At 39.1% G+C, this 288,358-nt stretch overlaps 3 protein-coding genes and 1 long non-coding RNA gene across 8 annotated transcripts; 2 read left to right on the plus strand and 2 right to left on the minus strand.

The window, feature by feature from the left end:
• Positions 1–11,715: 11,715 nt before the first annotated feature.
• LOC137155507 (uncharacterized) lies at positions 11,716–148,436 on the minus strand. 2 transcript variants are annotated; one of them, XR_010920502.1, is made up of 5 exons: positions 148,366–148,436; positions 19,681–19,885; positions 19,019–19,152; positions 16,952–17,135; positions 11,716–11,981 (listed from the first exon to the last, which is right to left on the minus strand). It is a non-coding gene; the product is annotated as an uncharacterized lncRNA (long non-coding RNA). The 2 variants fall into 2 exon arrangements; XR_010920503.1 differs by lacking the exon at positions 148,366–148,436 and adding an exon at positions 87,723–87,817.
• A 32,650-nt stretch (positions 148,437–181,086) lies between these two features.
• On the plus strand, positions 181,087–197,294 carry CTSO (cathepsin O). Of its 2 annotated transcripts, none has more exons than XM_067551841.1 (8): positions 181,087–181,986; positions 183,912–184,020; positions 186,210–186,343; positions 189,257–189,424; positions 190,372–190,493; positions 192,038–192,201; positions 192,708–192,800; positions 196,006–197,294. In XM_067551841.1, exons 1-8 carry the CDS (start codon positions 181,807–181,809, stop codon positions 196,092–196,094), a joined length of 1,059 nt encoding a protein of 352 aa, XP_067407942.1. In that variant the 5' UTR covers positions 181,087–181,806; the 3' UTR covers positions 196,095–197,294. The 2 variants fall into 2 exon arrangements, with proteins under 2 accessions (XP_067407942.1, XP_067407943.1); XM_067551842.1 differs by having other exon boundaries at positions 181,091–181,986; positions 195,176–196,075.
• Positions 197,295–199,544: 2,250 nt separating this feature from the next.
• Positions 199,545–214,943, minus strand: TDO2 (tryptophan 2,3-dioxygenase). Of its 3 annotated transcripts, none has more exons than XM_067551844.1 (12): positions 214,888–214,943; positions 212,726–212,834; positions 210,848–210,956; positions 209,939–210,009; positions 208,053–208,180; positions 206,145–206,331; positions 204,148–204,255; positions 202,928–203,039; positions 202,535–202,592; positions 202,048–202,127; positions 201,273–201,363; positions 199,545–199,743 (listed from the first exon to the last, which is right to left on the minus strand). In XM_067551844.1, exons 1-12 carry the CDS (start codon positions 214,920–214,922, stop codon positions 199,590–199,592), a joined length of 1,242 nt encoding a protein of 413 aa, XP_067407945.1. In that variant the 5' UTR covers positions 214,923–214,943; the 3' UTR covers positions 199,545–199,589. The 3 variants fall into 3 exon arrangements, with proteins under 3 accessions (XP_067407945.1, XP_067407946.1, XP_067407944.1); XM_067551845.1 differs by lacking the exon at positions 214,888–214,943 and adding an exon at positions 213,203–213,343 and having other exon boundaries at positions 210,848–210,938; XM_067551843.1 differs by lacking the exon at positions 214,888–214,943 and adding an exon at positions 213,203–213,343.
• Positions 214,944–243,978: 29,035 nt separating this feature from the next.
• Positions 243,979–259,592, plus strand: ASIC5 (acid sensing ion channel subunit family member 5). The gene is made up of 9 exons (XM_067551990.1): positions 243,979–244,214; positions 246,247–246,478; positions 247,663–247,785; positions 249,241–249,390; positions 250,576–250,723; positions 251,964–252,020; positions 254,188–254,356; positions 258,788–258,879; positions 259,402–259,592. Exons 1-9 carry the CDS (start codon positions 243,994–243,996, stop codon positions 259,590–259,592), a joined length of 1,383 nt encoding a protein of 460 aa, XP_067408091.1. The 5' UTR covers positions 243,979–243,993.
• The last annotated feature ends 28,766 nt before the right edge of the window (positions 259,593–288,358 follow it).

The raw sequence follows: 288,358 nt of genomic DNA on the forward strand, positions 1-288,358 counted from the left end.
CTAAACGTCCTAAATTATCAAGACCCAGTTAAGAAAAAAAGTTAATAGAGTGACCTCAAGTGTTGAGAGAAACAATACATACTTTGAGTACTTTTATGAGTGAATGTATCTTCATTTATTCCTCCTTCTGTACCTCTGACTGCATCTCTTCCTCTGAGGTTTGCAAGGATTGCACTTGTCTTCTACATTCAGTGTATGACAGAAACTAGAGATATGAAAGTGCTATTAGGTAATTTGGTCCCCTCCTGCTGCCAGTGCAGAATTGTTTCTTACTATAAATAATACAGCAAGTGCTCTCAGAACCACATGTAGTTGCACAGGCAACATTGCTTATGTCAGGACATATTTAAAAGATCACTGTAAACATGTATTTTCAGGAGATTGGAAGAGAGGAATGCACACAAGTTCACCCCACATTTTGTTCTTCTGTATACACTTATCTACAGAGGACAAGATACCACTAATTTTATTGTATAAATTATCAATAAACAAAGGCATATCAAGCTTGAAATAGCCTGTCACCTTTCTGACATTTCCTAATCTCTGTCTGCATAGAATCTGAACCCACATTCCCCACATGCCAACATGATGTAGTGCCACTGGCAGACACTGAAGTCTTTTTTTCATCTCACTGCTGAGAGGTAAGGTTTCCTGCTGTTGCTGGCTTTGGCAGAAAACTGTGCATTTCCTCCTCAAGGTTTCTGTTCAATAATCTGCTTCCAGCAGTTAACTTTGTATATCATTGGAATTTAAAGAAATAGAAGGAAAGACATATATATTTTTATTAAAGGCCGACCCAATGCTTTTCTAGCTCTTCTCTGCAACTTTTTTTTTTTTTTTTTAATAAAATATTCCTTCACATCATTTTACAAATTAACACAAAGTGTTAACAACAACAAAGAAATATTTTTGAACAAAATGCCCACTTTTATATGGGACTGTAGTTCAGAGCCTACTATATGTAGCTGTGGCTTTTAAAAATAAAATAATAAAGCTAAAATGTGATCCCCAGAGCTTAGTTCGGAGATTTGGTTTATTTGATTGTTCTAACCAGAATTTTTAAAAACGGGTTTTTGTAAGTGTGAGCTAACAGTACTGATTACCAGCTATTAATTCATAGATCCCCATCCTCCAGAATGTACCAGGCAAGCAGACACTCCTTCCCACACGTAGCCCCACATAATCAGTTTTCCTGCTCAAGCCCACAGAAGTCCATTCATGGAAAGGTGCACCTTGCAGGATCAGGGGCCTTACATGATTCCCTTCTCAGTCTAGAATCCACAAGAAGACTGATCAAGCTATCTGCTGTTAGAGACACCAATGAGAGAGGAGTTTTGAGGCCTGTCTGATGTTCACTTGAACTTTTAGAATTTAAAAAGGGAAGACTGAGGGGAAAAAGGGAAAACTGTACATAAACGTAAAGGCTGTACATTTTGCTTGTAATGTCTCACCAAGCAACAATTTATGAAATTCATATTAAACAAAGACTTCTCTTATAAATCTATTTTAACTAAAAATACCAGTGTTGGTTAAAAATAAATGCTTATTTATGTTCATAAGCATAAGCTTGCAAAGAATCTAGTAAAACCGCCAAACTAGTTTGGGAGAAGGATCTGTACACATTTGGTTAGATAGTCAATTTGCTGCCATTGATTCCCCATCCCTAGGAAAGTCCAGGTCCACATGCTGGGGATGGAGGGTGGGGAAAGAAGGCTGAACAGGGAGGATTTTACACCAGGTAGTCTATACAGATGTTCGAGGGGGATCCTACTCCCTACGTAGCCCATGTGAAGAATTTTCTATTATTGACTTTTAGAATTCAGGCCAGGTAGTCCTTTAGGACCAAATTCTGATACTTCACTCCATAAATTGTAAGCGCCAAAGAGAAGGACTGTCCTTTATAAGTGGTTGGCAAGTACTCAGTATACAATGGGCCATGCTGTATATAACAAATGATAACATTAGACCATCTGTAGTGACGATTTCTGTTCAAACAGCCGACCATCTTACAAAGTTATATTTAACAGCAACAAGACAGATATTTTCATCATTTGTTCCTCTGGGAATTTTCTAAAGGTTAAATTTCTTGAATGAGAATAATACAGGCGATTCTATGTCTTTGATAGGACTGTGATTTTGAGATGAAGCCAGCATGTGTCATTTGAGGTTGTCTTATAATGATAAAGGACATGTACACAAAAGTTATTTGTTTCCAGTGGTGCGAAGAATGTGTTAGATTCCATAATCAGAGTTACCGCCACAAAAAACACCACCACTGATAGACAAATGAATTCTAGGCCATAATTAATAATAAATTAATAACAATAAAAATAAATAATAATTAAAATAATTAAAGATAGCTACTTTGGCAGTTGTCCTTCTCACTGATACTATAACCTTCAGAGTACTGTAGGGCTGCATTTTTTTTTGTTTAATTATCTTGAAAAATTTTAACCTGGAGCACTTCTATAGTTCACATATAATATAGTGTACACATGAACAGATGAGTCTCTCATCCATTAGAAAGCATACTACTCTAATTTGGAGTCTGTCCCACGAGGTTTTGAGTATCTCCTGCAAGGTACTCAGTGCACTCAACTTCAGGAGAATCTGAAGAAAGTCAAAGTTCTTCCCCTTCTCCCAGAATTGGACTGAAAATATTGCCATTTTGGTGGGATTTCTTCTCCAGTGAGCTAATGCCTATGGAACATGAAGTCTGATTGGCTGCCACAATTAGTACATTTGCTATCATTTCATGACAGAGGATCATTAGTAGTGTAGCCTTTATTTTGACAAGACAATTTGGGACTCATACCAAGATCAACTCTGACCATCCCAGATGTTCTAAGAACAAATAAACCTTGCAAATATGGACTGAGGGTGTAAGTTTATTTGATAACTCAAGCATAGCTGTCTTTTCTTATGAAACATAGTCCTAAAATAGCTCTGAGAAGGGATATCATACCAATCATAAAACCACAGAACCATAAAAAATTAGGTTGGAAGGGACCTCAGGAGGTCATCTAGTCCAACCCCCTGCTCAAAGCAGGACCAACCCCAACTAAATCATCCCAGCCAGGGCTTTGTCAAGCCGCACCTAAACACCTCTAAGAATGAAGATTCCATCACCTCCCAGGTAACCCATTCCAGTGCTTCACCACCCTCCTAGTGAAAAATATTTTCCTAATATCCAACCTAGATCTCCCCCACTGCAACTTGAGACCATTGCTCTTTGCTTTGTGTTCTGCCACCCTGAGAACAGCCTAGCTCCATCCTCAATATCTCACTTATGGTTGTACTCATCATGTTTAATTAGCTACTGCTCTGAGCAAAGTTGGAAAACAATTCTCAGCTTAATTTACCACGTTAAACCAACTGACAGAATTCTACATATTGAGTAAACCCATGAGCAAACCTGCTGTCCTACCAGTGACATATTGTATTTATGATTAAATTTAGCATGAATTAGACATACTATAATAGTAAGCAGGATTTAATGTTTTAAATTCTTTTCCTTTCTTAGACTACTGAAAATATTAATGGTCATAAAGTTGTGAAACAACCATTCAACAATAAAAATCACAATTTGTCATTGAATTGAGCATAGTAAAAAACAAATGGCTCTATCAGCAAGTATACAGTTTGTAATTGCATTTTGCAGTGTTTTCTTAATTAGCGTAACTTAATCATTTTTGGTTCAGCATATTTGTTTCTCCATGTATTTGGTTCATATTACTTCAAGAGACCTCATTATCACCTCCCTCCATTTTATTTTAATTTATTTCTTTAATTACTTTACATCGCTCTGGCAAGTATGCAACTTGAATGCAACTATTCTCACATTCTAGTTTACATGAAAATAAAGCACACACTTAAAATGTGTTGATAACTTGCATAAGTTTTCCTCTACAGCTAAATCATGTTATGTGCTGATACACCCAGCACACTGGTTACCATGTAATAAACAACAACTAAAATATATTCTGTTATATACTGCTTTTACTTAATAGGCATAATAATGATTAAACATTTGCTTAGCTTTGGTTTATTATGCCTTCTAAAGGTAAGTGAGATTGTCAGGTTGCTCACTTGAAAAAAAAAAAAATTATTACACGGACTGGTGCATAGGTGAATAGTGCCCTGAATAATCAGTATTGCCGGTGAAGAGTAAATTTATTCAGGTAGATGTTGTTTCAAGTGAGCAACCTAACAATCTCACTTACCTTTAGAAGGCACAATAAAATGTTTCTTATGTGAGGCTTTGGTGGTCATAGATTTTTTTTACTGTACTGCATTCACAGGAAAAAAAATATCACTAACAATAAATCAATTACAGATGTGTAAACTTAGGGCTTGATCTTGAGTCTATTTTAGTCAATGGGAATCTTTACATTGACTTCATTTGGCTTTGGGTCAGGCCCCTAAGGGGCAGAAGGAACAGAAGTAGCATATTTTACATCTCCATTCAGTTTTGGGTATGATGGAAATTTGGAGGAGCTGGAAAAGTGTCCTTAATCAATGCCATTCCTTAGATCTTACTTAATGCACAAACCCAGTGAAAGGATGTGTCCTTCTGACTGAAAAAAGGGGAAGTTAGGAAAAAACAGAAGCTAAAATACTTAGTTGCCGGAAGAACGGAAGAACTGTAGAACAACCTGAAGCCGTCAGTGACAAAATGGTAACTTTAGGACTACAGTTTGCTTCCTCTTCTGGATTTAAAAGGCAAACTGCCAGAGGAAAACATGCTGAGATAAGTCCCTGAAGGCATCATTTTTTATGTAGACATACATTTTTAGTGAGAACATTTTTTTAATTTGCTGTAATCTTTTGGAGCAGTGATCTTGGCCCATCTCATGGCTGATGAGAAATTGTGTAAATCCTTGGTCAAATCTAGCAGGCATACTAGTGCTATGTGATTCATTGATTAATTAATTAATTCCTTATCCAAAATACATAATTTCTTATCTACTGGAGGATCTTTACTACAATATACATATAAAGGAAAATAAGCAACATCTTCTGTGGTAACACTACTTAGTACCACTTCTTTGAACTACACAAAATAAACTTCTCCATTTGATAGGATTTTGCTTATGTAGATCTTCATTTATAACATCTTTTATATTAAAGTACTTTCAATATTTTGCTCATTTACAAATGGATATGTAGATTGGTACTTAGAAGAGAGTAAGGAACCAGCAAAGCAATGTGGTAGTAAATAGTTTAATAGAAAAAAAAAATGGGATAACATTTACTATTGTAATGAAAAATGCCCATCTCCTGCTTAGTGCCCAATCAAAACCCATTTATTTAAATCAACAGGAGTTAGACGGAAAATTGTTTGTTACTAGAGCGGGTTGAAAAACAGACAAAAATGTTTTGTACATTTTAGCAGAATTTTATTCCCTTTCCTTCTACATTTCGTTGAAAAAATTCAAAATTTTGAAGTGTAAAAATGTGAACAGCTCTATTTGTTACATAGAGGCAAACTTCATGCCTTTTGAGGTCATTCATTGTCACTGTAATAACCTTAATCCTCTGGAGCTATCTAGAAACAAATAATTTGAACATTACTGAAAGTGTAAAAAAGTCAAAACAGCACATCCTGCAGTACATATTATTTACACTATATAGTATGTTATTTTATTGTAGGTTTTTTTTTTGTTTTGTTTTGTTTTGTTTTTTTAAAGGTACTTCAGATAAGACATAGAAGGGAAAAACAACAGTCCCAGATATGTTGTTTTATATTGTGGTAGGGTGGCCTTCATGCTCCTGTGGGCCGAGCGCTTTTTCAGTGCGATGGGCACAAAATGGCCACCTGGGGATCCCACCAGTCTTAAGATGGCAGACGTCTCGATTCTGCCCTGTCTTCCTTCAGGCCTTCGCAGGCCGAGCAGTGCCCTCGGGACCTTAGGTTCTAAGGTGGGGGAGAGGGGAAAAAAACCCTCTTCTCCAGATTAGGGAGAGGCTTGGTTGGTCCAGGGGCAGTCGGGGTAGGGGGTGTCCGAGCCCACCCTCTTCTTCGGACACCAGCCCAGAGACCATGACTGACAGCAGTGGCTAGCTGCTGCCATAAGGCACTATGTAAGTGGGCTGCTTCCCTAGCCTGGTTTTCGTCATGGCTAAGTAGCCACTCCAATGGGCAAACCCCTGCTTTCCTCTGGCTCCTGCCACTCGCAGTTCTCCCTCTCCAGACTCCAAGAGCATCCTGCCTGCCTGGCAGGAAGCTTTTATCTGCTCCCAGGCAGCCCTTAATCCTGGCCTCAGCTAACCCTAATTGGTCTCAGCTGACCCTATCCTCAGCTGGCCCTAATCAGCCTGAAGGAAACCTTGGGCAGCTGCTAGGGGAACAGGCCTTGGTCGTTCTTAGGCTAACATAGCGCCCCTTCTACTACCTTTTGGTAGCCTCTGTCACAATATTCAAGTAATCCATTAGTTTTAATAGCTCATGCCTAGTAACTTAACAAGAGTGTTTATTAAGTACATAGTTAACATAGATCAGTCTAACCTAAAACCAAGTGTCTCCACCTACTGTCAGCTTCCACACCCTGGATTTCTATTCATTGTCTTTAAGTCACAGTAACACCACATCTCCTTTCTTGATTATGTTCCCTTTTAACATACTTTTTAAAATCTTTTGGATCTAAACAAACATAAGCAGCCATGTTTCTTTTCTACTATTTCTAATGTATTCACCCACTCAGTTGGCTCTTCCACTCTCCTAATCAAGGGCGTGTGGAGGAATTTAAATTTGACCCCTTTTGGAGGAGCATGTTCTTTGCCTCCACTGTGGCCCCAGGGCTGGAGGAGTTCTGTGCCCCCAATGCTTATTGGAGAACCTGTGCCCCTGGCTTGCCCCCCTTGTACACTCCCTGCTTTTAATTATGTCTAAATTAGCTAACTTCCCAATTCCTTTTGTACACTGTTTCTTAAAGCTAACAGTATCTTGTAGTTGCACATATAACCATTTTATCTGTTTCATTTAACTATTTTATAGATTGTATCCAATTTACTATTGCCAGTGGTAAATCATAAATTGATGTTCTATTTCCAGTGTTTCAGAATCCTGAATAGTTTGTATTCTATGCATTAGAGATAGTACTAAAAACATGTTTGTAAACCTGGAATAGAAATATTTTGTCCCTTAACTGCTACAAATGTAGAGTTTTTAAGTTACCTTTATGACCTGTAATTCACCCATATCCATAACAAGATTTTTTCACTACTATAAGATTGTAAATTAATATGTATTTGTTCTCACTACAGGATTTGTTTTTATAATTGTTATTATTTCTTCTGAAATTACATTAGCTTCTACACTACACAAATTACACTGTGTCGTTCACAAACTGACTTTCAAAATACCCCCAAACGAATTTTCTTAATGTGTAATGTCAGCTCTGAATTCCTTATTTGGTATCTTCTCTGAGACTTTTGAACTAAATGTATATTTCTATATTTTTTTAGACTCTGTTTACAAAAACTTTCATGAAATGCTTCTGTTTCTTGCAATTATGGCAACTTTGACCATATGCTGGACATTGTATAGGTTGGTCCCTTCTTCCACATCTAAGCATTCTTTCATATGCTCAGATGTTTTACTTAATATTTTCACTCTATTTCCCTCCATATACTTGTTTTTAACTTGTTCTTATTAAGTCTATATTCACATCTGTTTGTTTTCTTTCAAAAATGTGCAATCACTGTTGATTAAGTTCAGGACTTTGACAAATTCTTACTTTTTTCAGATTCAAATCTGGCTCTTCTCAAAGTCTCTCTTACACAATATCCTTTATACCTATGACCATTTGATCTCTTATCAACTTGAAATTACATGTCTGACTTCTTATGTTTGGATTGTTAAAAATGATCTCAAAGTCTCTCCATTTGATTTCTTGAGTAAAATTGAAATCTTTCAGATGTTTAATTTCTGTTCGGTAAACAGTATTCCTCATTTTTTTAAAAAAAATACAAACTCAGTCAGCTCATTCTCTATTACACTCAAATGAATTATATAATTAAATTGCTTTAGTACATGTAATATTAAAAAAGATGCCAATCTTTTGTCCATCTTCCTTCTGAGTAGATCCTGATGCCCTCAGAAATAAATCAAATTCTTGTTTCAACCTTTTCCAATTTTGTGCAGTATTTAACATTTTTAGAAATGTGGGAAATCTTAACTGACCCATCTTATTTCATTCAAACTTTTTTTTTTTTTTTTTTTTTTTTTTTATTTTGTGAGCAATCTTTATGGCAGGTTGCATTTTTGTTTGTGGTTTTGTTTTTTTTTTTTTTAATTTTTTTTTTATGTTTTTGTTTTGTTTTAGCTTCTTCCAGTTCTTTTTATCATTTATCCCGCTCCTGGTACCATGTGCTGTTGTATATTCAAGTAATTCACCTAGTCTTAATAATTCATTGCTAGTAACTTAACAACGTTTATTCAACACACAGTTAACATATATACAAAGCATTTTATCTCAGGTCAATCTGTCTAACTTCAAACTAGCTGCTTCCTCCCGCTGTCAGCTCGCACACCCTACTCATACTATTCATTCTCTTAAAGCCAGGGTAACATCACACCAAGAACTTACAAACTAAGGCCCCAAATCTGCAAGGAAAACTATGCAAATGGATCGCCACACTCACATTTAGCCCTACTTACTTCAGTAGAGCTCCACCTATTCATTTCTTCTTGCAGGAATATATTATGTGGTGTGTGGAGCTAATACTGTGTCTTTCTATAGCTTCAGTGGAGGCACTGTATAAGCATAGAAGTCTGCCTATGGGTGTTCCTTGTGCATTTAAGGCTTAAATAGCAGCTGTTAGGAACAGCATGGAGGAGACACGATGAATAAGGATGATGCTCACATCAATACAATCACACGCTGGGTCCTCACCTCTTGGGGGACTATTTTGTCTCTTCATTGCACAGGTTCCTCATCTCTGGCACCTGCTACTAAGCTCCCCCTTGAATCTGTAATGGCCTTTCTCAGCCTGCATCTTCTCCCAACTTCCACTCAGGTTGTTGCGTGGCATGGCCCTCCACCAAAGTCACATAAAAGTCTAACCCCTTTCTGGGGTTGCACAACCAAGTCCAAATGAAAGTCCAATCAAACCTGCAAACAGCTCTTCTGATTTTCTCAGGCTTCACTGCAACTGCCTTGTTGGCTCTACCTCAGCACTTCACCTTCTAGAGCAGGTTTGCTTCCTGCAGAGGTTCTTCCTCTACTATATTCTGCCTATTAAATCCTCTCCCAGAGCTCTCTCCTCCACAAAGACCTGTCTCCTCTACAGTCTCTCCCCAGCTGAGCTTCCTCAGTCTACTCAGAAGGCCTACCTCCACCTCCTCTAGCCAGGAGGCAATTAATCAGTCACTCCCAGACCCTGTCTACACTTACCTCTGGGATTTGGCAGCAGTCAACAGGAGTTGCGCAAGCGACGCAAAAAACTTGCGTCACTCCCGTCGACTTCTGGGCTCCTCTTCTGCGTGCCGTCTTCACTGTACTGCGCCAACGGGAACCACGTTCGTTGACGCAGTGCTACGCCACTTGCGAAGATGGTCTTAGTATGTCGATTTCTGGATCAACTGAGCGGGTCTTCACCGACCGCTCAATCGATCCAGAGCAATTGATCTGACGGCAGCAACTTTGCCACCATCAGTGTAGCTGTAGCCCCAAGGTATGGAGCATAACTAATTTTTTTCCCTATTGTCTTGCAGGTGATGGGGGGAAAAGCCCCACCACACAAAGTTACTCATTTTAAGCATGTTTACATCTTGATGCAACATTAAGGGTTTTCTTTATTTTAATACAAATCAATGAAGATAAATGTACAAGTTAGTGAATATAATTGATTCACTTACGGGCATTGTAGAGAAAGTGAGTTTTCAGAATTTAAACTGAGAATAATTTGGTGAATTGGCATATAGAGGGCATTTCGTGTATGTTGGCTGCATGGAAAGATGCTTGTGGAAGAAATGGTTGAATGCAATCAAGGCTAATATAACACAGTAGACAAAAAGTGTTACCATTTTATGGTACCATAGCACCTAGGAGCCCTTGTCATGGACCAGGACCCCATTGTGGTAGGCACTGTACAAACAGAAGAAAAACTGAAAGCTTTTACTGGTTCTAGTCATATTCCCATTCTGGGACGGATTCTGCTTTCCTTATTCACATTGAATAGCACCTTACTCAGCAAGTTTCCCCTATTGATTTCAATTGGGGCTATTCACAGAGTAAAATGCTATGTAACATGAATAAAGAGTGGTAGAATTTGAACTGTATACGTAAGGAATGTCTCTCCAGCTGGTAATATTTTCCAAATAAATAAAAATATCTTAAGTACTCCAACTCTAGTAAATCCTCTAAAGGAATATGCAAGAGCATGCAATATCTAAGTCTACTTCTATGTAAACTTAATACAAATAAATCACAAGTACAGTCAGTGGAAAGTTTTGTCAGCAGTGACTGCAGTTGGAATTGACAGTGACTAGGATTCTCTCAGAAAATAAGCTCTCTTGGAAATATGCCATACCTGGGTCACTGCACACAAGATACACTTTTTCTTCTTCAGAACTGCACAGTGCATTATGCTACATCACATTATGACATAAGATGATGCAATGAATTAGTCATTCAAGGAAAAGAGTTTCCAAAGTGTTCTTTCCCTCCTGTGAGCACAGCAGACAGTTAATTATTTGCATAGCTTGCAAATGGACTAACAGCTCCAGTTCTTCACTACCATAAAAACACTACCGGAAGAAGTGCCAGATACTTTATCATCTTTCTTCTTGCTGCCCTACAGAGCAAGCGACACTGATTAACAGCCTGGTTGGTGATGAAAGAGCTATTGTCGGAACTTCTATCCAACCTTTGTGTTTTAATGACAGATGGGCCTGAGTCAGAATCCTAAACCTGAATTTTGGGGATGTTCTGGTTTAGATGCGAACTTCATGATTCTGGTCTATTTCTCAAAAGGGCCAGCTCCAGATCCCCAAATCTGGGCATTTCAAAAGTATTGAAAAGTTTGGATTAAGAGCTGAATGCAAATCAAAACTTTGAGGCTCAACAGTATTGTTCAAAGCAGAGTTGAGTCCATTTCTCTTTCTAAATCAGTCTGGACTTCTGTATGTGAGAAAAAAAGGGCTGTCTTCATAGATCTGTGCTCCTATTTGTATTCACCAATAAAACAATGAACCCAAACAGGTACCGAAGAGACTAGGCAAATTGTGTCCAGGCAGTGGTAAACCCCCCAAGAGCAAAAATCCACACGTTCATTAGGTTACTGGCAAGTGGAACAGATTGGTTTTTTGTTTGGTTTTGACAAGTTATCCTGCCCATTTGCTGGTATTGGTCCTGCACACCTGTGCTTTGGTATGTTTGTGATGCTCCCCTGGAGTGTCCAGGGTTGTGAGACACCTTGGTATTACCTGACCTTAGCATGAGGAAGCCTTGTCTGTGCCCTGCCATGGATCACTTCCCCACCACCACCAGCCTCTGGCAACACAAGCACTGCCTTCCAGGCTTCCACAAGCCCTGCTCTTTCTTTACAGGTTAATGATAGGCACATTCCAACACTCATGTCCTCCAAGCATTTCCCTGGAGTACCCAGCCCTGATCCACTGGACACAGAATTCCTAGATCCTCTGCTTACAAAAGAACAGTACACCCCAGCTTACCAGTTACACTGTAGAACACATCTCAACTCAACACACAGCACTTAGATTTGTTTATAGAAAAAGCAGGTATAAGTTCATTGAACACTTAACAGAAATTCAAATGATAGCAAGCAGAAATAATGGAAACAAAGGATTACATATAAAACAAAATCAGAACATGCATACTAAAAACAAAAACTTAAACTACCACCACATTGTCAGGTTAGATAAAGCAAAACCTCTCCCAAAATCCTTCCAACATATTAGTCAGGCTTGGCTGTGATCTTCTGTTCGTGAGAAAAACATACCATCCTTGACTCCTCTGTAGAAAGAAGCAATTTACAGTTATAGTCCAAAACCCATTGTCTTCACATGCAAACAGAATAACCCGCTCTGCTTGTGTTTTCCAGCCTAGAATCTCCCCTGGAGACTTTGCAATCACTATATTAGCATTTTGCTCAGATTGTAAATAGGTGTTCATTGTGAGGTATACAATACTGAATGAACATGTAGACAGACCAACAGATAAACATCTGTCTAAAAAATCTTATTTATCAATTTCTGGTGACTGGCCCCAATGCACAGACCTTAAGAACATAATTTTCAGTATATACACACACACACAATTCCTTACCTTTTTCTTTTACATAAATTCCAGGGTATCCCTACAAACACTATGCATCTCTGTGCCTTCTGCCACTTGGCACCAAGAGGTCCCAGGGTTACACCTCCCCTCTGACATTGACTAAGTAGGGTCAGCCACTGGCATTGGTTCAGGAGCCTCTTGTCTGGACCAAGTATATCAGCTACCACATTTTCTCTACCTGTAATGTGTACAATTTCTATATCATATTCTTGGAGGACTAGACTCCAGTGACTCAGGTTGGAGTTCCTACCTTTTGCTCTGTGTAGCCATACCAGTAGAAAGTGGTCTGTTAGAGCCCTGAACCTCCTGTTAAACAGGTAGGGTTTTAACTGCTTAATCACCCACACATTTGCATAACAATTTCTGTCTATGACAATACTTTTGTTTAGTGGGGTTTCGTTTTTTACTCAGAAAAATCAATGGGATGCTTTTTGTTACCTTCCCTTGTTTGCATCTCCATCTGTGTCAGATGTATCAGTGCATCTTGTCAAAATCTGGATTGGCCAGAACAGGCTTTCCTGACAGAATTTTCTTTACCTCCCCAAAGCCTTTCTGACAGACTGTTGTCCACACCACCATGTTAGGTTCTGACTTTTTGTACATGCCTATGAGAATGGACACGAGATCACTAAAACCCTCTGTGGTAATAATTAGCCAGGCCTATAAAAGATTGGACTTGATCTTTTGTTTCTGGGTACAGGCCAGTTAACAATGAATTCCACTTTCAAGGTACCCAGGCAAATTTGGCCCCCTACTACAAATGACCTGGGTAAGGGACTATAGTTGCCCCTATCTTACAGTTGGCACTTTCACTATTAGAGCTCCACGTTTGAGTCTCTCCGGCACAATTCCCAAGCATTTTTTCATGATCCTGCCAGGAGTTGCCAGAGACTGCAATAGCATCAGTGTAGGCCCATTCAAAGTCCTGCAACCCATTTAACTCAACAGGCAACACTTTGAACTTAAAAAGTTCCAAATCAGTAATGATTGTGGATTTTGTTTTCTGCACTTCACCATCAAGGGAATTTGTCACTATCCATTTATTAAATCCAGGGTGTTCAGGAATTTTGCCCTTCCTGAAGTGTTTAGCATTCTGGGCATAATGTATAAATTAGGAATTGTGACAGCATTAAGCTTTCTCTAATCAACATAAAACCACATGAGCCCATCCTTCTGGGGGGATCATAACTGAAGCAGCCCAGTGACTATCTCACTTTGTATTTATTCCCATGTCAAGCATGCTTTCCATCTCCTTAGGAATTTAGTCCTGCATTTTACCACTTATCTGGTATGCTATGCTGGGTGCAGGTTGTGATCCCACAGTGTTAATCTTACGGACCGTTTTATGAGTCAGACCTGGCCTGCTGGAAAATACCTGCCAGTAAATTTGCAGCATATCCAAAAGCTCTATCTTTTCAGTTAGGGTTAATTCTTCACATACCTCAGGGCTCTCTCATGATGTGCCACTATGACATTCAGCCATCAAATCAATAAGAGGTGATGTCTTATGCTGTGCAGAGGATCATTCTATCATGTTTACAATAGTTTCTCAGTTGTGATACCTTTTTAACCTGTTTATATGCACAGTCTGAGACACAGCCCAGCTACAGGGTTTTTGTACATTGTAAGTAACCTTGTTAACCCTATCTACCACCTCAAAAATCCTCTCCCAGGCATGCTGTACTTTTTGTTTTTTAAATAGGGGCTAATACCAGTTCCACATCAAATGGTTGTTCACAAGTATTGCAGTAATACCATTCGTTTTTTGAACTGCTTGGCTTTTTATGAGGTTTTCCTGTACCACTCTCATTATAGTCTTTAAATCCTCTCTAAAACTTTGCATATTCAGCCACTAGTTTGCCTTCTGCCTCAGTGCCATCCTCCCAGGAGTTCCTGATGAGATCCAGGGGGCCTCTGACCTTTCTCCCATATAGGAAGGCAAATGGAGCAAACCCAGCGGACTCTTTACATACCCTATCTACTATTTGCTTACTTGGAGGTAACATTACATCCCAATCACTTGTCCTCTTGTTTGCAGATGTTCCCAGCATAGATTTTAAGGTTCCACTGAACCTCTCAACTAAACTGCTGGGCTCTGGATGATATGGGACAGATTGTAATCGCTATACCCCCATATATATTCCATAAGTCACTAACGAGCTGGAACATGACATTTGACCACAATCTGATATTTTTTCTTTTGGAAAATGCACTCTGCTGAATATAGAAAACAGTACCTTAATAATTGTTTCGGTTTCCACCTTAGACAGAGCAACTGCTTCTGGGTACCCGGCAGCAAAATCCACAATGACTAATCTACATTTCTTTCCCCCCTGGGTTGGCTGGGATAATGGCCTTATGCTATCCATAGCCATCCTGAAAAACGCTACTTTGATTACTGGTAGTGTGTGGAAGGGTGCCTTGCAATATTATAAATGGATCTTCTGCTTCTGACATGGGTCACAAGTCCTGCAGTAATTCATTTTGAATATTAGGCCAATAGAAGTTTTTCTTTAACCTTTCATATGTCCTTTCTGTTGCCAAGTGACCTGAAAATGACAATCATGGTCTAGTAACTAACTCTGAATGATGCTTTGAAGGCACAATCACTGTTTGTAGGGCTCCCCACGACTTCTATTTTTGCCCACCAGGGCCTTCCTGTACATCCTTTCCTCTTCTATAAAGAGCCAACTATCCTCTCTCTACCTGGGACATTACTGTGCAGGGCCTCCCTTATGCTTTCCACTGACGGGTCTGCAGTTTGCTCTGCAGCAAACTCCATTTGGCCTTTACTTTCACTGAGGGCTACTGCAGTTAAAGGAAGTGAGAGAACTTCACCTGCCCCTGAGACTCATTGCTACTTTCCACTGAGAAGGACTCATAGGATTCTTCCCTGCCCCCCCCTTCCCACTGCCCCTATCTCCTCAGAGTTTATTTCTGGGAACTAGACCTATTCCCTTTTGCTAAGGGTCACAAAATTAACAGCTTTGGGGAGTGAGACTGCGTCATTCCAATCAGCGCCTCAGCTCATAAATTCTTAAATACTCCCACATTCAAAATACCCTTTAAACCTTCCCATTCTAATTTATTAGGAGTTAAAGTCCCGAGGATTATATTAAACTCCTTACTCACATCTCTCTTTGCTAAAGAAATCTCTGCTCTAGTGTCTCTCCATCCATGGCACACTTTACCATTTACTTGGCCTATTTAATGAACTTTTCGTCTACTTCCAGACAGTCAGAACCTGACAAAATTAACTATAACACCTCTGCCATCACTGAAGTCTCTGACTGGAGGAAAGCTGCATTAACCTGAACAGATCACGGAGTGGGTCCCCCATATTTAGGATATTGCTTTCATGTGTTCAGGGGACTCACGTAAGTAAAGCTTTCCTAGGCCTTCCTCTTAGGCTGGGTCTGATAGTTACTAGGAGGCAACCAGTACCAGGGTGTTGGGGGTTTCCTCCTTTCCTCCCTCCTTTCCCACCTCCCCTCGACTTTACTATAGGCTTTTGCCCTTCCTTTCAGACCTGTGCTTGTACAAACAAGCCAGCTGCTTCCACAGATGTTGGGGATTTCTCCCACACTGCAGCCCTCATCTCCTCAAAGCACACATCAAGGAACTACTTTTGAAGAAATAAATCTATGAAGTCATTTACGTTCCTGCCCCATTACTTTTTATCCTTTTTTTTTTCCCCAAATAATCCACCATTTTTATGAACACATTCCATATGATTTAACTTGTCAATCTTTTTAAGGATTCTACATTTTAAGTGATATGTCCAGTTTTTGTTTTTGTTTTTGGTTTTTTTTTGGTTTTTTTTGCTTAGCTGCCTAAATCTCCAGCTTCTCCCCTCTCAACAACTTCTAAAACGCACGTATGTGTTGTCAATACAAAAACTTGCCTCATTACAAATTTGGGTGAATGTCAAATTAAATTTCATCATCATCATTATAAATAATAGGAAGAATATACTGATTGAATATACGTAATACAATTTTTAAGATGTGCCTTAACCTGCTACAGAACTTTCAGTTTGCTGCACCAGAGTCCTATAAAAACCATGGTGTCTTTCTCCAGAATTTGGGCCAGATTTTCAGGGAAACAAATGTTGATTTACACCATCTGAAGCTTCTCTAATTAACACCAGTGGAGAATACAACCCCTTTAATCCAGACTGATGCATAATAGAAAGGGTCTTATTTATAAGAGGAAAAAGGACTATTACAGGGGGCATTAAGGCTCTTTTGGGCTGCCTTCAAGAAATTATACCAAAGGAAAAGGCATAATGCAGAATCAGAGACACACACTAAGAACTGAGATTAAACAAAGATGTTGGCAGAATAATAAATTCATAACAGAACCTTCAAACACATTTCTTTACAGATCCAGTACGTGTCAGAGATGCCTGAGAATAATCTTGATAAATGAGAGCAATAAAATGTGGTTCAATAAAGACAAATACAAGGTCGCTCACACAGGAAGGAATAATCAGTTGTTTAAATATACAGTTGACTAACACAACTTAGACAATAGTACTGCGGAGAAGGATGTGGGGGTTTAAAAGCATGATAAATTGCATGCAACAGTTCTGTGCATTCTCAAAAAAAGGATAAATACTGTAGGGCTCATGTTGGAGAACTTACGTCCATGGAAGGAAGGAGATCAGCCTCTGCAACATGCTTCTTTCTATTCCCTGACCCTGGAGAAACCCCTCCGGCTGGTTAGATAGAATTTCTGCCTACTTTGAGGGACCTGAGAGGCTTCTGCTGAAGGTAGGGTGACAGGTGGAGGTTCATCTGCTTTGTATTTTCCACCCCCAGAAAATGCCTGGGAAAAAGCAGCACAAGTTAATACAGGCTGGAGATGTGCTAACTGAAGTTGCTTCACTCTGTGAAGCAGAACCCCTACTTTAGGGACAGTTCCAAGGGCAACAGTAACGCAGGAAGTCACTGCAAATATGGTTCCTCCAGGACTGAATTGGAGCCGATGAAGCTGGTCAGCCAAGTTGAAAGACAAGGGGCAATTGTTTGGGGAACCACAAGACACAAGGGACATCCAAAGTTCACAAGCTTTGAGAAGAAAACACCAGGTTTCTTCTACCATCTTCTTCCCCTTACCTCCACATCCTCTAGTAGAAGAATGAATAAGAAACGCCTGAGGTAAAAATCATGTTTCCACTGAATTTAACAGCAAAACTCCTGTTTACATCAATGGATCCAGGATTTCATGTCTAGAGAGGAAATCTGCAGCATTTCCTTTCCTCTGCGTGAGTTCTTTCTGCAGAAGCAATCTGTGTCCTAGAAGCCTGATTCTGATCTCAGTTATACGTGTTTAATATAAGAGAAACTTAACTGAACTCAGTAATTACTTGTAATTTACACTAGAGTAGGTAATGTCAGAATCAGTCCCTATATTGGCTTATTAATGTTGCAGAAGAGTGTACAGATTCTCTCTGTTCAGTACCGATAAGGCCTCAAAGAACTGGATGCATTACATTTTAATGAGACACATTAGAAAAGGTGTAAAGGAAAGCAGTATGATAAAAAATCTGGGTTTGATGTATGATTAAAGCAGTATGATAAAAACCTTTAAGGGACAGTTCAAGAGAACCAGCCATGTTTGGTCTAGAGAAAAGAAGAGGAATGAAACCTACCTACAGATATATTCATGGTGTTATAAAAAAAAGACAGCTCAATTGCTGTCATTAGTGAATGATAAAAGAACTTCAAGTAATGGACTTAATGCCAATAGTGAAAATTTGGGTAAAATATTAGCAAAAACTCTAGAACTACAGGAAGATTTATTTTAAAAGACTGAAGAAGCTACCAAGGGAGGCTGTGGAATTACCTTCACTGGAGGTATTCAAGGCTAAACATGTCATTCATCTATCATAGATGGCTTTGAGATAATGAAATTAGCCCTGACACAGTGCAGGGATGAAAACAATAAGCTAAATATTCCTTCCAACCCTATGATTCTATGCTAGATCTAACTATTGATTCAAATTCTACATTTGAAATTTATATCTTAATAATGAATATTATTTACTTCTGATAGTGCTTTCCATCAGAGCACTTTTAAGAGGTGTCCAAATATCATTCACCCAGAGGGGTGAAGTGACTTGTTCAAGATGACACGGCAGAGCTACATATAATACCCATTTCTCTAGACTCCCTTGACACCTCTCCCCCAAAGGACAGCCCAATAGAGAAATTACACTTTATCATAAGTAAAGAAGTAAATCCAAAACAAAGACATGCAAACATGTTGCAAATAAACAATTTTAGTACTCAATATGCACATCTGTTTATTTGTCCCAGAAAGTCAAATTGTTTAAAGACAGGTTAAGTTTAGTTTTGGAATATTTGCTAACACCTTAGCCAGATTTTTGCGAGACAGCCATTTTTTTCCAGTTGTGCAAAAATATAGTGCATTCTCCTGAGATCAGGAGATGAAATAGACATGAATCACTCTTTCCTGGAGTAAAACTTTTTAAATAATCACCATAGTTCTGCCATGCCACAGAGGTGTTTTTTTGTTTTTTTGTTTTTTTTTTTTTAAATCCTTTAAGAAAAAGCACAACTTTCTAACCACCAACATCTGATCAGCTTTTTGTATAAGATCTATGCGGTGTATCAAAGCGTGGTTCTACAAGATAAGTCATGCAGGGTTAATGGAGGCTAGGGGTCAAGACAATGACCGTAACACACCTTAAGCGAAGATGGGGGGACATAGTGTGGCTTGCCAAGGGAAGAGGTATACCTCTAAGGTGTAGAGAGGCATGGATGTTGCTGCAGATGCAGAGCAGTTCAGAGTGGGGATGCTGACTCATCCCCCAGATAACCTGAAGAGAGGGAAGATTATTTAGGTGCAAGTCGGCTGGAACAGCAAAGACTCCAGGTCTCCAGTGTGCCACATGGGAATAAGACTGTGGAAACAGAGAAGGGGGGGGGGAATTCCCCTCCCCCTCCAGGGTAGAGGGAGAAGCAGGTGGGTGGTATCAAAAGGGGAAGAGGAAGAGGACCCAGTTAGGGGACAGCTGAGTATGAGGTGGGGAGGCAGCCAAGCCAATTGCTGGTACCGTCTTGTGCCGCATGTCCAGTACAGGTACTCAGTAGGAAAAGGATACAGTGATCAGATAAATTATTTGTTAAAGGAATGGAAACGGGAGATTTGGGGCTCTTATGTCTGGCTCAGCAGGAAGCCCCCTTCTCCCCTCTGCAGCCCATCTTTAACCTGCACTCGAGTAGTGGGAGGGATGGTAAAGTCCCAACAGCAAGTTGGCTGGGAACCAGGATGGTGGGGGGGGGGGGGGGAGGGGAGCGCGCGCTGGTAGAAACCCTCGGGTAGATACTGAAATGATCATAGTTACCTGCACAGTAGACTTATCTGCCAGGAACTCCCAGACATTTAGTGATAAAGTCGTGGCCTAATCCACATCCAGTGTCTCCTGTCCTTCTTCCAGTATAGCCGGACAATTACAGTGTAGTCCCATTTATCTGAATAGCATGGGTGAGGAGGACAGATTGTATCTGGCTAAATCAAGAGTTCAGATAATCAAGAAGACATTGAATAAGCTGCAGGGGAAACGAAAGAAAGATGTCAGACTACCAGTGTATTTTATTAAGAGAATGAACATTTGCTGAAAATTAGACGACAAAAAATGAGTTTGCTAGGGAATGCTAGCTCACACAAAGCACTCTGAATATACAATGATAAGCAATCACAGTAGTCAGCTACAATACAGCAAAGAACTCTTTTATAGCAGCCTGCTTTTTTGTGCAATTTCATTTTTCCACTGACAGAGACTTTCTTTCTATGAGATACTTTCAGAGAAGCAAGATGTACAGGTAATCAGTGTTCTCCTGACTGTCCATCAGAGTAAACGTTTGTTAAATGCACCAAATGCTTCGGAGTTAGTGTGTACCTGATCCAAAGGTGCTGCTGCCTTTGACTCCTCATCATCCTCTTCATCTGTGTCCATGAGCTCCATGTTGTTCTTGGCAATGTTAACAATATCTTTATCCAACAGTTCACCACAACCCTCATCCTAAGCATCACAGTTCTCCCATTCCTGGACAGCCTCAGGTTCCAAATCTGTCTTTTCAGCTGCTGGAAGCAGGTCACTGCTGCCTCAGTTTCCTGGGATACTGCAATTGGCTCAGATTTGGGTTGATGTAGGACCTCTTATTTTTCCTAAACCCTGGCTATGGTTTCCTGCCAAACCTCAATCCATGATTCAGCCAATAAGTAAGAAGCATCTTTTATTGTTAGCTTCTTAATTAAATCTGTCAGCTGCTCATTTTCTTCGTCAAGGCCATCAGCCAACAGTTTAGCACTGTACAAGTATTTAAGGATTGATAAAACTCCCTGATCCTTAGGATGGAAGTGAGCTTATCATAACTGGGGTGGGCCCCTGCATTGTCAATATGGAGAATAGCATGCTGCATGCTCACCTCAATCCCTGGGAAAATCATGGAGCAGGTCCTCAAGGAATCCATTTTAAAGCACTTAGAAGAGAGGAAGGTGATCAGGAACAGTTAACATGGATTCACCAAGGGAAAGTCATGCCTGACCAACCTGATTGCCTTCTATGAAGAGGTGACTGGCTCTGTGGATGTGGGGAAAGCAGTGGATGTGATATACCTTGACTTTAGCAAAGCTTTTGATACAGTCTCCCAAAGTATTCTTATCAGCAAGTTAAAAAAGTATAGGTTGGATGAATGGACCATAAAATGGATAGAGAGCTGGCTAGATCATCAGGCTCAGTGGGTATTGATCAATGGCTCCATGTCTAGCTGGGAGCCAGTCACAAGCAGCCCAGGGGTAGGTCCTGGGGCCGGTTTTATTCAACATCTTCATTAATGATCTGGAGGATGGGGTAGATTGCACCCTCAGCAAGTTTGCAGATGACACTAAGCTCAGGAATATGGTAGGTACCCTGGAAGGTAGGTATAGGATACAGAGTGATCTAGACAAATTGGAGGATTGGTCCAAAAGAAATCTGATGAGGTTCAACAAGGACAAGAGCAGAGTCCCGCACTTAGAACGGAAGAATCCCATGCACAGCTACAGATGGGGGACTGATGAGCTAGGCAGCAGTTCTGCAGAAAAGGACCTGGGGGTAACAGTGGATAAGAAGCTGGATATGAGTCAGCAGTGTGCCCTGGTTGCCAAGAAGGCTAATAGCATATTGGGCTGCATTAATAGAAGCATTGCCAGCAGATCACGGGAAGTGATTATTCCCCTCTATTCAGCATTGGTGCGGCCGCATTTGGAGTATTGTGTCCATTTTTGGGCCCCCCTACAAAAAGGTTGTGGAGAAGTTGGAGAGAGTCCAGCGGAGGGCAACAAAAATGATTAGGGGAGCTGGAGCACAAGACTTATGAGGAGAGGCTGAGGGAACTAAGCTTGTTTAGTCTGCAGAAGAGAAGAATGGGGTGGGGGGAGGTTGATAGCAGCCTTTAACTACCTGAAAGAGGGTTCCAGGGAGGATGGAGCTAGGTTGTTCTCAATGATAGTAGACAACAGAACAAGGAGCAATTGTCTCAAATTGCAGTGGGGGAGGTCTAGGTTGGATATTAGGGAAAAAAATTCAGTAGGAGGGTGGTGAAGCACTGGAATGGGTTACCTAGGGAGGTGGTGGAATCTCCATCTTTAGAGGTTTTTAAGCTGCGGCTTGACAAAGCCCTGGCTGGGATAATTTATCTGAGGTTAGTCCTGCTTTGAGCAGGGGGGGTTGGACTAGATGACCTCCTGAGGTCCTTTCCAACTCTTATATTCTATGATTCTATGAGGTTTTATGACTGCAAATGCTTTCGGGCAGCTGCCATAAGTTTTCAAATATAGCTTAAGTTACAGTGAATGGAAAGGGAAGCTTGATGTCAGTTTAACAAACAGTGGCCTGTCTCCAACTGTTATACAGGGTTGCTAGGCACTATTGAATAGTTAGTTTCATTTCACACAGAGGTGAAATGGTGGGTGAAGCTATTCATATAATATGTAATGCAGTAGCACCTAGGAGCGACCGTCACAGATTGGGATCCCATTGTGCTGGTGCTGTACAAACACAAAGATAGACTCTAAGCTCCTGGGTGCATGGTCTAAGTGTAGAACAAGAGGAAAGTGGATAGACAGACAGGGAGCTCAAAGAAACAATGAGCCAATACTAGCGCTTCTCAACACAGATCATAACACACTATGTGCTGACTCCCACAAGCATTACTCAGTCAAAATTCCCATTAATGAAAGTTGTGATAGGCGCTTTGCCTGAATGAGGATTTTGCCCACAAGAAATACGTTATTACCATATCTTCAGTGTCCGATTCAGCAGGAGCCAGAAATAAAGACAACTAAAAAGACTATTCTAAAAACTATTCAAAGAATTATTAGCAGTTTTACAACATTAACAAATACTTGCTTTGTGAACGTTATTTAAATGTCTTATCTATTGCAATTGATCAATTTCTGATACCAAAAAATAAGGCTTTGGGTTCCATACATAGAGTGATTTATTCAATGGCATTCCCTTGCCTTTCCTGTCTTTTGAGGATTTGAGAAAAATGGGACTTGAATCTGAATCAAAACCAAAATTAGTCCTGTTTTTCTTCTCTCTGACATACAATGAATGCAACAGTTCACTCTATGTGATCAGTAAATTCTGTATTTATGTCTATGGGTAACCTGAGTAATATAAAAAAGATGAGTCTTCATCTTAAGAGTGGTTATAGAGGCATTTAGGAATGTTTTTCTCACCAATTACTGCAGTCTCCCTGATCAGACAGTCTCTACTCCAAACCTACCCTGGGTAGGAACAGATAGCTCACTCATGTTCATGTAGTGAAGTAAGCTATATATCCTTATTTGTTATTTCTATTGTAACTGCGGAATGGTGGTGTGCGCTCTAATTATATTGTTACTTATGTAATCAGAGTAATTGATTCAATAGTTATTGTCAAAAAGGCCCTTGTTCATCTGTTTTAAACAAATTAATATCTTCCTTATTTTATCATATTTTAATTATAATTGTTTAGTTTTAAATAGTTCTAAAAGAAAAAAACATTAATTACTACTATTTACCAAAGTAAAACCTAGAGGCTAACATTGCACCAGTTTGGTACAAACATAGTAAATGTGCTGTTACTGAGATAATTATCTGAATAATCCAGTAGAGATAGCATCTAGAAAACCTTTATTGCTTAGGGCTGTGATATATCTGTTACTTGATAACTTAAGCTCTATAGCAATGAATGCATTATTCTCAAAACATAAAAATAGTGTTAAAAATTCCCAAAATAAATATGAATGATAGAACTCAGCACTACTATAGCTGTAAAAGCAAATAAATGGTCAGAAAGGTAAGCACATTATTGCCATTTTGTTATGGATTTCAATATATGAGAAAACGTAAAGGTCATTTAGCCAGTGCTTCTGTAATACAACCATTTCTCAGAATATTTATCTGCCTATGGATCCACATTTCTCCCATATCAGAACACTTTTTTTGACTCACAAATAGCTACATTTGCTGACTTACCTTATGACAAAAAAAATTTGTAATTTTTTATTTATCCAACACTTGTCCTGGGCTGTAGACATGCCATATAATTCAAAATATATAACTGGTTAAAAAGAGGCATTTTTATTAAAAATATCCCCCCCCACCACACACACACACACACACGCTCAAAAAATGTTGAAATTCAAACATTTTCAATCAATGGTAAAGCTGGTCAAAAAGAGCACTACTTTTTGCAAAAATGTTTGCAAAAAACATTAACCCTTTCTTGCCAAATTATTCAAAATTCAAGTTATTTTTCAGCCAGATAGCAATAAGTTATAAAGATATTCAGTCCACTACTTCTATTATACACAGTAAGCCGCCAGATGCCAAAACTCCACCCATGCAAAACCAGGGCCTAAAGCTCCAGTGAAAGGTTTGAAATCCCACTATCCCAAAAGCTCACGAACAAAGATGAGCTTTGAAGCATGTCCAGAAAAAGTTAACTATGCAGACTTTGGCTTATGAAGAAAGGGGAAGTGAATTCCTGAGTTGATATTCCCCTACAGAAAACATCTTGCCAATAGTTCTCTCTACTGGGGCTTCACATCAAGCGCCTCCTCTCATCACAATTTGCAACAGAATCACAAATAGTGAAGACAATGAACAGAATGATGAGTTCATTTTTAAGGGTACTGGAAAAGTGCCAGTAGGAGTTCTGTGCAAAATATTCACTGGGAACTCAGACACATAAAACTTGCTTGGTCTAGAGTTCCATTACAAACTGGGTATTCAACCGACATTAACTGAACAGTTCACGCAATAATTTGTGTGAAACTGGGCCATGCAGAATTTGTTTGCATGGCTTCAGTGTGAAACTGGGCAAAGTTTGCATTTGCTTAGAGTTCTGTATCTCAATTGAATCCAAACTCAAAAGCACAATTTAGTGTACAGAAAGCTAAGTAGATCAAAGCTAAACAAAATGTAAAAAACTTAAGACTTTTGCATGGCTCCAAAACACCTATTTTACACATCAATTCATAGCTAAACAGATTTGAGGATAAGGTGTTTGAGGCCTTGTCTATCTGAGGAAGTTGTACATATTTAATTAAATTGGCTTACAAACGGATTTGGTTAAATTGGTACAATCCCATTGTGTGGACAATCTTATTTTCAGTTTCAGAGAGTCTTATATTCATGTAGCTAAAGTTGGTAAGGAATCAACTTAAGCTAAATTGATATGAGAAACTTTCAAATTGAAACAGAAGTGTCTACATAAGAGGATTGCACAGATATAACAAAATCAGTTTCTAAACTGATTTATTTAAATTGATACAATTTTCTCATTTAGACAAGGCCTGAGTAGCAAGCAACAGTGAAACTGGAGTGTATTTTTCCATATAAAATAAAGCAATATATGGAAACTTATTCTTCAATGCCTGGCATTTTGCAAAGTCACCTCTGCAAAGTGAATACAATATGGCAGTCAAATCCTATTAAATCAAATTGGCAAGATTTTACATACACTTAGAACTTACTTCGCACAAGTGGAAATGAGGAGACAAGGGTTAAGATAGAGAATCAGAATCATGCTATAGAGCAATAAATATCAAATTCCTAATTAGGGTAAAAAGACTTTCTAAAATAATTACTTAGACACAGGAAGAGGATGATTTATTTGCCAAATGGAGCGCTTCAAAGGATTAGAAAAATCCACAATACCAGAAGTGCAAAGAAAGCAAAGGAACAAATAGTGAATTAACAGAGCTGGAAAACTGACCTTCTAGGAGGGCACCAGCCCAAGCCATAACAGGGCTTGTCTACACTCACCTCTGAGATTCGGCAGCAGTCGACCGGAGTTACGCGAGATATGCAAAAAACTTGAGTAACTCCCGTCAGCTTCTCTGCTTCTCTTCTGCACGCTGTCTTCTCTGCTCTCCGCCGACGGGAACCGCGTTCCCGTCCACACAGCGCTACGCCACTTTAGAAGGTGGTCTTAATAAGTCAATTTCTGGATCGAATGAGCGGGTCTTCACTGACCGCTCAGTCGATCCAGAGAAATCGATCTGATGGCGGCAACTTTGCCACTGTCAGTGTAACCGTAGCTCTAGAGAATCCCTAAGTGAAACAGCCAGAGACTAAAGGAATTTGTATACAGTATTTAAAATTGATATTCAGTTTCAGATTCAGTTTCTTGACTTTGACCAGGATACTTGGCACAGTATTGTGATCTTGTCAAGTTGAGGAAGGGTCTATTTAGCTCTACCAACCAGTAGTTGGCTACAGTAATCATTATATGTGATAACAAAAGCATTAATGAAATTTGCAAATCAATCAAGTTGTTGCAGTGTCTTAATCCAAGATGATTTTCATGTAAGTTACCAAAATAGAAGGAAGCATCACTGTTCTCATTTGCCTGGAATGAAGGTGAAAAGGTAGAGCAGAATCAAATATATCCCTAAGGTTTATAGAACCTGTCTGTATTGGTTATAACCCTCTAAGAAAAGGGGACTCAAAGCAATTTCTCAAGGTTGATAGAATGCCAACAAACTAATTTGGATTAAGGTCAAGCTATTATCCGTTCTTGAACACTTTGGCAGGCGCTCTTAAAAATGTCAATATGGGATTAGGCAAAGAAACATTTAAAAAACAATAAGAGCATATTGTCTGCATGCTAATGGTATTGAAGACCTTAAGGAGACATAATGCAATTGTGCAGACACAGAACACTACTACAAGGTCAAGAATTTACCTGCAGTCTTTGGAAGATACAGCAACAGTTAACTAGAATAGAAATTGTTAAAGAACAGCTGATCTGCTGTAGAAACATTATAATGTGAACAAATGCAGTATGTGAAGCCTAATGAATAAGCAAATTACTCTAGTGAAATCAGTAGCTTTAAATGCAGAAGGAAATTCAGAAAATAAATGTTATTTCAGAACATCTTAAAGTGCCATCTACAATATATAATGATACAATTTCAAAGTGATTTAAATTTGGATGCATATTTAGGAAGACAAGTATCATTCAAAGTTGAGATCAAAACAGTGCAGCTTGTTCACATAACTTGGATATAAATATTTCTGGAGAGGAGTTTGGAGTGGTTTAGATAACAGCAAAAGGTTCTTTGAAAATAGACAAAACAGTAGATTTAAAAGTCAAGGACAACCTACAACAGAGAAGTAATATTTATGTTAATGAAAACGGAAAGCTCAAGGAGACACACTCAGATAGCAAGATAAGCACGATATAGATACCTAGACATGTATAAACATTGCAGCTTTATTTTTAAAGAGTGTTGCATCAGAGGTGACTTTTTATTGTAAAACTGAATGTAAGAAAGATTGCAGCCCAGCATATTTTATATTTCTTTCACTAATAAACCAGACTTTTTAACTCCTTTGTGTTTCAGATTGATGGTCATGCACTCCGCCATTAACATGCAGGCTACATCTTCACTTGGAACTAGGAGTGGGATTCCCAGTTTGAGTAAATTTACTGGTGTTAGGTTTCATCAAACTAGCATGCTAAAAATAGTAGTGTAGCCACCGTAGCATGGGCAACTGGGGGTGGCAGCACAAGCTAGCCATCTTGAGTATGTAAGTTCATTTTTTATGCTGAATTATAAAATGCATTTGAAAAAAGGAGTGATCTTTTTATAACTATAACTCATCAGAGCTTGCTTGCTTGCTTGCCTACTCATGCAAAATCCATTGTGCCCCTCTCTGGTGGCTGAACTGATGGAATGTAAAGATGTAACTTTATAAAAGACTAAAGAACAAACTCTGGCCAGCAGTGCCTCTCAATAAAACAGGTGCTAAGGTTCAAAGGCCCATATATAATGTATGTTAAGTGCATGATCCAGCTCCCACTGAAGTATAAAGAAAGACTCTTATTGACTTTAACAGTATGGATCTGACTAATAGTCACTGCAAAGTACTGAGCTCCATTGTAGTTACTGCAGTCCACTGTACTTTTGTATTGGAATTCTGTCTACAGTACTACTCATGGTACAGCAACAGGATCCCATAAACAAGAAAGCTCTTAAGTAAAATTAAGGTTTTCCCCCAGAGAGGGAGCCCAATTTCCCTACCTCACTACTCCACTCTATTGCCTTTGTATCTTGACACATCTCATTCGAACTCAGGATGCACATGACTTCTGGCAAAGGACATCAGTGTCACACCTGACCAGATAGGTTGCTAGAAATCAAATGAGGCAGACTTTCCTCACTCAGTAATTGAACGTTAGGCCACATTCAGCCCTGGTATTACACTAGGCATATATTTTTCAAGTCCACTGATTCTAGTGGGCCTACACCAGTCAATGGGTTTCTACCAGGCATGAATTTACCTTTATCTCAGCAGTAGTTCCAGCACCTGCATACCTGAGAGAGTGTGACCTGGGGATATAACTACAAAGATGTGATATCACATGTTCCAGGCTACTAGTAACAGCTGTTCTATCTTTCCAAGGGAAGAGGTTATTTTTCCCATTTTACAGCTAGGGAAGGGAGGCACAGAGCCATTAATGCCCAAAATCTACACGGTTTGTGGGTGCCCAATTTGTGACTGCCAGGTTCTGATTGTATCCTAATTCATATGCACAAAACCTGACTGAGCTCTCGTAAGCCTCTCTTAGGCCCAGGTGTCCCTTACCTAATTAACAGCTACCCAACTATTTAGGGAATGAACTATCCACAGGCGGACCTGAGTTGGCTCATTCCACTAAGCAGACAAACTTTGTTCAGTATGTTATATTTTAGTCTAGAAGAAGTTTGGCAAGTAGGAGAAAACTGAAAGTTGCTATCAATACCACAGTATAATGACTAAATTGTAAGTCACAAATGAATTAATATACCTTTAACTAAACAATATTTAGACCAACTGTTAGTACCAAACAATGCATGTAATATAAATTCACCAATGTTAGCATTTATTTATCAGCATCTCTTCAACATTAGTGCCACCAGTAAAGAGTTCTTAATGAAAATTCAACATAGTCATCTATTTAGCTAGGGTGAGCATTGATCAGGTAAAAACTAAACTGAATGCATTATAATGTATTATCAGGTCATTGACTAAAATTAAATGTGTATAAGTCTTTGTGCCGGGGCCAGCATTAGAAACTGTAGCCTGTCCACTAAGGAGGTAGGTAATTCCCTGAAAAAAACCCAAACATACAGGAGATGTGTATATATATACTGAATGAAAAAATGTGAATTAAGAAGTCCTCCACTATTGAATAATAAATCTGGATTGATGACTACACAGGACTCACTGTGGAAAATACATACTGCCTGATTCTGCCATCCATATATGTTATGAGCAGTAACTTACTCCATGAGAAGTGTCATTGATTTTAATGGGATGACTCACAGAGCAAGATACTACTCCATGTGAGCAGGGTATCAGAATCAGGTTCAATGTGAGCGAGATCATAAGACAGACTTTAAAAATACGTCTTATACCAGTTCTCTTTATCCTGGATACCAAGTCACATTTCTGCATACCCGTTTTCATACTATTAGAAAGCATTTCTACAGACTTATGCCTATTGAAAATTTGGCCCACTGATTTTTGCTCAGAGGAACATTGATTGACTATGATTTTCACATTTTCCTTGGGAAAGGGATGGGAGAATTGGCTGACAAATTGTGCTTGCTGAACACCACTTGCTGCAGACTGTGGCTTTGCTAAGGCAACACACTCAGTGAGTTGCACAAAGTACAGAAACAATCTTGCTGGTAAGACAGCATCGTGACCTGTTTCATGTCAGTTGATCACCACTGGAAAAATATTTGACAGCTACAGAACATAAGATTTTTACTAGTGTATATCAAAATTCAGTCCAGCAGGAAAAATGTTTTCTGATGAACAAACCAGGATTTTATTATATAAATGGTGCTGTACCATATTATGGTACAGTTCAGCTTTCACAGTTTCACTTGAATGTTGAGAAATAAGGCTAGGTTCCACTCTTGGGGGGATGCCACCCAGCCCCCCAGCATCCAAACCAGTAGCTGCAGAACTCAAGGGAGGACAATTCCTTCATACAAAAGGGGAAGAATAGCAATAGAACTTCTTCCACAAGGCTTGAGTAGCCCATTAAATATATTTCTAATGTGAGTGTTTTAAAATGGCTTCCTATTCAGTGAACTTTCTCCCCGTGTATATCTGTGTAATAGGGTGTAAATACAGGAAACTTCCTCTCCATCTTATCCACCCTGAGAAAATAATTTCGAAACATTTAATTTAAATTTCAACTTTTAAAAAACCTGTTTAGTCTAAATTTACTAAAATTTTGAAATGGAATGTCATTGTTGGGAGAGAAGCCATATTTAGACCTGATAAAAGTCTGCTGAGAATTTTAAGAGTCTGTTGTGATCACGTTTAATAGCGTAAGCATAAGCAGAACTGTGCATGTGTAAGAAACTGTCAAATCATGTTTATTGTTGTGCACGTGTAAGAAATTGCAGAGTAATTATATTTGTGAGGAAAATAAAAGATAAGGTAGCCACAGAGCCTGAAGAAACTGGTCTGAGCTAACACAAAATATGTAGTGACGGGGGTGGAGAATTGATCTGGAAATGAGACTAGTACAGATGTATAAGAAAAGATATGTTATACGTAAGTCCTATATAACAAAGGGAAGCTGAAGCTCTGAATTGTCCGGCCTTGGAGGCAACTGCATGGTGAGTCTGTCCTGATAAGCATCCCACTGTGAGCGATTGATTTGTTAGATACATCTGCTGATGCAGTGAATCCCTCTATCCAACAATTATAACTCAATAAATCTGAAAATTTTAATTTTGAAAATGCCAAACCATCCCAATTTTGTTTTGTCCAATATTTTTTTTTTTGGGGGGGGGGAAATCAGAATATTTAAAGCCAACTCTGTTTTACAAACAAAAAATGGTTGGTTAAAAAAATGTTTGGTATCTGATACATACAATTTACAACTCCCTTGTCTCTATTGATGGACATTCAAACTACATCTGCCTCATTATCAGAGCGGATAAAGCTGAGCAAGGAAGAAGAAAATTATATCTTCAGTACGTGTGTTGCAGTGGGGGATTTTTGTTTTGCGACTCTCAATGGTCAAAGGATGAGAAGAGCAAAAGCCTCTCTCAGAGGACTGAAACAGTGTTCTTTATATGCTTGTAATCATGTTATAATGATTAACCATACGTCAGAGATAAAGTGGTGTTATTTAACTGGGACCCTCTGAAAACTTTGTATGATGGCTGCTAACCGAGTTATGGTGAAAAAGTAGATTGTGCTGCGTGTTTGCCACATTAGTGCTTCAGTATCATGAATTCCCTCAAATGTGGATTTGTAAAATGGAAGCATCTGCAAGCGAACTAAGTATTTGGCCCGTATTTTACATAATATATAGACTACAGGCTGGTTTCTTCTCTATTTTTTATACTATATCACTTATTGTGGCTAATCACATGAAGAGCTTGTACCATCTGTTGGGCAGTTTGCCTAACTGTGCTATCCTGTCTGTGGTACTTGCATATCATGTCTTGTGTGATAAGAGTGTCCATCCCTGGATTTTAACTCTGGATGCCAAGAGGATTGTTTCATGCTTATATAATTGTATTGGATTCATCACGACTATTGGAATGAAGTAAAGTGGCTTATTTTCCAGGTTCATCTGGAAAGAAATTCTCTTTAAAACAGGGGAAAGTGTGCGTGTGCTACATCACTGCTTTGGAAATCTTAGTGCCACTACAGAACTTACATGTGGACATTGATGGTTTCCATTTCCCTGCTTTTTCTTCTTTGTTGAACTATTCTTGGGAGAGGCAGGAGAAGATTCTCTCTCTTATTACAATACCACTGTCATCTCTAGAATCTCCTTATTCATTGTTTGAGAAAGCTCCTTCAATTTCACCACACATATACTACATTTGGCACTAAGTACTACTACTATTAATTCACTTCCATGAGCTCTAAATTTACCAAAACATTTTAAGACTGAGCTATTTACATCTAGGACCCTAGAATGAATCCATCCCAGGTAAGTAATGATTGCAAGTTGTTACCAGTACCATCGGATGTCTGTTCAGTAATCCACAGTCTGTGAAATGAGATGATCTGAGTTTTGTACCATTTGGACAAGAGCCTAACCTACAAAACCACTATCCAAAAATCAAATAATTGACACCCATATTGGCAGAGTCCAAAATTTAAATATGCACAAAGACTTTCTAACCTAGGTGGTTCCTCCAGGTCAGGGTTGTGCTCTGAGTACATACACATGCTTTGATTGTCAATGGGGATCAAATCTAGCAAACATACAGGCCTCTACCACCTGAGTTAAGGGAGACCTCCTTTAGCCCTGGGAAAGTAGAGGTCTGAATGACCACTGGGAGAGGAGTCATCATGATCACATGCACTAAGTTAGTGTACTATCTCATATTGCTGAGGTATGCCCGCAACATAGCTGCTGCCTATATGGTACATGTTTAGATAATCAGACGGTTTTGATTTCCTGTTTCATTAGTAACTTACATTTTTAAGACAGAAAATTAAAGGGACACATAAGACTGATAAATGTACACTTAGGCCTAGCTTTAATTTGCAAGAATATTAATTAATTAATTATTAGTATTATTATAAGAACTGACTGGAGAAATTCTGAAGAAACAGTTTTGCCAGAATTTGCTGATTCATCAAAGTCAGAATATTTTGTGGTGACTGATTTTGGTGAAGTTCTTTCAGACACCAGGTAGTACTCCAATGGAACCCTGCCTGTCGGAATGTTTCTGATCGAGATCTCCTGGTTTCCTGCCAGCTTGTTGCCTGCCCAGCTTCTCAGCAGCCACGGCATCCAGGTCCCCAGTTTGGGGCACTCTGCCTGGTAGGATCCATTCCCTTTCTTATGGAATTTCAAAAAAAAAATTTTTTTGGGGGGAGGGGGGGGGGGGGGTTCATTCCAAATATTGAAATCTGGATTTTGAAATATCAAAATGCTCTGTGAAACAGAATTACCTTTCTTTGCTCACTTCTATTTTATATGATGGCAGTAACCACAGGCTCCTATCAGGATGAGGTCTCATCGCGTTCGCAGCTGTACAAACATAGTAAGAGACAATACCTGTCCCAAAGAACTTGCAGTCTAAAGCTTGGTGTATACCCCTACAGCAGTGTAACGGGGCAGAACATGAGCTATCCATGTTGCAGGGTTGCAGTCCAAAGGGGAGCAGCAGCCTCAGGTTGGGGTGGAGAGAGCAGAGCCTTGACTCTCTTCCCTACCCCTCAGTGCACAGGCCAACATGGCTGTGCCATTGCAAAGCAGGAAGTAATCTCTGTCAGGAACAGGGGGATTCAAGTTACTTCCCTCTAGGAGTCAAGGAAAACCGGAGACTAGCTTGTGACTCTGGGTAAGTTCACACTGCAGTCAGAAGCATGGTTGCAGCTCACGTCAGCATACCCCTGTTACTTTATCTTTACTGCTATTTTAATTATGCAGTAAAAATAAGGTCCCAAGGACCCCGGCATAGTATGTATGCACATACATTCCCAGGTGTTTCCTGGCAGGCTTGTATAGTCCATGCTGAAGCCCACACATCACCACGTCTTCACTACTATTTTTTACAGCCACACCAGCTAGATTAAAGCCAGTAATAGTCTGCCTATACATGCAGAATCACACCTCTTCTTGTAGTGTAGTAGTCTCCAGCCTGCTCTTGGTACACCAGAACTATATCCTGCCCCTTATTTAAGTCTTGTAATAAGGCCACAGTATATCCCTAAGCGAGCATTTATGAGTGCATGTTCCTGCATTTTGCCTGACTGCTTTAGTCCAGACAGAAGGATTATTAAACTTTGTTTCCTGCCTATTCACAGGATCAGAATGGGCAAAGAGTAAAAGAATAGTACAATCAGCATGTATGCACCTGAAATAGCAAAGGCTCCTCATGCCTTAAGCTTCTTGGGATTTGGTCACCTTTCAGAAAAGATGAGATTTAATGTCTATTACAGCCAAGGTTTTGGAAATCTGACATTTGTCTAGATGAAAATAAAAATAGGATAGCTTTAGGGTGGGTGAAATGTAGGAGTCAAAGTTAAATACTCAAAGTTATTTGGACATTTTAAAAGAATAAGAAAAACAGAAGGATGGCTTTTCAAAGTCAGCTCCTTTAAACTCAGAGAGTCCTCAATTGAAATTGACAGCCAGCCTTATTAGCTGTTGCTGAAAGCATTATGGAAAAACTAAAATATATAACAAAAATGGTAACCTAAAAAAAGCCCGTATGCTTGCCCATTGCTCACTGCCCATCTCCTCCCTCCCTACTTCAAATTCTTTTGCTTACTTTTCATATCAAATTAAAACTTCTTGTCCTGACTTTCAAGGTCCAATACATTATCCCTTTTTGTACCTCTGACCTTGTTTCTTTTTGCATGCTCTTATTTCTCCCTCCATTTCATTGATTGCTTCTTTGACGCCCTTGTCATTTATTTCTCTGACTTCCCTCCCTTTATGCCATTTTCCATGAAGCTTCGTGTGCATGGAACACTCCCCAAAATCCCATTCTCTATGCTATAGCCTTCTCTTCATTCAAATCCCTTCTATAAGCACACTCCCACCATCTTGCCTGCAGATGCAAGGATTTAAAAGAAACACCAAGATGGCATACGCCTAAAACGAGTAACAATTGATTTTATTGTTACTCTTGTCCTATCTTCCCCACTCAATGTTTTTGTGCTTCCCCTCCTCCCCCTCGCTTGTATATACTTAAAAAGCAGATTGCAATCTCTTCAGGGGGCTTACTCTTTCTGTAAAGCGCCTACTATGCTTTTGAGTGGTGAAAAAAAATATGAAGAGAAGTGAATTATATGTTACCTCTTACTATAGTGCTTGGATTTATTTAAGGCTACTTGTCATTTTCTTAAAATTCATCCAGCTTTAATGTACCAAGCTGAATCAAACTTAATTTTTAACTTCCATATTTCCAACTTTTCTCTTCTGTTCATGTAGGAGAAGAATGCTCATATTAAGTGTGCTACATTTCCAAGTATTGATACTCTAACCTTCACGTATATCTGAAAGAGACAAAAAAGTAATGTGTTTTATAGACTATTTCCAAGAAACTGGCACACTTGGCATTTCTGCTCTTTTCTATAATTTAACATTCCTGCAAAGGGATTAATAAAAAACTTAAAATACAGGGATTAACAAATTTTAACAACTTCATAAATTCACAGTGTCCAATGTTTTCATCCGTTTAGTCTGATTAGTATGGAGGTTACCTAGCTGGCATTTAGACCCTTAGGCTTTTTTGGTGCTGCAGGCAATTTCTTTGAACATTCCCCATTGCACCTGAGTATTATGACTTAATGACGAAGTACTTTCTATTCTACCCATTTTAGGCAGCATAAAAAACAAAACAGATGGTTGGGCCTGTAGCTCACTGTGATAGAATCAGCCAACCCTGCCACACTACTATAAAACTTTGTAACAAATCATGGCTATCTGATAACTTCACAGTTGTCTCTCTGGTGCACAGCATGGTGGGAACAGAACTCCATTTTCCAGCTTCAAAAACACAGGCACCTATCACTTATGCTAAGAGAATCTATGTTAGCCTTTATATGGGGCCTATGGACACATAATTAATGCTTGTCTCTACTATACACATGATATACACCCATACTAACAAGTTTGCTACAATTTTACCAAACTCTTGGAACACAAACCCCAAACTTCATGGATGGGAAATAACCTAATATAAACATGTTTAAATGTATCCTCTCCTAAAATCTGCCCACTAGAAGAAGAAAACAGCAGAGCAGTGTCATTTCTGAAGGGCTGTCATCTTAATTTTGAAGGCTTATAAGGTCACCCATTGGCTTTTCCTTCCTCCTTCAGCAACTGCACAGCTATGGAAGCCCATATTTGGACAGCTGATCCACTATTAGGCATTTATTTGATCAACTGCCAGTCTCCCCACCCAGGAATGAAGGCCTCATTCTTTTTGCTCTAAAATTTTTCCATGACAACACTGTTCCAAGAAATGTTAGATGCAAAAGATATATCCAATGTACTGTAACATATATATTTATATATTAACAGTAATAAACTTAAGCCTCACAGCAGCCTGAAACTGGATAATCCTTCAATATAGACAGAGAGAGAGAGAGAACATAGTAGGATACTGTAGAATGTTGGGCAGGGGGAGATAAATTGGCTCAATTCACTTCTGCAGGCTGCAGACGATTAAAAGCCACGTGTCTACTCTGCTATTAATTCCACAGTACGAGGAGCTAATGTACTGTAAGTACCTATTAATTACAGGAGCACTTTGAGGACCCAACCAAAATCAGTACTTCCCTGTATTAGGTGCTGTAACAAACCCACAATAATAGACCGTCCCTGGCCAAAAGAGCTTACACTCTAAATAGACAAAGACAAGCTAGAGAAAGGAATGTAACATACATGGTGACGAAGGAGGAGGAGGATTGGTAAAATGTCATATTAGTATGGATTTTTTTTCTCATAGGGGGATATAGTTTTGTTTTTATTCTAAAAATGGGTTCTGGGGCTTTTCAGCCAAGTGTGTTTTTTCACGTAACCTTTCCACTTCTGAAGGCTGATCTTGGCAGGGGATGATTAGTTCCATAAATATTAATATATTTTCCACTCTCTCTCATTGAGGGATGTTATACTGCATTTGGAAATCTACGTTGTTTGTTTAGTTAATTTTACAAGTTATTTTTAAAAGCTTTGATTGTCGTTCTAGCCAGACTATAATCAGATAAAAAAATTGTCCTCACCTGCTACAAGAGGGTTTACAACAATCCTCTTGCCATACACTGCATATCAGAATATACTAAGGCAAGCAAAAAACAATTCTATTAATAATCCCTTGGAGGAAATCAGAAGAGAAATTGCAAAGTTGCATACATTTTTTAGTCTTTATGCTGCTTTCCTCACAGACCTCCTCCAGTCTCTGTTTTATTTTATTCTTTTCTGACTGACTCTCACGAGGACCCACGGTCACTGAGTCTGTCCCTGATCTTTGCTGTGCCACCATCCTAACTGGCCAAACTGGGAGCACCTGTTCTAGAACAGGAGCTCTGGACCTGCTTCATTAACAGGGACCAGGCACCCGTGACAGCCAGACTCCCCAGCTTGACTTCATATCCCATTCTGAACCATGGCCATATGACTAGAACGCTGCAAATCTACAGATATCTGCTTTATAGCCACGGATGTGGATATCCGCAGACCATTTCTTGCTGATCGCTGATCAGATGGTCCAGGAGATTGGGACCACTGTGACTTCTGGGGCAGCTGCCAGCCAGGGGCACACCAGAACAGCTGATCAGCTGTTAGGCGGGCCTCATCAACTGTTTGGGCTGGCAGGGGCTCAACAGCTGATGGGGGGCTGCTGGCTCCAAAATATCTGATGTGCCAATGTGGTTAAATTTAAAAGAGGGAGGGCAGGTTGCGGGTCGGGTAAAAATTTATTCCAGCAGATGCAGATCAACATATTTGTATCCGCACAGGGCTCTACAAATGACTGCCATGATGCACCACCTCCTCTCACCAAGAGGGGGAACTGTGGTGCACTATGGCCAACCAAGGAGTGCAGCCTATATAAAGGGAATGGGAGTACGATACTTTCACCTATATCTCCCATGAGGCACAGTGGTAGCATTTCAGAATAAAAATATTACATTTTTCAGCCAAAATATTTTGGCTTTTGGCTGAAATAGTCCACCCTGAATCCAGTGTCTACTGAATGGGCTTCTTTATAAATTCTAGACCGCTTATTGAGATCACTCTTTGTCTTTAGTGACCATGTTCCCTGCCCAGCAGGGGTTCTTCTAGGCAAACCTATAACTGGAGATAGTGGCCTAGTAGGGTTTCCCTGATTAGTCTCAGAGACACTCTTTAGCTTGTTACGATAAGGAATAGTTCATGAAAATCAATGGAGTTATAGTCATAAAACTGGTGGTCAGAGGAGAATTGGGCAGTTATTGGCAACGCATTATGTGGAAGTCTAAATACAGTATTTATTCTGATATAACTAAAAGCATTAGAATAAACATTTTATTTCTTCCTAAAGAGTAAAATATTCTATAGTAGTCCTATTATACCTATGGCAACAAAATGGGAATTATGAGCTCACTACTCTCTGTACACATATAGTAGTAGTGGCTGGAGGTTAGATGTTGAGAGTAGTCTGTCATTTGGGTATGGCATATAAAGTAGACAGTATCATTGCAAGACTCCCCTTGAAACTGTGACCCTGTAAGTGGTGTTTTCATAAACATCTATGGTATTCAGTAGGCTTATTAGTGCTAGGCACTGCATGAATTTGTGGTCATGAGTAATATTCTAAGGGAAAGTACCTTTCATCATAAAGAAATATGAATAACTTTCTTGCTTCTTCAGCACTTACAAAAAATGACTCTCAATTCGGCAGAGAAGAGAAAAGAAAATCTAGGGTATAAGTGACCTTCCAAGTAATTATAGCACATGTACATTCTATATTTTGGGACGTGACAGCAGAGAGATATTCAAGGATAGGGTCATTCTTCATTCACCATTATGGGAAAGTTAAAAATCCCAAAGCAGGACAAAGCACTTGCAAACTGCAGAAGTGTGAATATGATAAGACAAAATCCAGAAAAAAAAGACAAGTGCAAGTCCTCCACCAAATAAAGATTTAGAGGGCTTTTCTGTGCCAAATATGTGAATATTGTGGAAAACTGCAATGCTTTATCCTCTTTTTAAACCTTGATAATCTTCCAAATGTCTGTTTAAGAAAAAACATGTTACATTAGAAACTTTTTATCACTATTTGCCTTTATTTGTCCTCTATACATACTGTATTGCCAGCCAAGAGTTAAATAAATGACTCATTCATTTTCTGGAGTGATTTTTCCTACATAATGTGAATTCTGAGGGTTGTGTGTTTTTTTGTTTTTGTTTTTTTAAAGTTCTCTGCATTCACAATAGATTCCAGCAGCTTTCTCAAACTACTAAAGCTTTTATTAAAACAAATATGAATTTAGACTAAAAAATATATGGGTGTGTGTGTGTGTGTGTGTCTGTGTATATAACATCTTTTTCTTCCAAAGGGTTAGTTTACATTTTGTTAGCTACTAATCCATTAAAATGTCTTAAACCAGTTAAAACATCCAAACAGATTGTATAGAGTACAGGGTTGATAAAGAAAGCAACACAAATCGAAGGGGAAAAAATCAGCAGACATTTGCAAGCTCTTTCAGTTTAGGACACACCCAGCTGCAATGGAAAGTAGTTAATTTTTTATTTAAGAAAGAGGAGACATGCACTCAGAAGTTACAAGTCAGTTTGTTGAATACCAAAGTCCTGTTTAGATTATCATGTGCCACATTTTAAATGTTTCCTAGCCCAAAATACATGGAACATTTGATCCTGTGCAGACTACAGACTAGAACCAAATACCACAAGTCTCGTTGAAGGAAGAGTAGATAAATCCTCTTAAATCACTGGGACCACACTGTGACTCCCTTACATTGGTAAGCATTTACTTGTCCAAGTAGTCCCATGGAAGTCAGTGTGAGTAAAGGAGTTACAACCTGACACACGGCTGGTACTTTGGAAAATGCCACCTTTTTAAAGGCTAAATAATGTTTCGACCCATTGCACAAAGAACATTCTTTAAAATAGATTTTTCCCCAATGTAGGTGGAGTATTTGTGTGTATTCTATCTATCTATTGTTGTCTTTTCCATCTAAGGATTACAGTTTTACAGTGACCAACACACAGAGGATCAAGGAAAAGTTAAGAGAAACATCACATTTCTTTAAAAAACTCATTACTTATATATATTATTATAAGCACATATGTTTGTTAACTAGGTGACGTTTCAGGGCATAAAAACCAAGAAGCTGTCATTGCAAAATTAAAAATTCTGTGCTTTTAAATAAAGACAGGTGGGAATTGTATGTGTATTGTTGTTTGTACAGAATGGTTGACATATTCCACCCCAGAAGTGGCTTTCTTTTAAGCTTTTAGTATATAACATGTAAAATCTTTTGGGATCTTTCAGAAAAGAAGATACTTGCATACATCTAAGTTATATTATTTGCTATTCTGACTTGGGGCTACAGGTACATGCATCCAAGGAGACCGATATATATGTGTAATAAGTATTTTTCTTCAAATATAGCATTTTTTCCTTTTTATTTTGTTGACAACTAAAAAATTCAGTATCCTACAAATCTATATAATACAGAGGTGATTATAATTATATGTATAATTTTCCAAGGCTGCTATACGTCAGTTCTGATTGCTTTTACCATATTCTGTTTGCACTGATCAGTTTAAAAAGTTACCACCATTCTGAGTCACTATGCAACCAGCTGGAGTCCATGTAAAGAAATATACTCTAATTTATTGTTTAGCTTCTCTGAAAATCATAAGAAATTAGATTTCAGACAATTACCTTCAGACAAAGCAGTGACATTTTGTGTTATCCGTAAGTACTTAGTGTGGATGAAAAATAGGAAAGTCAATAATCATTAGTAGCCATGTCATCTGATATCTAATCACTAGTGCAGTATTTAGATGTTCAGTTCCCTCTCAGTTTGCTAAATTGTCTACCTAACCATAAAATATAGAAGGCTATGAAATGTCTAAGATTTGGCTACTAAAAAAGTTCCTATCAGGAATGTAAATGAGGCTTTGAATACTTTCAGAGTGCCTAGAAATTGACTTTTACCACTGCTTATAGGCCTCAGTTCAAAGCACTGCCTGTTATGCTTAATTTTAAGCATGTGAGTAATTCCATCCCGATTAAAGCTTTGAATCAGCAAAGTCCTTAACAATATGCTTAACTTTAATCATATGATTAAGTGTTTTGCTGAACTGAGACCGTAAACAGGAGAAAATCTACAGTATAGCTGGAGGATTGCCAAGGTTTTTATTTGTACAACCTGGTTCTCTGGAGATGAGGAGCATCCTAAATAGTCAGCATTACTAAATACAAATCGTTTCCATTATTTCTGTAGAAGAGATGATTCCAAACTAACAACTGGGAGTGTGGAGGGGGTCTTTGTTTGAACTTGCCCTTCACTGACATCCAGTCCACATCTGAAATCCTGCTGTGTAAAACCTGTTTTATGTACACAGAATGTGTGCGCTAATGCTTCGGCTGGTGTAAAGCAGTGTAGCTCCATTGAGTTCAATGGGCTATGGTGATTTATTGCATCTGAGGATCTAACCCATAACATTTTTTGATATATAGTATATTACATAAAAGAACTGTAATATATGAAAGTGACTGCTTTCAAATATAAATATATGTTCCTATACATTGTCTTCTCTATAAAACATGTTTATACATATTTTATGTATTTGTTTTAGTATTCAGATTAATACAAAATTCTTAGCTAAAACTCAGATCTTCCAGCTGAAAAGCCTCAAAACCATCTGCCTCAAATCATCTCAAAACCAATTCTATTCGATGTAAGTTTTTATATCACACTCATCACTGTAGTATTGAAGCCTCTTCCAGTAGTGCATTAAGCAAAGTGAATACATATGGTCACATATGTTCTCTCATCTTTTCCGCAGAGGGAAAAGCATGTGCAGTGGAGTGTTTTGTTGTTGTTTTAAATAAGTGTACCTGTTGCTATATGTTAATGTTTGAGAAGGCCAGGTCAAAGAAATAAGCCTTGCAGTTGGAATGGAAAGTGGTGAGGGTGCTTAGTTTTTGCCACAGTCTGGGACGAGCTTTTGGAGAAAGTTCTGTCTCCCTGTCACAGAGTGCTCTATGCATCGCAGGATGGCATCTCCTCCTAGCTGCCCCGTGGATTAACTCTTCCAGGCCAATGCCCCTTCCAGCAGTTACACTCCATCACTCTCTCAGCCTACAGCCCCTCTCTCGCTACAGAAACCACGTTATCCTCTTTGTGATTCAGCCCTTTGGGCAGGTCACTGTGTGGTTTCCCCTTCTGGACGGGGTGAAACGTGTATCAAAGTTCCTGCTCACCAGCAGACTCAGGAAGTTCTCCCCTTCACTACCCCAGATGCCATTCCCTCAGTGGCTAGTAGGGGAACCCAGACCTGCCCTCTTCAGGTTCTATCCTGCACCTTGCTGCCTTTCCCTGAGCCTCTTCCTTACTTCTTGGCCTTCCAGTCTCCCAGGGAGTAACCATGGGCTCCTTGTCTCCATACCTACCCCCCCCCCCCCAACACTTCTTCCAAGGAGTCATTCCAGACTACCTCCTGGCTGCCTCCTCTGCTTCCAATTTCCTGTCTTTATATAAGCCCCACCTGTGCCCACACAGGCGAACTTCCCCTAATTAGGGTTTTCCCTCTAAGGCTTAACGCTCCCAGATTCCAGCCTATCTGGCTGATTGGGCCCACTTGACCCAATTCAGCTCTTGTAGGTCCACTGCAGGAAGTACACCCCATCACACTCCCCCACAGATAAGCTTCATTCTGGTTAGAATGGAACTCTCAACCATCAATCAGCTCAAAATTTTGACTGTTCCTTTTCTTCCATCCAGCAGCTGTTACCACCCTATAACCATTACCCTAGCCCAAACATGTGACGACATGGTTATTTCTGTACTGTCTTTTAGCGGATAGAGTGAATGAGAAGGGGTAAAATAAAGATGGTTATGTGACTATCGGCCTGTCCATGCTTGTGTTGTAAATATGTTACATATCAGAGGTAAAGCTAAGGATTTTGCCATGGAATGGGTACACTGCACCCTCATAGGCATCTCGGCTTTGAGATGAATAGATCAAGAAACTAGAGAAAGATTATATAACCTCTCAAAAATTTGGAATTATTCCAAATCAGAATATTGTTTCATTACACAGGAGGCATACAAGATATTCATATTTGGAAATGGTATTGTGAACAAAAAAAATATAGTCATCAAAATATTTGAAGATTACTCCCCTTCTGCCAAATCCATATTAACACAGAAGTTGAGATAATGTGGGAACGAGCATCCATTAAAGTAAATGGGAACCATTACTTTTATTTAAATGGATTTTGGATCAGTCTCGCATAGAGGGGCAGAAACAAAAAAAGGGAGGGAGATACTGCAAAAATACATTTTTGGTAAGGGCTTAATGAAAATGGATGCTATTATTGTGTGAAATAGCACAGTCACCAGGTAAATGCTGTCAAGATCTGAATGAGGCTGCACAGCTTAGCTCTGGTGTCTAGATACCTATTTGGTGGTTGTATCAGAATCACTTCTTAGATTTGCCAAAGTACTTTCGGAAACAAGAGTACAGTGCACTGAATGTTCTTCCTGCCTTTAAGCAAGATTGGATGCGACCTCTTGAATCATCTAATCCACTTCCCTTCCATAGAGCTTTCCAATTTTCCCTTCTCTAATGGCTATGCTATAATTAGGGCTGGTGGTTTGTCATCATGGGAAAATGTCATGGAAACTATGAATTTCCTCTCTCTCTGACTTTTCTTTGTGTCCATGATTTTAATAAACTCACTCTGCAGCAGTGGTTCCTGTCCCATGAGGCTTGGCCCAGCTCCCTGCTTCAGTGGATGAGGTCTCATCACCACTCAGGTTTGGCCTGGCTACCCCTCCATCATAATGGGGTGGTGGGGGTGGATGAGCCAGATCTGAGTGCATGGCAGTGCAACCTGATGAACAGAGTTGCTGTGCAACTCAGGTTTGGCCTGGCATGATGGAGGTGCAGTCAGGCCAAACCAGAGAGGTGCTGCAATCCTTTGTGCCAGATCACAATGCCTGGGGTAGGGAGTTGGACCCAGCTGTGAGAGACAGGGGCTATGTGAGCTGCCACTGCAGGATGAATGTGCGACAGGCTCAGTCTCCAGACCTCATTCCCTTGACCCCTGGCTCCTCTGTCACATGATGAAAAAACATCATGAAATATGTGACTTTTACTAAATTTACTGAGATGCACCCTGATTTTTGATTTTGAAAAATGCTGTGACAAATCTGCAGCCTTAACTATAATTCAATCACTCCAAAAATTGTTTCACCATCTTAGTCTTTAGAGTCAAATCAAAGCATTCAAAAATCAAACTTCAGAAAAGAGATCTAACACTATAGACACAGGGACAAATCCCCAAGAAACAACAATGTTGGAAGGGCACAGACTTGAAGGCTTCATCCATAAAAGACAGTAAATGATAAAGAAAACAAAGAATAACTACTCTTCTCCTCCCTCCAAACTAACTGGGGGGAACTGCACTCCAGTGATCATATGTTGGAGATGTGAGAAGAAATAGAACTATAGGATTGTTTTGTACCAGTAACTTCCAATATCTTAATGGCTCTCTTAATGGCTTTTCATGCATCTCTGGACCCTGTTCAGTTGTTGAGCCCGGACGGTCGGAGGGGTTGAGTCCCCTCCTGAAGAACCTGAGGGTGAGGTGGGGTGAATAATCGGTGCCGGAGAGATGGCGAGAGCCATGCTGAAAGTATCTCTCCGTAGAGTCCGAATTCTCTTCCACCCTCCCGTTAGGGCTCGGCATTAAGCTGGCAGGGACCCCTCATTCGAGGAAAGCCTCTGATTGGCAAGTCCAACCGCAACCTCCTCGTGGTGAGAGTCGGTAACTGGCAGAATCCAGGCTGATCGCGGAGGACAAACCCCTCCCCCCCCTGCTGTGTGGGGGGGGGGGTGGGGAGGGCAGCCCCAACACCTAACTGCCCCCCTGGTAAGGGTTAGCCTCCCCCAGGCACAGGTTAGTCCCCCCTGGTAATGGGTTAGTTTCCCCCTGGAAAGGGTAGCCTCCCCCTGGTAAGAGTAGTATCTTTTAAATCTATGGAGAAAACAGAAATTTTATTTCATACCGGATTGGCACTGGACCGGGTTAAAAACGCCCCGCTACTAGTTTCGACGCCCCGGCTAGTAGTGTTAAATTGATTAGGGGTATTATTCATAGAGCCGGACCGATGCTATCTCCTTATGCTATAGATAGAGTAAAAGATGGAATAGCTGGTTTTATGGATGATTTTAATCTCCAAGTTGGAGAGAAGAGTGTTGTTTGGGAGGAACAAGAGGATTTTAGTGAGAGCCAAGTTTTAGATTTTAATCTTTTACCGATGGCTTTTACGAATGTTTTATATAGTGACCTTAAGATAATCGATTCTAAATCTAGCTTTTATGACAAATATTTAGATTCGTTTGATGATCCATATTTAATAGAATTTAATAATCTTAATAATAATAATACCAATTTTAATAATTTACAACATGATTCTATGGAAAATAGAAGAAATATTTTAGGAGATAATTTTAATACAAATTTTATGAATACAGCTAGTTTTAAAGAGAGTAGTTCATTTAAAGAGGGAATATTTTATTTAGAATATCCCGTAGATTGTTTTAATTGTCCTATATGTTCACAAATTTTAGCTAGTTTCGGTAAATGGGCGAAGCATATAAATAATGTACATAAAAGCACTTCAATAAGAGTTATTTGCAAAAAATGTGGTAAACATTCGCAGTTCCATAACATAGCTTGCCACTACCCCAAATGCAGGCCCAAGGAGGTGGATAACTCAGAGAAGAAGTATGCCTGCATGGTCTGTGGGTCTGCCTTCTACACTCGCTCGGGGCGGAGTCAACACATCAGACATAGGCATCCTGCGGTGAGGAATGAGGAAAGAAAGGAAGCTAGAGTGGTTGGGAAAACAATTCGCTCTCGGGTATGGACAGAAGAGGAAACTGAATTATTGATTCAGCTTGAAATAAAGTATGCGGGGACTAGAAATATTAGTAAGTGTATAGAAAGTGAACTAAAAACAAAAACAAATAAGCAAATATCAGATAAGAGGAGGGACCTGGCCAAGAATAAGGTTAAAAAGGATGAAGATTCTATGGTTTTATGGGAAGAGGGTGGGATGGGAGATATTTTAAAAGATATTCCTCCACGTGAGAAAATTAAACCCTTAAAAGATAAAATTTTGATTGATAGGTTTTTAACAGGAGTTAGGTGTAATGGGGCTCGTATTTTAGAGAAATTGGATTTTATTGAACAGCAATTAAATGCTTCTGCCACTGTAGCAGAAGGTTGGGGATTATTTGAGGAATTATGTAAATTGTTGATGAACTCTCCTCATGAAGATGTAGAGAATTTGGAAAATAATAAAAAAAAATAATATACAGAATGATAATGGGAAACAAGGAAGAAAAGTGGGTAAGCCTCCTGATAAATATAATAGAAATAGAAAATATGCTGAGAGAAAAGCTAAATTTAGATTCTATCAAACCCTCTTTGAAAAAGATAAGAAAAGGTTGGCTAGGATCATTATGGGAGAACCTGATAAAGCGACGTGTAAGATAGCAGTTAAGGAGATTGAAACCTATTATAAAGAAATTTTGGGTAGAGAAGGACATGGGAATACCAGAGGATGGCCAAAAGTAAAAGAAGTGGTAGATAATGAAATTTTAAATTGGCCTTTATCAATTGATGAAATTAGAGAAGCCTTAAGAGAGATTGATAATAGTAGTGCTCCTGGACCAGATGGAATTAAGGTTAAGGATTTATGGGATATTTATAATTTAGACAGTAGGATTTTAGTAAGGATTTTTAATATTTGGTTTTTAAATAGACAGATTCCAGAGTGTTTTAAAGGCAATTGTACGATCCTAATTCCTAAAGTTAAGGATCCACAAGAGTTGAAGAAAATATCATCTTGGAGGCCATTGACTATTGGTTCGATTTGGATTAGGTTGTATACAAAAATTTTAGCTAAAAGATTATCAAGTGCTGTTAAATTATGCCCCAGACAAAAAGGTTTTATCGCAGCCTCTGGCTGTGAGGAAAATATATCGATTTTAGAAAAGTTAATTAAAGGGGCCAAGAAAAATAAAGATGAAATAGCTGTTGTTTTTATTGATCTTGCTAAGGCATTTGATTCGGTTGGCCATGGTCACATTTTAAAGGGGTTAAAGAGATTTGGGATATCAGAGAGTTTTATTGATATTGTAAAGGATTTGTATACAGATTGCTACACTGAAATTAGTGTTGGTGATGATAAGACAGAACCTATTTTAATTAAGAGTGGAGTTAAGCAAAGTGATCCGCTCTCCCCTATTTTATTTAATATAGCCATGGATCCTCTTTTATATAAATTGGAAGATGAAGGAGATGGTTTTATAGTGCAGGGTAGAAAGATGACTTCATTGGCCTTTGCCGACGATATCGCTATATTAAGTAGGTCCTATAAGGGGATGGTTAAGAATTTAAAAATTCTTAATCAGTTTTGTAAAAATTCAAGTTTAAAAGTAAATGTTAAAAAGACAAAGGGCTTTCATATTTTTCCAAGCATGGGAACATATGTTATCAACCCAAAAGATAAATGGGGATTAGGTGATGAATTAATTGATTATATTCAACCTGGTGAGTCTGAAAGATATCTAGGTGCAAGAATAGATCCATGGGTGGGAGTGGCTAATAATTCCCCTAAGGAAAAATTAGTTGATTGGTGTGAAAGTTTATGTAAGGCTCCGCTAAAACCTGCGCAGAAATTGATAATTTTAAAAGTTTACATTTTAACAAGAGTTTTTTATGAATTACTTTTAATCGAGCCGCCACTTTATATGTTAAATGAATTAGATGTTTTAGTTAGGAACACTCTTAAAAAGATTTTACATCTCCCCCAGTGTACAACTGACGGGCTATTCTATGCTAGAACTAGAGATGGGGGTTTAGCAGTTACAAAATTTAGTACCCAAATTCCAAACATGTTAATTCATAAATGGAGGAGACATATAGTCTCCAAAGATGATTGGATAGATTTCTCGTTTTTATATGCTGGGGAAAATTTAGTGGAGAAAATTTTAATATATAGTGCTAAAACGGCTAATCCTAAAACGTGGAGAGATGAAGAGTTTTTAAAATGGAGTAATTTAAGATGTCAGGAAATTGGTATTAAATATTTTAAAAATGATTGTATTAGTAATTCGTTTTTAAAATATCCTTGCTTGGCCAGGTCCTCCTCTCTGATTGTGGCATTGCAAACGAGAGCAAATGTTTTTCCCACCAGGGAAGCTCTAGCAAGAGGACGGAAGATGGAGGAAGGGTTATGTAGATGGTGTGGTAAGGTCAAAGAGACAATTCCTCATATCTCTGGTCAGTGCATAAAAACGAAAGAGGCAAGAATTAAAAGACATAATAGAATAGTTAAAGCACTAACTGATAAAGTAGGAAATAAAGGATGTAAAATTTGGATTGAACCTTACCTTCATAATAAAGAAGGGAAGTTGAGAAAACCCGACCTCATTATTGAAAAGGAAGGAGTGGTAGCCGTTGTGGATGTTACAGTTAGATGGGAAGACAACGCTGACAGTGTGGAGGCAGCCCACAGTGAGAAGGAGGCATACTACTCTGAGTTGGAGGAGGAGGTGCTGCAGCTCACTGGTGGGTAGATCATCCACTTCATTGGATTTGTGGTTGGGGCGAGAGGTAAATGGAGTGAAAGAAATGATGAAATTTTTAAAATTTTAGGTATTGATAAATTTAAAAGTTTTAAAGAAAGTGTGTGCAGACTTGCTATGTATGCTACGACGGATATATTGGCTCTTTTTAGCGATAAACAGTGAACCCGAACATTCATTTCGTGTATCCTGTGGATTTTAGATATATTTTAGATATAGATATATTTATTCTCCATATTCTAAATTTTATCAATGGGCTTTAGTTTTTATACTATTGACCTGTTGGCTATGTTTAACTGTTCTTTCATGTAATTTAATTTAATTAATTGAATAATAAATATTACTTATAGGTTAGATCTTGATTTTAGATTATTTTAGCTACTGAATACTAGATTGGACGGCGGACTGGCCGCATAGTAACCAGGAAAGGGCAGGTATTTACGCCTGTACAATATAGAAATCAAACTGGGGGTGAATTCAGATCTCATTTTATCCAACACCCTATGCTTATTCATTTACTTGGTTTGAGAGGTGTTGAATAAATAGTTCCAATTTTAATTCACTGAAGCAAGGGTGCTCTCTTCCCTAGACTTGAGATCTTATTGTCAGGAAGATTTTCCTTATATTTAGTCTTAGTTTCAACTCATTCCTCATCTTATATTCACACTTTGATCACACTTCCTTCCCTGGTGTTCACGCCCTTCAAATATAGTAGATTAGCTTTTCAGCATCTATCTTTCTTCAACCAAGTGCCAACACTGGGCATTCTTTGTCTCACCTAGTAGGACGTTTATTTAAAATAATTTCTGAAATCATTTATAATTCTTCATTTAGGCCCAAATACAGCAGGGTATTTAAGTACATGCTTATCTGTACTCACATGCCTAAAGACATATAGTTGAGCACTTTGCTAAATTGAAACCTTAGTTGTTACAAGGGATATGCCAATTTTAAAAATGATAGGCACCTGTGGTTAAATCAAGGGGTTTCTACTCTTTTTGGCTTTTTGTTTTTGTTTATTTTTGCCAATTTTGGAAGCACTTTGACGTAATGGCGCAATGCTACCATATTTATGTTTGGAAACATTACCTTCTGGAGGCAATTTTGGTATAACCTGGTGGCTTACCATACACTGTTTCAGAAAGTCACGAATCTTAGATATCTACAGTCACTATGATACTGGGTATTTTCATGGTATCAATGTAGTTATTACAGTACACTGCTAAGTGTTAATGCAGCGGGATTAATAGTTGATGCATTGGAAATGTTTAGTCTCAGATAGCACTTTTCATTTCTTTTAATTTTTATAGCACTTTATAAATATTAACTAATTAATCCTCAGAACATTCCTGTGAAGTAGGTAAGATTCTCACTAACAATTCACATAACAAGTGGAAGGGTTTTCACTTCCCACAGTGTAAACAGAACAGACTGTGGTTTAAGGTGAGTTTGGGCATTTATCTCTTGAGCATGACAGTCAGAGTTCACAATTTATGTCTCTAATTAATCAGCTGGATATCCTTCCTCTCTCTAATTACACATTTTTTCCCTCAGTCTAAAGGCACTCTCTGTATTTGAAGTATATATAAAATAATGAAGTTGAAACAGAATTACGAGAGTCCAAAAAAAAAATCAGATAGCATGCTACTAGCATTTGCACAGCATTAGCCATAACACTTCTTACAATCGATCATTCCTTTGGAATGTTGCAGGGCCTTTGTCTTTCTACCAGCCCATTAATCATGTTTTAAGCAGGTTTTAAAAATCAAAGCCTGGATCATATCCTGTTGATTTGCCTGCAGCAGGCATCCTCTATGCATGGACCTCCCTCTGCCACTGCAGAGAGATCTCATCAATGTTCTCTCCCAATCCCTCCCTCCAACCCTCAGTCTAGATGGGAATCCACAGGAAGTTTTTTTTTTTTTTTTTTTTAAATCTCGCTGTCTTTGGTGGGTATGAGGACTGAAGTCACTTACAAACTCTTCTCCCAACCTCACAAAAGCATAATGGAGGAAATTCCACAAGGCAGCTCTGGAGGGGACCCTCCTGTGAGTTTTCACATGGAAGGGGATAATCCTGAATCAACATTTTGATGTGAAAGCGTAACAGTACTTATTCTGCAATCTCCTGGCAAAGCTACCTCATGTAACCCAATACTATTTACACTAGCACGACAAAGAACAGATGCCACGAATTGAATAATGAAACACAAGGGTAATAATTCAATTTGAATGATCTTGGCTGGGAAGTTTACATTGTTTGTGCTTTGAATATTATTTCCATTTGTACTTCATAATGACTGCACCACAAGCTATAGTCAGATGCCTGGCAAACTGAGCTGGCAAAAGTTAAGATTGCCACTATATCTGTCTATTCGCATCCCTCTGAACGATCATATATTAGAACAATGAAGGAAAGATTAATTTAGATGTAAGTAATCCATATGCAGTGAACATCAATAGCAGAATCCAACTGCTGTGATTAAATTATCTGCTAAGGATTATTGTACTGTATATCCTGTGTAATTAAACATCACAAATAAATCCTCATGCTGATTAAAGAAATATGTCATCAGACTCAGAATTCTCTCCTTTTCTACCCACTGATTTTTTCAGACTATCTTAAATGAAGATGTGTAGCAGCTCTTTGATCTGCACCTGAGCATGACAAGGGAAGAGTGCCATCCTTTGACAGCTACATCTTACAGCTTTTAGTTCACATTGCAAACTGTTTGACCTACTTACACAGAGAAGAATTACAACAAAAGCTTGAAAAAGCACAAATAGCAGCGTTCTACACATGGAAACTTGATTTTTTTTTTCTAAACTGATAGTTCATAATAAAGCTACCAGAGTATCTATTCAAAAAAAGCACTGGAGACAATTTGATTTTGATATCTATATAAGTGTCACCAACGGAACTGTAGGCATAAAAAAAGACTTGTTACTGCATGCAATTAAGTGCTTGCCAGCTATAGGCTATTTTACCATTGGCATTCTCAGGCATCCAGGGTGTGGATAAACCATGCGGCAGCCAGAATCCCCAAAAGGAAATCTGGCTGGCTCATGTGGAATTGCTCCTCTGTGCTACCTGACAATACACGCCAGCAAAGCAGCTACACAGTCATTGCTGAAGGCACAGTGTGTTTCTCCATCCAGGCCTGACTAATGCCAAGGGGAAGTAGAGCCATGCTCCTGCTCACTCTCCACTTTATGGGAAGCTTGCATCTGCAGAAGAAGAAAGAGGAAATATGCTTGCAATCCACAGCTAGATTGTGGCTGTGGACTGCACAAGGATGCAAAGAGAGGGATGAGAATCTCTTTAGACTTCGTGCAGATGCACGAAAAGTCTATGGTATGACAACCCGCTGGGGGGATTGACCAGGAGACTTCTAGAGCTAAAAGCATGAGCTGCTATAGCTTGAGCTAGAGAGACAATGCTCTAGCACTAGGGGTTGTAAAAAAAACTTGTATGCTCTGTGGATTGACAGAGAGGGGAATCTAACATACACTTAACAGTGGGTTTCACAGGTACAGTCTGGTCCCGTGCCTTTAAAAGGCATATTATTTAAGTGTAGGAAGCTGTACTGCAGAGAACTGGGTGACATTTTTTAACCAAACCTTTTTTCTGCAAAAAATGCAGATTCGGTTGCACCAGAATATTTTATGATATTTTGTGACATTCGCTGAATTGTTTTAGGCCAAATGCCCCTAAAAAATTGCAAACAAATATTCCAAACTCAAAATATTCGACATTTTTAAAATCAATAGTTTCAATTTTTTAATTTGAAACTGCGTTTTTCCATTCCAAAATTTCATTATTTTATTTAAAAATTAAAAAAAATAAAATAAAAAGCATTTGAAAAATAATCAAAATCTTTCATTTTGAGAAAAACAAAGCATTTTGTTCACCACAATTTTTCTTTTTTGCTTTCTGATTGGCTGAAAAGTTTTTTAAAATTTGTCAGTCAGTCAACTCAAAATGATTTTATTTATTTTTCCGAATTGTCAGCGAACCAAAATATCTGTTATTCCCACAGCTCTAATACTTGTTTATTTTTTTCCCCCCAAGCCTAAATGAGCATATATTTTAGGACATATGCTGAAGGCATTCCTCATTACAAGTCTTGACAGTCTGACCCAAGGACTCTGTCATTTTTTAAATTCATTGTTACCTGATGGGCTCCCCTCATCTTTTCTCTCCTATTCCCTGTCTCTATATCAGAACAGTGAAGGGAAAAAGCAGAAAGGACAGTTGCATTTTGTCTTATTGTGGCTTTCCATTAGCATGATCAAATATTGCAATTATTTGATAAACAAAAAACTTTCAAGAATAATTCCTCCCTCCCCCCCCCAATTTTTTTTTTTTTAATATATATAAGTTTTTAAGCAATTAAGAGTTATTTGTTAAGTACTGGTGGATATTAAATGGTTTCATAAGATTGTTCAGAAAGTACAGAAAAATATCACCTCTCTCCTGATGCTAACCATAACATTAAAGAAATCAGAAAGCTAGTACATAAGCTTACCAGTAGCCACTGTGGGGTGTAATGGTGTACATGCTCCCCACCCAGATTTTTATATTTGGAAGACCTCATAGATGCAGTCGTAGGTCCCATGTATTTTCAGACCCATTCCCCCCAGCTTTTTTTTCCACCTTTGCACCTACACATGCACAACTTCAAAAGATGAAAGGTGTTCGGATACTACAGTGATGAGCAGCAATATAAAACCCTACAATAGAAGGATAGATCAATCTATAGATCAATGAGCAGGAAAACCTTATGTCTCACTGCAATGACTATCCCTGACAATGCAATGTCATTCATGGAAGTACTGTTTTCTTGATGGTGTGTCATCAGGGCAGTGTGTCATTAAAATGAAGTACATATGGGTAGAGAAAAATAATAGGCATTTGATATCTCCAGTTAAAGGACCATTTTACATCCTACTCTCATCATGCTGGCACTAAGTTTACAACAGAGAACTTCTGTTTTACATTTCTGAAATACTCAAAAAATATTTATTAGTCTGTCACAAGATCATATACGGAACTTTGTTGCTGTCTATACAGTTTTCAATCAGCATCTTAAGCACAACATTATTAAAATAAATTGTGAGTCCTTGTAAATACTCTCTCAAAGAGAAAAATCATTTATTTGGCCTCTCCTAGTTCTTTTGCTAAAGCTCGATTTTCTTACCCACTTGTAAGGAAAAGTGAAACTGAAGTTGTTAATCAAGTGGCTAAGATGAGTATGCAGGAGGAACAGCTGCAATCAGAAGCTATACAGTCTTTGGTGATTCACAGCTCCTCTGAATTTTCAAAATGACACCTATGGGTCTGATTACACCCTCTTATATTGAACAGATGGTTGCTTTTCCTGCCCACCAAACCCTATCCAAGAACAGTATTGAAACTGAAAACACTGTGAAAGATATAACAAGATACTTTTCCTATAGTGCTAGTGCTTTCCATTCAAAAGGCTGACTAAAACTAAGAAAAACAAATAATAGGGCTAAATTCTCTCCTATGACCGAGCTCTGCTTAGTGCGATAACAAGGAAGGCATGAGCACAAAGAAGCAGAGATACTGATATTTGAAGTGAAGCACAAGTACCTGTTATATTACAAAGTTTGTTCTACATGTGTTGTTCTCAAATGTTACTAAGACATTTAATCTTGGGATACTCCTGTTCTAAGCAAAAAACTTGAAATGGTACTGAACCAAACCCTTTGTATTCTCATGTTGCTCGTCTATGAACTACCTTAATTAAAGGGAAGCATATTCACAACACTGCAAATATGAATCATGTGACAACATTGCGATCATTAAAAAAAATATAGGGCCTAATTCTTCCCTCAGTTACAACAGTGCAAATCTGGAGTAACTCCACTGAAGTTAAAACTTATTCATTTACTTTTTAGAGTGATGAATCCTACTACTGATAATTAGCAAGTGTCCATATTTATAGAAAAATACTCTCTTAAATACCATATTTATAGTAGTTGTATAGGCCACTTTTCTGTTATACAAATGCATCTTCATCTGCGCCATTCTTGAATTACAGGGTTGTTATAAGATTAAAAAATAACTATAAAATATCAAATGTAGATACATGAGCTCTCACTTTCTATGCCACAAACTCTGTTGTTTGAAGCTAATTTGGCTATCTAGTGCACAATATTTTATACTTTTGATTCCTAGACATTCCTACTCGCTTAATATCTGATATCCCTTAAGAACCGTATCCCCCTTGGACAGTGATATTATTCATTCTAGTGTAATGGTATCACTGAAATTAAAAGGCTCTGCCATTTGACCAGGGAAAAATGGCGGTAAGAAAACATTTTCTGCACTATGAAAAGAATTCTTTAGAACGGAGAATAATTTAATTCTCTTTTTACCATTAATTTTGGAAGCAACAAAACAAAATAGTAAAAAGAAACCCATGATGATAGCATTCAATCAAGCCATTAGACCAGAAAAGCCCTTCTAATGGGAGCCATCTATAGAAAGCAGGTAGAAGAGTAACAACTGCAGTGCTGACCCATATGATGGGTGCACCTATGGGTTTCATCCAGATGTTCGGTTCTTTCCTGCCATCAGTGCTCTAACCCTGGAAGATAGGCTGCACTAAGTGTGATGCTAAGGCCTGATCTACACTAGGAAATTAGGTCAGTATAATATGTTGCTCAGGGGTGTGAAAAATCCACACCTCCTGAGCAATGCAGTTAAACCTGACCTAATCTGTGTGTAGACAGAGCAGATTCAATGGGAGGATTCTCCCATTGACCTAGCTACCACCTCTCAGGGAGGTGGAGTAGCTAAACTGACTGAAGACGACCTCCCATTCGCATAGGTTGTGTCTTCACTGAAGCACTGCAGTGTTTTAAGTATAACCAAGCCCTGAGATACCATGGTTATGGGCAACACAAGAATCTGGACAGCTGATGTGAAAAAATGAGTGAGTTACGTGTATTAATTTTTATAAATATCACATGCACCTCAGTTTACCTGACTGCATAGAGTTAAATCAAAGGAAGCTTTTAGGGAGGGAAGCAAACAGGAAATGAATCAATGGCAGAGATAAGGATCCTCCAGGGAATAAAGGGGACCACTATTAACAGGGGATGACACTGCCTGGCTCCATCCAAGCTAGGAAGATTTATGCTTCACGGGCCAGAGCCCATTCAATATTAATCCACGTAAAGGATCCTGAGCCTAGAAAAAGAAGCGAGTGGGTTGTCAGAAGCAGCTGGATAGGAGGCTGACAAAGAAAGAGCCATAGAAACTGCAGCAGGACAGGCTGTCTCTCCCAAAGCAGAAATGCAGGTAACTGGCTGCACTGAATTCACCAAAGCCGACGAAGAAAGATTAATGTTTAGGTAAGGGGAAATATGCATATAAGCCCTTATCATTTTTAGCCTTTTCTCTGTGTATCTTTGGAGGAATGAATACATAGTGTTTTGTTCTGAAGAAGCTGCTTTTGGGTCACTTTAATCAGCTCGCCGGTTGCAGGTCTCTGGAGGAAAAGGGATTACAGGTCCCAAAGAGAGGAGCTTCCACCCAGTGGTTGGACCATAGGGTTCCCCACCCCCTTTGAGAGAAGTGCAGGGAGCCAGGCCTGTCACTTCAGGGTACAATCAAGAGGTACTAAAAGGGGTCTAAAAGCATAACTTCCTTGTGACCATGAGAGAGATGTAGTTGAAATCATAGATGATGGATGCCATAAAACAGTAACATTGTTGCAGTGTGATAAATTCAGTTTGCGGTTCAAAGTATTTATAAACAAAGCTCAAAAGTAGAGCCAAAAGTTCACCAACGTCTATTCAGAGCCATTTTTAATGAGAAAAGAAATATTGTCCCACATACTGAGGTTATGCCTATTCATCTCAAAATTGCCATGAGATCTTTAATTTCTACCTAGACAGTCACCAGACAAGGGCACTAGCAGACTCAGTTTAACTTTTCTCTTTACGAATAGAAACTGTAAAAGAACAGCAGCTACACTGCAGAGTTAGCCCTGGATATGGGCCCTGTTTGCACTAGGACTTAAACTAGAGTTACTTTAGAACTCCCCCACAAGCTTCTGCTTTTCATCATCTGACAGTTGCTCCTGGGACAGTTGCTACTGGACTGTTAGACAAATCTACTCCATCTTCTTGATTTAAAATTATGATTCAGAGTATGATTTAAACATAAATCTTCTAATACATAAACTGACCTTATTTAAAGGACTCTGATTTCCACATAAATGAGTACGGTTTTCCCCTGCTTGTTTCCTTGGCACAGCTTTATGCAAAATAAAAATTATACCCAATTCAGCAAAAATGGTCCATAAATAAATGAGCATAGACTGTTAGTACTGGGTCATTATGGCATCATGATAGATTAAGTCTAATGTGGATCATTATTCCCATAAGAAAATGTTTGCTTAATATGCAAAAGTATGTAAGAAACTTGTACATTAGAAGATTTTGTGCTGTTTGTTTTAGTTAGAAATATGCTGATTACCTAAAAATGATTTAGCCAGCAATTCAGCATGCCTGTAAGTTTGCAGATAGTTTAAAGATTCCAATTGTGTCATGTGGTAGGATGTTTACAGTAGAGTTTGCTTTTATCAAACTAAATACAGCTATTGACCTTTGTTGTATACAGTACCAATGTGAATACACAGAGGATGGGAATGATGAATTTGGAAGGAACATTAAAGTTTCTTACTCCTTCCATGAACACCAAACCCTTACCTATTTAACAAATATTTAATATAAAAAGAACCTTTTCTTCTTCAATCTTTTTGTTTTTGAAAAACTATTACCATTATAACTATAAGTCTCTGTGCATCATTTCTCTTTCCCTTCAAATGGCATTCTAATACACTCACTCAATTGATTCTTAGATTCTGCATCTTCCTTTCTATAGCATGGCACTTCAAATCAAAACAGGAAACAGTTAAATAGAATTTGAATAGGTTGAAGAGTGTGAGATGCGTGCATGCTGTGGAGACTCCTGGATTTCTCCCTTTGTTTATCTGTGTTCTTCTGAAAGATCAAAGTTCATAAAAATCCTTAATTCCTTCCCCTCAGACATGTTTTCCCCCCATTTACACTTATTGTTCAGAACATTTAAATTCTTTTTCTCCTTGAAAACTTAGAAGTGGGTGATAGTGCTGGAAGCTTTTGTCAATGAGATGACTCACATTTTGTTTTCCTTACTCTAAACTGAATTTAGTGCCATATAAAAGATGCTGTATTGGCAGCACTGAAGTCTAAAGTCCTCTGTCCACAAAACAAACAGCAGAGTGCACCCCTCCCACCATTCTGCCAATGTGCTATAAGCCAGAGCTAGAAAATATTTTTCTCAGAGAGGGTAGTTTGGTTTCCATGTTTATTCAGTCTGTGGGCAACAAGGGTGGTACCAGTTGTGAAGAGAGATGGGAGAACTGGTTCAGGCAAAATCAAGACTTTTTCAAGGTGAACTGACCATGACTTTAAAAAAAAAAATGCACATCAGTAGAATAGTATAAATGATATTCTAATCACCACATCTAGTTACAAAGCTGCGTGAATCACCTCAAAATTTTAACAGTATTTGAAATATAATAAAAAAGGAAAGGATAATTACTGACTGAAAATTAAACCACAGGCTGACTGACTTTGCATATTAGGACAAAGACATTATGAAGTAGTTTCCTCCTTTAAACTATTTTGGGTAATTTAACAGTGGTAATTTAAAAAAAAAATACAAAATAACCAAATCAAAATGTACCTAAGTAGAATTAGGAAGTCTCCTAAAGAGTTTAGGCCCTGACTCAGCAAGGTACATAAGACATGTGCACTACTTAAAGCAGGTGAATAGTTCTGTTACCTTACTAACTCAAGGATTTGAGTGAAGCACTCTCTGTGTCTTGCTCTAAATCAACAGCCTAGTGCTCTTGCTGGGAAATATCAGTAAAGATGCGGCCTTAAACTGAGAAAGACACCAGCACAGGTTTGGAAGTAGGGTTTTGGTTTTTTTTAAAGGGGTGTTTATATATTCTTATTTAGTAAATTTTACTTGTGCTGAGTTATGATAACTGATCATTGCAGTTTTACTTTCCAGAGACCTCACCATCTCTCTTTGCCAGGCTGTTAAGACAAGTCTCCCCAACACCAAACGTAGGGGAACAGGAGACACAGTCGTATCATGCTTACATCAATGAGAAACTGTCCAAACAACAGGCCAGATTTACCCCAACCCACCTAAGGGAGGATGAATGGGCTAGACTGCACTCCCCTGCTGCCCGTTTGGTGGAGTCTGTCTGGGACATGTGGTGAATATCCTTCTGGTACTGCACACTTGGAGGGGAGAAGTGGGGCGGCAACACTGGCAATTTCCAGGCCCTCAGCAGGGCCTGCTGCCTCCTTCTGCTGCTGCAACCCCCTTCTGGGTAGGTTTCATACAGCTGATGCCCTCATCCCTTGTTCATATCCAGGAAAGTTGATGTGGGCCCTACAATGAAGTCAGTTTTTACTTAAATAGTATTTTCAGTGATCCCTATGCACATCCCTATGATGTACGTAAGTACTAATTGTGGCAATATGTTTCAGTTGCCCAAATGCCCACTTGCAACTGGTGCAGGTGTTCAGTTCAGATCAAACAGGCCACCACGTAGATGATGGTTTGGCAGTCTTGTTATTGTCGCCAATGTGCTGGATTTTATTTGTTCTTGCCAAAGTTGTTATTGCTCTTGCACAGGGGAGCAGAGGGCTCAAATATATTCTTCCCCATATTGCACCCACAGTGCTACTGCTTCCACTTTCTGAGTGAAGTGAGTGGAAGACAGTAGGATGCCCAGGAATACTGCACACCCCATAGAGGTCATCGCTAGGTAGTCTGAGAGGTATGATCTCCTTTCCCCAGTACAAACACACTGAGTAGTGTCTGAAAAAGAGCACATTCTATACCTTTTGTATGGATTTAGCAAGTGGTACTACACATCATCACAATACATTCCTAGAGGCATTGTGTCTGCCTCACAAATGTCTGTGTCGCATTATCTAAATACATGGGAGCCTGATTTTCAGAGGTGCTGAGAAAGAAAGCCAGGCCACTTTAGGCACAGAGTTTGAAATTCTGGCCAGCATCTCTAATTACCGCTTCATGTGCTGCTCATTATAACCATCTCCACCTCACAACCTTATTGTTTCTCTTCACTTAAAGAGCCATAATTTAGCCTTTGATTTAGACTTGAAAGCTTCCATATTCCATTTTCAATCCCTTGAGCTCTCTGTTCTCCCTCACATTTTGAACTTCACTATTGTGATTTTATAAAGCTGTATTATTTGATATTCTCAATTTATGTGATTATATCGCAGTTGCACTTTCCAAAACAAGACCACACCTGCAGTGCATGTGGCCCCAATGGACACTGCTGGCCAAAAGAATCTGGTCACACATGCATAGTGCACCAAGACAACATCCATGAAGACAATCTCTCAAGAAGAACTTAGTCTTCATATATTTGTAATACATGTTTATAGTCATTGAGTCAAGTCCAGTGAGAGAAAATGTACTCAATAAAGCTACTCTTCCAGGTGCTGAAAACTTGTATAGAGAATTTACCTAGACTTTGACCACTAGAACTAAAGCTACAGTGAGTAGACATCCAAATCCTGGGAGAGCCTGATAGACTGCTGAAAGACTTAATGTTCAACTGTACAGTCTACAAAGGCTATGTCTTCATTGACTGCAGCAAATTCGCCGCCGTCAGATCGACTTATCTGGATTGACTGAGTGGTCAGTGAAGACCTGCTCAGTCGATCCAGAAATTGATGTATTAAGACCACCTTCTCAAGTGGCGCAGTGCAGTGAAGATGGCGTGCAGAACAGAAGCAGAGAAGTCGACGGGAGTTACGCAAGTTTTTTGTGTAGTTTGTGCAACTCCGGTCGACTGCCGCCAAATCTCCGAAATGAGCTTAGACAAGCCCAAAGTAATACTGAAAAGCAACAGATGCAAACCAGACACTCTTAATTTTATGTACCATAGTGCCATCAATATAAATACACCTAAAAGATGCTCTATATTTTGTGTAAATCTGAGTATGAATTTAATTTGGTTTTAATGCACTGGAAGGAAAAATAATGGTATTTTCATTATAGTACAAGGAATTAAACAAGCAGGTTTCCCACAGTTAGGATGGGTTTCAGTGGACCTTCCTGCCATGGTTTTATGAACCCTGACTTCTGCTTTGTAAATTTCTTTAGGCATGATCAATCCCAAAGTTAAGAGGACCACACTACAGAAGGAGTTTTAATACTCCCACTATAACTGGAAAGGGAGAAGGAGGGCAGCATGTCCTTCCACTTTTTCAGAAGTTACTAAGGATATGGAAGATTCTCTAAAGATAGTGGGAAATGAGATTTTGTCCCAGCCTATTCTAAATGAAAAGGTAAAATTTGGCTGGGTTACAGGCTAACGTCTAAGACAGTTCTACAAAGAGATATCTAACCTAAGGAAATTCTGGGTTCATATTGAAATCTGAAATCAATGACTTCCACCTGGGTTTAGATTGTGAAAAGTTCTCACATCCCCAAATAGCATAAGGAACTGACTATTTTCTTTAGCATTTACTTTATCTCAGTTTTTAGCAACCCATTTTCTGTGAGTCAAAATCATGAAGTCATTATTTGGGCAAAGTTATTGGTGAAATCAGATGGGTATTCTAGACTAAGAAAGGAGTGAAAGCTGAGCAAGGACTTCAGGATTTCACCCTTTTTTTTTTAATTTACAGAACACAGTAATGTATTATCCAACAACCCAGTAGCCCCACTGTGTGTGCTGTATATTTAAGTATATACATTTAGTGCAACTAATGAAAGGGAAAAAAGGCAGAGAAATATTTAATGAATCAAAGCATTTCCAATAAATACTCTAATGCTTATAATTCATATATGTGCTTTTAAAAATACTGTTTAATTTTCTTTTAGTCACACCACATAAAATTTAACGTGTTTGTTTAGAAAGGAAAAAAGTTGATCCTGCATTAAATAGATTACAGAAGAGATGTAATTACAGTTATTCTGATATGATTGAAATAGTAAAATGAAATACTGTTTATCAATAAGCCTATAATTAAGCATACATGTTCAGTTTAAATTAGCACGCATTTTACAATGACACAGGACCTTTATAAATATGTAATCTTATAGTTATTGAACTCCATAAAGCCTATATAAGTTATTCACAATACAATAACCAATGGTAGAAAGTGTGAATAAATACATCCACTTTTCTCTTTTTGAAGTACAGCAATGCCCTGGAAAAATATGCTGGAGTTTTAGGTTACCTGGACTGTAAAAATTCTCCTTTAAGATTTTTCTATAGTACAGTGGCAATTTCAAAGTAGAAAATAATCATGTTGGCAACATTACTCACACAGTTTTTGGAAACGGGAATGAACATTTCTTAAGGGGAAGTTGGAAGAGTACTTTTTAGTTTTAGCCTGTCCAATTACATATCAAATTTTAAAAGAAACTTGAAATTATCCATGAATGTGTTATAAAGTAAAAATGTACATTTGCTCTGAAAATGCATTTCAAGTGTCTTTTCATGATACTTTTTTACTTTACAGTCATGTAAATAGCATATCCTCCAATGTCCTAGGTAGAAGAAGAATCTACAGTCTAAATTCCTGCCCCAAACAAGTAAACCATGTTGCAAATATTTTCCCCTTCCTCGGGAATGAAGCCAGGAGTAAGCACCTATCAGAAACAGACAAGCTGTCATTCCACAAAATAATCTGACTACCAAACTATTGTTAAAACACTTTAAATGTAGAATTTATTGTGATCAGTAAACCAGTGGAGAAATACACTGAAAAAAACCTAATTCTTCAACCATAGGACCAAATTCTATCAGAATATAATGTCCTTGTTAGTTCCCAGTGTCTGAGCTATGATGAAACCTAATATCAGTTTAACAACAAGAGTTCTGTAGTACTTTAAAGACTAACAAATTTATTTGGGCATAAGCTTTCGTGGGCAGAAACCTACTTCGTGATGAAGTGGGTTTCTGCCCGTGAAAGTTTATGCCCAAATAAATTTGTTAGTGGGTTTCTGCCCACGAAAGCTTATGCCCAAATAAATGTTAGTCTTTAAGGTGCCACAGAACTCTCATTGTTTTACTGAAAACAGACTAACACGGCTACCCCTCTGAAATATCAGTTTAGTATTTGATATGACACATCAAAGGATTGTATCCTGTTCTGGGAGTAGGATGCAGTCAGATCTAATGTTATTTTTCCATTTCAGACTAATATGATCCCATAAAATATTTGTATAAGAAAAAGCTAGGGATTGTACAGGTATGTAAGGCAGTTGGTGAAGAGGTTGCATGAAGTATCCCCACACAAGGGTCATACACAATCATAGTGATTGCAGTCAAATTTAATGGGTATTGCACTATCCCACAGTGTCATTAGTTTTTCCAAAGGGAGAAAATGCACAATGCAATCCTAGATCACAAGGAGCTAAACAGTTTGATGCTGGTATTTATGATTTATATTGCCTTACAGTTATTGAAACAAAATTTCTCATAAACAAATATCTCCTATTCACCTGCCTCAGGGAAGCTGGAAACAATGCTTCAAAATGTATATTGACGTATCACTGCATAAATATGCATTTTTCCTGGTTTATGCCAATGCTGGTTTTTGATTCTGGTATGATGGCAATGAATCGTTGTTCAGATGCATAATAGACTCTCCTTTCCTGATCTAGGAAATTAATTTTCACATTTCTCCCTTTGATCTGTTGACTCAGATATGCTAGCACCATCATAATTTAAGTTTAATTCATATGCAGAAGACTTGACAGGAAACAAACCAACATTTCTGTTACTTAGTAAGGCTGTTCACAAATCATAAGTAGTAACATGAATGTTTCAATAATTAATATATTGAGCTCAATGTATAGACAAGAATGACCAATGACATTGCAGATACAAACTTATGAATTAATCTAAGTGCTTGTTTTAGGTTCTCTTTTCAGGCCAGCCACAATACCCACTGGAATTAATAAAAGAACACCAATTCCTTTCAATGAGCTTGGATATGGCCCTACATATAGCTAAAGTAAGGATATACTACACTACCTAAAATAAATTCAAAAGGGAAACAAAACCCACACTGATGATTCAAAAAAAACTGTGCAAAATTTACAACAGATATTTCATCTGTAATATATTATATGGTGATATACAAACATCATGTGGTCAGTCAGGTGAATTATAAATATTGTACCCAAAATATTCTAAAGTTAATTTTGTTTGCTTGTTAAAAAAATTATCTATGAGATGGCATATGTACACTTCATGGAGTATCTCTGTCTCACTCACACACACACACACACACACACACACACACACACACACACGGTACTTGAGTGTACTGTATAGGGCTGTGCAAACTCTTCAGGGTTTGTTTCAGGATTTAAGATAATCTAACACCCACTCATCTGGTTGAAGGTTTGAGTTCATAGCCCTTTAAATTGTATTAAGTTTACTGAATTCAAATCTCTGAGGGCATGTATATACTGCAGTTGGGAACAAGCCTTCCTACCCAGGCAGACAGGTTTGAGCTAGCATTCTAAAAATAGCAGTGTGGATATTGCAGCTCCAGTAGAGACTCAAGCTAGCAACCCAAGCTTAGACCCAGGGAGTTGAGTGGGCTTAAGACTCTGAGCTTCTGTCCAAGTCACAACATCCACACTGCTAATTTTTAGTGTGTTAGCTCGAGCGGAGCCAGTGTGTTTGTGTACCAGAGCTAGAAGGCACACTCCCTGCTACCGTGCAGACATACCTTAAGAGGTTGACATACTCTTATTATAAACAAACTCTGGGACCATTTTCTTGTCTTAGATAGCTTTATGGGGTTCTGAGAAATTGTTGGGGGAAGGAATGAAAGTTGTGAGGCTGGCTGGTGGCAACCATTGTTTGCCAGCTTCACATCTATTCAAACACCTTAGCTCAGGATTACTGATCTTTTGTGAATTTGGGCTGAGGTCCATGAACACATCAAACTTGAGGACAAGGCTTGTTTTGAGTACATTGGATGTTTGGTATGACTATATCATGCATCTGTGTATTCTAGAACACGTCTTATCTGTTTTCCTTTAAAGAAGTGCTCTCCTATGGTTGAGCCCATCGATCTTGTGTCTTAAGGGGCTACCCACTAAGACAAGTGAATCTTTTAATCTATCACTTCCTATTTTCGTAGGTGTTCACATTAACTGCACAATAGCATTTTTATCTCTTTAAGAGAACTTTGTTTATTTGCAATTATTTAACTCTCTTTACTAGAAAACATCAGATAAATTGAACTCGTTTGTTTCACTGTAGCAATGATTTTTTTTTTCTTTTTTTTTTTTGGATACCTAGTTTGAGTCCATTGAGTATTTTTCATATTGGAAAGAAATGGGAGTTGTAGATTCTTTTATTGTGTTACCCAAAACATTATTCTTCCCTGTTGACTTTTGTGGAGTGAATTGATGCTCTCCTCCCCCCCCCCCCCCAAGTTACTGTGTCGTACAATAAAAAAACATTTAAGGTCTGATTCTGATTTATGTTCTGGCAATGTAAAGGGGTTTTAAAATAGGCATAAATGTAATTTACCTCTAGTGTACCACTTCAGTACAAAGTCTCAGTGGAGCTTTTTCCACATGGTGTCAAGCTAAATATGGATATATGGTATATACAGCAATAATAAATAGAAATTCTTTAGGGATTAGAAGCTGTTTGAGAAAATTGTATTATTAATTATTTATTACTCAATATCAATATTGTTAAAAATGAGCTGGCTCAAGTTGATTTCCTCAAACTTTCACAGCACTGGTCTAAAGTTTAGTTTTGACATAACTTAATATTTGCTTACTTCAGTTGTTCAGCAATTGGAAATGATTGTGTGATATCCTTGTCAGTTACCGCCACCACACAAGCTCAAGAAATTTTTGTAAGGAAATGAAAATGTTCATGTTTACCGACATTTAGGGGATGTGAGCTTTCCAACCTGTGGGCCTCTTTACATTGTTATAACCTTTCACTTTAAATCAGAGTCACTTTCAGTGCTTAAAACTGTAGCTATCAGAATAATGCCAAAATGTTTTCTGTAAATAGTCATTCAAATTTTCATGAATTTGTATGCATCCTGGAAGTGCATGAGCAATCATCCAATCCACTCAGTGTACAGAAACAAGCCAAACGACATATTTAACCTGTGACAACTAAGCAATAAGCTCTGAATTTCACATATTTACAGTCATTCTATACAGTAAATATTCAAAGAAATACATTCAAATACTGAATAAAAGAAGAACCCAGGGTCTGCCTGCAGTTATTCCATGGGCAGAAAGAGAGTATGTTGACACTGCAGTTAGACACTCATGGGTGACCCATGCCTGCTGACTTGAGCTCATGGGCTCAGGCTGCAGGGCTATTTATTTATGGTGCAGACATTCAAGCTTGGGATGGAGTTTCAGCTCTGGGACCCTCCTCCCTCACAGGGTCTGTAGAGCCTTGGGGCTCTGGCCCAAGCCTGAAAGTCACATCTCAGTTAAAGAGCACCTTTGACCATCCTAGCTAATTGGTGCAGGCCAGCCACAAGTTTTTAATTGCAGTACAGACATAGCCAGAGATGCTCAGGTCATCAAATAAACTCTTTATTGCCATTGATTTTGTCAGCTGTACTAAAAATGAAAGAATATCTGTCATTAGCATCCATTGAAGTTACACGTGGATCAAGTAGAAAATGACCGTAGTTCACAACGTTGGCATTAGCAGAAAGTCAATTACGTTGCTCCCACTTACTTTACTAATGGATGTGTTTTTCTGTCATGGATTTTCAGCAAATTCTGCCATCAGATTTTGAGAAAACTCAATAAAAGCTGATAATACAGATTATAATAGATTTTCATTATGCACATGCATAAAGAGCGGTGTATAGGCAGTGGGAACGGATAGAGTTGTGCAATCAGGGTCAAAGACGACAAGTTCCAGTGAAGGCTCTTGAAAAAGGTCTAGTAATATATATAACATTTTCCTTTCATATTGTTCAGTATCAGGATTACTTTAGGAAAACTATGTCATGTACACACAACCTGTGGTTGTTCTGTTGTGTTAGCCATTTATCGGAAAGATACTGTTAGCAAAGGGAAACAGGGAAATCAGTCGGAAAGAATTTGTTCCTTGAGGCAAATAAACTGCAAATCTATGAAAACATAGGACAACATTTCTTACTCTGTGGATGTAACCAGGATACCCACTTTATTGGCTGTGAAGAGAGCAGCCACGGGACTGCCTGCTCTCTGCTTTGCATCAGTGCACAAGGAAATCTGGGGAATCCAGAGGGGCAAGGGAGCAGCTATTAGATACATACCCTAAATGGATCCACTGGCCAAATATCCTCTCACCAGGAGAGAGAGAGAGAGAGAGAGAACGGGACAGGCCCTAAGGCTGCAGTAGCAGTCATGAAATAGCTCTGTTGGTGCTTTACCTCCTAAGGAAGGGGAACATTCTATCCCCACAACTCCCACCAAGAACACTTGCATAAATCTGTTTTTTTCAGGAGTTGCACAGGCATCAAGGATTTGGAACACACTGAGCTATCAAGTTTACCAGAGAGAATTCCTTCGGTCTTTGAAAACAGTAGATATTGTGTTAGGAGCAGTTAACTTATTTCACTATGTCTTTTACCTCACAGTTTTCTTTCAACATTATAAAATTGGAAACAAATTTCCAGCTTCATCTCCCAGAAATTGATAGGATTCTTTTCTACTTTCCTCCTTGTTTCAGTCTCTCCACAGCTATGTGTTCTCTCTAGTGTTCACTTGAAAAACCATTCTAACGTGCTGTTTGTATAGTAATTTAGGAGAATACACATTGTTTCAGTGTAATCATCAAAAGCATTCAGGTATTGAGGATAGTTATAGATGTGCTTAACAAATAGAAAATATTTTTTGTTTCATTAGACACGGAGAAATATCAGTTCATATTTTTTGTATCAGCAAAATACTTATATGCTTGACCTGACCAATATTCCTGGTCAAATAGTCTCTGCATTTGTTTTATGGCAATTCTTATTTCTAGCATTGTTCCTCAATTCAGAAATGTGAGGGTTAAACTTCTGCTTATGGATACCTTTAGGTACTTGCACTTTTAGGTACTTGCAAGTACTTGGGCATCAGTAAATAGTTCTCTTCTTGAATGAATAACTGTTCCATTAACATGCATTCTCTTCCCCTTTTGACTCATAATTGTAATGCATTTTCCCACACAGTCACTTTAATGGTTGTGCAGCATGTGCATGCCTAATCTAAGATATTACATAAATTGATGACTCAGCAGGTAAGTGTTCCACCAGCACGTTTGTGAAATATGTCCCATTCTAGCCCGGCACTTTATTTACAGAAGGCTGCTTTCTATGTAATCAGTCTTAAGGCGAGTGGACGTGTCCTACTGAGATCAAAGAATACAGTTAGGAAAATTAAGTGGTTTAGTGTCAAATCTGTAAGTAAAAGTATGATTTCAAAATATCTTTTTTTTATTAGGAATAATACTTAAATCAGGGATAGGAATCCATAAGACCATAGTCTCTCTTCTATTCATATATGTTTAATTTCTTGTCTTTTAAAGTAACCTGTTTCAGCAGACATTGTGCTATTAAAATCTGTATATGAAACTAGGTACTTTTATTTTTCTTATTTTCTAGCAGTAGCAAAAAAATTCAGAGCTGTAGCTAGCACCTTTGTCATAATTTAGCCCATTACATGTTTTTTTTTTTATTTGAAGAACCACATGAGTTAAGGCTGGGCTGCTAGCCTGAATTCTGATTTTAATTCTGAAATTGATTTGTTTTGTGGATAGTCATCTGCTGTTTAATGATATGTGGCATACATTCTAATTGGGGTTGTTGTTTTTAAATACCAATATGAAAAGATTTCTGCTGAGTTGACTACAATATTTCAGATGCCTGTATCAAAACCATTCAGAATAAATACCGTACGTTACTCAATGTACATTTTCAGCTGCTAAAACTTATGGTTTTGCAATTCCCTAGAGTGAAGTTGCTGAGACAAATTCTACCCTCGGTGATTCCCTGGCCCCTGAAGTACAATGGTGCATTTGTCAAAGGGGTTGCAACTGAGGGCAAAATCCATCACACTGGATTTTTGTTCAAACCCAAGAAAATGAATAATGCTTTTGATAAAAATGAATAAAAAGGCATAAAAAGATATTCTTCAAATGTCTTCTATAACATGCAGAAAAATAATACTAAAAGCTGAAGCCTGGTGTACAGGTTACCAAAATATCAATCAACTATTTGAGTTGGCAAACACTTCTTTTCCTCATCTGCTCTGATCCTCTGATCATCAGAAAAGTAAGCAATAAATAATTCATGATGTTTTTGCAGTGGAAATATTTTGGGGAAGTTAAAAAGGTGAGAGGTTTTAAATCCAAGTCATAAAAACTTTGCTTTTGTTTATTTTTTTACTTAACACTTCTCAGTTTATTTCCCCCTTCCTTTTCTGCTCCCCTTTTTAGTCATTCAAGATTTTGGTTTTAAAAGTCTAAACTATATAAATCTGTTTTATATTGCAATAGTTTTTTTACTTTACAGGTGAGTAGTAATTTTTAAGGGTTCTATCCATCAATAATTATCCTGAGGTCGCTGATTTTGACCCCATAGTAGGAAAACTAAAGCAATAGGTCAACTGCTCCAAAAAAGCCTCCCCCCCCCCCCCCCACATTCATAGGAATCTGAAGCAGAGGGGATAAGGAAGAAAAGCTAACTATGTTACCCATTAATCAACCTAACTGAGTAATATGGTGATCCACCATCTTGAATGGACCTCTTAAAAAGATTAAATTAACTAAGCAGTGCAGATACAAAATTTAGATTGAGCTCATTCTGGTTTCTTTCCTCTCTCTCATTATTCCACACAATCTCTCATCCCATTAAAAACAAAAAATACTCAAATATCACCTGCTCTCCTATAACTTGGAAGACTGTCTGAAGCTTCTATTCCTTCTGTGAGGCAGCTGTCCTCATTCCAAGCAAGAATAACTATTTTTAATACACGGTCACTATCTACCTACCCACATCCTCCTCCCCACCCCACACACTTTCTCCTGTCCCAACATGCCTTGCCCCAGAACCCACAAAATCTCAGTCCCAGGAACTACAAATCCCTCCATATCTTGGTTCTGTCCTGACATCAGGAACGGAGCAGTGCTGGACAAGGAAGCTGTCCAAAAGGCTGTCCTTACTGATGCACAGAGTTACAAAGTGATATACATAGCTCAGAAATGTGCGTGTGAAAAGAATAGGTAGCTTTGTTGTGGTAATACTTATTTTTGGCAACTAAAGATTCAGCATTAATTGAAGCCAGTAACGCAATTATATTGGCTTAAATGAGAAAAGATTTGCCTCCATGTGTACCACACTATTGAAGCCAGCAAGTCCAATGGTATGAGAGTCAAGGGCCTTAAAATTAAGGTATGGCCATCAGTGCTTCTCAAGCTTTTCTATATCAGGACCCGCCCATCTAGCAATATGATAACAGCAGAGCGTTCCTTTGAAGGCTGTTCCTGAGTCTTCGGAGATGAAAATCCCTGACTGATCAACCTGGTATTAAGTAAATAGCCCATCTTTGGATGGAGGGAGAGGCACAAAAAGGGCACGCTTGCAAGGATTTATTGTATTGTTTGGAGTTAGTTTTACTTTGGTTAGTTTTTGGCTTGGGAGTGAGAAGCAGCTGCTGGCCGTGTTTTTGGCAGAAGTGCCTTTTCTGTAAATGTTCATTATGTAGCTAAGTAAATAGAGAAATATGCAAAGAGAACTGTAGAAATGCCTAATCCAAAAACAAACTGGAGGGCATTCAATCTCTCTCCAGTATTTATGTATTAGAGAGTTGGTTTAAAAAAAAAAAAAAAAAAAAATCTGTGGAAAATTTTGAATTTTCAATTAAAACAAAACAAAATTGAAAAAAGTTTAGCTGAAAACAAATTTTCAGTAAGGAAATGCTGCTGTAGACCCTCATGAAGTTGTTGTTCAGGTGCCTTGTGTCCCCATTTTCTTCTATGAGTCAGGCTCTCTCATCAGACTTCACCTTCCATGATGCACCACAGTCTCCTCTTACTGAACCCTTGCAGTGCATCTTAGGACTCCCTGGACTCAGTGCAACATAGGATATGTAGCTGAACCAGGGAACCCAGCCCATAAAAGAGAAAGGAGCCATACAGCACCTGAACTACCACTGCCATGAGGCAATACAGTGGCATTTCCTAATCAAAGTGTTTGGGAGTCAGATAAAATGTTTCAGTTTTCAGCTGTTAGTTTTTTCAATTAAAATTTACTATGGAAAACAGTCATTTTAGGTGAAAACCTAATTGTCCATTGAAAAAACAGTTTTGCTGAATCTTTAAGCAGCCCCAATTAATGTATTTAAAACACTTTATCTACTTCTGTACTTATGATTTATTTCATGATAATCATTGTAATGATTAGAACTAAATCTGTTAATCTTTATAGATCTGATCCGGCAGATCCTAAATTGTAGGTGGAAAAATATATATTAGTAATACTATGCTGTAAGGTTACTTACTTACTATATTTGCTTTAAACCATCACAAATTTTCCATGTGTCTCAAAGGACATCTGGGGCACCCAGGGGTAGTTTCGATGGCCTGATGTACCAACAATCATATAATCCAGTGACCAAGTGAAAAGCATCTTCAAGTGTCCTGAATACATTACATAGGGAGGGAATGATTTCTGTAGCTTTTACTAATTCTGAATAGTACTTACTAGCATGAGTAGGCCAATTCAGTTCAAAATGGCACCTAGAATTTGATAGTTCACAGCATGGACAACAAGCCTAGCCTTGTGCCCAAGAAAGAAGGGCTTCTGGCATAAGAAACACTAAGTCTCTGCACCCTTCAGAATGGTTGGCCTAGATGAAAACCTATATGGAGAAAGGAGCTGAACTTTACTTGCCCCTGTGAGGATACAAGAATTATTGCTGCCAGACCCAGCTCTTCCAAACTGGGGAGATACACACTAAGAGGTGGTGGTGCCCACACTGATGAACATTACTTCACCATCACCAAGGGTGAGGTGGAAAAATTGTGCCTTCAAGATCTAGTCCTCCTCCATGTGTGAAAGATGTATGAGAAAAAATGGTCTAGAAGCCATGTCGGTGGCACCTCTGCAGTGCATCCCATTACATACAATATAGTGGAACGGGCACAGTGATCACATGGTTAAACCAATTTTACACCTCACTATATTCAGGGGAATACCCCTCATACTATATTTAAAAGAATGAATTAGTATGAACATCCCAGGGTGAAATATATTATGAAACTGATTCTTCTGGGTTTCAGGTATATGCAATAATGATTCATAAATAGATCTTTTGGTGGAAAAGTTTTGGTTAACAAGTCAATGATTTCTTATGACTTATAAAAAGATTTCTCCCCCCCCCCCCAACTGACTTGACCACTGTGTTACCTGAAAGCACTGGCTGTAGCCCTGAAAAAATATCCTAAGCCAAACAAATCAGAATTAATGTCTGAAATAGAAAAGTGTGTGTACTCTGCTGAGGGCAGGTCCTGATAGATGAGTTTAAGAGTGTACACTACAGACAGATTAAACTAAATTGACAAATGCAAGAGAGTCTCTCTCTAAAAAAAATGAAAAAAAGAAAACCACACAATCAGATTATTGTGCCAGGAAAATCAACTCTGAGGCTGATGTTTCATCCTCAGGTTGTACTGTTTGCTTAGGTATAACCAAACATGTGTAGCTAACATCACAGATTGATAGGGGAGACTTTCAGTTTTTATAAAAACTCAATGTAAAACTGAGCAATAGTGCCAGATTGACAGTACTTAGTAACTGAATCCTTATGTTTATTATCCACAGAACAGGAACAGTAGTGGCAGTTCAGCCTTCTGCAACTGCTCTGCCAACGTGCCTCAGCTCTGTTTCAGAGCAGCAGCTGCTGGGAATAGACATTTATATTTAGCATCCAGTCACTTCTTGGCCTCTCCACTGCAAATGGCAGCAAGAACACCGCATTATTGAGATGGATCACCAGTCTTAGGCTATGTCTGCACTATGAACTAGGGGTGTGATTCCCCTACCTATGTACATATATTTGGGCTAGCTCTCATCAAGATAGCATGACTATAAATAGAAGTGTAGCCAGGATAGCCTGGGTAATGGCAGCGCAGGCATGGCTGAGCTGTGCCAAATACATACTTTACCAGGGAACGAGCTAGCACGAGAAGGAGTACATGAGCAGGGGAATCATAGCCCTAGCTCGTAGTGTAGACATAGCTTAAAAGAAAATAGACTGTGACCATGAACAGAACTGATATAGGCCAGTCAAACAGTTGTCATGCTTTGGGTCACGCCCACAATGAACAATGGGTCAACTTCCAGCTGGTAAATGAATGGAAACAAAGCATTGGGAGGGAAAAGCGTATGTGTAGAGGGAAAGGGGGAAATTATTTTTCTTAATTATTCTTATGGTAATAAAATGAACAGTTTCCAAATGACATTTTATGGGCCTGATGTTCAGCCTACTCTTACTTGGGCCTCCTTTTTTGCAGATGTAACTTTATGCCTACAGGTATTTCCACTTGGATATTTACATTCTTGTGGATGTAATAAAGTAATTAGGTAAGTAGGTGTAAAGAGGTAAATGGCTAAATGATTTAATGTCCACAAACTGTAGGCATAAAAAGAAAGCCCAAGTTTTGAACATATGACCCTATATGTAGAGTAGTATTAAGGTAGCAATACTATCACTAAAACCAACTATTTATATAAAAAATAAATTTGCCTTTGGATAATTTGGAGATTCTTGCCATCCAAGAATCTCAAGGAATTTTACAAATGACATTTAAGCATCGTATAACAACAAAATACTAGCATACTCATGTGCCCCTTTGGACTAATCACATATGTAAAGTAAATGTATTTCTCAACTGGGATTCCAGAAGTCTAAATCAGATTCATGAACCAACATTTCACTAAATCACTTTATCTTTTAAAACCATTTTAGTTTTGCTGCCCTGTGCTGTTCTGTATGACTAAAACCACATTTACAAAAATATTTTTGATCAAAAGAGAGAAATTAGGTATCTAACAAGAGATCCTTATGGCCCTGGAAAGTCTTCATTGTGCCATTCCAAAAGTCTGTTGTACCAAGTAAGGTTTACAGTGCAGTATCTGTTTAAAAGAACCACACCAAGTGGTCAGGAGGTTTCAGATTTTTAGCTGTTTAAATAAAACTTTTAATCCAAAAGCCACTGGCCATTCTTGAAGTCATGTCAACTAGAGGAAGAAGTTAGAAGGATTTCCATTTTGAAGACTAAATTACACAAGAAAAGCTACCAGGCATAATTCAAAGAACACTGCCATACCCCTAGCTGGTTGTCACCGCTAGTTTTTAATCCCTTGCCACTTTGTAAAAGGGTGTTTTGGCCCTTTAATCTTGAGAATGTAAAATTCCAGGTCAACAGTATTACAAATCATTGGAATTCCATCACCAGTTTTTCACAATAGTTGGTGTTTTTCTTAAAGCACCAATTGCTGGAATCAAGTTATTGCCAAATAATCTCAGATATGTAAATTTCTAGTCTGTCCTGGCTGCAAAGCTTGGAAATGCTCAACCAGCAGAAGGCATATAAAAAGATACCAACATCTATTATGTTTTAAATCTCACAATTTTTAAACCAATCCATGACTTTGGGGGCCTGATTCTTGAGCACTCAGAGTTGGCAACTCTTGATTCAACACTATCCCATTCCAAGGTTTTACTCCAAAGACAGACAGGTTCCATCATGGATGCAATCAAAGAAGAGGAAGTGGCCTGTGAGTTACCATTTCTATTTTGAAGGGGAAATCCCAGCCTACTAACTTTGTTTACAGCACAAGACTAGAATTTTAAAAGGAGGACATACCCAAATCTCTTCTCCCTACAGAGCTCAACAATTGTTGGGAAACGTGGTTCCCAAGCACTCAGGTTGTTGTTTTGGACTGGGGCAAGGCAAGCCTGGAGTAGCCCTCTGCTCCAAGTTGGCTTAAAGAAGGGACAAGCAATCTATTGCTTATTTTGGTATTGATTTCAGAAAAAGACTTTGCATCTTTTTTTAAAATTTTTCAGTTCATCAAAAAAATTGAAGAAGTTCATTTGGGACAATTAAAAGAAAAACATTTTTTCATTCAGCTAGGTTGACAAAAAAATTCAGTTATTCACACAGCTCTGTTCGAGCGCCTTAAATACCTAAGTGGCAGATCAGTAGCCCTCAAAAGGGATTTCCAGGGCTACTATAGACTTAAGATTATCTAAGATTATCTGATTGAAGGAACTAGGCTAGCTGGTAGTTTCTCATGAAGATGTTGATGATCTACCAGACAGAACAGGATACTAGGTCTTTCCTCGAACAGCAGGTATCAGCAACAAAGTCACAGTAGGAGAGGGAAATGTGTAAGAAGGTGTATCATGTCTCACAGGTTCTAAGAATTCAAACAAGCATCCAAGATGTTTATCTGATCTGTACACAGTCTACATCTTTTAAGTCTTGTGCATTTGAATAATTCTCAGCTGTATATAGAATCACACAGATATTAAGAATCAGTGGATTTATTTTTTCAATGGTGAATAAATAAATAAATAATAAATGAAAAACTCCGCTGGTTTTATTACAATGTGTGAAATATTTATTATGATGAAAGGCTATAGCTTTAGCTCTACATTTCTATATTTACTGGAAAATTATATGCACTATATACACAGTGCTTTGCCAAACCATGCAATCCTTATTCGAGTAAAGTTATCATTGTAATCCAGACTCAGTTTTTCCCCAGTTAAGGACAGCAGAATAGGGCTCATTATTGCTGAACCAAGTTTAGGTCAGATGTGCTGAAGGTACCTATCCCCATTGGAAAGGGTATTACATGGTAAGTTTTTAAAATAAGGGGTTATCTGATCATAAAAATAGCTTTTGAAGAATTTCTTAAAAACTAGCAAAACAATGTTAGTTTGGGCCTGGCTTATTACCAATACAATAGAAATGGACAGCACTCACCAACCAAGTTTACTTTTCAGTGGACAATAAAAAAATTCCAATCAAAGGGATAGTTTTCCACCCAAAAAAGTCATAAGCATCAGAAGGCCAAGATTAACAAGGAAAGTTTATTCTTGTCCATAATGTCCCACTAGCGAAATTAGGCTTCCTTATCAGATTTTCTTCTATTGATTATTATTGGAATACCATAAAACAAAAGATTTAAACTGCATCCAGAAATGCATGAAATTATTGCGGTCAGATTTTGTGCCATATTGGTTTCAGACATGACACAATACAAAGAAACAAATCAGATACGATTGGGATGGTATCACTTCTGCATTCGGATTGCATTTAAATTATTTCCAGCAAGTATATAAATCTTCCCAACGCTGGTAGATAAGATGTTTCACCAGCACTGATTTATTAAGGGCAAACTAGTCTACAAACTTGGCTATCTCACTACCGAAGGTAAATTACTTTGCTCACCCATTCTCACCTCCTACTCAGTGGTTGTCATTAGGTCTTAAGTACTGGACTCCACCTCCCCCATTGTTCTCAATGCACCTGGATATCTATAAGATACCTCTGTGTTACCTATTTTCTGTATTACTGCATCTGAAGAAGAGAGCTAAGTCTCTCGAAAGCTTATGCCTGCAAATATTAAATTTGTTAGTCTTTAAAGTGCCACACAACTCTCGTTGTCTAGTCTACAAAGTTTCTTTTTTTCCTGCTGCATAATGACTGCTGTATGGTGTTTTCTTAAAGTGTTTAATATAGGATCCCATAGGCCTGTTTCTCCCCATGTCATACCTGTTTTATGCTAATGTGGTAAAACCAGCATAATGCAGAGGAGTATCAAACCGTGTACATGTTACAGGTAAGACAGACAGTTAAAAAGTATGCAGAAGCTCAAATCAAGTATTTAAAGCAACAAAGTCATAAGATCATTACCAATGAATGCAAACTGTTCCCAGAAAAAGGGAGGTCAGCTTCTGAAATATGGACTATAATACATCATACTTTCAGTTATGAAAGCTCACACTTCCTACTGATAAATGTTTACAGCCTTACAAATCCTTCAAGGAAATGCTGATTCAGTTCATTTGTGTCTTAGGGGAAATATTTATAGCTGAATTTAAAAAGAAGATGATTTCAAAATGTTAAGGGCCAAATTCTGAGAAGGACCTAAAGGAGTCCAAATGTGTGTGTTAATTGTACCTTCTAGACACACAGAGACTTACACACTCCCTTTGTCTCCCATTCACTTAGTGACATACCTCTGAGCATATCACTTCTCCATTTGGTCCTCTGAATACTAAAGGAGTCCATTGTGATAGAGCATTAAGGCACATATGCTTTATCTCACACACTCATATTGGTTGTGTTTACTGCTACATGGCTCTCTAATTTCTGTTAATTTACAACCAGTTTTAAATTTAGAGATGAGGGGTAATGATTTTTGATTATTATGTTGGTAAGTGGATAGTATCTGAGTCTGATACTAATTGGTTTAATTTACATCGTTAGGGAACGTGAAGATGTAAATGACACCAATTTAGGGCAGGTCTACACTACTACTTAAGTCAATCTAATTTACATTGCTCCGAGGTGTGAAAAAGACACTCCCTTGAGCAATGCAAGTTACAGCAACCTGCGCTGTCCACACTGGTGCTATGTTGGTGGGATATTCTCTGCCATCGGCATAGAGCATCTTGCTGAAGCTGCACTGATGTAGCACTTCTAGTGCAGATCTGCCCTTAGAATCTTCTCTGAATTTGGACCAAAAAGTTTGCAGTGTACTACATTTTTTTGGAGCTAGCAAAGTTACTTTCACTTCTTAGAGAGACGTACAAATTGTTTTTAATGAAGCTATATCTTAACTGTTACTGAACTAAATCACAATCTAAAAAACACACAGTAAGCTAAATTCTGCTCTCAGCTTAAATCCAGAGCAACTCCACTAAATTTATGGAGATAATCTACACTTATACTGGTTTAAATAGAATTGTTTGAGAGTAGAATTTTACCCCATAGACCATACTGTCCTTTCTCTGATGCAAAAATACAGCTCTAACACACACAAAAAATTATTCACTGAACTTCCAAAATGTGCCACCCACCTCAGTGGGTTGGGAAATTTGAGGAGAGCCAACCCTAAATTACTGGTTGGAGCCTTGGAATCCAAACATTGGAACCAAATGCCTGGTATAGGAGAGTATGGGTGTTAAGTGGGTAGCTCTCCTCCCATGTTCAAGTTTAACAAGTTGCAACCGTAAAATCCATCCACGTGTCAGTTCTCATTTCAATGCTATGTCCATATCAGATAGTAACACCTTAAACATCCTTATCTCAAGAAATACGGCTGTTGCATTTACATGAGAAAGGAAAGGATAGAGGAAGGTACATACCTGAAATAAAACCAAAATTAAAAGGCTAGTCAGGAATAGAAAGAGAAAGACAAAGTTGTGGGACTTGAAACTGCATCTTTATTTCTATATGCAGGACTATAAATACCCGCTATTTGGCAAATATGTTCTATTGAAAAGAACAAGAAGAAACTGAGAATTATTTTAGAAAATAATGCCACATCACAGCAAAAGGAGAGAGCATAGGCTCGTACATAGGAATTCAGTGTTCCACTCCTGGCTCTGCCTTGGGCAAGTCACTTCATTTCTCTATGCCTGTGTTTTCCATCCCATGCTTTGCCTGTCTTGTAAATTTTATAATGTAAGCTCTTTAGGGCCCGGATCATGTCTTACATCATGTATATGTGACGCTTAACCCAGTCAAATCCTGTTTCCAGCTACTTAGGTTTCCAACTACTTGAACAATATATAATAAAGGTAGCAGGTACAGAGAATAATATAGAATAATAATATTTTGTGTAACAGAGAAGATGCCAATATTGCTAGTGTACATAAGGAATTGATTAAAATGCACCTGAAAAAAAGAATAACCAATAGTTGTCACAATCCCTGAAAAAATAAAATTACTCTTGCAATTATTTAGTTCAAGATTTAGGATAATTAGAGATTGAGGAAAAAGGTCAACCTCACATTGGAACACAGGGATGACCTACAGTAATTAGTGTATTTAATAGTTACACTGATGCCACTTTTGGTCAAGCATATAGTAAAAGGGCACAGATTCTTCTGTGGCAAATCTAGAGGTTCAGAATGTGAAGGAATGATGCTCATTGTTTTTTCTGTTATTTTAAATAAAGTGTGTTGCATCATCTTGCTGGTATTGCTCTGAAGTTGGTTCAAATAATAGCATTTGAACGTTGTCCCACAATGATACAAAGGGAAATGAAGTTTGTTTCTCATGATGAGGGTGTCCCATGGAGCAAATTAAAAATAATAAAATTAAACAATTGATCCAGTAAAAATATCTTCATAATTTCAAAGCATGACACTAAAGTAATGTTATCTCTAGATTGGAAATTAAGAATTAAATATAGCAAATGCTCAGGCAATGAAGTCAAACTGAGAAGAACAGCTGTACAATCTCATGGGGGTAGTTTCTGATGCAAAGTGAAACAGCAGTATGGTAAATTGATAAAAATCAGGAAAAACATTTAGTTGTGTCAGAGAAACATTGGCTTTAATAATGGAATTTTCAAAAGAAAAAGAAATGGTGTGCACAGGACCAGTTGTACCACATGGATATTCTATAATGCATAACTTACATTGAGAAATGGCCATCTCAGAAATCCTATGAAGGTAATAACTCATCAAAAACTAGAAACAGATGATAGGTCTCTAACCCAAGTGAAATGGAATCCATGTCTTCACAAAGTTGACCAATGAACTTTCATTCAGCAAAATTCAGAGTTTGTGAAGAAAGCTTTCACTCTACTGTTATGAGTGCACAAGACTGATTAAAGATAAAGATGACTGGTAAGAAACAGAACAATTTTTTTTCCATCATTGTACAATAATGTAGCAAACAGAATATTAACAAAACGAGAAGAAAGCTGGCAGATCTGTATGCAGCAACATACGTATTCTTTCACCATGTTCTACGAGTAACTTCCATTGTTGGAACTGCTGGGGAGAGGTGGCACAATATTTTTGGTGGAGAGCCCTGATGGCTCAGATCATTTCCCTTCGCATTCTTGCCCAAGTTGGCAACTTTTAGGATATGGTGCAAAACAGTCTGGCTGTGTAGCGAGCAGGCAATTTATCATCAGTGGATATCAGGTGGTGAGGATGAGGAGAAAAGAGCAATTTGATGTGATGATGATATTGTCTGGGCATCGGTTCTATTTATTTCTCTTTTGTATGTGTGCCCAGATAATATTTATGTGCCCATGATGTAGTATCATATCATATACCAGATAAATCATTATGATCATTACTTTCTTCTTAAATTATTTGGGACTGATTTTGCTGTCACATACATGGGTGAAAATCAAAACTAACTATTAAAGTCAGTGGAGTAAAGGAGAGGAGAATTAGAGCACAAGTTCCTAATGGGGGGGGGGGGAGAAAGGGGGTTTGATTTTCAGAGATAATGAGCATCCACAATTCCAGTTCGATTCAGTGGGAGTTATGGGTGCTCAACATCTCTGAAAATAAGGCCTATAGGGTTTAATTTTGCAAGTGAAATTACCCAGCATATGTTTTAAGCCTGTTAAATTCCTACATAATTAAAGAGCAGTTAGTTTGGGTATTACAGAATTTTTTTAAACACACATTTAATTAAAAATATTTTAGGGAAGAACGTTAGCAAGGTAGTCTATTTCAGGTTTATTCACACATGAATCTAATTGCCACCTACCGCATATGCAGAGCCTTCTATCACATTTATATTTTAACTTACGTGGTAACAAAATTAAGAATAATTGACAACATGCAAATAATCTATTCTACTATAAATGTTTGGCAAATCTAGAGGCAATAATACATAAGCAAATCCTCATTTTTCTTGTAAATGCTTTTGATGCAATTACTCAAGACTTGACACATACCACCACTAGGTCACTCATTCCCTGTCAAGAAAATATCCTGTGCCATTATCCTGTGCCATTATTCCTGTGCCATTATTCCTGTGCCATTATTCCATTAAATGAATGTGCAGAAGTACTATCTGTAGGCTGCAAAGGGTTAAAGGAACACAAGCTTTTTTCTCATGGCAGGTGGTCATAAAGGAGCCCTTTTCTCACTAGCTAGAGAAAATGTCTCTGTAGGTATTATGCTAACACCATTATATTTGCCATAGCAACAAAAGCACTTCGGCAGTCTCATGTTACATAGAAATACTGCGAACAAAGGAATGAATAGAAAGAGCATTTAATAAAAAGTCTTTTTTTTTTTTTTTTGGTTCTCAGCTGATTTACTGTAAAAGTAACATTGTTTTATGTAGAATTGTCAGGGCTCAGGTAAAAGAAACTGGTGACCAGCATACTTAGTTTTATTAGAAACAATCCACCATTTTTTAAGCCAAAACATTAACAATATTTCAGCCTAATTCAGGGACTGGAATCCTTCCCCTCCAAAATAAAGTGAACTGATACTTATTGTACCAATTTTGTACTAGGTTCATACAAAGTCTTTCAAACAGAACAAAACTATTATGGGATCTCCACAAAGAAAGGCATTATTGTCCATCAACTACTTTATTCTTAGGGATACAAATATCTTAAGCTTCCCATCCTCTAACTGGTGTCAAATGTATTGCAATAAAACAATATTCTCCAAGAAACTTTTGGGTTTTTTTTCCAAGTGTTCAGGCACCCTTCACTCAAACAAACTTTATCTAGCCTATATAGGAGTCATCCAGCAGCTATGGCAATTGATTCTGTGAAATGGCAGAATCAGAAGATTGGGACCAGCATGCTCATGAGTCAGAAGGGACTTGGAAAGACCCCTGTTCCTCACTATAGCACTAGAGATTAACAAATGAACAAGGCTGGGCCTCACTGGGATTCTGAGATTAGAGTTTTCTGATGAGGTATTTTAGGAGTTGAATAAATTAACTAACACTAGGGGGGGAAATAAAAGAGGTCTCTTCTGTCCTCTGCATTTTTGTCCATTGTTGGACTCAAAGTTCTACCTTTCGTAAGGTTCTGAAATATTCAGATTCAGATACAGGACCCTCATTCCCTTCCCCACCCATAAACATTCTATCTTTTTCCATGAGTATCAAATCAGGGATTAGTGAAATCCTGTAGTACAGCTCAGCTAAGTGTGACTCATCTCATGTGACACTCACATTTGTCAGCCCCATCACTTATTTGCCTATCACAGCTGTCTCCTCCTGCATCCAGGCAAAAGCTGTAGTTCTTCCTCCCAGCCTCCAAAGGTTGCTGTGGCAGTGGGCTTCTGGCCTGTCTACACCCTCTGCCAGCACTAGCCAATTTAGAACTTCTGGGGTGAGGTAGGAGGCAGCCCCAGTAAGGATGGGGAGGTCACAGGATTAAACAGGGGACCAAGAATAGGAAGATACTGGGACAGGATATAAACTGGGATAGAATGTGGACAGGGATGGGGGAGGTTGTAACAACCCCCTACTCCCCACAATGCAAACAACCCACAGGCTTCCATTGCCTCCCAACGCCCTCTCTAGGAGTTTACCTACACTGGAAAAGAGGGTTGAGTTTAATTGCGGGTGCGTTAACTAACCTTGAGCTAACCATATATGGACATATTGCAGCATCTCTTATTTTGATTGAGCAGGTCAAGGGGAGAGCTTTGGGTATGTTAGGAAAAATGAGTGATTAGGTCAAGATTAGTTAACGTACTGCAACATAACCTCAATCCATTTTTGCTAGTGTAATCATGTCCCTAGGATTCTGATTGGCCAAGCACAGTCTTCTCAGAGTGTGCCTTACTCTACCACAGACCAAACAAAAAAAATAATCTCATGCCTCTCTTCTCAGCAACCCCTCTTTCAGAAGCTCCTCTGATTTGTAGAATTTGCACAGGGTTTTATTTAACAGAGTTACTCAGGCATAAATGGAAGCAGAAATTGGTCCTTAAATTGCTTCATCAGCTGATCTTCATTTTCTAGATCTTTATAAAGATATGTTGAAAAAATATTCTCTAATAAAAGGCTTGGAAAGATGGAGTGTTCTCTTGGTTAACGGTTTTCTCCTGATCCCAGTCTTTAGTGTTTTTTCTACACTGGTATGCAGAAGCACACCAGCACAACCTTTTCCATCAGAGCACAGTACACTCTCAGAACTCACGTCATCTCTTTGCCTCTGTCCACCTCACCATACAGCCAGGCCTAAAGCCATGTCAGTAACAATCACCCTAAAATACTCCGGCAACCATGTAATTTCAGTGTCCACACGGTTTTCTTCCTGTATAATTGGATTTTATTTCTCAAGGATGTCAAATGTTTCCACAGTCCCACTGCTACATTAGTCAGCTATTTCCCTAGGCTATTGGTCTATAAAAGACCAGTCTCTAATAATCTCTGACAAAATGAAACAGGAGAAGTCACAAAAGAGAAAGTCAATGGATACAGTCACTACCTCTGGGCCTGCTTTTGACAGTACATTACCTGCTTTTGCTGCTGGTGCTCTTGCCACTGTCTCCAAGGCACTGACTGCCAAACAAACACATTCTTGACCAATGCCTGGTGGCAGGCATTTTTTTTTGAAATGTTATCATCCAACAATAGAATTCTAACACAATATTGCGTGCAGTACTGTTTCCGCTAACAGTGTGCGCTCTGGTAAGCAAGCACTTCTCTAAAAAGCATCCAAAACTTTTGAATAAAATAATGCATTTGAATTATCTGCATTTTCCCCAAGTCATTACTGTAATCACTGAAATCCTGCCTGCCAGGCAGCTTTATTTGATTTTCTTTTCTTCTCTTGTAAATATATGCAGCTCCACTTCTTCATAAATTCTCCATAAGTAACTGTTGTTATGCATCAATACAGTTCATGAGCCCTGTCATTCCCCATGTGGTTTGTATCACAGATTTTTGTCAGATGAGTCTACATAAAAATACTCTTAAGGAAATTAGAGAAAAGCTATCATAAATCCAACTTCTGTCAACCTTTATTTTTGTACCAACTAAAAATATTGGTTTTCATCCGATGAATTGAGTGACATCATGCAATCTTGCCAAAGACAAAAAGATAATTCCACATGTCCTAACATAGAATTAAAACTCAACAGTTTCCACAGGATGAGGATAGTCAAGCAAATAATTTGGTAATGGGCACAGCAAAAACCAAAGTAGAATAGGATATCCCATTGCTTAATCAAGATTATACTAGTTACAAATACACCATTTCCATACACCGAAGACCTTGTGAGGAAATCCTGCAGCTTATGCTGGTTGATGGGAAACATTATAAGGAAAAATTGATGTGTTGGTTTTATATTTTATTTTAAGAATTAGTTTACTAAGTTGCAACTGGAACATGAGTTCTTAGCTCTTTATATTTATTGTGTGAGATCTTAAAATGACTATTGACTTTTTCATTGGAATTTTAAAAAATGGTTTAAATGTACTTTCTATAGACCTAGCCCTCTTTACAGATATATTTATTCTGTTGGTGAGAAAGATAAGCTTTCAAGCTCACTCAGAGCTCTTCTTCAGGTCTGGGAAATGTACTCAGAGTGTCACAGCTAAATACAAGGTGGAACAGATTGTTTAGCATAAGTAGAGAACATATTTTAAAGGAAAATTAAAGGTAAAGTGGCCTATTAATATCTGAGTACTCACACAGGGGAAAGTAAAAAAGGTGTGGGGGGGGGGGAAGTTGCTGTAATAAGCCATAAAACAAGTGTCTATTCAGCCCATGATTTTTAGTATCTAGCAAAATTACAAATTTAAGATAAACCTGCATCTTTCAAAAGATGAGCCTCCTTTGAGGATGGGAACTAAGAGGTCAGATATAGAGTGATTGCTTTGTGGAAAGTGTTCACCCACTCGGTTAGTCTTATCATTTTTCTGTGTGAGTTCATTTGTGAGCATAGTGATTGCCTTGTTTCATCCATATAGTTATTGGGACATTTAGTACACTTGATGAGGTGAGGTACACCATGTGCTGTGATAGACAGGGTAGGACCCATAGGTCTTGAAAGCTTGTACCTCATTCTGAAGAAAAGCTCTTATATACCTGAAAGCTTGTCTCTTCTCATCAATAGAAGATGGTCCAATAAAAAAATATTACCTCATCTACCTTGTCTCCCTAATATCCTGAGACCAACATGGTTACAACAACACTGCATCCAGATATTTATTCTGGAATATTAATTCAGACTTCAGTAGAGAATTGATGTCAGCTTGTTATCAAATTATTTTCTAGCCGGACTTTAATGGACTATCACAAAAGTTTCCATGACAACAGCATATAACAAGGTGCTCAGTTAATACCAGAGTTGTTGTAATAAGAAACCGTTGGAGTTTACACGAGAGCAATTTAATCAAATTTATCAACATTGTCCCCTTCATTCATTATTTCTTTACACTTGTAAAATGGCTGAGAAATGCAAATAATTCCACATAACCAATGTGATTTAAACTCCATGGTTCATAAATCAGAATGATTCTTTCCTTATGACTGGAGGCAGTGGAGTGATGCCTTTGTGAAGATGTGTTACCCAGATACATAGTTCTGGCAGGAAGGCAGGGCAGATCAGCCAACTCCTCTCAGAAAATGTGAGCATTAGCATGCTCTATCAGTTATTAAACCCCTGCTTGGTTTGCGAGCCCACTGCTGTTAACCTGTTAGAAGCTTATTCTGCTCCCCTTGCTCCTTTGTGCTAGGGTTTTCTGATTGCTTTAGATGAATGCATCAGAAAGTATGCTGCTGACATCAACACCAGGCACTCTGGTCTGATCCACACTCAAGCTCTCAGATGAAATTGGTGCAGAGAAACAGTAGTTGGCTTATCCAATAAGGAAGGATTGAAGCTGGCTGTTTATTTTACATCTGAAAGATTTATGAAAATCTTGGAGAAAACCAGAGTAGGGTTCTTCACCAAGGAGAGGGGAGGAGGGGGAGGGAAGCCTAGATGGGATTTACTTTTATTTACTTTGTAAACAGTTCAATTCTGATGAACAGTGACACCTTTGGAGACCTGGAAGATCAAGTCTTCTGTTTACCCCTAGAAAAGAGGGTACATCATGTGGTGCAAGCTTCCCAAAGCTTTCCCACCAATGTGCCTCATCTCTGACCCAGAGTGTGGGAGGTACTTTGAAGGTTAAGTCTTCATGTGTATTCACTTGTTGGCCTCTGCTGAGATATCCAAACATTGTGTTCATGATCATTTTAATTCAGTTTGAGATGGGCTGACAAGATGGCTCATGAAACACCATTCTGAACCCAAACTGCCTCCACTCAGACCCAAACATCACTTCTTGCTACAAGGAAATATCTTATTTCTCAGAAAAGATCACCCATATCCAGAATGACTTCAGAAGCCACTAAGTGACAACAGGACCAAAACACTACACTCACCTCTCAAAGCACAATACACAATGTAGAAATCACAGAAACATCAATGCCAATCAAGGCCACCACCGCCTGCAACTCTGATCGCAGCTCTTCCTATATAATAGAAGAGTAGAGAACAGCTGGGACTCTTACTAACAGAAGCAATTCAACATCTCTTTTTTTTTTTTTTTAAGAGGAATTAGGCACCGACCCTAGGTAGTCTGACTAGTATTAAAGTAGTGCAACAAGTTCTAAAGGAAACATCATTCAACAGGAGAGACCCTGCAAACTACTGCACTGTGTCTAACGCATCTTTTCTGAGCAAGCTAATTGAGTAGCCAGTGACAAGAAGACTTGAGTATCATCTGTAATCCCGGGTCCCTTTCAGTCAGAATACAGAGACGGTACTGGTTATTCTGGTGGACAACTTCTCTTTGTCAACCAACAGGGGGAAGTTTGAGTGTGGGAAGTCTGAGTGACAGAAGCAGGACCTAGATGACTGAACTTAACTCCTGCAAAATGTAAGAGTGATCACAGACCTCAAAGACCAAGGATTTCCCTCAGTAAGTTCTTCTCACACACACAGACATGCAAAAACAAAGTAATAAAGCTACTTCTTCTACCGGCTAAGAAGGAAGAAAGATAGAGATTTTTTTTTCTAAACACAATATTTGTGACACTCATACTATGATGGGGACCAGATACTTATGTGATAAGTGTGGTATTAGAATCTATATAGTTCAGAATATTTGAGTATTCAGACAGAACATAAATTAAAATTAGAACATCAAGTTTTCCTCTTTCATTTAACCTTGATTTATTTTAAAGTTATTAACCACTATGAATTTGGATTACATTCTTGCTGCTACAGTATTTTTCAGGACTGATATAACAGCAGCTAATACTGACTAGGTAAAATCTGTGTTTTCACTCTGGTGAAATATTTCTAGCAGAGATTGAGATTTTCTGAGCAACATAAAAGAATGCATTTAGTGAACTGTACAGACTAGTAAGGAAGGTGATTTACAGGCATGTTTGAGTATCTGAAAGTTTGGCTAAATGAATCCTGGCCCATCTCTAAAATAAATTAGCATAGTAATTTGGATCTGGGTGAATGTTTCCATATGTGAGGGAAGAGAGAAGAAAAATCCATCATGTTGGTTTTAATTACTCCATTGATTAAACAACATAGGCTGGCATTTACTCCTCTTGCTCAAAATGGGAACTCAAAGGGACAGAACTTATACACACTTTCCAACACACAACACTAGGGTCTCTGAAGTACAACCTTTCTGTAGCTGCAACTATAGGGCATAAACTAGACTAACAATCACTGCTTCTCTGCAACTAAGTATCAGAGCTTTGAATTATATATCTTGGTCCATCCCCAATCTTTCATTCTTCAAATCTCTCCTATGCAGAACTACTGCAGAACTTAAGGACAGTAGAGGATCTTACATAGGCTGTCTACACCTGTGATGTTCCCCTCTGCAATCTAGACTGGTGTATTGCTGAGTCACCCCAATCCCTCATTCTCGGAGCCTGTCCTACTCTGCTCGACTGCGTGAACCCCCACTCCTACAGCAGGCAAGCTGATTCCAACTAAGTGAGTGAGTGCTTCTGACCAGCCACTGTTGGGATTATGCACTAGTATGACCCCAGCCAACATCCCCAGTTCCCAGATGCAACCTAGCAACTGCAGTCTTACAATGTTCAGTGCCACCCACTGCACATAGCAAGCTCTTATGTTCGTCAGTTTATCAAAGAAATGGATATGCACCAGCTTTGTCACTTCAACTGGAGTCTCTAACACACCTTAAACCAAATGCACTGTTTTAGGTAAAATTAACAAATTTGTTAAGCAAAGAAAGATTAAGTGCACCCTTATTATAAGTCTGAGGAAAATAAGTCACATACGATCAAGATAAACAAAAGCCAAACACACTGTAAACTAAGCTTAACACTTTCAGCAGCCTTACATATTCAGATGATTATCACCACAGACTAGCTGGTCTGCCTCCAGCCAGCCCCTCCCTCTGTGATCAGCGTTTCAGTTGCTTGGTGGTGTTTGTATATGGAGGTGGAAGAGAGAGAGAAAAGCAAAATGTCTCCTTTGTAACATGTTCCTTCACCCTCCTCTAGGGCCTCGCCCCCCCCTTTCAGGGTCAGGTGACAGACAATGTCCTTGTATGGGTTCATCCATGTCCTGAGTTAGTGAGCATTATCTTATGGCTATAAACTGGCCAAAGAAAAAGAGGGGGCTCATTTGAGAGTCCCTTTAATCCTTTGTTGATACCTTTGTCCCTGGAAGAGCTGGTTTGTTTTATGCATGCCTTAGTGAGGTGTGAACTGTCCTTCAGTTCTGCAGAGTTTTGCTTAGATCTGTCTCAAGCCATGAGACACATAGTTGAGAAGATTACATAGTGAAGCCTCAGCCATACACATGACATTGCAACAAACATTACTATAATGTTCAGCATGCCATGAGCATTCAAAAAACTTCTTACATGACATACTTTGCATTAAACAATATACAATTACACCATAAGTGTATGCATGGGGGTGCAGTGTGTCACAACACCTCTGGTGAATTTCTTTCTACATTTATTCATCTGGGATCACAGTGGAATTTTTGGTATGGAGGTGTGCACCTGTTTAAGATATGCCTTGCCAGCTCCCAGTTGGGTATAGCCCGAGAGTAAGAGTCTTCTGAAGCATATAGTATAGAAGCAGGTATGTTTTTAAAAACAAAAAGAATGAATATTTATACTCAGAAGCAACACACATTTAAAAAAACAAAAACAAACAAAGAGTGAAAATTTCCAGACTCTCACAACCTCACTTATGAGATATCCACAGGTACATAGGAATGTTACAATTAAGCAAAAGATATCAGATGCCTAGTATGTAATTAATAAGAATTGCAAGGTTTCTTTATTTTCCTTAAATTACATAGATATTTAAAAGTATTCCTGTTTAGTTGAACTTCACCTTACCCTGGCTTTGTTCATCCATGAGCTGTATGTATTTCTTCATGCTGAAATCACCTCATGTCACTGTTGTATATTTACTGATAAAAAGGGCCAAGCCATGTGGAATGTATTACCCAAAGGTCTATTAAGCACATAACATTCAGCATTTATTTACAGCACTGAAAGAAAGGAGTCCTTAAAAGGTTATTTAGGCTATAGCAGACAGACTAAAATATATCCAGCGCCCTATTGATTTGACAACCAGCCATAACTGTCTAGAATAGTTCTAACTAGCACACAATATATACTCGAAATACCTCCTATAAAAATGTTACCAATTAAAAAACCACAACAAAAATTGTTCTGCTTTTGAAAGCTGTTATGCATATGTTTGTATAATCCTGTTGGATACCTATTGTAACTAAAAGGTATGCTTCTTCCTCACCCTATGAAAGGTAATTTTGGTATGAATAAAAATCAGTCAGTGTCTAAGCCCCTCCACCCATGTGACACCTTGCCTGCTGTAGCTTTCATTGAACTTTTCATCTGGAAAAGAAGGGGGGGGGTGAGAGGGAGTAGCTTGCCATTTCTCACTACCAACACAACCCATACATTTATTCAAGATCAGAAACAGAACTCTGGGGAGTGAAGAAATGTTTTCATTCCTTCCCTTCCACTGAAAATATAATAGCTCCATCTTGAGGCATAAGTTGGTGAACACCAGTCAAATGATACCAGCTGAAGTAGAACAGAAAATGGATTTCAAGATGCTGTCAAGCACAATAGCAACCTCAATTAATAAAAAAAAGAGCTTCTTCCACCTTCCCTTTCTTCCTCTTTTCTGAGGAAAAGACTGTGGGTGTGGATATATTCAGCCAGGATTTATCACCAATCTATACTGACTGTATAGCAAGAAGAAAAAAAATAATCTTAAAGGGATATTGCCAAAGATTTTACCATTCAAATTTTGAATAAGTTGACAGCAATCCTACTTGTGAGGCTTACATTTGCATCTCTCTCATTATATATTGTGGCCGATGGCCGGCTCCCCTCTAGTGGATCTCGTGCTTTGTTCCTGTTGGGGGCCAGGAAAGTGCCCATCACCCAGTCTTCCCTGGGGGAGGGACCCAGGCCCACCCACTCCTCCGGGTCCCAGCCCAGGGGCCCTATGAACCACAGCGGTATACTGCTGGCTCTGTATTATTTTGAGCTGCAGCCTCTTCCCCTGGGCTACTTTCCCCCCTCAGTCCTTCTGGCCTCTCAGGCCCTATGTTCTTGCTGCTCCTTGCTGGGCTCAGTACCTCCTTTCGGGGTTCCTCCGCTCTCCCACACTCCTCTACTTCAGTCTGCTGCCTCGCCTCGCCTCGCCTCGCCTCACTCCACACAACACCTCTGCGCACAGCACAGCACCTCTGCTCCCTCCAACTTGTGCACTGTGTTTGGGGCGGAGCCCTTTTATGGAGCACCTGGCTGATCCCTAATTGGCCTCAGCTGGCTCCTAATTGCCCCCTCATGACTCCAATTAGGCTGCAGGGAATAAAGCCCTGATCATCCTGGGGCTGATATACCTCCCTTTGCACACTTTCCTGCCGCCCTCTGCCCTTGATATATCACAATATGCATGCACTTAAAGCAGTTATTCCCATGAGCATTCCTTCCAGTACACTGTCATTGCCATAGTTTTTAAAGTGAATGCTAAAAGGGTGTGAGCAGAGCAGAATCAACATCCATATTTCATTTGACTCAATATTTACAAAAACATTGAGAGATATACTTAACATTAATTTATAAACCACAAATTTTGTATTCTTTCATCATGATCCCATATGCAATGTTTACATTCCAGTCTTCTCTTTAACAACATTCCAGGATTGTCACCCTTGTGTCACTCTGAAGCCTAGAATGTCTGTTGAGTTAGTGTGCAACAACAGAAACTGCTACAAGCACAGTTGAGAGCACCTTTCATTTAAAATATCACCATGTTTAGTCATCACTGGAATATGTGGTCTGTTCCCATACATACTGGTAAACAGAGGCATACAACTTTGTGAATTTACACCCATCTGACAGAAGAGGATTTTAGTTAGTAATTTATTATAGGTCAGAACATTAGCTGGTGTAAACTGGCTTAGCTCTATTAACCTGTGGCAAAATATTATGTCACCATGAAATTAATGACTTTATTAATATAGTATATACATAAGGGGGCAAAATGAAGATTGTACAATCAACCTTTACTATGGGCTTGTCTCCACCTGAAATGCACCTAGTGTAGATACTACTTACGCCAACAGAAGGGGTTCTCCCATCAGAGTAGGTAATCTGCTTTCCCAAGAAGCGGTAGCTAGGTCAGCCAAAGAATTCTTCCACTGACCTTCCGCTGTCTATTCTGGGTGTTAGGTCAGATTACCCACACCACTCAAGGGTATGAATTTTTCACACCCCTGAGCAACAAAGTTAACCCTCCTTAATTTTCTAGTGAACACCGGTGTCATTTCCTAACTTTTGAGTGTCTGACTTTATAATCTTAACAACATTTTTTAAAATCAGGTTTTATTGCATGTAAGAGAAGCACAGAGGTACAAATGCAACAATTTTAATGGCAGGAATGCTCTTGAAAATAATTTGTTTTAACTGATTTATGGGAAATTTAAACAGAAAATTTTAAACATAAACCAGCATTTACCCTGGAAACCAGTTTCTAAGAACCATGCTCACATATTATTAGATATTAGATAACAGGCATGTGTCCATTCAGCATTTAACAGGATTATTATTAATTGTATACAGAAGAGTCGAGAAGCCCTAATCAGGATTGTGCTGGTCATTTTACAAAACCCATATTAAAATACAGTTCCTGTCCTGAAGTCATAATATAAAATCTTGATTCTGCAATGAACGCCTTGCAGGAAGATGGAACCCTGCATTCAGTCAACTTCACTGAGGTGCTATATGGCTACAGAGGTCCACAACATGGAGTTCACTGTAGGACCGGGGCCTAAATTAAGAAAAAAAAGACTACAATTCTATGCGATAAGCAGCTGGAGGTGAAAGAAATGCAGGATAAGGATAAAAGTGGTAGGAATGCATGGTTACCTTATATAATCATGTGACAACTAGCAGGTTTCGAATATAAAGATTTGTAAAAGTAAATAAACAAATCAGAGATGATCGTGTTATGCTGACTGCATCTATCTCTTACCTTTTTGTGACTGGGTGTGAATGCATCCTTGAATTTAAATAACTGTCAGGATAAAGTAAATTACAAACACCTTCCCCTCACCCCCCACCACCACCACCAAAGTAAAAAAGGGGTTGAGAGCCTGTCTGAGATTTTTTTTTTAAACTGATGGTATGGAGAGATTTTGCTAAATATCATTGTGGGGTGGGAGGGAGCAGAAGCAGAATACAAAGGACCAGAGAGACATACAGACAGCCTGAAAGAGCAATTGAAAGCATGGTGTCCCATCCTGGGAAGAGGTTTCTAGGTCAGAGGTGCAGGCTGAAAAGAGAGCTTCTTTTATTCATGATACCAAGAACAATGTCCTGTTATTTGATTCCTTCTGCATTCAGAGATGGAGGACTTTGTACATTCATTGTAAATAAATAAGATTGCACCAAAATACCACCTTACTCTCACTTATTTCTCTTCCTAACTGGAACTTCCACAGGTCCCCAAATTTTGACTAGCTGCTAGGGCCAAAAAAGGGGCAACAGGAACAATCTCAGCACTTCCTATGGACTACCTGTCTCATAATTGTCAGTAGTGAATAGTTGCAATGAATTGCTATAGCATGACACCAAGAATTTTTATGGAAATTTTTCAGCAAATAATGAAACATTTAAAGATAATTATAAATAGTTCACAGACCATTTGCAAATAGAATAGAGGTTTAATACAGCTTTATTTTAAACTATTTTATATATGTACCTTGAACACCTCTAGTCTGAACAAATGATGTCTATTAGATAGATTAGATTGATTAGACAGACAAAGCAACAACATTTTGGACAGACTAGAGAGCTGCAAGTTGAGTCAATACACCACAGAGGAAATATCTACATAGCCCACGGAAGCAAACCTCATAGCTTTGTTTATCAGTCATGGGCTAGTGGGGCTCGCATTAGTGCTCTGAAAATACCTATGTACATAGTGCTTTGAAGTTCCAGCTCAGGCTGGAACTTGGTTTCTGAAACCCACCCCATTCCCTAGGCTTCAGAGAAGATATTTGCAGTAGGCTATGTGGCAGACTACCAAGGAATGGATAAGGGGTTAGGCAGTAGGGAAAAAGCAAAAGACCAAATTTTGGAGATGTTACGTATAAGAATCAACAGGTTATATCAACAGAGTATATATTGGGTACAGAAGAGAGGCGACAATGAGGTAGCAGGCCTGAGAAATGAGGTTGATGGAGTTATTAATGTGCTGGAAAACTGAGAGGAGGAAGGTGTGGCCTTTTCATTAACAGTGGAACATCCAGGAAGACACACTAAAAATAGAGTTGCAGATAGACTGGAGAGAGGGAAATCGCAGGGGTGAAATCCTGCCTCCATTTAAATCAGTGGGATTTTTGCCATTGACTGTAAAGTAGCCAAGATTTCTCCCTTGGGGTGTATATACACATGTCTAATCTATGTATATATACACACCTCTAGTTTCTCCCTCTACTTAGTCTCATATGTGTTACCCTTGCTTTCCATGAACATTTTAGTACTGTCAGTTTATGGACAGAAATAATCTAAATCCACTGCCCACTGAAGTCAATGGACAACTTTCTACTGACTTCAATGGCCATTGGGCGAAGGCCTTGATGCACGAACAGGAGTATGAATGAAACTCCCAAAAACGTGATATCAGAATAGCTTTCATATATAAATACCAATGGCTCTTAGTGTTTAGTGTTTTTTCACATTTTGTGTATAAATCAGTCTCCCAAACTGTGGCTTCTTTCAAAGCTTATAGGCAGGCCTATGAACTTTAACTAAATTTCTAATTTTATTAAGGGAAATAGTGTTACGATAGATGTAGCAATGCAGTGCTTCAACTTAAAAAATAAGCATTTAACTTGATTTTAAAACTCAGACAGCAACTATAATTTGCAATGCAATCCCTTTTATGGTTTATTAAAATAAGTGCTAGTGAAACATTTTAATTCTTTACAGCTGAACAGTCTCAAATTTATGGGTGCAACAGATGTTTCTACTGGCTCATTTAGGCTGCTTATCCTTACATTCTCCTCAGCTGATGAGGTGCCCTTCTATATTACAAGGAATTCCTTTTACATCACAATAGCACAGCTGGTTCAAAACGCCATCTGCACTCATAAATGCCTGGATTGTATTTAGCTACAGTGTAGAGAACTTAAGGTTGCTTTCTGAAACTGGTGATGGAGCTTCATGTTATATTGGGTGAAATTTACCCTGTGAAAAGGCCTATGTACCACTTACACCCTTATAGTAGGTTTTAAGTAAAATTTAAGTGGCACTCAAGCTTTGTGAAGGCCATTTGTGCTGGGGGAATTTTCACGCATTGTGATTTTTTTCTTCAGTTAATTTAGTTAGGGTTTGTGTTTTTTCAGTAAGGGCATATCAGTAGGGTACCTTCCTATAAGTGCAGGGAGAGAGAGGATCAATCTCTTGAAATTCAAAATGTATTTCAAAGCAGTGCAAACAAATCTGTCAATATCTCCTAGCCAGACCTGTTTAAAAAAAGCTTTAAAAGATGTACTTATACAATACTAAAACATTACGATGTGTATAATAATAGCACCCAGGAACCCTAATTATGGACCAGGACCCTATTGTGCTAACATACACAACTCATAAAATCTATATATCTAGAGTAAATTAAGGGCTAAACCTTAAATCAGTAAAGCTCCATTGATATCAATGACGCGCAACACACCTAGTGATGTGAGGCGATGACTCATCCCTGAATTAGAGGCCGATTCATCACTACATGTGGTGATAAATCATTCCTGTGCTAGGCTCCAGACAATCTACAAGCCAGAAGCTGCTCTAGTGACTCTCAGGGCAAGCATATAAAACTCACCAGAGAAAGGTCTGCTCTGTCTGCCCAGTGTCAGTTCAGGGCATGAAACTCTCGCCTGATAGTTATGACAGACTCCACAGCTATTCTTGCTTTGTTCTGAAATTGCTCTTGGCAGCCAGGCCAGGAATTGGAGCTGAAGTCAATACCCAAACCACTAGGCCTGACCCCCCATATCTTGGTTTCTGACAGCTATTTCAGTACAACTGCTCATGTTAGAAATAAGTTTGCCTCTCTCTGAAGTGTCCACAAACTACTTGAACTGTTTTGGTGGAAAACGTAGGTCACAGGATGCTTTCACTCCCTGACTGGATGAGCTTGACAATTTTTTCTTGTGTGAATATTCTAACTTACAAAGACAACTTTTGAAATCTGCTTCACAACAAATATTCTGCAATATTTACTTCTGGCAACCATTCCTACCAGTGAGCTTGTTTTCTGGAACACTCACAGACAGCAAATGGAAAAGTGAATGCATTAACATGGGAACAAATATTTACAAGAAATAATTTTACAGCAACTGTCCCATTCTAGTCTTTAGTGAAGTTTGAAATCACAACACAACTTCTCAAGTTTTCTAATACACAGTAGTCCTAGAATGGTCCTATCAAACTCACTTTGAATTCTGACAGGAGACAATTTGAGCACAGATTTTCTGAAGTTGGCGACTTGTGCACTAGGCCCACTGTTATGAAAAATTCTTGCCTCTGTTTTACTTACATATTACCATCTTCTATGACTAGATAACAAAGAGGGATTTGTGAATGTCTTCAGGAAATTTGCATTTCCAAGTACACGTTTCCTGCAGAGAGAGCTCACAGAACTCAAATTCTCATAAAAATAATGGCACATTCCTGCCATCATCTCTGGACTGTGTAATTTAACTCTTTCAAAAATCTAAACAATTATCCTGCTGAGCAAAGTGTGAGAAAATTGGGCCCCCTATCCTGTTTGTAAGGCATTTCCTGAGTGTTCACGAAGGCTGTTGTTATCGAGCGACTCATGCCCACTGTGATTTCTAATAAAGACTTTATATTATTCTCTTTCCTTGTTATTCTCTTTAAAATAAAAATCATCCAGACTGAAAGTCCATTATTGCTGTCTATAAGAAAACATAACAGTGCACATCTTCTAGCAGACAGCTTAATGCTTCTTGCATTCTCCCATCAGAACTACAATATAAACAATTACGGCAACTAACAGATAAGCAGGTCATATTTTTCATAACTGTTAAGACTCCAGATTTAAGGCTCAATTGCTAGTTTCTTCAGCTCTGCATCTTTTTGGTTATATGCCAAAACGTAAACTTTTAAAGTGGCTCATGGGAGCAGTGAGGAGTTAGTCATGTGACTCCCATTTACCTTAATGGAAGTTGCACAGTAAAATCAACGAAGGGCTCTGATAGATCCTACCATTAACCCCTTGACTCTCCCTACTCTCTTCTTGTTCTTTTTTGGTCTCCGGTAAGTATCTGGAGTCCCCAACTCTCTGCAAAGAAAACTACACACCCTGGTTCCAGTTCTGCAGTGTGCTGAATTACGTGCCTAACTTTAGCCTGTGAACAGTCTATGAACAATGAATTGAAAACAAATTCATGTCAGCGGGATAGCCTATTTCAGGCAACATTGGCAGACAGCTACATCCCATTTATTATTACAGCAACATCAAAGAATGTAAGCAGAATTGGGGGCCAATTTGTGCTAAGACTGTACAAACCATGATGAAATTCCCTGCCCCAAAGAGCTTATGATCAAAGAAGGTCCCCCTATGCCTGTTGTACATTATACCACTATAACCCCCCCACCCCCTTTATCCTCCCACATAAAAAACAACTACATTCAGAACAGGACCATGGGATTCCTTTCTTGAAAAATATTGTTTCCTCATGGCCCAATGCTCCAGTTTGGGGGCCAAATTTTCCAACATGGTACCTGACCTTTATTAGTGGAGTTAGAATGGTGTTTGCATAATCACACAGGGTGTGCAATTGCTTAGGTGCTCTCACCTGAACACTCAAATGATGGACTTTGTGCATGTGAATTCCATCACTTGACTTCAATGGAACTATACTGATTTACACCAGCTAAGGATCTGGCCTCATATTTTCAAAATTTGGCAATAAAGGTGATCCTTGGATTCATTTTTGTATCAAACGGTGCATGAATTCAGGCTCACCATAAAAGAAAATGTGCCCACCAGGCAAATACTGTAAATCTAGATGTAAGGGGTCTCTATCTCAACTTTCTTGGTGGTCATTTAAATGAAAATTGGATTGAAAGTCCTTAGAAAGAGTAATAAATTTTCTTGTCTTTCCCTTCATCCCATACATTTGAAATGAGAATTTTATGACTACTGGGGTGGCTGTTTTATTACTGATCTTTTGGCAATAGCTATCAGTTGAATCCTATAAAGACACTGGAACGCTGCTTCACTCACTACCTTCTCAACAGAAGAAGAGTCTCATAGTAAAATGACTCAGTTTGCCAGCTATAATTTCATCATTATGCTTGCAAACAGACTGTTTAAGCAATTGCCTGCATTAAACATTCAGAGCTAAAAAGTCAAAGAGGGTTATATTCTTTGCCAGTTACTAAAACTGCTATGGTAAGGACTGTTTATCAATTTACGCACCAGCCCTAAGAAAAACAGTAGCTGAAGTGAGATGCTGACTGGTTCATTGCAGAATTGACTTTTCCTTGCCAATTAAAAAAAAAAAAAAAAAAAAAAAAAGATTTTTAGTGTGACAAAACTGTTAGCACGTTTTGCAATATTATGATGTCATTTACCTTTTTTCTGAAACCTACTATCAAGAAAAGAAAAACGTGCATCATTTTAGAAGTATTTAAACTGAAGTATCTGTTTAACTATCATGAAGAGCGTCTCTATTTTTCTGTGAAATTAGCTGGGTCAGAAATACAGTTTTCCTGCTTGAGCCTGTTGCCAGGTATAGAAATGCTCCATCTATGGGAGATTGGATACTCTAACACTCTCCTCAGACAGGCTATTTTCAGTGCCATGGGATGGCAAACACTACATCGTATGTCTTATAAAGCCATATTAATGGTCCCCTGCTGAACATCATATTCCTAACGAGTAAAAAGAATGATTAATGATACACAAAAATAATTGATGTAGGGGCAGATTTTAATTCCCTTACTCATTCAGGCAGGTACCATCATACTCCACCTGTAACCCCACTATAGTCAAGGGTATCACAGGCTGTCCCTTAAAGCATATTCAGGTTGCAAACGGGAAAATGGTAAAATGACTTACTGTAAACAGCATCTGAATGGCGTACTAGTAAAAAGAGCTTGAAAGATCTGCTGGAACATCTACACTTTTCCCATCACTAGTACAAAAGTGTCCTTTACATTAAATCCCAATATCTTTTATCTAGTCTACTCCTGAATACTTTGAGTGCTGGTGCATCAATGATCTCCCTTAGCAAATTATTCTATCATCTAAGCAGCGCAACTCTTAGAAGTCTTTTCAAGGTTAATGGAAGACTAAATTTTTAACTGCAATGAGATGTTCACAGGAGCTTCAAAGCCTAAGTGAAAAGCCTTCTACAAAGCTCATGAGACAACGAGACCCCCAGCCACATTAGTGATATCCCCCCAGAGTGGTCTTATCTGGACCCACAAAACCAGATTTTCAAAAGATATTTAGGAGATAAAAGATGCAGCTAGACACCTCGTGGGAGTTTTCAAAAGCACTTTCTGCATCTGTAGGCATCTAAATAACTTAAAAATCTGGCCCGTAGACAAGTAACTACTTATACTGTGCTTAAGTTTGGAAAAAGTACTTGAAGACGTTAAATTTAATATTTTTTATAAGTAGCTGGTAGGTGGGTAAGCTAATGAATATTGCTCTGATTTAGTGATGCTAGGAGCACCATTAATGCTCAGTTGGAGAGCAACAGAATTGCAGGGAAACATGCCCTGGAGAACGTCAGTCCCGCTGCCCTGTCTCTAAATACTTAGGGTGAAACTGGGGTCCCACTGAAACTCCCATTGACTTCAATGGAGCTAAGATTTCTCCTGCAGACTCTAAACCCTTTGGGTCACAAGTGAAACCATCTATAGAGCAAGTGATCTGCCTTCTTAGTACTACTAAGACCAATATATTTCTGATTGCTTACTTTAGAAGATGGAATTCCTTTGAATAGGAATTTATTATCTTGGCAGGACTTGGAATGGAAATCCCCGAGAGAGAATAAATTTGGATCAGCATTAGGAATTTACATGGCCTGTTTTTAATCACTTTTGATCAACAGTCACAGGGATTTTGTTTTTTTAATCAAACATGACAGATAGACTTTATTTGGAAGTGAGCATATTTCACAATAATTGAAAGTAACTTTTAATTAAGCTCCCGGACTCTTGATTTTTTTTTTTTTTTTTTTTTTTTAAGCAAAACTTCCATATCAGGTCTGTTTTAAAATCTCTTGCAACTTTACAGTTCAACATTAAACTGTTAACTCAGACAACCTTCACTGTGAATTCTGAGTGGGTGTGCAATTCCACAGAGCATTGCACTGGAGTGGTCACCTTCATTCCAGGGTGTCTGGATGTGTGAAGCTGTGGGGGTGGAGGAAAAAGTAATTGTTTTCTTTTTAATGCCAAGATGTCTGTCTGAAGTTTGAGGTTTCAGCTTAATAAATGTGCCATTCTACAGTGAATTACAATTGGTACTTTAATGGGTTTGATACACCTCAATGTGCAGAACCAATGAATTTTGATAGCTTTGTCATGCCCATGAAACTTCCTTTAATGTCTATTATGGCATTGACTCTTACTTGCTTATACTGTGGACTTAACTGAAAGAAAATCATTAAGTCTATTTCTTTTCCTTTTTTGTAGACAGAATGGTCTCTATTTGTGAATTGAGAATACCATAGCTGGTTTCACAGTGCCATGCGTTACCTTGTATGTTGTATTTTATATGAGATTAGTTGAAAGAAAACTACTTATGTACTTTTGCTTTAAGAGAAAAAAGCTCTGTTCTTGCTCCACTGTCAACCCTGAGTCATCCCTCAACACAGATCCTCTGTTCAGACATCAGCTATTTGAAAAGCTAACAAAAAAAGATTTCCAGCAAAGCTTTTAGTGTTGCCAGTGTCAGGCCATAGTTGAATGCTACCATTCAAAATCTAAGCCACAGTGGCTTGGGCTTAATTTTCTAGGCCACACTATTGAGCCAGTCTTGATTTTCTTAATGAAAACAAGTGGCGGTGATGTTGTTTCAGTGCCTTCATATTCTTGATTTTTCATTGCAGTTTACAGCATTGTTTGATCAAGCATTTATGCTGAATAACTGGAGACTTTTCACATTACTCATAATAGTTATTTTTTAATGCACTGAGGAAAAGGTTCCCTTTTCTTTATAAAATTGCATTTTATAAAGAGTTCATAGGACTGAGAGGGAGACATAGGAAATAACTGTGTACTAAAAAAAATACAGATGAATACAAACAAAATTACAATGGGCAAAATTCAGAGACCATGTATTAGCTAGACTCGTTGCTCCTGAGGTATCCAAAACACAGATATCGGTCAGATGTGGCCTGCTTGATTTGCATATGTAATTTGCATCATGGATTCAGATTCTATAGACTAAGCTTTAATTCAAAAATTTAAAGAGAAAAGAAAGGAACCATACATTCTAGCCATTGTGGTTGTGATAAAAACCATTCAAATAGTACCTGATGCAATACTGTCTTCCTGAGTCTGTAGACAGATTGAACAATAACCCTATTCTCACTAACATTATGGTATCAGTTCTGAAGTCAAATTGACTTTGATTGCCAGATTTCAACAATGGAATGTAAACAGAATCCCTGATAGAAAAATCTTACACTCTGAAGGCATAATTGGATTCAACATTGTAGAGTAAAATAATCAGAACAAATCTGGACTAAGCTGTGCTCTCCTTATCTAGGAGGCTTCATCAGGTAGGTAGGCCTTTGTGATTTTGTCAGTTAACCAGCTAATAATTATTCTATGGAACATTTTTGGACACTTTCAAAGGAAATGACCTTACCCACTGAAAGCCGTAAGAATTTTGCCTTTGACTTTGATGGGTGCACAATGAGGCCCTAGAAGACTTAAACTGAATAAAGTTATTTGCAAGTGGACCTAATTCTACTTTCTTTGACATCAATAAAACATTTTTTAAGTAAGTTAAAATGAAAGAACGATCAGGCCTATATTCAAACATCTTCTGGGACTTTATTCAGACAGAATAGTTTCAAGGTAATATAAATAAACCTCACATAAGGGAAAAAGACATTTTTATGAGAGCTTCATTTTAGCTTGAGAAATGCAGTGCAAATGTCCCTTATATAAAAATAGTATCTCACATCTGGTCTATTTCTTCCTTTTTTCTTTCCTTTAGCATAGGAAACTGACCCCATTCTGTCCGGTTTCTAAAAAAATATTTTCAGTGAACTGCTCCTCTTTGGTTAGGTATCTTGGTGGTAATAAGGGTGAATGTGAGAACTCTATAAAAGCAATTAATAAAAAATGCAGAATTATATATAATCTGTACCAAGTTTCTACCACTGAGTACTAAAATAAAAAATAACCTTTTGGAAAGTAATGGCACTTTTAATGGTCACAATTAAGAATTCAGCCTTAACTTTGTGAAAAGAGTACGTTACACACAACAACATTTCCTGGTTATTGCTAACTGAGAAGAGTGATTTGAGGATGCCCCCACCCCCCTTAAAACTATGGCAGTGCCTAATTCATTGCTTGATACTTGCATGGAGTGCACGTGTTGGGTAGAGGAGACTTTTTTTTTATTCCTGATCCCCTGAATACAAAGGCCTGACATGTGAATTGAGTGATGCACAGCCTGAGACAATAAAACCAGTGGGGATAAAGCCTCAGCTAGTGTAAATTATCATGCCTCCATTTAAGTCATTAGAGCTGACAATCTATACCAGCTGGGGATCTGCCCCATGCTTTACAGGATATTTTTGTAATTATCATTTGTGCTTCTCAAAGAAAACTTCCATATGATCTTTAAACTTCCACTTAGAAGATTAGCAGAAAAAGGATGATTGATTCTTGCATTTAGATTCAATCAAAGATACAACCTATGGCAATACTTTTAATTCATCCCCCAAATTATGCTAGGCATTTTACATGAGCAAACACCAAGGCCTTTCAGTTTAAGTAGAGAATGATAGGACAAAAGGATGGTGTAATACAGTACAAGTGATTAAGAAGTTCCGAACAGCATTTGTCTTTAGTTCCACATTTTTAGTGCACATCTCAGACAGAACCAGGGTTTATCGCCCCCCCCCCTTTTTTTGGGGGGTGGGGGGGGAGAAGAATGGAGAAGAGTGTGTTTTAAGAAGGGACTTAAAGCACTGAACTGTGTTGAAGAGTCAGGAAGTGAAGTCTGTTATGGGAACTGAACCAATGTCACCTAAGAGTCTCAGCAGAACTACAAAAGACCTATCTTCCTAATGTTTTCTTTTTAAAATATACATTTTTAATTATGCTTTACACCCTGTATACAAGCAGTTTGGTCTTATGCTGAAGACCTGATGCAAAGTTACAAATTATTACTATCTACGATCTATAAAATGCATTATATTAAAAGTCTTAAAGAAAAAACATGAAAGTGCATTGAGCATGACTGATATTCTGGATCCCCCAGCAAATTACTGTAAATATCTAGGCAATCATTCACACTCAGTTATTAAACAAAAAAGAATAGTTTCCATAGCAACTGCTACACTCATAGGTTACGACTGTGTGCCGCCTCAGATACAAAGCAAATTCTTCAGTAAATCCACATGGTTATGTGAAGGGGGCTAAGGAGGTTGTGTGGGTTTTAGTTTTTTATTGGCAAGGTCTCTAAGAACAAATCCTGTAGATTCATCTCTCACAGCTGTCTTAATTAGAGCTATGCAAATAGTACAATTTTTTATTTTTTTTGGTTCTCTGGCAGTTACAACTCCCCTCCCAAATCATTTTAACACAAAATGAAACATTTTATTTTGACTGAGCTTTATGTAGCCTCAATAGTCTATCTTGATTACATAATATTAGACACAGAGGTGCAACACAGAATTTCACCCTGAGTTTTCAGGAACGTAAAATGCACCCACAGATATGGAATCTGACGCCTCAACTCAGCTGAAAATGTAGGCCAAAATATTTAAGTTTGCATTTCCTTGAATAGTGTAAAATATTTTCCTCTGGAATTTAATACTGATTAAATAAATGAGATTCTATAGAAATTTCACTAAAAATCCATAATGCAGAGAGAATTTAATAGAAAATTATATAAAAAGCAAAGGATAGCATCATAGATACATACATAGTTAAATTCATAGGATGTTTTAAAAAGACTCTAGAAAGTATCTTTCTGCCCTTTTGGAAAAAGCCTGCATAATTTAATAGGGATGCAACCAATAAGTTTCTCTAGAAATTCCTCTAAAACCCTAACTAAAAAAAATCAGAAGTTAATGGAGAATGACGATATCCATATAAATAGACAGATTTGGAAAATATATATATATTCTAAATCTATGTGGAGACTTCTATAGTATGGCTATAGAATTATGAAGGTTTTAAAATTCTATAGAAAAAAGTTACACTATTGGAAAAAAATAAGATTTTATTTTTGGCAAAGCAAAAACATCCTCTGTGTAGTACTACAGTCATTATTTTTCATAAGCTACACCAAACCTCCAGCTGAAGGCTCCCAATCCTCCATATAAAATAGTTATAATCAAACTAGTGTAATTTGATTATTAACGTCACAGATAAAAATGTGAACAATTTGTCAAGGAACTGGTTTGCAATATTATTGTCTTCACATATGAAAGTCTTTGAACGTACCCAGGCAGTATCACTATAAATACCATGTTTATTTTCAATTATAGCTCTATAAGAACAATCCTAAATTGGGGAAATGAAACCTGATGGCAAATTTCCCCAATATGAACAAGGATTTTACTTCCTTTGACAAAAAACAAAAAAAACTAGAACAAACTTAAAATCTTCGTAAAAATGGTCATAGGTTTAAGCCTAGCTCATTGTCCTTGTGCACAATCAAAGGAATGCAATATTTATTTTCCAGGACAAAAATAAATAAATATAATTTTAATAGCCTAGCAGGTACATGAACCTTAGGGGAAGGAAAACTTATTATAGCTGAGAATGTGATGAGTCATCAGAACCACTATGGGAAACAGTATCACCTAGTCACAGATTCCTTGGTAATCATTTTCTATGATTCTATGTCCAATGACTCACACTTTCAGCTTCACTGACAAATGGTAACTCCTTGTATCTGGACACTTTCAGTGCCAGGTCTTAAAAATTGATCTTCCTCTGATGGATATCATTAGCATTTTGGACCACCTTTTCTGTCTAGGGCTTGTGTCTATACTTTGCACAGAAGGAAGTTTTAATCTTTGGAGACAGCATTAATCATTGTGACAGTATTCTGTAAATTTGGCAGAAGCACTGGTACAGATGGTGTTACTGCATCTCCTCCTTGTCTTTATACCAACAGTTAAAATTAAAGTATTAACCTGAAAAATAAACCATGTAAACTTATCTTTGAGTGGGGTGGAGGGAAGATCTTTGGTACAGGGTAGTGGAAAGCAAACTAGGATTAATGCCATGAGTGTGTGTGAATTATTTTTTTTCCCTAGGGAGTCAGCTACCCCCACCCCATGTTGTATGCACAGGGAACCAACTTTTCTTTAGGTCACTTAGAGAAACTATCCCCTAACTCCCCAAGGAGTGTTGTGATAGACATCTGGCATAATGACCTATATATTTCTACCACACTATGTTGTATAGATGTAATACACTGAATTAAGACTTGAGATTAGGTCTTCTCCTGTGGTTGGTCCTAGCTCCTATATCTTCTATTATCTCTCAGCTCAAGTACACCTTCTTTAGTTCAAGTGGTAGAATGTATATAATCATAAAAATCAGAGCTAGAAGGGACCTTGAGAGGTGTCATCTAGACCAGCCCTGTATGCTGAAGTGACCAGACATATTCTAGACCATCCTTGACAGGTATTTGTCTAACTTGTTATTGGAGATTTTTAAGAACAGGGATTATATAACCTTTTGGTCTTCAATTCCAGTACTTAATTACCCTTACAGTTAGAAAAGATTTCTTAATATCTGACCTATCCCACTTGCAGTGCACATGGAGAACAATTCATTACTGTCCTCTTTATAAGAGTCCTTAACATATCTGAAGACGTGACTCCCCCTTCATTTTCTTCTCTCTCAAGACTAAACATGTCTTTTTTTTTTTTTTTTAAACCTTTCTTCATAGGATAGGTTTTCTAAACCGTTTAGCGTTTTTGTTGCTATCCTCTGGACTGTCTCCAGTTTGTCCACATCATTCCTAAAGTATGGCACCCAAAATAGTTCACCAGCTGACACCTCACCAGTGCTGAGAAGAGCCAGACAATTACCTCTTGTTTCTGACATACAACACTCCTATTAATACACTCCAAAATGATATCAGCCTTTTTCACAGCTGCATGATGTTGATTCATATTCAGTTTGTGGTTCACGATTACCCCCAGATCCTTTTCAGCAGTACTACTACCTAGCCAGTTATTCTCCATTTTTAGTTGTGCATTTGATTTTTTCCCTTCCTAAGTGTCTTGGCACTTGTCTTCACTGAAATTCATCTTGGTGATTTCAGACCAAATCTCCAATTTGTTGAGGTTGTTATGAATTCTAATCCCACCCTCCAAAGTGCTTGCAACTCCTTACAACTTTGTGTCACCTGCAAATTTTATAAGCACACACTCCACTCTGTTATCCAAATAATTAATGAATATTGACTAGTACTAGAGTCAGGACAGACCCACCCCGAGGGATCCCACTCAACAGCAAACCATTGATAACTATTCTTTGGTAACAGTCTTTCAACCAGTTTTGCACCCATCTTCTAGTAATTTACGCTAGACCACATTACCCTAATTTGCTTATGAGAATGTCATTTTAGACTGTCAAAGCTTTACTAATATCAGGATACATCACATCTACAGCTTCCCTCTATGCACTCGGCCAGTAATTGTGTCAAAGGAGGAAATTAGGTTTGGCCTGATTTATAATTTTGGAGCTGAAAATTCCAAATTCAGTCCTCACGGATGACCATGGTTTCTGTATGTATTGGACAGCTTGTTACATAGGCATTAAGTGTAAGCCAATAGTTGGTGTTTAACAAGCCATAAGTGAAACAGAGCAGCTATGAGGAAGAAAGCAGAAGAGTCAGACAGAAGCTAGCCCTTGAGCATCTTTATCAAATAAGCTACACACTGACAGATGGGCTAGCTGTAGAAACCTGAAGTTAGCACCAAATTTAGGGACAGGCAATCCAGGCGACCTCCTGGAGTGCCAGGCTTGGGAGGCACCAGACTTGGGGAGGACCTGTTTTTGTTCTAAGTGACAAAAGAGAAAATACAATGAAGTAAAATGTTTCAGATATTCTGTATGTGGATTCATTTTTCACTATCCTCCTAGAATGTTTTGGACCTTTGTAGAATCTGTGCTTCAGTTCACGTGGGCAAACACGACAAAAGTGACCTTTTGAACTAAAGGACTAGGATTAACATTCTAAGGCTGTCACCTACAGTAACACAATTTAATACTAGTCCACCCAATGTTGGAGCACAGTTCAGTTTCTTGATGTTAGTACATTTCAGTTATTCTTACTTAAAAAGGATCTATAAGCTTAGAGGGAACTTTTTTTTATTTGCTTATATATGTCATGAATAAATACAGATGTATAGATCCTAGCTTGTAAATTTATCATCTTATATGACAGAGATAAATCATACATGCAAATCATGCGAAGTCATGAAATGGGCTACAAATGCAATAAAAAATAGCGTGTTCAAAAGTTTAACAAATGGGGTGGGTCACCAAAGACGCCCCTCAGCTATGATGCCATTTGGTCTGGGGCTGGCCCTGCCTGAAGTAAAAGAGAAACAAGTTTCTTAGGGAGAAAGGGAGAGCTACAAAGGCTTCTGGGAGACTTTAGGTCTACGAAAATCCTAACTGACCACTAACTCAGAACAAATGAGGGAAAAAAAAAAAAAAAAAACAAAAACACAGAGCCACTTCCTGAATCAAAATCAAAGCACTGACAAAGTCCAGCAGAGAAAAACATGATGGAAAGAAAAGATCTGAGGACTGAGGGAGCACTGAGATGTTGGGTGAAAGCAGAGTCTTTGGGCCTTAGAATAAATATTCTTGTCTACAATAAGAATTGCTATACAGTCAGCACACTTCAAAATGTTATTACATTTGTTAAATCACAGAACTGTTCTCCTGGAAGTCAGTCACAATCTTTCTAAGCTCCCCTCATGGTCTTATCAACAGAACCTCCTTTTTACTGTGGTTTCTACTGTGTACATTAGGTAATGATCCTCCTGTCTTTACTAATCACAGGACTCCTGAGACAAGCTGTTCCCTTTAGCTAAACCACACCCCTGGTTAGTAAGGCAATTAGTTGTGTACAGCAGGAGGCAGCCATGTTTATTCACCTCTTTACATTCATGCAGGTAGAATAGCCTTTTAAATGGTTCAAAACAACTGATTTTTATTCACAAGAGGGCTATTGAATTCTTATCAGTTATGATTTTTCTAATTCAGACCTGTGAAGCAAGCAACACAGAAATGACAATGGGGTCACCTGTGCACAGGATGTCAGGAAGAAATGGACATGAATTAAAAATCTGAATACTCCATTTCAGCCTCTCACTCATTTTAGGACAGGGAATGATAAATTACCTCATTATAGCCACTATCCAGGAGTATCTCCAAAACATTCTAAGAAAAGGATTAGTTGGATAGTACACTAAATCCTAAATCTGGGTCATGCCAATATGGTCAGCATCATGTTCTTTTTAGACTTGTCCTGTCTACCAGACCCAGAATGGATATCAAACCAAACTAGAATAGATTTTTTTTTTTTTAAATAGATAGTTTGAGATTTGCTTTTCAAACATGCCTTGAATGTTCTGATTTACTCAATAAGATGCATTTCAGGAGCTACTGCTGTCTCATGTAATCATAGGACTGGAAGATCATCAAGTCCAGCCCCCTGCACTGAGGCAGGACCAAATAAGCCTAAAGTATCCCTGACAGATGTTTGTCTAAGCCTCCAATGATGGGGATTCCACAACCTCCCCTGGAAGCCTATTTCAGAACTTAATTAAACTTTAGTTTAGATATTAGGAAAATCTTTCTAACTACTCTCCTTTACTTCAGATTATGTCCATTACTTTTTGTCCTACTTTCAGTAGACATGGAGAACAAGTGATCCCTGTCCTCTGTACAAGGCCTTAACATATTGGAAAACTACCAGGTCGCCCTTCAGTCTTCTTTTCTCAAGACTGAACATGCCCAGTTTTTTTTTTTTTTAAACTTTTCCTCATAGGTCAGGTTTCCTAACTTTTATTTTTGTTGCTCTCCTCTGCACTCTCTCCAATGTATTCACATCTTTACTGAAGTGGGGCACTCAGAACTGGGCACAGTACTCCAGCTGTGACCTCAGCACTTCAAGTACAGCAGGACAATTACTTCCTGCTTCTTACATACAGCACTCCTTTTAATACACCCCAGAATGATATTAGCCTTTTTAATAACTGTATGACATTAACTCATTCAATTTGTGATCCACTATACTCCCCAGATCCTTTTCAGCACTACTATTGTGTAGCCAATTATTTCCCATTTTGTAGTTATGCATTATTTTTTCCTACTTAAGTGTAGTATTTAGTACTTGCCTTTATTAAATTTCATCTTATTGAGTGCAGACCAATTCTCCATTGTCAATATTTTGAATTCTAATCCTGTCTTCCAAAGTGCTTGCAATCCCTCACCCCCACAACTTGGTATCATCCACAATTTTTTTTATACGCATGTTCTCCATTCCATTATCCAAGTCATTAATGAAAATATTGATTAGTTCCAGACCCAGTACTGTCCCTTATAGGACCCCACTGGATACATCCTTCCAGTTTCAAAGCAAAGTATTGATAACTGCTTTGAGTATGGTCTTTCAACCACTTTTGTACTTATCTTACAGTAATTTAATCCAGAACTCATTTCCATATTTTGCTCATGAGAATGCTATGTAGGATTGTGCCAAAAGCCTTATTAAAATCAAGAGTGATACGAATTACTTGTTACTGATCAAATAATCTGACAGGTTGCACAAGTTATCCAGTTCTAGTATTATATACTTTTTAATATCACTCACACATTTAGCAGAGCAATTGAGTCATAGGGTGATCAAGTGGCTTATAATAGAACAGTTTTTCACTTAAGTCTTTACCTTGATTCAAGTACAAATTAACGTGGCCAAGTGATGGATGAACCAAAGGGATTTTGGTTCATATATACACGAAGAATTTCAGATGGCGTGCTGATCTTATCACAGAAATTAGAAATGAAAACAAATGGAAAAGTGATGTACATCCTAGAAGTTAAAGATGGAAAAGATTTTTTTTTCCATCTCTATCCAGACCAGCCAAATGCAGGAGCTTCATAGAAATAATTCCAGAAATAATTTTGAATAATGAACAAATTCAAGCAAGTCACTATTCACTTTCATACAGACAGTTAAGGTAAGATTTTCAAAGGAGTCAGCTTCTGCCTGACATTAGTGCCAATTAAGTTAGTGCAAATTTTATGAAGGACTTTAAATGGGAGCACAGTTAGACCAACAATGAACACTTTTCAAAATTACTGGTAGTAAATAAGTTACTTGTTTCAACCCTAGTCTGTGCCATTATTGGGCGGGAAACTATGACAGAGGCTGTCAGATGAATCTAACGTTGTTTATCCCATTCTAACATGTTTAGTGCAATGAACTTCAGCAAGATTATATTAATACAACTTAAAACAAACATGAAGTGTTGTTTGAAATGGAGGAGGCATCATTCTAAGTACCCATCATAAATCATTAAAATTCAGATATGCAGGTGCTGACAGACTCCTAACCTGTTCATTAGTGTGGATTGTATCCTGGTATGTCACATTGATTGAACAGGCAAACCATAAATTATATTACAATATAATTTAAATTCTAAGAAAAATTATTATGTAATTGTAATGTAATTATAAAGCTCATAAAGTTGGAGTTTGCCTCTCACATCTCATCTTTTTAATCAACTAAGTAGCCATCTGAACAAAGAACCCATAATTAGTGCCAAAGGCATTGCATGTTGCACCCCAATAAATAGATTTATAATTGCAATAGTCGATCACGCTACACAGGAGATCTGGGTCAAAACTGGAACCTCAACCCAAAGGCTTTCCCTGGGAATGCAGATTTAAATTCCCAAATGTAAGGTTCAATCTAAACTTGGGAAGGACCTAAATCTAGGTCAAATACAGCTGACACCTCCTACAGATTTCTGAATGATCAAATTAGAATCCAAGCAGTTGCCATAATTTGGCCTTCAACCTGGACTCTAGCCTAAATCTTCATATCAAGACTGCTTTCTCTGTTTAGCTCCAATTTTTGTACACATCAATAGTTATTCAGATGTACAACATATCATCTGGAGGAGAAGATACAGGGATATGGATCTCAACTATTGCCGAGAAATCCATGAAAAAGTCTGAATTGAAAACACAATGACTTTAAAAGTTGATACATTTTAAGATCAGAAAGGACTGTGATGATCTAATCTGGCCTCCTGCAGAACACAGGCCAAAGAATCATACCCCATCATTTCTGCATCAAGCTCATAACTTGTTTGAGCTATAGCAGGTCTTTCCAAGAGCCATCCAGTCTTGATTTAAAGACTTCAAGTGATGGAGAATCCATCACATTCTTAGGCAAATTATTCCAATGGCTAGTTACCTTCACCATTAAAAGTGTGAACTTTTTTCTAGTCTGAATTTATCTAGCTTCAGCTTTCAGCCTTTGGCGTTCATTGTGGCTTTCCTTCTAAATTAAAGAGCCATTTACTACCAGAAATCACTCACTCACTCTCTTTCCCGGGTAGGTGCTGATCAAATCACCTTTCATCCTTCTCTTGGTGAAACTAAGTAGATTGGAGCTGCTTAAATCTTACCATGTGGCACGTTTCTCCAGACCTTGAATCATTCCTATAGCTTTTATTAATCCTTTCCAATTTTTCAACATACCACACCTGGACATAGTATTCCAGTATGGTCTCACTAACATTATGAAGAGAAACAATACCATCTCCCTATTCCTATTTGATACCCTCTCTCCCCCCTGACTTATACAGCCAATGATCATGTTCACCCTTTTAGCTATAGCATCATACTGGGAACTCATGTTCAGCTGGTTATCTACCATTACCCCCAAGTCCTTTTCAGTGGTACTGCATTCCAGGATCAGTGCTGGCCCAAGCTATGGTCTGACCGGGCAACAGCCCGGGGCGCCTGATTGTATGGGGTGCCAAAATGACTGATGCTGGCGGGTAGAGCTGCCGCAAGATACAACAGCGTGAAATTGACACCTTCCTGAAAAAAGCCGCCACCAAAATGGAAGGAGCCACGTGTCTTTTCAGTGAAGGGTAAGTTGCGAGGAGAATTCCTTGGGTGGGAAATCCAAATGTGAAATCACCACCCCTGTAAAGAGCTGCCCCCGAAATTGAAGGAGCTGAGATTTTTCAGGGGAGGGCAATATGCAATTGACACAGAAATTCATATTGAAATTGACACCCCTGAAAAGTTAAAGTTCCATGGGTGCACACCCTAATGAAAGTTCCCTGGGTGCACACCCGACGCAATTATAATGTCTGCCCGGGGCGCAAGAATGGCTCGGGCCGGCCCCTGTCCAGGATGCATCCCCCCCCCCGCAGCTATATTATAAGGTGTGCCCGACATTCTTTGTTCCTAGTTGTATGGCCTGGTATTTGGCTATATTAAAATGTATATTCTTAAGTGACCAAGTGATCCAGGTCAGCCTGTATAATTGACCTGTCCCCCATCATTACCACCCTATCAATCTGTGTCAACTGCAAATTGTAATGATTTTATATTTTCCTTCCAGATTGATAAAAATATAGAACATAGGGCCAAGAGCAGATCGCTGTAGGACTCCATCCACTGAGATGTTCCAAGTGATTTACAATTTTTTTTTAAATCCATTTAATATGGGCTATATTGATTTATTTAAAAAAAATCATAATGCCATATGGTACTAAGTCAAATGCCTGCTGGAAGTCACTGTCATTCCAAATCTAAGTTTCTGTCATGTGGGTTTTGGATTTTAAAGGTGATCTTTCAATAGATTTGAGTGTCTATATAAAAAAAATATTTGACGAATGCGTCACATTGACTCAATTAACCTCCAGATCCTTTGTTGCAGTATTGCTGCCTAGTGAGTTATTTCCCAATTTGTAGTTGTTCATTTGACTTTATTTCTTAAATGTAGTACTTTGCACACTTGTCTTCATTCAATGTCATCTGGTTATTTCAGACCAATATTCTAATTTTTCAAAGTCATTTTGAATTCTGTTGTCCAAAATGATGCCAAGGTGGGAAGGGTTGGTAGCATCTGCCAATTTTAAGCACACTCTCCACTCCACAAGTCATTAATAAAAATATTGACTAGTACCAGACACAGAAAAGACCTCACTAGATACATCCCTTCAATTTGACAGCAAGCCATCAATAGCTGTGAGGCCTGGCTGTGCCTAAAGTAGACCACCTGAAAATGCCAAGGTCAGGAGAGGCTGAAAAAGGAGAGCAGATACTCAAAGCTGGGAGTAACACTAAAGTTAGACTTCCCAACCAGCCACACCGTGGCTTCTGATTCCCCATACTGTTTATCAAGAAGGTAACACAAAACCACACAATTCTTTTTACTGCATTTCAGTCTCTGGTGCCCAGTCAGCCACTAGATCTACTAAGGAGATAGTTATTCAAAACTCTATGCTCTTTACCAAAAAGGTTCTCCTGATCCCCAGAGGGTCAGCCACGTTACCAGATCAATATAAATTTGGATCTTACCCAAAATACCATGCTGTCAGCCAATTGTTTAGTAACTAAAATTAAAGGTTTATCATAAAAGGAAAGAAAAATCTATAAGAGAAATGTTAACTGGTCAAAGCAATCTGATACATACAAATGATTCAAAACTCCATCTATATCAGGTTCTCTGTAGAATTGTAGAGTTTGCAGACTTGTACAGTCCCTTAGGTGTACATCCAGTATCTGGATGGATCTCAGTCCTTTGTTTCACAGCTTTAATTGCAGAGGAGTTGATCCAGAGGTAGGTGAAAACTGAAGACAATATGGATGTGGTACAGCTGCCTTTTATAGTGGATTGCCATGTGGCTTGTTGAAAACAAGCCCTCAGCACATGGCATGGAAAAGCCTCAGTCAGAGAGTCCTCTGTCCACGGGGGAAGTTTTTACATGTCCTGGTGACTCATCAGGTGTAGCCCTGGCTTCTCTCTCGGGGACTATTGTATCTGTGAGTTTCCTTAATGGGCCATTAAGCAGGCTAGTGCTACAGCCATCCTTTCCAGGGTGTCACCCAGAAACACAGCAAAAGATGAAATACAGTTATGCTATATGTATTTATTACCTACACTACAAATATGATACACAATATCACTTCACAAATTATAACCCTTTTAGTATCTGACATGGCATCCCATATGAATTATTGTAATTAACATATTGATGTTAGATGATATCAAATATGGTCCCCTTAATCCAGCCAGCAACAACAAGCTGCTCTTTGAATATGATCTTCAACCAGTTTTGCACAAAGTGATTTCATCTGGACCACATTCCCCAGAATTACTTATGAGAATGTCATGCTGGACTGTGTCAAAGCCTTACTAAAATGACTTCACATCCACAGCTTCCTCCCCCTGTTCTCCCCAGCCATGCACTAGACTAATAACTCTGTCAAAGGAGGCAATAGATAGCCAGCATAGGTTTGTTAATCATCTTTTTATCCTTTCTGCACGTAAATTGATTAATATTCCCTCCCTCCCATCTTTCTAGGTATTGAAGTCAGGCTGACTGGTCTACAATTCCCCTGGTCTTCTTTGTTCCCTGTTTTAAAGATAGGGACTATGTTTGCCCTTTTCCAGTCTTTAGGGACAGCACCTGTCCTCGATGAGTTCTCAGAGGAAATTGTATGGTTCTGAAATTGTTTCAGCTAGTTTCTTTGTACCTTAGGTTACATTTCATCAGGCCCTGTCAACTTAATATATCTAACCTACCTCAATATTGTTGAATCTATTCAGGTTTGCACTCCCTCCCATTATTAATTGAGTTAAGTATTTGGTCACAATTTACCTTTTTGGGAAGACAAATTCTGACAAGCTGCTGGGGATACCTCAACCTAAACAAGTGGGAGCTTCACTGCAGCTAAGCTGTGTGACAACTGCCTGATACCACCTTGCCTAGTAGATAATCAGTGAAATCCTGGCCCTAAGCTTTTCAGAGATGTCATCTGCAATGCACAGCCTCTATCACTGTACATTCACAGAAGATCTTAGGATTGCTGCTCCTCTAAAGAAAACAAATGACAGCTTGGACTAATACTTCCAGTTCTTCAGTTTATTCCCCATACTCCTTTCATTTCTGTATCAACATCTGAGACGGTGAGCAGATTCACCCATTGTTCTTTCTTGTGTGCTCCTATTTACCCCCTCTTCCCCATCATCATTTAGCCCTTTGTTGTTAAGGTCACCTTTTTATATTTTACTTACCTATGGGATTTTGTCACCCGTTCCCTTCGCACCAAGTTTAAAGCCCTCCTAACTAGGTTGGTGAGTTTGAACAAAGATGCTATCTTCTTGGCTAGGTGGACCCCCATCTCTTCTCAGCAGGCCTCCTTAACTCTGCTTAGCTTAACCCGGGCTCTGGAGCTAGTGATAAGGTAATTTATAAAAATGGGGTATGTTTTATGCTGCTTCTATTCCACTGCTGCTAGGATCCCTAACCATGTTTCATCTCCTCTTGCCTTAGCTTTTGGAATTCCTTCTTTGCATCCGCACCCATTACAGCTCTGCAGAATGCAGCTGCTCATTTTCTATACACCAGGCACAAACTGTGACCACATCATTCAGTCATTCTTTATTTCCAACCTTGTATCTACTAGACTGAACACATTCTGACAGCTTTAGATAGTCTATTTTTTCTCCTGGTCACTTCTTGAGTCAAGTTCAAGTATGTCCACCTTAAATTTTTAACTTAATTGCAGGCAGCTCTCATAGTACTTGGTAGATTTGTGCCTTAATTTGACTTAAACCAGTAGCCCAAGAAAGCATGAAAATCTGGGCTACTAGTGGTATTATAGGCTATTCTCTGCACCCTTTTATTTTGATATTCAGTTGTTATTTTTGGAAGAATTAATCCAAAGAGTGGAGATTTAAATTTAAAATAGTTTACAGTGTTCTCCAATTCCACTGATTTTCATATGGGGCTTGCAGTGGTCACTTTTTGATGGTACAACTTAATTTAGAAAGCAAACACAAAACTTTGATCTAGAGCTGAAAAGAGGAAGAACATTTCATATGAGAAACAGGCAATTACAAGTTCTGGGCTTAAAGGCAGGTCTCCTATTTTCAAACTATTCTGCAACTTGTTTACTATGTTGTTCCTATGTAAAGATCAAACTACTTTTAGTTATACCAGGGCTCTTGGTTCTTACTCCATATAGAACACTGATTCTTCCCCCAAACATCTCTAATTCTCCAGCATCCATTTTGCATAATATAGTAACATGCCTGAAGGATGACTTGACCAAATAGACTGTTCAGCTTGTATGTAAGGCCACTGAGGACTTACTGAAGCAGTTTGGGCCGAAGTGCCATCTGCATGTGGATAGCACTCAGCTTTATGCCTCTCAAATTGTATCAGCATGGGGCCCTTTCTTTGCTTTCCTGAGGCTTGGGCTTAATGGGGACATGGATAAGAGCAAGTTGGCTGACACTCAGTCCAAACAAGATTGAAATGAAAAGATTTTCTCTCAATTTAGAATACAGAGGCCTTCGGATGGGCCAGAAGAGATCTGCCCGAGACTCAGCAAGGGTATCACATCCCTTCTGTAAACATGGCTCATGATCTGGTGGGTGCTGTTGAACCTTTGACTACCAGAGTTCTTAAATTCCAGTGGTGGCAAGAAGTGCCTTTCTCTATCTGCATTAAATCCTAGCCCAATAGCCTTAAATTTCTGTTATGGACCTAAGGACCCGGGCTTATATATAGCCCTGTAAAACGTAATAAAAAGAAAGACTCCCCAGCCTTACAGTCAAAGTTGAAGAGATGTAACAGACAAAACAGAGAGGGAAAGGACCAGGTCGGGTTTTTAGTACCGCACTCATCACTGAGGTAGCTTCCCCGTGCCCAGGAAGTTATGCTATCTTTGCCAAGCAAATGTAATATGTTAAATGCAAATAAAGCAGAGGGTAAACTAATCCAAGTAAACAATGCAGTGCCAGTGACTAGGATGTGGGCAGTTGTGCCTAGCAGTCAGATACAGAGGCCAGGTGCTTGAGCCCAGAGCCAGGTTATAAGTCCAGAGCCAGATTACCTAGAGTGACACAGGAGGACTAGGAACAAGCAGGCACTATTACAGCCATGGGCAAATACTTCGAGCAGCCACTGAACTGCTGGGCTTAAGAGCCAGTCTGCTGACCCTTCAACCAGTGAAGCAGCCTAATACAGGCCATCTGAACTCATTAGGTAGATAGAAAAGAGTCTGCTACAGGACTCGATTCCAGTCACCCAGAAAGACTAGCCTTCTTTCAGGATTTTGCAAGAATGTCTTTATAATTACTAATGTCGCTTACGGAAGATACTTAGGCATTAAAAGCATATTTTTAGCCTTTTGTCCAATATGGCACTGAGTATTTATTGCAAGTGATGTAGGCCGAATCCATCTGCTCTCATCATTTAACTCTAAGTAGATGGTATTTGTGCTGTTAGTACATTTTTACTGACATTTATATTGCCTTAAAAAGAATAACATTTCCTTTGGAAATTGTTTTAGATTGAGTTAATTGAACCTGTGGAAAGCGTGATAAGTATGCTCTGAATCAGCAGCACTGAATACGGACTTTCAAAAAGCAACACAATACAGAAATTGATTTTTTCAGGCTCACTGAAAAGGAATCCACTTGTATTAAAAAAGTAACCAGATAGTAAAATATTAAAAGAATGAATAAGCTAGCATTTACACTAAACCTAAGATGTGGCTTTCACTCAATATCTCAGGTTAGCAATAAGTATTGGTTCTAGTTTTTCAGTTTCTCTGATAATATACACAATATAGCATATTCAAAGTCAGTCATGATTAGCATATGAGAGACTGTAAAGCTTGGAGTTTAAAGTGTAAGAAATTATGGAAACAAAAAGTTACTGATAATACAATATAGAGCCTCTTACTTAGAAGTCACTGGCCTGAATCCAGCCCAGATAAACAGTGAACAAATGATAATATTTTGTACTTGAGATGAATTGGTGGTCTCCATTGAGTTACCTGTGGACAGTGTCCACTAACAAAAGACACCACCACACTTGGCAGTTTCACTGAAAAGCTCAAGGATTCTAAACAACTCTCACTAAAGTAGGACTGTTTAAGTAAGGTTAAAAGACAAAATATAGCATAGCAACAGCTCTAGTTAAGGTTAAATCAGCTCTCTGTTTAATGCTGAATTCTAAGTGCTCCAAAATCTACATGGCTACTGAGAGTGCATTGAAATTTGGTATGCCTCATGGGAATGCAAGGTTTATTAGTGATCCAGATTTGGAACCATTTGATCAAAGGGTCCCCGAGGTAACAGCACCTCTCAAAAAACAGCTTTTCTTGAAGTTGAGAGATTCTGGCAACCCTCTTTTGGTCACAGATTGAGATCAATCCTGATATCAGATCATTGCACAGGATCTCCTATGCATGAGAGTAGCCAACAGAGTGAATGGCACCAACCAGCCCTTTTGGAGAAATCAAACAATATTTGAAAATTTTTGCTTCTGCTAAGCTCATTGCAAGCCTCATATGCTTATTCTCAATTACACTGAGCATGCACAGACAGATTAATAGGATAGTTAGCCTCCCCAGTTTCATGTTAGCTGGACAGCTGAAGTGGATAAAGAGTAGTTCTTTGAATTTGACCCACCTAGCCATTATCAGTTTAATTTTTACCTGGGGCAGAAATCTGGAAGGCATATTGCTAAAATCTGTGTCTTCTTTGTCTGGGGTTGTGTGCGTGTGCGCATGCGAGACACAGACTTAAAGTGAATGATGAGGTGGAGGGTGAAGGAGAGAGTTATACCAGCCTGCTGCCACAGGCTTAAGAGTTATTGTAACAACCATGTAATAAAGAGTGCCAATGCTTTGGGACAGATTGTGGATGAGGTCTCATTGGCCCTGTTAGCAATTATACAATACAAACATTTTAAAGTACGACTCTTATCCCCATCCCCCACTATAACAGTGTACAGGAAGGAGGAGCAGACCAGAAGAAATCACATAGCAGCCCACGTGGCCTAGTGGAAAAACCATTGGACCGGGACCATTCCTAGCCTGCTGGGTGATCTTGGGCAAATCACTTCACCTCTGTACCTCAGGTTCCCCATCTGCCTATTACTGCCTACCACAATAGCATATCAACTGCAAATCTAGGTACGAACTACATTTTCATTGTTTTAAAAAAACCCAAAAATTAAATGGCAAAAAAATTCATTAACATACAACTAAAGTTGCCCAGTGATTGTGCTCTGACCTTTAGACATGGCTGCCCACATCCTGGTCATGTAATATTATCTGCATTTTCCCTGTGCTCAAAAACTGAGCTTACTCCCCTGAAAGAATACAACAATTATAAATTAAAACAACCTCTTCACACAAAAGATACCCCCTAATCCTATAGTTTCCCTTACTCATTATTAAATCCAGACTGCTCTCATCCCACCTCACTACTTGCCCTGGGTATTGTCAGAAGAACCCAGGTCCCTGCTACTGATGCAGCTTTTACAATTCCATATGGTAATTTCCTGCCATATCCTTGGGAGATCTTATTCAATTAAGTTTGAATTTTTTAGGGGTCCATTGTATTAAATGAATGGTTTATATATTATTGTGGGCCAGGATTGCACATAACCTCTTAAAGGGGGAGATTGACAGGTGTGAGACCAGAAGGGTGGGAGGGTTTAAAGGACTATATTGAACAATGTGTCACACAAGGCTAGACTTTTAGAACAAAAAAAAGTGTTAAGTGGATTTTCTGGGTAATACCTAGAGGGAGATGAATGCAAATTCTCCATTTCTGGTTATGCAAAAATCCAGCCTTTTGAAACTGCACCCTGGAGACAACCGCCATTGTCTGCTGATCACCTGTTACATGAGGTCAGAATCAAAGACAAAAGCTGTTTAAAGGAAAAACAACACTTCAACCGTTCATGGTTGTTCTGGTTCTAAAATTTGAGAGAATTATCAACTTTTAACCACAGGGAAAGCCCAGTTATAAGTTTTGAATGACGGACAACTACTGGAGCCCAAGGCTGAAGTCGAGGTGATCTCTGGTAAGCTTTTGAGTACCCCTGTAGATTCTATTATAGTTTCTAATGTTTTCTCTGTAATGGTTTCACCTTAAAAATAAATGTGCTTGCTTATAAAGAGCTGTGGAGTAACTTGTAACTGCAGCAATTACACTGTTCATAACCTCTGAAGAAGGAGTCAAGTGCAGATGCTGGCCTGTGTAGGTCAGGAACTGTACTTCCTCAAAGAACCCTGTTTAGGAGATGCAGGTCTTTGCCCAAGAAGTGATAGCTGAGGAGCAGAGACCCAGAGTGGGAGCTCTTGGGGGACCACAAAGCGGAATACAGGTGCAGTTATTCTGAACAGAGATTTGTATTTTCTGGTTTTCAGAAGTTTGAGTTTTGCTCAACATTCTGGAAGGGCACACGCTATCACCAGCCGACCTTAAGCCTGCATTAATGAAGTTTTTGCCATTTTATGTATAAAAATCTTCTCAAACAAAACAGTTAACCCAGAGTAAACTCTTAATAGATATTAATATTTTTCTTCTGTAAGTACTTAAAGAGAATATTATAGCTGACCAAAACATCAAACGTTGGAGAGCGGAACAGGCAGAGGAACTAAAACAAGTATGTTTGGGCTTTTCCACTGTCCTACATCTTATGTAGTCAATTAAACCCCTGTGCAGAGTGTAAAATGCCACCAGATAACAGTAATGTTGTACTCCCACTTTGCACAGATATAAGTGAATACATAAGTTACAGAACAGAATCAGGCCCATTGTGTGTGTTTCAGTAGATGGTTTTTAATCCCTTCTCCCCCTTTTCTTGACAAAAAGTCAGTTTTCTGCAGAAGAAAACATTTTATGACCAGCTCAAGTTAAATCTCTTCCAAAAGAATCCAAGGGAGTTTTAATTGAGTAAACGAAGAGCTGAAAAGAAGTAGTGAAGGAGGCTTAGTCAGAGCAAACAAAATGACAGGACACCAAATCTGAACAAAAATGAGAATGCCAAAGCAAACAAATCAGGGCAAGCTGAAAAACCGCAGGCCAAGTTTTGGCACAGGATCTCCTACCAGGAGATCTTCTCCTCAGCCTCCTCCCTTCCCCCCCGAGTCTTTCTTTCTGCAGCTTTACATTTCATTGCTTTCTCTTAATGGACATTTACAATCACAATCCGAGCCTATCAAATCCCATGCATAATCCCAGTTTACATGCTTCAATTGAAGAGATTGTTGGGGTTTTTCCTTCCCATTACATTTGAGGAAATCTTTGTAATGCAAACATTGCTAAGGATGAGCTGCATGTTGGTTCTGCTGTTCTGTGTTTACTGTTCTCTTATTTGCTATTGCTGTTCCCAGTATGATTCATGTCCATGTCTATTTTGTCTAATAGAAGAAAAAAAAGGAGAAACCTCTTACCGGCTCTATGAGAGTGCCTCCTGAACAGTTCATCCTTGTGAGGTGTACTCAAAATGCAAATAAGTATTTTTGTTTCCATTTGTTCATTTAGTGAATCCAAAAGGTGTTTAAGAAACAGAAAAAGTCAATACTATCAACGATTATCAACTCCATTACATGCATCTAGTTGATATCGGTCTTTAAATTTTAGTTTTTGCTGACTGTTTAGAGCAGTGCCTTACTTCATGCAAGGGAACTACTCCTGTTCTACTGAACATGGGAAGGGCTCAATTTGAAGGGACAGCATATGGGATGCTAAGCAACTCGAGGCAATTTCACAAGATGACAGCACAGTAGCTGGGTGGAGGCAGGGCAAGAGCAGTCTCAACAGGGACAGTGAGAAAATAATATCCCTGGTTTTTCCTCCCTCATACAGCAGAGCCTCATTAGGAGATACTAAGAGCTTATCTTCTGCACCTCCACAACCTTGTATAGAGGAAGCCTTCTTCTCTTCCTCCCACAACTTCCCAGCATCCAACCAGCCTTCTGTCTAGTCTTAAATCTTTATCCCATCAGTAGAACTGGTCAAAACTTTTCCATCAGAAAATTGGGGCTTCAGGTTAAATGAAGTTTTCCATTAAAAATGTCTGCTTTTCACAGAAAATATCAGCTATTTTGTAAGATGTCAGTTAGGCTAAGCCAGCGTGATGCCTCATGGGAGTTTAGTTTAATTGCCTCATGTCCTCATTCTCCTCTGTGGGCTAGGATCCCCAACAGGACTTCACTCCCATGATGCATCGTGGCCCTGGGATTCCCATGATGCACCAAGAGGGAAGACCATGGTGCATCAGAGGTGATTAGTCAGATCAGGGATCCTGGCCTACAGAGAAAAATGGGAGCATGAGATAGTTCAGTTGGAAGTGCAACTGTGGTGTGTTTTCAAGATTTGCCTTTCCATGCAAAAATTCATGAAAGTCACTTATTTTTCCTTGAAGTTTCCTTTGGAAACAAAACATTTTCCTGTTAGCTGGGCCCCATTAGCTAGATCCTTTCTAGTTTGATCAGAAAACAGAACACAAGTTCCATTGACTTGAATAAGGATTTGGATATACAGTATTCTCAAAGGAGAAGCTTAGCTGCATCAGACAAAAATAAGCTATTCTAACCCCTGTATGCTGTCCTTATACTAATGTGACAGTAAATTTGCTGAGAGGTGAATTTAGAGACTGCCATTTTGCTGTATAAATAAGAACTGCAGCAGCTACATTTTTCTATTCAGCATTTTGACATTAACTTCAAAAGATTCTCGGTCACATTCCATAGTCTTAGCTGCAGCATCTTTACTTTGCGAGATCTTTGATGAATAATGTGAGGAAAGACCGTGTTTCAATTAAGTCACTAAACTGGAGCTCCCCATCTTTGCTACAGACTTCTTGTGTGACCTTCAGCAAGTCATTTACTCTGTATGTTGGTTCCCCATCTGTAAAGTGGGGATAATGCTTCATCAGTCGTGTTTGGCTAAATCACACATATGTGAAATGCTCAGATGCTACAGTAAGCAGAGAAATTTCCATAAGCCATCTTTTGGACAATTAGCAATTTATAACATGGAGCACATTTTATGGCAAAGTGGAATGGATTTACAGTTTTTGCTTCGCTGTTGGACAGAATGTCATGTGTAGGCTTGGTTTCATGAATGGGTGTATCTTTGCCACTTTGTTAGGCACCGCTGCTTACATTCAAGCCTCTTCAATATTCAGTTAAATTCACTCAAATTTTAATTCTACTTGAACCAACATTGGAAGCTTCACATCCTTTATATAAAATGGTCACACAGCATAAGTATTATGGAAGCACGTGACATCTGCAAAATGAAATATTTTAATTGCCTTTGTGAAGTCTGATGGCTTTAGAGAGTATCGGATGGTCCTCTGTGGCTCTATACAGACTGTTAAGTACAGTTTTCATTCATTCGAGTCTATGCCTTTAAATACCACACATTCTTTAAAAAGTTTTATAATAAACAAAAAATTTAAGTCTTATTGGATAAACCCGATTAAACCTTCAGAATTGCAAGGATAAGAAGGTTCATACAATACCCTGAAAATACAAGAGATACCAGATATTCTGTAGCTCTTGTTGTCACTGAAGAAACTGGCCTTCTTTTCACAGGTAAACCAGATTGCTAATCAACAAAAACTGGCACTGATCTCTACATGTAAGCATCTGGAGACAATGTGATGTCCCCTTCTTACCATACAGATGGCTAACAAAAGTGAAGGCTACAACAAATAGGTTTTTGTTGCTTGGTCTCACAGTTAACTTTATATGTTTAACCACCAACCAGAAGAGACTTCACTTCCTTTTGTCTGCCAGCCTTCTGGATCTCAAACACAGTACACGACACATTATTCCCCTCTCCCTACATCCGTGCACTTTTTAAAACTAACATAAAAGTTTTAGCTATTTTGTTCAAAATATTTTTATACCAATAAACAGAACAATGGAGAGACCTACCTACTGCCAGATTTAAACAGGTACCTCTTTTTTGGTTTATGTGGAATTGCACTTGTTTCAATGAAATTATGTTACACCACCACCACCACTCATGGTTAACAAATTTATTATTAGATTTTGTCTTTGACACTGTTGTCTGTGTTGCAATAAGCTTTGAAGTTCACAGTGAAGACTCCTGTCATAATGTGATTCTTCCACCTGGGCAACAACACTGAACTAGTCTAGATTATGTTGGACCACTAAGATTGTTTTGATGCTTCACCTTGATCATCTTATTTCAGTAGTAGCTATCCGCTTCATTGGCAACTACATATGATTTGTGCACAAATAGCTCTGTAATACAAGCACCCCACATGTCTATATGCTTCTTGGGTCCTGAAGTTTTAGCAGCCTTTTTTTTTTTTGGGGGGGTGCTTGGGCATTTAAGGCTCAGTAAGGATATAGCCTTGCTGTTGCATGACTTAAAAATGCAATATCCAAAAACCTGTGATTGGTCCAAGTTGAGACTCTTCAACAAAAGATTTTTTTGGCAGCGCCGTGCTACACCTTTTCATAAGCCATCATCACTTTAGATCAAAGAGTAGTTTAGTAGTTTGATTTTACTATCCTAAGACTCCTTATAATCTTTAGTCCAGTGGTTAAGGAATTGAGCCAGGATGTTGGAGACCCTGGTTCAATTTTTCTCCCCTTCTGCCTGATGAGGGGGAAAAGATTCATGATCCTTCCCCAGTAGTACCCAGGGTTATGAGACACCTCCCCGCCACCCGCCCTTAGCATGGAGGAAGTCTTGCCTACTGGCTGTGGATCAGCTCCCTGAAACCACCATTCTCTGGCAACACAAGCACTGCCTTCCAGGCCTCCACAGGCCTTGCTCTTTGTGCACAGGTTGCCAACAGGCACACAACAACCCGTATCCTCCAAGCATTGCTCTGCTCTGGATTGTTCAACCCGTTCTGCTGAACTCAGAACTCTCAGATCTGCCATTTCCAAAGGAATACTACATACTTCTTGTAAGACAACTCAACCACCACTTTACATAACAACACCACTTTATAGAAAGATAAACTTATTGTTTTCACTATATCTGTTTATCAAAAGACAAGTGATAAGAATATTGGAAACAATTTGTTACATATAAAACAAAATCATAACATGTTTTCCAGCTCCTATATTGGACAAGATAACTTACCCCAAATCCTTACCCCAGCATTTTCAACCAGTTTGGCCAAGATCCTCTCTCATAAGATCAAGCCTATTAGCAGTTTGTCCTCGCATACATCCATTTTCTTTACTTGTAAGCAGGGCTTTCCCCTGCTGGTTCACTTCTTCCTGTAAATTCTCTTTAAAGATTTCACAACCTTTCATTAGCACTTGCCTCAGACTGTAGATGGATCACGTTTGAACTATACAATACTTAATTTCAGTGTGAACAGTAACATTTATTGCGTGAAAGAAAGCCTGTTTTTCACCTTTCTGGTGACCAGTCCCTAGTCACAGACCTTAACATTTTTTAGTATGTGTTTCCATTTACACACACACACACACACACACACACACACACACACACACACACACACCCCCTGATTGCAATCATCATAGTTACCACTGTGACACAGGCTTTTACATTCATTTAATTACACTTTACATTCTTTTGGTGAAGCCAGGGGATCCCTATACCCCATGCCAGCTGGCATCCAGAAGCTCTTGGGTCATAGGATTTGAACTGAGGTTTCCCCACCATAGGTGACTTTCCTAACTACTGGGCTATTCTCTTAATGAATGTAGTTCCATTGTATTGCAATAAAACTAGGGTGGTATGCAAGGATCCTGAGCAAACATGCAAGATTCCAATGAATGACCCAGCAATAATTTCTCACTTCCTGTACTGCTAAGAAACCAGCTTTACATAAGATGAAAGTTTGAATACTTAAGTAATCACCAGAATAGCAAGAGTGAAAGACATTCTGGAAGAACAAACATCGGATGAGAAGGTACATATGTCTGAAGACTAAATTCCAACTCTTAAAAATGGAAATTTGGTCTGTGTTAAATTACCACTGTGAAACATGGACAGTCAAACAATAAGCATAGAAACTACAATCCTTTGAATTATGGTGTCACAGAAGACTTAAAAATATCATGGATGGATCATGTAACCAAAGAAAAAGTATCGGAGATTATTGGAACTCCACAAATGCTAGTGAGAAATCTTATGAAAAAGATTAGATTTGCAAAGCATGTTTTAAAGTGGTCAGCAAGTGATGAATGTTTACAGGCATTGGAAGAGAATGGCAGAAGAACATGAGGCAGAAAAAAGTTTTTGGATGCATGAAGTAGTATCCTGGGTCAATCAAGAGGATGGTTCATCCACAGAGAGATTAACAGAGGATCATACAGAATGGGCTACCATGGTTGCATACCTCTAGTAATGGAGATGCTGCAAAAGTAGGAATGTTGCAGTTGTCTTCATTAGCTCCTGGCCAATTGACTCCCTTGTTACCACTAATATTGACATTCACATTCCAGGACAACGTGACTGATGGCAAAAATAAAAAACCAAAATATATACATCTGATATACACTTTAAGTTTTCAGTTTTGAAATAATTCTGAATCTCATTTTTATTCTGCCAATTATGCTATAAAATAAGACATTTTCAATAGAAAAAAATATAATTCCACAGTGCAGATCAGATTATAGTGGATCAAAATAAAATGTCTAAATTTTCATTGTCAATTGGTTGCTCTTTTGTTCATAGTAGTTAAATGTTAAACACTAGATTAAAAAACCCAGTTGATTGTTTCTAGATCCTACAGCTCACTCTCTCAATTATTGAGAAAACATAACCCAAATTTACTGACCTTCAAGGTATGATTCAAGAAGCTTTTGTTTCATCAGCCTTTTGTGGCATAAGCTGAGGGATCTCATGAGGTCTGGATTTCAGAAAGTGGGAGGATTTAGTCTCAGGTGTTTGAATTCTCTTGTGGTTGAGGGCCAGGCTGGTCAGGTATTCAACCTGTGCAGCTACACCAATGCAGGACATCGTAATCCTGACAAGCCCATGTATAACTCTGCTCTTCGTCAACTCTACCTCTTTTCAAATACTATCTGAAAAATATAGCTTTACCTATCTGCCCACTTCAGTTTCTCTCTTCCATTGTTATTTATCTATATGTAGAAAATATTTTAAATAATGAAGAGTGAATGCCATGTAAATTGAGGGTGGTTGTACATCAGCGGGAAAACATCTAACGGAAGTTTTGCCATTAATTTGTTTCTTCAAAGATATTTAAGATGTACTTTATCAAAAAGTGTCTGATTTTTATTTTTACTCTTCAGGATTGACTGTGGGAGCAGTCCTGTCATAAATATTCCCTACTCCAATCTAAATTCCACTTACGTAAGTAATTTATTTATTCTGCCAACACATTTTTCTAAGTTGATTGGTGTGACAAGTTGTCATATTATTTACTTTTGATGTTGAAATAGGTCTGTATTTTGTAAATGGGTCACCAGTTAATAAAAAGCTGAATGCTGAAACAGATAAAGGCCCAGGATATGAATTTGAATGAACTAGAACACTTCAAAGAAAGAAGAGAAGATACTTGAATAGCACTTTTCTTTTTGGCTCATTGTCCATTACCGATTAAATGGACATAAGGCCAATGTAATGTATAAATGAAGTACTACAGAAGTCAAGAATAAAAGTGCAGTATTTTGTTCGAGTTCAATTTTATATAAACCTAGATTATACTTTTTGCTGTGGATCAGAAGTTATGCTCATCACAATGTCAATTAAAATAGAGACCAGTTCTTTCCCTAGTAGGGTACTAATTGCTAATGATGGGAGGTTTGGGCCTGATTCTGCAAAGCGCTTTTTTTCTCCTGAAAGGTGCTTGGAACCTTAAATAAAAGCTGAAGAAACTCAGGGAGCACCTTGCACTTTCATTTCCTTGCTCTGAACAAGCATCCAAAACTTATTTATTCAAATCTCTTTAGCTATAGGTCTAAGTTTCACATGGCCCAGCTCTTGCTGGACGTAGGTCAACAGTACGCCCTTGTTGCCAAGAAGGCTAACAGAATATTGGGCTGTATTAGTAGAAGATCAAGGGAAGTGATTATTCCCCTCTATTCGACACTAGTGAGGCCACATTGGAGTATTGTGTCCAGTTTGGGCCCCCCACTACAGGAAGGATGTGGACAAATTGGAAAGAGTCCAGTGGAGGGCAATGAAAATTATTAGGGGGCTGGAGCACATGACTTATGAGGAGAGGCTGAGCTTGTTTAGTCTGCAGAAGAGAAGAGAGGTGGGATTTGATAGCAGCCTTCAACTATCTGAAGGGGGTTCCAGAGAGCACGGAGCTAGGCTGTTCTCAATGGCGGCTGATGACAGAACAAGGAGCAATGGTCTCAAGTTGTAGCAGGGAGGTCTAGGTTGGATATTAGGAAACACTTTTACACTAGGAGAGTGATGAAATACTGGAATGGGTTACCTAAGGTGGTGGTGGAATCTCCATCCTTAGAGGTTTTGAAGGGGCAGCTTGACAAAGCCCTTTCTGGTATGATTTAGTTGGGGTTGGTCCTGCTTTGAGCAGGGAGTTGGACTAGATTACCTCCTGATGTCCCTTCCAACCCTAATCTATGATTCTATGAAGTTTACCACAGTTGCTACTGCCTCTGGGAAAGGAAGAACTCCTTTCGACTCTTAGGTCATGTCGACACTGCAGCTGCTACAGTGCCACAGCTGTAGCACCATAGGATATACAAAGTGTCTATCAACAAGAGGGTTTTTTCCATTTATGTAAGTAATCTACCTCTCAGAAGCAGTAACTAGGTCATTGGAAGAGTTCTGTCAAGTTAGCCACCTCTACACTGGGGTTAGGTTGATGTAACTATTGTGCTCAGGGCACAACATTTTTCACAGCATTGAGAAACATAGGTCAGTCAATCTAATTTTTAGGTATAGACCAGGCCTTGGTATAGTTGTCTACAGACTGTTAGTTTCCCATTCAACCACCAAATGGGGCAATTCACTAGAATCCTTATCCTGCAGAACTTTATCTGTGCAAATAATTACTTACATGAGTAAGGGTTGGCAGAAGAATATTCTGATTGGAACTGCAGTGACTTGTCCATTTTCTTCTACTTTCAAAGCATCTTTGTGACTTCTTAAGCCCCTTATTCCTTCTGTCTGCAAGGAACTAGCTAGTTTTGTTTTTGCCGTACTGACTCCATTTTCATACTCTTCCTCTATGGAACGCATCCATTGTGTATTAGCAGCAGAAAGTGGTTGGGAGGCTCAATTAAAAACGGAGTTAGCAACACTCCTTATAGTTTCCTCTGTGAGCACTTCTTCCATACACCCAAGTGAGCCACTAAGCTTGGGTGACAGTATGACCAACTAGAACTCTAAGAAAGGGTTACTACACGTACAACATTTTCACAGGCTACCCCTATTCCATCCAATCATGCTTACCTCTCTGTTAACTGGTGAGTGCAATCCCGGCAAGTCTCTCTGTTCTGTACATTTAGCTTTCTACATACACCCATCACTATGGTATCCAAGTACCAGGAAGAAAAAAAAAAAAAAAAAAAACCCACCAAGGCCACTTCTGGTAATTTCTCTGACTATACGGTAGTTCCAGGTAAAGCAACTTAGTAGGGTTCAGTCATGTGAAGTGCTGAGGCTCCCGCTCCCCTCAGCCCCCCTCACCATTCCTCCACTATAATTCCTTCTACTTCCTTTGTATAGCTAACAGGATCCGTTGCCAAACTGGCATTATAAGGGAAAAGTGGTTGTATTAATTCCTTCCTCAGCCATATTAAATTACATCATACACCAGATCAGCTTAAGGACCATATATCTGACAGCTAGGCTTTAAAATAGGTCTCCAGTCACACTGCTGGTTTCTTTTTCATTTGAGATGTGAGGGCTTGGCTACTCTGACTAGAATGTATGAAGTTTCCTTTCCCTTGTAGCCTTGGATCTGGTCATATTATACTGGGCCATGTCATAAAACTAAAAGGAATATGGAAGAAAATGACATGTTGACAAAGAAGCCAAAGAGGAATTACAATAAGTCAGTCTACCCTTTACCTCAATGAGGCCTTATTGAACATGTATTAAACTGAGATACTCTCTATGGAGATCCTAAATATACATAGATGTTAAAGAGGAAAGACCACAACAAATCCCAGTCTGGTTGTTTTTCATGCATTCAGACATCAAGTATTGGTAGTAATCTGAGTAAATTAAATAACCTACAGATAATTAACATGGAATAATTCTCTAGAGAAATTTTTAATTGAGTTAATAGATAGTTTATTACTTCTGGATATGTTCAGGGGATTACTCATATCACCACCACCAGTTTTGCTTAGTGCCAAATGAACCTTAAGTACTAGTAATCCATAATGCAGCTAAAAGAACATTCAGATAGCGCGGCAGAAATGATGCACAACTGATAGCTGACATGAGCTGATTTTAGGTCCTGATAGACCAGCTATAGGTTAAAACCACAGTTTTTGGTCATGTGTAAATTTACATTAAAGGAAAGGTAAAGTTTTGAAGTTAAAACAGGATACTGTAGCTTTTTATAGGCAAATCATTCTTGCTCATTTTAAAAAAGCCTCATTCTTGTTAAACAGAGTTCTTGGGCTAGCTCCACAGAGGGACACAGGCATTGCAATGCTCAGTATTGCAATGCTTAATTTTAGACACTGCCATCCAGTGGAATCCACATGCCCAAGTTACTAACTCAGGCTTCCTCTGCAATGCATGGGGAGAGTTTAGGTGTCTAAGAATGGGAATCACAAAAAACAGCATGCTCAGTAGGGAGCCATCTAAGATAACCTGGCTCAGCCACTGTTGGCTTTGCAGCCATGTGAAACAATGGGTAATTGGTGATGGGCTGGAAATTGAGCCCACGCTGCACTCACCTGAAAGTGGCAGCTCCTGTCCTACAAGCTGGGCGCAGCTCCCTACTGTGGATGTTGCAACACAGGGTCCCAGTTCCATTCAGGTTTGGCCCACCTGCTCCTCCATTGTGTGCCATGTCCCAACACCTGGAACAGGTAGCTGGGCCCAGCCCCATGGGACAGGAGCTGCCCCTGCCAGGTGAGTACAGAGCATGCTCACTGTCTTCCAGCCCCATGTGAAATAGATTTCTACATACATCTAAAGCTACTGAGGGTGTGTGGGAGGGGACACCTCTCCAGTGCCTCCTATTAGCTCTGCTATGGCTAGCCAATAGTAAAGACCAAACCCCACTCCTTGACATAAGTCCCACCTCTCTCAGGGAGTTAGGCTCCTGAGCCTGGGCCAGATGGAGTTGTTTATCTCTGCTCAGAATTTTCAGCCATGAACCCTCTCTTGGACTTTAGTGCCTAAGCCTTTTTATGGTTTAAAGGAAAAAACCACAGCAGGCAGTGGTAGCCCACTGGAACATTGGAGACCAGGGTTTGATCAGGTCAACGGGAGAATTGAACCTAGGCCTTCCACATCCCGCATGAGTGCCTTAACCACTAAGCTAAATTTTACAAGGGTGCAGCATGAGGCTGCAGTGCCATGCAATACTTGATCTTAAAATGTTTAAAAACATATGTATAGATGAGAACATAAGCGTAGGCATTATATAAAATTATTTTAACTAATAAAAGGCTTCCAGCAGTTCCTGATCCTGCAGTATGTATTCAAGCTAAGCTTCCAATACAATCACAACAGATAAGATCAGGAGTTGGACTAAGTTAGTACCAGCCAGCACATTTCTGGTGACTCCACAGATTTTGCAGAATTCAAACTTTTGTTAAAATAAAGCTAGATGAAGCTATTTGACTCGTAAGCATTACCTTGTCACATCACGGGGACAGGAGCAGAAGAGGACCAAGAGAGGCTTGGTGGGGAACAGGGACAAGAGAATTTATAGCCACTAGAAAAAAATCTCCTCTAAAACTTGGAATTGAACCCAGGAGTCTTATGTCAACATTCCTCTGCTCACGTCCGTGAAACTCCCAGCAAATCCACAGATGGCGAGAGCTTCACACTGCCACCAGCTATTCTGTTAGTGCAAGTGGCAGGAGTTTGTGCTGTGGACTTAAGGTTCCAAACCTTCTGATGATCCATGTGAGGGGGCCAATATGGGTTCATACGACAGTTTTAAAAGTGTTTTTAAAGAAGTAGGAAATTATGCCCAAAAATCTATACCAAACAACATTAAGGTCACAAAGTCAAGTACTCAAAAGTTAGAAAATGCCATAATTAAGTTTGTTAGAGTACCCTTAATTTGGTCCCCTCATACGTATGCATTTCTATACATTCTTTAGTTATATGAGTGAATACATATATTCGACAGGACTCCTGCCTCATTCAGGGCACACGATGGAAGGTGATCAGGGACTGAATCAGAATTTTGTAGTGGATGAAGCTGTTGCCTGCAGGAACCCTTCCATATTTGCTGTGGAAGAGGGAAAGTGAGTAGAGAATGAGGGAAAAGTCTGCATATAGACAAAGGATGATCTTGTGGATAAGGCTGTTGAATGCTGTCCAGGAAAATTGGATTCTATCACTGCCTCTGCCACAGAATTCCTATGTGATGCTAGGCAAGTCACTTGAACCAAATTTTTCACATGTTTAATACACCTGCCTGCTGCTATTAAAATGTAGTAGGGAAAGGCCGAATTGGATGGGTAGCAAGACACCCGGATTCTTTTACGAGGACTCCAAGATCGATGGGAAAGAACCCCCCAGGTTGAATCCATGAATAATTTTATTAATGATTACAAGCAACAAGACAATTGACAAGACTTCTTACAATCAAACAGTTATACAATTAACATTTACACTTATTCATTACTATTTATGGTACCTTATCTATTACCTATCCTTATCCTCCTTATCCTAAAAGCACTGTTTTTTTAGCAATTGCCTAGGGGAGATATGATCCACAGATCTCAATTAAATCCCCCCGATTCCCTGAGTCCATAGACTCCTGAACTATCCGGATACTATACTCACAGCCAGACTCTGCCTCAGCCTCTGGTCTGGGTCCTTGCTTCAAAACCCTCATCCTCGACAGGTGGTCACTGGGATCTGGAGCTTGCAAGCTTCTTAGGGTTGGCGTCCTCTCGATTGACTCAAGAGTAGACACCCCCTCTTGAGCCGGGCTGCAGTCCACTGAACCCCTGTCTGCTCTGAGCATTTACTTACTTTTCCGACACGCTGTGGTTAAACATTTCATGTGGGTTTTGGCTGTCTTGCAGAAGTCTGCCTAAGCGCATCCGCGTTCTGTGGGTGCTCACCTCCGGCAGATGAACTGCCAATGAGCACATCTTGCTGTTGAGCATATTTCTGTGGTTCCAGTTTAGCTCTACTTCCGGCAGATGGCCTGCAGTTGAGCATATTCCTGGCATTACTTGTTGTAAATTCCTTATACAACCTTGGTCTGTTGTAATTTTCCTATGCCGTGTGGTTAATTGTTGTAAGTTCCTTGTGCACTTTGGTCAATTATATTTTGCTAGGCCTTGCATTTTATCAGGCCTGCTGTCCAATTTCAATTATATCATGACCTGATAGTCAGGAACACAAGTTAGGCAACTAGAAGCCACATTTGCAGAAGAACTGAGTAGTTACTGCTACAACTGAAGTCAACCGGGGCTCAGTTTTGAGCTTATAAAGCACTCTGAAATAGTTAGGTCCTAGATATCTCAAGCTGGACACACAAAATTACTGGACACTGACAATTGTGTCTAATCTCTCTGCTTCCATATGTACACAAGAGATAATACTGCCTCACCTTACAGAGGTATTAGGATAAATTCATATATTAAGTAAAGCACTTGTACTATGATGAAAGCACCATGAAGGAATTAATAATTCTATATTCAGAGCAGGTTCTGAATAGGGTTCTGTAAATAAGGCCATGCACCGGAGATGGAATGAGAATACAAAGAAATATTGAATAAACTAGTCATTCTGTGCGCGCATCCATCCTGTGCACTAAACGAGGCAGGGGAAAAAATAGTGTGATCATGTCATTGAAGGTTATCATAATGTGTACTCACATGGGAAGCCAAGTTCAGGTTATACAGGCAACCTTGATTCTGGCATTTCCTAACTTCTGAGTGCTTGACTTTGCAACCTTAACATTAAAAACACACAAAAAAAAATGGTAAATCTCATACATAGGATAAGACAACACTGTCTTAAGCTATTTGGATACTTAGTTGCCATTAAAATGGATTGGGGGCAGTGGGGGGGGGGGGAGGGGAGGAAATAGGTCAGTTGAACCCTTTCCAATTACTTCAAATGTTCTTTTAACTTTATATTCCATCTCTTTACTCATATCATAGCACTCACTATGAATTTAAGTAAAATAAGCTATTGTATATGTAGTATTCTATATTATACCCATTTGTAAAGGTCTGCATAAGGAAACACTTCCCTTCAAGTATGGAATGACAGTGCATAGCAAAAAATCCTATGCTGGGATCCCTGCTAGGTTATTATATCAAAGCCTTTGAGGTGATCATGCTTTATTTTTTAATAAAAAAACACTAAGTGATAGAAAAGTAGAAACCATTTTAATAAAAACTGAAAGTACTTTCAGCCTTGTCAAACTTTAGCAAAAACACACACCAGTTCAGATTGGATGCCATCAAGGATGTAGAATCAGGTTAATGATATTGCTACAATTACGCAAGTAAAATAAATTCTGACAATTAAAAAGTGAACACTTTTGTACATTTAAAACCATGCAAAACTAGGTATTTAAAAATTAATTTAAACAGATTATGAGCTATTATGCATTAATCCTAAATGGTTATTGCAAGGCATTACTAAAGGAATGAGTTAAGGTTGTCTGGGTGTTTAATCATGCATCTCCATACTTCATCATGCTTGGTTTTTTAATCTCACCTCAATTCTTAATTTCCTGGGTTTATTATGCTTGTTTTAGGGATATTTACAACATCACTAATTTCAGACCCCCCCCCCCCTCCAAAAAACAACACTCTACTGTTGCTCCATTTTAGTCTAGTTTGTGAGACAATTAAAAGTAAGTATTTTCAGTTATCATATGTCCTGAGCGAATAATTCTGTTAAAATCTTGGCTCCACCAGGTTTTTATTCTTATCTATATTTCACTTTGGAACAGTAAAATGCATCTATTCCATGATAAATAATCTCAGTGTTCAAGATGCCACAGAGCTATAGCAAAAAAAAGTTCTAGCTAAACTACTTGGAGCTTGTTAATAATCAAATGTAGAAAAATTAAAACGTTTGGGGTGAAAGGCATGATTTGTATCAAGATCTCAGCATCTCGAAAGGTGAAACCTGATTCCCATTTACACTAAGGGTCTTTATGTTACTCAGCATGTGGTACATGAAACAACATGAAAGGACTCCATGCTCGTAAACCTAAACTGATTCTTTATTAGGAAGATTTATAAAGGTGCTACAACTGCTGCTAGCATTCAAGCCATATGCATGCACAGGCTGAGTTCTTGGTGCCTCATCCAAACTCTCCCTTTCTATAACCTGTACTCTTCCCTCCAACTACTACATTTTTCACCACTCTAGCAACATGAAGAGGCCTAAAATAAGCAGAAATTACATCACCGGAAGCCCCCATTACACTGCTCTAGCACTGTAAAGGAGCATAAGTGAGAATCAGACCTATACAGTATTTGTATTTAGCAGGACATATCTGTCTTATTATACAAGTGAAAAAGCACAACTGACAAGTAATGGTGCTGCTGGAAAACGTGAACAAAAAACGTCACTGGGAATTTGGAGATATAAATATACAATGAAAATTAAACAAAATTCAAGACCCAAGAATGCAATTTTCACATTGGTGAGCAAACAATTGTAATCATTTTGAATGCAAGTGAAGCCCCACTTTACACATTAGGTCAAAGGGACTACTCATGAATACTCAATGTGAGTAAAGTTTGCACACTTTGACCCTTTGTGTTGCTAACATCAAGAGATAAGTTTACAGATTTTACATATATGGATACCTGAAAAATATCAGGACAACGTACATGAATTCCATAATAAATGTAGAACAAATTGTGTGGGCAGACATTCACTCTCTCAGTGAATTATAGGACCCAAAGCTGGAACTATTAAAGGTTCCCCCAAGAACAGACAGCTTCATTAAAAGTGATTCCACAGTTAAGTGCTATTTGGTTTCACCAGCTGTTAATGACTGGGGGATTGGGAATAGTGATCTTAAAAAAAAGGCATTTAAATGAAAGCAATGAAGTATCTTTAATTCAAACAGAGTATTCAAGGTGATCCAACAGGACAGCATCATCAAGAATGTTAAAATCCACCAGACTTGTCAAAAGAATCTAGGCAGATATACAGCAGAATGCAAGTGGGTTGAGGAACATTTCCTGAATATAAAATTTACTGAATGGGTATCAAATGGTTATGAAATGAAACTTTATTACTGGAAAATACTACATAGGAAGTATTGTTCCTGGTTGCTTAGTTTTGTTTTAAACAGGAACTGAAAGTAGGCTGATGAGATATTTTGTTGACATTCTGTATGTTAAGTAGTTAACCTTGCAAGGTACATTGCTCATGGTGTTACTGCTGCAGCATTTTGTTTTAATAAAGGCTCTCATTACTGGAAGTAAATGCATATGTTCTCATTTTAGGTCTGCTGGAGCTATCAGTCCATTACCATTCACAGCCCCTTTAAATCAAGTAACGTAAGGAAGTGTTTTTTTTTCCAAAGAAAAAACTTTTGCCTTTAATCTGTACTATAATTACAGCAAAGCGTGTGAACATGAACTATGGAACAATTTGAAGGAATGCTCTTTTTAGCTTAAAATACTTAGTTTTATTGGCTACAGAAAACAAAAACTTAAAAGCCTCATATTCCTTTGCTACCATGTAAATGGTATAATAGTTTCCCTCCCTACCATTTTATTGCAAGTAAATTGTACTCTAGTTACAATGCTTGTATATGCAAATTAAGAACTTTATGCTAACATAAACTGAATGTGTCATGTGTATCCCTCTTTAGAATACATCACCCACAAGCCTACTATTCTTAATATGCCAAGCAAGGAAGTACAGTCACCCTTGCTTACAGAGAAGTTCCAGAGGGGTAGCCGTGTTAGTCTGTATACAGCAAAAACGAGAGTCCTGTAGCATCTTAAAGACTAACAGATTTCTGTAGGCATAAGCTTTCCATTTCATGCATCTGACAAAGTGCGTTGCAGCCCACAAAAGCTTATGCCCGCAGGAATTTGTTAGTCTTTAAGGTGCTACAGGACTCTCGTTTTTGCTGTATACAGAGAATAAAATACCTCATAAAGCAACACACAATCTAGTAATCAGAGAGGATTTGTGTGTCAGAATGGGGGCCTGCTCATTTAGACCCATGCCTAACTTTAAGTATATGTTTAAAGACCTATGGAAATGGAGGAAACTACTCAGATGCTTAAAGTACAGTACATGCTTGAATGCTTCAGTGACTGAGAACTCAGCCCCTCCCCCACTTCATAAAAAACACAAGCACATGCTGGAAGTTAACGTACATGCTTTAGTATGTCACTGAATTGGGGCCTTGGATTGTGACCTCCTTGGGACCCGCATCATTCTCCTACAAAGTTCTGAACAGTACTCAGTACACTATTGACACTCATATAGTGGTCAGACCACATAGTGGCATTATTAAACAAATTTAAGACTGCACATACACAGGCCACAGATCATCCTTAAATACAGGGGCTGCTTCACTGTTTGACATGTTCTGTTTAATTAATACCTTAGGAATGCAGTAAATACTGAGCTACCTTTATTTAGTCATCTTAGGAAACTGAAAGATTTTCAGGGTGACTGATACAGTGTGTCTCACACAGTGTGTGTAAGTAACCCTACAACAAAACTAGTCTGGCCAAAGCAGTTTAAAGAATTTATTAGTGTCACATGGTTTATGACAACATTTTAAATTTAAAGGTGGTATTTTACAATGGCTTTTTACTGCCTTGATGGCTCATATGTTCTTTTGTTGCATCTGGATAGCGGCATAGATACTCTGCCAGATTTTCTCTCAATGCATAAGATTAATGGGTAAATAAGAGCACATATTGTAGAAGGGCACTAGGTCAGCATGCATTCTACAACCTATTTTATAGTTGAAGATCATGTAACCTCTATTTTCACTTTGAAAGTAAGATGCAAATATATATATGCACAATGTAAACAAGTCTTTATTCTGCTCGATCTTAATACTTGCCAGATGTAAGGGGAACAAGAGAACACTCTCTCAGGCTACTGTTATGGCCAAGTCTAACCTCCCAAGAGAGACTTCTTCAGAGATCAGTTCCTTATGCTCATAAAATAAATGAGCTTGTGTGAACCTGTTCTTAGTAGTTGCAAAGTTAAACTATGCGTGACTCTTGACTGCTCATAGAGTGAGGAAATTGCAGTGTTCCATGAGTAATTTTTACCTTTATGCTAATATTTGGGTTTTCTTGTGGCTATTGAAGTTGGTAGTATTACCATCTAGCATATTTATAATGCATAATTACACTAGCCCAGAAAAATGAATGGCTGGTTAGATATAAAGAATCAGTGCTGTTATAAAGCTTACTTCACCCAGTTTTAGAAGTGACAGGGTTTCTTCAAAGTTTTTGAAAGGCATTTCATAATTTCCCCTCCTTGTCTCACATGCAGATTTATAAGCTAGTATTAGTTCATAGCTATAGCAGAAGAGCAAAGCAATATCCCCCAATAATTTAACACCATCCCTTTTTATATAGCACTCTTCATACAGAGATCTCAAAGCACTTTACAAGAGGAGATCCTATCATTAGCCCCATTTTACAGATCAGGAAATGGAGGCAACTTGCCCAGGGTCACCCAGCAAATCTGTGGCAGAATCAGGACTTGAACTTTGGTCTCTCAAGTACCACTCTAGTGCCCTCTCCATTAGGCTGTATGATTCACAGTATAATCTTTTGGCTACAGTGCCAACTGCTGTTCTGCTTAAGCATAATTATGCTACACTGACACAACTCAGCACAGTACAACTCAATCAAGGAGAAGCAATATTATTCCTAGCTTGAAATATTCAGTATTTTCTCCTCCTATGTAGTCTGCAGTGCGTCTACATAAGAGTGTATAATAATGCTAAAGCCCAGCATCAGCAGCTAGACAAATTGGATATTATGCCTATGAGAGACCAGAAAAGAAAGTTGTAAGTAACAACACAGACTATCTCCAGACAAGATAGTTATGGGATCTTTTGGATCTGATTTAGATTAGCTATTGCGAGATTGTTGGAGAGATGAACCCAGGTGTTTGTGGTTGTATCTTGCTAACATACAAACAAAAGCAAAGAAACAAAAACCAAAGAGCAGTACTACTTTGTAAATCTTGATACAGCATAAACAATACATAATTTGGTGTCATTTTGGTCAGAAGATTGCTGTCCGTATAGTAAGGGACCCTTTGAAATACAGAGATACGGTCTTAGCCTGCTATTTTAGACTCCCATAAACTGTCAATTAGGTGGGGATTACATGTTAGTCATAAGACTGAAATTAACAGCCAAATTCTGGCATCTTCAGATCTTGAGTTTCGGGGACCAATCCCTTAAGAGTACAGGAAGTGGTGTGGGGCAACTTTTTCTTCACATGCCACAGAACAACATGTTGGAAACTAAGTAGAAATCTGAGGTTCCATCCTCCCCATTCATGCATAACAGACTGTGCCTCAGATAAGGATTACAGGATTTGGCTGTGTAGCATAGCAGCAGATCATACTACTATTCTACCCCTTCTTCCCTAGCAATGAACCAAACACTAGACTTCTCAGCATAAAGCTTCTTGTTAAAGAATAATTAAGACTATTCTTTGGGGTCAGGAAGGAAATTTCCCCCAGGGCAGATTGGCAGAGGCCCTCGGGGGGGCGGGGATTCATCTTCCTCTGCAGACTGGGGTATGGATCACTTGCTTGTGGAATCTCTGTACTTGAAGTCTTTAATTTGAGAACTTCTATAACTCAGTCTTAGGTTAGGGGTTGATTACAGGAGTAGGTGGGTGAAGTTCTGCGGCATGCATTGTTCAGGCGGTCAAACTAGATCATCATAATGGTCCCTTCTGAACTTATAGTCTATGAATGAGTCAGAGACTAAAAATGTGGTGAACTGCCACTCAATTGCCTGACATGATTTATTTTTAAAAAACAGTATTTTTCAAAATAAAATTAAGCTATCTAGCTCAGCAGTCTTCAAATATAAGGAACAGCTACTACAGAGCAAATTAGCCACTAGGACCATTCCTCAGGACCTTTGCAGATAAAAGTCACCACCTTTTTCTTGTTGTCATAGAATGGCAAACAAAACATTTTGTTAACTAGAGTATATCTAATTGGAGGCCACTATCTGCTAAATGGTTTTAAATCAGCTGTTACTTCTAATTGATTATTTTACATAAGCAGAAATGATGCAAATGCCTTTCCTGGAAGTTGGTATCTTCAAGACCTGAATTTGCTTCACCACCGTAAACTATGGAGTATTTCATACAGACCAGAGGCATGGTTACAGGTGGGCCAGGGCCTAACCACTTTGAAAGCAGGCCCATTCAAGCACGGCTTAAACTACCTACACAACTGGAGCTCTCGCAGCCGGTGGCTTCCCGAACTTCCTGTTTCCAGTCACATGACTGGAAGCAGGAAGTTTGGGTTTTTCAACCCATCCATCCAGGTCAGCCAGAGGTCCTGCCAGAAGATCAGGTCGGGCTAGGCCCCTGATACAGACTGTGCTAATTTTCCACAAATGTTATCTGAAAATGTTTTCACTCTCCAGTTATGGCAGCTTTCCAAGTTAAAATGGCACACTCAAGAAGGAAAATATATTTTCCCTCTAAGGGTTTGTACATGTAATAAAAGAAGTTTCATTTATCTTGACTCACTCTTAAGCCTTCCATTGCTTTGGTTCATTGCATTCAGAATAACCTGTTCAGTTACACAGACTTATTAGGAAGTATGATTTACTGTAAATTATGCAAAATTATATTTCCAATTAGATGGTGCTAAGCATCGTATACTAAATGTATTTTGAACTAAAAACCTCTCAATTAAGCACAAATTCTAAACAGACGCTTACTATGGGCCCCATCCTGCAAACACACATGCATTTGAGTAACTTTAGTCACATGAGCTCCTTGTCTCCAGGCAATTGTTTGCTGGTGTCTGTGTTTAATATACAGTAAAGGAACTGTTCCTAGATTACTATTTACAGGGTTGGAAGCCAAACAGATGCTGTCTACCTAAATGATATTTTGTACAGGTACTTATGAAAGACAAAATGGCTGTGGTAATATTGGTTATAGGACCAACTTATGTCAGTAAGAGACGCTTTCAAGCTTACACAGAACTCTTCTTCAGGTCTGGGGAAAATATTTAGCTGTGACACTGAGTACAAGGGTCATACAGATATTCTAAAACTGTGTGCTAACTACTTATGCTGAAAGACCATTCAAGGTGAAGTGGCCTGTTAACACTCCTATAGATATAGGGCAAAAGAGAGGAGGGGTTAGTGGGTTACAGATTGTTGTAGTAAGCTATAAACCCAGTGTCTTAATTAAGACCATGATTTTTAGTGTCTAGTAAAGTTATGAATTTAATCTCCCAGGCTCATCTTTTGAAAGTGTTGCACAGGTTTCCTTGGAGGATAAGAACTGAAGGGACAGCTAGAGTGACGGCTTTGTGAAAAGTGCTCACCCACAGGTAATGTGGTGTTTTGGTTTTTTTTTCCTGTGTGGCTTTGAGAGCATAGTGATTGTCTAGTTTCACCCACATAGTTGCACTGGATGAGGTACACCATGTGTTCTGTTAGGCATGTGTAAGCTGCATGGACCTGCCGTATGTTGTGACGGGTGTTGATTATAGCAGTGGAGATATATCTAAAAGTTGTGCATCTGTTGTTCTGGCAGGGCCTGGTGCCACTTTGTTGCTGTGTCCTTGTCTGTGGGAAGCTTGCGTCTGACGAGCTTGGCGATTGTTTGAAGGATAGAAAGGGGGAGGGGGGATTAAAGAAATATTTCTTCCAGGATAGGATCCCCATTGAGTACAGGTTGTAGTTGTTGGAGGACACCCTGTTTGGGTTCCAGTGTGGGGTGGTAGAGGGACAACTAGAGGTGGGTGTTCAGAGGAGATATTATTTGTGTACTGTAGTGTATTTTGTACCAGCACATAAAATTGTACTAGTTCTAGTAACCTGTACAAAGAATGACCTGTGTGCACTCCACATACAAAATACAGCTCAATTGCAGCTACTTCTGGGGTTGGAGGGTGGCAATTAAGTAGACAGCCGATACACAACACTGCACCACAACAGGAAGGAAGGACTGGCCACTGGGGAAAATCTCTGCTCTTTCAAAAAGCAGACAGAATGCTAGTTTTTCCTGCACAGTTGTGCTCTAGTAAGGAAAATACACACATCTGAATAAAATATTGTTCTTGGATATCATTTTCTTAACTTGCACCCAATTTATACTGGCTAAATATTTGATTTGAGAAAAAGGAAGTTTTCACTTGGAGTGAAGATAAAACCAACTATTAGTATTCGAACCAAATTTTTCATCCTCAGAATATATATTTCTTCTCCTTCTTGAGTTTCAAAAAGGCCATAGAGCCATATCACCACCTTCACTTTGGAGGGAGAGGGATGAAAACCTGCCAGATGCCCAGACAGCATGAGTGTGGAATAGGGGTAATGCCACACCCACTACATGGTTGCCCTCCCCAAAACCTCACAGAAGCCCATGAGAGCTTGGGCTCTCTACAATACAAGAGATGGTAAATCAGACAAAAGTCACTGGCTCTGGAAAGCCATACACAATTCTAAATGGCTAAGACGTCTAGTACAGCAGGATAGGACAGCTTTAAATGTATTTGTGAGAGAAAACCCTAAATAGGTCCTCTTATTCCTCAGCTTAGCAAGGAAATTTTGGGAGTAATAGATGCAGAAATGTGTGGGTTAAATAACTCGTTAAACCTGCCCAATTTACATATTATGCAAAGCAATTAGGATGTGAGAACTATGTTCCAAGCACCATTACAAATGCAAATATATCTCATTCACTTTCAAGCATACTAAAGGAGATCAAACATCACACATGCTTTTGGGATAATAAGTCTGGTAACATTTCTTTGTGGAAGCCACCAGCTGGCATCTCAGTGAAACACTGGGCAAAGAAACATTTTTCTTGTGCAACATTCATTCCACAGAAGGACACCCTGAGATTTCTCATGCCTATAGCATTTTAATAAGGTATAAGATGGCAGCAGCTGCAAGCTATTGCCCTGCTTGCCCCCTCTCTAAGAAACAGTAATATTGTTCAGTCCAGTGTTGTGTTATTGAAAGGAGACTTTTCTATTGATTCACAGGGTACCACAGGGAAGAACGTCACTACAGCTGCGAAGTCTCATCACGACCAGTAAGAACCCCCATTAGTTTCATAGGAAGTAAACTCTCAGAAGAGTTGCCCTCCTATTGAGGCAGCTGTGAACTAGTGGCTGAGTCAGGAGACCTGGGTTCGATGCCTGAGTACCACAATCTAGTAGGGGACCTTGGAGAAGCTCCCCAGTCTTCCTATACCTCATTTACGAGCTGGGGGATGACAAGTGCCTTGAGAAGTATCAAAGAAAAGACTGTACATTAGTAACAATACCATTTCTGATATGGGATTGCACATGCTCAGAGAGGATCCTGACTTTGTTACTGATGTGACAGCTCATGGGTTCTTTGGTATGGAGGAGAGGTCTGAAGAATGACCCAATTCCCTGGTAATGGTTATATGAAAAATGTATTCTTGCCTCAGTAATAAAAAAGGGGAAACAAAGTATTGCTAGCTCCTCTTACCAGATGAAAGGGGAAAGGCAACAAGCAGCAGGTGCAAAATGGGCACTTTTTTCTGTTTATTTAAAGGGCTAGTCCCCAAAAGGGGTGCTGGGAAAGAGTTTGTATTAGGTTGTAATGCTATATTGGGATGGCTTAGAGACCAGAAAGGCACAAAAAAAAAAAAAAAGGCGCTCTTATGAAAGGGACTGTTTCTATATCACACCACTAGATCAGAACTGGCTATTTTTAGACAAATTTTCAGATAGGGGAGTGGAAGGGCCTTGACCAATGACCTGAGGGAGTGGAACGTAGCAATTAAGAAATACAGATCCCCATATTTTTAAAGTGTTTTTGCTGCACTATTTACTATTAACTGCAGAACCTAAGCCTTCATTTTAAGTGATTTCAGATTTCTGGATGGTTCATGAACACAGATCTAGCCATCCATGTGAACTAACATGCCCTGTGAATCCAACCTTGCAAAAAGACACTGGAGGAGATTCTGTGCTGCACTTCAAAGAGGCTGGCATAGAACTTGCACCTAGGAGAAGAGGATGGAGGTTAAGGTGGCTTTAACTTTGAGGGGTAAGAGTAGCTCACTGTGTAACTAAGCAAGCCCTTAGTGCTGTGGCCTTGCCCAGGCATGCTACCATGGCCCCATATGCCAAGACTTGCAAGGCAGTCCACAGAAAGACAGCTTTGAGGACTGGCTCCCACAGTTACTGCCTCTGATTAATTCTTTTCTGGACCTGACCTGGGCTTTTAGGATCTCTTTATGACACGGACCTTTTTACCTGGCATAAAGGATCCAAAGCAGGGATGAGGAGTTCATCTACTGATTTAAATGAGAGCAGAAATAAGGCCAAGGCTAAGCACTTTTGAAAAATCCAATCCCAGCAATAAAAGAGTAAGTCTAATCCTAAACTTGAGTCTTTTACTTTACTGGCTGATAAGAAGTGCTCTGTAGCTCTAACTGTTGATTGCTTGAGTAGAGTTGCTTCTGCCATTTTGAAAAGGCAGTAATACTCGACTTGACCTAGGTAAATACTATGAACAGCATGTGAATGACCACCTCAATTTGTTGCAAGAGTAGGGACAAAAATCCTTGCAAAAAAAGTCAAAGAAATCCTAATTTTTTTGGCCCTGCCAATTACCTGAGGTAATACTGCTACCAAGCTTTCTAATACAGTCTTTATCATAAAAACATTAGCTGGTTTTCATTCATTTTTAACCCTAATCTTTCAAGGTAAGTGTGAAAAGCATATACTGATAGTTTGACTTAAACCACATTTTTATTGCTGCTTGAATCTCATCTTGAGAAAATGTAATTCAGACTGCAGCCCCAGGAGTGCTAAAATAGCTAGGTGAGGCATATGTGTCAGTGTCAAATCTAACACTTCAAAGTATTTTAAAAAAAATACTGAGGAAATATCCCAAGGATATGGAAAGAATTAAAAACAACCCATAATGACAAAATCCCTCCTAGGATATCTGCATTCACCATTAATTGGTCTCACTTTCATATAGAAAGGAGTTGGTGTAGGATAGAGTATTAACACCTGCAAGCTCTTGACTGAGAAGTATCACTATATATTATGCATATAGTTTTGCACTGAAGAAGTCTATTTTCCTCTTTCAACAAGATTTGTTTTCTATCCTCCCTTGGGTTCCTGAAGCATTAGCAATGGCATATATTCTGTTTATCAGGAGCTTTTAGAAATTATTTGCAACCTTGTCAAACTGAAAGCATTTAATTGGGCAGGGGCTATGTTTTAAATTTATGCTGATTAACTGAGACTCCTTACTGCTATTCACATGCTGTACTTTTCTAACCTGACCTTGAGGTAACATTTCAAAGAGGTGTATGGAAGAAAGTAACAAAAGAACCCTTTCACAATTTATTACCTATGTAGTATTAGTTTACATTTAAATTTTAAGATGTTGGGTTTGGACTTTTGCACAAGGGTCCCATTAGAGTTAGAATTTATATTTTTAAAATGCAGAAAAAAGTTATTCCTTAAAATAAAATATTTTATCTCATATCTGTTGGGGGAGAAAAGTGAGTATTCAACTGTCAGCACAGCACAGCTGTGGAAGTTTAAGCTGTAGTCTATTTTACAATTGTGTGAAAACCTTCAAATTTATAGCAGGATGTCACTGAGTTCTCACTGGAACTGTTGTGTGCTTTTGAGACCTTTGATTTTCAAGGAGAATGTCAGTTTTACTAGAAGAACCTACAAAAGCAAGGTTTAGCTCCAACATGGGGACGCCAGGTGAAAGGATAAGTAGAAATGAAGTTGAACAGGATCAGACTTTTAGTTTACATTTAGAATGAGAAGAGGGAGGGTGGCCATCTTTACAATTTCATTTTGTAAATTCAGACAGGAAGGAAAGATGGCTTGCTTGGGATGCGGAAGAAAAGATTTTAAAAAGTAAGGCAGGCATATCCTCACTGATATATGTGCACAAGCCATGATTCTCAGTCTTTTAAACACTAGGCAACACAATGTTGTTTTAATCCAACTTCAGTTAAATAAGGTTGTGAGTGGGCACAAGTAAAGTCACTCACCAAACATAATCAACATTCAATGCAAAAATAGTTAAATCAAGCCCTTGTGCACCTAGAGTGAGATTCTGAGTGGCATAAAGGGGAGGGGGTCTAAAAATAACACCGGGAGATGCATGGTAATGCTCTTCTCCCATCCTTCTTTTATAATTCAACAGAAACTAGTTGTATTTTGTGAATCCTGTTTTTATTTCCCCCACCACACTAATCATTAGAGCAAAGAAAAACATACTGCTCTTTCAAGCAGAATGGACTTCCTTAGAAGTCAAATGATTTTGACCACCTGACACAAAGCAGCATGAAGTTGACCAACATGTTTTTTTGGGTAATTGCATGCCAAAGTTTGAAAAGTGGTTCTCTGTTAGGTGAACTAGACCACAGAAATTGGATGGCCAAAGATGTGTAGACTACAGTCAATGTTAATTTCTTTGTAATAAACAGCCACAAACCTCTTTGATCATAACCCATCACCCCACTACAATCCGGTATTTAATGTATTTAACCAAACAAGGCAAATCAAAGAAAAAATGTTAATTAGTGGTTTAAATATATGATTAATGACATCTATTTAAAACAAATCTCTCCTGATTAAAAACATTCATTTTGAATAGCCAGCTTCTTCTACTTTAATGACTCCATTTAATAGACAGGTAAATTGAACAACATACTGTATGAAATCCATTAGGCTTAGCATTTTCACATAAGGGAAAAAAAAAGCCCTTAATGATGTGTTACAAGTCATTGATAACTAGTCTGGAAGTAATGAAGCATCACACAAGTTTAGTTCAAAATGAATAGTAGCTTGCTTTGAAATACATAGTATAACAAAAAGTTTCCATATTAAAGTAACCTACTGCAGTACAACATTAACTATGAGATTTCACTTTTACTGACAGCATTGCAGTTTATTTAAAATGCAAACAAATTAAATCACAACCTTCACTTTTATCCAGGAAGATAGGAAATTGTGGGTAGTCCTACCCCAACTTGGCAGCATGCATATATGCCACCCCTCAGGATTTCAGAATAAGGCCTAGTCTACACGTAAAAGATTTGCTGACTTAACAGCAAACTATTAGTGTAGACAGTTTATACTGGCAAAAGGACTCTTATACTAGTTCCTCTAGCAAAATAAAACTACTCCTGGCAATATTTTTGTTGTTGGTGTAATTGTATTTATACTAGGGTATTTGCCAACATGGTGAATGTCCGGGGGGGGGGGAGGAGGTAGGGAGAGGGGGGTGTTAGGAGAATCACACCCCTTAACCAACATAGCTATTCCAGCAAAACTTTTAAATATAGACCAGACCTTAAAGCCAGTAGATTGTCAAGTCTGCTACAGATCACAGTCAGTCTCCTGAAGGGACTATAGAATCCTGTTCTATTATTTTTAGGGATAATTCCGCTGATCAGTCTATGGAGTGATTTTCAGAGTTATCAGGAAGGGTAAATGCCCATGAAAAACAACCATCCACCAAGGGGAAGCTGGCTGAGGGTAACTGAACAGCCAGGTAGAAGAGTGCCACCTCAGAAGTAAAGGCTCACAATTTAGATGAGATATTAGTGATATGGCTAATAAATAAGTTGCACAATCCACTATCCAGCATTTAAAGTTTTTTTTAGTTTTATATTTGTAATTTCAAACCATGGAATGCATAAAGATGTTGGGAAAAAAAACTACTGGCAGCATGAGTACACTTGTAAGGTCAGACAACTCCATTTTAGTGCTGAGTTATCAGTGCCTTGGCTCTATTGAAGTTCAGGTTCAGCATTGGAGTTTGGTAGTGGATTTGTATGGTAGTGGAGCCACTGGCCCCACCTTCTTCTTGTACAAATCACTTGTGTGGACTGTCTCTAGCCTATCTTGTTCCATTCCCCCCTCTCCCCATCACCACCATGCCAGAAAAGCAATTTCTTAAGTTATTTCTTAGGGTGCTTATTACTTGTATATCCAAGTACTTTCCAAAATTAAAAAGTACCAAGACTTACAGTGAAAATATTAATTCTCTCAGTCCCCACCCCATGAACAGGAGTATGGCCTGGGCTGGTTCTGTTGCATTCAGGGCCACCACAACTACAGGAAAGAGCAGGGCAGGATTTGTTCCTAAACATCACCATAGCTTTAATCCTGAGCATTAAAGAAGCTCAGGAGTTTTTTCAACAAGTCCTTTTTCCATTAGCAAATGCTGATTCATCAAGAAGGTCCAACCTCTGAGAAAGCCACAATCCACATTATTCAAAATCCCCTAGTTGGTGCATACACCTGGGATGTAGAAAAGCCTTGTTCAAATCCCTGTTCTGCCTGATACAGACCACCATCAGGGTATAGAGTCAGATTTTTTCCTATTGGAGCTATTCTACTTTGTATACATAATTAATATTCACTCAGGTAGAGAGAGGGACACACATACTGGAATGCCCTTACCCTTAAGTTATGGAGTTTCTCTCTCCCTCTCCCCAAATGAATATTTAATTATTAATACAAAGTGGAACAGCTCCAACAGGAGAGAGAGAGAATGACTAACTTGGTGATGATCTAAGTGAGGCAGAGCAGGGACTTGCTGGGTTCCCCCAGGTATGTACCCTGACCAAAACAAAAACAAACAAACAAAAAAAAACACCTGACTACCAGTATCAAAAGGTCTTTATCATTAGGCAGGCCTTCCCCCCAGCTTGCTAAGGGCATACTACTATGTCCACAGTCTCTTCCAGGTAGCTTTATTATCTGGACTTAAACAGCTCCTCAGCTCACCTTTCACATCTCAGGTGTTCAAGACCTCCCAGGAGCCTCTCACCATCTTGCTCATGCAGATACCTACTCTCACACCCACTTCTGATATAGTGGTTTTCTCTCTGAGCCTTTATAGCCCCACGTGCAGCCCACCCATTAATTGGTCCAACTGGGAGCACCTGTTCTAGCACAGAGGCGCTGGACATACTTAAGTTATAAGCTAACCTATGATAGTCTCATTTGTACTTTGCATAGGAATAAAAACACACACAAAAATTCACAAAATGGAATTCTTGTTTTTTGGCTACTGAACACCTTTGCTATAATCCAGTAAAGCACTTAAGCACATGTATAGTCCTATTGAAATCAAGTGCTTAACGTTCAGCACATACTTAAATGCTTTGCTGAATCAGGGCAAGAGTGGTCAGAACCTTAAAGGATTAAATCTGAAGTTAATCAAAAGGACTGCTTCTAAACAACGTTTTAACTGCTTTTAACAATGTTGGCAACATTTTTTTTGTAATTTTTATTGATTTTCCAATCAGCCTTTAGAGTGATTAAAATGTTTTCAAAATTCAAAATTTTCTTAGACAGTATTAAGAAGCCATGTATGTTTTATAATCAGAGGTGGTTTTTGTCATAGTTGTAATTAATTTGAACGGTGAACAGGGTAATTGCATTCACCAGTCATTCCATGATTTAGAACTTTCAGCCTGTAAACCATAGCATACCCTGGCATAAAAGCAAAAGGGGCTTTGTCAAACCTTAAGAATCCCTATCAGCAAAGCACTCTTGGTCAGAAAATGATTTTGGGAATGAAAACTTTATAAAGACAAATGTTTATTTTGTTGCTGAGTGCAGAACATTTACAGTAAGTTGTCTTCTCATATAACGTGAAATCAAAGATATGCTGTTTCCTCATTCCTACTTAGGACACTTTTGTGAGAGTCAGTAGGGCTTTTTGCTATAATGAAATAAAAGCTTGAAGACTTCATGCTGCTCTATATGTACTTCCTAAGATGGTATTATAATGAATGTTTAAAGATTTTCAGCATTATGTCTTCACAGTTTCCCCTGCATTATCTCCAGGAAGTGATTTGAGAATTAATAAGAAATTGGTTTTAAAAAATTTAAGAATAATGGGCCAGATCATCAACCTATGTAAATTGGTTTAGCAATTTAGAAGTAAGTGGAACTGTTCCCATTTACACTAGTTGAGGATCTTGATCAATATATGTTAGGGATATGGATTTTGTAAAGCCTGGATACATTAAACCACAGCTTTACTCTTTTAGATGCTCAAATGCACAACTATAAATAGGTCTCAGATTGCTCATGTAATTACTTTAAAGGGTCAAACATACTTAAATAAGTAATATAAACTGAGAACACCTGAAAATATGACATGCTGTTCAGTTATGGTTTACCAATTATTTTTTACATAGAGCCTAAAATGGAAGTTCTTCCTCACGTAACACTCCTCTTGAAACCAGAAAGTATTTTGTCTGAATAAGAAGTTTGAGAGTGGGACCACAAGGATTTTATGATGATTAATAAAATACAGTTGTACACACATAGTGGAGACACAATGCAATTAAAAAACAGTGTTACAGTAGAGGTGAATGCAGCTACAATATATAGGGCTGGGTAGTCACCTTCATTAACACTTCTGGGGGGGGGGTCTCTGTGCATGTATTTCCCCCTTTCCACATGGAAGGGGTGGGACAGTGGGGACTTTCCAGAAACTGGGGTGGGCAAAATAGCATGAAAACCTTAACATTACTCTAAGGATGAAAATTGGGCTGGGATATGGAAAAATGTCAAATGAGCATCTTCACTGATCTCCACTTACTCCATAACAAAATCTTTTGATTTCAGGAAGACTCCTCTCTGAAAAGTGTCAGAATTCTTCAGAATTCCTTGTGATCCTGTGGGGAAAAAATCACCAGCAGCACTGACCACCCACTGTCTTTCTTACTTGTAATTAAAAGAGAATCCTTTATAACTTCTCAATCAGGATTTACCAACACTTTTTCAAATTAGAGATACTGTTAGAAGGAGAATCAGTCATTTTTAGCTGAATTGGTAATAGACTTCCTAAACTGCAACTTCTTGCCCCTTGTTTACATTCACAAGTTGCTATTTTGTGCATTCAAATCAGGTATCTGATTGCCATCTGTATGCACAATTACCTATTTCAATTCCAAAATTTGGGGGCTTGAAAACAGATGCAATGACAAATATTGCAGCCCCACTTAAGAATGGCCATTGGAAATTTCTTTTGTTATACAGTAAGGAGCAATGGGAAGTATACTATACATGATTTTCACAACACATAGTTATATTAATCTTAAAAGGAAAATCTCCATGTTGTATTTTAGACTATCATAGTTAATTATTTTGTTGAAAATAAAAGGAAAATGTGATGTGAAATGTCCTGCTTTGTGTGCAATTTGAGTTGTATAAAATATAAATATGAAATAAAATAGTCAGTTGTCTATCTTAATATGTTTATATACATAAATATAGATGCAGCTATGTATGTATGGAATTACTCTTGGAGTAAAATACAACTTCACTGAGTAAAACTGGGACATCTAAGACCCTAATCCAGTGAGTCTCAACCTGCGGCCCAATCAGCACATAGCAGCGGCCCACATGACATTCTCAGGGCATTACAAGTAGTATTGGATGCGGACCACAATGGCAAATAGGTTGAGAACCAATGTCCTAATCTGTTATTTGAAGATTATAGTGATACATTTAAGGCATATATTTAAAGCATGTTAAACATGCTTAATGTATCTTCTGTTCTTAATTTATTTATGAATATAGCAAGAGGTTAAACACAGTGCCATCCTTATCTTCAACTTCCTTCCTTTGGACAGGCCTTACCTCATGCTAAGAGTGGAATAAGTATACTTTCTAGTATGTGAATAGGGTTCTTCTTTCAAATTATTTTTATCTTTAAATATGTTTCAGTTGAATACATTTCCCTAGTTATTATGCCAAATGTGAAAAGAGAAGCTTGGTGTTTTATGTCATCCATTTTGCTTTTTCAGAAGTCATAATATTTTATTGGTGACATTAATAATTCTCCATTTTGATATTCATATAAGTCAGGAAGGTTCTTTATATCAAAAACTATAACAATCCTGAACTCAAAAAAGATTTCACTTATGTCATTTCTGATTTCCAAAGTCCCTGTTCTGATTGTCATAATTCCTGACAAGAAATCAGATAAAATTACAGCTGCAACAAGCTGCTTATCTCTGACCCCAATTAGTGTTAATGTTATCCCCTTTAGTTCAGCCATCATAATTGCATAGCCTTTTAGATTTCTGGATTCCAAGACGAGGAACACAAAAGGTTGTTCCCACTCTACCTGAATTGTCATCTTTTGATCCATCTGTATAGGTTTAGCAAAGCTGGCCCCATTTTTTATAAATAAATTAAGAAATATCATTGGTCACAATGTGTTTTTTCCTTCCCTCAGTTTTTTCATACAATTCCACATCCACAAATGGGGGAATTACCATTCAGCTGTACTTTGATTTCCCATAGCTACACATTTTTAATTCTCTCAATTTTCTTTGTATCGTATCTCCTGGCCCCTTTTTTGACCCAATAGTATGAGGAGTCTGTTGCAATCCATATAATTTTATTCTAAGATCCCAACAGTCTTCATAAATCTGTTGTGTGCCTCTCTTTGCATTATTTCCTTTTGCATTTGCCCAGAAAGTTATATCAAATAGTTTCATCTTTAGATTTATAGGTGCTTCTCAGTGGCTATTTGCAGCACACACATTAGTGTTATCATTGCACCACATGTCAGTTGTAGAGCTTGGTCCTGGAACAGTTCCAAGTTTCTTAAAGTTGTTTTTGAGGCTTAACCAAAAGCTTGGCATCTGTAGTCTGAAACTGGTCTTATCAATGCTCTATACTTCATCATCAATATCTTCTAATGCCACCTCATTTGTTTCCAACTACACTTTTAAGTAAAACAGCGAGAATCCTGTGGCACCTTAAAGACTAACAAATGTATTTGGGCATAAGCTTTTGTGGGCAGAAACCCACTTCGTCGGACGCATGAAGTGGAAATTTCAGTTGGTAGATATGTATACATATGCAAGGATGGGTGAGTTACACCACAGTGAGGAGGGCAAGTATTAACGAGGTAATTCAATCAGGGTGGATGAGGCCATTCGCAACAGTTGATGAGAAGGTGTGAATGTCAAAAGAGGGAACATTATTTTTTGTAGTGGACTAGCCACTCCCAGTCTCTATTCAGACCTAGTCTGATAGTGTCACATTTGCATATGAATTCCAGCTCTGCAGTTTCACGATGGAGTTTTTTTGTTGAAGTATGGCAACTTTCATGTCTGTTATTGAGTGTCCAGGGAGATTGAAGTGCTCTCCTACTGGTTTTTTGTGTTACCATTCCTGATGTCTGATTTGCGTCCATTTATTCTTTTGCGTAGAGACAGTCTGGTCTGGCCAATGTACATGACAGAGGGGCATTGTTGGCACATGATGGCGTATATCACATTGGTAGATATGCAGGTGAACAAGCTCCTAATGGTGTGGCTGATGTGGTTAAGACCTGTGTTGGTGTTATTTGAGTAGATATGCGGGCAGAGTTGGCAATGGGGTTTGTTACAAGAATACGTTCCTGGTTTAATGTTTCTTATTGTATGGTGTGCAGTTGCTGGTGAGTATTTGCTTCAGGATTGGGGGCTGAATGTAGGTAAGCGAGGACTTACTTTCTTTCTCATTGTGACTATTAAAGTCTCCACAAATTATGAATGGGTTTTGGCATGTTAACTCATTTTTCTAATTCTAAAATAACTAATTTTTACGTGTATTATAAATATTATAAATCTGCACATGTGTTTTTTTTCAGCATGCGAATCTCAATAACATTATATTCAAAACTTAGTTTCTGCACATCTATTTCAATCTAAGTCCCTCTTTTATAAATATACAGACCCCCTCCTTCTCTGATAGCCTCTAAATCCCAACAGAGTATATCGTATTCTGGTAGATTGAACAGAAGTTTACTTATTAGCCATGTTTCTTGCACACATATTACATCAGGCTTTTTTCCCATTTCAAAGGTGGCTTTCTTAAATTTCTGTTCATGCATTATTAAACTTCATGCATTCCAGCTAAGGGTTGTTAAGACCATGTTATATAAGCTGCATTATTGCCTTAATTTAAAATAACATGAATGTGGTCTATAAAGAGGTTGTCTACCTTTAGATTTTTTTTCTGTTGGTTTTGTTATGATTTTAATCCTTTCAGTTTTTTCCTCATTTTTCTCATCCACATCAAAATTGTGGATCATTGACTTAAAGCATCATTCCTGTGTATGATGGATGCTATAGAAATTAATCAAATATTTTTTTTAAATCTGTGGAAACAATATATTCTGAGAACTCTATTTTCTAGATGTAAATAATTAATTTTCTTATGGCTCTTGCTCATAAATCACTGCGGAAAGCAACAAATATAATGCCAAATTCATCCCTAGTGTGCCTACATTAATGTCAATGGAGTTACACAGTATGAATTTGGCCCCTTTTGTTTATAACATTAGCAAGAAACACAGGCATGTTTTAGATATTGGTCATATGATTTTAATTTTCAAAATAAATCAGTACAATGTAGGATGAGTCAAACGATGTGACCTTTTCCTGACAATTTTCTCTAATTAAAAAATAATTTGTAAGAAATCCTGGGAAAGGATGAATTCTTAATGAACTACCCACAGAACAGCTACACAAGTAATGAACAAGACACATTTTGTTAGGAATCTTCAGGAGTTTAGGAGCAGGAGAACCGAGGGCTTGATCCAAAGCCCACTAAAGCATGACCTTCCATAGCATAATGTGATACCGTGATATCCCAGACACTGATGTGGCACATAAATAGTCACATTTTAATGGCAAGTACTATAAACTGTTAAAAACATTTCTTTAAATAGTTTAGAAATAGAACTCAAAGATTTTACAAATCATCCCCATTCAGACTGGCTGGAATAAAAGAGTTTAACCCATGTTTTCAGGAACCATTTAAAACCACAATTTTAAGAAAAGTTTCCTTACAGAAGAATGTCAGTCCTAGACATAAAGAGAAACCTGGTACTCAGGTTCTTTGAATAGAACAGAGGGTGCTAAAATTAGACGACTTTGACAGGAGGTCTTCAGAAAGAGGCAAAGCCTTAAATAGGGCAAGTCATTTGGGATTCCGCCACAGGATCTGTTGAGATGAAAACCATCACAAAGAGAAAGGTGGAGAGTTGAAAGATAGAGATTTGAAAGGTGGAAAGTTTCAATAAACTATTCCTAGACTTAAATGTGAACCAGGTGAAATGTTCCCTTTTTATGTACTAGAATAGGAGGCAGAATAAAATAATGATTCTAACCAGAGCAAGTGGGAAGAGGGACACTAGAGAGGTAGGTTTTATCTGATGGACAACTTGTGGATGGAGAAAGGACAGACTCATTTTAGGAGGGCTATTCTCCTCCAAGCTCACAAAGCAGAAGTCTGTCAACTGTGATAGCTGTTATTGACCATGTAAAACATTGACGTCACTCACACAGAAAAAGTATTTATGTACGTTCCATCAGAAATTCAGACATATAACAAACAGAGAGATGAATGTTTTTATCATTCAAGAGACAAACACCACAAATGCACAATAGGACAGCAAAAAAATCTAATTAACCCACAGGCAAACACTTCATGTGAAACTAATCAGATAGCGTCCAAGTTGTTAAAGTTGAAAGGTGCCTTTACAGTTACAATAGCTTCCCTTATCTGTCTTTGTCTATGTGTATGTGTTGACAGGAACTTATCCATCTCTGTTACAAGATAGATTCTCCATTACATCAGTTGACAGTATGATGACCTATTTTGCAAGCAGCAGGCTTAATTGCTCTGCTGTGATAAATGGGTGAATGTTTTCCTATTATTCATTCACTTTTCTTCATCTTTAACATATGTCCCATCACAAGTACAAAAGATACTGATATCCCTTTCCCCCCTTAATCACAAGCAGTCTGTTCTTTTGTTTTCCCCAGGAAATCCAGTAATCTAATAACTGGAAAAAAATTAAACAAATGTCAACTTTCCTTTTAACTTTTATCCTGTCTCTCTCTTTAAACTGCCTGGTTACCAAGAGATTTAATGTCTTTAGTTTTATGAGTGCGAACAATGATTTCAATAACTATTATAATCAAAGTGTACTGATATCTTTCAGAAGATCACCATTATAAACCAGCAAACAGATTTTGTGTGTGGGAAGCTCATTGTTTCATGAAGTGAGAGCACAGTAACTTTTTAACTCATGTTTGAGGCACCTAAAGATTGTCTATGTCAAGGAGCCAACAGCTGAAAATGATAGTTACCCTTTCTTTGAGGGGAAAGAAAAAGAGTGGGGGAGGGTTTGGGATGAGTTGAAAGAGAGTGACAAGTTAGATAGTACTTGATTTTTATGTGGCCATAGATGATAGAGCCCAAATCTATCTCTAAAATTAATATTAGTTGTGTCATGTATCTCTGACGGTCTTAAACAACTGAACTGACTTACAGGAAAACATAATATATCCTCACCAATTCTGAACAAAACAAATAGTTCTTATATTAAAATGCAAACTCAAATTCTAATCCAAAAAAGAAAGATCAATTTTCAAAAGATTCATGTTAAATGTAATTGCAGCCTCATTATCAGAAGGTGAGGAAGTACAGAGAAGATCAAAAAGTATTATTTGGCTGGAAAGATTATGATCCTCCCACCCAACTCCAATCACAGAAAGGGACTTCCAGGAGCTTACAGCCCTACCAGAAAAGTGTGAGCTAGAAAAAAATTCTGCTTCTCCTGCCAATCACTGAGTATTTGACCAGCCAGTAGGCAGAACAGCTGGGTGTAGGAAGTTCCATAGCAAGCACATGTTAGAGGTTAAGGGGTTTCACTGCCAGTGTAAAGAACTTTTCTGTCTGACTCAATCAATTATGCAGGGGTTGTGCACAAAGCCAGAACTGATTTTTCATTGCCCTTCAAGGGCAAGGCCACTTCCAAAGACTCTTACTATAAACCTGCAGTGTGTATGTGTTTCATGTGAGTCATAATATGACACGTTTTAATATGTTAAATACGTTAATGGACTGCAATGTTCATAACAGTAAATATGAAATACATAAGTCCAATGAGGAGCCCAGACACACTGGAGGTACTCAGACACTATGGAGATAGGCACCAAAGAAATGCCTGCATATACTAATTTTATAGTATTTACTTATATGTTCTGCGAAGCCAAAAGGTAAATCTCACCTCAACATCACTAACATGAAGGATTCTGACATTTGGCGAAGTTTCGATGTGCACTTGAGCTTGTTTTTAAAATGATCAACCTGATTCTGACACCTTTGCGGGAAAATTTTAAGACTAAGACACTGGCTACTGACAAGGATGTCTTTGTTTTTTCTTTGTTGTTCCGTTCTGACTGGTCTGCAGCACCTGAATATCTGCTGCTGCCACTTATAGAAAAGAAAAAGCAAGCTTGCCTATGTCTACTTGAACAACCACAAAGCTCAGAACTCTCAAGTTTAAAGAGGCTAAGGCTGCAGTTCAGAAAGCCACCAGAGAATGTGCCCAGAAGTATTGGGAAGGCCTCTGCAAAAAGATTCAGATCCCCTTTGAAAGAAGGGTCCTGCATAGTACCTATAATGCAATTAAAGAGGCACTTGGTCCATCTCATAAAAAGACCACAAATCTGAAAGCAAAAGATGGTACCATATTGACTGACAGGCAAAAACAAGGTGACCGAGCATTACAAAGAATTCTATTCAAAGGATACCATTATCTGTGATACTGCCTTAGCTGCCATTCCCCAGCTTCCAACAATGCAGGAGCTGGACCAAATACCAACTCTTGAAGATGTAGAGAAGACTATCAAAGAGATTGTGCCTGGGAGAGCAGCAGGCAACAGCCAGATTCCTCCAGAGCTCCTGAAGGCAAGGGGGAGAAAGCTTGCAAGTGACACATATGCACTTATCTACACCTGTTGGAAAGAAAGCCATATACCCCAAGATCTGAAAGATGCAAAGATAATTACCCTATATAAAAATAAAGGGGACAGAGTAGACTGCAACAACTATTGAGGGATATCTTTGCTCAGCATAGTCGGCAAGGTGCTTGCAAGGGTCCTGTTGAAAAGACTCCCAGTCCTTGCTGAGAGACTCTACCCTGAAAGCCAGTGTGGATTCACAGCTGGATGCTGCACGACTAACATGTCCTTCACATTGCGCTTGTTGAAGAAAAAGATCGTGAACAACAAGCATGTCTCTATGTAGCATTTGTTGACATACAAAAGGCCTTTGACACAGTTAGTAGGAATGGCACCTGTAAGATCCTGTTTAAAATTGGCGGTCCACAAAAGATGCTCTCCTTATTCAAGGAGTTCCATGAGGGAATGAAGGCAACGATCTAGTATGAAAATGAAACATCATCCAAGTTTAGTATTGATACAGGTCTGAAACAAGGCTGCATCTTAGCATCCAGTGGCTTTGGCATCTTCTTCTCTATTCTTCTCAAGTATACCTTTGGAAATGATCAGTCTGGTGTACTAATTGAATCAAGGATGGATGGCAGCTTATTTAACATCAAATGCTGCATTTGTCTCTAATTCACTTGATGAACTGCAGGTCACAATCAAGTTTTCTGATGCATGCACTGAGTTTGGCATGGTAATCAGTATCAAGAAAACAGTTATGTCACAAGGTACCAGTATTCCACCAAAAATCTATGTCAATAATGAAGGTCTGAACAACGTGGGTCACTTCTGATATCTCAGCTCAATTTTCACCAGCTCACTTAACCTTGATAGAGGACTTGATGCTAGAATCAGCAAAACTTCTGTTACCTTTGGCAAACTTACTTCACGTGTTTAGAACAACAAGTTTCTAACCCTGAATACAAAGATGTTTGTTTATCAGACTTGTGTCCTTAGTATCCTCCTTTATGGTTCTGAAAGCTGGGTTATGTACTCCAAGGAGGAGTGGATATTAAACAGTGTCCACCTCTGTTGTCTTAGAAAAATTCTTGGAGTTATTTGGGACCAACAGATCACCAATAACAAGATCCTTGAGAGAACCAGCCTACAGTCTATGCAGACTACACTGGATGTTCGCAAACTTCACTGGCTGGGACATGTAAAGAGCATGCCTCAAGACCATCTGCCAAAGGCTGTGCTCTATGGCCAACATAAGAACTGACCATGATGCAGAAGAAGTCCAAAGCTCAGATACAACAACAAGGTCAAGCAAAGCCTCAAGAAATTCAGCACTCCCACTGACAACTGGGAAAATCCTACCCACAATCACTCCATTTGGAGAAGCTGGGTTAAGATTGGTGCAGTCACCGTGGAGATCCGTCGGAGAGCCCAAGCTGAGGCTTGCAGGTGGGCCAGGAAGCAGAGTCTGCTTCAACTTCCACCTGGCTAGTGGACCTGTACCCATTGTGGTAAGGTTTGCTGCACGCGCATCGGGCTTTTTCCCCATACCATTGCTAAGTACCACTGAAGGACTGACTTTGTCGCATCTCCTTTCATCTGTCAAGATGTTGGATGGCCATGGACCTATATGTTTACATATTTGTTCTCATGGGTAGGATTGTGAGGAGAATTCAACCTGCCTGATGACCCTCTGAAAATCTGCAGAAGAGTAGGTTGGTATCCCACAGTATGATGAAGACCCATAGAAAAAGACCTTGGTCCTTCTGAATATATCTAATATTTTTAAGGAAGCCCTGGGGCCTGCAAGAGATAGGAATCAGTCTGAGAAGAAAGGGAACAGGTAGGATGGGAGGAGGCTATCCAAATGTCATCAGTCCAGGTTTCCAGAATTTGGGCTGATGTTCAAGTTTTGAAGAGGAACACAGACCAAACTTAAATTTGGGGTGAGCCTGGGCTTGCGTGTGAGCATTTCAGAGAGTTCCTGGATACCTCTTTGATGATAATCTCTCAAGTAGCAGCATCCAAGAGTAAAGTTTCTGCCACATGTGGCTGGCTTAGGATACCATCCTTGCAGATAATGATCTGGTCTCAGTGGTATGTATCTTTTTCACCTCCCATCTGAACTACAGCAATGCAATATACCTGGACATGAAGCCATCAGCTTTTAGGAAACTCCACAGCAGCAGGTCTCCTCAACAATACACACTACTGTGAGCATCTCACATCTGTCCTCCATTCTCTATACTGGCTTCCCATAAAATATTGAATCAAATTCAAGGTCTTGGTTTTTATCATCAAGGAGCTCAATGGCTAGGGTCCAATATATCTAAAAGGTCTAGAGAAGGTCTAAAGGTTCTATCTAAAGAACCAGGATGAAGACCATGACTGACAATTCTGCTTCTCAGCTAGAAGAACTTTCTACGACAAGGGTAAAGCTCCTATGAACAGGCGATAGAGCTTTCTCAAGGGCCAGTCACAGACTGTGGAACAAACCCCTACAGGAACTAAGAACCACCATATACTGCTCCAAGCGCAAGGCATATTTCTTTGACCTCCTTCTGTAATGTAAACATATAGCATGAGGTATATTTTTAAAAAGTCACCAAAAACAAAACCCTACAAAACAAAACACACAATTCTCCTCCAGAAGAGAGGATGAGAGAAAGAAAAAACCTCATGTGACACTCAGATACTGCAGTGATGAAATATATATAAGAACCTATATAAAATAGTAGATATTCTATTCTATCGAGATTTGCTAATGTGGAATGTGTGAGCGTAGTTTCCTGGCTAGAAAAATGCCATAAGTTGGGACTTTTAATGTTTTGTTGCATTGTATTGGTGACATGAACTGAATATACAATCAGACCATTTTAAGACCTTGTCAGAGATTGATCTGATGGCATTCAATTTGCAAGGAGGCTATGTGTCACTTTGAGTTTTGTCATAATGATGATGTACTGGGAATAGTTTTACTGTATTGTAACGTGGAAGTGCAGCTGTGACAGTGCAAAAAGGCTGGTAGGGCCGCAGAGCTTGCCAGAGGTCAAAGAATTCTCCCTGGTGCAAACTTTGCACATAGCAGTTTACATTGTCCTGCCTCGAGTCCATGTAGGGGTATTTTAGGGGTGAGCCTTGTCGATGGAGGGAGGAATTGAAGCTGCAGCACAAAACATTTCAGGGATTCTGAGTGGTACTCCAGGCAGCTGGGACATTCTGTTCTGACTTAGGTTATGCCTACACTACAAGCTAGGAATATGATTCCGCTGCTCGTGTACACATACTCCCACTTGCTCTTATTGAGCTAGCATGAGTATAAATAGCTATGTAGCCACAGTAACACAGATAGTGGCAACAAAGGCGTGACTGAGCCACACTGAGTACAAACCCACCTGAAACTGGTACATATGTACTTGGCCCAGCTCAGCTGTGCCTCCACTACCACGGCTACCACACACAGCTGCACTGCTATTTATGCTCATGCTGGCTCAATGAGAGCTAGTATATGTATGCAATAAAAGGAATCCCACCCCTAGCTTGTAGTGTAGATGTACCCTTAGGCAACCTAAGAGGTGTCAAAGTTACACTGCCCCCCATGGCAACCAAACATAGGAAACCTAACATTTTCTTACACACTTTTGTTGTTGACTTTTCTTCTTCCCTCCACTTTTTCTGGTCCCTTGATGTGATTTACACAGACTTAGTCTCTCTTACACTTAGGCTCAGAAAACCACACTCAGAAGTGTAATGGGAGAGGGACATGCAATTACATGCTGGTAAGTGAGTGAAAAATCAAAGTAAAACTAGGGGAATCAAGGTAAGTCTAAGAAGGTACATAAGGAATCAAAATAATAACATATACACTAAAGGGGGCTTGAAGAAGGTATAAGTTACACCAGTTTAGACTCATGTAAACACCTCAGAATCTGTCCCGTTCTCTTACTTCAAAACAAATATTTCTATGCTTGTATATAATAGTATGAATAATGCACAAAGGAATTTTAAGAAATGAAATTATGGAAAAAAGAAAACATGTCAATATTTCATATGATTATTTCCTAAATCATGTTATGTTCCTCAATAAATGCCCAGACCTTGATAGGAGGATAACACTGAGTTGGATAGACAAGAAAAGAGAACGCCTGATTCTCCAGTGGTTTACACATAGTGTGGTCATTTATACCTGTGAAAAATGAGTGCAAAACATTATTGTTCTGACTTAATAGTGTTTTAAATTCTCTTTGTACAAAGTGCAAAATCAGAATGAGTCTGAGGTTTCATCCATTAAATGAGCATTTTCCAGCAGTTAATTTTAACGGCAATTTTCTGTGCTAAAACATAACTTGCTGTGTTTAGCTACTGGAGACTGTGACCATCTAGTATGAAGAGTCACTACACTGTGCTATTAGGGCAGAGGTTATCAAACTGTGATCTGTGGATCACGAGAGGTCACAGAGAGCTGGGAAATCATGACTCCTTATTTCCTCTTGCTAAATTGCATTTTAAAAAGCTAAAAAATATTAGCTTTCTAATGTTTTTTTTATGGAAGCAATTGCTATAGTAGCCATAGAATGCTTTGGAATCACAAACAAGAAGGCAGGCAGTTTACAAGACCATCTCTGCATCAAATGTGTCCGGTATCTATATACACCTGATCCAGAGAAGAAAAGAGACTCCAGGGAGAAGAAAATTCACTAGTACGTTCAAAGTGGCATCTCTATAGTATGAACAGAGAAATAGCCTTCTTCTCACATATTATCAAGCACCTAATTAATGTCAGCCTGTGATGTATAATCCACTTTCTGGAATTCAGTCACCTTTCATAAAGAACAAACAACACTCCTTATTTTCACTATCTGCCTTTGATAATATATTCCTCTAGGAATAACAACCCTTAAAGGAAATTAAAGCATCACATCCTCTATGGCTGTCTCAATTGCTTTAATCTTTTATGCACTTGTTTATTCATTTCACAATAGTTTATTCATTTCACCAGGAGAGGAGAGTTAATGAGATTATGGCACTCATTAAAACACTGAGATTAAAACATTGTCATTTTCATATGCTGACTTAATAAAGAGAATTCATTATAATATTTGAAACAATAAAAAGAGGCCCAAGAAAATGTAATAAATTCATCTGTGCAGATATGTTCTGCACATAATGCTGCCAGCATTGTTCTTATTGTGGCACAAAATCTTGGCCCTCTTCTTCTCACCAATATTAGACAAGTAGGAGAACTAGATCAGGTAGACTTTAGGGGAAGAGGCAGGTGTGGAAATGGGTTGAGCATAAGACTTTGCAGTGTGATCCCCCTGCTTGCTGAGTCCACAGAAGCCCCTTCATCCTAACTGTGTAGGATCAAGGTTCTGTGAGTCAGAAAGGGACATGACTAGGACAGAATAAGGAGGAACCAGAGAGAAGCCACACTACATGGAGCCTTGGACGCACGGCCCCTGAGGAAGCCTTGTTACCAGAGGGTGAGATGTGATTGACAAAGCATCATCCAAAGAACCAATTCTCACTTGCAGAGGCTCCAAGATGCAGTGGCTTGGAAGCAGTGATCCTTTTGGGTCCCTGCAGATTTGGTGCTTCCTAACCTCCTCCTTTGAAGATAGGAGGAAACCTCTACTCCTTGCCGAGTTTCCTGTGGCCTCTATCTCCCTTTCATGAATTTTCCCTGGGGAGAGTATAATATAGACCTAAGATAAATCAAATTGACATGTTTGTTCTCATATTTGCAATTCATCTAAGGTATTAAACCTGGCACAGTACTAGACACATTTTTAGAAATCTCAGTTCTGATCACACAGACCAGAGAGGCATGTATTGTAAAATCAGCTGCTTTAATGCTCAGCAGCACATCTGAGATCAGAATTTAAATCAAAATGTACAGGTTGTTTGTGCTGGTTGATCAAGCAAGATATTTAAAATAAAGAATTCATTCAAAAGCAAGTGTTTGGTCCAAAAAGTCAGACCCAATGAGTCAGATTCTAAGGCCAGAAGGGAACACTGTGATCATCTAGTCTGATCCCCTGTACAGCACAGGCCATAGAACTTCTCCCAAATCATTCCTAAAACATATTTTTTAGAAAACCATCCAATCTTGATTTAAAAATTGTCAGTGATGGAGAACCCACCCCAACTCTTGGTAAATTGTTCCAATAATTAATTAATCTCATTATTAAAAATTTATACCTCAGTGCCAGTCTGAATTTGTTTATTCCGTATCTAGCTATTTATAGAGTGTAATCAAGTCACCCCTTAACTGTCTCCTTATTAAACTAAATAGATTGAGCTCCTTGAGTCTGTCACTATAAGGCATGTTTTCTAATTCTTTAATCATTTTCTGGGTCTCTTTTTGAGCCTTCTCCAATTTAACAACATCCTTCTTGAACTGTGGGCATGAGAGCTGGACACAGTATTTCAGCAGCAGTCACAGCAGTGCAATTAGAGGTAAAATAACCTTTCTACTCCTACTTGAGATTCCCGTCTGATTCTCCACCATGACTCCAAAATCTTTTTCAGAGACATCACTTCCCAGGATAGTTCCCCCATCCTAGAAGCATGACCTACATTCTTTGTTCCCACATATACACCTTCAGACTTGTCAGTTTTGAATGATCTCTGTAAGAAGTTCATGATCCCCATACCAGCCATGTCCTCTGGGAAGTGTTAAGTTTGTTTTTTGGCCCTATTTAAAATCCACAAAATAGACTTCTTCATGATTTAACTATTATTGACCTTAAAATGCATTCTAGTTTGAATATGGATAGACTTAAATGAGAACCACTTATATAACACTCAAATGTTCTGGCTGCCTTAAAACTCCGGTTATGTAATGGTTTTCAAAAAGCAAATACAGAACAGTATAAGAATAGTGTAACCTTTTCTCAGGAGTTTCCATAGCAACCCTCTTGAACATCATTTTAACCAGTACTTCAGTATTCCTTTTATTACTTCTAAGTTTATCTTACTGCTTTGGTTTATAATGCAAGACAAAATGTGGCAAAATATGAGTTAGATATTATTCTCTGCTACTAAATTGTATATGCATATAAAAATAATTCACTGTACTCTATACAGATATAGTAGGTACACAGATATGTGCGTATGTAAGAAGATATGTTGTGTGTGCATGTGTAATATATATAATAGGTGACAGAAGTATGCCATTTTGATTCCTGCTGTTTCATGATTGAAGCATCCAGCATGATAAAGCTTAAAGAAATAGTATTGTATATTAGTCATGAAGTTCACATAAACATTAAGGATACAAATATCCCACTGCCATACATGATTACCATCATTTATACTGCTAAATTCTTCAATATTTTTGTTATAATTGTTTCCAACTGTACACAGAGGACCTGTTTGTGCTCTTGCTTATGTTACGAGGCACATTGCAAGATGACATCTCTCCCAAGCAGCTCCTGACAGCTCATATTAGTTGACTTCAGTGAAGTTTTTCATGATTTAACAGTCAAGCTCCAAAATTTTAAACACTTTACTCCCCCTTTTTAATACTGCTCACCTATGCTATGCTGACAAACTTTTAAAAATAGGAGTTCTTCCCCACAGAGATTCAGAGATTTTGCAGATGGTGATAAGATTTAAGAAAGGTCCATGTACCATAGTGAATATTCTTTATCAAGTGGTTCTTCAAGTGTTAATACAGTGGTTACCACTAAAAACCATCAGTCTGGGTGGAGTGCCTGCAATTAGGATAACACACATTATCACAGTTACCAAGAACTTTTTAAAATTTTTTGTGTAGTGATAGAGTCCATCCTGCATCCTGCCTACAAGGAACCTTGGCAAGGAAAGCACTCAAAGTTGTGTATGTGCAGAGTTTAAACAAGGCCTCCATAATAACTGACTTTGTTTACTCTAGATCAGGCAACCACCATATGAGTGAAAACTGAGGTGCAAGCATACTTCTGAGATGACCGAGCTGTACCTATTGCTGAAATTGGGTACTGGATTTAGGAAAGGTTACTCAATGTGTATTCTTTAGTAAGACTTTACTTTTGTTCTTTCTTGTTATATTCTTCAGTTAGTCTAAAATAAATGTAATCTGAAAGAAAGTCTGTTTGTTTTTTGTGTATGGAAAAAATGTAACATTGAACTTTCAACATTAGAGATCTGTGTTTAGAAGGTATATCTCTAAAGGCTCTATAGCTCTCCATCCCAATGAAACTATTTTAACAATAAATTTTATATCCTCTCTAGATCATTTAACTTACTGGGAGATGGCACTTAATTCAACGGCAAATTATATTTAAAAAATACAGTTGCTCATAGTGCTTTGAAAACTGATAATCTGAATAGTATAAAAATACTATCAAATGCTATCAGTTTACTATTAAATAGGGAAAATCTTTGCCCATATATCATTCATTGAAATACAATAATTATTTAGTTCCTGTTTCCTGAAAGAGAACCAGACAAATTTTTGTCTTCTGCTCTCTCACAAATTCTTGTTTTTTTAAAAAAAGAAAAGAAGAAGAAGAAGAAGAAGAAAGCTCAAGATAAATCATTTACAAACCAGCAACAATGTTTCTAAAACCAGTCCCAGCGAGACTCCATCATTTATTGAGGGCTGTCCGAAAATGCATTACCAGCTTTAATTTGATGTTTTGCTTTTAGGTAATTACAACCTAAACCATTACTGGGCCACACCGTTCGTCAAGTTAACTTATTCATACAAAAAATGTTTTACTCCTGTATCCACTAAAAATGAAATGGGAAAAACAAAGTTACAAAATTTAATCATCTCTCAATTATTTTTCTCCTGAGTCAATACGAGTGTGACTAATTATGTTATGATGATGTGCATACTTAGCAGTATGCAGGACACGTTCAGCAGATATAAATTTACACTACTACTATGTGTAGACTAATAGAGATGCTGTTGCTGCATCATCAGACTCTAGAACAGATGCAAAGATCCATCTGCACTGGAAAGGACCAAGTGGAAGATCAAAAACATGTAATCTCTCTAAGAACAAATCACTTGCAACTAATCAGTATTCTGGGGCTAAACTTGCATTTGAACCACTCTATTTTCTTCCTTACAGTTATTGATTATTCACAGCTTGGGGCCTAACACTTCAGTGAATTGAATACATTCATAAAAGATGCTTGCCGTTCCAAGCAGTGTGTGCATATTAGATTTTTATGGTCTCATCAGATTCCTCTTTCTAATGCACAAAGGTGGTGTTTTAATAACAAAGGTGGCTTTCCAACACAAAATGATTATAGGCCAAAACACACTTAACAGATTCTTAATATATTCTGGGAAAGCCAAACAGGCAAAGTCGAGATATATGTGACTTACCAACGACTTACAGACCAGTGTCTGTTTAAAGCTTGCCTTTGCAGTTAAGCACTATATCTGAGCTTAGGCAAGAGTCACCCTTATATTTATTTTAAATAGATCAGTCCTTCAAAGAGTGTTAATCTAGTTCATATTTTGACCTGCATCAGTGACTGAAGAATTATCTGTTCTTTTCAAGACCAGAAAAATTAATCAATCAAAAATAGTATTAGTGATGACGTATCTTTTCAATTAGTGCTGTAGAAAGTCCTATTGTACTACATGCAGATATTGCAGTTAGCCTGCAACCAAGGTTGGTTTCAAATGTAAAGGATTGCATTAAGCATAATTAGAAACATCACACTCCTAAAAACATAACAAAACAAAACAACAATTGTGAAAGAGTGAAAGTCATTAGGAAAATTTGAACACATTAGTGGTCTGAAACTGCAATGATTTTTAAAACTCTGGCTGAAATAGGCGTAGTAAAGTCCACTTTGAGACAAAATACATTACTTTTATGTATACTTGAGCAAACACTGCAAAATGTTTTCCCCAAATATTTGTTTAAATCTTCTAATGAGGTTTTTTTTAATTTAAGATATGTTGGTGCCCTCTTTATGATGGCTTTTCATAAACATTTGTGCAAATGAACTCAGCTACCACAAAGGAACATGGAAAACTTTCATGCTCAAATGTTCAGATCAAGTGAATTTAAAATTTGCTTTCTACAGGAATTTATACTAGTAACTGCCCATATGGAGATATATGAGGCAGAGTTTTGATCTGGGAGTCCTTTAAGTGGAAGAAAAAATCTCATGGCTACTTTAATCATCTGCTTATAAGGCACCTTAAAACTATTCTCCACTCCTGGAGCTGGGCTTAATTAAGTAGCTTTACTAGACCAATTATTTTTCTTCTGGACTGACCCCAACAGTCTTTAGTTCCACATGCCTCAGGATAGAATCAGCTCCCGATTACAATGCACTGTTAAGGCAAAGAACATCTCAATTATTTAACTGTTGGGGCCAGTCAGTATGAGCTTTCAATACCAAGGAGAATGTATTCTGTATTTTAGGAAATACCTATTCTTCCTGTTATCAGGCAAATGAGAGAGAAATTACATGACAAATTACATTGTTATGATCTGTGTTGATATTATTCCTTTGATATAACGGTAATGAATTACTCAAAGTACATTGAAATTGCACTCAAATAAACTCCACTGTCTAGCATCTAATATAGTCCTTTACACCTATCTGATTTGGAAACATTTTACACCCACTTTGCATTCACTGTACATGGGGGTAAATGATGACACAAGGTACCTGGTAGTGGAAAAATCAGCCTCTTAATATTTAATCAAATATTGAAGTTATAGAAAAATCATGTATGATCAAAATTAAATATTACCACTACACTAAGACGTTTATTAGAGCAGGTCATATCAGACATAGCTGCAGAGGGCTGACCTTGAACTGATGAAGCCTGAACAATAGAGGCCTTGAACTGATGAAGTTTGAACAATCCACATAGCTGATGCATTGTTTCAGGGATAGAAAAAATCAATATTGTTGTTGCATTGCCTGCTGCCACCTGAGCTAACATTGTCCCAGGCCAGGGGGCTAAGGTATCCAACACTCTCCTCTCCAACCATCACTAAGAGAAATTCAGGTTACATTAAAATATACAATGGGAAGTCCAACACCAGAAGCGAAAAGGAAACTGGTATCTCTACATGGTAACCTGTCAACAAACAGAGCAGTAGCTGAGTCCAGGCCAGATGGCCACATGCCATGAAAAATAACAGAATGCTTTATCTTAAATAGACAAGCAGGAATGTTTCTGGTCATAATTGCATATTAACACCTGTCTCTGAATATCATTTTTGTAGCTTCCATAGATTACTGCACAAAGGCAAATATCATAATTAACACAACAGGACATTGTCACCAGCACTATTACAATCTAATGCCACATCAACAGCTTAAACGGCCATTGTCAAGGTTGATAGGCCCAACAATGACTGACTTTCATCTTACCTGAAGCTTGACAAACAAAAAACACTCATACAAATATTTCCAGAAGCAATAGGTCTCTTCAGGAATACATGCGTTAACTAGAGCTTTTTGCCAAACAGAAAACATTTACTGACAATAGGATTTTTGACTATTTTTAACTGAAATTTCAAACATTTCTGACCACTTTTAATAACAACATTTTTTTCCCTCAAAACCTAGCATCATTTTCAGATCATAATTCCATTCTCCTTACAATATGCTGCCATGGAAACAAATGTGATATTTCAAATGACAAATTATTTTATTACTGCCCTGAAGCAACCAATGAGATCAGATGGACTGAATACAGTAAACTCTTGTTTTATGCTTACTTGTTTGGTAATTGAAACATGCAAAAAGAAAAATTGAGACAAAATGAAAATATCAAATGATTTCTCTGTTAAACTGACTATATTTCTTGAAAGCCTTTTTTAGGAATCATCTTTTTTAATATTCTCCTAAGTCGATGTTTTCCTAAGTCTCCCTCAAGACAGAGGATGGCAACTTTAATAAACTCTCAACTAGAGGACCAATTACAACAAACCTGAAGTGATAGGTTTCTTCTTGATTGTGGGCAGCATGTGTAGGGACAGTTGCTCGTCTATTTGCCACCTGTTCTGTTATACATCAAAATAGCAAATAACATTAGCAGGTTGGTGCTGAGAACTTTTGAAAATCTGGATGCATCATTTAATCATTTAAATGGTAAGAACGTTATTTTGAAAATATGATTTACAGAGCTCCTACTCTGTGGGAAAAGCCAAAGGACAATAAGATATGTTCATGAATCAAAACAATACTGATGAATCTAAGTTTAAGATTGATAGAGTTGACAGTATTCCTTTAAAATTGGGATTTTAAGCCTCGGTAATATAGGAAGGGTGGAATAAATTCTTTAAATGTTTTAAATAATCCCAAATGGAGTAATTCCTGAGTAATTAATGGAACTTTGTTTCTTTGTGGAATGGTTTCTGACATCATCTAAATTTTTCAAAACAATGTAATTTAATCTTCTGGGAAACTTCACTTGGACTACCATTTAGGGAATTATATTGAAAGCTGAAATTGCTGTTTTGTAAGAGAAAGACTAGCGGCTGTAAAAAAAGATTTTACCCTTCCCCCTAACAAACTAAAGCTGCAAACCAAGATCCATAACTAAATAAATACGTAAGGCCTGATTCTGCTCTCTAGAACATTGATTTTACAACAGGGAAATTTCATTAACATTTATGGAGCTATTTTTGCTTTACACCTATGTAAATTCAGAATGAGGCCCACAAAATAATTGTGTGAACACATACTTGTTTCCAGCATTGAAAAATGCATCAATTTAATAAGTCAGTGTTTTATTTGAAATAATTTTCTATATTGTTTTAAGTCTAAACATAAGCAACAAATAATAACACCACCACAATTGATTTGGTTGAGCGATTTTCGTGCTGCTAAAATGTATATAAGCTTAGTTCATTTTTAGTACTTCCATCTGAGTTCCAAACACTCTAATATTCTTATTCATAAAATGATTTCCTTCATTTCAGTGAAGGAAAACCTATCTGAACCCCTGGGCATTCTGCCTTTCAGCATAATAAGGGAATATTTGCCTTTAATTTTGGCTCCAGATTTTTAATTGGTGTAATAACTCTGAGCTCTTTGTATGAGGTGCATTTTTATTACTTTTTTTCCCCCAAATAGCAATGCTTAGATAACGAACAGCCCAAAATAAAGATGACATTCAACATTCATCATTGAATCACAGAAATAAGGGCCTGAAGGGACCTCATGGGTCATCTAGTTTAGTTCCTCAACTCTCAGCAGGGTACTATAGCTGTAAATGAATTGTTGGGGAAAGCATGGTAATCAATAAGCAATTTTCAATAGTTTTTTTTAAATAGTTGCTCTGGCTGTACTGCCATAGTATAAATGTTTCCTACCGCAATGAAAGGGGCTTTTCTCTTGTAGGTAATCCATCTACCCAAGTGGCAGAAACTAAGTTGACAGAATCATTCTTCTTTTGACCTGTGTGTGTCTACAATGGGGTTAGGTTGTCATAGCTATGCTGCTCAAGGGTGTGAATTTTTCACACCCCCTGAGTATCATAGCTATGTAAACCTAACTTTTAAGTATAGCCAGGCCTCAGTTTAGCTCTTGATATAAATTACCAGATCCACAGATGTCATCCTAATATCCTTGCAGTTACAGCTTTAATTTTATCCCTTATCCCTTTACTCTGGCTTACCCTGAAAGATCTTAAAAACAAACAAACAAAATCCACCCTGCATTAAAATACTGGTAGTGCATGGATGGCATGCTAGTTCTCAACTTATTCTCAAAGCGCAGTGCTACCCAAGCACAATGGTATGGGTTAAGTTTGGAATAAGAGGTCTTAACTAAGAATTTCCCACATTTAAGTCAGACTTCTAGTGTTCTTTTTTTAAAATCATTGTGTTTAATTAGAGACACACCACAAGCGCTGCTCACTGAAACTAGTAATTTCTTTCTCAGGAACAGTCAGAAGTAATATGTCTAATTTACTATACACAATGTTGAATTTAAGTAGAGCAAAAAAAACCCAAACCCAAAACCAAAAATCTTGCAGCAGCAGAAAGTCTCAGAGCCCAGGTTAACAGACTCGGGCTCTCAAGACTTGAGTTTCAGGGCTGAAAATAGCATAATAGACATTCAGTCTCAGGCTGGAGTTGAGGTCAAGACCCTCCCCCCACACCACCACCATCAGGTTTCACAGCCCAGGCAGGAACACCTGCACTGTTATTTTTAGCCCCATCCTGAGTCAGTTGACCTGAAGGTCTGAGACTTGCTGCCATGAGTCTTTTTTTGCTATGTAAACATACCTATTAATCTTGTCTACACTGGGAATTAGTCCGTTTCAGCCTTCATCATTGATACTGGGTATGTTTTCAGGATCAAATTCTGATCACATCTAAGTCAATGGCAAAGCTCCCATTGACATCAATAAGGCCAGGATTTCACCCCAGAATTGTAAATTGTAGTTTACCTTGTCTACCCTTGGTATTTATATCAGTGCAACTCCATTGGTAAATGGCATTAAGGCAAATTCTCAAAACTGGCAAGGCCTTAGGCTTGGTCTACAGTACAGAATTAGGTCAGTGTAAGGCAGCTTACGAGGACCTAACAATGTAACTATCTATACTACAATGGTACTCCTGCCCGTGTAAGTTGCCCACTACTTAGACTTAGGAACACTACCTCTGCAAGAGGCCTACCACTTAGGTCAATGTATTTAGGGCAACACAGTGTCCATGTAGACACTGCGTTACTTACATTGCCAGTCGACTGTCAGCCAGGCATAGGACTCACACACTCTGCCTACACTTACATCCGAGATTCGGCGGCAGTCGATGGGAAAAATCTTGCGTAACTCCCGTCGACTTCTCTGCTCCTCTTCTGCGCGCCGTCTTCACTGTGCTGACGGGAACTGTGTTCCCGTGGATGCAGCGCTATGCCACTTGTGAAGGTGGTCTTAGTACGTCAATTTCTAGATCAACTGAGCAGGTCTTCACTGACCGCTCAGTCGATCCAGAGAAATCGATCTGACGGTGGTGACTTTGCCGCCATCAGTGTAGCCGTAGTTACAGCTGCCCCCTCCACCCCCCAATGCTGACAGCCCAGCTGTGCATCCCACAACTGGCTGACCGCTTGGGCTGTCAGTGCCGGGGCTGGACTTAGCTGTGCCTCTCATGATGGGCTGACAACTTGGGCTGTCGGCACAGGTGGTGGTGGTGGTGGGGGGCAGCTGTGAGCCTCATGCAAGCTGCCAGGCAGGGTTGCCGGGCTCCAGCTTTCAGTGTCCCAAAATACTCCACTTCAGTCAGTGGAAGAGCTCCTAGTGAAGACATGCACCACTGACAGAAGGAGCATAGTGTGGACGTGAACCACCACATTAGTTACTGTGGTGGCTGTACGTCGACTTAAGTCGACTTAATTTTATAGTGTAGACAAGCCCTTAGACTTACTAACTCATATCTGCAACAAATCTTAGGACAAGTTGCTCTGGGCTTGTCTACACTTACAGAGCTGTAGCTGCACCACCGTAGCGGTTAGTGAAGATGTTACCTATGGAGGAAAGCTTCTTCCATCGGCATAGACACTACACCTCCCCAAGCGGCAGTAGCTATGCCAAAGAGAAAATCCTCCCATCAACATAGCACAGTCTACACTGGGGGTCAGGTTGGTCTAACTAGGGTTCCTCATGGATGTGGAAAATCTTTCTGAAAGGTTGCAGACAGTACAGTACACAAAGAAGCTATTTGGCAAATTTTGCACATTATTTTAACATCTTATTTCTGTGGGATTGCTGTTCATAAAAGTTAATAGACCTGGTTACTGCTGCTTAACTCCCTGTCAGAATTGAAGGTAACATTATCTAACCAAGTGCTTTAACCAGTTGCCAATTAACACAACTCATTAGTGGCTGTAGATTTAACACCTTCTAATGGAGCATTTCTCTTTATCTCATACATAATTTATTAGATTAATTTGTAAATCTACCTTTCTGTGTCATTTGCTATGATAAAGTATAAACGATATAATTTTTATCTTTGATCTCCTCACACTCTGGTCCTTAACAAATCTTAGTTGAGAAACTATTTAAACCTCTTAGCACCTTGTAAACAGCAGCAGTTAAAAAGAAAATAAGCTACTAAGCATTTCTTTTTTAACCTCTCCTGATGTGAAATTGCTCCTCTTCTCTCCAAATTACACTGTTCTGTGGATCAGGACAAGACAGAAGTGGGTACTTCATATATACAGGAAGTTGGACATCGCCCCTTTGTAATCAGACCCAGTGCTTGGCTCATAGCAAAGTATTAGCCTTAAAATTGTAACATCAGTTTTAGAGGTTCCTAAAATGTACTGTTTATCAGGTCTCTCTTCTTCCACCCTATATAGCTGGACTCATGAAGTGAAGAAAGAGGACATGGCTATCCAGGAAAGTAAAAAGATATGAAAAACACCGATAAGATCAATAAAATGCTGAAACAAACCAAATACAATTTTACACATTTCTTAAACTAGATTTTCTGTAAAATATTGGGACATAAAATAGGGTACTGGCCTGGTGCAGTACAAAGGTTTTAATGGTGCTTGTTTGGGATGATCTGTGTAACTAAGGCACAGATTTCCTATGTAATACAGTCTATACAAACTCATGTCAAGGAGATTTTTATATCACACCATTATGTGATATGGGTCTGATTCTGATCTCACCTACACCTGTGTAATTCTTTTAATTTCAATGGAGTAAATCCAGGTTTACACTGAAATAACTCAGTACAAAATTAGGTGTTATATCTGTATCTGTGTATATCTATAAGGAAAACAGACTGGAGAAAGAAAGCATTCTGATGCAGAGCAACAAATCATTGCTTTGCTTTGTCAGTCAGCCCTCTATCTTCTATCATTTATTGTTCTTCCATTCTCCCAGATAAAACTGGGAGTCATCGGAGAACGGCACTAGCATTATTATTAACACAGTCTCTCTGTCCCCATGAGCAAGATAAACTGACACACCTGTTTAGCACACACAGAGGGCAAATCCAGCAGAAACACAGTTTCCTCCTGATCTGCCATACAGAATTTTTTTGTAAATTAGCCTGGGATACACGTACTTTTCCAATAAAGGGGAGTTTTATAACAGCGCCTTCTACAAATGTGTTTTCAAAAGTCCTTTACTGCCCTCATGTGTTTAGTAAGAAAATATTTCCTTCTTACTGAATCTTGAGATTGTCTTTGCTTGAGTTAGTAAAATATCTTTCTTCAGCAGGCCAACTGATGTATACTGTGACCCGTCCGTGCCTAAGGTAGCCAGCTGAAAATGCCAAGGTCAGGGCAGGCTGCAAAAGAAGAGCAGATTCTCCCAACACTGGTGGATGACACTGAAGTCAGACTTTCCAACCAGCCACAAACAGTGCTTCTGATTCCCCACATTGGTTATCAAGAAGCTAAAATAAAAATATACACAGCCCCCTTTACTGCATTTCAGTCTCTGGCTCTCAATCAGCCCCTAGGTCCAATAAAGAGATAAGTTATTTAAAACTATATGTTCTTTACCAAAAAGGTTCTCCTGACCCCAAAAGGTCAGCCACAGAACCAGATCAATATAAGTTTGGATCTTACCCAAAATACCATGCTGCCAGCCAATCCTTTAATAACTAAAACTAAAGGTTTATTATAAAAGGAAAGAAACAAACTATAAGAGAAATGTTAAAGGATTAAAGCAATCACATACATACAAATGATTGGAAAGTCCATATACATCAGGTTTCCAGTAGAAATGTGGAGTTTGCAGGCTTATATAGTCCCTCTGGTGAACATCCAATACCTGGATGGGTCTCAGACCTTTGATTCACAGCTTCAGTTATAGATGAATTGATCCAGAGGAAGGAAGACTAAACAGTCCATGTGCAGAGTTTGTTCAAATTGTCCCATGAGAATTAGCAGGGTGATTCCAGGCTAGTGCTGGGATCTCAGTCTTGCGATCCAAACTTTCCCTGACAAGCTTGGACAGATTTGAGATAAAAGGATCAGTCCACTAGAGTCTTTTATAGATCCATGCAGGCTGACCCATGCTTTCTTGACAGCAAGTATCTCCTTGAAAAATTAATAGATGATTACTTGGGACTCTGAAGTACCATCTCCCATGTCCTGAGCACACCGGTAACTAGTTACTTTAGCACAAGGTAATTGACCATTTACAAACCATTCACAGGTATTTACTACTTAGACTTCAAAGAGAAATACAAACAATAGTATTGTTACATTCAAAGTTCTATCTAAATGTTCATATGTTCCTTTTGAACTCTTAATCAATAGAACAGTGACAGACAAGAAAGCAGTTTATCTACCTTGCTAACCTCTAACAAGAGATACGTAAATAACATCAAATAACTACCAACAATACACTTGCATATCAAAGCTCTAGTCTACTTATAAGGAATGACCCTCACTACCATTGCATTTTGCAACTTGCAAAGTTGCTTGGCTGTTTTGGGCCTACCGTCACATATATATTAAGAACTGTATGTAGAGTAACCAAGAATAATTTCTGAACTATCACTAAAAGCTATCTGGTAGAGCCAAATTGCCTATTTTAGGGTACAAGAATTATATATTAAAATTAAGCAGATAGATTTCAATTTGTAAGTATCATTTGCAAACAATAGATTCCAAGTTGTACTGCTATAAGGCCAATGGCATAACTTCATTTGAAGTCAACAGTGTTAGGCTGGTAGAGGATTTGGCCTTCAGTATTCAAGATGTATCAGAGCAACTACAAAAGTTTCTATTAGAAGTAATTTCAAAGTTGTATTTAAATGTGCACATCTTTGTGCTGTTTCTGAAGTGACTGTCATGTGCAACCATACAATCAGTGCAAAAAAAATTATGTGATTGCTATTTTAAATCTGAGATTTGAAACCCACAAATCAGGAAATTCAAAATCAAGATTCTCACTGCAAGCTTCTCTCTGATAGTTATAATTACACTACCAAGTAACACTGAGTCACGGGACATAATATTCAAGAAAGACTGATTTTACAAATATCAATTAATTCTGTGGAGGTAGTTTAACCAGACACACACGGGGTGATGTGCATGGCTTGTTATATCTTGATGCTGAATAATATAAATGTTAAGCCACTGTTTTCTGGCAAAAATTTTACAATTATAAACTGTACAATACTCTTATTGAAATGAAATGACATGAAATGTTTCAAATGATTACTTTGTATATGTATTTGTATGGATTGTTAATCACAGATCAGTCTCCAAGGCTAAAATATAAATTGAAATAAAATTTATACAGTGGGCATTTTTAACGATAAATAAAACCAAACTTGTATTTTTTTTAAGTCCTCGTTATTTCTGTATAGTCATAATATGCTGAAAATGACTTAGAAAGAGAAAGGAAGAAGGAAATAACTTTTCTGAAGATTCATTTGGACGTATGTAACAGTGTTCCTATCTACTGTTCAGTTCTTTTAAGAATACTGATCTGCTTAAGCAGATTTAGCATTATGTTCTCTATTTTTAAAATATTGAGAATTGATAAATGCAAGTAATTTAATTTTTTTAAATAAAATAGCATTGCACTTAAACCAAAAATTCCAAATGGCTCCTGCACTGTGAGCTTGAATTCAATTCAACTTACTGTGGAACTGGAGGGGGGAAATACACAAAGAGCCAGATTCTCTTCTTCAGGATATACCTGATAGCCAGTTCCCATATTAATCCCCTATTATGTGTACATCCAAATTCTGGTCTCCATTACACCACTGTAAGTCAGTAGTAACTTCATTGAAGTCAATTCTGGATTTACATCAGTGAAACAATTATCAGAATCTGAATGGTTCAAACTCTACTGTCTCTAAGCTCTTGCATGTGCCTCAAACTATTCTAGCCAAAGAGAATTACAGTACCAAAAACTGCATTGCTCTAACTTAAGCAGCTGGAATGGCCCCCTGACAGCTGTTCCGCTGGGCCAGAATCACCTGAGTTCAGTGAACTCTGGTCTTACCCTTTACCACCCATGGTCACAACCCTGACATACTCCTGAATATCACTTATGTGGGTGGACTGGGAAAGCTTTACAGCACTGGGAAACTTATCTATGACAAGAACTTCTGTGGCTTCCATTGTGATTACTGGTTTATTCTGAAATGTAGACATATCTCTGCATTCTGGGTCTACTATTGGGGTTCTTCTCAACTGTCTCAGCCTTAACTTCTTAACAGAAAATAGTAAGTTAATATTCTTCTTTATTAGCCCAAGTGTGCAGGAAAAATTGCAAACTATAAATCCTACTATGTTTCTCAACTTTTTTCTGAGATGGTGGAATATTACTCACATTACAACCAAAATATGCCCAACTCAGCTAAAGAATTGTAGGTTTTGTCTGGTAAATTTCTTTAACCAAACAAACACAGAGATCAGAAAAACAGGAGATGGGAAAAGGAAAAAGGACTCTTTTGGCAGTCTGGTGAGAGTTAGGTGGTAACAGTTGTCAGCTGCAGGTTGGAGTGGGGGGCTTTTTCCTCAAGTAGCTAGGATCTCCAATCCAATTAAAGTCAGGTTGGAAAGGCTGGTTTGGAGATGTAGTTCTACATAAAGTTTATCTCTCTCAATGTTAGGAACTCACAAAGACAGTATCCAACTAGCAGACAAAACCAAACCTTGGACTGGCTATCGTACATTGATAAAACCTGAAAAACATGCTGGGCCTGACATTCAGTAGACTTGATACTTATAACTTGGATCAGAAAATAAAGACAGGCAAAAAAGGATAAACACACAACTCGACCAACAAAAGTAAAAACATAGATGAAATAAGCCCTTGCCCCCTTTTGGGTTATTCTAGGTTTTATACTACACAGTCCATGGAAAAAGCAACTAAGCTGTTTACAACAGCTTGTCCAGCATTTCCAATAGTCCTTGTAGTCCAAACAAACTTGAGTCAGAATAAGGAAACATTGAACAAACTCAAAATATGCTGCCTTCACAGCCCTACAACTTATCAATCAATGTCCATTTCTTAAAACAAAGTTCAAATGATGTCCCAGCATGCACTGGGGTCTTCACAGCATGATTGGGTAAATGATTTTTAAGCTTTTCCTCAAAGATTAGGGGATAATGCATAGTTCATTGGTGTTAAATCCATTACAGTTTCTCTATTTATCAGGGAGACTAAATCAGTGGATCCTGTTGTCATGATGATACTGTTCAAACTAATAATAGGAGCTGGCAAGCCAAAGAAGATTCACCAGCTGAAGAAATGCAGATAGACCAGCTGGTAGCTGAACTCCCCACAGAGCTGCAGCTACCAGGCTCCTCTATCTATCCCTACAATACTGGTAGCTGCACTTCAGTGAGGAGTGCAACTACAATACCAACTCCTTCTACAGTTCCCCATCAACAAACCATCAACCATTAGCTGGCAAATGGCAAGTTAGACCTGTGTTAGCACTGAGGAGAGTAAGAAAATGGGGGTTGAGGGGACATAAATGAAGGTAGACAACATAATGATAGATGATGTGGAAAAACCTGAAGTACTCAATTTTTTTTTTTGCCTCTGTCTTCACAGACAAGGTCATCTCCCAGACTACTGCACTGGGCAGCATAGAATGGGGAGGAGGTGAGCAGCCCTCAGTGCTGAAAGAACAGGGTCAGGATTATTTAGAAAGGCTGGACCCCATGCACAAGTCCATGGGACCAGATGCAATGCATCCGAGGATGCCGAGGGAGTTGGCTGATGTGATTGCAGAGCCATTGGCCATTATCTTTAAAAACTCATGGTGATCGGGGGAGGTCCCGGATGACTGGAAAAAGGCAAATATAGTGCCCATCTTCAAAAAAGGGAAGGAAGAGGATCCGGGGAACTACAGTCCCCAGAAAAATCATGGAGCAGGTCCTCAAGGAATCAATTTTGAGACACCTGGAAGAGAGGAAGGTGATCAGGAACAGTCAGCATGAATTCACCAAGGCAAATCATGCTTGGTCAACCTGATTGCCTTTTATGATGACATGACTGGCTCTGTGGATGTGGGAAAAGTGGTGGACATGATATACCTTGACTTCAGCAAAGCTTTTGATACAGTTTCCCACAGTATTCTTATTGGAAAGTTAAAGAAGCATGGGTTGGATGAATGGACTATAAGAAGCTGGCTAGATCATCAGGCTCAACAGGTAGCAATCAAGGCTCAATATCTGGTTGGCAGCCAGTAGTAAGTGGAGTGCCCAAGAGGTTGGTGCTGGGGCTGGTTTTGTTCAACATCTTCATTAATGATCTGGAGGATGGAGTGGATTGCACCCTCAGCAAGTTTGCAGATGACACTAAGCTGGGGGGAGTGGTAGATATGCTGAAGGGCAGGGATAGGATACAGAGTGGCCTAGACAAATTGGAGGATCGGGCCAAAAGAGATCTGATGATGTTCAACAAGGACAAGTGCAGAGTCCTGCACTTAGGGCAGAAGATTCCCATGCACAGCTACAGACTGGGGACCGACAGGCTAGGTAGCAGTTCTGCAGAAAAGGACCTGGTGGTCACAATGGACAAAAAGCTGGATATGAATCAACATTCTGCTCTTATTGCCAAGAAGGTTAATGGCCTATTGGCTGCATTAGTAGAAGCATTGCCAGCAGATTGAGAGATGTGATTATTCCCCTATATTCGGCCCTGATGAGACCACATTTGGAGTATTGGGTCTAGTTTTGGGTGCAGCTTGACAAAACCCTTTCTGGGATGATTTAGCTGGGGTTGGTCCTGCTTTGAGGAGGTGGTTGGACTAGACGACCTCCTGAGGTCCCTTCTATGGTTTCTCCATTCTCTATGGTTTCTTCCCCCACCCCTCCAAATACACTTAGCATACCACTACAACTGGTGTACACCATAGTCCACTTCCTACAACCTTAATTCTGTCTCCATAGGGATACCATCCCTTTCCAGTACCTCCTACCCCATCCAATACACCAAAATATTCCCCAACCCTCCCATCTATTCATTGATAATAGAACAATGCCCTGTATTAATGGCTGACCCTTACTTCATTTTTTTTTTGGTAGTTTTCTCAGTTACCCTATTCTTTGTTTTCCCAACTTTTGGGGGCAGAGAGGAGAGGGAAAGGCAGCTATTTTTGATTGCAACATTTCATCTCAGCATAATTGGAGGTGCTACAATGACAAGTAACTTCTTTGAAAGCCTGAACAAATGCTTGTAAGCTAGACACTTCATATATAGTAGTCCAGAAATGACATTTACAAGTCTTACGTTGCATTTATATGATATATTTTTTCATTTATGTTTGTATTGTCAGCAGAAGCACTGAATCTCACAAAAGGTCATCAGCACTACTACTTAACTTGATTTTTAAAAGCAGATACTATGACACAAAATTTGTAGTTATATTATACTGTACAAGCAAAAGAAACCAGCTTCATGGTTCAGACCATACACCTTCAGATTCAGCTAAACAACCCTACTTCCTACCTACAGAATCACAAGTTTGGCTAGGTGTGTTATGGCTGGTGAGACAGGAAAGAGAATACCTTTCTAGATTTTTATTATGCTTTAACAAATACATGAGGGAAGGAGCAGAAATGTTTAAGAAATCAAAACAGTTAAAAAGCAATGCAATAAACATAATCATTTAAACACACAATTTATAAGTAAAACCTGAAATACCTAAAACATTTACCTGCTAGAGTGTAAGTGACAGAAATTTACAAAAGGATTTTTGTCCTTTTCACATATACTCACAGAGCATAAACAGACATAGGCACCAGTCCTGCAAACACATACCCACATGTTTAATTTTAAACTCCTGACTGGTCCCACGGAATGTAATGAGACTGAAGTCCTTAATGTTAAACATGGGTGTAATTAATGGGTCGCAGGATTAAGTGACAACCTAAAAAAAAACAGGAAAAACAAAATCCCCAAGAAACCAAACAATAAAGTTGATTAGCCAAGGTAAAACCATACAAACCAGTCCAACAAAACTGCTGGAAACCTTAGGGCTATTTTAAGGTAGTCAGGAAAGCAGAGGGCCCATTTAGGAACATTGGAATTAGCAGACTGGCTCAGACTACTATTCCAGCGTCTTTGTCTCCAACATGGGGCAGTCCCAGCCCTCCGGAAAAGCTGTAAGAACCCCACAGTCGGCAAATGTGTGATGCTAATCTACCCACAGGAGAGTCTCGCCCCCAATAGCGGCTGCATTGAGGCCTGCAGCATGGAGTTTGGCAGCCCTTGCTAAAACAGGGCGCGAGAGGCTCCCTCCATGGCATCTGCTCTGCGGGCTGCTGAAAGTATCAGACAGTAGAGCCAGGCAGCGTGTGTGTGTGTGTGGCGGGAGGGGCTGGCTCTAGGGATGAGGAGCCCCGCAGCGCCGCGCTCCACACAGCCACAGGAGGCGGCGGAGGCGGAGTCGCCGGAGCCTGGAAAGCGAAAGGGAAAGTAGCTCCCTCCGCGCCCGGCGCGATCCCCTCCCGGCCGGGGGCTTGGGCGGTGGCGGCGCGGTGAGCAGCCCCGCGCTCCATGAAGCTGCTGCTGGGGCTCTGCTTCTTGTGCCACCTGCTCCCCGGCGGGGGCGGCTCCTCCCCAGCGCCCTCGGGGATCCAGCCACCGGGGAGCGGCAGCGGCGGCCGCACGGAGCTGCCCGGCTTCAGCCAGGCTCGCTGGGGCAGCCGGAATGGGCGGGAGGAGGCCGCCCTGCGGGTAGGTACCGGCGGCTCCTGCGCTCACGGGGAAGGGGTTATCGGGGAGGGGGGTGGTTGGGTTATGTCAGCTACCACCTCCCCGGCCGCCCCCCTCGTCTCTGCCTGCTGCTCCCCTAAACAGCCTCCCAGGCCTGCACCCTGCCGCCCCCAGTGCACTCCCCGCCCGGCCTGTGTGCCGCCCCGGAGCCAGCTGATCTGCCCATGGCTACCTTCCCAGCCCGGGGCCTCCTACCCCCAGCTTCTGCCTGTGCCTGCCAGAACAAATCCGGAGGGGGACACCCCCTTCCCTCGGGTCCACACACCCGAGGATGGAGCTTTATTTGAATCGTGGGGGTGTGGCCTGAAAATTAAAGATTTCATGACCGCGCCTGCTGAGTCGAAAAGCATAGTCCCTCCCCAGAGCATCAGGCTGGGTTTTCTGAGTGCTGGGTGTGTGCCTCAGTTTCCCCCATGTGTTACTCATGTATTTTGATGAGGGAACCAGGGTGTGTGATCATTACAGAGACCACGAGAGGGCGGAGGGGCCTTTCTCCAGCCACACACACACAGACAATGGCCAGGCCAGGACCCCTCTGCCATGGGTCAGCCAGTTGCGACAAGTTGTATCAGGTTGTGGCAGCACGTGGAAACAAGGAGGGGTGGACATCTTGCCCTGGGAAGAGAGAAAGTACTGGGGAGTAGCAAGGGGGTGTGGCTGGCTGGTTCGGCCCAGTCCCATGTCGGGGGAGCAGACAGGGCAGAGCCAGAGAATGGGGTTCTGGGGCTCCTCAGTTGATTGCTGCTGTAGCTTTTGATTCATCTGTTAGCAAAGTCTTTCTACACCAGTGTTTCTCAATTATATTTCGCCGTGGCACCCTTGCATGACAATGCCACACCCTCTGCCGACAAGTCCAGGAAATCTTCCCCTTTTCGGTGGCGCGATCAGCTGTTCGGTGGCGCGCGATTTCTGTTACTTTCAGCAGCGCAGTTCTGCTTTTTCGCGGAACCCTTCAACTCTGCCTGGCTGGCTGTTGGCTCCCCCATTCCTGTTGGCTCCCCCATTCCTCCCCCCCTCCATCTTGAATATCTGGCCATTCTAGATTCTGTATCTGGAAGGAAGGATTATATGTGAAACTCAATCAGTGTTGTGTGGTGAGGGGATTATATGGCATGTGGTGAAACAGGGACAAGGCTTATGAACCTCACATACCTTTTAAAGGTGATCTGGAAAGGGGAGCAAATTGTGGGTTTTTGCTTTTTGTTGTATAAAGAAAGAATTAAACAGACTTTTAAATTTATGCCTGGCTTTCCACATTAAATATATGCCTTATTCTCCACTATCTTGCGCCTTGTGTTATTTACAAACGTGATAAGTGGGTGTGAAATATAAGCAAATCAGAACAGTAGCATCTGATGTATTCTTTGCATGGACATAGCTAACACAAGGCAAAATATAATGAAGAATCTGACTTCCTATGTCTTGTCTACCCTGTCTACCCTGTAGTGGAATTGTAACATTGCATGTGACAAGTGATTACAAATGGAGCAATTCAGGAAAGAAAGGATATTTAGTCAGAGTACTGAAAACATTTTGGGCCTCATTCACCATTGTGTGCTCAAGTTTGCATTGTCATTTTAATGAAAATGAAAACTGAAATCTTCCTTTACTATGGTAGGTTTTCAAAATAATGGTAGAGGCACAGCTTTGGATTTCCTGAGCCACAAAACCTTGGCTCAATTTGAAGGAAAGATTTCTCCAAACAGCTACCTCTACTTTTCATTTCCACCATGAGGTGTCAGCCTTGATCTAACAAAACTTTTGCCCAGCATCAATGCCCATGCATCTCCAACATGTAAATGTTGAATAAACTCTACAAACCCTGCGAAGATGGTTGCATGTCTTAAATGAATAGAAATTCAGGAGTTTGTAATTTTCTTTTCTAGGAAAGTATTAAAAGAATTAAGAGTTTAAATTCTTTATCATCAGATGACAACACGACTGCTTTCTATGGAATAAATCAGTTTTCTCACTTGTTTCCTGAAGATTTTAAAGGTAAAGAACTAGCATGCTGCCAATCTCATATTCTTATTATTTTGCTCTGTAATTCTTGCCCTCCCCTCTTCTTGTCATATTAACAAGTTGTTTCAAATTAGCAAACAGCTAACTATGGTTAGTACTGATTAAAGTCTCTGCTTGTAAGTATTTTTGGATGCAACAGCAGTGCTCTCCAGATTCATTTGAGTTTGCAAGGTTGGATTGTCACAGAGCTTGAATCTGATTCAGAAACCAGACTGTTTCCTGTTTCTTTCCATTAGTACTTAAGAAGGTCCTTTAGCTACACCATCATGTTGAAAGGCCTACCTGCTATACACAAAGTATTAAAAGAATTGTGCTGAACTGATTTTATGCTGAGTGAGTGAGACAACATCTAGGAGTTCTCAGAGATTGACTGAAAACGCTTCTGCATTGTGACAGTCCTTAAAGAGAGACACAGGTTTTCTATAAATGTCTAGCTAGCTGTATTAAATCATTTGTAGGCTTTGTAGAACTGACTTTCCAATTTAGTGCCTGATCCAAAGCCCACGGAAGTAAAGGGAAAAACTATCAATGACTTAAATGAGCTTTGGATCTGACCATATTGATGACACAATGGAATTGCCAATCAGCGAAAGAGGTTTGGATGGAAGCTTCATTGCCAGCCCACCACACCTCTGTCCAACACAACCACACAAATAAAATTATATTTCAAGTCGAAGGTCAGAGAGTATGATTTTTATGTATAGACTGTTTTATGTACCACTGTTGAGGAAAATTGCTTCGCCTTGGTGTCACAAAAATGCTAGAAAAGAAAGGACAGACAACTGTCATGTAGTAATTGTGGCCCAGCTCTGCCTTCCAACACCATCTGCAACATCTGCCAATGAGTCTGTGGCTCAAGGATAAGACTTCTCAGTCACCAAAGGACCTACATAAAACAAAACATGTGAAAGAGATCATCCTTGACCACAAGGGATCGCTGTTGGCGATGTTCAGACATACAAAGCAACAATTTTACAAAATCTGATACAAAAAAGAGTAAAATTAATGCCCTTGGCTTTTTAAAAAATCAGTCTTCTTTTGCCCTAAATCCTAAACTGTCTTGACTATTACCTGTTTATAACACAGTAATAATGATACCTAGCTCTTATATAGTTCTTTTTATCATTAGGTGTCATTATCCCCATTTTTCAGATGGGGAAACTGAGGCACATAGCGGCGAGGTGATTTGTTAAATGACACTCAGTAGGCCAGTGGCACAGCCGGGCATAGAACCCAGATCTCCTTAGTCACAGTCCACTGGGCTTAGACAAATGTGTGCCTTAAGTGACTACTGACTATGACATTCATAAATGTATATGTTATACACTTTTGAGGGTTTAAATCCTTCCCTTGTGAAGCTATTCTTCATCACTTTATGGAACTGAAAACAGTACATCATCTAAACTGGGAAAGCTTTGCCATGCCACAGCTGTACGTTTGCTTGCAATTAGCTATCTGCTGTGGCCAAAATCTTGGTGGGTTGATCTATTGAAATAAATGGGCCTTTTTTTTCAACCCATTAGCCTTTTGGAAGAAAAAATGGTGACCTAGACTGAAATGATGTGTGAAATGGACACTGGAACAAGCCAGTAAGACCTAGAACAGATCAAAAAATATTTTTGCTGAAAAGTGAGGTTTGATTTGCAATAAATATTTTAATGAAAATTTTCATTTGACAGCACTTTGTTTTTCAGTGCTTGTTCCTTGTTTTTATTCCCTCCCTCTTTTTGCCAGTGGGGAAGGGAGTGGGAGGAAAGGAAAAATTAATAATAAATGGGATTTTTCTACCTAAATGAAAAATAAAAAATTTTGTGAAAAAATTTCAAAGTGGAAAAAAAAAATCAGTTATTTTCCCAAAAATCAAGTTTTGGTCAATTTTTTTTTGACCAGCTCTAATAGAACCCCTAATAGATAGGACCACATTCAAATTCAAGAGATATTCCTTTGCTAGGAATACAGAATATTTTAAAATAGATCTAGAATATATTGTCTGTTTTGGATTACTTGAATTTTATCTTTATACACTTGAAAATAATTTAAAATGCTGTATAGCACTCAAAACTACAGCTTATAAAAAGATTATAATAACTTTCTAGTGTTCTTTCTGTAATGTTATATAAATTATTTTTAAACTATAATAGTTTGTGTGTGTCTGTGTTTAGCTATTTATTTAAGAGGCAGACCGTACGAAGTTCCCAGATACACAGAAGTGCTGAAGAAAAAGGAAATACCATTACCAACTAAGTTTGATTGGAGGGACAAGAATGTTGTCACACAAGTGAGAAATCAGCAAACAGTAAGCTCTAGATTTTCTTTTCTTCCTAACACTCAGTATTTTATTGTTGCACATATTATGGACTGGGATTAATACATTTCTCCTACCTGAACTGTTCCTGGTGGAATACTCAGGTTTGAAAAGGAGTTCTGCATGGCATATGATGTATCACAGCATAAATCATTGTCTGTTCAATTCATAGCTTGACAGTGACTGGCATTGATTAAAAGAAGGCTTAATCTAAGGGTCCTGTTAATATTCAAATTATGGTGATTATATTTTGCCTACCTAAAACTCACGCTGTAGTTTCAGTTTATTTGCTGTACACTAGTGCTGCTATGCTCTGCTAAAAAAATTGGTTTATTTGTCCTCCAAGATGGCTGTATTTCCATGGTGGATGTTTGAATTCTTATATACAGTATTTTAGGATGCTTCTAAATGAAAGGCACTATGTAAATTTAAAATGTCGTTTAAGAAGGGCACTATGATAACAGTGATCAGAATAAGGGGATAGACAGCTGGACAGGGATCAGTTCCCAGAACAATGGCAATACATTTTCTGGAATTGCCTTAATTGCATTAAATGATGTGACTAACATGTATTTACATACTAGAGTTAGTTGGAAATTTTCAGATGTTTTTTTGACAGAAGAATGTGGCTTCTGCAAAATCAACATTTTCTGTGGAGAAAATTTTTATTCTGCCAACATTTTTGATATTCCATTGAGAAAATCTAAACAGAATATTTTGTTTCAAGTTGGTCATCCTAAATCAAAACATAGCCAGGGAGTCCCCATCCAGCAGAGAGCAAATGAAGCATGGGGCATCCTAACTGCAACTTTCCTGACATGTTCCTGTCGCTCAGGTGGACACAGCTCAGTGCTCAATTCAGCTAAAATGAAATTTTCTGATTTGGGAATGTTAGAATATTTTGTTTCAATCAAAAGTATCAAAACAAAACACTAAAACGCTTCTGGTTTTTCAGAGCTTTCTGTTCTGTGAAAATGTCGCTATTTTGACTTTAGTCCCAATTTGGGATGGAAATTCTGATTTTGAGATCAATTCTATTATACACTTTATGTATTACTGACTCAGGAGCAGTTCTTTGAATGCAATGCTGACATGCAAAAGGAAAGCCTCTGGAGATTTAAACGGGTTGTTTTTACAAGTGCCTGGGAAGGCTTGTCTGAAAAAATAACAAAATAAATATAAATCCATTAAAAAGAGGAAATCCAATTGTTGTAAAAGAACTGATAAGACAGAGCTCTAATTAGCTAGATTTTACAGCAGAATGAAGCTTTTGGAATATATAAAGAACTTCTAACCTCCTTTGATTATAGGCAACAAACATTACTTTTTGGAGTATAATCAGAACAAAACTACCTTATATAATTGGTGTTTTGCTTGTGTATTATTTTTAAATTGCACCAGTATAAGGAAAAGAATTAGTCCCATGTACATTACAATTGAGTACCTTTACTTGTGTAGAGGTCAATTATAATGTCTACAAGCTAAAGTGTTATATAATAGTATATACTTGATACATAGGGTTTTTAAATCTCCAGTCTGATTGACTAAAACTATTTATACCCCCAGACTTACATGCTCAAGCATTTTGTATTTTTCTAAAGAAAACCCAGCCTCGTTATTTACATCTCCTAGTGGCTCAAAAGAGAGCAGCTATTGATCGCAGACTCTCTGCTGGGGATTCCCTCAGTGTGGGAAAGTCTCCCGTAGATGTAGAACCCAATTCCAGTGCCTCCTTCTCCACAAAACCATAGAGATTGTGTATTGGGAGGGGGCAGGACATATCAGTGTCAGGGCAGAAGGGTAGCACAATCGGCTCCAGCTATCTCCAGCTGGTTACAGTCCCATAGCCTGCTGAAGCAAACACTAGGCTGCTCTTACCTACATTCAAGACCAGGAAGAGGAGCCATTATTCACTCCCTGATGTCCCTCATTCACTGGTGCATAAACTGTAACTTGTACAAAGAAGAGAACCTGACTCAGTATTATTCTCTTTTGGCTCTACATAATATAATAGACATTATGGATATGTCAACACTGCAATAAAACACCTATGGCTGGCCCAGGTCATCTGACTCAGGCTCATGGGCCTCAGGCTGTAGGGCTATAAAATTACAGTGTAGAGGTCTTGACTTACTCAGAGCCCAGGCTTTCGCCCGAGCCCTGATGTCTATTTTATAGCCCCACGAGCCTGAGTCAGCTGACCTGGGCCAGCCAGCGGTGTTTTACTGCAATGTAGATGTACCCTAAATCATGCTCCTGAGATTATTTATGCCTTGTGCCTCAGCTCTCTATGTTCTTCTTTCATTCTTTCACGTAGTTCTTGCTTGTCAAAATATAAACTGGACGAAGCAACTTTCTCTAACAAACGTTATTCAAACATAACTGTTGAAAATCGAATAGATACATCCTTATTAATCACATCATGTTATTAATTTTTAAAATGTCCATCTAGTTCTAAACAAAATGAAACGTTTTGGTTAAAAAAAAAAAGTTAGTTCCAGCCCTAACAAAAGAATCGGAACCCAGATTAGGAGAATATCATTCACAGGGCAGAGAGAAGTGTAGGGTCTGTGTACTGAAGAGATTGTTTTAGTGTTAGCAAATACAAACTGGGGAGAGCATAGAAAGAGTTCTTAGACTAGGAAATCAGATATGCTGAATCATGGAGGAATACAGAAAAAAATTCATCGTTCTGTAAGTAGTAGTAAAAAGGCTGAATTAATTTTAAAATATGATATTGAATTCAAGAAGACACTGATTACTGTGATTTTTAGCTGATGCTGCAATAATTAAAACAATTAGAAGAAACATTCTTTTTAAACTACTTCCTTTTTTTTTTTTTTTAAGCAGTTGTAGGCAGAAAACTGTTCAGTGACAAATATTGGATTTTTTTCTCCCCCCTAGTGTGGAGGCTGCTGGGCTTTCAGCGTTGTGGGTGGAATAGAATCTGCCTATGCAATCAAAGGGAATGTTCTGGAAGAACTCAGTGTACAGCAGGTCATTGACTGTTCATACAATGATTACGGCTGCCATGGTGGCTCCACTGTTAGTGCGCTGAGCTGGCTGAATCAGGTTTGAATCTTTTCAAAAATCTTAAACTGTTGCTTAGAGTTTCTCCGTACTTACGTGTTTTATAAGAACAAACAGAAAAAACAGCAGGTAGTGCAAAATGTTAATGGATTACAGCATGTCTAACTGATTGGAACCTAGTTAATTCCACGTGGAATCCAGAGTAACCAAAGTTTGTATATAAACAGTATATGTACTTACATACAAAGCTGTATGTACAGCGAAAGATTTAAATGTATTACTAATGAATGTAACAAATCAATCCTCCGGGATGCAACCCTCAGAACAGCCTCTGGAATTCAACAGCATCTTCATTTCAATTTACCATGAATGATTTAAGTGTCGTAATGTGGATTTGCATGCCTCAGTATGCTATTGTAAGAGCTCTCTAATCCTGAAGAGTAAGGGGGATTGTGAGCCAGCATAGTAATAGTTCCAGATAAGAAATTAAATTTTTCATTATGTGGGGAGCACATCCCCATTCTCCATGGGCTCTTAGCATGGCAGCTCAGGAAGCTGAAATGAGTAGGGCCATTGCTGCATAGATCCTCTCCCCTCCACCAACGGCATGCAAGGTGTACAGAGGACTGTTTCATTAGCCAGTAAGTGGAAGTAGCCTGTTTAGAATGGCTCTACAGCTGCCCTGTGGCTAGAGAGGAAGGATTCCTTCTTCAGTGTTCCTCTGCCAGCTCAGCCGCTAGCTGTTCAGATAGATGCTGGCTTGAGGTTTTGGCCATATAAAATTAATTGTTTTCAAACACAGTATTTTATAAAGGTACTTATGATGAAGTGTCAGTGGTTCTTTAAGCTTTTGTAGGAGGTTAGCGTGTGTGAACGCACAGGCTCCACACCAGTTGGAATTCAGCAATGCCTGGAGATTTTTCAAGAGACCAGCTTTTATACCGTATTTGGCTTGAGCACCAAATGTTCATTAATTTATCTTCTTACAGACACAAGTAAAATTGGTGAAAGATTCTCAATACACTTTTAAAGCTCAAACAGGACTGTGCCATTATTTCCAGCCCTCAGATTTTGGAGTTTCAATCACAGATTATGCTGCATATGACTTCAGGTAACCACTATTGATTCTTTTTATTTACTGTACCTTTTTCCTGTGTTCACTTGCTATGAAGTGAAGCCAGAGCCTCCACTGCATTGGGCAGCGAAAGGTTGTTTTTACTGATGGCATTAGTTAGTTGTGAAGGTACATGTTAATCCTATCGCGGTATATAAAATCATATTCTTTTGAGCATTTGTGGTCCAAATTCTTTAAATAACTGCCAGAGTAAAATGCAGTGTTGTTGTAGCTGTGTCGGTCCCAGGATATTAGAGAGACGAGGTGAGTGAGGTAATATCTTTTATTGGACCAACTTCTGTTGGTGAGAGAGAAGCTCTTAACCTACACAGAGCTTTTCTTCAGGTCTGGATCAGAGTAAAAATCATTTTCAGCTACTAAAAAGTCAAAAGGCTCTCTCTTTGGTTTGAATTTTATGCATACACTTTTTGAATGTTAAGTCACCTACCTATTCATCATGAACAACAGATCTAGTGCTGTCATCAAACTTCACTGAAAAAAATCAACAAGCATTTGATTACTTCAGTCCATATCTATTTGCATTCCTTTTCACTGCAAACACTGCTCACTTTCCAGCATGTGACTTGAGCAAATACTGCTATTGACTGAAATTGGTAAAGAGAACTTGTTTTCTTTTTACTTTTGTATTAAATTAACTTTCTAATTTTTTTATTATTCTCAGTACAATATAATTTGTTTTCAGAACCACCATATGAAAAATCATTCCAGTGGTAGAAGGATGACCACCAGACACAAACAGCTAAAAATAAGTAATTGTGTAGCTTTATTACTAAATAATTTTGGTAATAACCAAACTAAACATTCTTAGAGTGGCTGAGAATATTTTTAGGGCCATTGCATAACTCCAGTAAAAAAAAATTCAGAGAGAGTGTTAATCACTTACTCTAACTGCTTTTGTTTTGAGAGCAGTACATTTAAAATAACTGTAAAAAGTGTAAGTGGACACACTTATTAGAAATACCTACTAATGACTGACGTTATCCAATACATTTATTGTACAGAGTACATTTTTTTCACTAAAACATTGTTATATTTCATTAGACTTGCTGATTTTGTTAGCTAAAATATAATGTTTAATGCATATTCTAATATAGTTTTGGTTACCAATTGTCCAAAGACTACACTATGGGAGGAAAGCTGCTTCGAGCTCCAAAAAACATATTAAAGGCTCATTAAAGTTTTCTTTATAGCATATTAATATATTTTATAGATTATCAAAAGTCACATTCTAAGTGAGGAGGAGGAGAATCTCAGTTACATAGTACTTGCAATTGTACCCAAGATTTGAACCCAAAATCTACTTAATTGTCATTTCTTTAATAGAGGCAAATTCTTTGCTTTGCATCACCTATCTTAACTTGTTTTCATCTTGACATTTAAACCTGTGATGTTTAACTTTCACAGGAAACAGCTTGGTTATTTGATTATTAAATTGGACAGAATCAGCTGCGTGACTTAGAGATCGTTTTGACACATTACATTCTAACAATATTGGATTATGTCTCTTTTCTTTCTCATAGTGGCCAGGAAGACAAAATGATGAAGCAACTTGTTAACTGTGGACCTTTGGCAGTGACAGTAGATGCAATTAGCTGGCAGGATTATCTGGGTGGAATCATACAGTATCACTGCTCCAGTGGAAAAGCAAATCATGCTGTTCTCATCACTGGTTTTGATAGATCAGGTAAAGTTTCATTAGCTAGAATCACAAACCTGTGGCTTTTGTATTTATTCTGCTTCACTGAAATACTTTTGTCTTCTATGAAAATGAGGCAATTGGAAACTAGTACACGTAAGCTTCCTATCTTAAAACAAAACATAGTTAAATGTTGGGTCCATCTAGGCTCTGAACCTGCAATGTGATCTATGCAGACAAACCTCCAATACACCCTTGCAGCACCCCACTGACAACATAGCAATAAGAATATAGATAAGCACAAATTCCCTCACTCTAGTGTATAACATTTCAGTCTTAGTTCCTCAAAAATGAGGCCATGCTGTAGCAGCAGCAGTATCACATCTGCTCATTGGCTATACTGTTAATAGTTGATTCCACTACTATTACATCCAGTCAGTATAAACTGTGAAACATTACAATGATTGATAAATTAGACAATACAGTAAGAGTTTTGCAGGTTTGCCAAATTTGCTATTTTGTGTAGTTTTTTACAAAAGTCTCTTCTTTTACAGGTAGCATCCCTTACTGGATTGTACGCAACTCGTGGGGGCACACATGGGGAATAGATGGTTATGCCCATGTTAAAATAGGTAGTAATGTCTGTGGTAAGTGAAATAAACAAACAAAACAATTGGTTTGAACAGTAAAGGCACATGCTGGGCTATATTTGTCCATGTTCATGAAAGGACCTGGAAGACATTTCAGCCAGAAGTTCAGATTGTAAAATCACAAAATCACTTTATTTATAAGTTGATGACAAGATGAGTGCAGGTGAAAAACAAGTAAATAAAACAAAATCTTTGCTAGTGGAGTTAATACATTTAAATGATTAGTTAATATTTATAAAGCACTTTAGAAATGTAAAGGCATAACAGCTAAGTACTATACTTTAACAAGTTAAAGTACATATTAGTTTAGTTAAATTACAAGGACACAGAGAACTTTATTATGCAAGGACTCAGTCCTGCAAGCAGATCTGCAAACATGGACTCTTATTCCTGTGCACAGCCTGGTGATTCCGCAAAGGATGAAAGGCTCCTGCCTGCAGGTTTTCTTTTAAGAATAGTCCCTAAATTAAGTTTCATCAAATTTCCTGACAAAGGCCATCTGCCATTTGTATTTTGAACTTTTGTTTAGGGGCTGAAGCATTTTGAACTTTCTGTGAGGGGCTGAAGTCAGCAGAAATTGAAAGCACTCAGTATCTCACAAGATCAGATCCTTATTCCCAAACAAGGATCATATGTCTGATTCCAGTGATTGGATTAGTAGTTAATTATGTCTACCTTTTGTACAGGAATTTTGAGAGCAAGTAATGCAATGTTAGGTTTTGTTAGTTTGTTTCAGGTTAGGTGTGTCCATTTTTTGAACTTGCCTACCATAAAACCCCATATCTCTGATGAGATTACTCAGCGCATTGGGTAATCAATTACACTAGTGGAAAGTGGGTATAAAATAGTATCAAATCAGAATGGAAGACATTTGTACCTATTTTGCATTGATGTAACTACACAAAGATCAGAGCAACATGATTCAGGCCCCAGGACTCTAGTCCCACTTAGAAGGAAGATTGGGCACTTATTTAGCACTTAAATTTGTTAATATTAATTTATTATTGTATGAACTAACTGCGTGGTAACAATGTTGATTTGAGTTGTGATAAATAAAGCAAGTCAACTGTAGAGGTGGACCAAGAGAAAAATCAGTAAAATTAAAGCTCACTAATTCAATAATTCTCACATTAATCTAGTTCACCTTTCTCAGCAAAGAAACAAAACCAAATTGCATGTGCTCTAAATTCACCATAGAGGAGCAGTTCAGATTCGATTAATCTTAATTTTTCTGTGTTCATAATTTCTTTTTTGAAATAGATATATGAGTTCTGGATTTAGGACTAGATTGTGACAGACTCTTACATGGATGCAGAAGTGTTCCCTTCTATCTCCCACCTCCTAATTTTGGATTAGAACCTGTTATGATTGCACTCAGTTAGAATACAGTCACACTATCTCCTGGAGCTTTTGGTGGTGAAAGCATGGCATGCTCACCCCTCAGTACACAGGGCTGTTTAACTTACACTATCTGTCCACTATCTTTTTCCTGGAGGACATTTAGGAGGGCTGATGAGAGAGTGGGAAAGAAGGAACAATTGTAGTAGGGCCATCCCAACATCTGTAAGTGGGATGAAATGGGGATAAAATGGGAGGGGGCCCCCTGAACATGCTGTATGGGGGCCTCAAATTCTCTAGAAAGGCCTGGATGTAAACTTTGAAGGACCTAGAACATGACAGCACATCTGTGTGGTAAAATTTTATCAGCAGTTTTTCCAGTCCTTAGGGGAAAAGGGAAAGGATTTTGAATCTTAGGGTATGTCCACACTGCTGGCTCCATGGGGATTGATGCAGCGGGATCGATTGAGTGGATCCTGGACGTGCTGTCCGGTAACACAATTAATCACCTCCCCGAAAAGAGTGAGGCTGCTTCAACCAGAGGGCATCTCCCATCAACGCAGCGCAGTGAAGACACTGCGGTATGGTAACATAAGTAAGTCGACAGGAGATATGCAAGCTACAGTATGTAGCTTGTGTATCTCCCGTCAACCGCTGGTGGCAGTGTAGCCCAGGCCCTAGGCTAGAAAAACTACAGCTCACATTTCAACATCCAGTGTGTGCTAACTTCACCAAAGTTGCATTAAATTCTCCAAGAAAAAAACCCAAGATCTCTAATGAGAAAATAAAGGAGAATTCTTTTAGTTTGTGGGGGAAGAGGTGGGAACTGTAGTTGTTTTCATACAACATAAAGGAGTAAAAGACAAAACAATTTAGTTTTGTTTCATTTCTTTGCATTTTCACCTATCCTAGCTCATGAAGTAAGACTTCTGGAGGTTAAGTTTCAGTTGGTTATTCAGGACAGCAAGTTTAGTTTGAAGTAAATGCGTTCTTAGAATTTATTCAACATCCAATTTGTGTTTTACTTCATCTAGGTATAGCAGATGCAGTTTCATCTGTGGTTGTTTGACACCGACTGTCCAAAAAACCAACAAAACACCCTACTGGCAGTTATTTGGCAGATACTGGGATTCTATCAGTTTACACTTATTCAATATGAAGATATTTTACTTCAAAATTTTTAAGAACTGTTTTAGTAGGAGGGCTTGGTTCACTGGGAATTACAGATATGGCACATCCAGAATTCAGGAAGATGCTTCAGCTTCCAAAGACTGGGCCCCTAAATCTAGAGAAGGCTGCGGTTGGGAGCTGATTGGGGCTGCACAGACAACTCTGCAAAATACCATACAATTGATCCTGAGTTCTGGGGAAGAAAGATGCAACAAGAGTCACATTGTGGTGGTCAGTTTGGAAATTTGAGCTTTATGCACACCCATTAAAATATTTTAAATGGGAATCCTAGATGGAAAGCACAGAGCACTGGAAGTTTCTCAGTCCCAAATAAGGCCCACTAGCTGCCATGGATGTGAGAGTCCTAGAAAGTCACTAACATCACAACTGGTTCAGAATGAAATAGACCAGGGGTAGAAATGACAGGAAATAATGTTGTTTAAAGGTTTGCAATCCAGAAATCTAGCAGTATGACAGGGTGCAGTCTGAAGACACTTTAATATGAGGAGAAACAATGTGTCTTTCCATTTCCTCATCTTTTATTTTAAAAAATTGTGTGTGAAATGACAATGTTATAATTCCTGCACTTTCTGGTGCCTGAATTGGCTTTTCTTATAACGTTCTTTGACAACAGGTGCTGCTTGCACTAACATGGACTTCCTCTCTTTCTACTTTCTCTGCCTCTCCTCTTCAGCTTTCTTATGGGCCACTCTGCAGTATGTACCTAAGCAAGCAGGTTGCAGCCACATTATAAACTCTTCTAACATCTCACTTGCAAGGTGAAGCCTTAAAGAAGCAAGGGGAAGGAAAGAAAGCATACCAAATAGTGATGGAACCATCAAAATGTATACATGACTTCTTGCGTTACCATGTAACTTCATCTCTGCTCTCCCTCTCCCTTCCAGTGTCTTTGATCCTCGCTTCTCATGTCTTATTAAATCTAGTTTTGAAGCTCTTCAGGACAAGAAACTTTGTTTTGGGAGGTGCCTATGGCATTTTGGCTCATTCCGAATGAATTAATAGTTCTTGTCTTCCACTGTACTTGATTACCTATTAGTGCAGAGAGCACTTAGCCATTTAGGGGTACTGCAATAACCAATCTGAGATATGAAAACATATGCGCTGTACCCTATCTGCATGGGCCATTTCATTCTTTAAAATGTGTTGGAGTGCCACCTGCTTCAATCTCTTATCTACCTCCATTAACAATACTTCTACCAAAGGCAAAAGAGCAATTCAGACTATGATTGTCATAGCTAAAAGATGCCTATAACTCACTAAATTGGTTTTCTACATATTAATGTCGGTCTTCTAACAGTCGATCCTATTTCAGGGCTAATCGTCAGCTGTTAGCAATTATTAGCAGGGAATGAAGAAGGGCTACGGGATACCTCATTTTCTCTCTCTATTTCCCCATCAAACATCTTTAACTGACTTGTCATGGAGATCATCTCTCTAGCCATAGATTGCTAGATTAGTTTCCCTATAAGACTCATTTATCTCTGCTCTTCTTCTCCATGTTTTGGTCAGAGGGAATCTCTAAAAAGTGATTATAAAGGCATTGAACTTGTTGATCTGCAGAACATGAGTAGACCTCAATGCCATTTCTGAATTTTAAAGCATTCCAGTATTGTTTGTTTATTTATTTAACTTTTGTGAATGTTTATTGTTAATGTCTGTCATAGCCAGTTTTTCTGTGTAGAAATAATTTTGAATCAATATTCACATTTTTATAAAAACACATTTGTAACTTTTAGCTGAATTGTGAAAAGATTTTGTAAACAAATATTTTGCACTTAGTTAAATTTGTACATCTTTGCTAATTACAATATTGAATGTTTTACGATATTGAATGTTTTAAGAGTATTCTTTCTAAATAAAGAATTATGAACATGAACTCGTATCCTATTCTTATATTCCAAATGTGCTACAGTGATAATAAAAGTGTTATGAAGTTCTAATAATGGCTGCTGTTTCTGTTTGCTTGAAGTTTTGCTAACTCTCACCATTTTATCCTGTGTCTCTCAGTATTTGCTGTTTGTTTGTGACATGCTCCATTTATAATTCTGGCTTAAGAAAGAGAAGGTTAAGGGGTGACTTGATTGCAATCTATAAGAATCTACTTGAGGAACAAATATTTAATAATTAGCTCTTCCACGTAGCAGAGAAAGGTCTGAGATCCAACAGCTGGAAGTTGAAGCTAGGCAAATTCTGACAAGAAATAAGGAATAAATTTTTAACAGTGAGTAATTGTCCATTAGAACAACTTATCAAGGGTCATGGTGGATTATCTATCTCTGACCATTTTTAAATGAAGATTGGATGTTTTTCTAAAAAGATATGCTCTTGGAATTATTGTGGGGAAGTTCTATGGCCTGTGTTATTCAGAATGTCGGACTAGATGATCATAATGGTCCATTATGGCCTTGGGATCTCTGACTCTATTAATCATATCTTGGAGTATCAAAATATAGGAGGGAAAATTCCTGAGTGCAAATGTACTGTTACTTTAAGTTGTCTTGCTGGTAACTTCTTCTGCTAGCAAAATTGAGTTAGTAGCAATATATGTGTCTAGGCTAGCAAGAAGGAGGTTGCAACTTCACTTTTGTAAACCAATGAGGTAAGGCCACTCAGTTGAGAAACTAAAAAGTGTTCTAACTACAGGCAGTTATTATAACACCCAGTTTCTGAAAGGCAAACTTGGAAACTAAAAAACAAAGGAGGCAGAGTACATTGTCTCCAGTTGGAACACTTTTCTACTGTTTCATAGAATTATAGAACCAGAGGGTCATCTAGTCTAACCCTGTGCCAAGATGCAGAATTTGTTGTGCTTTTTAGTGAAGCCCTTTGGCTGTAAGAAGTTTTCCTTGGATATGAAGAAAACTAGTGAGGACAAGTAAGCAGTAGCATTTGTTACTTATTTGAAGAAGAATAGTATCAGTGCAAGTTCCAGCTGAGGTTAGATAAGAGTGATAATGATTTTTTGTTCTTGGTTCTACTACAGCAAGGGGTTGTTATCAGTATTATGATTAAAAGTTGTTACCATCTGACTGCTATTGTTAGTCTATTTCTCAGTGAACAAGCCATGAATGTTTTTAAAACCTCACCTGATAATTTGTGCCTCAAACTCAGCAGGTTCTAGTGTTCCAAATACAAAGATTTAATGGACAGGAATACTTACCTTATAAGATATGGAGGCAGTAATATAGTACAGTCCTGATTGAGGCAAATTGGCAGAACGATATCATGGAACTTTGCATTACTGCTACCCTTGCTATTCCAGTACTTTGAATAAATAAAAGGACTTCTTTTTCTAGTGCCTTCATTCTGGAACCATTTAATATAATTACAGTCATTTTAAATAGAATTAACAATAAAAAATAAAGAGCTTTAAGTTTTTAACAGCCATTTATTTGAAGTGAAAAAATGAAGTATGAGACAAAGATAAAGTATGTAATAAGTATTTAACAGTATCAAATATTTATGACTAAAGATTTGTTACTTTTTTACAGTTGTCTATTATATATTTTTATTATGACGTGAGAATCAAAATCTTTTCCTTTTCATATAAATTATTTAGGAACACTGTCGGATCCAATTTGACTCAGTATTTAGACTTTCTAAAATTTAGCTGTATAAAAAAACTCAGTCCAATAAAAATGCCTTTTAAAAAAAAATTCCAACAGGGACATTTTTAAAAAGTAAATAAACATCATCCTACAACATTTTCTAGTGCAAGAGAATCTGAAAATTTATGAGAAATGAACTAAACAAAATTAAAACTGATTAGTCCACTTTTATCGTCCAAGCTACCAGAAATGCAAATATAGGCATAAATATAGAAAAGTAAATAAGATTACTAAAATTTCTTTTAGTTTTAATAATCCAATGTGATGTTCGGTAACAAATATTTCTCTGAAGATTCTGAGCAAAATGAATCCCAGCATGAACAATAGAATTTCAACTGTTCCAGTATTGCTAACAGCATCATTTTAATCTCTGTGCATATTGTTTCCTTCAGCTAACTGCCTTCTTATTTCTGTAATGTTTTAAAAATACTTCAATATGAAAATTTAATTGTTAGTATCACTTCTAAATTGTACTATTCATAATATATCCAGAATTTCATCACATGCTTTAAATCCTATAGCCTAGTGTGCATAAATATATATACATGCTTTGTAACATTTAATAAACTTAAGGGACCTCACAAAAAGTCAGAATTAGTTCACATGACAGTTCAAAGTTCTTTAAAATGGATCACCCAGGGAATATTCTTTAATCTGAATCATCACTGCTAAAGTAGGAGCTGTCAAAATATTCTGCCGTATAAAGGAATTTATGAATAGTTGGATTCATCTTTGGGATCCAATGTCTTGGCACCAAAAATGTTGAGAGGTTGAACAAATCTACAAATACCTTGTACCTGTCACTGAAAAAAGAAAATCAGATGCATTAACTTTAATATGGTAGCCTAAAGAGGCCATAACTGGCCTCCACAAAGCCTAATCTTGGTTCAGAGCTATCAAGTTACATTAGAAAGGGTCCTGGGAACTCCCTGTGTGTTTGAATGATATACTACACAAGCTAACCCCATGATCTAATGGAAAATGTCCATTAGTAATGATTTAGGTTCTTCCCACTGAGTGTGGCAGTTCAGACTAGAGCTGCATGATACGTGGTTGATTTTGTTTCAATCTTCTTGATTTTTCATTTTTAAATGAGCCACATAGGGAAACTCAATCAAAACTTCTTTCATGTTAAACTGTGTTTTTTCATGGCTTTCACTCACAGTCATTAGCTGACTTAGACTTGTTTGAAATTTAGTGTAGGTTCACTGAAAAATATGAAAAACTTTTGTAACCCTAGCCTAAATTACATTTGTACTAAATCCCCCAAACCTGGTGCATTCTTCCTAGTTCGCGTGATGAAAATTACAGACCACTCTTATCTCAAACATCATTTCAGAGGACTAAACTAAATCAATATTAAAGCAGTTGCCAACAGCCAGAGAGAATGTCTAGAACCACCAGTTGCATAATACCTTCTATCAAAAACAAAACGCAAAGACTCCAGCTCAAGGAAGAGATGTTTCCATATATGCTTCAAACAATCCAAAGTGTTTTTTGCATTTTGGTCTCCAGGCACAAGACACAGTTGTCAAGGTGTAGGTCCAAATATAATCTTTAGGGTTGGCTAACTGGCTGATTATAAGAACATGTTAAGTGACTGAAACTGCTTATTCAGGAATGAGATAGAGCTAGTTGAAGCTTCCAGTCCCATTTAGTTGCTGTTATGCTGGACACAATGGGCAGTAAGCCATTTTCCATTCCAAGTTCTGGAGAATTGGTCAGTGAGACATGGAGCCAAGATCCATGATCATCTGTGCCTTGCACGGCAGGAAAGACCAACAATTCCGAATGACAACTTTAACTGATTAGTTTGATACTCCTCCCATTCTCAATTATTGTAATAAATCAGTCTTCACAACTGCATTGACCTTTATGGATTATCACCTCCTGTCCCTTGGAAAATCTCTTCTTTCTCACAAGTTGATTGACATAACAGAAAAGAGAAACTGAAAATCTATAAATGGTAAAGCTAATAGCTTTTACCAGAATACATTTAAGGGTTCCCAATCTCTAAATTAAAAAAAATAGCGTAACTTTTAAGATAAAAGGTCACAATTTTTCTGCTATTTAAACACAGCTATTTATATAATCACACCAATGTTCTCTATCAAAGTGTCCTGTAGGCATTGGTTATGTAATACTAATTGCTTATTTTCAGTAAGTTTTGGCCTATGCTCTTTTTTTCTTGACTCTTTCACTGATACTAAAATACTTTTGTTACCTGGATATGACTAAATGAAAAGTATGATTCATATTAATGTAACATACTGAATGCAGATTATGGGGTCATAAAGAGCAAACTGAAGTTTAAATTTTTCTTCATTCTCACCTCACTGTTGAGCGTAAATACTGATAGCCTGATGACCCTCCTGTGCCAGCCTTGCTGCCAATCATTCTGTGCACCATGCAGACATGATTATCTAAGCAATAGAATCAATAGAATTTGACATTTAGAACTTAATATAAAAAGTAGGATACAAAGAAGGGTTTGGTTAAAATGATGTTGACCATTCAAATGCCAGTTAAAGCTGGCCAGATAGCAAGTTGGAATGTGTAACAATTACATGTGAGGTTCTTAGATTTAGAGGAATGCTTCTGACCATTTTCCTGGGGACAGCAGAAATAAAGGTCATAGAGAGGGTGTCCCACTAAGTCATCAGGGAGATTCTGTCACTCTTCAACATGTTGACTAAGGAGTACTGTTGACTGTCATACCATAGATTATAACATGTTTCACCCTGTTATATAGCAAGGGGGTAAGAGAGTGCAAAGAATGTTTGTGAGGAGAGGAGTCATGGGTGTGGGGAGAAACTGGGAAATATAGAGTGGTTCCCTTAGACAAAAAGATGTTGGCCCAAATTTAGGCACATCATGTTTAGTCTCAAAATGAAGGCAATGGCCGTTCTATGTACATGTATCAACAGCTAAGGAGGTCACTCATCTGCCCTCCAGGCCAAAGCAAAAGCATTTGTCTTTTGAATAAGAGGGGGAGGTCTTCTTTAGAATTCTAATTGAACACACTTTGGTTACAACTAGAGTAACAAAGGGAAAAACAATCCTGTACCTAGAAGAGATACTATCATGAGAAAGAAGGGAAAACTTACATCTCCATTTGGTCATAAGTACATCAATATCCATGAGAGAAGTAAGAAGCTGAAAGGGAACCTGAAAACGAGGCTCCTCTCTTGAAAAATGAAAGACAAGACACAGAGAAAGTTCTTATTACCGATATTTTCTTATTAGGCCATGTTTGTCAAAGTACCGATTCAAGTGTGCATATCCCTGACCTTGGTAATTTTTTCTCCTACATTTCTTCTACCAATACAAAAACCGGTATTCTAATAGGTGCTTTCACGCTCCTAAAATGTGAGTTGCATTTTATTCCATGTTTATAACAATTTGTCCTCAGAAGAATTTAAGGACCCAGCTATAGTACAGCATATGATTTAGAATCACTTTCCAACAATTAATTGCAATAATAAATGGATCGTGTACATACACGATTTACAGTGTATATACATCATCTACCCTTGACTTTTTTCTTCTATCACCATTCCCACTAAATATTGAAGCAATATCTCGTTACAGTACCTGTAGAAGTAGATCATTAAAGCTCCTTTCAATGCTTTATAAGACAGTCTTCTTTCTCCTGCAAAATATTACAGGATTTTTAGTTTGTTTTTGTGTTAATTTTCCTGCAAATGTCCACAGTCCACTATAGTATATATTAAGGATACAAAAATATAGGATAAGAAAAAAGTATGTATTATAGTGTTTAACTATCAGACTTGCTTCAAAAGTAACTATTGAATTCCACCATTACCTGGAAAATTGCCAAATCATGATAAAACTAAAGATTTTAAAAAAATAAATCACAAGTAACTTTCTAAGTCAATTTTCTTCCTTATATTTTTCAACTTCTTTTCAAAAAGGATCCAGTTACTGTTATCAAACTATATTTTTCCAGATGTGAACATAACCTACCTTTACTAAGAAGATGTTCATGGCGTTTTTCATCAAATAATGAAATAAGAACCTCTTTTTGTTTTTGAAGTTCAGCTAGTAGTTCCTCTTTTTCCTCTGACTCTTGTTTGGCCTTTACAATATAAAACAAAATAATTATTTTTAGAAGAGGCCTACAGTTTTGAATTATTTATTATACAATTACAATTTTCAGCATCAACATTTAGTGTAAGGACTATATTTCCAAGCAAGTTAGATGTGCCATTGGCTATGCAAAACACACAGCTATCACAACCAAAAATGGTAATCCAGTGCATGCACAAAAGTACCTAATTTAACACATCAGTTAGCCAGTTTTTGTACCCAGTAGAGATCAATTCATGTACAAGATGAGAACACAATTAATTCTTTAAAAAAATCTGTCCTTGAGTTCTTAGAAGTCTGATTTTATAATTTCTTCATTTGAATGAAGAACGAAACAGAAAGAAACCCAACATTTAGAAAGATATTAATCCTAGAATTGGTTGAAATTTCCCAATTTTTTAATATATGATTAATTTTTTCATTAAAAATGTGATTTGACCTAAAGACATTAATTTCCAAAAATGAATCCTCAAAACACAGCATGAGAGCAGTTTTTTAGATACATAATCATTCACATCTAGGTATTTTTTGTTGAATTGTGTTTAATTATTTGTTTTTAAAAGTAAAACATTCTTCTCATGCTAAGCTTCATATGTAGTTCAATAAGTTCAATATCAGTAAGCAGACATCCCTTATTGCCAAACCCATAGGTACAGTTTAGTAAGCTATGTGAAACACCACAGTTGCACCTCACAATGGTGTATGCAAACATTTCCTTCCATATGGATTCCCATGGGCTTGTGCTTGGAAGAGTTGCACTTTGATCTTCAGATTCAAATGCCTGCGGTGAAATTCTGGCCCCAGTGAAGTTAATGGCAAAACTATCATTGACTTCACTGGAGCCAGGATTTCAATCCTGTTTTTTTGCAATCAAAAATCACTCAAACAGCACATGTTTTAGAAGTCAAATTATAAACTGGCTCATATTTGCCTGAAACAAGTGCAAGTTCTGTTGATCCTTAGAAACAAAGTTTGTTTAAGACTGAATGAACCGAGGGAAAGGAACAGTGATTGGGTTAAAATGGCAACTAAAATGTCAGGATCTTCTTTTGTCACATATCTTATGCTTATTGATAGACTAAGGCTACATTATTTACCTGGACCATTGCAAATTCCTCTTCTAGACCTTTTAACACATTCACTTCAAATTTCCCCCAGAAATTAAATCCCTCTGGTTCTAGTCCTGGTGTTCTTTCCAGCCATGCCTTAAAAAAATAAAATAACATAAAGCAAATAGGTGATACAGATCATGAATTACTCTTAAATGATCACAGAGTTGGGAGCCAGAAACTCCCCAGTTCTAATCCTATCTCTAACATTCCCCTCTATAGTCCTGGTCAAGTCACTTCAGCCCAGATACTAGAAGGTATTTAGAAGGTATTTCAGTGAAAGTTAGGCACCTAAATACCTTTGAGGATCTGGGCTGAAATTTTTCTCTCTTAGTCAGTTTCTCCTTCCATAAATAGGGTAAAACTACTAATCTATCTCAGGGCAGGCCTACACTTAAAAGCTGCAACAGCACAGCTGCACCAGTGCAGCAGCGTAGCAGTAGCACTTCAGTGAAGACTTTACTACGCCAATGGGAGAGCTTCTGCCTTCAGTTTAGTTAATCCATCTCTGGCCTATTATATTTACAGTTGTGTTGCTGTAAGAGCGCTTATGTAGCCACGGTACTTTGATGGGAAAGAGCTCTCCCACCAACATAGCTCTGTCCACACAAGCACTTATGCCGGCAAAATTTATGTTGCTCATGTTTTTTCACACTCCTGAGTGACAAAAGTTTTGCCGGCATAAGTGCTAGTGTAGACAATGCCTCTGTGAGAGGCAGTAGCTATGATGATGGGAGAAGCCTTGCCATTGACATAATGCTGTCTACTCCGTCGGTTAGGTCGGTATAACTGCGTTGCTCAGAGTTGTGTATTTTTCACACCCCTAAGTGACATAGTTATACTGATGTAACTTTATAGTGTAGACCTGGCCTGAGATTGATGTAAGAACTAGTTTGTCTATACAATGTTTGGAAGGTGTAGAACATTAGGTAAGTGTGATTAATTATATTTATCATCTCCAATATAGGCAGAGTACTCATAAAATACTCAGTCATGTACTTAAATCCAAAATGTAAGAAAGTGGCAAACCTAAACCAATGGAATTAATTGGTAAGTATATTTGTCTTTTTTAATTTAATGAACCTATTGCCGGTGGGAAGGAAATTACAGAGCACACTTTTAGGAAGCTTTATGGTCAGATTCCCTTTGAAGACAACATTATTTGCCTCTGTTCTGATCTAATGGGATCTCAAGAATGAGAGGTCTTTCTGGGATGGCAGAAGCCGTATAAATATTCCGTAACCATATACAATGTAGATTTATGTAGATACATGTAGATCTGAGATACCAATATAGGAAGTACATACAAAAAGAACTGGTGATTTGGGCATAGTTCTGTAACAGAATGATACATGGCTTAGAAAGTGATGTATCTGTGTTTGAATAATAGGTTCCTTTATAACTTTTCTGTGTCAGAATCAGACGTACCTCAATGACACATTTCACCATTTTCCCCTCTCCCTTGCTGGATTTGTTCCCCCCCTCCCCCATCCAACCCCAATTGTACAAGAGAGGGCATCACTTTGCTCATAGTGGAAATGTTTCAAAATTTTCTTATTCTGAAAAAGTCTATACCCATGTGAATCTTTTCAAGCATATTAATGCATAAGTGTTCATGTGGTTAGGCAGAATAGTCAGACATCCACAAGGCAATTTACTACCTTAATACTCTGTTAGGCCTTTCTCCTTGGAGAACAAGAAGTTGTCAGTAAGGATAGGCAATCCAAACAGCTTGAAGTACTAAGGACTGACCTGAACATTCACCCAGAAATGGAACAGAATCTGAGCAGTAGGCCTCTTTGTAACATTGACAACCTATATTACTTTCTATGGGGAATTTTTTTCTCACTGAAATCAATGGGAGAATTGCTTGAGAAGAAATACAGAACTGGGCCTTTTATTAGGTTTAGGGTAGGCATTCTTTCTAATGTTCAAATGGAGTTAAAATTAATATATAAATATAATATATATATATATCTCCTTACATCCACTAGTTGCAGAAGTGTTGGTTCTTGCTCTGATTTAAGTAGTTGTTCATTCTCGTGTCCCTTGAAGTTATCACGGTAATGCCTTCTGTTATAAGGGACTCTCAGGCTCTGTGGGACACCAATCTTATTCTCTAATAGACGAAACTGTAGGCTCTGAAAACCTGATGCTGGGCTCAAGTAATCTCTTTGGATAAGGAAAAAGATACAGTAATGACATATTATTTCAGAAATAAGGGTATTATGTGGTTTTTCTATCCATAACTAAAGAAAACTTTATAGATATTTCTAACATTAAAAGTACATCAAATAGACTCTCTGATATACCAGAACATTGACATTTCCTTTGTTGCAATCCTGGTATTACAATGAAAAACTGATTTCTTTATTTTCAAGTAAATATATATTGAAATCAACATTTTTAAAAAATGTGCTTCAGGAGGAAATTTCACTAGAATATCAATTTCTTTTTAAACATACATTGCCAAACAGGTGTTAGGAAAGATGTCTTAAGTCATCAAAATTCAAATAAATAAACTATAAAATATTTATTAGAGTTTAAATTATTCCATAGATCAGAACAATTTTTGTTTGTTTGGGTTTTTTTGGACAAAAGGATATGGTGATGCTGTCACCATGGCTAATTCTTATGTTATGTGGGATTGATGTAAAACGAAACCGCGTTGGCAAATTGTAAGAACTAATTAATAAGGATAGCCCTGATTCCCATTCCCTGGTAATTTTAGTGGTTCAAAAGTAAAGAATAAGGGGGATATAAACAGGGAATTGAAAGTCATTGATTTGGTTGTATAATTGCCTATTATACAGTAGTAAGCTTCTGAAAATTGCAATTGAGGATCTCTCAAAATAGATGATTAATCCACTTATTTCTCTCTCTCTTGTTTTTTTAAGTTTAAAAATGGGAGAAAAGGATTATGGTAACCTTTAAGGGCCATGAGAGATGTTTTGTGGAGATTATGAAGTAGTAATAAGGAGAACTGGAAGACAAATAGATAGGTTGCCAAGAGGATCCAGGAGGGAGTGGGAGCTGGATGGCCTGCCAGGTGACCCAAGTGGAAACCACAGGAAAGGTAGGAATAGAACAATAGTGGAGCCTGTGGGCAGAAGGAAAGAGTTAGAAGTCTACACTGGAAGTGAGACAGGCAGAAGGATCCCAGAAGCCTGGCCAGCAGCCAAGAAGAGATATATAGGTTTACAGGCAACACTGTGTGGGAGGAAACGTCTTCTATCAGTAGATGGAGAAGAGAAATTCCTGAGGGTAAAAGGGGAAGTGAAGAGAAATGGAGGATTAGAGGCAAAAAGCTACCACAGACTTTTGAAACATCATTAGATTTTAGTGATCTGGGACCACTGCAAACCTTATGATGTGTGAAGCCCCAGAATCAATGGGTTAAAAAATCTAGTTCATGCTCTAGATGTGGAGCGTAGGTTTCTCTCATCCACACAAGTTTATGAATTGACATAAAATGTTGCTGAGAACATGTGGCTGTGAGAAATTTAAGGAAATTGCTAAAATAATTCTTAGCACGGTGTTACCAAATGACAGGACATTTTAATTATGTTCATACTGTTATTTTAGTTCTGTAATGGTGATCTCAGCTAGCAAAATCACATACAAATAATAAAGACAAATATCTGTTTAAAAAACTCAGAATACATTGGGTTTGCTATCAAGTTAGAGACAGTTGTTGATCTTTATCTGTTGCTGGTACAGCTGCTTCTCTCCCAAATATACACTCATCTTGCTGACCTTCTTGACTTAGTTCTTCAGCTTGAGTGGTAGAGGTTCATGCTTTCAGTTCTGAAAGGCCTGGATTCAAACCCCACTTTTAGCGCTAGTGAGGACAGTTACATAAGCATTGATGATAATCAATAAATAATATTTACCTGAAATCAAAGAAGTCCAGTGCAGTCATAGTTTCCAGAACCGAAAATTGCTCCACAAGTAATTTAAGGATCATTGAAATTCTGTGCATTCGAGCAACAACCTTGAGCATGTTTCTTTCATCTCTCACCTTATTGGAAAAGAAATAATTATGACCAGATCAAGAATGATGAGCGACGAGCCATTTACACCTTTATGTTCTATTGATCAATTTATTTTAGGGTTTTATCCATTCATCATTGTAGTATCTGAATGTATTCCATGTAAAAATCAACAGCAATAGCAGTCTTGTTTTGAATGGAGAATCCTTCATGTAACTAAAATCATACCTTTTAGACTTTGTATATGCTTAATGCATCAACAGTGAGGTTTTTTTTTTTTTGTTCAGGCTGCTCACTCATATTAATTGGGTCAGTTATAAAGGAGTTATTTTTCCCATGTTTTTAACTCAAAAGGTTACTGAAAGAGTAGAAACTCTGGGTCAAAGTCATCCACAGTGTAATTCTACTGGAGTCAATGCAGAAGCAGGCTGGAGGGAAGCAGGAGAAAGAAACAATCTGACTAGTAAGGAAGTGGTGTGGCACAGCTGAAAAGATGCTTGCTAGTAAGCAGAAGGGGGAGAGGAAAGTAAAGTGCATCTGGGAGACACAGGAGAAGTGAGTGGGGAAGGAAATGCAGAGCAGTTCCCAAGCTAATTCTCTGTCAACTCTGTGCTGCCATCAATGGGGTCACAATTCCACCCGAGATTGCTAAGGCAGTCTGTGAGCAGAACCAAGACATAGCAAAGCAGGGATGAAAATGCTATATTTTAATCTTTTCATAATCCTCCCAAAGATTTCTGAATTTCAACTTTTCAACATTTTTAATTACATTTCAACACAAAAATGTTTTCATGAAGAAACATACCCCATTTTAGAGGTGGTTAAAACGTTCTGAATTTCAACAAAAAAATAATCAACGCACTGAATTTCAGCAAAAAAATACAACTAATTTTTCATGAAACTTTTTACATCTTTTTTTCCCGGCATTTTACTGCCAGGTCTACTTCCAAACAATGTTATATATCTGTATAATGTCCGCAAATGCTGGATTTTCATTTGCAATCATCAGTTTAGCAAGCCATCTCTCACTGACAACACATCAAAGGAAACTTAGGAGTTTAAGTCATTACAATTTATAAGCGTATAAATTATTTCACTTTAGGGTAGTGTTAATAAATGCTCAAAATATTCATCTGCTATTTCAAGGTCTTGTCATATAAACATCTGTTTCTATTTGATATTTCCTCTCCAGTTACATCACATCACATCCAAATAGTAGAGGATGTTTTCCTCTTTTATTTACCAGCCAGTTGAAAAAAAAATACTACTGGTGTATAATAAAAATATTAAGTCTTTTGCTTAAGTGGACCATAATCAGGAAATTCAGAGGTAAGAGACACTTTCAACATAAAAATAATAATGTTAAATAATTTATATTTAAAAAAAATCAATGTACCATAAGCCAGCTATCTATCTCCCTTTTATATATATATATGTATATTAAATTTTTCCCTAGCCATGCTTTTTTGGCACTAAAATAATCCTAGGTTAGTATTTGCAACCCACCCAGATAACCAGCCTCAGAGCTTATGAGTAGTTTGGCCAACAGGATTGCTCCTGAAGAGTGATCAATGTGGGTCAGTTACTGTAGAAGATACAGTCCTCAGAAGAGTGCATGATTTTACAGATCAAAATATGTGTACTATCATAATGGCAAAGTGGTGCCATTAAAGAGCTGAATTTCAGTCTTACATCTCATTTTCAGGGGTATGTGTTGATTTGGTAAAAATCAAACTTTCAAAGAGAGGCTTGGGTTTTTATTTTATAAATATTTGCACATTACTTACACGGCCATTCTGAAAGATCACCCGAACTGAATCCAGTTCCCACAGAATCTGCTTAAACCAAAGTTCATAAGCTACAATAAGAAAAGTCTTGTTAGTGTTAATGTCATTGCCATTGCTGGTATGTAGGAAGAAGTTAGGCAAGTTGATTAGGAGGTTAAATTCTATGTTTATTATTAAATCTTTATTTAAAATTAATGTTATATTTTCATGTGATTGGGGTGTAAGAAATTCTGATTTACAAATGTACCTGCTGTTTAAAGAAACTGTCCCTTCTTCAGACCATTGCTGCATGGAATGATTTATACCTGAGACCATTAACAGAACTAATTACAGTATATTCATTTTTCAAACTCTAGGGGTTGCATAGGGCATATTAACAACAGCTGGGGAAAGGGGAAAACCTGCCCAAAATACCAAGATAAACCAGTCCTCTTACACAAAACACCATGGGATGTTTAACGTCTAAACAGATAAGTAGAACATTGGATTTAAGAGGTTCATCTAAAAAGACCGAAATACAGTAAACTGCATGTACTCATTTTACTATTTGGATGACTGAATCAGCTCCACCGAATTAAACCTATGATTCTGGAGAGTCTAGGTGTTCTAAATCTGAGGCTTACATCACTAAGCTATCTCTATTCTTATGTATATAATTAATTATGCTGAGGTGTATTCTCACTCTCTACTAAAACTCTTCAAATATGGATTATGGACTCTCACACACACATACATACACTAATACTGTGTTACAAGGGGAATGGGAGAGAAAGCTGGTATTCACTTAGGAATTTATAACTGTGTCCAAAATACAACTTCTGTACAGCATGTTTCAGCACCAAATAAACCAAATGGTATGTTTGCACCAAACAACAGCCTTTTTTTAAAAAAAAAAATCTTGCAGCTTACCTTGATGGGTCACAATGAAAAGATGTTCATCATGGATCTTATTTCCTTTTTTTTCACTCTGCAGCTCTTGAGCATTCAATATTTTGTCCAACTTTAAAAGAAAAAATGTCTGTAATAATTTCAAAGCCCCACTATTGGTATTGGACAAAATGTTGGACAAATGTTGGACAAATTGTTGGTTAGTCCTTAAATGAGCATTATAAAAAACACACAGGTCTTTATTTGCATTGTATTTATTCTGCATTTTAATAGTGAACTAATCCATTGATTTTTTCTGTTACTTACATTTGGGAGTATATGAAAGAAATATGATTCTCTCACTTACTCTTGCAGAGTAAAGAACTATTTGGAAAACATGCCTTACGAGAGATACTGGAAGTCTAAGCACTCGGTCTATTTAGTTTACCAGTCTATTTATCGGTCTATTTAGATTATCAAGGAGATCATCAAAGGGATGATTTGATCACACTCTAAATACCCATACAGAGAACAGAAATTTGATAATAGAGGGCTTCATCAGTCCAACAGACAAAACTATAACAAGATCCAATGGCTGGAAGCTGACGCTTGAAATATTCAGATGAGAAATAAGGCACAATTTTCAACAGTGACGAGAATAAACCATTGGAACAATTTACCAAGGGTTGTAGTGGATTCTCCATCACTGGAGATTTTTAAATCAAGGTTGGCTGTTTTTCTAAAAGATATGCTATAGTTCAACTGTTATTATTAAATATGAAGCAGGAATTAATTCAGGGAAATCCTATAACCTGTGCTATGCAGGAGGTCAGGTTGGATGGTTTGTGGTCTTAAAATCTGTGAATCTCTAACATGAGTAAGAATGGCAAAATCTAGCCATCTATGGACTTTTAAATACTCATGTGTTCTTCCAGGCAGTATAATTCAGGAAACCATTTGAAAAGCTCTTTCATTTGCTTTTTATTAAAGAAGATAAGAGAAGGATGGGAAAGGAAAATAACTATTGTAGTCTACAAATTATATGTGAATGAAATTCATTTTCAGTGAGGCAGAAATCCTGTAGAAAAAATACGGTGGTGATCATCTTATTAAAGACCATATTGTATGCAGAGACACAAAGGTGCTGAATCATGGTTGCACGGGAATCTTATTACTGGCATTTCCTAACTTCTGAGTGTTTGACATCATTCTTTTGATGAAGGTTGTTTTTAAAATGTAATTATGTAATTATATAAATATTAGGACAGTTCTGCGTAAGTCTAGAGTAACTTCATTGATTTCAGTTTATATCAGTGCACTTGAAAGAACTGAGTCCATGGGCTAAATTTAAGACATTTTACAGAAACTTAGATGTATACATTAGTGTCTGTAAATTTTCAGATTACTGCTCAGGGATTTAATCACAATGCAATGGCTAATGGAAACTGCACAACCCCTGCTGAGCATACTGAAAGTTTGCTCTGGGTAACCATCTGCCAAAACAATGGATCTACTGCTTTGCTGTGATTTATCAAGGTGATGCATTATATGCATCTCAATGTAACTCTCCACTTCAGCCCTTCTCAATTCAGAATTTAGCTGCAAGACTAAAAATAATTCCTGTCTAAACAACAAAATCCAACTTGTTTTCTCAACAAGTTAAAAAATAATCAAACATCCCATTGACATTAACAGGGTGGGAATTATTAACTGGGGTGGGAATTGTTTGTTTAACTCAAATGTCAAGAGATTTAAATGCCTGTGGATACATCCCAAGAGCTGGGAGTGGAACAAGGATGAGAGGGGCTTGCCTTGATTGTTGGCCTTTGCTGGCAGAGGGAGGAAAGGAAAGCGTCATATGTCACCTCTCAAATTGTAATAGCCATCAGGGTAGTAACATAATCCAATCTTCACACTTACATGTAGATAGTCGCCATAGATAAGTCCACCTTTGCTGGCTTTATTCAGCCCTTCTTGTGATTTGTCTTCACCTTCCTCATCCACCAAAGACAGTTTATTAAAATTAAATCTAGGAATAAAAGAAAATGAAGAAAGAAAATAACAGAGCTAAAAAAGTCAGAGAAATAATTATGCCTAAAATTCAGGCACTAATCTGCTTTGGTGACTCAGTTTCGCAAACATATATGATAAGCAAAATGAACAGCACATATCTAACTTCAACATTTATAGCACACACATCACTATAGCATAAGAACTTTCATATCTAGCACATCCCAATAGCCAATATTCAAAAGAATTCTTAGGCCAGCTCCCTTCATTCAATGTAGTCTATACACTTCTTTAATTAATATCACCCTTTGAATTTTTACACTTAACGGTCACATTATGTCTATCATGTTAACCGACATTCTGCAGTAAATAGAGAAATGTACTCACTGATATTTGTTTCCCCAAAATGGACACCCACTCATGACTGCAGAATCCAATAACTCACTGAGCAATGCTCCCCAGGGATATTATACTCTATTAACCTTCCCAAACCTGCTGCAGCTGCCTTTTATGTAACCTGAGCCTAGTGTAAAGGCCAATCCCCCGCTATTTCATCTGCCCATCCCTGTCATTCAGTAATAATTGCAGACGCTATCCTGACACTAACTTCAATAAGTATTTGTTTAGTTGGCTGCTCAGTTAGTTGGGTCACTCAAAACAAGAACAGTTGCAATGCTCACCTGGGTCAAATGTCACATGCTTTGAGCAGCTTTCACTAACGTTTTTCTGACCTTGGACATTTTCGGTCAGGCACATAGTCTGGGATCAAAGCTAATATAAGTAAGTTAAAAAAAAAATCAATGGGAGTTCTGTGCATGAGTCAAGGGCAGCATATAGCTCTAAATATTTAATCTCATGGATTGCTGGAACAGGATTGTAATCTTTCAACCCTGAAGTCAAAATATCAAGGCACTTTTTATGAAAAAAAGAGTGAAGACTGTTGGGCGGAGATGGAAATATACATGAGAATTCTGCAGTCAATACATACAGTGTTGCTGCATCAATGCAGAGGTGTGGGTCCCCAGAGCAAATATAAAATGTTCAACCAGACCCCAGAAAGCTAAAATAATTATCTAAGTGTAACTCTTCTGCCTGTCGGAGTCAGCAGCAGCAAGGGCTGGGTCCAATATTTAGGGGTTTATTTTCAATATTACAACACAAAACCAGCTCAAGACCCCACCCAGTAACCTGGGATAATTATACATCACCCCTTGGGCACTTCTAGAGACAATACTCCCCATCTCACAAGCACAGAAACTGAGTGTAGAAAAGAAACTTTTAATAAAAGGAGGAAAGTAATCCGGCATTAATTTGGGAAAACACCGCAAGCAGGATTCACATGCATAAAACCGCAAGCAAAACACCCTCCCCAGAGTACGTTGGGCAGTTTCCTTTTGTCTCAGGTTCTTAAGACCAGCAACAAGAAGTTCCTTTAATGTGCCCCTCCTTTCACAGCACCTTGAAGCTGACAGCATTCACAGTAGTTGTCCTTAGTCAGGGCAGACCCAGAGTTTAGAGGTGCAGCTGCAGAGCTCACCTTGCACCCTGGTTGGGGAATGGGGAAAGAGGGCACTTTGCTCACACCACTGTCCAGCCACTATGTTCTGGCTGTTATATTCTGGCTGCCCACCGCTCCACCCCACCAGCCATTTGCTGGCCTGCCAGTCACCTGCCACCCTATCAACCACTCCACTCCGCTGGCTGCCCTGCCAATCACTTCACTCCAGTGGCCACTCTGCCAACAGCTCCGCTGGCCTCTCTGCCGACTGTTCCAATGCACACCGTCACCTTCTGCTGCCACCTGTTCCTCTACTGTGACTTCTGCAGGTCAGTCTCCTGAGGTTTCTTGCAACTCAGTGATTTTCACCCCCACCCTCTGCTAGCTCAGCAGGGGACAGCTCATTCAGACCCCGCTTACCTCAGAACCCATAGTGATTACAGTCACTTAGGCCTGATCTACACTGGCAACGGAGGTTGATGTAATGTCACTTACGTCAATCTCTGAAAGCCTGTGTCTACATAGGTACAGCAGTTCCGTCGACATACACTTTTTTGAATGTTAAGTCACCTACCTATTCACCATGAACAACGGATCTAGTGCTGTCATCAAACTTCACTGAAAAAAATCAACAAGCATTTGATTACTTCAGTCCATATCTATTTGCATTCCTTTTCACTGCAAACACTGCTCACTTTCCAGCTTGTGACTTGAGCAAATACTGCTATTGACTGAAATTGGTAAAGAGAACTTGTTTTCTTTTTAATTTTGTATTAAATTAACTTTCTAATTTTTTTATTATTCTCAGTACAATATAATTTGCTTTCAGAACCACCATATGAAAAATCATTCCAGTGGTAGAAGGATGACCACCAGACACAAACTGTTAAAAATAAGTAATTGTGTAGCTTTATTGCTGAATAATTTTGGTAATAACCAAACTAAACATTCTTAGAGTGGCTGAGAATATTTTTAGGGCCATTGCATAACTCCAGTAAAAAAAATTCAGAGAGAGTGTTAATCACTTACTCTAACTGCTTTTGTTTTGAGAGCAGTACATTTAAAATAACTGTAAAAAGTGTAAGTGGACAAACTTATTAGAAATACCTTCTAATGACTGACGTTATCCAATACATTTATTGTACAGAGTACATTTTTTTCACTAAAACATTGTTATATTTCATTAGACTTGCTGATTTTGTTAGCTAAAATATAATGTTTAATGCATATTCTAATATAGTTTTGGTTACCAATTGTCCAAAGACTACACTATGGGAGGAAAGCTGCTTTGAGCGCCAAAAAACATATTAAAGGCTCATTAAAGTTTTCTTTATAGCATATTAATATATTTTATAGATTATCAAAAGTCACATTCTAAGTGAGGAGGAGGAGAGTCTCAGTTACATAGTACGTGTACCTGCTGTTTCCCTGCAATTGAACCCAAAATCTACTTAATTGTCATTTCTTTAATAGAGGCAAATTCTTTGCTTTGCATCACCTATCTTAACTTGTTTTCAACTTGACATTTAAACCTGTGATGTTTAACTTTCACAGGAAACAGCTTGGTTATTTGATTATTAAATTGGACAGAATCAGCTGGGTGACTTAGAGATTGTCTTGACACATTACATTCTAACAATATTGGATTATGTCTCTTTTCTTTCTCATAGTGGCCAGGAAGACAAAATGATGAAGCAACTTGTTAACTGTGGACCTTTGGCAGTGACAGTAGATGCAATTAGCTGGCAGGATTATCTGGGTGGAATCATACAGTATCACTGCTCCAGTGGAAAAGCAAATCATGCTGTTCTCATCACTGGTTTTGATAGATCAGGTAAAGTTTCATTAGCTAGAATCACAAACCTGTGGCTTTTGTATTTATTCTGCTTCACTGAATACTTTTGTCTTCTATGAAAATGAGGCAGTTAGAAACTAGTACACTTAAGCTTCCTATCTTAAAACAAAACATAGTTAAATGTTGGGTCCATCTAGGCTCTGAACCTGCAATGTGATCTATGCAGACAAACCTCCAGTACACCGTTGCAGCACCCGACTGACAACATAGCAATAAGAATATAGATAAGCACAAATTCCCTCACTCTAGTGTATAACATTTCAGTCTTAGTTCCTCAAAAATGAGGCCATGCTGTAGCAGCAGCAGTATTACATCTGCTCGTTGGCTATACTGTTAATAGTTGATTCCACTACTATTACATCCAGTCAGTATAAGCCGTGAAATATTACAATGATTGATAAATTAGACAATACATTAAGAGTTTTGCAGGTTTGCCAAATTTGCTATTTTGTGTAGTTTTTTTACAAAAGTCTCTTCTTTTACAGGTAGCATCCCTTACTGGATTGTATGCAACTCGTGGGGGCACACATGGGGAATAGATGGTTATGCCCATGTTAAAATAGGTAGTAATGTCTGTGGTAAGTGAAATAAACACACAAAACAATTGGTTTGAACAGTAAAGGCACATGCTGGGCTATATTTGTCCGTGTTCATGAAAGGACCTGGAAGACATTTCAGCCAGAAGTTCAGATTGTAAAATCACAAAATCACTTTATTTATAAGCTGATGACAAGATGAGTGCAGGTGAAAAACAAGTAAATAAAACAAAATCTTTGCTAGTGGAGTTAATACATTTAAATGATTAGTTAATATTTATAAAGCACTTTAGAAATGTAAAGGCATAACAGCTAAGTACTATACTTTAACAAGGCCCAAACACACTCCAGCATGGAGTCGACCAGAGGTCTCAGATCTCATTGGTCTGTGGGGTGAGGAGTCCGTTATGGCTCAGCTCAGAGCCAGCAAAAGGAATTTGGGCAATTTTGGGAAGAAATCCCAGGGCATGTTGGAGAAAGGACACAACAGGGACACGCAGCAGTGCCGTGTGAAGATCAAGGAGCTAGGGAAAGCCAGGGAAGCTAACAGCCATTCTGGCTCCTTGCCAAAAACATGTCGCTTCTACGAGGAGCTGAATGCAATTCTCGGCAGCGACCCCACCACAGTGCCGCCCAGCAGCATCGATACCTCCGCTAGATCACAGTCCATGGACAATGATGAGGACTCAGTGGACGAGGAGGAGACTGAGGAGAGCAGGGTGCAGGAGAGCAGGGTGTCCGTTCTCCCAGACAGTCAAGACCTATTCCTGACCCCAGAGCAGTCCAGCAGCACACAGGACAGCAATAATGATCCCGGGGAAGGCACATCTGGTGAGGTTTTTTTTCTTCTTAGCAGTTCTGTCCTTTTAAAGGAGGGGGGGCAGGCAGGGGATTTCAGGCGTTTAGTGGACTTTACTGGGGGGTTACCCACGGAACAGATTATTGATGTGAAGAGATATGATCCGAGAATCATCAGTTGATATCTCAAGGAAACTTTCATGTAGGTAATCTGTTATCCTTTGCTCAAGGTTTCGGGGGAGGGCAGCCTTGTTCCGTCCTCCGCGTAGGATACTTTGCCGCGCCATGCTGCAACCAAGGGAGCTGGCATCATGGCAGAACACAGCATAGCGGCATAAGGGCCAGGCCAGTACCCCGCTGCTTGCAGCAAATCTTCCCTTTCTTCGTGTGTTACCCTCAGAAGTCTGGTATCGCTCATGGTCACCTAGGGAAGACGGCACATGTTTAAAATACCCGAGCTGTACAGCGGATACACTGTACCTCTGTATTCCCCATTGTAGTGTCCTACCAAGTCACTTTAATTATTTTGTATACAGCAAAGACAACGAGAGTTCTGTGGCACTTTAAAGACTAACAAATTTAATATTTGTAGACGTAAGCTTTCGAGAGACTTAGCTCTCTTCTTCAGATGCAGTAATACAGAAAATAGGTAACACAGAGGTATCTTATAGGTATCCAGGTGCATTGAGAACAATGGGGGAGGTGGAGTCCGGTACTTAAGACCTAATGACGACCATTGAATAGGAGGTGAGAATGGGTGAGCAAAGTAATTTACCTGAGATAGCCATTCCAAGTCTCTGTTTAAATCCAGTTTGAATGTGTCAAGTTTGCAGATGTGTCCAGGGTGGAAGCTGGAGGCATGAAGATATGCATTGCAGTCAGTTGGTTTTTGGTATAGGGTGGTATTAATGTGCCCGTCCTTTATTTTTATTGTAGTGTCCAGGAAGTGGATTTCTTGTGTGGATTGGTCCAGGCTGAGGTTGATAGTGGGATGGAAATTATTTGATTTGGTTTCAGAAGAGACTATTAACACCCCCGCGCTGTCCTCAGATCCCCTGTGGCCACCTCATGACAAAACAGTCATCCAAATTAAACCATGTTGCCCAAGCACTCCTCTAATACAAGACATTTGAAATGAGCTTTTTAAAGATCATTAATCATCTCTATAGCACAGTAAAGTGCCCCTGGCTTACCATCTCTGTAATGGCACAGTGAGCCGACCCTTCTGGGATGTTAGGAATAGAATGAGGGTCTGGGTTTGCCTTGTGCACTGCAAGGGGAGTATTTTATACATTTCATTTTCCTGGGTCTGCTAACAATGGCAACCTTGTGCATTTATTTTTGTTCTGTAGACACCTCGGCCTTGGCCCAACCCTCTAGAAATGCTGCGGAAAGACTATCGCAGGTTAGAAAGAGGAAAAAAGATCAAGAGACGACATGTCCTAAACAAACTGGAGGATTGGGCCAAAAGAAATCTGATGAGGTTCAACAAGGACAAGTGTAGAGTCCTGCACTTAGGACGGAAGAATCTCATGCACAGTTACAGAATGGGGACCGATGAGCTAGGCAGCAGTTCTGCAGAAAAGGACCTGGGGGTAACAGTGGATCAGAAGCTGGATATGAGTCAGCAGTGTGCCCTGGTTGCCAAGAAGGCTAATAGCATATTGGGCTGCATTAATAGGATCATTGCCAGCAGATCGCGGGAAGTGATTATTCCCCTCTGTTCGGCATTGATGAGGCCGCATTTGGAGTATTGTGTCCAGTTTTGGGCCCCCCACTACAAAAAGGATGTGGACAAGTTGGAGAGAGTCCAGCGGAGGGCAACAAAAATGATTAGGGGGCTGGAGCACAAGACTTACGAGGAGAGGCTGAGGGAACAAGGCTTGTTTAGTCTGCAGAAGAGAAGAATGAGGGGAGATTTGATAGCAGCCTTAACTACCTGAAAGGGGGTTCCATGGAGGATGAAGCTAGGCTGTTCTCAGTGGTGGTAGATGACAGAACAAGGAGGAATGGTCTCCAGTTGCAGTGAGGGAGGTCTAGGTTGGACATTAGGAAAACATTTTTCACTAGGAGGGTGGTGAAGCACTGGAATGGGTTACCTAGGGAGGTGGTGAAATCTCCATCTTTGGAGGTTTTTAAGCTGCAGCTTGACAAAGCCCTGGCTGGGATTATTTAGCTGAGGTTAGTCCTGGTTAGTCCTGCTTTGAGCAGGGGGTTGGACTAGATGACCTCCTGAGGTCCCTTCCAACTCTGTGATTCTATGATTCTATGTCTGGAAAGCTCATGAACACTTCCGCAGCCGCAGAGACAGAGCTCCGAGCATGGCGGCTGACCTTGTCCCAGAATATGGACATGGACAGGTAGAGTCACAGAACAATGCGAGACATGATCGCCTTGCCACGCAGGATTATGCTGCAAATCATGCGCAACCAGGCAGACATGCTCCGGCAGCTTGTGGAGCTTCAGGAGGAGTGGAGGCCGGACAGAGTCCCTCTGCAGCCCCTCCATAACGCTCCTCTGCTTATGGCCTTGCTCCCCTGCCTCTTCCCCCACCCCCAAGAGGTCTCGGAGGAGAATGGCCAGGCTGCAGTACGTGATGCACTCCACCCTGTTGGAGGCGAGCAGAAAGCAGCGGCAATCCCACTGACAGCTGGCCTGCAAGAAACCACGCTATCCCTTGAGACTGTGAATGAACACTAGCCCCCATCCCTAACAACTTGAATGTTCATAAATAAAAGTTTGCATCATTTCAACACATTTCTTTATTAAATCATATTGTGTTTTGGAGGGATTTGGAGGGTACTGATATCGATGGTAGGGGGGGATGTTGAGGAAAGGCAAATAACATACAGGAACAGAAATCAGTCCCGCATCTCATTGCAGAACCTGGTTTTCAATGCTTCCCTAATGCAAAGCGCTCCGCAGTTAGCTCTCAGCGTATTGCTGGCATCTGGCTGCTCATAATTGACGGCCAGTATTTCTGCATCCACAGCCCAATCCTGGGGGAACCTTTCCCCCTTCGCTTCATACACATTATGAAGAACACAGCACACAGATATCACTGATGAGAGGTTCTTTTCACTCAAGTCCAGCCTAGTGAGCAGACTCCTCCATCTGGCCTTTAAGCGCCCAAACGCACATTTAACAACCATTCTGCAAGTTCTTAACCTGTTATTAAAACACTCCTTGTCCCTGTCAACATGCCCAGTGTACGGCTTCATTAGCCAAGGGAGCAAGGGGTAAGCAGGATCCCCCAGGATCACTATAGGCATTTCTACACCCCCGATGTGAATTTTTTGGGGAAGAGAGTGCCCGCCTGCATGTTAGAGAACAGCCCCGAATTCCGAAATACGGGCGCGTCTTGCACTTTCCCAGACCACTCCATATAGATGTTGGTGAAACTACCTCTGTGATCCAGAAGGCCCTGCAGAACCATGAAAAAGTACCCCTTGTGGTTTATGTACTCAGTTGCTAGGTGGGCAGGTGCTAAGATAGGGATGTGCGTCCCATCAATGGCTCCCCCGTAGTTTGGGAACCCCATCGTGGCAAACCCGTCCACTATGTCACTAGCCTTTGTAGCAGAAGTCTATTGATGGCCCTGCACACTTGAATCATGGCAGCGCCCACTGTAGATTTACTGACTCCGAATTGATTCCCAACTGAGCGGTAACAGTTGGGGGTTGCCAGATTCCCCAGAGCGATGGCGACTCTCTTCTCCACCATCAGAGCCTGTCTCAAGCAAATATTCACGCACTTCAGGGATGGGGCCAGCTCCGAGCAAAGTTCAAGGAAAGTGGTCTTTCACATATGAAAATTTTGCAGCCACTGGTCATCATCCCACAGCTGCATAATGATGCGGTCCCAGCAGTCTGTGCTTGTTTCCCGGGACCAGAACTGGTGCTTCACGGACTGCAGATGATGCATTACAGTCTGCAGCAATAGGGAATTGTTCCACTCGATGGCTTATAGCAGGGCAGCCTCGGTGGTATCGCAGTTGCCTGTGCTTCAGCTTCTTGCTCTACTTTGAAAATACTCAATGATAAGCCACAATGTATTTGTGATGCTCATAATAATAGTGCAGAGTTCAGCTGGCTCCATGTCTCCACAGCAATGGCGAGCGTGCGGCATAAACAAACGGCGCGAAAATTGGTTTCCTGTTTGTTTGGAGGAAGAAGGGAGGAGGAAAGAGCATTGCATTATGGGATGATGAAACTCGTCCCAACAGCCACCACAGTGCACTGCTTTGAATGTCGACACAAGCGTGGCGAGTGTGGATGCATGAGCCCAGCGCAAAGAGCAGTGTGCTCCAGTGACTTCTAAAAATCGGTGGGTGAAAGTAGACTTTAAGTAAGTCAACTTCACTCTGCAGTGCAGACATACCCTTAGTCTTACTCAGCTACCTTGGCTGTCACCAATCTATCCATGCAGTCACATGAACTGACATTGAGAAGACATAGGTAGATCTACGTTTTCAAAAGTAGTTAGTGATTTGGGGTGACAAACTTGAGCCACTTTAAAGATGTTGGATTTTCAGAGGAAGTACACTCAGCACCTTATACAGTTGAGGCCCTTCTAGAGGGGATCAAATTGCATAACCAAAAACGGAGGCAGCCAAAATCATTAGTACCTTTTGAAAATCTAGGTTTACATGTCTCTTATGAAAGCTAGTGCATCTGGCTGTATGGATAAATCTTCACTTTTGAAAATCTAAAGGATATAATGTTTAGAATAAGAAAGTCATCAATATGAGGCTCCCTCATATACAGTGTTTAAAACTCAGTATGACTGCGGAGCTCCCTCCTTATTTGACTTCTTGTCTAGGGTGTGATTTCAAGGGATGATGCCACCCACTTTTCTTTTCAGTTCTTGAGTCTTCATGCTGAAAGGTGAATCTTTTGGCATTTCAGTATAGTGATGTGAGCAGCAGGGATGCATTTCCCCTTGATTTCACATGAGATATGAGCAAACTAGACTGTCTCCTTCAAAAGTGGAGAGGTGACAGTGTTGCAAATGTCAATTTGATGGGAGAAAGGCTTTCCAAAGAGGAAGTTTTCTGAAGCATTTCCCAGGAACAGGATTCACCTTATTTCTTCTGGAAGATTGTTCCACAGCCAGATCCAGACAGGATCCAGGCAATACAGAATATATTTTAGCCAAACAATAGACTGGGAAAATCATCTCTGAAGAAGATCAGAGATATAGGACTGTTATATTTGTGGGTGTGAGGATTCACAGACCTCAAACCCAGGCCCACGAGCAACAGTCATGCCATGACAGCCACCCAGTAGCTCACCTGATTAACTAGGTAATGGTCTAGGGAAAGGCTATCTCACAGAGGGTCCTTCCCCCAAAGCTCCCAGTTGGGGGAAAACATCCAGCCACCCCAATTGTCTAAGGAGTGTTATATAAACCAGGAAGTAACAACAGGAAGTTGTCTGAGCAACTAGAGGAATCCTTGGCTGGTGGTGACTATGGATCTCTCCGGCTTACCTGACTCCTGTATTCCTATCTGCACCCAGTTCCTGATTCCCTGCCTGCTCCCGGTTCCTGTCCTCCCGTTGCAGATCCCATCTACTCCCAGCTCCTGATGACCTGCCCATACTCAGGCCCTTGCTCCTCCGCCTTTCCCCTGATGCTGTCTCTCGCTCTGATACCTAGCCTGGCATCTGCTGTTGTCTCCAGCTCTGACCTTCAGCCTGGTACCTGACACTGTCTTTGGTTTTGACCCTCTGTTCTGACCAGTAAGCATGGCTACTGCTCTGATCATTAGGCATGACCACCCATGGTGTGGTCATTGCAGCTGGCTAAATTAAAATGTAGATGTTTCACTAGAAGTCTGACATTCTTAATAGGAGCAGAAAGTTTATGGAAAACAGTCGAGAAAAAAACCATAGGAATTACTACTTAATAGCTTTTGTTTAATAGTTATTTCAAAATACTGTTGAAATTATTTTTCTTTGTTCCTATTAAATATTTGTTTACTAGAAAATTATGTGGTACCCGCTCTTTGAAGGTGAACAGTAGTTGTTACTAACAGATAAACTCAGGGTTTTGAAACCAATTGCCCTGGGGTTGACTCTCTGTATTATTTTCTGGAAAGTCCTGAAAAGGCAGAATTCTAGCCTGGGCTTGAATAGAAGTTCAGGGGAGGGGCAGGAAAAGTGAGTGCAATAGTGGTTGTACATTATTTAGCTCCATCTCAGTCATTACAGTAACACACAGAAAAGGACTGCTTCTGCATACAGAGGTAAGTTGCCATTTCTTTGCAGATTTCAACTGAAATAACACTGACGTGAAGTTTCAGAGATTTAATACACCATGTTCTACCTTGAAGGTGCACAATTTCCGTCATTTCAACAGGATTCTTTAGAAGTGATTTTGTGTTTAACATGAGGGGAAAAATGCTGGTTATCACTCCTTTCTGTAAATTACTGTGAAGATTAAGAGTGTGGGACTTAAACTGGCAAGTGACAGTTGCAGTTGGTATTTAGCCAGTCCTTGTAAATTGCCTGCTTTGTAATACCAGCTGGTAGTATAGGGTGCCAGGGTTCACTAGACCCATTTTTAAGAAGTCACATTCTCTCTCACTCACTCAGACAGACTAGTTCTGTGCTCCAGCCAAACAAATTCTAGCCTCCCTCACTCTGCCCACCCTAAATGTAAAAAAGGAGGCTTACATTTAAAAAATTGGAGACCACTTTAAAACAATAAAAACAAGAGTAAACAAACAGCTGTCATTCCTTGATCATAATGGATAACGTTAGGATCAGCCCCACCTCTACCCCAGTTCCAAGATCAGCACAGAGTCCAGGGCAGTGGAGGGAGTCTGGCTTGTTGCCAAGTGGGAACCATAGTTACCAGAGGGCAGTTTGGCCAGTGGTGAAGATTAGAACAGCCCTGATAACTGCCTTAGATTGTGTCCTGCCTGCAATGGCCTCCATGGGGCACTGGAGAATAATGACCCAGTCATGCCTCCTCCTGCCCTTGACACACCAACTACGTCCAGGGCTCCTGTGGGGTGCTGGCTCTGCTTTTACTGGAGAGGCCCTTATGGCAGGCCAGGGGGTACTTTATGGCCCTTTTACACTAGCACAATTACAAAGTGGCTCCTGGGTTTGGATAAAGCTCCCTTATGTGAATAAATCTAAGGAAAGAATTTAACCCTCATTTTGATTATTAGTAGTACCCAATGTTTTTGAATGTGACATCTTCCTCATTCCCATTTTCATGTTTGAGACCCAGAATCATTCAGGGTCAGATGCAACAAAATATGCAGTTGCTATTCTTGCTATGGGAGACTAAGCAAAGCTGTGAAGACAATGGAAATCAGCTTTGAGTGCTTCCCCCCAACCTGGTACAGGTTTCTGCAGCATGAAAGCCAGATGCATTTTGGAATGAACAGAGATCTCAGTAAATAAAGGACTCTGATCCTAACTGTACAGTGAGAATGTTCTGTTCTCTCATGCAGCTAAACTCAGTGCAAACAGTAAAACAGAATAGGAAAACAAATTCTTGGAACTTGACTGTGTGGCCTTCAGCTCAGCTGGGCTTAGAGTTATGATGCTGTAGCATTTGGAAATGGATGGCTGGACACAGGAATAGGCATCCAATTAACAGAGTCCTCTGTCATCCCCACCCCACTCACTCCCTTTCTGCTGGCTGGACTAGCTTGCTCTCTCTCAGCTGTGATAAGGTTCAGGCTGATTCAGACCTAGGTCTGGTTTGTTTGCTTGGTCTGAAGGCAGCAGCTCTGGTAAGCAAGCCACAAAGGACAAGATCTACAAAAGGACTTAGGCACCTAAGTCTACCATTTAGACGCTGCTGAGCTCCTCAAAACTCTTGCTCAGCTGCCTCCTCACACTGGAGGTGCCTACATTTCCACAATTAATGCCCTCTAGTAAGCTGAGTTTCTACCAGTGGCCATGCGCACAGCTGCCTCAGTCTAGGCGCCTAACTTGACTAACCCCCATCAGGATCCTCAAGCTAGACGTTCTGTCACCTATTTTGTCAGTGGGGCCTGATCCTGGAGGCATGTTCAGAGCATGCTTAACTCCACACAAAATAGCCAGGGGTAGGTGAAGGAGGAGGAGGAGACCTCTCTAATAACATTTACCCCAGTGGTAAGGGCATACACCTGGGATGTGGCAATGCCCAGTTTGGTTTCCCTCCCTCACCCCACCTGATGACAAGGGATTTGAGAATTTGGGTTTCCCACCTCTCAGGTGAGTGCTCTAACTCCTGGGCTATGGGACATTCTGGTATGGGTGTCTTTGCTATTGAAGCGGTTCACTGTTTATAAATAATTCATATGCATTGGGCCAGAGAGTGGGAATAACTCTACAGTCCAGGGATTAGGATACTCACCTGAGCAGTATTTAAATGCCTTCTCCACACCAGGTAGAGGGGGAAATTGAATCTGGGTCTTTCAAATCACAAGCGAGTACACTAACCACTGGGCTAAAGGTTATAAGGTTATAAAGCTAGTGCTGCATTTCTTGCATGAAATAGCCAACTCCAGGAGAGTGTTCGTGGCTGTGAATCCCATGTGAAGATAGGTGACTTCCTCCAGCCTGGATTTAGGCACCTAAGTCCCTTTGAGGGGTGGGGCTAAGGACTCACCCCTCTCTTCAACATATTCTATTGGCTATTCTAGGCAGCTTTCTGCTCAGCATGCTGGCTTATGTGGTTCCCATGTTTAGGCCCCTCTCTCCTCCCAGCATTGTGTAGAGAGCCTGAGCATTTCACTCAGGGCTGTGAATTTCACCAGGTGGCAAAGCATCTAGAAGCAAGGTGCTGCAACACTGAGCATTAACAATGCCTAAAGTCTTTTTGTGGATCTAACAAAATGTAAAAAGGGAACCTCCCTCTGGCCCAGCCAACTGGAGCTCTGCTAGACTGGTATCAGCCAGACGTTATTCTTGGCACATTTTACAGGTGCAGCTGGAGTGAAGTTTACAGGACACGTTTTTGTGTCTAGTGTTCTAGATGTAAAATGTTAATGTACTGAAGACAGAGAAGTAACCCAGACCTGCTATTTACTCTCAGCTATCCAGTTGGAATTCTCTCTCCTGTTGGAGCAGAACTGGTTTAACCCATCTGTCCAGCTTGGCCTATGTGAAATACGTTAGAAAAAAATATTTTATACATGCAAATGATCTGACCACCAGCATCTTTGTTTCTATACAAAAATTGTTATTATGATTAAAAATGTACCTGAACTTCATTTTCATTTGTATTCATAAGGTTTCCATATTTCAGCAAAGAGCTGGGAGACAGTTTGACTTCATGTAAGTGACACATCAAGCACACCATACTTATGATTCTTCCAGAATCGTGTACTGAAAGTTGCCTACTGGTAACATTTTCTATCCTTAGTCACACCCATGCAATTCCAGTAAATTCAATGAAGGTAGAATTCGGTTCTTGGATCCCACAACACTTCCAGCATAGTAAGTAATGGAGAAGCAAGCAACATTACAGCCACTTCTCAGAAATTCTGTTTGCAAGTTATACATGACATTATTTCTAGACCATCACTTTTCTGTACTTTCTCAACCCCCAGTTCAGATAAGCACTTAAATGCATGCTTAATTTTAAATGTAAGTATGTTCTGATAATCTGTCCTGAACAGGGATTCTCCTCCTGAACTAAGGTAACAAATACATAAGGCATACATTTTCTTCTTCTCTTAGTTTGTATAGTTGTGTTGGACGAGCTAGCATTGCCTATTAACTTGTGTTTATTAAGGGTCCAGTCCTCCTCCCTTTAAAGTGCACATTACCACATTATCTCTTTATATAGTTGGTTATATCAAAGGAGGTTTCCTTACACATCATCCCTAGTCTTGGGTTCTTTATTTATTATTATTTTTATTAGTAGTAGTAGTATTATTACAAAAGCACCTAGGAGCCCCAGTTATGCCCTAGGACTCCATCATGCTAGGTGCTGTACAAACACAGAACAAAAAGATGGTCCCTTCCCCAAAGATCTTACAATCTAAGTATCAGACAAGCGACAACAGACAAACAGACCAATGGGTCTTCCCTTTTTAATCTAGTTTCTCTTACAGGTTCCATAAAAATTGAGCCTAGAATAAATTTTCATTACTATCAATAATGCCTACTCTAATCATTTATGCATTTCCTCTCGTTTTGCTTTATTATGTATAAAATTGTGAACAAAAGATAATATTAAGTAACAATGCTGGTTCTACTAACCAAGACTTTAAACATATAAATAATGACCTCAGATCAGGCAAGAAAAAGTACTCTGGCAGATCAGTTCTGCCACAAAGTCATCAATATATTACCTGCGATGCTATTAAACTTGCCATCAGAAATAAACATGCTCGTGAGTTCAGTTTTGTTGAATTGAGTACAACTGAGTATTTTGTTATTTCCATAGCTTGTAGTGCCCTATGCAGTTAAAACAAACTATTAATTGCAAGTGGTGGTGAAGTCAAATAAAGATGAAATAACTCAAGGTTAGACAAATAAGGAAAAAGGTTGACGCAATATTAATAATCCAATCAGCCTTTCGTTCTTTGTAGGAGGAATAAAGTTCATGGTCTTGCAAACTACAAACAATTGATCTGTAAAACATAGTGAAGAAAGGTAGTATCCAAGAGGATTTTTTTCAAATGCCATGTATGACTGCCTTTTAAACATAAAGGGCTATGTTGTCTCTCCTCAATGTATCATTATTTCCAAATATATTCAGAAAGATATCCTCAGAGTTGTTACCAAAACTCCCCTCCCTTCCCCAATTAAACAAATCAATAGGAATGAAAACAGTATCTACCAAAAAAAACTCTTAAATAGGTGCACAAACTTGTAGACTTTTACAGCACTCTACCAAGCTATTATTTTCTAGGAGGATCTCATTAACAACTGCCCATTATGCTCTAAGGCTCTGTATAGCAGTGACTCTCTCTCCAGCTGAGGAGCACTGGCTGCCTTTCCCTCCCAAGCCTATGGATGTCCCAGCTGCTATATCTGCAGCCAGTTCATTTCCGAACTGCGCCATGGGCACAGCTGTACATGCTCGTGTGCCACATTCTCCATTTCCTCACCCTCGTGTCCCATCCTGACACTAAGTGACGGGACCTTTTGCCACCTGTTGAGGATGAGGAACCCCGGTGGGCCAGTCTGTACTCCACCTTGGTTCTACGGCCTGCTGGGGACATTGGTTAGTGGCTCCTTCATAGAGCCATGAGCATGGGCATGCACCTGGAATGGTTCACCCTCTGTCCCAACAGCTGCCCTTTCTATGGCATGAGGGAGACCGTGGTGCATGTTTACCTGGAGTTCGCCAGGCTGCAGTCCCTGTTCTGGCTCCTCCAGAACCTCCTCCTGAGATTCTGGCTGCACTTCTTTCCACACCTGTTCCTGAACGCACTCCCTACCCAGGACCCTACAAAGTCACGGGACCTCCTCGTCAACTCTTGCTTTGGCCAAGGTGGACAACTATAACACCAGGGAGAGGATGTCTGAGGAGAGATATAACACCAGGGAGAGATGGCTGAGGAGGTGCTCTGCGACTGTGGGGCCTATTTCCGTTCCTTTCTCCAATCACGCATCCGGGCAGAGTTCCTCCAGGCCACATCTGCTGACTCCTTAGCTACTTTTGAGGAACAGTGGGCACTGTCCGGGGTTCTGTGCTCGGTGTCCTTTCAGGTTCCCTCCATATAACCCTTTGACCTTCACACCTGTTCCTGTTCTCTCATTTGTTTTCCCACACATTCAGTTAATTCCTAGGCTCAGTAGCTCCTCTGCTTAGGCTGGGGAAGGGGTTTGTAGCTGAAGCCCACCCACATCCTGGTACCCAAACAGACCAAACCTAAGGATGTCATTTGAAAGCCATCCAGAGAGAATCACAGAGTGATGTAAGGCATTCCTATCCCTCCCCACATGGCTGAGCACATGCTGCTGCTTGTTTTGTAATACAATCAGCATAGCTGACCAGGAGGAGAGAGGGCTCAGGACATGAATTCTGATAACGTTGCATGGCCAGACTGGCTGACTAGTCCAGTATTTGTATTTATCTTTAAATGTTTTGTAATCTCTTTTTTTCTTCTCCTTTATTGCTTAACCCCATAGAATAAAATACATCCCTGGAACAGTAACATAGATGCATCTTGTCCATTCAGTTTTATTCACCATTTTCCATGTATCCTAACAGTTGCCATGTTAAAATGCACCATCCCCACTTTTCTTATTTTGTATATCATCATTCGGTTATTGTATTCCAGATTATGGCCAATCACTAATTCTTAATCTTCCACATTCTTTCTTTTTCATTCAAAGCTTGTGTGTTTCTCAAAACCAAATCAAGAATTTCTCCTTTTCAAGTGCTCATTTTATACAGTCTAGCACATGACTGGGAATTTGGAGTTCTATTCCCAGACCTGCCACTGACTTGATATGTCATCTCAGACACGTAAATGCTTCTCTGTGCTTCATTTACTCTATCAGTAAAGTTCTCTAGCTGTAGGTTCTTTAAAAATCTGAAATAACTCTGTAGTTTATTCTTGTTTGTAAGAGCTGTAAAGGTCTTCAGATTAAGAGTGCTAGAGAAGTGCAAAGTATCTTATTATACTGTGTCAGTAAAACGACCTCTCTTATATTCACAGATATAAGAGTGTTTGTTTCTTTTTGTAACAGAAAGCACAGAAAAGCTGAAATGCACAGTAGGTCTGATTGTCCATTTGCTTCTCAGCAGCTCATCGGACTTGTTTCAAAATGTTATCATTGCAACAAGGTGATGAGAACAAAAATACCTTAGAACCACCTATGGCCAGGGTCACAACAAATAGGTTGTAAAATTGTTTGAAATATGGGGAAGTGTTTTGCAAAAACAAAAACCGTCTGTTTGTTGTCAAAGAATTTTAAATTCAAAATATTTTGATCAGTGGCAACACTACCCTTGCTGTACAGTCAGGGACCCACAGAAAGGGGCATCATGTGGGGGGGGGGAGTTGTGAGGGACTTCTGCTCCCTCTGAATATAGAGCAAGTGGAGCTCTTAACTGCAGTTGAATGTGGAATGTGAGTTCTGCAGAGGAGAGGTGCTGCTACCAGCTTGTGCCCCTGGGGCAGGGAGTCAGTATTTTGTTGATAAACAGAGGCAGGGTGGTTAAGATAAGTAAGGGCTGGTAATTAAATTAAGGATCTGGAAGTCCTTAGATGAGCCTAGAGGTCCCCAAACTGCAGCTGCATCTCCAGCCCCCACCCCGGACCCAGTCCCAGCTCAGGCCCTGGCTCCTGGCCCCGCTCACAGTCGTTGACCCCAGCTTTGGCCCTGCTCCTGGCTCCGGCTCCCGATTGTGGCTCCTGGAAGAGGGAGACCAGGCAAGGGGGGACATGACCCCACAAGTTTGGGGACCACTGGATGAGCCTGTAAAACCCTCTGTGGGGGCAGGGAAGCAGGGTTTGAAGACAGAATGCAAGAGACTCAGAAGAAATACAGCCAAGGTTACATTCAGAAAAGAGAGAGATGAGAAGGGGATAGGTGAAAAGAAAGGACCAAAACCAAGGAAGCAATAGCATGTGGTACCATCACCATAGTAACTGTGTCCCTTACAGAGTCTAACCTATTTCTCCTCACAGCCCCTTGGTGAGGTAGAGCAGTGCTGTTATCCCCATTGTACAGATGGGGCACTGAGGCACAGAGACACTAAGGCCCAGATTTTCAAAGGTATTTAGGCACCTAGTGAGATTTTCAAGGTTAGGTGCTTTGTAAACTCCACTTGATGCCTAGCTGCATCTTTGGGTGCCTAAAAACCTTTGAAACTCTGTCCCTAGGGCACTGGCCTGAGGTCATACAGGATGTCCTTTGGGGAAGTAGAACCCACGTCTCTGAGGGCTCTCTCACTATCCATTGGACCAGCCTCTCTCTGCTGCATGGTGCAAAAGTCTGATAGATGGGAGCAAAACCAAGAAGGCCAGTTCTCTGAGACTCCAACAAATGGTCCCAGGCAATTGGGAAGGATGTCATGGTTGATAGCATGGAAAGCAGCACAGAGGTCAGGAGGAAATGAAGAAAAAAAGAGAGAATGAGAGTCAGATGAGAGGAGATCACATAACCCCCAAGAGGTAGTAGGTTCTGCCCCATGCTGGGTTGTAGAACAACGGCTGCTGTGCAATTTTACATTTTAACTGAAAACCATTTTGCTTTGTCATTTTTTTGTTCTGAGTTTGAGAAGAGGAAGGAATGTGAAAGTGTCATAGGAGTATCAGATGCTTTTATGCCTCAGATTCTTAGGGTTTCAGCTGTTCAGGCCAATTCCAGAACAAAGAACAGAAATTGCATCCACAGAGTCCATAAAATTGATGATTATTGTGATGATTTGCATTATTCCCTGGGCACCATCTGTACGCTCAGCACTGTTCAGAAAATGCCACAAAATGTAGTCCCTGAGCCAATACGTAAAAATGTGCAGCCCTGGATAAGATGGCTCAGATATTTAAGTATGATTTGTATAGTTATTGAGCATGTTAATATCCATGAGTGGAGGCGCTGATGGCAATATAAGTTTTACCTGATGAAGATTTGACCAACTTTTTTTCAAGAGAAAGACTTCCCGTGCCTGTTTATTTTCCTTTCCTGCTTGCAGTGGCCCTGATATACCTCAGAAGATTCAATTTTTTGCTCAGCTTTAAAATGTAGAATTTGCTTGGTGTTTGTTTTTAAATATTCTCCTGTGAGAACTGCAACTCAGTCACTGCAGTGTTGTAGTTTAGAGCCTTCTGGAAAGTAATTAGCCTTAAAACAGAAGTGAAAATGGTGTCGCCAACTCTCATGAGTCTCACGATAATTATCGTTTTCCTTAAAGCCCCAGCTCCTGGAGTCAAGTGGATATTTGATTATTTCTGCCTTCATTCTTTTGGAGAAAAAGTAAGTTTCTAGTCCTCAAGGCTGTGGAGAAAGCTTCAAAACGTGACCCTAAGACTCAAAAAGCAGAAGGCAAATAAAAGAAGACCAAATCTATTATTTTTACATAATAAAATAAATTCTTTAAGTCAGTCATGGTTTTTGGTGAGCCTGACTCATGATTTTTGAACATTTGGGGGTGGCAATACTGTGAAAGTAACTTGAAAGTGTTTGTTTCACTCCCGTTTAAAGTCAGTTTCTAGTCTATTATTTGTAGAATAACACCCCTAGAGCCCTTGCAAGGTGCAATATAAACTCTCAAGGCTTTGCCTCAGTAGGATGTTTCCAAAAGTTAAACAATCTATTCCAAGCTTGGTGAACTGCAAAAAGTAATTAGCCTAAATGATAGAAAGCAATCTAGATTTTTCTACCATTGTTTCAATTGTTGTATTCAATAGTACACACTAAAATTTTGAACCTAACCAGTGTCCCTTAAGTGACTTGACACAAGATGTCAGAACGTGCTAGTATTAGAGCTGATTGGGTCTAATTTTTTTTTCTTTATATAGAAATTAGCTGACAGGAGCACTGTATCTAAATTATTATCTGCAAAAAAACTAGTTTTCAGGTGCCTAAGTAGCCTCTGGAATCACAGTTAAAGTTGCCCCCCTATCAAAATCTGAAATTGCACCCCTGTCCAGAGACCCTGATCCACAGACTATGTTCACTCCATTGATAGAACCCTAGTGGGAAGGTGCTGGAGGGCCAAGATACAGATACCCTGAGAAGAAATAATTTAATTATTATTCTGTAATATTTTATGCTATAATTTGGTCAGTCATTTGCTTACACCGCTCCATCTTGACCTCCACTTCCTATTCCAAAGTATTTTCTAGATTGCCCATCACCACATTGCACAAGCATGGGCTGATGAGTGAGTCCTGAAGTCATCCTCTGGTCCCCTTGTGGGGGTGAAGCAGGGAGGACAAGTCTCCAGTCTGCTAATGATTGACTTCATGACTGCATACCCTGAAAGTTTCATTCAGTCAACATGTTGTGATTTGTCCAAAAATTCATACCAGACACGGGTTATTGGTTATTCTCCCCTTTTTGTTCCACTGATCAGGGAGCAAATACAATACCATGTGATTTAGGCTATAAGCTAGGGGTGTGATTCCCAGCATGCACAGACGTAGTCTCATTGAGCTAACATGCTAAAAATAGAAGTGTAGCTGTGCTACCTCAGGCCGTGGCAGCTACAGCACAGGCTAGCAACCCTGGGTACAAACCTGCCCAAACCTCATAGGTACATACTTGGGGTGAAGCCCATGCTGCTGCTGCTGCTGTCCAGGCTACCACAGCGTCACTACTATTTTCAGCATGCTGGCTCAACAAGCGTTAGCGTGAGTATGTCGACAAGAGCTGGGAATCACAACCCTAGCTTGTAGTGTGGACCTAGCCTGAGGTGTCGTCCAGCCACGCAATGCAAATAGTGAATGGACAAAACAAATAATGTCTGAGCATCCCATAGCCTGAAAACCATTTATGCAAACTATATGGCAAATATGAACAATACCCATATCAACAATTCACTGTGCAAAGTATTTGCTAAACAAAACAGAAAGTGGGATCAGTTCATAAAACATTTCCACTAATTATTTCTCGGTCTCTCTCGTAGTACAATGATATAGTCTGGCCATAATAATTAGCTTGCTTCTCCTGATGTTTTTCTAAGAATTTACTTTAAAGAACATGGTGAACTTTCAGAAAGTAAATAGAAAGAAAACTGGCAGCTTTTAAAAGCATATAGGGAGAAAATAAGAGATAATCAGTTTAATAAACCAAATAAACTGATTCCTGCTCCTTTTAGGGCTTAGATATGAAGAACCTTGAGCCCCTTGTAGGAGATTTTTTAGAACGACTAAGTTAAGACCACAAGACAAATATCTAATTTTAGAGAGGCTCACTGTTCATATTGCTTTCCCTCATCAGATGTGCATCCAAAGGTGATGTTTCAACCCAGTGCAGAGGAGCCGTGCAATTATCCAGTAAGGATGAATGTGTTAAGTGATGCAGTGGATCTTGTGTGGGCCTTATGCATTAGAATGCATTTCACTGTGATTGACCAGATCAGCAAATGCCTCCCCAGCAAAGTATTGGACATAACAGAGAGGCGCTTTATTGTGGTATTTAATTTCATGAGAACACAAATGCAGTTCTAGATTTGCCCCACCAGATGGCATCATTTGTGACTCTTTACAAGTACTATAGCAATTACTAAAGAGCCTTGTAACACAATAGCTTTTATCTGAAACAATAAAGACGAGAGGTGATTAAAAACAGAAATTAATTCTGTTAACTAGCTTGTGGTCACCCCAGAACTAAATGGCACCAGCTCAAAATAAGTGAGGATGTCAGGGCAATGAGCAGGGGTGCTGGAACAATTTGTATAGTGGGAGTGCTGAGAGCCATTGAACCAAACTATAAACCCTGTGTATGATGGAAACTGCTTCAAGTCAGGGGATGCAGTAGCACCACTTGTTTCAGCATTGAGAGTCTCATTCAAAACCCAGACTCCCAATGACTTCAGTAGGCATTGGATCAGGCTCTTAATTTCCCCGCAGAAAAATTTAAACACAAGGTTCTGTTTCTATGCAGAACATAGCTAGTATGGGAAATGGTTGTGGTCTTCCTAAAAAAATCCCTCAAGTCCATCACAATCCTAGAATATCTGGTATTGTCTATCACCCAGTATTGGCAGCTCAGTTCTTTCTTTTTCATGTTATATCCTTAGGCCTGGCCCACACATCAACTTTCAACCTATTTCGGCAGCAGCTGCCAGAATAGTTGGCTCTAAACATGGTTTTCATGTGATACTACATCACTAACTCTGAGCTTCTGTTCAGACTATGATTTTTAGTGTCCAGCAGTGTAATGAATTTAAGTTCCCTGGCTCATCTTTTGAAAGTGTCGTTCAGGTTTCCTTGGAGGATAAGGATGGATAGGTCAGATATAGAGTTATCACTTTGTGTAAAGTGTTCACCCACAGGGATACAGTTTTTGCTTTTATCATTTACCTGTGTAATTTCATTTGAGAGCATAGTGATTCTCTAGTTTCACCCACAGAGTTGTCGTTGGGGCAGTTAGTGCACTGGATGAGCGTACCACACGTTAGAACAGGCATGTGTAGGATCCATAGATCTTGAAAGGTGTGTTAATCATTGTCGCAGTGGAGAGATGTCTGCAGGGTTTGCATCTGTTGTTCTGGCACGGTCTGGTGTCACTTTGAGTTGGTGTGTCCTGGTCTGTGGGGATCTTGCTTCTGATGATGAGCTTGGAGAGATTTGGGGGGAGGTAAAAGTAGGGGCTCAGAAAAGTTTTTTTTCAGCATGGGTTGTAGTTGTTTGATGATATCCCATATGGGTTCCAGTGTGGGATGGTAGGGGACAACTAGGGGTGTTCAGACAGAGGAGGTTTTATTTCTGTATTGAAACAAATTCTCTCTTGGGGTATTTGGGGTGGCCCATTTCATTATGCAATCTACTTCTCATGTGAAGTGACCTTGTTTGGTGAAGCTGGTTTTAACTGTGTTATGGTGTATATCCCAGACTTTTTCTTCAGAGCACATTCTGTGGTATCTGAGTGCCTGGCTGTAGATAACAGATTTCTTGGTGTGTTTGGGGTGATTACTGAATCTATGAAGGTAGGTGTGATGATCTGTAGATTTCTTGTATATGCTGTGGTATTAAGGAAGTTAAAACTAGTCTGGAAGTATGCCAGAGAGAGTTTAATGGATGGATGATGGTTGTTGAAGTTGCGGTGGAAATCTATGAGGGAATTTTAGCTGTCTGTCCAGAGGATGAAAATATCATCGATGTATCTCAGGCAGATCACTGGTTTCATGGTGCATTTATCCAGAAATTCTTCTTTAAGGGGGCCCATGAAGAGGTATATTGGGAGCCATCCTAGTACCCATGGTTTTGACAAAGAGTTTCTTGTTGAATGTAAAATTGTTATGGGTGAGGATGAGTTGGCGATGGCGATGAAATGGATGAGTTTGACATCATGTTTGGGGTGGATATGTGAGGGTTGTCCATTGTCTTATAAATATTTGTGGCAGGCAGCTATGCCGTCATTGTGAAGGATGTTGGTGCATAGGGAGGTGACATCCCTGCTGAGGAGGATGGTGTTCTGTGGGAGGTTGTTAATGTTGTGGAGTTTGTGGAGGAAGTCAGCTGTGTCCTGGAGGAAGCTGGCCCTTTGCGTGGTGAGTGGTTTGAGGATGGTTTCTATGAATCCAGATATTCCTTCAGTAAGAGTGCCTTGGCCAGATATAATAGGTCTGCCTGAGTTCCTGCACAACACTTTCAAAAGATGAGCTTGGGACCTTAAATTCATTATGCTGCTAGACACTAAAAATCAAGGTCTTAATAAAGACACTGGATTTATGGTTTATTACAACAATCTGTAACCCACTAACTCCCCTTTTTGTCCTATGACTGAAGAGCTGTTAACAGGCCACTCCATTTTGAATCATCCCTTACAATATGGGCTAACTACTTAAGCTAAACAATCTGTTCCACCTTGCATTTGGCCATGATGCTGGGACTACCTTTCCCAGCCCTGAAGAAGAGCCCTATGTGGCTCGAAAGCTTGTCTCTCTCATTAATAGACGTTGGTCCAATAAAAGATATTACCTGACCCAGCTGGTCTCTCCAATATCCTGGGACCAACACAGCTACTACAACACTGCGTAATTCTCACTTAATATTTCATCTCTGCCAGAAGCCGAGCCTAGCAGGAAAGTCTTCCTATAAACAGTTCAGAACATTACTGTTGTGCAGTGTAAACAGGACCCACTAACCAACCCTGTATTTTCTGGTTGGCCAGTTTTCTTTGCTTCTCAATCCTCTGTGCAGTAGGTTATTCTAGAGTTTGTTGATCCCTGGTCTGCTGATGCTGCTCAGTGTGCATGTCATCTAGGCACTCTGTGCCCTGCGGAAGCAGAATGAGATAGCTGACCAGATTTTCCCAGTATGTACAGATATAAATGCAGGTAGGTGTTTGGGTTGCCCCAACATATCTTCCAATCAGTTCCCCAACAACTCTGTTCAGCTCCAGTCTCATCTCTCAGGTTTCATTATTGGCATACACGAAGACTACATAGAGCTGATCAGCCTGTGGGTACAGCTATAGGGGATGGGTAAAGGGCATACCACAAATCCAAAGAATACAATTATTGGTTACTTTATACACAAGTTTAACCCTGCACTGATGCACGTGTCTTCCATTCAACACTGTACCATGCACTTTATAATTGGTCAGGTCCACTCCCCGTACATGCTTTGTTCTCTTGCCATATGTACACTGCAGATTTTGCTAGTTTTCTCCCTGCACTTTGTTAGTTTCTTTCTTGTCTGCTTATCTTCCTTCCAAAAATTCTTAGCCTTTGCTGTTGACACTATTATTTCTTTTAACCTGTTTTTCCACAGTTTTTCTCTTTCCTTGCCCTTGGCTACCAGTGCCCACTCATACCGAGTTGGACCAAGTAGGCAGCATGGTACTTGTGGACAAATATACATAGTTGTGAAGCAGAAAAGCTGCAGCATGGACACCATTTGAAATCACATACAGATCAATTACAATAAATATGTACTTGAAGTGTAGGAAAGCACAAGGCCCTGTCTGATCAGGAATTAAAGACCCGAATCCTGCTAACTCCTATACTTAAAGGGCATATGAGTATTCCATTGAAATAAATGAGACTACTTGTACTTAAAGTTAAACACATATGTGTGTTTCCAGGATCAAGACCAAGGATTTCAGCAATCTATTTTTTCCTCACCCCTTAAATGTGACAAATTGTAATTCCAATGCAAAATCAAGAGTTTCTATGGGCTTCAAGGACTCCCAGATTAGTAGAGTTTGCTATATACTGTACATGACAAAAAATCCAGGAATAAATCCCCATTTTAGTATTATAGGTTATGCAAGGTTCTGCACAGAGGGAGCCGTGTGAGAAGCAGGCAAGTTTTCTCTTTGCATTGGCCTCTGATTAGAATCAATGCTTGACTGAGATTCACTCCCTGGAAATGGGTGTTGACATTGGGCTGAAACTCCTGGAAGAAGAGATTGTCCTGCATGCTGTTTGACCACCTCTGTTTTAGGACAGGTAAGTGTGTGTAAATAAAACAGATTATTCTTAGATTTTTGTCCAGCCTCCATGTCACTGATTTCTCCACCACTAGAAAGGAGGATCTGAGAGCCCCAAGCATATGCTATCACTCAGCAATAGAGCAAAACTGGTGAAATATCTTGCCTAGATAGGGTAGCCTTGGTAAAATGAATGTCCAAATTTATTTTTGTTTCAGTACATCCTTGATATGATATTTAAAGTGGCAAGATATGCTATTAAAATTCACATGGAAACATAAAAGACAAAGGGTGAGTTCTCAAGTTCTGTATAAGCCTACACAGTGGGGTGGACTATCTTTCCCTAATTTGGCTTACTATCACAATTAAAAGATGTGATCAACTGGGCTAACAATAAACCACCCAAATACTGGATAAAATTCAAAACAAGATTGAAATTGAAATATGGTTACTCATAAAAACAATGAGAGTCCTGTAGCACCTTAAAGACTAACAAATTTCTGCGGGCATAAGCTTTCATGGGCTGCAACCCACTTCGTGAGATCTGAAGTGGGTTGCAGCCCACAAAAGCTTATGCCCGCAGAAATTTGTTAGTCTTTAAGGTGCTACAGGGCTCTCGTTGTTTTTGCTGTATACAGAGTAACACGGCTACCCCTCTGGAACTTTTCACCATGGTTACTCATAGTAACTATTGGGTTAAACAGAAATTTAGGTCAACAAAAATAAAAAAATCACCTGTACATCCACACCACCTTAGCAGCTCTGCACAATACTTTTTAAATTTCTGTTGCCGAGGTCCTCTCCCTTCAACGGTCCTCTCCGTTCATTTATCATCATGAATTTATCTCTAGGAAATATCAAAGTGACTGTTGTGGGTAAGAGTTGAGATTACTCAGTTCAGACAGCTGTCCCTGGGTCCTGATTCTAAATTGTAATAATGTGAATGATATAAAGATCCTGTATTTTAAATATTTAAAAGTTAACTATTTTATTGTGAAATCTGGATGCAGGTCAGTTCTAGCTAGATCTTTAACCACATTTGAGGAGTTGACCCAAGAGCTAGCTGGAATAAAGGTTTTAATTTCTAAGATATATACGATTTTGACTGAAAAAGATGTTGATAAGAAAATGACCCAGATGAAAAGATGGGAGAGGGTATGCACAAAAATTGATCTGGATGAATGTGTATATATAAAGGTAAAGGGTATATATATCTTCAATTTGTATATATAGGTGCTGGAACTAGAGGTGGTGAGGCGCTGCCACATCCCCTGGCTTGAAGTGGTTTCCATTATATAAAGGGTTTACAGTTTGGTTCAATGGTTTTCAGCAACCCCACTATAAAAATTGTTCCAGCACCCATTTGTATAGCTCATAAAGACGTTTCCCCCCCCCCATAAATTACTGTATAGATTGCATTTGACTCCAATTAAGATCCATCATATTTTTGCTAGTAGGGAGGTGCTCAGAGGGTTGTGGGGAAGGGGGAACATACTTCCACATGTGGTGGTTGTGTCCAGCAGTTGGACAATTTTAGGAGGAAATTATTTAAAAGATTCATCTATGACAAAATTCCGGCTGCCTAGAGATCCCCTAACATAGTTATTTAATGCTCCAGTAAAGGATCTATATTTAATCATCCCTATTATCTCAATTACTTTCTTGTACACTCTTTTTGATTCTGTATTTCGTCTGCCTTCCAAAACAGAAAGTTCTTTAACCAAACTTTCTTCTTCAAGCACTCTCATCTTTTTGAGGTACGATGCTTTATTTATAAGGATCCCATTCATTACTGCCTTTCCATCACCCCAGAGAACACTTTTATTGATCCCTTTGTGATCATTTTCTTCTATATATTTCTGAATATTTTCTTCCAGCCCTTGAATTCTACATACAACAAAGTTCTATTCAACCACAAGGACCTTTGTTTTTTCACTGAGTGCTACTCTTTCAATCTTATATATGCAGAAGGATGATCAAATCAAGTTATTACTTCCAGATTTGCTTTTTCAATCGAAGTAGCCATGCCCCTAAAAACAAAAACCATATCAGTCTTGGAATAAAATCCACAAGTAGCAGAATAACATGTCCCTGACATCCAGATTCATTTCCCTCCAAGCATCCTCCAGATCCTCATTTTCTAAGTGATGCAACAAATTGCACTTCCGTCTTCTGAATGCCCTCTGTATACATTTGATTGATCTAATGTGGGATTAATCACCTTGCTAAAATTCCCCGTCAGAATAATATCTCCTTCCCCAAAATTTCCTAAATCCCTAAAAAACTGATATTATATAAATATAAATCTTTCCCCTGATTGGGAGCACATACATTGGCAAATGTTAGAAGTTTACCTTTCATGGACCCCTTTATTAAAATATATCTGCCCTCACCATCTATGAGTTGTGCTGACAATTTAATTTCTTTTTATTGTTAGCAGCTATACTTTGTATTGCATATTATTGGAAAAATGTGACCCTCTCTTCCTATGGAATTATAGTATAGTAAAATATAGACTGTAATGGAAAAGCTTTCACACCAAGTATGCACACAAGAGAAGTGCCAAAAAATGGTCAGTGATTTAGAAATTTGAACACTTTTGGTGTGTGTTCTCAAAGAACGTGGGCTCACCAGCCAACAAGCCAGAATCTTTAACCAGGTTCTTTGAATATTAACCCTATCTTGAATAAATTATGCATGATGGAGTATATGTTAATGTTTTATTGTAACTTTGCCTGAGTAAAGAAGTTTCAAAATAAATAATAAATAAACCACACAGACACAGTTAATTTCCAAATAAGCATGTTTACTAACTATATATATCTATATAATGTCTAGCTACATATATACACTGCTTCTCTGTTAAGTTCTGGTGACTTCTGCAATAGAGATGGAGGCCTGTTAAAGGGCTCCCAAACTATTTAAAGGTATAATATTCAGTTCCCATGCACTACAGCAACATTATATAGCACAGTATCAAATGAAGAAAATTGGTATCAACTGAAATTATTTAAAAAAAAGAAAACTATTTGCACTTCAGGCAATGTACTTCAGCACCAAGACTGGCTCTCCATTGTTACATGCCCAATATTATATGTACTTAACATTATATATCTGATCCTGCCATAAAAATTAATCTTTTCTTTTACTTTGCAGATCATGTTATTTAGAAAGCAAAGCATAGCAACACAGGCAGGTAAATTGCCCAGTGCTGTGTGTCATCTGATATCCCCACCCCTTTAATTTCCTATAAAAGCCATTAACTAGCAATGATCAACAATGAAAAGGAAGCTTTCTGTACTTGTTCCTTCCTTCTGAAACGACAAACAGCCTAATGGAGAAGTTTGGGAAAGCTAGTGGATTTGATGCTAGAGGTATGTAACAAGAAATATTATAATGCATTAGCTTGTACTTTACTTTTACTTGTGGTTTTTAGCACCCACAACCAAAATGGGTGGAGACAAAATAATCTCCTTTCATTTGGAAGCTTGATCCAAAGTGTTATTAGTGTATGGTGAGAATACACAAAGAAGAAAAGTTATGTAATAAAAATGTATACTCATGAGTGAGACAAATGGAAATATGTATCTAGAAGTCATAACTTTCTTTTTAATGCTACTGTTTTAACAAGACAATGCCCTCTATAAGTGATGGCATTATTTCATAATTCATAGATTTTAAGGCCAGGAGGGACTATTGTGATCATTTAGTCGGACTTGCTGCATAACACAGGCCACACAATTTCCCTGAATTAATTCCTGCGTCAGGTCAAATACCTGTAGTTGAATTACAGCATGTCCTTTAAAAAAAAAAAAACATCCAATCTAGATTTTAAAATTTTCCAGTCATGGCGAATCCACCACAACTTTGGAAAGTTATTCCAATGGTTAATTACCCTTACATTTAAAAATGTGTGCCTTATTTCTTGTCTGAATTTGTCTAGTTTCAACTTCCAGCCACTGGATCATCTTATACCTTTGTCTGCTAAATTTTAGAGCCCTCTATTATAAAATTTTTGTTCCCCGAGTAGGTACATCTAGCATGTGAGCAAATAACTTCTTTTCTTTGATAAGTTAAATAGATTCAAGGAGCTCCATCTATCACTAAGGCCTATTTTCCAATCCTTTAATCATTCTGACTCTTCTCCGAACCCTCTCCAATTTTTCAACGTCCTGCTTGATGTGAACATCAGAACTGGACAAAGTATTACAGTAGCAGTCACACCAGTGCCAAATACAGAGATAATATAACTTCCCTATTACAACTCAATATTCCCTGTTTTATACATCCAAGGATCACATTAGCCCTTTTGGCCACAGCATTGTGCTAGGATCTCATGTTCAGCTGATCATACGCAATGATATTCAAATCTTTTTCAGAGTCACTGCAGCCCAGGATAGAGTCCCTCCAACCTGAAAGTATAGCCTAGTCTTTATTCCTAGACATATGAGCTTACATTTGACTGTATTGAAATTCATAGTTTGATTGTGGTAAGATTGACAGCTTACCAAGTGATCCAGATGTCTTTGTATAGTGACCTGTCCTCTTGAGAGAGAGAAGGCTCTATTCTGAAACCTCAAGGGATTGTTCAACACTTAGCATTTTGTGCAACTACTGTATTTTCAAGCTCTTTATTATATCCACTGATTCTGTAGCTCTGAAACTATTTAAAACCAATGAAAAAAAGCTTGGGGTAATAAGATAAAACCTCTCTACTTCAAATGTGTGGTGCCATACTATAATCAAGAAAAATTCACTTAGACTTATTAGAGCTAACCTTTGATCTTGTAGCCTTCTGGCTTTTGCCCTGAAACATTCAATAATGAGAGAGAATTTTTTTTTTAATATTGTTTCCCCTTTTAGCTGGTTTGTAAGACTCAAGGCCTGGTTAATAGAAAGTTAATAGAAAGTTACTGGGAGCTCCAGCTGCTCAGCATCTCATAGTAGGTGTGCAACATTCTGCAGATTTGAGCCTTAATTAAAGTACCTCACCATTTAAACCTTTGTCATAACATGCCAGGCTACAAGGACTGTTAGTTTAGATTAAAGGAATGTAGTTTAAAAAAAACCTATAAGGATATGGTATTGTGTGTTCTGCTGTCTCCAGGGTTCTTGCTTTCTCAGTGTCTGATCCCAGTGGATGATCAGGTTGGACTGAACAAACCTTATAGTGCACAATTCTTTCAGAAGTCTAAAATACCCTCAGCAGGGAGCTTTCTGTTTTAGAAACAATATACCAGCTCGTTAAGAACGCCTCTCTGGAGGGGGGTTAGAACTCTTTTTCATAAGGAACTTCTGACTAAACTAACATTTAAATGACTACACTTTAAAAATGGTAAGAAAAAATCTGTACTGATAACTTTCCTCTTGTCCAATGTTTAGGATTGTGGGAAAAAATAAGGCTATACTTAACAAGGAAACCATTGCCTTCTTTGGAAGAAAGAAAGAAGTACGACCATGAGTTTGTCATGTCCACTTCGTTTCATGGAGTGCACAATATTGTCCAAACCCAGAGCCAGATACGAAAGGTGCTGTGGTTGTTAGTGGTCATTGGCTCCATCATCATGGTCGCTTGGCAAATCTGGAATCGATTTACCAATTATTTCAGCTGGCCAACCACAACTTCAGTAGTAGTTCAGTATGTGGAAAACATTGATTTTCCTGCTGTGACTTTTTGTAACTTGAACAGGTAAGAGACTCCAAATACATGCTGCAATAACTGATCTCTTTAGTGTCTTAAAATACATCATTATTCTGTAGAACATCTATTCAAATGACAATTTTCAACCTGCTGGTCAGAGAGCTAGCTTCATGCTGCTAGCAGGAATTGAATGAATAGAAGAAATTCCTGAACAGCACTTTACAAATTTTACTGCTCAGAGAGCACAATTCAAGGATACAACCATCAATGTATGTTGTTCAGCATTAAGGGCCAAATCCTGTTCAATTTACTCATGTGAGCAGCTCCATGATTTATTTAAACAAATTATGTGAATAAGACAAGCAGCGATTGGCTCTACAGGGGTTACAGGATCTTTCCAATGGTGATGGGTAAAATTCTTCACTGAAGAGGAAGATATTTGAGAATTCAGGGAATTTTTTACACTGACTTTCCCTACAGAATAGAGAGATTTTAAAAGATTGTTTTGATCCCTTTCAGGTCATGTATCAGACTCAGTGTAGGCCATCTGAAATCACATTTTACTGAGAGGTAGAATGTACATACATTATACAGCCACAGGGTCATGAGTATATTTTGATGACGGATGCTCATCCTGTAGCCTTTCCTAAGGGACTATTTGACAATCCCACCACAAGCCTGGGAGATTAAAATTAGGTTTTTAAATCCTTTTTTTAGGTTCCTAAATAGAAGAAACCTGATTTTCAGAGGTGCTGATCCCTAAGAGCTCTCATTGACATCAGTGGGATAGGCAGGTGTTGAGCACTTTTGAAAATTGGGTAACTTTTATTTAGGAAGTCTGAATGGAAGCCGCATTTTAAGAACCTATGCTTGAAAATATTGACCAGAATTCCTAAACTAGTTTAAAGTGGAATAATAGTTATATATTTAATATATATTTATATACTTGACTCAGATTCAGCTGGAAGCTTTTTAAAAAGGTATAATGAACCTGCTGGCTCATTCCTATCACAACCATAGGTCCAATCCCAGAATCCATGCAACGTTTCCCCATCATGTTCCATCGGGGAAATTCTCCCAGCAGAATGAGTCATAGGTTCAACTCTCAGATCTCTGAGGCTCCCCTGGCCCTCAGTTCCTCCAGCTATAAAGTTACAGCAAGTTGTGCTGCAGAAAATGCAATGCCATTAGTAGAAGCCCTTTTAGAAAGCAAAAAAGATGGTATAAAATTATGATACTGGGTAGGCAGGGTAACCACATATGCACCATTAAGAGGGTGAGTGGTGGGAAATACTATGCAATTATTGTAACTATAGCTGCAAAATGTTATAGTTACTTATCAGCAATTCACAGCATGACAGCTGGCCACTAACACATGAGTTTGCTTTAGCTCCCATCTGTTCATGTCAATCTTTATTATTTCTTTCTGGATTTAGTTAGCAATCATCTATGTGGTGTGCTTTCAAAAGTACAATTGCAACTAACGTTAACCCAGGAAATAATAGCATTTTGTGGCATTGCAGTAAGATCTTTCTACCCATCCACCCTGCTATTTTTAGATGTTAAAATATATTTGATGCATTTATTATCATGCTGTACAAGGATACTTTTAATATTAGTATTAACATAAAATAGCAGCCCCACAATAAAGTCACATAGTAATGGCTTATTATTCACTGTTCAATATCTTAAATTCAGATCTACAATGCCTGTTCAGCAAATCCCTAATTCAGTTCATCATTAGAAGCGTTTAACTTTTTATGGCAGCATAGTTTATGTCATTCAGGAGGGTGGCTTATTAACATCCCCGAGTGACAAATTATACCAACAGAAATTCTAGTATAGACAAGGGATGTGATGCACCAGGGTATTCTCCGTCTTCAGGCACAAAGGGTAACCTGACTTACAAAAACCAAGATTATGTTATCCATTCATTGCAATGCAGAGCAAGGGGTGATTATTGTGGACTAGACAATCAGTTTGGGGAAGAGTTTTCACAAAGCATGCTGAGACTACTCTTTTAACTGTAGTGTGCAAAGAGTTCAGAGTTGTCTCTCCCATTTCTCTTTCCTACTTACAGATTCCAAACCCATGCAGTAGCCAACCTCAGTATCATTTTTTTCCTTTGGAGCATTGTGTCTGGAGTTCTTCATGCATTTGATACTCATAACAAGTTCTTTCAAGAGCTAACTGATTTCCTTCAGGGAAACCAAAACTTCAGCATTAAAGAGTTTACAAGGAATAATGGCTTTTATCTCAACAACAGCACTTTGCTAGAATGTGATTTTTTTGGGAAGCCATGTTATCCAGAGGTAATATTTTTGCTTTTATCATAACAGTAGCAATTACATTAAATGTAATATTGTCTTAAAAACAGGCTGTTTATAGATCTTATCTACAGTCACAAAATGAGACTAATCTGAACCACTTTATACCAAATGACATTGTGGTGGGCAACTCTAAATTTTCAAAGACTGCCTTTCAAGTGCCTCACAAGCTGTTCCCGCAGCCCTTATATATGCAAAATAAAACTCTCGCTGATTGCAGTGGGAGTTTCTGCACATGGCATGATTGTAGGATTGCACCTAATCAGTGGGATTATTCATGTGTTTAAATTACATGCCTAAATGCTGGTCAGGGCTTTATTTCTGCCATGAAAAAAAAATCAATTTCATGCTGAAATAAGAGGGATATCTAACATAATAAAGAAAGCCGGATTGTCTTTGCTCAAAAAAAAAAAAAAAAAAAAAAAAAAAAAAAAGACTAACAAAGGACTTGATTTCTGACCCCTCTTTACACCTATTTTAAATCAGTTTACTTCAATGGAGTCACTTCCATTTACACTAAAGAAAGAACAAAATTAGACCCAGAATCTTTCACTTTCACCTAACTTGTACTGAGAACCTACAGTATGCTTAGAGTTGCTGATAGAGTAGCCTTGATACTAATTTAAAATATATATTAGCATTAAAAAGGAGCCTTTGTAGCTGAGACACTAAGGCAACAAAATACAATAAAAACAGCAAATGTATTTAGTCAGACTATTCACCCTAATACTATTAGGCAAATATGCAAATACCAGTCCATACTCATCTAGTGTACTGTGGTTTCATACATTCACTTAAAACAAATAGAAGCTATGGAACTAAATGTCATCTACTGAAAATTAAACTACTTGGAAGTGATCACCCATTTCCTTATGGAGAATTCCTACAGAATTTAATAGGGATGAAACCAGTTATAAAAGGTTACTCTAGACAACCACAGATTCAATAGAGAATGATAGTCCTTCTACAGAATTCCATTGGTCGGTTTCTATAGAAGGGATCTCATACTGCAGGACTGTTTCTATCAGTAATTTACATACTCAACTGCCATTTTCACAGGATTATAAGCAGATCGTTTAGATAATTTAGGCCATAAAACATCCCTAAACCCACTAATTTAGATTATCTTGTTTCAAATTTTATTTTTCTGTTTGTTTTCATTGTTAAAGGACTTTGAACATGTTTTTACTGAATATGGAAACTGCTTTACTTTTAATCACATGGATCTTCCAGCAAGGAGAAGAGTGAGTGTCTCTGGAAGAGGCTTAAGTTTACTTTTCGATATCAAACAGGTATAGACATCACATTAAGATATATACATTTAATCATCCGTTAACTTGTAGATACAAAGATTTGAAGGCTTTAAGATAATGGCTTGAAGGCCATTAAGATAATCTAGTCTGATGTCCTGCATAACAAAGGCCATAGAATTCCACCCATTAATTCTTAAGAACATAAGAACGGCCATACTGGGTCAGATCAGTGGTCTGTCTAGCCCGGTATCCTGTCTTCCGACAGCAGCCAATGCCAGGGGCTTCAGAGGGAATTAACAGAACAGGTAATTATCAAGTGATCCATCCCATCACCATTCCCAGCCTTTGGCAAACAGCAATCCATGCCCATCCTGGCTAATAGTCATTGATGGACCTATCCTCCATGAATTAGGCTAGCCTTTTTTTTTTTTTTTTAAATCCACCCTGTTATAGTCTAGGCCTTCACAACATCCTCTGGCAAGGAGTTCCACAAGGAGTTCTTGCATTAAGCCCACAGCATCTGGATTGAGTTAGAGCATATGTTTTAGAAAGACATCCAATCTTGATTTAAGAATTCAAATGATAGACAATCCACCACATTGCTTGATAAATTGCTCAAATGGTTATCATTACATCTGAATTGTATGGAACTAGTAATCAAAGGGCAAATGCAGGACTTGTTGTAGCTTCAAAAACTATGAGTAGTAATTTTAGAATGAAAGCTAATTTGAAACATCTTCAAGATAGTGCCCTCTGCTTTATTCTCTAGTTTATTTGACTTTCCATTTAAGTATGTTCGGAATCCTAGGAGACAGTCATTTGGGGCCAAATCCTGACTGGTGTTGAATGTTGACTTCAGTGGGTGCTGCAGGTGCTCAGTACCAGTTAGGATTTGGTCCTTGTGCTATAAATAACTTCTAATCTTCATTGCAGTTACTGCAGATGATTATTGACAGATTAAATTAGAAACCATCACCAGATACAGAAAACTGCCAAGTAATCAATGGGGAAAGAAATTTTCTAAATGAGATCAAGGAACAAAACTGAAAATCTGTGATGATTTTAAAAAGGGGAGGGGAAGCAGCTGAGCACCTAGTGTTTCTCTCCAAGCAATGTAAGGAACAACAGTGGCAGGTTCTGGAGAGTAATGGAATGGTGTGGTGCAAGATGACATGAAGACTAGTTGTGAGTAAAAAGATGATCCTCAGGGTTGTGAAAAAAGCGTGGATTATCCCTCTTTGCTTTCAGAGAGTGGAGGGGAAAGAAGAAAAATTAATCATTTTGTGAATTGGGAGGAACTTTAGATACCAAAGAAAATTGAATTTGGTTTACTTTTATGTTTTGGATTTTTTCAAGTATGAGAAGAGATTTGTCACCAGTCACTGGACGTTCAAATCCAAGCAAAATGGTTGGTGCAGCTTTAAACAAAGCTAAGCCTCACCAGATAAATACATATCAAGCCATTGGTTTTCTAAGAATTTTTTTTTGTACCAGGCACAATTCACTGATGACCCTGCCTTTGGTTTTATTGATGCTGGTATAACATACGTTATCCATTCACCTAAAGAACCTCCACGTTTTGATGGCTTAGGCTTAGCAACACCAGTAGGTATGCATGCACACGCTGCAATCCGCCAGCATAAGGTAAGCACTTTGTATGAGTAGTAGTATCATTCCTTATCTCCCAAATGTATAAGTGCATTTCTAATCTGAAAAGTGACAGTGAAATTGACATTTTGAAGGTTCAGTATTTATTATGTCTCAGTGACTTCCAGAGAAAATGTTTAGTTCACAAGTAAAATGCTGGATTCTTTCCTTGTCATGTATCATTAGTAATACACATGATGCAAGCCAAAGCATGTCTGCTTTTGAAAACCATTGTAAGCTATTGATACAGTGGTACTACTATAATTTGGGCCAGTAACATCTTTATTAATGGTGATGATGCATGAAGGAAAGAAGGCAGCTTGACTTTCAAAACCCAGACTAATGTTGCTGTACTAGCAGTTAGAAAACAAGCATCATTTTACTTGTGAACTGAGCAAATTTGCTCTGGAAGTCATTGAGACAATAAAAATAGTGCCCAACAGTGCTATATTTACAGAAAAACACCAGCCTGAAAGCAGTGTAGATTTTCTATATTACACACACACACACAGTTTATGGGGAAAGAGGATTTCCCACAGGGATTTAAATTACTCCCCTATATTTCTGCTAACTTCATTGTTGGGATGCTGTTTGAAGGCACATTACCACAGAGCATCCATTTCAGGCTGATATTTTAGTCCTGCTTAGTTGGGTTAAGCGGAAGTATTTGTGACCACTATCCTATTAAACCATAAAATGAATACATATGTGCATTTTAAAACAAAAATACTCTTCAAGAACACAGTTCTGTGTTTCTTCTTCATCAGTGGACAAGAGAGCTAGAAAATCAAAAAGAGCAACAATCAGATTCTCTTCTCACTGAATTTAGGATTTGACCCTGGAAATTCTGCTTTCTGAACTGTTTCAAAGTATTAGTGTTATCACCAACTCAGAGTGGACCCTTCTTCCTTGTGGAGTCCTACTGAACCCTGATCTTCCAAGGTTTGTGCTATCAGATTACACAGCAGAATCAGGACCTAGGAGAGGAGCTGATCTATTATTTTTTTAATGGTTTAATTTTTTAAAATATACTTTGTTACTAATCTGAGATTTAATTTTTGACAGCAATTCTGCTTAACTTTTACCCAAGCTTCAATTAAAAATGTATTAAATAAAACTTGTATTTGTATTTAAAATAATGGCAAGTATGTTTTAAAGAATACTATTTTTTTTAATCTAAAGACAGTTCTCCAAGAACACCCTTGGGGAGAGTGCAACCCTAACATGAGACTTCAGCACCACAAGATCTATAGCACCTATGGATGTTTGCAGGAATGTAAGGCCAGGCACATACAGGACCGGTGTGGATGTTTGCCATTCCTGCTTCCAGGTACTTCATGGGACATGCTACATTTATGCTTCTAAAGGTGCTCTGTGGCTCTTTTTAAACATCCAGCCTCGTCAAGTTTTACTTTCACTTAGAGAGCAAAGTCATCTCTGAGATTCCTGACCCCAGCTAGTACTGGTTGAAAAACTTAATAAAGTTTTAATGAATTTTTAAATTTAATTTTTCTTGTCAAATTTTGACATTTCAGTGAAAGTTATTGAAAAAGTACAACCAGTTCTAAACCTGACATCTGGTCAGCAGTCATCCTTGAGATGCACCCTGAAAACGTCAATGAACATCCAAGATTACACCACAGACCTGTAATAGTTTCTGATTGGTCTTTAAATAGACCCCTAAAGCACTGGGGCTAAAGCATTTGACTCAGCTAATGAAGACTAGCAGGAATGTAATATGTGTGTTATGATTACAAAGACATTAAAAAGCTCAGAATAAATTTTCTTGAATCACAAGGCTATCAACAAAGGTATTCTGGGTATTAAACTAGATTCACCCCTATCAAGGCAGGGAGGTACATATTGCAAGGGGTGTAGATTTTTCATCTAATCTAGTTCAAGCTTTCATTTTACACTATTTACACAGAGCCCACCATCATAAAGAACATACAGCATTCAAACAGATTGCACGTAAACCAGATTATTTCAATATTAAACAGTAGATGGTTAACAGTGGTAGGAAATTTATAAATATAAAAGGTGAAGATGGCCTCTACATTATATTTAGTATATGCTCTCTAATAACTCCTCTAGTGTTTCAAGAGTAATGATTTCCCTTGCACATAGTTTAAGAACTATCAATCAAAATAGTAGGAAATACAGACCTCACTTCCTCTCCTCATTTATTTAATTAAGAACTGAAGGTTCAGGCTTTAGATCCCTGAAATATTTATTTTACATGATATATTGGGTGTATGCCCTGAAGTCAAAGGGCAGGATTTATAGCTGTGGGTCTATCATGAATTTACTCTTATTTCTAAATTTTACTAAGTTTTATTCTGTTGGGGTCTTTTTCTGTTATGTGCCATACTGTGTCGATAACAATGAACAGCGTTGCACCAAACTGGTCTTTCAGTTACATCATTGAAAATGTGAAATAAACCTGTAGATTTCAAAGGAGTATTTACTCTAGTGCAACTGAGAACAGAAGTTGACCCACTAGCTTTAGTGAAGTAGTTAATTTAATTTATATACTCCAGGCTTTAATTATTATTATTACTATTTTTAAGGAAACGGAACAGAATGTGACCTACTAAAATTTTACAATTGTGTTTCTCCTGCACTCTGTAAGTAAGTTTAATTAACATAATATTTTTCTATTCTTGAGCTTCATTAAAAGTACATTAGAGGACTCCAAGTGTGCACTTGAAAATATCTAGAAACTGGTAAGAAAACTAATACAACACTGGAACTGAAACAGAACATATATAGTTAGGTGATTAGACAGTCTCAAAATGAAGAATGGTAATAGGACATTTAATAAATGTTATTAATGACACCTTACATTTTTAAAAACAAAGAATGCTAATCTCATTCTTTATGCCATTTGTTTGCATTTCTGCATCTTCTGAGTTTGGAAACCACAGATTAGTCAGCTTCAACTTTCTACTTAAGGACAGCTTTATTTATTGGGCCTTCTGCATTAGTGCAATGTTCTTGAGTCAGACACATTCAGTGCTCAAATGAAATCTTTATGACCCAGGCTGGATTTTTGTCACCACTCTTAAGGGAGTCATTGATTCCATAAGGTTCGTGTTCTTCAATAGTCATAATCTTTGACATTTGGAGATTTTAGGGAGGAGGTATATCAGTCAGTAGATATTCTGGGAAGTAACAAAGCTTCAAAGAGAACCTTGAAAGGTAGGAAAAAAGGGTTAACTGAGTTTCATGAGAGGTGAATGGGACAAGAGCTCAGAGTCAACAGTGACGCAAAGAATTAGAACAATAGGCTGTCACTGACAGCTTTAATTCCACATTTGAGGTTCTCAGACACTAAAAAAGAAAAATATATAGCTATTTAATAAGTACAGAGTATTTTTTATTAAGAAAAACACTTCCATATTGGGTTTATCAAGTTTGACTCCCGGGAATCAACCTTTATGTTATGATCACAGTTGAGGTAATAAAGTCCTACCAGATCTTCAATCCATTTCCCTTAAATGCATGAAGTAGTCTCCATGTAGACGATATAGCTGATGTTAAGTTATTATCACACCTAATCTTCACAGACAAGGCAAGGAAGGGCCAAAATTACGAACACAGTTTATGTTAGTTACACCAAATGGAAAGTTAAAGTTTATTTGGGAAAACCACTACCAGACAGCCAGATTCTGAACTACATCTTTTTAATATGCTTAGCATAGAAAAAGGGATGAAGGGGCAAAGGTGGGCCACTCCACTGATGAGATTATCTGGAACAGAGTTTGCTATGACTATGCTCCCTGACAACTCCCACATCCTACAGAAAAATTCACCTTACCCTTAGAGTAGGGGAAGGAGGTGAAAGCATTTGCTTGAGGGCCAAGGGAGATCCTGTAAACTTTTATTCCCTTATGCCATTCCAGCAGCATAAAGGGAACAGCATAAAGTGCCATGCTGAATTTGGACAAGAGGCTTTTTAAAATCCTGACTATATAATTTTGACAATTTTACCATATGCCAGCACAATGATTTTTCCTAAGAATTGCTATATTAAAATGATAATCTTACATGTGGAATTACTCATTGTCACAATGACCATACAGATCCGAACAACTGTGACTTCAACTAACAATGCCAGAATGTGCGAGCACACAAAAAAATTGTAAGATAGACAGAATGTACTCTATCTACACAAAAAAAATGTGGTACACAGTACTTTTACATTAGCTGAGAAGAATCCCTGTTAACACTGGGTTACCAAAGCGTGAATATATTAAATGAACAAAATGTTCTTACTGAGATTTGTCAGGTAATCATCAAGCAACACACATTATCCCATAGAACATTGACACCAATCCCACAACCACTTCTGCATAGAGAAAGTCCATGATAAAAGGTCAGCAAGACATGGTCCAATTGATTAGCCTTAAACCTTAGTTGCGGAAGACCTACATTCCCACTTCCAGCTCTACCATGAACTTTCTGTGTGGTCTTGCACAAGTTGTTTATAAAGGACCTGAGCATCCAGCTTTCAACTGAAGTCAGTAAGAACTGCAGGTTCTGAGCACCTTTTAGATTCCTGTGCCTCAGTTTCCACCTCTATAAAACGGGAATGATTTTGATACTTATTCACTTTTGTAAAATATTTTGGGATTCAGATATGAACAGCCTTATATAAAGGCTATGTTATTTATTGGGGTTAATTAAATTATGTGTGTTAGTTTCCCAGACTTCCTTTGTATAAAAGGAAACATTACAAACTTCACATTCTTTTGAACATACATTGTCTTGATTATTTTCCTGAAATTTCAGATAACATAGAGCTAATGGGACTATGTACAGTAGGAACCCACAATTCCACTTGTCCCGTGCCTTGTGAAGAAACAAATTATCCCACCACTGTCACCTATTCAAGTTTTGCAAGTGAAAAAGCCTTAAAAACCTTTTCCACAAGGCTGAAGAAAAATCCAGAGTATATCAGGTAATCTTATTTAAAACTTTGTCTTTAAAAGGAATGTGTTCGATCACTTACAAATACATCTTTGATTTATTTGCAGGGCCTGACTAAAATGTGAACTCTGTTCAGTTATCTGAGATCTTATTTTGTAGACAATATTAAGAACAATGCCTGCAATAGATGTGAAGCATTCTCATAGGAAAATTGGCCAAGACATGGTATTTATATCTGTTGCTATGTGGGTATCCAATTAGAGCCCATGAACTAGTGATGCCCATATTACAAATATTATAGCCATAAAGTTTTGGAACCCCTCTCCTATCTCACCTTAAAGAAAGAGGTGGTGGTTGTGACCTCCCTGAAACCTGTTCATAACCCCTAGGAAGAGAATTTGTGCAACAGGCAATACTAAGATCATTATCCTGATACAAATGAAGTCAATGTCACAACTCCACCCTACATCAGTGGAAGCAGGATTTTTCCTTCCCTAAAGATAAAGTAAAAGTATTTATAAAACCTCAAGAAGGTGAGCTGTATAGGTGTTGGCCTATTGCTGTGGGTTTAAGGTTACAGGTTGAATACTGTATCCTATCAATATTAGGATTAATATAATTCACCCCTCACACAGAGTACTCAGATAATATTTGCTCTGTATCAAGCCCCATGAAAAAGTAGATAAGGAAGATAATATGATATTATTTACTAGATCACCAAATATTGTATAATATACAAGTTTTCCAAAAGGGAGACCTTCACTTGGGAAAGAGATCTTTCAGAAGTTTGTGTAATCCACACCGTGTCAATTGGTTCAATAATATATATCACATACATTCATAACCTCATAGATTACATTAGCTCAATACAAAAGATTTCTGTGTTTAGCAAATGTATGAACTAATGTAATCTAATTAAATTCTCCTTTAATTTGAAACAGGAAAAACACAAGCAAGCACTTAATATAGTCTGTTTTGATAGATTCATACTGGATTTATTTACTAAAAGTACCGTCTGACAAGTTTGGAAGAAGAGAACAATTTGTAGTACATGACATTAGGAAATACAGAATCAGATTGTTAAAGGGTCTTTAACTCAGCCTATAAAACTGTGTACATCTGTAAGCACAATTAGAAGCACAAGTAAATGCAATAGATGTGAATAGGTGCATGGACAGATACTATGCACACAAAAGATTGAGGATGTTTTAAAGAATTGTTTGGAAATTTTGGCCCATAAAATATCCCAGTTACTTAATTGTTTTTGAGAGTGTAGAATTTTCTTGTTCTTGAAACCATAGTTAAATGTGTGTTTTGCCCGTGAACTAAGGTCATACAAAGGGCATGCAAATTAAAGCAAATTATTAAAAGAAATCTGTACTAAGCCTTTGAGAATTCCATGACAACATTATTATTTATTTCACTTTGTCAATTATTTTTATTGTTTGTAAGTATTAGACAAACCAGCAATTACTCAATTAACCAAGTCAAAGTACAAAAAAATTCTTCTGTTACTAGGTCTGTAGCCAATATGAATCACGCCAATATATTAATTAGTACATACCCACATTTGATAATTTATGGTATCTATTGATTTCTGAAGAATTAAAAGGGTAAAGTTAACTATTTATAGCTTTATTACAAATATACACAATAGCAATCCCTCTCTAATGCTAGGAAGCATAATTAATAGGATCCATTAACAGGGAAATTATTGTTATTATCGGATGTAATGTACAGACTAGAATGGTCACCTGGTGAGATTCAGAAGAAAACATTTTGGGCAGCAAATACTTCATGTTCAGTGAAAGTGGGTGAATGAGCTACATTACATCATTACACCTAAAATTTGTAGTCGTGAGTCTCCATAGAAAATTCACATTATTAAAAACCATGACCACATCTGTGTTTTAACATTTTCATATGGCAAATGAGAAGTGAAACATTTGTTTTTGTGTTCTAATCCATATTGTTTACAGAAAGAGCTCTTATGTTCTCAATGTTTAAGATGACTATTTAGCAGCAATGTGAAATCTCTTTCCTGTTATTCATGCTATCATAGGGCCAGATTCTGATACCATTACTCACACTGAGTAATGCTGTAGTCCCAAACCAGCAAAGACTTACTCATATGCTTAATTTTACACACTGAGTAGCCCCAAGTAAATGGGACTAATGGCAGATGCTAAAAGTCATATGTACATAAGTCTTTGCAGGATCGGGGCCTTATTGCATAAGTACCCTAGCCTATACGTCAAACCTAGGCCAGCATAGCGACGGTGCTCAGAGGTGTGAAAAATCCACTCCTGAGCGCTATAGCTATTCCAATCTAACCCACAGCATAGATGCAGCTAGGTTGACAGAAGAATACCATCAACATAGCTACCATCGCTGGGGGAGATAGAGTTCCTACAGTGACAGAAAAACTCATTTGGTTGCTGTGCTCTGAGTCTACACTGTAGGCCAGAGCTATGACAACATAGCTATGTGACCATAGCATCCATACCACAGATGTAGCCTAAATATGCAGTCAAGTGTTATTGAGCATGATTAAGGGTGGCAGAATCTGGCCAATTGCAATTTCCAACCACTGTTGCTGCTATAGTCAAGGATTGCCGGTATTTCCATGAGAAGCCTCCACTATAAGCTAAGCTCTAACAATGTTACCTCATTGGACGAATGCTGCCAATATCTGTTTCAACCTAAATTGGTTTCAGTACATCAGACAGTTCATAAATTAAGAGAAAATTAGTCTGCAATTTCCAAATACATTATTTCTGTGTTTAAAATTGCTAAAGGTATAGTTTTGAACTGCTACAATATAGGAAGCCATAACAAGTGGTGGAACATACTTACTAGCTCACCTAGGCCAAGATCTACAATAAGACTGAGGCACTGAGACACTCCGCTTCACATCATCTAACTTTTAGGCACTTAGAAAAATCATCAGAACACTGCAATCCCAAAGTCTGAGTTAGGTGCCACAGGTCCCAATATAATGAAGGGGGAGCCTTAAAATGCAATCCACAAAAACCAATACACTAGGTGGGGAGCCCCCTAAGCTAGCCAATGGGAGATGCAGATGCAAGGGAGGTGTCCACCCCTTCACAGAGTTAGGTACCTAAATCTGAGCTGCAGGGAGGCACCTATCTCTGCTTGACACCCACATCTGGGAACCTATCTCCTGGAGGCAGATAGCTTAGGTGCCAAAGTTGTTTCTTGTGAGAAAGAGTTCGGCTCCTGCCCCACTCCACACAATACAGCCAGAGCAGGAAGAGGTTGTGCCACTCACCTTATAACTTTTGGCTCAGTGGTTAGACCATTCACCTGAGATGTGGGAAACCCAGGTTCTATTCTCCCTTCTGCCGGAAGGGGAGAAAGGGTTTGCACAGGGATCTGCCGCCTCTCAGGAGAGTGCTGTAACCACTGAGCCATGGGATAGTTTGATTAATGTCCCTTATTGAAGGTCTTCCACTTTGGATAAATAAGTTACAGAGTCATTAGGCCAGAAACACTATAGTCTGTGGTTAGGGCACCCAGCTGGGAGGTGGGAGACCCCTTGCAAATCCTCTCCCTTCCTTCGGCAGTGGGGTGGGAGAGGAAAGAATTCAACCCAAATCTCCCACATCCCAGATGAATGCACTAACCATTAGACTAGAAGTTATCATGTAGGGAGTGACTCCTCCTGCCTCTCTAGCCAGCTTTTGAATGGGACCCTATTGGGTTGGAAGCCTCTGAGCATTCCTGACAGACTGGGCCTCACAGGTGACAGAGGCGCTCTTCCATCCATCTTCCTCTGGTTCATTCATTGGTCTGGGTCTCAGTTGGTTCCAGGCATCCAGCTGCCTACAGCAAAGCACCAGCGCACATTCCTAAAGGCAGAAACTTATGCTGCCAGCGTACATTTACAGTGGAAAATGTAGGCGCTGAGTGAATGTAAGCATCTACAGTGGCAGCAGCTGAGCATTGGTCTTGTGACTCACATTGTAGCCTAAAACTCTTACTTAGACGCCTACATTTGGGATTTAGGTGCCTACGTACCTTGGAGGATTTTGGCCCTACTTAATATCCCTGTCCATGCAGGCTTAGTCCTTCTATCACAGTCTTCAGCTCTGATGCCGCAATGAACCCTGCATGGTTGCAGCCTTGTGCCTGTGCAGAGTTCACTGTATAACAGGGGCTGTTAAGAGGCACATTCTGGCCGTACCTTCACAGTCAGGAACAGACAGGCTTCCAACACTTCACAAGAGAGATGTTCCACACTCTAGTAGATAACTGTTAGGAACATTTTCCCTGATCATCATCTTAAATTCACTTTTGTCGGTTTCATTTCATTGCATTTTGACAGGGACCATCATTCCTGTAACATTTTCCAGTATGAATTTAATTTCTAACTATGCAGCAAATGGTAGAAATGAGTAGCAGTACTGTCAAATTATATTGTACGTACTTCTGTCATCAGGGAGAATCTTGTGTATATTGACATTAAATATCATGATCTGAACTACAAAATGACTCGGCAGCAGAAGACCCTGAGTGTATCCGAGTTGCTTGGTAAATATTCATGGGTTAATATTTATTTTTCCTCTTTCAAATCTAGTCTTCTTTCCAGACAGTCTGATCAGGTTTCTAAGCAAGAGCAATGTCCACTTTATTCTATCAGCAACTGTCAATCACTGTTCCAGAAAACTCACATTCTAGGAATAAAGTGCTGCTGTCCCATTAAATGATTTAGCAGTGTGGCCAGCATCCCTAAAAGAGAGTAAAAGCCATATTCTGCTTCATTGTCCCCAGTGGAGTTCTGCCACTTACCCTAAAGAATTATGATCACTTACTAAAGTTTTCTTTAAAAAACTGTAAATACTGTACAATGGGTTAGGTTGGGTTGTAGGTTTTATTTTGAACATTTAAGCAAGAGATTAATCTTCTCCCATAAACATTCAAAAACAATTTTTTTTAAATGATAAATTCTGTGTAATTAGCTTTTTTTAGTACTTGAACCTGGCAGGGTTTTCTTTGCTTATTAGACTAAACCAAATACTTAGAGTGACATCCGTTTATTTCCTTCTATTACAGCTGACGTTGGTGGCCAACTTGGTTTGTTCTGTGGAGCCAGTATGATTACAATCATAGAAATTGTTGAGTATGTTTTCACCAACTTCTGTTGGCTGTGCATCTTTCTTCTACTGAAAGCACCAGAAATGCCCCAGTGGAATATTCCAGCTCAGAACAAGCAAACAGAAAAGAAGAGAATACAAGAATGCTAATGGCTTGTCAAAGCACAAAGCCTAAATGTCTCCTGTAACTTGCCTTCATTTTTAAGATATTAAGGGAAAATTGATATTTAACCTAAATAGGTTTTCCTAACAGCTATCAATAATGCAAGAATGGAATTCTAAATAATAGTTATTGGAAAGACACTGTTTCTTTCTCTTATAATGAAAAGTGTAATCTTTATCTAACCCAGTATGACTTTTAGTGGCTGAATCAACGACTTACGCTGACACATTAATGGTCTGACAGAGATAATTTCAGATCCCCAGGATCGCCCTCCACAACTCTCAAACAAATCTTCCTAGAGGTGTGTCAGTCCTAAATTAAATCAGTAGATAAAAACGTATGAGTCAGTCTACCACAGTGCTTTGAAAGGCAAGAATACCTTGGCATTTGCCCTGGATGAGAGGCGAGGGATGGGAAAAGATAACCAAAATGTACATTCTTGGTCTCCTTAAACGCAGATGGTAAGCATGTGATTTTTTATTTTGAAAAAGTATTAAAAGGTTATAATTAAACTATTATAAAGGTTACTCATTGTAACTTACTTATCTCACATATTGTATTTCCACTAGTAATAGACTCAATCAACATAATAAATAAAGAGACTTCAAGGAAACAATGAAGTTTCCAAAATTATTAAACAGATTGATAAGGATTGAGCTCCTGATCCAAGTCCCGTGGAAGTGAATAGAAAGACCCCAATTGTTTTGCAGTTGGATTAGACCCTAACTGTACATACTTATGAAAGATTCAAAGTCTAGTTCCAGAGTTAAGGAACTAAGCGTAAATAAGAGTTCTCAGTCAGAAGTACTTCATGCATAAGGTAGACAAGATGGAATAAGCTACCAGAAAAACTTATGATGAAAGCAAAATGTAAATGGACAAAACAAAAACTTTGATGGCAAAAATCCTAAAGCTATGTTTACTAAGGTGTGTTATAGTTTAAAAAACCCTTAACCATTTAAAAATTATGGAAATGAATAGGAAAGGTAGATAAATATTAAAATACACCAACAGTTCATACAATAACTTTGATGTGCATGTGTAAATTGCAGTGCATATTCTAAAAACAACATATACATCAGAAAGGCCTGTATTTATAATAACCAGAGCTTTAGACATTTTTGAAGGCATGGGACTATATTTTCTCCTGATTTACACTCTCAATTACCCCACTGAAGTCAGTGAATTTGGTCTCCTAATACAAATGAAAATGTGGAATTTGGGAGGGACAGTAATAAGCAATTTTTAAAGTAGAGACAAAACGAAATTTTAAGTAAGCATTTCAAATCAAAGTAATTTCTTTTTAAGTATCTTGTTATTCAAAATTAATTAGATCTATTTTCTTGAAACCTTACAGACAATTCTCCTCAGCTTTCAGAGTGAGTTCTGGCACTTTTTAGGCCAAACCAGCTTGCTAGCCAAAAATTCCTAAGAGATAAAACTGGGCTTATAATTAAATCTGGTAGTAATAAGAAGAAACTATAACCTCTAAGACACTGATCTGCATGATTTCTGATCACTTCAAAAATTATAAATCCATATAAGTAGTCCACAAAGTGTACTTACTCCTCTATTTGTTTGTGGCATGTCAATATGGCATGTGTGGTCCCATTTGTGCTTCTCAGAGCAGCCACACAGTACTGCTTGACTGGCAAATTCAGATAATTTCTCCATAGTATTCACTTAGCTTCTGCAATGTAGTATTAAACTGCCTTTCCCCAAGGAAGTAATAAATGTATTTATGCAAGCTGATAGATAAAATTTAGCTACGAATTAATAAAATTCCATCATTGGGAAATGACAGACCTAGCACTTCTAAAACTCCACTTTAAGCCCGGAGATAAAACAGGGTTACTTACCAGTAACTGTTGTTCTTTGAGATGTGTTGCTCATTTCCATTCTAATATAGGTGAGTGCCCGCCACTGTGCATGGGTTCCCGGAACTTTTTTCCCCTCAGCAGACACCGTAGGGTCGGCTCTGGTGCCCCCTGGAGTGCCACACGCATGCCGCAGTGTATGAGGCACCACCAACCCTACGGCCCCTCAGTCCCTTCTTCCTGCCAACTCCGACAGCGGAGACGGAGGGTGGGTGTGGAATGGACATGAGCAACACATCTCGAAGAACAACCGTTACTGGTAAGTAACCCTGTTTTCTACTTTGAGTGCTTGCTCATGTCCATTCCACTATAGGTGACTAACAAGCAATACCTTGGAGGTGGGTAGGAGTTACCGGTGAGATGCCATCAGCACCGCTCTGCCGAATCCCACGTCCTCTCTCGCTTGCTGAACAATGGCGTAGTGGGACGTGAAGGTATGCACCGATGACCAGGTGGCGGCTTTGCAGATGTCCTGCAGGGGCACCCACTCCAGGAAGGCTGCAGACGAGGCCTGAGCTCTGGTTGAGTGCACTGTGATGACACCCGGAAGCGGCATGTTTGCCTGCTCATAGCAGCACTTGATGCAGGAGGTGATCCACGCGGAGATGCGCTGGGTGGAAACAGGTGATCCTTTCATCCAGTCCGTCACTGTGATGAAGAGCTGTGTTGTCTTCCGGAACGGCCTTGTCCTGTCACTGTAGTAGGCTAGGGCTTGTCTAACATCCAGCAAGTGCCATCTCCGCTCCTCCTCCAAACCGTGTGGTTTGGGAAAAAACACGGGGAGGAAAATATTTTGGTTATAATGAAATTGGGAGACCACCTTGGGCAGGAAGGCTGGGTGAGGTTCAACTGCACCTTATCCTTATAGAATACAGTATAGGGGGGCTCAGAGGTCAAAGCTCTAATTTCGGAGACTCTCCTAGCTGAGGTAATGGCCACCAGGAAGGCTACCTTCCATGAAAGGATGAGCATAGAGCATGAAGCAATGGGCTCAAAGGGGGGCCCCGTAAGTCATCAGAGGACCAGGTTGAGATCCCAGGGAGGCACCAGTTTGCGGACCTGCGGATATAGCCTCTCCACCCCTTTAAGGAACCTAACTGACATGGTGTCGGAGAACAGGGATCTCCCCTCCATTGGCTGATGGAAAGCCAAGATGGCTACCAGGTGGACCTTCAGGGAGGCCAGTGCCAGACCCTGGAGTTTTAGTTGGAGCAGGTACTCCAGGATCGCCTGGATAGGAGAGAGGCTTGGCAGAATGCCCCGGGACTCCGCCCAGCAGGTAAACCGCTTCCACTTAGCCTGATACACGACCTGTGTTGAAGGTTTTCTGCTGCCCAGCAGAACTCGTTGGACCTGTGCCGAGCAGGCCCTCTCCCCCTCCATCAGCCCTTGGGTGGCCCTTGCTGGGAGGCTGGGGACAAGCTAGGAGGCCGGTTTCTCCGTCCGAACCCCCTGTTTCTGTCACAGACCCTATTGGGCTGAAAGGGCTGAGGCGGTGGCCTGGGTTTTTGCTGCGCTGGGGGCTGCGACTGTCTCCTCGAAGCCTGGGGCATATATAGGCCCAAGGAGCGAAGCGTGGCCCTTGAATCTTTGAGGCCATGCAGCTTTTCATCAGTTTTGTCAGAAAACAGGCCCGACCCTTCAAAGGGGAGGTCCTGAATCGACTGCTGCACCCCCTGGGAGAGTCCCGAGGATTGCAGCCAAGAACACCACCTCATGGCGATGGCAGAGGCCATAGCCCTACTCGCTCTGTCTGCAGCATCACTGGCGGTTTGAAGTGCCGCCCCTCCCACTGTGACCCCCTCCTCGAGGACCGTGGCGAAGTCCGCTGCCTGATCCTGGGGCATCGCCTAGCAAACCTCCTGAGGGAGTCCCAGAGGTTGAAGTTATACCTGCCCAGCAGTGCCTGATGGTTTGAAATCCTAAACTGCAATGCCGCAGTCGAATAAACTTTTCTCCCAAACAAGTCCAATTTTGATACCCCCGTCTGTCCCTCTGATTGGCCGCATCCACCACCAGGGTTCCTGGTGCCAGGTGAGTAAAAAGGAACTCAGCCAGGACATAGTACTTCTTTTCGGCCCCCTTGGATGATGAGTGAAATTCTACTCTCACTTCGAGGCAATTAAATTCCACTGAAGCTCCTCCAAATTTACAGGGATGTACCAGCAGACATCTGCCTGTTTTACTTATTGCTAATTTCTATTAATTGCCAGCAGGTGTCCTCCTTACCTTTGATTTCTACTATTGCCCGTCTGTAAGGGAAGATTTCATATTCAGAGCCAACTTTCTCAGCACTGTACACTCAAACTCTTGTGATATTTAGAAATACTTCTATCCTTCATGAGCTTTGGAAAGGCCACTAGAGAATGGCTTATAAACTCAGTATGGCTTGCACTGTACATATTTTTTAACTTCAAAACTGGTCAGATTTCTTTATTCATTTCTTTTACATTTCCACTTATTGTTAAGAAATAAGAAGTGTGTTTAAAACACCATATATTGCTTCCAAAATTATACCAGTCCTAGCCAAACTTGGGTGGTAAGGAGGTGGAGGGAAATCATCCTGGTTCTTCAGTGTACAAGCATCATTGCAAGGCTATTCTGAACTTAATCACAGGAATCAGTAAACTTATGAAGATAAAACAATAACCAGCTGTAATCTTCACCCATCCTTTGAATTTTGTCCATGATCAGAGCAGTTTGCATATACAGGCTCTCAAGTTTTGGGGAAGTTTAACATATTTGCCTTCTTGCTCTCCTGCAAAACATACCACAACACTTAGCTCTCATACAGGTAAATGTTATGGACAGCAAGGTGACTTGGTCTACTCTACTGACACCAATAGCTCAGTGACAGGGCTCAACGGACTCCTTTGGGCTCTGCTATGGTTCTTTTGCAGTTCAGTAGTTCCCAGGGACTGGCCCAGAAAGCCTCTGTGCATTTGAAATCCCAAAGCATGTTAAGTTATATCAGTGCACCTATTTCAGCTGTTAAAGCAAAAGTATAAACAGTTTTTAAATTATGTAGATGATACATTATAAACATTAGTGTATCAAGTTAATATAACTGTATCCCAAGTTAAATACATGCTCAGGCTGACAGCAGATGCAGCTATTAAACTCAGGATACAGGAAGCATCGTAAAGCTAGCATTATAATGATTAGTTATTTCATTGTTGAGTCAAGACTAGGTTAAAAATCTAATCCTTCCAAGCCTATTTATAAGAGTAAATGTCGGTCAACAACGATTTCCTAGTACACACACACAGACAAAAATATGTCCATCAATAATTGAAATTTACAGATTGGCAAAGGTAAAAAAAAATGCTATATGAAAACTTATTACAGTTTGATTTAAGGATATTTACTCTGTATATTTTAACATGTGATGTTCACAAAGGGTTTTAACAGTTTTTAACTTTTTATATCTCAATGTCTACTGTCATTTAATTATTGTCTGCCTCCCCCCATAATTTCCCACAACTGAAAATTTAAAATGGAAAAACTGCTTTAAAGTAAACATTGATATTATCCATCAAAACTATAAAAAACCCAAATTCTGTCAAGTCTAATTATAAATGGTAGCCTATGTAGGTGATAGGAGTATGATGTTACTGTAGATTTTAGTACTAGCACCACAGTACATACCACAGGCCACAGAACCTCATCCCCCCTCTCCTCTAGCTGAATTACTGAAGTCCTCAAATCATGGTTTATTTAAAGACTTCAAATTACATTTACACTCATTTAAACCTGCAAGTGACCTGTGCCCCAGGCTGCAGAGGAAAGCAAAAAACCCACAGGGTCTCTGCCAATCTGACCTGGAGGAAAATTCCTTCCCGACCCCAAATATGACAATCAGTTAGATCCTGACCATGTGGGCAAGACCCACCAGCCAGACATCTGGGAAAGAATTCTCTGTAGTAACTCAGATCCCTCCCCTAGATGATCATGATGGTCCCTTCCGACCTTAAAGTCTATGGGTCCTGCTATGTATGCTCCTTACATGACTATCCTGGTTCTGGCAATTAGAGAGTATGTCCATGATAAGTACTCCTCTACTCTCTCCTCACTAGCTCTAACAGGAGAAGAGTGCCCATGAGTCTCTAAGACACTAGTGGCAGCTTCTTCTGATGAGAGACATACCCCCTCCCCCAAACAGGTTCCCATTTCCTACTATTCTCCCACCCCGAAATTTACTCCATCTATGACATTGTGAGGGTGCCATCTCTGTGCTTGAATCAACTTTCTCAAACCGCCCTTCCCAAAAAACTGCAGGCTGTCAAGACAGGGAAGACAAGGGAAGAAGATTTTTTTTTAATTCAGTTTTAAGAGTTAAATTCATGTTTGGATGGGGCAGGTTGTTTTCTAAAAGAATTTTTGGGCAGGGGGTGAGAGGGGCAGAAACTCTTGATGACTGCTCAATCTTGGGAACAAGAGTGAACCAATAAGGAAGAGGCTGGGGTAGGGTTTTCTAATCATGGTGTTACCAGGACTGGGTGCACAACAGTGCATGGTAGAACTGGGATACTGGCACAATTGTTCAAAAGTGATTGCTCAGATGAGCATCTAAATGCTGAATCCTTTGAGGTTTCCCATCACTAGACAAATGTCATTCAGCTATGCTGAGAATGGGTTATTCTACATGTAATTTAGCTGTGTTAGGGCTTTCTCCTTCTTAACTGATTAGCCTTGGCCTAAGAATCAGTAATGCTTCTAACACATCATACAATTCTAGTGGAAAAGGGGGCTTATAATATGTGCTGTCACAACACAAACAGGAATACTAACAATTATAACTTCAGCATCTCTCATTTTAACTAATCAATATTCTGGTTTAAAATCATTGTCTTCTTGATTTACCCAATATAGATCGCCATATTAGTGCAGCCAGAGTACATATATCCTTGTCCATGTCCATCTACAGTTGACTTGTTGTGCACGTATTACAAATCTATATATGGCGTCCTCTGTGTTGCTATATCCACTCCTAGGTTCTCTTCCTCAGCCAAAAATTGACAGATATGGCTGCCATGATAACTTTTCACCATGTATTGCACGTGAAAAGCCACAAGATTTCAAACTGGGTATACATTTTGCATGTCAAGAGTTTTGGGGTCCACAACATTATGTAGGACACAAAGTTGAGAGATCTCATAGTATATGCAAAGTACATTTTTTTTAGCATCCCTACATCTTAAGACATATAGCCATTGCAAAACAACCTCATTCCAAAAGCAGTTTCCATAACTGGCACTTTCAGTAATTTCTGTTAAGTGCGTAGATGTGTCCTTGCAGGTACCTTCCTCATTCCCACTCTAACACAGTGGATCGCTATCTCTCACTAGCAGCTACAGCATGGAAAAAGATTTATGAGTCTAATACTACCTTCAACTTAAAGAACATGTCTCTTTTGCTCAGACAGTACAGACTCATTGTAGATCCAGAGATTCCAGATGACCTGATCAGACATATTGTTACACTGGGTATACAGTCACTCCTCAGGTGGAAATACACTTGACATCTCTGGTCCCAATTTACAGAGTCAAATATATTCATTAGGGACTGATCCAAAATGTAAAGTAAATGGCAGTCTTTCCATTTCCTTAAACAAGCTTTGGATCTAGCTCTTCATAAACCAAGATTATCCTTCTTATATAGTTTGCAAGTTCTTATATATAATTATTCAGTCTGTAAATGTTACACCAGTGGTTCCCAAGCTGTGGCCCCTGTGGGCTTTCAAAGTGGCCCGCGGCTCCCCTCCTGCTGGCTGCAGAAGGGAGCCACAGGCTAACGACCCAGGCAGAGCATGTTTCCTCAGGGCTAAAAGACGAGTGCAGGCTCCTTGCTGCAGCCAATGGGATGAGAGATCAGCATTCCCCTCCTCCTGGCTGTAGCAGGGATAACGGCAAAGTGCTCTGTCGGGGTCCTTAAGTACTGGGGTCCCTGCTGCATCCAAAGGGAGAGGAGCACTGACCTCCAGTCCCCCTGGCTGCCGAAGGGAGCCATTGCCTAGGGACCCAGGTGGAGTACACATGGCTACGGGATGCGTGTGGATTCATTGCTACAGCCAGGAGGATGGGAGATCAGGGAGGAGGGAGGCAGCCTCCTCGCTGAACTCCTTCCATCTGACTGCAGTGGGGGAAAGCGGTTGCTGGCAGAGACTGGTGGCCCTTCAGGGTTGTAAAAATGATATTGTGGCCCTCGAGCCAAAGAGGTTGGGAACCACTCTGTGTTACACCATATCTTGACCCTTACTGTAGTTTTAATAAATGGAATTTGAACTGTAATAACCCAAGCAGCAAGTTGGAAAGAACTATATGAATACAAATGGCAAACAATGCCCAGCATGATACAAACCAGACATATATGGAGAGGCTTTGTTTAACTAATAACTTTATAAAATGTTTGAAGACTAACTCTTAAGAGGTTTCATTTACTGTTGAAATAAGAAAATTCAGCTAACAATAACAAATAGCTAAAAAGACTAAATGGTCAGCAAGATACTTGAAAGAGAGAGCTCGGTGATATTGTCATTCATAGGTTATTTGTGATGACAATGAATAATCATTGATTGGGCCAGAGAAAGCACAAAAATATCTCCATAGTCTCGTGGTCAGGGCATTAACCTAGGTTGGGGAAGATCCAAGTCCAAGTCCTTGTTTCAATGACTAATTATTTACGCAATGTGGAACAACTTGAACAGAAGACATTGAGAAAGCCCCACGCTACAGTATCCCATAGTTTAGTGGCTAGGGCACTTTCCTGCAATGTTGGAGGGCCCCAGTTCAAATCTCTTCTCCACATCAGGCAGAGCAGAGAATTAAACCTGGGTCTCCTATATCCCAAGTGAGCACCCTAATTGTTTGGTTAAAAGTTATAAGGAGACGACTCTATCATCTCTTCCATGAACCCAGCCCATTAAAAATACCCAGAAACAAAATATTTTGGGCTGAACGTGTTTTGTTTCACCAAAACTGGAGTTTTTCAATTTGGCAAAATTGTTAGAAGTTTTCAGATTCAGTTTGACCTAAACTGTTTTTTTCCTCTCAATTTTTTTGGAACGGTCAGCAAACTGAAGAATCAGTTATTCACCCAGCTCTACCTGTGAGTCAATATAAGACAACTAAGGAGAATTAAAGAGCAGGTCACCTTGCATTACATCATTGTATTTCAGCATTTTTAGCCTCATTTTAAATGAGGACTAGATTATTAATGGTTATTTATTTTGTAGTAGGGCCAAAGACCCCAATCAGGAGTGGGGCTCCATTGGGCTAATTTCTGTACAAGCACATATGAAGATATGATCCCTGCTCCAAGGACCTTACACTCTGAGAAAAATGTAAAACGTGTTTTCATTGATTACTTGGAAGCTGATCTTGAGAAGTGTTCAGTACTCTTAGTTGTTTCAAATCTGAGGATAATAATTCAAGCCATTTCCTAGTTACTCCATTTCCCTTGTCCATTCCCTCCAGCAGGCCCAGTTACTGCCACTTCCTTCAGTGCAAAATGAAGTGCCATAGTCAACAGCTAATGATAGCACTGGTTTTACCAAGGTAATGAGCTTATGCCCCCATATGCTGCTCAACTATTCTGACCATTTCTTAGAGTACAGTCAAAGCCCAATCATGCAAACCTTGACTCATGAGAGCTGCCTCACTGACTTCAATGGGACAACTTGAAGGATTGGGCCGTTAAACGATGAGAGGATTCTATTCTATTAAAATTCAAGATTTGGAGGTCTTTGTTGCTGACATAGGACCATATTTTCTGACATGTTCACTGAGTTTGAGTGCCCCAGTTTCTGGATGCCCAGCCTGAGATTTTCAGTTTCTCCTCAAAGAAGATGAGCTCGGGGCAGGGCAGAGGGGCAGTTTGAAGGCAGAGATCTGGAACCTTCATTCAATTTAGGTTCCAGAAATAGGCATTTTACAAACTGGCTAATTAATGTCCCTCCAAGGTGAGCAATGGAAGAATCAATCTGTTGGGAACAAAAGAAAAAAAAAAAGGTTTCTAGCACAGAAACAACTTAGTTACCAGAATGATCCTTGTAACTTTTGAAATTCTTTTATGGGAAATACTGTTCACAAAGAATTTCAGAAGTGCTGAGAAATTGAGCAGCTTATGTTTCTGTATTCCTCTCCACCCCTAACTACTCAGCCACTTTTGTGAAAAGATGTAAACATTTCTGGGAAGCTAAGAAGCTACTAAAATAACTTTTAATCTACCTTGCCAAGTCAAGGTTCATTTTCTTGGACAGATTTATAGATTCCCTGAGAAAGTGAAGACCTTTCTCAATGCCAAATCTCCTCAGCTGAAAGAGGGATTTCACAAGCCAGAGCAACTCAAATACAAAGATGTTTTCTTGGATCCTTGTACTTGTCTTTTTCCACGTTTATAGCAAACACAGACCAACGTTTTCATCAGCTGTTTGACATTTCTGTTTAATATCTAGTGACATGAATATCTTAGGAGCCTGGGGCCTATTTCCAAAAATGAGGTGGAAGTCAATGGAACCAGAGTGCACTCCTCCCCTGACTGGCTCAGACCCTTAATATTTAATTGATAGGAGACCTCATCTGGGGGACTGCCTCAAATCTTTGCCATCTTATTTCACCTCTCTTTCCTCCAGGATAAACAATTTAAAATGCACCTTCAGAAGCTCTTACTGAATCTGTATCCAGCAATGGATACATTGATCATGCCTCAGGAGAGTTGTCTTCACTAGCCTCCACAGTTTTAACAGTCAATATATTTGAGTGTTCAGTCATAGGTTACAAGAGATCTGTTGACATTGTTTAACCTTGGGGAATTTCTGCCATTATTTTTCACATAGCGTGGTAACAGTTAAATCCTGCACAAGGGAGTGAAGTCAATCACTTGCAGGATTGTGCCCAAAAAGTGATACAGGTTGTAGGAGGAAGTCAAAATTTAGGGCCGGAAGAGGCCACCAGATCATGCAAGTCTAACCTCCTGCACACCACAGACCACCACCTCCCAGCACCCACACACAAAACTCAGCAACCCAAATTAGACCAAAGTATTACAGTCCAGAGAAGACTAAAAAATTATGTGCCACAGGCAGAGAAGGGGAGCGACTGAGGTGCACAAGTGCCGAGTCCTCTTGTAATAATTGGGCCTACAAACTTACTGCTGAGCTCACTATTAGGGTAAGTTGTATGTGAAAGTACCTACATTGTTACAATAACCTATAATAACAAATGTAAATGGAAAAAAGATATGAAAGAGAGACTGAAAGACTGAATTAGTCCAAATAAAAAGGCCTACTGATAAAACTCAAGGACTGTATTAAGATTGTGCTTGGTAAACAAGAAAAGTGTGGTACCAGAAATCAGTGAACCAAAATTGGTGTGTCAGAGACTAGGCCTAACTGGTGGACAAAATAATGAGGGCATAGGATATTCCATATCATCATTCCCTTTGTGGGTCCTTAAAGAAAGAAACTTTGGGAGAAAAACTGCTGGAGTGTTTCACCACCGTGGCTGCCCTCCTCCCCCACCACAATCTCCTGGGACCTTAGTCCTCCTGATCCTTACAGATATCCTGACCAGACCAGACCAGAGAGAGGGACTCAGATGACACTGTCACCTCTACCAGGTCCAGTTGAATTCCAAACACCAACTGTGGTGAAACAAGAGCAGACTTTAATAACAGCTCCAGCCCATCTCAGCTACCTACTTCTTTTCCCCTCCCAAAAGGACAATTAGCATCTTTGATACCATCTAAAAGACTGCCATAAGAGGGGAATTTTTTTTTCTAAAAACTCTCTCCAGATAAAGGGAGAGGGAAAAGGGAATGTTAAAATAAAAGCCTTATTTAATACTTTACATTTCAAATACTTTAACTGTTTTCCCCCTCTTTTCTTTATCTTTAAGAAAAGGTTTACATGTATTATTAGTGTGTTTGCCATGTTATTAAATAGGGTAAAGTCTTTGTAAATCAAGCCTCAAACCTCACTTAACACGGTTTAATGTTCAGCTGTGACTGAGTCACATTAACACCTTTGGCACACATATTCCACCTAAATGAATGCAACAGGTCTCTGCAATGGCAGGGAAATGATTAAGTAAGTTATCATTAAGTAAGTTACCAGACAACCCTAGCAAATGGCCTCCCTCTGCACTTTGCAGAGGATGGGGGGGGGGGGGGGGAACACTCAAGGTTTTAAATCTGTTACTTCTACTAGTTTGATTTGATTATTCATTACTCAAATTTCTCAGGGACAGAATGGTTCAAATGGAGTGGAATTATATCAGAGATAAATTTATCCCACTGACATAAAACCCTGCCAGAGAGACTAACAGGAGCCATCAATCATTTAAAGAGTTTTAACCTTCAAAGAGCCAGCTGAGAAAGGCAAAGGTTATATATAAAACCTAAATTTTCAGCAATGAATCATATGACTGAAAAGTCTGAATGAAAACCATACTGTGATCAGAACTGTAAGACTGAGAAATTTTTGGAACACACATTCTACAAAACAGGTGCATGGGTTCAGTTAGTGAAATAATAATGCAAATTCTAACTATTAACTTACACAAGTAGTGATGAGATCTTGTACTTGTCTTTGTATGCAGTTTTTTTCCAAAATACTATTTTCATTTCAGCAATAGAAAGAATACTTGACCAGCTGAACATCTTCCCCTTCTCAGCTGGTTGGGTTCAGGTCATCAGACCAGTCTTTTCCAGGCTTGCCACTCCAGAGCTTGCTCCTTATCATCAACTCCAACCATTAGAACATAACCTTAAAAATGAAAGGGGCCTCAGAAGAAGCTGTGGTTGCAAGATTTTAACTGTATGGCTTTCTGGGCTCTCACAAACCCACTGAAGGTTGGTCCCTCTGGCTCCTTTTATAGCGTTGGTTATACATCCTGTTTCTGCCCATAAACCCTATCTGTGGAGGTTGCAGGCACAGACCTCTAGTTAATCTGCTTCAGGATGCATTCATTTAGGCATTCAGCTTTTCATGACCATCATCTAAGGAAGGAAGAGTATAGCAGAGAACAGCTTCTCCTCATAGACTCATTAACTCTAAGGTCAGAAGGGACCAATATGATCATCTAGTCTGACCTCCTACCCAATGCAGGCCACAGAACCTCACCCACCCACTCCTGTAATAAACCTCTAACCTATGACTGAGTTATTAAAGTCCTCAAATCAGGGTTTAAAGACTTTAAGGTGCAGAGAATCCACCAGCAAGTGAGCCGTGCCCCATGCTACAGAGAAAGGGGAAAAACCTCCAGAGCCAAAGCCTTTTTTCCTGCATCCTGCCCCACAAATTCACCCATCTCATCCCATCCCAGCAGAGTTAGATGTCCAAGGAGGAACTTCTGCAAGGTTCCAAGGAGGAGGGGATAATTCTACAGAGGCAGCACAACCTCCTTGCACAGCCCCCGCTGCTTGCAAAAGCACAGGGCACAATCTGGGCCCATGGCAACATTGCAGATGAGGTCTAATGCTCGTAAAGTAACAGGTCTACCTGTTTGCTTTGTATTTTGTCCTTCTGCTACCACAACCAAATACTGTCACTTGTTAGCCTATATATATTAGAGGGTACATCTACACTGCAAAGAAAGACCCATGGCACAAAGTCTCAGAGCCCAGGTCAATGGACTTGGATTTGAAGGGCTTGGCCTGTGGGACTAAAAATAGCACTGTGGTCATTCCCACTCAGGCTATGAAACCCAGGAAGGGTCTTGGAGCCTGGACTCCAGCCCAAGCAGTAATACTTACACTGCTATTTTTAGTGCCATAGGCTGAGCCCCATGAACCTGAGTAAATTGACCCAACACCACAGGTTTTTCTTTGCCGTCTAGGCATACCCTAAGATAAAATGCCTGTTCATAGCACTCTAGAATAGTCTTGGGTTTTGTAGGAGTAATAAAACTTGTTGTTCAAGTGCAAATGGCTTCCTTTGTGAAGTTTTTTACAACAATCTTTCTATTAAGATGTGATTTATGCTATGAAATGTTTAGAAATCTCTGAGGTAGCATATTATCTTTGGTTATAAGCCTCTTCTACCCTCCCACTCATGTTAAAATTAAAATAAGCCTTTACCTCTTAAAATAGGAGGTGTCTTCTAACAAGTGGTATATGTACATAAGAAACATATTTTAGGAACTAAGTGTAAGTTTCCTTTAATGGTATTTATGTGAATACTCTGTCTAGTTCTGGAAAAAAGTTTCCATGATTTAAATTGAACTGGAAATCATAAGGGTGTTTTGTAACACATACAAAAAATCCTTTTATAGATGAACACATTTTAACTGTTTTGACTTAGATCCTAAAACACTTCATGTTCATTTTAAAAACACCAGGTTAAATTACATCCTTTGCCAAGAGAAAGTTGTTAAGACACAAATCACCAATACTTCTACCAGAAAGAAGACAGCTGTTTCATGTATTCCTAAAGAAAGAGAAATGTATCCTGGTTCATTTAACCTAATAGCATGAATATTAGCCCTTTTCAGTGAGATGAACTTCTCTGAATATCAGCTATAATGGTCACATGGCTGGACATGCATGTACCAAAGTGGGATTAAGAGGAGAGTTCCATGTCTCTTGAAAGCATTTTAGCCAAACAGCTACTAGATTTAGATTCTCCAACATGTGAATGGCATCACAATCATTTACCTATTTATTCCATTACAGTGACAAAAATGACAAAATTCTCCCACTTCATCTGCTGGCTCCTGTGTAGTTGCTGCTACCACCCTCAAACCCTGCCCATCATCATTTACATTATGTATTTTCATATACAGATTTTGGCTATTTCAGATTACACTGGGGAGGGCAAGCCAAAGGGAAGGTGTTATTACAGAGAACACCCCCTTGCTTTTATACCAAGAGCAGTCCAGCTCACACAATCCTTGCGTGGAAAGAGCCTAGAGTCTGCACTGGAGTTCAGTTTAGCTTTCTGTCTAAATGATGGCACATCTAAAGATTTGTTTACATTAGGCATGTGCACTATTGCTGGAACAAACGTGCATCTAGGCCTCCTGCACCAGGCATTTGAAAGACACTTGTGTTCCATCTACAAACAGGACTTGCCCTACCCATTGGTGCAGCAATGCAGAGAGACTCCCACAGTTCCCAATACAGTTCTGCAGATCAGGTGCATGTTATATAATGTAGGGTGCAGCAAAAGGTGCACAATTGACAGTGTGGTCTTATTAAAATAAGTAAATTCTCTTATTATAAATAAAAATGCCACATGCATGGCAGATAGAAGAGGATATGAGTAGGGGAAGAAGTCTGAACATTTTTTAGCATTCTTGGTTTGTTCCCATAATGAGGTTTGACCAGACTCAGACTGCATGTGTCCCAAGGAGCTACACTGTCATCCTTTAGTAGGTTGGATGAATGGCGGAAATACCATAGAATGCTCTTTTATCTCCCCCTCAGTCCCCCTTTATCTTCCCCTGAGGAAGCCTGAGAATGGCAGCCTACTGTGATGAACACTGCCCCTCAAAGGTGGCAGTGCTTGCTGATGTCAGTTAATTGTTTATTTATTTTTAATGTTTTAGTTTATTGAATAATTTTAAGTTGGACTCCACCAGTCTGCTGCGCCCCCCCTTCAGAGCCTGAATTGTGGCGTGAAAGGCCTTGTAGGAGTCCTCCATATTACATGACCATTTCATTCTCAGGGCCAGATTCTGAGAAGTGCTGAGGAACTGCACAGCCCATTGACTTAAGTAGTAATTTTGCCCAAAGAGGGAATTCAGGAGACAGCTATTTAACAAGTCTGGGATATGGTGCTAAGAAGAGGCAATCAAACTAAAATAGTGCAATGTTACATCACCTTATAGTTAGATTGGTGGGGGGGGGGGGATCTGGGGGTTTTTTTTTTTTTTAAGTTAGATGAGGGGTATTTTTTTTTTTTTTTAAATATTATTTCCCCTCCTTTTTGCAAAGGAAAACTAAGGAAAATCGACACAAAGAAAAATTTATTAAAACAAAAAGTATTGATACTGAAGGAAGAGTACAAAACATATCAGACACAATCATCCCAGAAACTGCACTCCCATTACCTTTAAAGCCTAGCTGGGATGATATCTTGGTATTAGGTGATCTGCTGCAGATGTTTTCGTAATCCCGTTTCTTAACATTGTACTTGCAGAAGGCAACCCCACAAAGACTACTAAAATTAAGATGAACACCACTCCATTTAAATTCTAAGGGCCATGCTGTGCTCTTATTTATACTAGCATATCCAAATGCAGAATTTGATATTAGTAATAGACTTATATACTGGCTATGTCCTATGCTGACTCCCTAAGCAAACAAAATCCACATTAAAGGTCTGACCATCTCCCAGTCAAGCCAATGAAAGTCTTGATTGACTTTACTGGGAGCTAGATTGGATCCTAATGCTTAACCAGTCTCACATATACCATCAGTGGGTGTATTTCTTTGGATAAAATCCCTAAGTCTTTTCTTAGTCAAGACTCACACTGACTCAACTGGGAGTTTTGCCTGACTGAAGACTTCAGCATTTGACCCCTTATTTGCAAACTAGAGTTTCACATCTCTGCACACCCTGAATAAACATCTCTCTCTAGAAGAACAGAAATGGCCTCAGTTAGTTTTCTCCTTTAAGGGATATTGGTTTACCTTTCTAGGGCCTTCCTCAGGGCCCAACTGAGGCCCCAATCCAAGGCAAAGAGTCCCTATCCCCATGCAGAAAGGGAGAGGTAGGGGCCAGTCACTCCCATATGCCACACTTCTTCCAGATCATCCACATCTTCCCATCACCAATCCCACAAAGATCAGCTACTAGATGTAACATATCCAGAGATTATGTTGTTTTCCTATGAAAACTCCTTTGTGGGAGATCTCCCTTTAAACAGGGGAAATCACAATGGTGGTCCTTCATAACAGAACCCCATTAGACTGTATTGCTAGGTAGTGAGGTGCCAGGACCCAGAGCTGGGGCAGAAGCTCAGGATCCCTGAACAGATGGATCTTTCTTCCTACGATAGGGAAGAGAAAATCTGCAGGTTAATGAGCTGGACATCTCATGGAGATTTCTTCTATTTTGCTCCATCCCCCACCTCCTCGCCCCATACACACCCCCATGAGTTTTTCTGTTGCAGGAATCAACTGAACATTTAGTTCCACAGTTTTCTGAGGCAAAACTCTTATTGAAGACAGAAAATATCAGTGAGGTCACACATACAGAAAGAATGCATGTGAATGGCTAATGGGAATGCATTAGAGACAGTAATCTAACACAAGAGAGGGCAGTCAGGAGGTACAGAGAGGGAGAGACTATCTAACCTGGATATAAGAAATTACCACAATTTACTATGTCTAGTAGCTCTTTCCATGTTAACTCTGTTGTACTCGCACATGCCTGTCAACTTGAAATTAGTGCTCTCATTGATATATATACTGTTGGAAATGCAGTGAATGAGTGTATCTCATCAATGCTATTAGCAACACATTAACTGGACAAGAGAACAAACACAAGATGTTTCACTCCTTCAGAGATTAATCTCTCAGGGACAAAGCCTAGTAACGTATGTCTACACACAAGTCTACACATAAGCCAATACACACTACATGCAGATTCCAGTAGAGGCATACCATTAGTACAACAGCAATATGAGATGCAGGACACCATTGCCTTATTTTTAGTTTCTCAATGGCCCATCCTGTAAGTCCAGACTGAAGCAGTGGCTTCATATAGGCACCAATAATATCCGTATTCTCACATGTTATGAGAAACTGGTATGATTTGAATCTGTTTCCTCACTTCCCCTTTACTTTTAGAAAGGAGTATACCTAGTATAGAAGTTGACTTTTATCACATTGCTTACTTGTAAAGTCATACATATTTTATATTGTTTGTATGAAGTGTGAGCAAGCCATACAAATTCTGCCTCTTTTCTTCCTTACTCAGAGTAAGAATACACACTAACATTTGTGTATAATACTGTAAAAATTATAGTAGTTCAACACACAAAAAACATGGGCCTTATCAATTAGCTCCCCTTTTCCAGGGAGAGCTTACTTGTAAAGTCATACATATTTTATATTGTTTATATGAAGTGTGAGCAAGCCATACAAATTCTGCCTCTTTTCTTCCTTACTCAGAGTAGGAATATACACTAACATTTGTGTATAATACTGTAAAAATTATAGTAGTTCAACACACAAAAAACATGGGCCTTATCAATTAGCTCCCCTTTTCCAGGGAGAGCTTTATTAACTAGTATACATAAACAGGTTACAAACATTAAAACATAACATGAAAATTGCCCTCAGGTCAGCGTTTCTTACCCACAGCTGAGAGCTCAGAGAACAGCTTGCTTCCATGTCTCTCTTTCCTTTCCTGAGGCAGTTGCTTCTAGAACCCCTCCCTAGATCACCTGCATGAGCCTTAATTGCTATTAATTCTTTGTTTCCTAGGAGGCTGGGCAGGCACCCTGTGTATATTAAATGTAAACACAATTGATAACATTTAACAAACATCACAATCGGGGCCTGTTCCAGTGGCTCACAAATTTCTTTGTGACTCTGTTGTATTCATGACTCTGTTGTATTCCCCCCAAAATTTACTAATTCTAATAAAAAAGTTGTGTTCCCACCCCCCTCACTCATTGTTGATACATGAGCTATGACAGATTGCCATATATGAATTGGCTTGGGTCAAATCTTGTAGGATGGCCAAAAATTTCCCATGCACACTGTTGCCAACCCTTGTAATTTTATCAAGACTCATGATACCTAGTGTTTTCTTAAAGCCACAGCTGCTGAAGTCAGGTGATTATATGACCTCAGCTTTCAAGTAAAAAAATGTAAGTCTCTAGCTCACATGGTTGGAGAGAAAAGCTTCAACAGGTGACGTGAGTGCATCATTAAGACTCAAAAACAAGAAGGCAAATAAAAAGAACACAATTTTACTATTTTTAAAAATGTCTTGTTTTCAGGGCAATCACATGATTTGTGGAGCCTGATTCACAATTTTGGGACACTTTAATGTGCCAATATCATGTCCCACTCATCCTTTTTCACCAGTAATATCCACTCTACCTTCTTCCAACACTAGTCTTCTTCATTTCCCCCTACGCATTGAATCTTCTACCTCCTACAATAATCAATTATTCAGTCCCACTCATGCCATGAGACTATAAAAGCAACACAGCAGCAGAGGCAAAAACCTGCTGGGTAGCACCACAGGAACTATTAGAACCTCTGAACTCTCTTTACATTTCTTTAGAGCATAAACATTCTCTTTTGTAATAAAGAACACCTAGCTCTTATATATTGCTTTTTCATCAACAGATCTCAAAGCATGTTACAAATGAGGTCAGTATTAAGAGCCACCTTTTACAAGATAGGGAAACTGAGGCACAGAGAAGTGAAATAACTTGCTCAAGGTCACTCAGCAGACCTATGACAGAGCCAAGTCTAGAACCCTGATCTCCTGAAGACCACGGTAGGACTCAATCCACTAGGAGAAGCTCTATCCCACAACTGCTCTCTCATACACACACTAAAGAACTATAAGCCTGCCCTTTTCACTGTTCTTAAATCACTGTTGCCAGCCCAACTTTACAGTTTTATACACAAAAAAGTGGATTATTCAAATTGCTTTCTTATTAACATCCACATGGCAATGCTATGGAGATCTAGTAAGCGGCATTCATTCTTCTGCTTCAGCCTTGAATTAATATCCATCATAGCATCAAGAACATCATGTTGCTGGGGAGCAGGTTTTTTTTGGAGAAGACAATAAACCATGGGACTTTTCACAACACCCAACTCAGTGAGCTGTCCAAATTCCTGTCCAGTTTAATTCCCCCCCTGGAGTTTCCCCTGGAAAAGTAATGCTTCATTTCCTGTCCCAAGCTGGTGTATGTACAGTGTTACACCACATTTCATGTCAGAGGGGGCTCCTTTTGCATGGTGGATGAACTTATCCTTGTATGTAGTTTGCAAAGCAAGTTAAGAGTCTTTCCAAATGGAGGATGTTTTAAATACATGGTATTAAATAAGGACTTGGGTACATGGCTTTTCTTTTTATTTCAAATGGTACTTTTTGAAGTATGGACAAAACACATTCCCATCAACCAGGGGATTTTGAGAAAGATTTCCTCTGCTTTACATAAAGGATGTCAGTGGACACGGAGCTCATCCAAGTCTGACCTCACATTGGTTACAAATCAGTGCAGTTTCATTCATTTCCACAGCATTACTCCTGATTTCCACTAGGTCATGAGAGCTCAAAAGCAGACCATAAACACAGACAAAATCATAAGTGGAGCAATACCTGTGGCTCTTGGTTATTAGCAGGGCATTAGCGCTAACAGAATTGAGCATGATAATCTGATATAAAACGGAGTTTATTTTTTTCTTCTAAACTGACATGCTGTGCCATGAAGTGCTACGCAGAACATTCATGAGTGGTGCTGTGACCCCATGCAATGCCCGGAGCAGAGAGACCGATTCAGCTCTGCAGGATAGGAGCCACTTCTTTGGGATGAGTGCAGCTGGGTTCACTCTCTACCACTCCCCACCCCAGGGTTTCCCATCCATACCATGCCAGGATCAGGGTTGCAGTGCCAGGGAAGAGGGTGCTGCTGCAAGAGGTCAGTGCCCCCTCAGCCATTTAGTATAGTACACCCAATGAATTGGCAGTCTACATCCACCAGAGCAGGAACATAAAGATCTCAGGAATGGCAGCTGTGCAAGTGAGAAGCTTGTCAGTCAGGTTTGTTGGTTCACTATGCCTGATCTCAATGTGACATCAATTCTTCAGCATACAGCTCCATTTAAGACAATCTATTGGAGTATTTTTTTTAACTAAGGGAGATTAGAAATGAATCATACAAGGAATTCTTAGCATTTTAAAATGCCAGGGTTCATCTTAGCTCCATCCTATCTATAGGCACTGATACTCAGAAACTGAAAGTTACTGCTCTTTTCAGTTCTCGCTATATATATGCTAGTAAAAAAAAAAGAATTACTTTTGTGAAGGAAGTCTACAAGATAACTAAGAATTACAGTCAAGATGTTACATACAGAACTGTAAGTAGGTGTTCTAATGGCATATTTTCTAAATGAAAATGCAAGAAGAACATTCTATAATGTCACCATTAAAAAGTCAGCATTTGCCCAGAGTAGCCACATTGTGGTATCTGAAGTACTACCGTCAACCCCACACTTACAAGAGAAAATAAGGATGTTACCTCTGACACTATTGCACAATATCTGTAGGCAAATGTTGACTTATTAATGGCAAACACTATATCAAAACTGAGGTCAGCCTCACCTCAGTTCCTGGAAAAATCATGGAGCAGGTCCTCAAGGAATCCATTTTGAGACACTTGGAAGAGAGGAAGGTGATCAGGAACAGTCAGCATGGATTCACTAACAGCAAGTCATGTCTGACCAACCTGATTGCCTTCTATGAGGAGATGACTGACTGTGGATGTAGGGAAAGCAGTGGACATGATATACCTTGACTTTAGCAAAGCTTTTGATACGGTCTCCCAGAGTATTCTTATCAGCAAGTTAAAGAAATATGGGTTGGATGAATGGACTATAAGATGAATAGAAAGCTGGCTAGATCATTGGGCTCAATGGGTAGTGATCAATAGCTCAATGCCTAGTTGGCAGCCGGTAACAAGCAAAGTGCCTCTGGGGTCAGTGCTTGGGCCGGTTTTGTTCAACATCTTCATTAATGATCTGGAGGATGGGATGGATTGCACCTTCAGCAAGTTTGCAGATGACACTAAGCTGGGGGAGTGGTAGATATGCTGGAGGGTTGGGATAGGATACAGAGTGACCTAGACATATTAGAAGATTGGGCCAAAAGAAATCTGATGAGGTTCAACAAAGAAAAGTGCAGAGTCCTGCACTTAGGACAGAAGAATCTCATGCACTGCTACAGACTGGGGAACGACTGGCTAGACAGCAGTTCTGCAGAAAAGGACCTGGGGGTTACAGTGGACAAGAAGCTGCATATGAGTCAGCAGTGTGCCCTTATTAACAAGAAGGCTAACGGCATATTGGGCTGCATTAGTAAGAACATTGCCAGCAGATCGAGGGAAGTGATTATTCCCCTCTATTCAGCACTGGTGAGGCCGCATTTGGAGTACTGTGTTCAATTTTGGGCCCCCCACTACAGAAAGGACGTGGCGAAATTGGAAAGAGTCCAGCAGAGGATAACAAAAATGATTAGGGGGCTGGAACACAAGACTTATGAGGAGAGGCTGAGGGAACTAGGCTTGTTTAGTCTGCAGAAGAGAAAAATGAGGGGGGATTTAATAGCAGCTTTCAACTACCTGAAACAGAAGGATGGAGCTAGGCTGTTCTCAGTAGTAGTAGATGACAGAACTAGGAGCAATGGTCACAAGTTGCAGTGGGGGAGGTCTAGGTTAGATATTAGGAAAAACTTTTTCACTAGGAGGATGGTGAAGCACTGAAATGGGTTACCTAGGGAAGTGGTGGAATCTCCATCTTTAGAGGGTTTTAAGGTGTGGTTTGACAAAGCCCTGGCTGGGGTGATTTAGTTGGGGTTGGTCCTGCTTTGAGCAGGGGGTTGGACTAGATGACCTCCTGAGGTCCCTTCCACCCCTAATCTTCTATGATAAAACACCTACTACTGATTCTACATAAAAACAAATAATGGTTAGATTTAAGCTTGAACTATACTGTATATTTATATCAGACCTTCAAGATACTTAATATGAGTTTTAGGCTACAGTATTATGTATATTCATAACCCTGAAAACAGCGCTCATGAACTTTCAGCTCAGGTTGTCTACACAGGTGGGAAATCCTTCCAAGCCAGTCTTGTTTGTTTCTGTCCCACCACTAGCAGTGCTCTTCCACCTCAATAAGTCCTATCTTCTTCCCTGCAAAGACAGTTGAGGAGGAAGAGATCTAATACTGTCACTCCTGTACTTGGTTCTTGGCTATGTCCTTGATCTTGAAATAAAATGTTTTTTGTCATTGACTTCACTGACAGCAGTTAAGCATATGCTGAAATGTTTGTAGGATTGGAGCATATTTTTGTCATTATGAGTAAAGAAAATGGGCTGGTAATAGGTGTACATTCAAGGAAAGCTCAAGGGCTTACTAGATGAAAAGTCCTATATAGTAAATGAAAGTAAAGCTGAGTTGAGAGAAGTGGTCAGTTTTCCAATATTATTCATCTAATGTAAACATTAAAACAAACTGGTCTTTTGAAATTCTTTGTACTGAAGAATCATTCAGAGATTTCAGACAATTTGTGCTTTTACTGAATAAATCACCTTTGATGGCATTTAAGTGCTAGCTGAAGGATGGATTAGATGCCTCTGGGTGCTATTAATAATGTTAATACATGCCAACTGCATCCTTTACAACGACAATAAGAAACATGCATTTAAAAAGTCAACAGGATTGATAATTATAGACCTTACCACATCACATTTGACTTATACTTATCTTCCTTCATAAAGAACTTTGAGAGTTATAGATAAGAAGTGTAGAGCATAAATTATTATGATTATTAGTATGGAATTTACTGCTGATTCACAAGGAAAACTGGGTCCCGAATGGATCCACATATAGTAAATATATGTGAGATGAGTGGTAGAGGACTAAGTACTTAACTGAGAGCCAGAAACTCTTGAAATCTATTGCTGACTTTCACATTGACATTTTGTATGTTCTTAGGCGTTAAATCTCTCTGAGACTCAGGCTATGGTTACACTGACAGTGGCAAATTCACCGCTGTCAGATCGATTTCTCTGGATCGACTGAGTGGTCAGTGCAGACCCGCTCAGTCGATCCAGAAATCGACGTACTAAGACCAGCTACAAAAGTAGCACAGCACAGTGCAGTCGGAGTGCAGAAGAGAAGCTCAGCGGTCGATGGGAATTATGCAAGTTTTTTGCGTACTTTGCGTAACTCCCGTTGACTGCCGCTGAATCTCACAGTAAGTGTAGTCAGGGCCGCAGTATCCCCATCTGTAAAACAGGGCACTTTTACCTGTATAGCTTGTTATGCTCCTGGGTGGTGTTTTTATTGTACCAGTACAAAGTGTAGTTTTACTGATGTAGCTGCATCCACACTAGGAATGCTTTGCCACTATTATATACTGGTGTTTCTATACTGGTAAATTGCTCTTTGTGTAGGCATGAAGTTGGCTTAACTTTCACAGAAGTCATTACAACGTGGTGCTGTCACTGATGTGCTGAGTATGGACTTTGAAGCAGCAATAATAAACACCTTTGTAAAGGAACAATTTTGCTTGCCATCCATAAAACATGGTCATGTGATTCACTGTTTTTCTTAATATAGCTAGAGGACTATTGATTTAATTGGTATCAAGTTTAGGATTACAATTAACTCTAAGTACCATGAATACCTCTAGCTTTTTGTCTACTCTCAACTAAGCTCTGTCATTTTAATCACAGCTCAGTGGTTTGAGCATTATACAAAGTGCAAAATCAATTTTAGAAGGCTAGAATGGCCCTGGAAGTCTCTAACAAAAAAAAACAACCCCAAAACAAAAAACCACTGTCATCATCACATGAGCAGATAAAAATAAATGTGTGATTGCAAGGGGTGTGATGATGGCTGGGAATTCTTAATACATCCATCTCAAGAATCACTTGTCTATTGATTACCATTATACTGAAGGCAACAGTCTTTATTAATATTGAAACGCCCATAATTATCTTTGCATGAAAGACAGTAACAAAGGAAATGTCAATAGAAGGCTGCTGCATTTGGTAATCACTGAAAGAGACATGCTGTATGGATGGCACAAAACATTTGTAAGAGATAAATCTCCGAATCTTTCCCTTTAAAACAATTATATGCAGTAAATCAAAAGAGGGAGGAAAATATTTGCAGTTGAATACCAAAAGATATGAGTTATTGTTCATTCTCTTCTGACTGCAAGCTGGATGCATGAAAGAACCAAGATGTCCGAAATGCAAGAACAATTTTAATATTTCTCCAAGTGGAAAAAAATGACAAAAATGAAAAATTGTAAGGAAAACAATATGGATATGTCTCGTGTCTAAGACACTCTGAAAAACAGAGCTACAAGAAAAGTAACTGGTTTCCCAAGCCCAGAGAAGCAAGCTAAGTGAGACTCAAATGATTTATAGTATGTAAGGTCTTAGCTACACTACAAGTCTAACTGTGCCAGCTCACAGCTTGGGGAATATATATATTCCCATTCTGTTCAGGTTCTTATACCTCTGTGGCATATGAGCTTCTAACACAGATTTTTGTTCGTAATGTGGATAGCATAACATGATGCTGGAAAAGTGTTAGGAAACCATATTACAACCTGCCATAAGACAGTTGCATAACTGCATTGCTCCATTCACACCACAAACCAAAAAAAACCAAATCATGCTAGACAGCCATGCCACCAGGCAGTTAGTCTTATAGTTTAAACAGGCTTTAGAGGTTTCAGAGCACAGAGTTTATATTCCATTAGATGGGTAGATTGCAGATTACTGCTTTTTTATGTTTTAAAAATTCAAATGGCAGACAGTTTCTTCCAGAGAAGAGGATGTGAGGCTCAGAGCTCCAGGGCACTGTTTTGTTCTTTCCCGTCAGTTCTCTATATCAGATGCCATCATAACCAGTGTGGACTATTACATTCTGTACCAACCAGATTGCAGGAAAAATTCAGTATATTATATGATGGGTTACAAAACAATCCAATTGGCTAAAACATCATGTGACCTAATTAGTTTTACATTCTTGTGCTTCTAGTTGGCCCAATCTTCAAATTAGAGGATTTCCTGTTTTTAAATAGAGCTTAGTTTCCTCTGGATACCCTGCCAAGGATGCCTTCATGAGCTGAGGATTCCCCACCATTTTGAATGCACCAAACAATAGGTGGGTTCAAAAAAGTTTCTTGTGGACACTATGTTTACTTACTGTATTACACACAATTCTAAGGCACCCATCGCTAATGTCTCTATACTAGGGCCCTGATTCTGCAAACACTGAAGCACATGTTTAACAGTACTGCTGTGACTGGTTCCATTGAAATCCCAGTAGAAAAGATAAGTATATGCGGGATCAGTGCTCAAATGGAAAAACATTCCATAAAACAGAGTATTTTTCCCCAATCAGAATTTCAAAATTGGTATATTTTTAACCAGCTCGAATCCATACCCCTCCTATGGTTTTACTCTCTTCTCCCCCTGCTCCAAATTATTTAGCATTAACAATGAACTGGTCATTAATTTTTGGTACAGAGGGACAGTTGACTTGGAGGCTTGACTTCTTGTTATCTGCTTTAGCCACTACCTCTCTATCATTTTCTGGATATACCCCAATCATGGAGCCTCCATTTCTGGGCTGTTAATCATAGTAATATAGGGCTGGAAGGGACCTTGAAAGATCATCTAGTCCATCCTCCCACACTGAGTCAGGACCAAGTAAATCTGGATCATCCTCGACAAGTGTTTGGCCAATCTGTTCTTAAAAACCTCAGGGATGGAGATTCCACAACCTCCCTTGGGAGCCTATTCCAGTGGTTAACTATCCATACATTTTTTTTTTCTAACATCTAATCTAAATCTTCCTTGCTGCAGATTAAGCCCATTACTTCTTGTCCTAATTTCAGTAGACATGAAGGACAATTGATCCCCATCCTCTTTACATCAGCCATTATATTTGAAGACAGTTTTCAGGTCCCCTTCAGTCTTCTTTCCTCAAGACTGAACACACCTAGTTTCTTTTTAACCTTTCCTCTATAGGATCAGTTTTCTAAACCTTTTATCGTTTTTGTTGCTCTCCTCTGCACTCTCTCTGATTTGTTCACGTCTTTTCTAAAGTGTGGCTCCTGAAACTGGACACAGTACTCCAGCTGAGGCCTCACCAGTTCCAAGTACAATGAGGCAATTACCTCCTGTGTCTTATGTACAACACTCCTGTGAATATTGATATTAACCTTTTTCACAACTGCATCATATTGTTGACTCAGTCAATCTGTGAACCCAGTATAGCTTCCAGATCTTTTTAGTACTATGGACAAGCTAGTTAGTCCCCATTTTGTAGCTGTGCATTTGATTTTTCCTACTCAGTAGTATTTTGCACTTGTCTTTATTGAATTTCAGCTTGTTGATTTCAGACCACTCACCAATTTGTCAAGGTCATTTTCAATTCTAAGCCTGTCCTCCAAAGTACTAGCTGCCCCTACTCCCAGCTTGGTGTCATCCACAAATGTTATAAATATACCCTCCACTCCATTATCCAAGATAGTAAAGTGTTCTGCCTCTTTAAGGGCCTTCAAAGCCAGGGAACAGCAAGCCATGGCCTAAGGAGACGCCCAGCAGGCAGATGTTGGATACTAGCTGATCCACCAAAGCAGCAGCTAATGACTGGCCTATTAACCACAGAGAATTGGACCCTACAGCTGTGTGCAGGACCATGGTTACCTATGTGGGAGGGAAGAGTCCTCACCCAAATGGGGCCAGATAATGACTCTGAGGCCTTCCTAGAGACTTTCAAGTAGGTGTCCAGGAGTAGTGGGCCAGTAAGATCGCACCCTGCCTGATAGGAAAAAGCCTAGGCAGCATATCATGCCTTGGAGGTAGAGGCAGCAAAGCTCTGTGGGACACTCACAGCCAAACACTTAGTGAAGGGGGCTAGCATCACCAATTCCACAATTTCCACGGAGAATGAGTCTCTGGTTTCATCCAGCAAGAACAAAAATTCAGAATCATTGGGTACAGCTCTGAGTCAGGAATCTAGTGCAAATGGTTCATGTTGGACTCACTGATGATAGCCCCCTTTATTAAGTCATAGGAAGTCTGCTATGTTGGCTTTGAATGTTCTGTATTCTTTACTGATTCTACCCTCAAGGCATGATATGCTGCCTAGGCCTCTCCTATCAGATAGGACGAAACCTTAGCGGCCCATTTCCGGAATCTGCTGTTGATGTTGTAGCTGCTGTTGCTCTCCCATCCCTTCAACAGAGCTTCAGGATCCATGCTTTTCTTCAGGAGTGGTGAGTCTACGCACATTCTTTTACATATGTTGTCTGGTGGGTCTGTCCATCAGCTTAGGAACAAAACAGTCAGCCATGCTCAACCCTTTTAGCCTTCTATATGGGCTCTTTTAGTCTTCTTACACCACAAACACAAAAAGATATGGAAAAGTAACCAGTTATAGTTCTGACCTGTATTGATACTGCACGATCATCTGCCCTCCAAGCTCAAGAGTCACAGTCCTCCCTTCACCTGAGCAGGACCCCAGGGCCTGCCTGCCCTGTTGCAGCCTTCCACGGCTGCTCCAGGGGGATGTGGGTTTGTCTGGTCTGTGCTGGTCCCTGCTTTTATAGAGCAGGGTCCTCACTTATATCTTCCAGCTGTCTATCAGAGCCAATCATAGCCGCTGGTTAGCTGGATCAACTGGCTTCCAACACTTGCCTGCTGGGCTTCTCATTAGACCAGGGCTTGCTGCTCCCTGGATCCATAGTTCCTTAAGGGCAAAGACTGCCCTGCTACAGCAAAGCGTTAATGAAAATGTTGAACAGTACCAGACCCAGGACAGACCACTGCAGGATCCCACTATATACGTCCTCCCAATTTGACAGTGAAGCATTAACAACTCTTTGAGTATGATCATTCAACCAGCGATGTACCATCTTACAGTAATTTCATCTAGATGATACCTCCCTAGTTTACCTATGAGACTGTCTGGTGGGACTGTCTCCAAAGCCTTGCTAAAATCAAGATAGATCATGTCTACAGTTTCCCGCATCCATTAGTCCAGTTACCTGTTAAGGAAGGAAATTAGGTTGGTTTGGCATGATTTGTTGTTGACAAATCCATGTTGGCTATCATTTCTAACCCCATTATCCTCTAGATGCTTACAAA

This window comes from Emydura macquarii, unplaced genomic scaffold (assembly GCF_026122565.2).
Source record: "Emydura macquarii macquarii isolate MOO-44397 ecotype Brisbane River unplaced genomic scaffold, CSIRO-AGI_Emac_v2 contig_1363, whole genome shotgun sequence".
Taxonomy (NCBI): Eukaryota; Metazoa; Chordata; order Testudines; family Chelidae; genus Emydura; species Emydura macquarii.

Bases quoted from the DNA above. Each gene is read 5' to 3' on its own strand.
- CTSO (XM_067551841.1), top strand. From the start codon at position 181,807: ATGAAGCTGCTGCTGGGGCTCTGCTTCTTGTGCCACCTGCTCCCCGGC. The intron at 181,987-183,911 runs GTAGGTACCGGC...TTTCTTTTCTAG, and splicing joins GGGAGGAGGCCGCCCTGCGG to GAAAGTATTAAAAGAATTAA. The intron at 189,425-190,371 runs GTTTGAATCTTT...ATCTTCTTACAG, and splicing joins CGCTGAGCTGGCTGAATCAG to ACACAAGTAAAATTGGTGAA.
- ASIC5 (XM_067551990.1), top strand. From the start codon at position 243,994: ATGTCCACTTCGTTTCATGGAGTGCACAATATTGTCCAAACCCAGAGC. The intron at 244,215-246,246 runs GTAAGAGACTCC...TCCTACTTACAG, and splicing joins ACTTTTTGTAACTTGAACAG to ATTCCAAACCCATGCAGTAG. The intron at 254,357-258,787 runs GTAATCTTATTT...TTCTGTCATCAG, and splicing joins AAAAATCCAGAGTATATCAG to GGAGAATCTTGTGTATATTG.
- TDO2 (XM_067551844.1), bottom strand. From the start codon at position 214,922: ATGACAGCACTAGATCCGTTGTTCATGGTGAATAG. The intron at 206,332-208,052 runs GTAAATATTATT...CCTTATCCAAAG, and splicing joins CTGGACTTCTTTGATTTCAG to AGATTACTTGAGCCCAGCAT. The intron at 202,128-202,534 runs GTACTGTAACGA...TCATTTTTCAAG, and splicing joins TTAATGATCTACTTCTACAG to AGAGGAGCCTCGTTTTCAGG.